Source organism: Platalea leucorodia (genome assembly GCF_965183815.1).
Source record: "Platalea leucorodia genome assembly, chromosome: Z".
NCBI classification, from domain to species: Eukaryota; Metazoa; Chordata; class Aves; order Pelecaniformes; family Threskiornithidae; genus Platalea; species Platalea leucorodia.
The window spans coordinates 90696959-90941922 of record NC_138858.1 but is presented as its reverse complement, the minus strand read 5'-3'; the positions used below and the strand labels follow the sequence as shown (position 1 = coordinate 90941922).

Genomic DNA, 244964 nt, shown 5'->3' with positions numbered 1-244964 from the left:
TGCTGGCAACGAGTTTCTTTAACCCGTCACAAAGCAAGCGTGCTGTTTACTTTAGGAGTAAGCTTCTTGGTGCTGTATCTTCAAGAGAATAATTGCGCTCTTGTTTGGAAGTTGTTCTTGGGCAGTTCCTGCTCTATCTGGGCTTATGCAAAGCCTGGGCTGCAGGGTCAAGTTAATTAAATCTCAGTGCAGCTGAGCTGACTCTGTATAGATTGGCTGCTGCTTTCTTCAGAAGTGGTGTATGTGCCAGGGAAAGGCAGAGGTCATCACGATACATTACAGCAACTATCAATGTCATGCGTGAATTAATGCTGAACTGCCTGGTTGTTTTTTTTCAGTTTGATTTGGAAAGCTTTTGCTGCTCTTTCCCACCTTGGCCAGCTTACCAGCAAGGCTTTTCTCAAAAACAGGTCCCCATTTAAGCAGCCGTTACAGAGCTGGCTCTCGAGGAAACTTGCCTCCAGAAGGATTTTTCTGACGTTTCTTTGATCAGAGGAGCCCTTTTGCTTACCGAGCGGCTTTAGTTACAAAACGATGGATGGGATCTTCTTGCTTCCAAGGCTAAACTGTGCCTTAGTAGGTCAGACTCGGTTCCTAATACCACGGTGTTCCTCCCCTTAACGCAATAGGGGAGAGTCTTACAGAGCCGTTGGCTTGTCAGCGTGGAGGGAGAGCTTTATGGGGTCGGAAGAGGAGTAATTTTAGGAGGGGATATCCCTGCTCATTCCTCCAGAGCTGCCTCCAGTTCTGCAGTACGAGGATGCTTGTGATTGCTGCCTTTCGGCCCCAGCAGACTCCCAGGCTGTGCTCCCCACCTTTGGCACGACAGGCGAGGCAGCGGGCTGGGGCTGCCCAGCTCTGCTCAGCCCTCGTACGAGAGCAGAGGAGCGAGAAGGAAAAGCTGTTCTCGTGCTTTCGGAGGAACGGTTGGTAAGGGTAGCGAGGAGACCTCCTGGGGTGACCGCTCTGCTGACAGGGCTGAGCGCTGTGCTGGAAAGATGTCTTGATTTTTCTGGTTAATGTTTTCAGCTGTCGGTGGATTGCTGAGGTGATAGCTAAATGTGGAACTACTTGGGAACTAAATTTAAAGAGAGAATGATGAACTTGAAAGAGAAGCCACCTTATATCACTTTACTGAAAATACCCATGTTTATTTGGGATAAAAAAAAATTATCGGAGTGATGTTCAGCGTCCTCTTTGGTTTTACACATAACCTCTGCTGAAAGAAACACTGAAAACTGTGCTTTGTCTGATACTTTCAAAAGAAAAATACTTTCAGATTTGTACAAAGGCTTTTTTTTGTGTGTGTGTGTTTTCTTTTTTTTCCTGTGGACTTGAAGGAATTTTGTAGTGGAAAGTAAATGCCAGTTTTGCACTACTTGTGGCTGGGCAGCCTGGGACAGGGGGGAATAACTGGTTTAGGGTCATATATCCGAGCCATGACTCAGTGCCTGTGCAGTGAATTTAAGTGTCTTTTATTCAGAGATCAAGCACACTAAATTTCCATCCTGATTTGCATTGAAGACCCTCAAATCCCACTTGAATGTTTGTTATTTTACCCCTTCAATCCTATCGCCTAATTCCCAAGCAACTTACCCCGTCAGCTGCGGACTCCCAATGCCATGCTCTTCTTAGCTTCCAGAGGACCGACCTGGTGAGTAGAGGACCTGGTGTGTGGGCAGAGAAGGATCTCACCTGTGTGAAATCCAGAGGCAAATTAGCAACAGAGGGAAGAGCAGACAGCAGAGCAGCCCGTTTTATGAGCAGAGAAGGTCCGTCTGCAAGAGCAGAGAGCGCCCGATTCCCTCTTGCGTCTGGTAGCAAGTCCCAGCCTGGCCAGTGCAGAAGAGATTGACTGGGATTCTGTAGCAGGCACCAGATCAACAACGGATGAAGAGCTGCTGAGAGAGGAGAGGGAGGAAGGCTTGCAGCAAAGCCCTCCCTTCGCTCGAGTGCCGGAGGTGAGTGCCGGCTCTTTGTGAGTGGCAGGCTGCAAAGAAAGAAAAGTGGGGTGGGAGGCAAGAGGGGGGGGGGGGGAAATCCAAAACGCCACGCTGTCAGCAGATTTGGAAAGGAGTGAGAGCTTCAAGCACTTTTCCTTGTGCCGGGTCGTCTGGCTGGGTGCGAGAGCTGGGAGGATTGCAGCTGGTGCTTCTGAGATGTCAGCGGAGCAGTAAAAAGGGGTTTTGGATGCTGATGGGGACTTGAACAGTCGTGAAACCTCTCAAGGGACTGGAAGAAAGAGGAACCCATGGATGGTTTTTACTCCTCCACAGAAGGGGATGGGCAGGGTGTGATCAATGACACCAGCAGTAGGAAGAGCTGGGCAGACGAAGGCAACTCTGAGTTGTCCTTCCGTGTGGTGGCAGCTGCCTTGCTTTTCCTTCTCATCCTCTCCACGCTCCTGGGCAACACCCTGGTGTGCGTGGCTGTGGTCAAGTTCAGACACTTGCGCTCTAAGGTCACCAATTTCTTCGTTATCTCCTTGGCAGTGTCCGACCTCTTTGTGGCTGTACTGGTGATGCCCTGGAAGGCCGCCACCGAGGTGGCGGGGTTCTGGCCCTTTGGGGCTTTCTGTGATGTTTGGGTGGCTTTTGATATCATGTGCTCCACAGCCTCTATCCTCAATTTGTGCATCATCAGCGTGGACCGTTACTGGGCTATTTCCAACCCCTTCCGCTATGAGAGGAAGATGACGCAGCGCGTGGCTTTCATCATGATCGGAGTGGCTTGGCTACTGTCCCTCTTGATTTCCTTCATCCCTGTGCAGCTGAAGTGGCACAAGGATCGTGAGCTCCTTAGCCAACAGGAGCCAGGTTTTAATGTCACCGGGGAGGAGGAGAACTGTGATTCCAGCCTCAACAGGAGTTACGCCATCTCATCTTCTCTCATTAGCTTCTACATCCCTGTTGCCATCATGATCGTGACGTACACCCGCATCTTCCGCATTGCCCAGCGGCAGATCCGCAGGATCTCCTCCCTGGAGAGGGCGGTGGAACATGCCCAAAACTGCCACAGCAGCGACTGCCCTCACGAGGCCTCCCTGAAGAACTCCTTCAAGAAGGAGACCAAGGTCCTCAAGACCCTCTCCATCATCATGGGCGTTTTTGTCTTCTGCTGGCTGCCCTTCTTTGTGCTCAACTGCATGGTGCCTTTCTGTGATCTTGACCAACGCGAGGCAGGAGAGCTACCTTGTGTCAGCGAGACCGTCTTCAACATCTTCGTCTGGTTCGGGTGGGCCAACTCTTCCCTCAATCCTATCATCTATGCCTTCAACGCGGACTTCCGGAGAGCTTTTGCAACCATCTTGGGCTGTGGCCGCCTTTGCCCCAGCAATGCAGTGGAGACAGTGAACTTCAGCAACGAGCTGGTCTCCTACCACCATGACACCACGTATCAGAAGGAAGTGGTGACCCTCAGCTACCCCCAGCTTCTCCCGCACGCCGCTCTGCAGATGGAAAGCAACGAGGTGTCCTTTGACAAGGTTTCTCGGGTCTCCGAGCCCTCTCACAACGCCTGCCCTGCCGACGTCTTGCCCGCGGTGATGCACGTGGAGCGCGAAATGGCTGTCTCGCCGGAGAAGATTACACCTTTCACCGGCAATGCGTTCGATTGAGATGGGGTTGGGAAAAGGGTGGTGGGATGGTCTCGGGAAGAGCAGGGACACTATTGCAGTTGCCTATTTTCTGAGGAGTTTGAGGATAAGGTGGATATTGCACACTCTGGGCAGGAGCTTGCATTAATAAGTGTGGAATAGCCAGAGCGATTTTCCAGATGGCTCGAGGGGTTCAGATACGTGTTTTTGTAACTCACAGTTTCAGATCCAGCCCAGGTGGGCAGCAGAGATCTGTGTTGCTGCTCTCTTGTTGGCACATGGAAGAATGCTTTCTGCAAAAGACAAAAATGCAAGGGCTCGAATTCCACTTTCCTTGTGACTTCAGCTGAGAAAGCAAAGACTTGTGCGGTCGTCTGAGCCTCTCCTCCATCGTCCGTGAAGTAAAAACGCAGCTGTGCTTGTGGGGAGAGGGAGGCTGGTTTTGTCACTGCCCGTGTCCAAAAGGCCATCGGCCAAGGCTGCTAAATGGGCACGAGCCACGTGCAACCGCTTACTTGGTGGTAACTGCCACCGGCAGAACTAGGTAACGCTGCCTTGCGCCTGCTGGGACGGCGCCGTGCTGCGTCGCAGCCTTTAGCTAGGGAAAGCCACATTTCTGGTGGGCTGTGCGGGAAGGAGGTAATGGCCTTGCTAGGATAACTCTCGCAGGCTCACCTCTGACTGTCTCTCTCTTGCTTGGGCAAATTATCCTGCACGTTCGGACAAGTATGCAGCCACCTTTCCTGCAGCCCTGAGGCTGTGCTTGGTAGCAGCTCGTCTGGAGCAGGGCGCTGGCTCTTGCTCCTTAGGGAAGGATTTGGCATGCTAAAGGTCCGCTCCGGCCCCGGAGCAGGAGCCAGTCTCTCTAAGCCGGGACATGCACAGCTGAGGGCAGACTAGGATGAACATAAACTGTGTTTTAGCCCCAGGATGCTGGACCGTTTGCTTGGAGCCTTTAGGAATGAGGGTGTCTGAGCCCTTCAGACTCTGAGGGTAGAGGAGAAAATCAGATGTTAAAGCAAGAACATTGCTGTTTTGGTTTCTGCGCCTCCGCCACATCTTCCATCAGTCAGGTTCCCCCTCCTTTTCCTAGACTGTTTCTTCCCCTTTTTACTTTGTTCTCCCTCTAATTCCCTTCCTCCCCCATTTCATTAAGGATCCTTCCACGCCGCCTCCCTTGCTGTCTCATTTCAATAATAATGCCTTCTTAAGAAGCACTCCTTGCTCACCTGTACTCTTTAATTAGCTTCTCCTGTGCCTATGGGAGCTTGTGTCTGGTTAGCTGGGGGTAGAAACAGCAAGTGAACAGCCCCCAGCATTTCACTGCTGGCTGTGACACGAGTGACTTTAGAAACGTGTTTTGATGGGTGCCTGGTTAAACACTGCCGCAGCAAGCGGCACATCCACGTCGGCTTGAATCGGAGACGTCTTTAGCTCTCTGGCACAGTAGAAAAGCCTCTCCCTCCTCCCCGGCAAACGTTAACAAAGAGAAAAATCAGAAAGTGATAATTACAGAGTAACAGTAATTATTAAATAGAGCCCAATTACAGTCGAGTTACAGCATAATCAGCATGGGAGAGGAGCAGAGCTCACCGTATCTCCAAGGTCGACGCTTGGATTTTTCCGGGGAAGCGCTGGGAAGGCTCAGCTTCGTTTATAACCGTCTCCCGGTGTGGCAGTGGTGGCTAGCTGTCAAAACTGAGACGGTCGCGGGGCTTTTCAGCCCTGGGAGGACGGTAGAGCCTAACTTAGAGAAGTCGTTCCGAGATGGGGACGATCATCTGGCACGTTTCTAGGCGGCCCAACGCGACTGACTTCGTTTGAACGTTGCTGCAATATATATAATGATTTCCCACACTAAAAGCAGGTGGTGTAGCACGTGTAGTACGGTTGTGCTTTACTTCGGGACTCCTGGCTCAGTGGCGAGAAGGAGTCAGAACACCCAGCTTTTTGTCAAAGCAGTACTGTCCTGACCTCCCTGGTTTTGAAGAGTTTACTGATACTCATCTTGCGGCAAGGTTCTGGAGCTTAATCCACGACTGTTTGTAAAGAGATTGGAGGAAAGCACGCAGCTCAATGTATTGGTCTTAGCAACGATGAGTTGCGGGGTGAATCTGCAAAAGAAAGACAATGGAGAGGGTGATAGGATCCTTCTTTTTGTCCAGTTATTGTCCGCATTTAAGTTGTGTCGGGGAACACTGCAACAGTCCCCAGCTCCAAAGCACTGGGGCCGTCCTCTACCGACGTGCAGCAGCTCCCTCCGGCTGGACCTCTTACTGTCACCTGTGGCGGGGCCGGGCACGGGGATGGCCGATACCACCCTGGTGTCTGCATCAGGAAGGACGAAGTGGTGGCAATGAGCTAAACCAAAAATTTCCAGGTTATGGAACAGGCCTCTGCACATTACAAACATTTCTGGGGTCAGCCTGGGAGATGGACAACAGCTCCAAAATGGTGTAAGTCGGGCTTGCTTTGGCAAAAATACACCTTGTTCATCTTGCTTCAGAATGGGTTTCCTTTTTTCCTGCTCTGGGTCTCCTGCACAGGTCTCCTCTGCAGTTCCACCGGGAAGCACCCTCCTCCGACCATCCTAAAGTCGAGCAGCGTACGGCTACATCCCTGCCCCTATTTCAGAGGTGAGCGCAATGAATTCCCACCTGGGGCCGATCCCGGAGCAGGGACCATGAGCCAGGATTTGTGCGTGCTGTGGCACTGCTGTCCTGCCCTGTAACCCCGGCTAAGCCCGTTCATTTTCTGGAGCTCTGTTTTTGCCATGGGTGAACTGGGGGCAGCAGGGTCAGTTCGCCCTGCAGACAGGTTGTGAAGATAGGTGGTTTTTCAGGCTGTCAGGGTGAGCACAGCTGTCAGCACTGAGCAGCCTAGATAAGAATAAAATTAGTAAATAGGTGCTCAAATCCAGTTCGGTGCAAGCTGGATTGGGGAGTAAGGTAACAAACCGGCACCTTTAATGCTCTGAGCGTCCCTCCGCTGCTGTGGCAGCTGCTATGGAGGCACTGGGGTCCCAACATTATCTCATTAGGTGCCTGGTTACATGAAGAGAAAGATTATTAACTAGGGAGAGGTATCCAGGACCCATCAGGCACAACTCAAGTGTCCGAAGCCTCTCACTAAGCCTGGATACACAGGGACTAGGGGAAAAGGAGCATTAAAATCTCAATTTAAATGAAAATTGGAGGCTGCTCCTGAGACAGAAGGGGCAGGAGCTGGCAGCCTGGCCTGAGAGCTCAGACAAGGGGCAGGGCTGATGGGACTCGGAGGTGAGCGGTCAGGATGGCCAGGACTCTGCTCCCAGCCTGAGGAAGGCTGTGTTTGGGCAGGGAGGACCTGAACGGCACCCGGCCGGGGACAGAGGTGGCTGCCCTGGCCCGGGGGCTCTGAGCTGCCCCTGGCCCCTGCTCTGGACAGGTCTCAGTGCCTCACCGGGCACGGCTGTGCTTTGCCCACGCTTGTAGCTCCCCCTCCATTCCCCAGCCCTACGTAGATAAAAACCCCATTTCTCTCCAGCCACAGCACACGTGGTCCCATCCTCCCGGCGGACTGTTGGGCTCGGGCTCTGGCCGTGGGCTCCTTTGGGCTCTGCAGGGTTTTTCCTCTTTTCTTTATTCCCCGTGCAGTTCCTGCTGCAATGATGAACAGCAAGCATCCCAGAGACATTTAGCGCGGTTACCACGAGCCAGAGCAGATTGATTGCCCGAAACTACTGCTGGAGAGCCTGCCGTGGAGAGGCAGGTCTGCGGTTCCTCTCTGCTCACAGGTAAAGGCCAGCCGCGGTGTAAGGGGGGGCTCCGCTGCCTCCCGGGGCTGTGCGGGGGCCCGATGCCACCGCTGCTGTGGTCTGCAGACACGGGACGGTGGCACCGCGTGCCCTGACGCTGGTTTGCAGTGGAGGTAGCTCCAGTTTTGGAAGCCTGTGCTGCTGGCCCTGCGTTCAGGGCTAGTCATCTCAGCCTGGCTCTAGAGGAAAAGCGGAGCAGGGCTTTTGTGTCTCAAACCTAGGCTGGAAATTGTGCCGCCGTGCTCATATCTGTGTAGGTTAGAAAGGATGCTGCAAGGCTGGGAAAAGGGCGCTGTCTTACTCGGTGCAATCACTAAATCAATGCACGTTTTATTACGTCGGCCTGGGGCAGACAGGACGATGCTGGGAATTAACTGCGTGCCGGTGGTTGGTGCGGTTGCGGCTGCAGGTGGGTGCCGAGGTCGTGCCCACCGCTCCTTTCACAGCTGGGTGGCAGGAGGAGCGTATCTGGGTGGGCAGCGTGGGGCTGGGGATGGCTGCTGCCCCTGAAGTGATTTTTCAGGTTTAGGGGGAATGGATTTAGCAGGGAAAAGGGAGACAGAGGAGCAGAATGGGATGAGGCTGGTGTAGGTTGCTGTCTTGCCTGACTTTGCTTTCAAATTGGAAACATCGGCTGCTCTTCTCATCAGGCAGAGGCCAGGGCTGGTCTCCAAGGAAAGCAGCTCCAGACAGGGCTGAAGACTGGATGAGGGTCTCCAGGTGCTTGGAGGAGCCTGGCAGAAGCTCTTGTGAAATCACAGGCCTGGCTTTCTCAATCTATATGGTAATTTTGAGCAATCAGTCAGCTAAGGGGAGAGAGGCAGGAGAGATTAACCCTGCCCAGGAGGATTTTGTGAGGGCAAGGCCAGAATCTCTCCCCGCACCAGCGTAGGGATGGCTCTGACGTACCAGCCCTGCTGCCTCGGACTTGTCTGTGTGTCTCGTGGTGCGCAGGGCATGTGAAGGAGCCCAGACGTAGTTCTTTTCTGCTCCTACAAGAGAAATAAGGAGGGTCACGTGTTACCTTTGAGCAGATCACTAACGAACCGCGCGGTTCGTTTTCATCAAACCATGCTGAGCAGCAGTGATTTCTCAGCTGGCCACGTAGTGACCATCTCTGCTCGTGCTGCGGAGCAACAGGGACGCTTGCGTTGAGCTGGGGGACGGATTTACCCCCTGGAAAGCAGTCAGCCGGTGCGATGCTGCCCTTGTTTCTCTTCTGTGCAATGTTTTCAATTCTTGAGACCCTTACTCTTCCAGAAACTGTCACCTGGGGGCAAATTGCCCCCCAGGCTTTATGCATTAAGGAGGGAATGTGAAACTAGGAGCACACTTAGAAGCGTCGAGCACCTCTAAGTCTCCTTGGCTTCACCTGGTGCTCCTGAAACAGGCTCAAATCTCCAGTTATTCATCCCAAAACTCAGGCTCTCGGCATCAGAGGCTACTTCTGACTGCTTTGTGCCACGGCATCCCTAAGAAAGAAGCCAAGATGACAAAACCTCTGGGACTTTTGGCTGGAGGAATCTCTGCGATTACAGAAAAGCATTAGTATTTATTTCTAGCTGTTAAAGAGTTCAATTATAGGAAAAGTGAGCTAGGGAAAATGAGCAAGTAGAAACGTCCCAATTTTAAAGCTCTTCTAGGTGGCATCTGCTCCTGCAAGCTGCTGCCTCCACGCGCTGGGGTGAGCCTGGCCTCACCAAAACGGGGTTTTTGCAGGGTTTGGTGTCTTGGGGCCAGGCCGTGGGTGCCCCCAGGACCAGACCCGGCGTGTGCGGCCCGTCTGCCGCCCCTGCCCGGCCTCGGGGCGGCCATAGAATCACAGAAGGGTTTGGGATGGAAGGGACCTTTAAAGGTCACCTAGTCCATCCCCCTGCCATGGGCAGGGACATCTACAACCAGATCAGGGTGCTCAGAGCCCCATCCAGCCTGGCCTTGAACGTTTCCAAGGATGGGGCATCCACCACCTCTCTGGGCAACCCGTGCCACTGTTCCACCACCCTCATCGTAAAAAATTTCTTCCTTATATCCAGTCTGAATCTGCCCTCTTTTAGTTTAAAACCATTCCCCCTTGTCCTATCGCAACAGGCCCTGCTAAAAAGTCTGTCCCCATCTTTCTCACAAGCCCCCTTTAAGCACTGAAAGGCCGCAATCAGGTCTCCCTGCAGCCTTCTCCTCTCCAGGCTGAACACCCCCAGCTCTTTCAGCCTTTCCCCATAGCAGAGGTGCTCCAGCCTCTGATCATTTCTGTGGCCTCCCCTGGCCCCGCTCCCACAGCTCCATGTCCTTCCCTGGGGTCCCCCCCATTCCCACCGCTTCCCTCAACCGGCGGGAGCGCCACGGGAAAAAAAAAAACCAAAATACCCCCCCCAAACAACGGCCCCCCGCCACGTTCCGCCGTGCGGGAGCGGCGGGGCGGGCGCAGGCCGCGGGGGCGGCCCCGCAGGCCGCGGCGGGGCGGGGCGGGGCGGCGGGAGGAGCCGGGGCCGCGGCCGGGCGCAGGCGCCGCGCCGGGATCTGCGGCTCGGCCGGGCCTGGCGGTGAGGGCGGCGGGGGCCCGGCCCTGGCGGGGACGGGGACGGGGAGCATTGGGGGGTGGGGGTGCTGGGGGTGGGGGGTGCTGGGGGTGCAGGGGGATGGGGGGTAATGGGGTGCAGAGAGCGGCACGGGGTGCACGGGGATGGGGGGTAATGGGGTGCTGGGGGTGCACGGGGATGGGGGGGTAATGGGGTGCAGAGCAGCATGCGGTGCACGGGGATGGGGGGATGATGGGGTGCTGGGGGTGCACGGGGATGGGGGGGTAATGGGGTGCAGAGAGCAGCACGGGGTGCACGGGGATGGGAGGGTAATGGGGTGCTGGGGGTGCACGGGGATGGGGGGTAATGGGGTGCAACGAGCAGCATGGGGTGCACGGAGATGGGGGTAATGGGGTGCTGGGGGTGCACGGGGATGGGGGGTAATGGGGTGCAGAGAGCAGCACGGGGTGCACGGGGATGGGGGGGTATTGGGGTGCTGGGGGTGCACGGGGATGGGGGGTAATGGGGTGCAACGAGCAGCATGGGGTGCACGGGGATGGGGGTAATGGGGTGCTGGGGGTGCACGGGGATGGGGGGTAATGGGGTGCAGAGAGCAGCACGGGGTGCACGGGGATGGGGGGGTAATGGGGTGCTGGGGGTGCACGGGGATGGGGGGGTAATGGAGTGCTGGGGGTGCACAGGGATGGGGGGTAATGGGGTGCAGAGAGCAGCACGGGGTGCACGGGGATGGGGGGGTAATGGGGTGCTGGGGGTGCACGGGGATGGGGGGGTAATGGAGTGCTGGGGGTGCACAGGGATGGGGGGTAATGGGGTGCAGAGAGCAGCACGGGGTGCACGGGGATGGGGGGGTAATGCACAGGGATGGGGGGTAATGGGGTGCAGAGAGCAGCACGGGGTGCACGGGGATGGGGGGGTAATGGGGTGCTGGGGGTGCACGGGGATGGGGGGTAATGGGGTGCAGAGAGCAGCACGGGGTGCACGGGGATGGGGGGGTATTGGGGTGCTGAGGGTGCACGGGGATGGGGGGTGGTAGGGTGCAACGAGCAGCACGGGGATGGGGGATATTGGGGTGCAACGAGCAGCACGGGGTGTATGGGGATGGGGGGTAATGGTGTGCTGAGGATGCAGGGGGATGGGGGGGTAATGGGGTGCAAAGTGCAGCATGGGGTGCACGGGGATGGGGGGGTAATGGGGTGCAACGAGCAGCATGGGGTGCACGGGGATGGGGGTAATGGGGTGCTGGGGGTGCACGGGGATGGGGGGTAATGGGGTGCAGAGAGCAGCACGGGGTGCACGGGGATGGGGGGGTAATGGGGTGCTGGGGGTGCACGGGGATGGGGGGGTAATGGAGTGCTGGGGGTGCACAGGGATGGGGGTAATGGGGTGCAGAGAGCAGCACGGGGTGCACGGGGATGGGGGGGTAATGCACAGGGATGGGGGGTAATGGGGTGCAGAGAGCAGCACGGGGTGCACGGGGATGGGGGGGTAATGGGGTGCTGAGGGTGCACGGGGATGGGGGGTGGTAGGGTGCAACGAGCAGCACGGGGATGGGGGATATTGGGGTGCAACAAGCAGCACGGGGTGTATGGGGATTGGGGGTAATGGTGTGCTGAGGATGCAGGGGGATGGGGGGGTAATGGGGTGCAAAGTGCAGCATGGGGTGCACGGGGATGGGGGGGTAATGGGGTGCAACGAGCAGCATGGGGTGCACGGGGATGGGGGGTAATGGGGTGCAAAGAGCAGCATGGGGTGTACGGGGATGGGGGGGTATTGGGGTGCTGGGGGTGCACGGGGAAGGGGGGTAATAGGGTGCCAAAAGCAGCACGGGGTGCTGGGAGTGCAGAGGGAAAAAGGGGGGGTCAGCAGGGCCCACAGCTGCACATGGTGCTGGGGGTGCACAGGGGTTTTCGGGGGTGCACAGAGCCACACAGGGTGCTGGGGGTGCGCAGGGAGAGGGATGGGGTGCAGCAGAGCGCACAGAGCAGCAGCACGCGGTGCTGAGGGTGCACAGAGCCACACAGGGTGCTGGGGGTGCGCAGGGAGAGGGATGGGGTGCAGCAGAGCGCACAGAGCAGCAGCACACGGTGCTGAGGGTGCACAGAGCCACACAGGGTGCTGGGGGTGCGCGGGGAGAGGGATGGGGTGCAGCAGAGCGCACAGAGCAGCAGCACGCGGTGCTGAGGGTGCACAGAGCCACACAGGGTGCTGGGGGTGCGCGGGGAGAGGGATGGGGTGCAGCAGAGCGCACAGAGCAGCAGCACACGGTGCTGAGGGTGCACAGAGCCACACAGGGTGCTGGGGGTGCGCGGGGAGAGGGATGGGGTGCAGCAGAGCGCACAGAGCAGCAGCACACGGTGCTGAGGGTGCACAGAGCCACACAGGGTGCTGGGGGTGCGCAGGGAGAGGGATGGGGCGCAGCACAGCGCACAGAGCAGCAGCACGCGGTGCTGAGGGTGCACAGGTCAGGGTTGCAGCCGGGTGCAGGGAGCTGCGCAGAGGGTGGGTCGGGTGTGCAGGGGTGCTAAGCACCCAGGGGGGCAGGGGAGCCCGCAGCCTGTTCTCCATGTGGCCTTGTCCCTCCGCAGGCCTCCTGTCCGCTGCCACCCTGGCGCTGCGCTGCATGGATGGCGTTTTCCTCTCGCCCAACGAGGATGAGTTCGTGGGCAGGATCGCGGAGGAGCTGGAGCACTTCATGGTGCAGGGGCAGCACCACAGGTAGGTGCCCTGCCCCGGCAGCGCGCAGCCCCTGCTGGTGCCTGCAGTCCCTGGGCGATGGCGCGTTGTGACTCTTGTCTCTGTTTTGCATCGCTTCTCTGGGCTGCAAACGCCGTCTGGGTTGGAGTGGCAGCGTTTGGAGCCTGGCTGTGAGGGGCTGGCTGGCTGCGGAGCTCCTGGAGCATCCCCGCGGGCCAAGGATCGGCGTGGGGTTTCTGCCGTGTGCGCTTCTCCATTCGTACTACTTCAGGCAGAGTTGTTTTGGATGCTGGTGGCTTTTTGCACCAGCCCCGGTCTGGCCTAGCCCGCTAGGCAGCCGGACGAGCTACAGCGAACAGTTTCATAATCAAACTGTTCCGTTTCCCTTCTCTGCTGAGGGCTTCCTGCGCGCCGGATCCTCCTCCGCGGCCGCAAACTCCGTCGCCTTGGATTGCTGCATCGTTTTGCTTTGGCCAGGCTGGATTTAACTGGACCTAGTCCCCGATCCAGTGACCTCTGAAGCCCTTGAGATGGCCAAAGAGGGTGTCGGACAGGAGCAGGGGTGGGATTGCTTAGTTCAGCTTCCTGCCAGCTTTTAACAACCTTAAATATTTGTTTCGTTGCTTTTTTAAAAAAATGTTTGGCAGAGAAAGTACCCAGGCAATTGTATGAAACCAGAATTGTAAAAATGCATCTAAATGCAATGAAATCAAACGTGGTGTTTATTCATCCGTTCGTATTCTTTTACTTGCTGGTTTCTGGAGTGCACTCAGACTGGGAGGAAAGGGACCGGCGGCAGCCTTCTGCTGCTGCTTTCCAGCCGTTCCCAGCACGGATGCAGGCAGGAATGAGCATCCCAGCCAAAGGCCCGGGGACCAGGCAGCCCCAGCCGCCCCACGCTCCCGGCGCTACCTGCAAAGCCAGCGCATCTGTCTAGACTCTAGGATGGAGAGGGGATTTTGGCTCTTTAATACCAGAAATTCCTGCTTGGCTTTTGGGCTTGGATTTAAACCCTACACTGGGGAAGACCTGGGGAAGAGAGGTTAATAAATTCTTGCTACGTTCCTGTCCTTTTCCTTCCTGCAAGTTGCTGATGCCCCCAACCCCTCTCTCTTTTCAGAGTGCTCCTGTTCCCCCCTCTGTCCAGTCGCCTCAGGTACCTGATCCATCGGACCGTGGACAACGTGGATTTGTTGAGCAGCTTTTCTGTGGGAGAAGGATGGAGGAGGAGGACGGTCATCTGTCACTCGGCCGTAAGGTACGGTGCGGTAGATGTAATGGTAGATCTCTTTCTATGGCTGGGGGGTTTTCGTTCAAGCTTACAAGCACAAAGTTTGCACGGTGCTTCTCCGCAAAGAGGAGGGTGTCTATTATCAACAACGTATCCCAGTCATTAAGGAAGCAGAGGCTCTTTTTTTTTTTTTCCTACCTGCTGGCTTTTATGCGGATCTGATGCTTTTCCTCCTCTCTCTCTTTTGCAAATGTCACGTTACTTGGGTTCCCCTGCTCATGGCCTGCCGTTCTCTTGGTCCCAGGCTGCCCAGTGAGACGAGCGACCAAAAACCCAGCAGCAACCCACCGAGACCGCCGCGACCTCCGCAGCCGTGGGGCCGGGGGGGCCGCGGCGGCAGGCTGCGGCACGGCGGGGAGGTGCACGGTGACAACTCTCGAGCCTGCGTGGGGTCTGGCAGGATAAAAAGGCCGCCCAGGAAGAAGCCAGATAAAGCCCTGTACGTCCCCAAGGCGATGCGCAAGAAGGCAGAATGGGGGGAGCAGGAGAGCCCGGTGGTGGCGGGCACCGAGTCAGGTGGGGATATGGCACAAGAAGAAGAGATCTGCCCTAAAGCTTCATCTGGGGACGCCCAGGAGGAACTGGGTAAGTCTGAAGGCAGCCCAGGTGGTGTCTCCTTGGCCCTTGGCAAGCAACAGGAGCCTGGCGAAGAGTGTGTTTCAGGAACAAGTAATGATGACACAAACGACGCATGTCCTCCGTGCTGTACGGATGTCCCGTCGTTGGAGAATAGTAACGATTTCTCTGGGCAGGAAAGTCAGGATAAAGACTGTTCAGATTCCCCTTCTTCTGCACACAATAAAAACCCAATTGAAGCCGAAGAGCAAGATCAGAGCTGCGACAACGTTATTATACCAGAAGGTAGCAAAATCCTGTGCCAGCTGCAAGCTGAAGACCAAAACAGCCGGGATGCCGGTGTAGTGGAGTGCGGCAAAAACTCCTCCCTATCAGAAAGTCACAGCAGTAACTGCTGCGCAGACCTGGCTGGAGCAGAGTCGAGCGCAACGTCCCTGCTGCTGGAAAACCAAGATAAGAGCTGCGCCGCTGCCGAGAGCCTGGAGAGCGGCGGAAACGTTTCAGCACCTGGAGAACAGGGCAAGGACTTTGTGAATGCCAGCGCGGCGGAGCGAGGCAAGAGTTTCTCCGACCTGGAAAGCCGAGATCAGGAGCGCCCCAGCATTGCCCAGGTGGAGCCTAACCAGAACCCCCCAGAAGCCCAAAATGAGCCTCTGGCCACGCCAGAGCCGGTCCGCGGTGCCGCCCCATCAGCTCCTGCGGACCGGCACGAGCGCTGGGTGGATGCCGCTGTGCAGAACCACGGCGGGAGGGTGCCCGTGGCAGAAGAGGAGGACAAGGAGCGTTCGGGCTTGGCCGATGCGCTGTGGCGTGAGCTGCATTTGTCGGCAGGCGAGAAAGAGGAGAGCGCGGCCGTCCGCGGGCAGAGCGGCCTCGAGGACGACTGCACCGCAGAGCTCTTTGCAGAGGTAGCGTTTTGCCGTGGGTATTGCCGCGGGGAGCGACTTTGGGGAAAAGAGGGTGGCAGAGGAGTCGGCCCGAGGGGAAGGCATTAGGCTGTGGGAGGAGAGTCCCTGTGCCGGGGCTGCCCCGGGCGGCTGCCGAACCTGTCGGCAGGAGTGTGGCTGCAGAATTGGTTTGCAGGGACCGAGTTGGGGCCCTGGAGGATCGCTCTTTGAAGTGAAACCTTGTCTGTTTTTTTTAATTATTATATTTTTTCCACGTTCTCAGATTGTGGGTTATTTAACCGTGAAGGACATCAGCATTGAGAAGATCAGCTTTGATTATTCCAGCTATGGAGATGCACAGCTCAACGAGGGGGATTTTGGCCACGTAACTGAAATCTATGACTTCTCCCCGTCGCTGAAAACGGAGGACCTGTTAGAAATGTTCTCGGATTTCCAGTGAGTACCCCTCTGAGAGCCGGAGCACATCGGGGGCACGGCGGGAGCAATATTCAGACTTGAATGCACAAGAGAATCTGATGAATTTTGAATTTTAGTTTTGCCTTCCTGCCCTTATGTCTTACGCTCTTTCCGTGCCTTAAAGGACACTTTCCTGCAGTTTATGCATGATTTAAAACACGACTGGTTCTTCAGGGCTCCGTCGTACACACGGTTACCTACGTGCAGGCTTATTCCTACTGCTTCAGCGAGAGTCTTTAGGTGCTTTCTTGGAGCTGCTTTGTTATTGCGTCCCGGTGCTTGAATGAAATTACGCGCCTACAGAAGTCTGTCTTTGCAAGAAAAAGGGCTCAATCCTGCTGTTGGAGAGATTTATTATGTAAACGTGGGGAACAGAGCCTCGTGCCTAAGGGAGCGACGTTGGATCCTGGCAGGGCCAGGACAAAGTTCGGCCCTGCGTTAGTGATAAACGGGGCTCGGTGCAGCTCCGAGTTACTGTGTCACCGCTGCCAGCGCGCCCAGGCGCCGCGGCTGCAGGCACCTCTCCCTGTTTTCCTCCCACCGTCCTCCTCCTCTCTTGATATACCTGGCAGATCAGATGTGAACACTTCACCTCTAGGGAGCCCTTAAATTAAAAAAACCCCCGTGATTTACATTTTTAATAAGCGACTGTCTATTGTGTGTGTGTTTCCTCTAATATATTTTTTTCCACTTGCTGTGAGAGTGAAACTGAGCTGAAAATTGATGGATCTCTAATCCGAGCAGTCGCTTGTATTTGTATTTCCTGCGCTGCAGGAAAAGCTTTGAACTCCCTGCTCCCAAACTCACATTTTCCACCGACACGTTATTAGATTTTCACATCTGTCTCTTCACCCTAAGCTTTGTAAACCAGTTTTATACATCGCTTGCTTTTTATTGTAGATGTCTGAGCAATTGGGTGGTGTTTGTAAAGCACTAGATAAACGACGAACAATATTTTTGTGTTACAAGGCAGTCCCTGAAATTGAGGTTGCTTTTGGCGAAGGGTTTCTTCAGAGGAGAAGGAGGGTTTTTGCGGGCAGCTGATGGGGTGGTTGCACATTGTGGCCTTGAAAGGGGCACATCTAATGGTCTTCTGTTCCTTCCTTTCCTTCTCTTTCCCCTCCTGTAAAATGGGTGTAATGATTTGAAAAGCACCAGCTGGCCACCTGAAAATACTAAGTACTCTTGCTAACCCAAGGTGGCTGTTGGGTTTTATTGTGTGGTGGGTTTTTTTTTCTTTCTTTTTAATGAATATTATTCTATTGCCTTTTCATTTTAGCGAGAGTGGTTTCAAAATCCAGTGGGTCGATGATACGCACGCCCTGGGAATCTTCTCCAGCCCGTCTACAGGTAGCGTGACGCCGTTCGTGGCTGCGACTGAGGGACCCGCGGAGCTGCTGGGGTTTCTCTGCTCTCACGGCGGCCCTGGACGGGCGCGGTGGTTGGCAACGTGCGCCTGCCGAGGCTCGCGCTGTTGCCAAAGGCGGCTGTGGTTCCTCACGGCTGTCCTCCTGCGCGCTTCAAACTTGCAAGGCTTTTAAGGCTTGAGAAGCTGGAATTACTGCGTGTTGGGTGGAAGCTCCGCTTTGCAAGAACAGCAGGTTTTTAATTGGCTTGGGTAATAACCAGGGCACCTTTTGTGTACAGAGCGACTCACGCTGCCTTTCTAGAAATTAGTCTGTTCTGCTGCTTCAGTTTTTTTTTCTCTTGTAACACGACAAAATTCCTGCAAGCGTACAATAACCTGCTGGGGACCGTGCGATGGCACGCGGGCCAGACACCAAGCCTCCTGCCAAACCCTCCCAAGCCCAGGTCAGAGCCATCCCAAGAGAAGTTTCCATCCAGCAGCGTATGGAGCCCAAAAGCTTATCCTTTTTTCTCGGGATTTAGTCTAATAATGACAGAATTGTCTTTTAAAATGTGTTTATATTTTTCTTGGGGCTCTTTCTGCGCGAGGAACGTGTGATGCAAGCCTGAGGTGACCCGAATCAGTTGAGCTGTGTTAGTACAAGTCTTGCGATAACCCATCAGCTGCTGAAGCTCAAATTATTCAGCGTTATTATACCATGCACTGATTTTTATTATTAAAGCCACCAACATTCAGCCTGCTAATTTCAGCAATCTTTGTTCTTTGAAGCATCTCAAGCCCTGGGGCGACGTTATCCTTCTTTAAAGATCCGACCGTTGATCCATGCAACAAAGCAGTCTAAGATCAAGGCACTTCAACGGCCAAGTAAGACAATTTTTTTTTCTTTTTTAGATTATTATTAGTATTATTTCTTGGTTTACCAGTCTTCTACATCTTGAGTGGTCATGACGACAAGTTAAATGGGGAAATAGATATTAAGGACCAGTATTTCTTTTTTGTTTTGTGTTTGTTTTAGCTTTATCAGCATTGCAGGACAGTGAGCTGTTGTGCAGAGTCTTCAGTAAAAGCCTGTAGATGCAATTTTTTACAGTACTTTCAGCCAACCTGTATCATAGTTATGTTAAAACTTACTGCACCGGTAATGCTGGTGTTTGCAGCAGGCATGTGTGGTTGGCACAGGTGAACGCGATGACAAAAACAAATCCACAGATCAAGACTAAATGATATATTACTTCCAGGAAAGAGAACTACAGCTGTTACCTATGCTTAGTTTTCAGTCACTCTTTCTCCCGTCTATACGAGGACTGAATAAAAAAGCATCAGCTCCTGTTGCTGTTTGTTTACTCTCCAGCTGTTGGCTGAAATTCAGCCGTAGGCTTCCTTGTGCTATTTATTTGCTCCGCTTGTGTAAAGCTTTAAGCGAAGGGTTGTACCGTTCAGCAGGCAGGGGTAGCTGTAGCGGTGGCTGCAGGAGGACGCAGCACGGCGAACGCCGTAAGCCTGCCCAGAAGTTTCTCTGCCCTATGACTCTGCGCGGTTCAAGATAATAGATGAGACAAAACCGATAGCAGTTACAGTTTGTGGTTGGTATCATTTTATTTGGCATCAGGTGAAGGAAAAAAATCGTTAAGCTTAGCCATTAACATTGTTTTATTTATTCGATTGCCTTTTAAAATCATAGTGTAATCAGTTATACTTGCCACAGTAAAGAAATGCCATGAATCTTGTAGCAGTAGAGACTTCGCTGAAGGTACAGCTATGCTGTTATTGCTACAGTACATTGCAGTTGAAACAGATTTCAGTATTAATGCTCTAAAGGGACACTGTCACAGTTAGAAGTTCCTGAGTTTGGATGTAAATGAAATGGCAAAGAACGGGATTTCCTTTTGCACTCTCCCCTTCATCTGTTTTCCTTCACGCCTCCTGATTCTTCTTGCTGTAGCCACGCTTCTGAATCAGGCTATAAACTCCTTCGGGGGAACGTTATAGAGAAACGCTGTTTGTATTCAGTTTAAGTAGCAATTTTTTTTCCAGATACAAATTTGGATCTTAATTAGCTGACAGTGTCTCTTCTTTTTTTTCCCTCTTTTTTTTGAGCTTTGTCAAGAAAGAATGGCATTTTTATTTTCCAAGCTGCAAATGCTTTGAGTCTGTCCCTTTTTCTTTAAGCTGCTGATGGGCTGCCTTTATTAATAAAACTTCTGAAAAAAGCAAGCAAAGCCCCCCTTGCTAACTGGATAATAAATTTGCAGACAGCTGCTGATAAATGATCAGGTAATTGCCAAATCCGGACTACTGTGGACTTGGTAAAGTTTTGCTCTATTTATTTCTTGTAAGATGAAACTGTAGCAAGCCAGCTGTCTATGAGAAAATGGACGTTACTGGCCAAAGGGCTTTCCCAAAGCATCTGATATATTTAGCCTTTTTTTTAAAAAATGCAGATTTTTCTCCTTGCTGCTTTCTAAGGATTTAGAGTGCTGATTTTGATTAGTCTAAATTGAGATCAAACTTCCCTCTGCATGGATAAATGGGTTGGACTGTGCGCCTTCATTTTGTTCTCAGAGATGTGACTTGCTGAATTTTGCCAGGAATGGTTAGGAAGCTGTTCCTGAAAGCAAACGGGGAACAATTCTCTCTACCGCTGCAGAAGAGCTTAATCGTAGCCAAATAGCTTTAGAACTGTCATTGAAAAATCTGAAGGACGAATCTGGAGACACATCCTTCTAAAAGAAAAGGCAATTTACTGGATAGAGATAGAACGGTTTGCTCGTGCTCCTGGGCTAATTATAAAGGACCTAAGAAAATCAAAATCAGCCCTCCTGTCTGCCAGTCCTATGGTTTAGCCACAAGACAGTTGCTGAACAGGCACTAACTTCATGATTTTCACCCCTTTTTACCTAGAGCTCCTTCACCTTGCAAAAGAAAGACCCCAGACTGACACTGCAGTGGCGAAGAGGCTGGTGACCCGGGCTTTGGGTTTGAAGCACAAGCAGCAGGGCGTCTCAGGCACCGAAGTGCTCCTGCCAGAAAGCTTGGACCAGGAGGAATAAACCGTCTCAGCTAAAAAAAAAAAAAAAAAAAGATGTAGAGATGAGCATGGCTCTGATATTAAATCGCATGCAGAACAGCGAGTTGCCACAGGGATGTTCTCTTATGAATTAGCACCGTCTTTTCTTTCTGAAGTTGGGAAGGGAAAAAGTTTACTATGAATGAGATGTTGAGCTCAAGAGCCAAGCCCTGCGAGGGTTGCTGTTAGCTCTTCGTTACGGAGAGCATCTTGCCCTACTCTGTTTCAAAGCATCTGTTACTCACTGCGGCCCTTGCAGAAAGTAAGGCTGCTTACAGAAAAGCCTGCTCTCTAACTTAAAAAAAAAAAAAAAAGCATTAGAGTAAGGGAATTGTATCTTGTTGGCCAAAATTCAGCTGTCAGCAAGAGCAGAGCATCTGCAGGAGTCAAAAAATCTGTGTAATGTTTACTTTGTTGTAATGTTGTTGTTAAAATATCCCACAAAACTGACAAGCATTGAATGCAAGTGAGTTTCAGGGGTTTTCCTTATTTACATAGTGTTGAAAGAGCCTGACTTGCTTTGTTGCACTGTTAGCAAGGAAAGTTGTCATACACAGATGAGGAAAAGAAAACCAGAACTTGCCAGTTCCGATTTGCCCAGAGCCTGGTGCTAAGAGATGCTGCAAGACGCCTCGTTGGGGCAGCAGCGATAGAGCACCCAACACATCTCAGACTCTGCTTTTGCTACGCAGCCCGGCATCTTGAGAACAAAATGGAGTTTTCCAACTTACAGTAGGCTAAAAACCTTTGCTAGATGCCACCATCTGGGCCACTGGATAAACGACAGAAATACTCTGACAGGCATTAGCAAAAGACTTCTGTATTCTTTAAGCCTCACAACACCCCTGTGAGGTAGGTTATGGAGAGCACAAGTTAGATGCAGCCAGTTTCAATCCCCCCGTGGATCGAAAGGGTCAGCTCTAAGTATTCAGTTAACTTTAGCTGCTTGTAGAAGTCTTCCGTACAAACACAGAGGGAGAAGAAACTTCAGTACCAGGAATTGAGAACGAGACCCTAAACTTTCATGGAGTAGAAACACACAAATGGCATATAAAACATTTTTCTGGGTAAAACACTTTTATTCAAGTAGCTGTGTCTGAAAATCCGTAGCAATGCGTGTCCTCAAACAAACAGAGGAACACGCTTAGCACCATTGTGAATTTACCAAGTGTTAAAAATCCTCTTAAAGACAACTTACGCAGGTGGGTCTGTGACAGCACAGGCCCGGATCCCTGATGATGAAAGCTGTGAAGTTACCTCTGTAAGGTACAGTGATGATACAATGCCTTAACTAAATTCATCCTTTAAAGACAAGACAGAGTGAATATCCAGCTTAGAAGGTAATATTTAGATGTACGTAGAATCTGTTGGGTGAATAGCTTACTGCGGAATGGAAATTCACAGTCCAGTGGACTCATCATCAGGAGATCTGCAAAGTCTTCGGGATGTTACAAGGGAGGCGTAGCTTCCCGGAGCCCTGATGCACTTGTAGAAAACAGTTCTGCATTAGCCGCTCCGCTTACGAGATCGTGTTGGGAGTTGATTGTTGAATACAAGAGTTTCACTGCAGTATTAAATTATGCTTTATACTGTTCTGCTCAGAAAAAGCTGCTCCAATTTTTTATTTTTTTTTTTCTCCTTTCCTGTATTTCTTTGCTAAAATGGAGTAATGACATGGCAGTACCGAGGATTAGCTGTGTTCAAGAAGCAGCGTCACAAATGGAGGCGTTTGCATCAGTGGTGCGTTCAAGCTTGAGTCAAAGAGCTTAAAGATACCAAAATTAATGCCTTGAAGAAAATGAACGGCAAAGACATATTTAGGTTGTTGGTACCCAACCAAAGGCAAATTGTGCTTGCTGCAGCCCAGACCTACGTCTGTGAATAAAGACGGCGCTGCAAAGTGGAGGGAGAAATCTTTGCGGAGAAGGTTGGGATGGCGAAGATACGGAGCCAAGCAGAGCTTAAAAGCCCGCTCCTAACTACCTCAGTAGTAGGGACTGGAGTTACAGGAGACACACGGTGGTCTGAGCACCTAAACTGGGAAGGCAGGCATCTTTAGAAAGTAATTTACCTTGCTAATTTAGAGTTTGATTGTTTGCTTGATTTTCTTTTTTTGTGCAGTGGTTAGGGAAATGACGGAAGCGGGAAACCTCGCTTCTTTAAATAGTGGGGTGGGAGGCGATGCTGTTCTATCGGGTGGACACCTTGTTATTCGTGAGTCCGCTGAAGTGATCAAACTTCTGCTCCGTTTCCTCGCTGAAAGAGCCACCTGGGGAGCGCACAGAGAGAGAGCGGGGTTGAGCAGGAGGCGGCAAAGGCAGCTCGCGACACGAGGCCGAGAACGCGCCGGGGTTTTGCGTTATCTGCAAGAGACGCTGTGAAAACGAAGGGCTCGAAGCGAGAAGAGCAAAGATTTTCCTGGGCTAATTAATTTGAACGTTAATTAAATCTTACCATAACTGGAACAGCCAAGAATCCCCGGGAGGACTGGATTTAGTCTTTTATTTGGAAGATTAGCCTACAAACTACCCTCAATTTCACTGCTAACTCTTGGTGCTTAAAAAAATTAGGTGATGACTAGCAGGACCTGCGAAATGGTCGCCTCCTTGTGGCTGATGGGAAGGGGGTTCTGTTTGCTTAAGGAGGACCATGCCCTTATTTTTCGCTAGTTGAGAGACAATGAAAGCTAAATACATTTAATTTTTAAATATTTTCAAGCGCAGCTGGAGAGCCCATCCAACACTGAAGTGCCTGTTCATCCAAATGAAGTGGGTTTGGCTTTTCTGAACTAGGTCGCAGCCTGAAGCGTGACACACAAGACAAGTATTTTCTTAAAAAAATCCAACAAATTAATGAGAAAAATCAGGAGTTATGTGGAGTTTTTTCAGGAAAAACACTCCTTGAAGAACTTCAGCCAGCTCTGGAAATCGTCTTCGCCACTGGATTTTATTTGGAGGTTGGCCGGCAGTTGCTGTTCATTTATTTTCTGTGTTAAAAACAGTTTTTCTTAAAAAGCCCCCAACTTAATTCCATTTTAAAATGGTCTTGACAATTGACCGTTAATGCAAATTTAAACTAGTTTGGCTTTGATATTTCCAAGACCAAAAAAAAATTCCAAATGAATTGGAATTACACGTATTCAAGAAAACAGTTTTCCCTCACGTTCAAAGGAGAGGGGAGCACTTTCATCTCTGGCTCGAGCAGAGTGCTCTTTGCCACCGCTCTGCTCCGCACCTCGCCGTTCTGCTTTGCTTTTCAAGAAAAGAGCAGCTTTGGGGTCCCGAGAGGTCAGGCCCCAGGGGGGTAAGAATTTGAGTCTGAGATTTGTTTGCCTGGACCTCCTCGGGCCCTCTAAACAAGCTCTCGGATTGCACGAGAGCTTTCCTTACCTCTGACAGTCCTGGGAGGGAAAAATGCTCATTTCCTTGCAGAAGAAAGAGAGCTGGGACATCTGTTATCCCTGTTCTACCAAGCCTGAGGGATTTCTTTCTGTTCTAGCAGCGTTGTGCTCGTTGCTCCAGCGAGCCGTGCAACGCAGCGCTCGGTAAGGAACCGTCCCACCCCCATCCAGCCACCTTACTCTTTGCGACCTGTAGCAGCTCGACCCTGTAGCAGAGACGCTTTGGGGTCTGCCTTCGAACAGTCTACAGCAAACAGCACCGGTGCAGCTGGGGCTCAGCATCTCGTCTTCCCACGCCCGTACAAAGCGACAAACGGCACGTAAGCACGGTGCGACAGAAGCAGAGAGCATTCCCAGCGAAGAGTCGGCGATGCAGCCGTTAAACTTTCCCCTGCAGAAGTCACTCTCACCTATGTGGCAGTTGTACATCCAGATGCGCTGCCCGTCATACCGGCTCCTGCATTTCATCACGTTATTTGAATAATCGGATTCAGCAACTTCATAGTTCGGGTTGATGACAACCTAGGGAGCGATGGAGAAACACGGCATGAAGTTATTGAAAGGCGGACTGGATAGGATACTAGTCAGACTGAGACGGAATCGGCTTTTTCATTACACCATAATACTTTTTTTTTAACAGAAACAACCTAACTCATTTTGCAAGGACACAGAAACCACTTGATTAAAGCCCGATCGAGATCACACCTTCCCCCGTGCACCAAGACAGACCCTCAAACACCTTCTCTACATTTCACACCATAGCAGGGCAGGCAAAAATAATTCCTCTGCCCCTCGCTCCTCTCCAGTTTGAGCGGCTGTTTTTAGTACCAAAGAATTCCCCCCCCTCCACCCACTTGCACAAAACAGGCACAGTCCTAACTCCTCACGCCACCGCCACCAGAATAACACCATTTCATCCCCAAGCGAAGCGAGCGTTGCTTACAAACGGCTCAAAAGCTTAGTGCAAAACAACAGCGGGATGCTGCGCGTGTACATAACGTGGCACGTAATGCAGCGTGGCGACAACATTAGCCGCACGTGGGTCGCGTAGGACTATCAGGTATTAGCTGGGTGCGGATTTCTCAAGACTGACATCTCTAAGCTGTGGTTATCGGCCCTGATTTTTCACTGGGGGATGTGATCTGCTAACACTTTGTTGTCCTGTTAGGTAATTCTTTATCTTTTATTCTTTATCTATATCCTGGGAATATAATCTCTTTGTAATCAGAAGTTTATAGTACTGTAGGAGATGTACAAATAAACTAGTTAGTTATGTTCTTGACATCCCTAACGAGTAAGATAAAGGCAGCGACAGTGTCTCAAACCCTCTTTTTCTCCCGTACCTGGAAGAGGTAATCGCCTGGCGGGACATCGGTAATATCGATCCACTGGCAGTCGATATCATGCCGGTACACGTCCCAGCATCCAACTGTGATTCCTTGTTCACCAAAATTGGCACATTCGTACTGTTTTTGCACATCTAAATGAGAAGAGTTAAAGGCACGAAGCGTTAGATTCACACAAGTCGGGCTGGGAATTTCCCACCCTCGGACACGTCAGAGGAAGGGCTACTTGCTCTCCAGCTGCCGTAGACAGCGATAAGCTACAGGCACAGGATTTTGGATGAGATTCAAGACAGCAGTGTTTTGCTCGATGCCTTGTCTTGAAATACACGTGCTGCTTAACGGCCCGGGAGGAGCTGCCACCTTCCGTACCTCGTCACCTACAGGCACGTTTTGGAATTTCTCACTTTGCAGGAATCAGAAAATGCACGCTTAGGTTTTCAGAGCAGCTCAGAGGAAGGACGTAAGGAGCCGAGGTCTGAAAATCTCCGCACACGGGGCCTTCGGGGATTCTCTTAGACCTGCAGAGACGTGTACCGCCTCGGGACTGCTTTCTGGCTCCTGTCAGGCCACGTTCTAGCCCCGCTCAGGACTTTGACAGCATCTTTGAAGCCAGTCATCTGTACGGGGACAGCAATAAACTCCCAGCACCGCGGGCTCTGGCAAATATACCTGCTTCGCATTCGGTGTCTTCCAGACAGAAGCTGGCTTTGTGTCCTTCAGCCACCTTGGTTCCATTGAGGTTCAATAGATCATAGTGGGTAAAAACCTCCATGCTGTGGTAATGCCTGCGAGGCACAGACAGCGAGAATTATCTTTAGGGAAAACAGACACCACTTTAATTACCGGGTCTAAAGGGCTGCACAGTCTGCCCAAGCAGAGATGGTCCAGCGGCTAGGGCACAACAGCTTGGATGCGAGTAGCCCAGGCGCGACGCCGTGCTGTTGCATCCCTCGGGCCAGGCATTTCGCCGCCCAGCCCCGTCCCCACGGCCACGGGGGTAAATACACGACAGCACGTGAAGGGCTACGGACCAAGCCGCGCTACAGGAGGAAGAACGAGAGAAACCACGGCCAGAAAATATTCCCCTGGGCATAATCCCACGTGGCACCGTCACCCGTGCTGCCGGCGTGCTGGCTCCTGGCCTGGATATTTGTTTATATATCAAGTGCTAAAGCTGTTCCAGGTGAGAGCCTTGCCCCGGCCTCCGTAGAATCACACCAAGTTTTATAACGGCAAGGAAGGGGAAAAAATCCAAGCCGTCGTCAGCCAAGTCATCATTTCTAGTGGCCCTATCATTTACCAGAATAAGAAATATTTCACCTGCTCCTTAACAACAGGCTGCAAGCCGAGCTGGATGTACCCAGACCGGCAACCTGGCTATTCTTATTTATTTATTTTTAAGAAGCAGAATGGAAATTTATTGGCAGAAAACTAACAACAGATGGAACCAGCTTCTCCCAGCACTCGCTCCACTCAGATCTAAACAACCCGACAGCTGGGTTCACACACGATACGTTTCATAATTTTAAACGGGGAGGTGTTAGCGTCAACTCAGCCCGAGCTGGGCTGCTGTCGGGAGCGCTCCAGCACTCTCGGGCACAGCAAGAGTTAAGGGAGTGGGCGCAATCTGTGCTGTAGCCCCCTAAACCGGCAAGGTTAGACCGTGGCAGGGTTTGGGTGGTGGTGAACTTGGGAACATTGACCTTTTCTATGCCACACTGCTGGTTCAGCAAAAAATTAAGCCTGTGCTTGGGTCCAGTTGAAGTCCATGGGCCTTGTAGAGCTGGAAGCAGATGGAAGCACCCGATTAAAAGAGAGTTGTGCGCTCCGCGTGGTCAGGGCTGGGCGCAGAAACGCGGTCATGCTGATGCAACGGGTTGACTTGGATCCCGGCTTTGGAATCGGGAGCAAATCCACAGCGTAAGCACGTCACGGGGAACAGGAGAGCAACCGCGGGTGCTGAGAGCGGAGCGGGTCCTTAAATCCCTGCGCATCTCCCCCAGCGATGGGAACGCGGCGCTGAGACGCACCGGAGCCCGTCTGCATATCTCAGCTGTGAGGAGTGAGGCAACTGCACAGACAGGCCCTAATTCAAAAGCCATTGCTTAGGAGTTTAAGAAAAAAAAAAAAAGTGCAGAAATCCTCTCCTTTCCAGCTGTAAAAATAATCATGGCTTAAAAACTTCCAACCACCATTATTGTGGCATCGCTCTGCACACGTATTTACAGATAAAGGAGGAGAAAGGAGGGAAGGGGAGGAACTTTCTTCCTCTGGAGAGCGGGTTTCTTCTTACCTCCTCCTGCCTTTCCCCTAACAACAACAACAACTTGCCACCTGCCAGAAGTTAATCACTTTTCCCTGCCTGCTACAGGTCTTTCCCATTTTTGTTCTAATTCCACATCAAAAGCCAACTAAACAGAAGCTCCCAGTGATGGAGCGAGGCAGCTAGGAGAGAAGAGGCATTCTGCAGTGGCTGAGCTGTTGGCTTTCAGGCTGTCTAATTTGGCCGCCTCTGATAAAAGTTTGAGGTTCTCAAGTCTGACTCAGTTTCTGAAATATGTCTGAATCATTCAAAGAGGTGTTTACATTCTGGTGTTTACAGACTGGAAAGACCGAAGAGGAACTGAGTTCATCCTCCTCCATATAAACAGGATCCCGTTTAAAGCACACAGATGGCTCTCGGTCTCTTGCTGATCCCTTCCCAGTCTCCCCCAAAGAGCTCCCAGCGTCCTCCTTTTTACCCAGCCTGCGACGTGCTCAGAGCCTTGCGGTACCCACGTATTCCCCCAGCCCCTTCCCAACAGGGCCAAAAAGGCAGACGCGCCGCACTGGTCCGGGTTTCCTCCTCCCCTAAATAGACCGTTGCCTATTTACCTTCGGTTCTGTGCTGCCGAGGTTTTAGTTCTGCTTGCGCCTCCGACTGCAAACACCCCAAACCAACCTGTCTGCAGGGTAAGCGGCCAACGTTTGCCCCCACGCCACGATCTGAAGCTTCAGACCCGTTGATGCAGTGCTACCCACACGCCTTGCCTCGCTCACACCGTTTACGAAGACTACGACGGGCCGTTCGATTTGAGAATTTACTGCTCTGATGTTTTCACAAAGCTTACAACAACTTTCACAACTGTCTTACAACAGCGGCAGGACAAGAGCTGCGCGCTGCAAGTTACTTAGCTCCCTTCTACCCCCAAGTTAGAGAAAAAGCAACCTCATAATAAGTCATCATTTCAGAAGCAAAGCATCTGGATGGCTTGGTTCTGGTTCTCTTTCCTCCCCCTGGTTTACTTTGGCTGAAACTGTCACCTTCCCTGTGAAAAATGATGCATTTATGGGATGAATTTACTGTTTGCCCAACATAAGCACAAAACAATCTCCCAGCTGTACACGGTTTAAGTGGATTCGAGATGCATTTAAAAAAAAATGCAGAATTACAGCATGTTCTTGAGTCCTCTCCCAGGTGAGGGAAGTAACTCGGACGGCTGCATCTTTCTGCACACAGCGGGTACATAGGCACACGCTTCCTTCTGTCTGTACATACGCTACTCCCACGTATATACTGCCCTTGCATACACACCTCTCCCAACGAGAGCTCCGCATCTGTCTTGTTCACATACCAGTTCTTAACTATCGTTCCTACCGTAACGAGCTGGTTTCTCTGCCGTCGGAGGATGACGGCTGCCCTAACACACGTCACAGCTCTGCAGCCGTGGCTCCAGCACGTACTCCCGTGGCCAGACAGTCCCCCGCGGGCAGCAGGAAGGGATGGAAGGAGGCACCGACCGCGCAAAACCCTTTCCGTGGCACTCACCGGTGGCAGTCGTGCCAGACCCAGGCGTGGCGGCCGTTTTTGGGGCGGAAGTCGGACTGCCCGTTGTTGTGGATCTGGGAGGAGAAGCGCAGCAGGCGCCGGTACCCAGAAGTGATGGAGGTGTTGACGGCCGAGCTGGCCAGGCAGTTCTCCTCGAGCGCGCACTGCAGCATGAACATCGGGCGGTCCTCCAGGTAGGCCGTCTGCTCCACCAGCTCGGCGTTGAGCACCAGGTCGGGGGCAGCTGGCAGGAAGGTTTGAAATTATCTGATGGGCTACTAAAAAACCCCGCAAGCGTCTGCCAGAGATAGAGGCCAGCCCCTTCCTTGCATGGCATTTCTCAGCCCCATCGGCAGCAATTTGCCCCTGTTTTGAAATGTCCGTGGGGTGCCATAGCATGGGCCACCCCATTTCTCCTCCTGCATATTTCGGGGCAAACGCTTAAGCCAGAATGAAATAAAACCTGAGTTACTCACTCTCCGAGCAGGACACACCAGCACCAAAACGACCACCTCCTCTGGGACAGGAGACGTCGGCTCCGTCGTGACGACAGTGGGCCAGGGACATCTCTGTCCCTGAACACTTAACACCGCTCATGACTACGTTGTCAGCGCTGACGTCTCCATGCCAGTACCAGGTTTCCTGGGCAGAAAAAGGCATTTCACACACTCTTCAGTGTTTAGAGGATTGCTGGAGGAATATTCACCCCCCTCTAACTTGCATTCTCCCTCCAGGGAAGATCAATGCCAGAGCCAACACTATCAAGGAGACAGACGTTGCCAGAGGATGCTGGAGCAGAGCAACTCAGGGAATGAGCCCAAGTCTGTTTAAGCAGAAGCCTGGGACTGGAATTAAAACCCAGGTTGACCATGTTCCCTGCCCTGAACATCTGACCAGCGTTAAGCAAATCTCCCTCCTTGTTTCTGAGCTGGTTTAAATCTCGGCTTGTTTTTAATCCAGCCGTAAACTCACTTTTCCACCCTGCTCTGCCCATCCAGCTGATGAATTAATCCTTGGGCTGTTGTAAATCATCTGGGCTCTGCCTTTGGGAGAGATGCCCAGCAATAAAACCACATCAGTCTTGTGACATCGATGCACTTGGGAGGGCCACCAGTGATGCCAGCGGGCCTGCTTGCACAAGGAGGGGAGGCAGAATTCACAGCCATGCTGGAAATGCCAGTGGAAACACGGCATTTGAGGAGAACCAGGACTAACAGCGTCTGCTAACCCAGGGTCTGCAGCTCTTGGTTCTGAGAGGGGATGCACAGATGTTCAAACCCTGCTCGCTACTCATCTTCATCACTCAGTTTTACAAAACTGGGGGGAATGACAGAAAATTAACTTGCAACATAACACCGCTCACAAAACTAAGCACGCTAAGCTCTGATGAAGCTGCAACTGCAAAGCTTGGGAGAAGGGAAGGAAAGAAAGAGAAAAAAGAAAAAAAAAAAATCAGATCTGTTAGCGTCAAAACTGGGAGCACGTTTCCAGGAAAAGAAAACCCATCTGTACCATTGCTTCCATTGCAACAGGCTGTTTGTTAACCCTGTTAGCAACGCTCTTTGCACACATGCACACAGGACTGCCCTGTTCTACACAGTGTAGCTTTATGCTCATGTAGCTGGTGCAGCCGGGATACGCATAAGGGCCTTTTCTGTTCTAAATACCAGCAGTCTCAGCTAAAGGAAAAAATGTCTTGTTTCTTGCTGGACTCTCAGGGCTGTGTCAATAGAGCCAGGCAGTTGGAAAGGCCAGCGTTCAAGGTACGTGGCTATCCTCAGCTCTTGTGCTCTGCCGGGCAGCTACACAGGCAAATCAGCTGGAGGAGCCAGCTTGCACGGGGGGGATTGCTATAGCGGCGTGGGCAGCTCCAGCCTTCTACCTCCTGGGTATCCGACCCCAGCGCGTCCCTCGGGGACCTGCAGATCCCCTCTCCGGCCGCGGATAACAGTTCAATTGGTTGGAATCTGCCTGCCCACGAGCCTAGCGTGCCCTCCTGGATCCCGGCTTGGTCATTCCTTAAAGACAAACTCATTGCAGGACTGCGCTCTCCAGGCAGAGTCTTAACTGTCCATTTCTGCCATTTCTACGGTCTCTCCTGCTTTCTCCATAGGCAACCGCCAGCCCGGAGGATGCTGAGGCTATTCATCATTTCAGGGCCTTATTTTTCCTCCCTGCACAATACCAGCAGGCAGTCAGCAGAGATGCTAATTCTTACTGGGTTTATCGCTGCAGCCCAGCAGAGCCGGCTGCATCTGGCTGCTGAGCAGGCCAGACACGGCACAAAACTACAGCAGAGCCGAGCGGACCCCAGGCTTGGGGAACGGGGACAGCCTTCGCTCTCTGCAACCACGTTTTACTTCTTTGCCCAAGTTTTCAATTTCCAGAAATTGTTTGGGGAAAATAGTTTTCTTTCCAGAACTGATGTAAGGCTGTTTTCTGTGTGCGGGTTTCCATCTATATAAACACACATGAAGTTTATTTATTCAGTGGCCCTTTGAGCCTAAGTTTCCCCAAAGCTGCTGGCAATTGTTGATTCTCGGTTGAAATGCCTCAAAGGGGCTGCGTTTCCAGAGCACAGCAAGCTCTGGCAGGGGATGGCTTTGTCCTAGGGAGAAACCAGTTTATTTTAGGAGCCCAAATCCCCATTTTCCCGATGTCTGGGAACTCAAATAAAGGCCCCGAGGTTATATATTTCCTTTCAAAATCTACCGTTACACGTAGGTCTGCCGGCCCCTCTTTCACCTTGTGATCCTTGAGGGATGTATCAGTACAGAAGAGCATCTTGCACCAGGGTTGGTCACCTACACCAGCTACTTACACCTGATGCCATTTATCCATCTGGGAACTGGGTGGGAAGCTGTTGCCCTCCCTCCTTCCAGCTCTTACGGTCGCTGCTTGCTTTCCTCCAGCCAGCACAGCAGGCTGCCAGTCACTGCACCAAAGAGCTTTGCTGGGAAAGAACACTTTATTCTTTTGTGGTTATCCCAAGCTTGTTAGTTGGGAGCTTTTATCCCTTTATTAAGTGCCATCCTTAGTCATGTGCAAGCGGGGAGGGTTTAGGGCATTTATCATTAGAGGAGCAAGAAATGCATGCAGCTCCACCACACGCTAGCGTACGCACTGCGCTGAGAAGTAACTACAGGAGCAAAATCAAATCGTTTTCAAGTGATTTGACACCAGGTTAAACTTGGTTTCCACACTTCAGTCAGCCTGAGGAGTTCAACTCCCCACTGACTCAGGGAGGGACAAGGAACTGCATGCAACCACCAGCCCAAACGGGGCTAAGGGAGCCAGGCTTCCCAGGAAACCTGAGCCCTGAGCAGCATGAAAACAGCAGCTTTGCCCAGAGCTGCAAGAGCTCCTTTCTGCTCCAAATTTCCCCCAACGGCTGTTGTGCAATGAGGTTTAACCTTCAGGGTCTCTCCAGCTAATGCCTTGAAGCTGAATGCCGTGGTTTGTGGTTTTGTTTTTCCTTTTTAATAAACCCTCCTCCTCCAGTAGCCCCTACCCAACCACACACATGCCACCACATCCGAAACACAGGCACGGGAGGGTGCAGGGACCCACCTGGAAGGCATGGCTGGCGAACCCCAGGCCCAGCTGCCGACACACCACCATGGCCTCCACGGTGCTCCAGTTCTCGCTGCAGACGGTGCCCCACTTCAGAGTGCCGTTGCGCTCTGCCAGCACCTCCACCCGGCCCTCGTAAGGGTTGCGGCCGCCGCTCAGACGCAGCTGCAGGGCATAAAAACTCCTATGTCAATAAACATCAGAGCAAACTTTATGGGGAATATGCAACAGTTGGGCAAGCAACGCTCAGGGTCTTCTCGAGGCTTGTGGTTAAAGTCACCAAGCCCAGAAACCTCAGTTCAGCTGCTAGCAGACCGGTTGGTGCAGTTTGGTTCTTCGTCTCCCACCATGGATGGGAAGCAGCCCAGCATCTGAAAGTGGCCCGTACCAGCTGCAAGAGAGTAACACGCTCCCTATGAAACCTTCCCCCCTCCATTCCCTTTGGCAGGAGCATTTACTCCGAGGGACTGCTTCGTGCAAGCTCCACGTGGCAAAGATGACAGCAGCCCCTATGCCAGCAGCCACCCGGGTACCACTGTCATGAGACCCAACCGAGGTCCCATCACAACAGGGACATGCACCAGCTTTACAGGGCCACTGGACTGCACAGGTTGCAGCTGGAGCAGCATTTGACTCGTTCATAACCCCTCCACACTGGGAGGAGCTCAAAGCTCAGTACAAAAAAGGAGCATCATCCTTATTTGCCCTCCTGTCTAATACAACACAGATGTTAAAAATCTAAAATTGAATAGGCATGGCTTGGGTGAAATGATTCCCACCCAGACGCCCTGCACTGCGTAGCAAGGGAGGGCAGGCAACGCTCCAGGATGAAAACACCTCACCACGCTCACTCACATCCAGATCGCTTGGCTTCGCACCTGATTCTGGAAACCCATCGCTGGAACGTTGCATCTCACAGCAGCGTCTTCTTCATGGTTACAGCCCTGCGACTCCGTGTTGAATTTGCAGTCCGTGACTGATTTTTCAAAGCCCGTACAGTCAATTTCGTTTAGATGAATTGGACCCATGCCTCGGGGAAGAAAAGAAGAAAAGAGAGCCCTTACCTTCTGTCCGTGCTACTGTGCGGTGAAGAAATACCCAAGAACAGCTATTAATACACTGCGGACATCACACTAGCCTCTAGCATTCAAAACACGGTAATCCTGAAAAAATTCCAGTGATTTCTTGTAAAAATAAAACAAAAAGCTACAAGATTATTATTAATAATTTTACCATTCAATTCTTTTCAGTAGTCTCTGGGACTCAAGCACGCAAGAACGGCAGAAAAAGCCAAGTTTCCATTGTTACATAATTTACAAACTTCAGCTGCAGGAATTTGCAAATTATGACCTTCTGGCTGGGTCTGCATGCTGGAATCTGCTCCCAATCAAGGCCTGACATTTAAATGGGACAACAAAACATAACACCGCAGGGATGTGCGAGAAGTCAGCGAAACAACGCTGGGGCAGGTGTGCGTTACAGACTCCAAGGCTGCTGATGGAAACAAGACGGCGAACATCCATTTGTACTGCAGAGAACGGTCTCAAGCTGGTGGGAGCCCAGTTGAATGATGCGGTGCCTCTCTGGACAAGTGGCAGCAGACAATTTTCATTTCCACCAAAGAGACACAGCAAGAGGAGAGAGACATACGAGAAGGCAATAATCCTGCCTGTAAAGCTCTCGGGTCCCGTTTCCAAACCGAGCCCAAAATTGGCGAGAAGGAAGTTTTGGGGGGGATGAATCAGAGGTTCCAGCAGATGATCTTCACCACAGAAGAACAACCAGAGTCTTTCTGGGAGCCCATATAATCCTGGAGTAATTGCTGATGGAAACGCACCAGATAGTTTTGACAGGAGATCCCTGCAAGTAGCAGATGTAGAACCTCTGGTCTCCAGCATTTTCTAGGAAGCTTTCAGAGATGGGAGGCTAAGAATAAAAACACTTCTGAACTTTGCCGTCAACGCGTTCCCTCCGGACTCGGCGCAATCAAAACGCCGGCAGGCGCCGTGCTCTGACCCGCCGGTGGCTTGCTTCACCGCAGCCCGTGGCCAGGCCCTTCCGAGCCGCAGGTGCGCCCGTGTCTGGTCAGCAGCCCGGAGCAGCAGGATGACGGTGGCGATGAAAGGCAAAAGCCACAGAAGATGTTTCCAAGAAAGCAGCATCCACCCACTGATACCTTTCACCAGCTCCTTCCACCAGCTGGAAGAGGTCGACCGACACCAGATATAGGAATTGGCGTTCAGTTTGGAGTTCCCCTTCTCAGCATGCATAGCACACAGTGGTAGGCTGCTGGAGGCCAGGCTGACCGATTTGGGTAATGGAGGTAGAAAAGCAACTGTTTTCTTACCATTTCTGACAGTGACTGGTTAATTCTTCATTCCTGCCACGCTATTCTCACCATAGCACAAGTGATGAAGGCTCCGCAGAGCCAGAGAGCCGTACCTGTCTCGGAGCATACAAATCGGTAGAGAACAAGACCATGGAAACAACATCCCGGCTGCTGGCTCCGTTTCTTCGTCCGCACCCCAAAATGACACAAATTTCCCAAAGTTAGACAGTGGCAGAACTGCCAATGGTGCTCTGACCAACAGCCTCCCGGGCACGTGCTGCTTCGCCACGAACCCTCTTTTGCTCACTCCTCCGGAAAGGAAAATTTTACCCAACTTTAAGCCTCCTCCTTTTAGTTCAAAGAAAAGGGCTGACTCTGGAAAGCAGGAAAATGTAATTGGTTTATTAACGGTAGGTGGGATCCTTGTGCTTAAAAGCCTCTTCCTACTGCCATCTGGAGCCTTTCTAACTCTATGTGGCAGCCAGCATACCTGTGACTCAGAGACCTAACCGTGGGTGACAGTTTAATGACCTGTCTGGTGAACCCCTCGCCTCCTCAGACTTCTGCTGAGGCACAGGGAAAACAGAAAAAAATAATAATAAAAAAAATGTTCTTTAGCATATTTCCACGATTGTGTGGTGGAATGAGTCAGGATGTACCCTGGAGCCGCCTTCTGACAACAGCAGCAAGAACAGCAAAGGCAGAGATGTAAATGTATCGGGTTCAATCTCATCCACAGAATTCATTTGGCTCTGGCCGCTTTTTGCACCTTAGCGCTTCGGCCAGCCCTGTATCCACCCATCACACAAGATCTATACGATGGGGAAGCAGACTCCTAGGCTGAGGCCGCTGGGGAACGCGTAGCTAGCCTTTTTTGCTTCTCTCTTATTAAAATCCTGTTTGTGGTCTACATCTGGAAATGGCGACACTGACCTAATCGTTTTGCCAGCCGCCGAACAGTTTGAGTAGGAGGAATGCCTTGATGCTGACCAGAATTGGAGGGTGATGCACCAAGAATGCAGGATGGATCCAGTCTGACATTCTCCACTGAAACGGCCCGACAAAGTCATACCAATGAAATGACAAAGTAAGAGGGCAGGGCCACAGTGCTGATCCACGTAACCCCGGCACATTTGCTCTTCTCAGGGAAATTCTTTTATCATATGTGGAGGCAGTAAGCACTGCTGTCCCAGGCACCGAAATGTAGCCAAACTGCATTGCTATATGTGCTGAAATATGGTGATAAAACTTATATTTCCTCCCATGCCATTCCCTTTAGCATAAGAACAGGATTAGGACTGTATATCCAATATATACATTCACCTACTGCTCGAGGTTTTATTCTATGTTCTCCCTCCCAGGATGTTGCAGTGCACAACACATTCGGGAGATCTGGGCTCGGTATCTTCCTTTCAGATAACTCTTGTGTGAATAAGCGTAAATTGTTTAACCTGGAGCTCAGTTGCCCATCTGTAAAAGGGAGAATAAATCATCTCCTCCGTGCCCTGAACTCTTTGTGGTAGGCACTCATCTCCCACCGGTCACTGTCTTAACTGGGACTTCTAGACACTGCACGCTGATTTAACGCGTAGCCCGTCTTTATGCGTTTTACCCTGTGAAATTAAATCTCCAACACAGCAATGATGAGACTGGACCTTCAAATTAGTCTTTGAACACCCAAATTCCCCGAGATGCAGCTGTAACAAAGCAAAGCGTAGACGTGCACATGGACACGGAGTTTAACAGCCGTGAGGCTCCTCCGTGCAACGGGAGCGCGGAGGCGAGTTTGGGCCAAAAGAGCTCCTTTTCCTACCACAACGTGACGATCCGGCTGCTGAAGGGAGTTACCAAGCGCTTGTCATCCCAGCTTTGACAGGGTGCACCGACCGATTGCCAGTGTTTAAAAGAAAGGAAAGCGTGTGGGAATCGGCAGCCGCTGCTAAGATCTCCAGGCTGGGGGAGACGGCAGGGAAGGGCGCGTTCTCCTGCCGCTGCTTCCCCCCAGGATGATTACGCTGTTTCCTAGATGCCGCTAAACACATCAGCAGCTCCCTGCATCCCACCACAAGATTTTTTTTTTATTTTTTTTTTTTTTGGCAAATCCAACAGACAGGTCACATTTTAAAGCTTTCCAGATTCTGGATGCCACCGCTGTGCTTTACACGTGCTGTTACTTTCCCTCCCCTTCTCCAAACCATGCTGGGCTGAAGAAATTTCACCCATTCATTTAATCTCACAAGAAAGGGTTTGGTTTGGTGTCATTTTCTTTAGGGTTTACACTATGGGAGCAAGGGGTGTGAATCAGAAGGTGGTTTGAGAGGGCGTACATTAGGCTTTTGAGTTACCATTTACCACAGTTTGGGATTTAAACCAACTCCCAAATACAGGAAATCCAAACCCAAACCTGGCTCTGAACTGTTCAAATGCCCTTCTATTTATAATAGGCTAAATTAATGTTCTGGTCTTAAATTGGAGAGTGTTTGAAGTCTAGATCCAGGACCCATTTTTGCCAGGAACCTTCTAGTAATGCATTACACCATGATGTGGATCTAGACAACTCATAAAGAGAATTTGAGAGCAACGGATGTGATAACGAAGAAGTAATTACTGGCACAGCTGTCTCAGGGAAAGGTTAAAGTCATCATCACTCAACTTCTTTCAAGGAATCTCAAGATTTTTTTAAGTCACATATTCCAGTTCGGCTGCAAGCTTCTGGACTCAAGAGACTTATTAAGGGTAGAGAATAAATTCCTGGTCCCCAAAACAAACATCCCAGTAAAAATACGCTCTGCCCTGAATCACGAAAGGGTTCTCGGAGGTGGACAAGGCACGAACGGTCCTGGGAGCTCTCACTGCTCTTACCTTGCCCGAGCCTTGCGCCCGTTATTGCCTCCTTGGCGCTCCCGAAGCCCAGCTCCCGGCACACCACGCTAGCCGACACCAGGTTCCAGTTATCGTCGCAAACCGTTCCCCACTCCCCGTTTTTCAGGACTTCCACTCGTCCTTCGCCAGTGTTGGCTCCCCCTTTCAGCCTCACCAGTGGTTGCTGGAAAACACAGACAGAAGCGGTGCTACCACTGCCTAGGAACGAAGCATCCTTTCTTTACAGCTCTTATTTACAGCATGTGGCTGCAGGTAAGTTGTGGCCCAAAAATTATTACCCTGAGGCATCTTAAAACAACCACCACATAATACAAAAGGCTAAAAGTGCTGGATGAAAGGAAATATTTATCTGCTAAGACTTATGGTATGCATAGACATATGTTTCTTACATCCCTGTACGTGGGCAGAGAATAAAGAGAGAATAAAGAGAGAGGTCTTAGTTCTGTGCAGGTTTAGTGCTTGGATTTAGGAGCCTTTTTTCACACAAGCAGTTCTGCAGCAGGAGTGGCTGGACATGCAACAACCCCGTTGTCATACCATATCCCTTGGGAGCCTTATAGGAGGCTTGGGAATCGCACCCAGCCAGCTAGCACGCTGCTCTCGTCCACTGCTGCCTGTGGTTCAGCCGCTAGATGGATTCATTTGCTGTACAGATCTCCAGGCAGGGGTCCTGGGTTAACCGAGGAGACCAACGTGCAACTCAAGCCACGTAAAACCTATCTGTCCGCTGCAGTTACGGCTAGTGGAATAAGTGACCTGGCAGATCGCAGTCAGAAATACACAGCTGGGTGGCAGGTCCAGTTTCATTATTTTCTGTTCTTATATTTCTATTAGTCACCGACTATACATCGCTTACGTCTTTGCCCAGTACCAAGCAGGGACACCCTGCTGCTGCACCCGAGAGAGGGGTTGTTGCGGTGGGAGCGGAGCTTTAGATATGGGAACACCACGTGATTTGTGCAGAATCCGAGATCAAAAAAAAACCCTTAACTTTTAAAACTGGAAGCAGATATAGTTCTCCAAGCTGGGGTCACACGAAGGACATCCAACGCCTACACAAAGGCTTAAGGAATTACTTGGCAGTGCGCATGGCTTAGAAGATTAGTAATGATTTACAAGACCTTTCACCTTTGAGGCCTAGATCCTGCAAGCTGTCGTGCAGAGAAGCGCCCGGATCCCAGGCAAGCAAACCACGGGCAGCACTGCACCGTTCCCACTACGGCGGTGTCTGGAGGTGTCACTTGGGGTGCCAAGAGAAAGCCCACTCCTAAAGTCACAGGGCTGGGGGATACAGCCTACAGCCAAGATCCAAAGAATCTAATGCACCCTGCAAAAAAAACCCCTCTAACTCGGCATTAAGGGCCTCCAGACCCCGAGATCACCGTTGTATCCTAAGGCTGCACATACCTTACAGCTGGAAAATTTCCATTAGCACCAACCTAAACCACATTTCCCACAAGTTGAGCTGTTCTTTCACATTCAGTCACCTCAGTGACACTGAGAACAACTGACTCCAGGGTTGTTTTATAACAGCCTTTTGCATATCTTAGACTTTTTACGCTACACTCAGCCCTCTCCTTGCTAGACTAAACAAACACAGCTTTTTCAACCTTTCCTGTAGGCCACGTTTTCCCAGTTTCTCAGGGCATTTCTTTGCAGAAGATACAGTGGTAGTGGAAACGCCAGCTTATTTCCCTTGTACCTCTACGGGAGAAACAACCCAGCAGTATTTAAGTGACTGTGAAACAGCAAAGCCCGGCAGCAACTGGGCATGCATTCAATTGGCTTGAAGAGAACGGCTCCAACAGAAACGTGACAAATGTGTTTTCTTACTACTTGCTCACAGCCTTGCCAGCTGCAGCGGCGAGCCGGTCTCCCACCCTTCCGAGCCCGTAGACAGAGGCAAGGTACCGTGTATTTGTGAGGATGGAAACTCAGCTGGGCTTGTAGCGAGAAAGGAATACAAAGAGGGGACATTTGCACGACAGGCTGGTTCGTGGCTGTGGGCATACACATCTTCAAGCCCTACAGCTGGTAACTGATGGTGAACAGTTACACCCCCGGGCTTTTCCTACTTGACAGGTTGCATTCGCTCCCTGCTCACCTCCTGCCTGAAGGCTTTTCGGAAGCCGCTGTGGCTGCTGGGGGCAAAGGCACGTCCAGGGACGCAGCTGACTACTGCAGGCATCCCGTTCTCGCAGGTCGCGTTCTTCTCTGCGTCCACGTTGAGGTGATTGCCCAGTTTGCAGCTGGAGACGTGAGCCTCGTTCCCACTGCAGTCCATTGAGTAAGCCCAGTAATGCTGCTTCCTTCTGCTGGCAAACATCCTTAAAGGAATAAAAGGGAACAGGAAAATAAAAGTTAGGAATCCGTAAAAACTGCACTGATGTAGCTACGTTTGGGAAAAAAACCGCCTTGAAGTAAAACGAGGATTGAACAGCGTTATTTGAAAGCTGATCCATTCATACACACAATGGCTCTCTGTTGAGGTGTCACTTGGGAGTAAACAGGTCATCTCCTTGAGCTAAAGATCAGAGCATGAATCAACAGCGCAGCTACAGCAACAGTTACACACTCGAAGCAGAGACCCGTAAGAGAGATCCCTACGTTATGCAGGGGTCAGAGATCAGTTAATTCCAAAGGCAGCGTACAAACAGGGCCTGTGCAAATAGCGCTGGCGAGTTTGGACTGGAGAGGCCCCCAAAAGACCTCTCCCATAAAGGAGCTGTTCTCTTTGCTGGCCATCACCCATCAGCTGCGAGAAGATGGCAGACTGGGAAAAAGTCACGGCTCTCCGGCTTCTCTCAAAGCTGCAGTGTTAACAACTGCGAGCCTGAAAGCAATTTCCGAGAGCAAGAGCAATTCCCTTGATGACATGTTCACAGCAGAGGAGATTGGCAGCAGTTTCTGCTTCTTGCTCCCAAACTGTAGCGCTTGCCTGGAGCTGCTCCAGGGACTCCTAAGGGGGAAGGGGCACGTGTGATAAACGAGAAAAGAAAGTAATCCAGCTTCATCCTAACTGCGTTTGCGAGGCTGTCAGACGACTGTATCGGAGCTAAAATAGTCAACGAAACAGAAATATGGGTCAGGTTGTTACCAAAGGGGAGATGTTAGAAGCTAAGTTAAAAAAAAAGTCAAGGCGCAGAGGAGCCAACGCCCTGCTGTGATCCTGACGTGGCTTTGCGAGATCCCTCTGCTGCTCCTTATTCCAGGACTAGCTGCCATGCAGTCCTGGCAATCCAAGGATTAGCTGGGATAAATGGCATAGCAAGGTAGACGGAACTTGCTGGGAGAAAGAGCATCAATTCTGATTAACCGTAGCACGTCCCTGCAGGACAGAGAGCCCGAGCAGGATCTGGTAAAGGGACAAAGAGCCCTTCATAGGTTGTTGGTTTGAAACTAAACTGGATAGGTTAAGGTTTTCCCAGCTGATGCCCTTTGGTGGTCCCGTGTGGGCTAATTTGCAGCATTTCAGATGCTTGAGAGACCTATCTGCTCCCCTTCCGCTTGCTAAGCTTTGCTGACAAGCTCAGCAGTTGTCTAGGCTCAGATGGCTCGCAGCCACTCACTAATCCTTTCTGGAACCAGATTTCTCTGGGTTGAGGTTAGGGCCAAATACAGCTGGGCTGGAGATAGAGATGCAATTGCATCATGTGATGGGGAGTAAACGCTGTGCTGGAAGGGAGGGAGGATGGGGCAGGGCTGAGATCTGTCCCATGGAGCAGCAACAGGCAACCTGCCGGGCTTGTGGATAAAACACTGGCTGTCAAACTCCAAGTCTGTCAAACCAGAGCTTTCAGGGACCCTGAATCAATAGAAAATGCATGGGAAATAGGAAGGGGGAATAAAAATTTTAAAAAATAATAAAAAGTAAAACCAGGGAGGGTGCGGGCTGAAAGAAAGTGCCAGCCACTTCTCAGCTAGAATATCTGGTTCAATTTGGACCAAACCTTGAAGGTTTTTCTTCCTTTCAGTTAAACTACCCAGGATACTACATGTCTACCAAAAAGCCACGAAAGCCTCTGCCCTTGGACTGCTGGAGCTCAGCACCACGGTCCCACTTGAACATGAACTGTCCTCTTGGAGCGCAGAGCGAGGGGACGGATTCAGGCATACGTTACACACCCGAAAGCATCTGGAAGCGCCTGCCTTCGGTGATGTTACTCCATGCTCTCATAGCACGAGCCAGCTCTGCCCCAGCAGCCCTGCAATCTGCGTGCTCAGTATGGAAGCGAGAAGCTGAAGGCGTATTTTCGCAGAGGGCCCTCCACAGGCATGTGCAGAGAGCTCCATGAACTCCAAAGCAGACAAGAAACACAGCCTGTCTTAGAGAAGTAATTACGGGGATGCCTTATAATAGCAAACAATGACCTCATCCTGGAAATTTCACGAGGCATTAACATCTGGTTGGTATTAACAGCCCTTGGTAGGCAGGGGAGAAATAGCCAGAGAAAGCCCCACCTCGTTTCCCCAGACCGAATATATAGAAAAAAGAAGTAGAATACAGATGATCTTTACAGACAGAAACTCAGGGCATTCTTGTTATTTACTTTTTAACATAGAAAGGGTGCAACCCACCTCTCATTGGCCTTGGTATAAGCCAAGAGCAATGCTGCTCAGATCGGAGGTGTGAGTGAACAGTTTTGCTGTGAGATTTTAGCCAATTCTAGGTCAAGTTGGAGCCCAAGCCATTTTGACTGGCCAGGAGAGATGGACCTTCACCACATAAGCTTTAAACAAAGACAGGTTAAGCCCAAAGGCTGTGGGAAGTGACTCAGGGTTTAGCTAAAGCAACCTTGCTATGTAAGAATGCATCTGAGCGGACTCGGGGAGAGCAGAAAACAAATCATTACACACATACGTGCTGGGAAAATTCACCCATAACGCACTGAGCAGAAGCTGGTGGACTCCTCTTCAGGCGTGTGAGCGTTAAGTTTCTACCCTTGAGAAATTCTTCAAGCCTTTACTGAAGTTAACAGGTTTGCTGTCTTCAGCCTCAGGGAGGCAGAAGAGAAGCCAGACCTGCCACCTATTGCCAAAGTCCTTAAGATTCTGGCTTTGCTAGGGAGAACCCAAACCGTGAGGATGTCTCCTACAAGCATAGAAGCGATTAACTGCCCTACACATCTGACCAGCTTTATAGTGCTATCGGCAGATTAGTTAAACTGGGAGATGCTGTTTGGACTGCCGTTGAATGAAGTCTTCTGGAACTGCTGAGCTCCTCCATCCAATTCTTTGACAAATCACAAAGCTGTAAGGCCTCAAGAAGGCATCAGGCCCATCTCTCTGCCTTAGGCGCCTCTGATCACAAACTTCTTCTCTCCCCATCGGCAAAACGCGTTTAATTCTACTCTGCTTTCTCAACCAGAGCAGGAGTTGGGAGGAGGAGTTAACAAGTGGTGCCTATATAAAATCACTTTGAAGAATGAACAACATGGAAACAACATTGAGATTTGTTTTGTTTCCTAACATAAATTGTGCTGTCAACTGCAGAGTCTAAGTTACATTCAGGAATAAAACCCTGGCACCGGGACAACAATGAACTCAGTTGTTTTCTTTCAAGCAAGATCCATCTGCAAATCATTTCACCTCCCACCATTGTGCAGAAGCAGAGCAGAGTCGCGGCTAGCTCAGCAGGCAAAGCCGTAGGTTGTGGGGAGCGGGACTGGCGGGGATGTGGGACGGGGACACTCAGAGCCCCGGCCAGTGGAAACTCAATTCCAGCCCGTCTCCCAGCTGTGGAGCAGGAGCGGGAAAGGATCTGCTCTCGGGAGAATGGTATTTATGAATTAGGGAGAGCAAAGCCCGAGAAATGAGAAGAACGTTTCTGAGGCTTCACACTCACATGGAGAGAGGGTTTAGTTCAAGCGACCAGCCAGAGACCAACTCTTCCCTCTCCAAGACAGAACGCGACCAGAAAGCATACGGGACAAAGCAGAGAGCAGTGCTCTCATGGCCCAGGCGAGCAGATTACAGTGGTCATCATTCTGGTACCTTGATCGTAAAGCAAAGATCACTTGTGAAGTTCCCAGCCCAGAACCCGGAGGCCTCCCTCACCAGCAAGGTTACCAGCAGTGCTGGTTGTACACGATACATCTGCCAGTAACACAAAGCACAAAGGCAAACACCCCAAGAAACAACACGGCTTTTTTTAAACTACGCTAACCAAACAGAACCATCTAGCTGACGAAGTTTTACAAGGCTCTGCCCTCCAATAAAATAACATCCCATCTTCTTCCAACCGGGGATAATATTCAGTATATTTTCCAAAATATCTTTCTGGGGTGCAGGAGCCCAGCAGGCCATTACTGCTTGCCGAAAATGAGCAAAGATGAGGGAGGTATTAGGGCACTGAGGCTACTGAAGCAATGTGCCTGGCTCGGCAGCAGAGATCTCCAAGCCTGGTATTTGTAAGCACTGCATATGCATAACTCCAGCTCCGGTGAATGGGATTTTCAACATTGCTGAATATTATGCTGAACAACTGTGCCTCAGTTTTTCCATCTCTACGTGTACTATTGCAAGAGACAGGACAATTACCAAGCACCCTTTTATTTAAGGCAGATGGCTCCAGCTGCTAAAGTTAATGCTTTTCTTGGAAACATCACAACCGAGAAGCAGGAAAAAAATCTACTTTGTCTTACTAGAGGTAATTTATTCTGCCCTCCCGCTCTGGTGCAGGGGATGGGAATCTCGGAGTTTGAGGGAGACATGCTGCACTGATGGGAGCAAACGCTCCTCCAGCTGGTGTCCAGGGCAAAAACATGAGACCGCCTGGTAGCAATTATTAATTCACTGCTCATCTCCCTAGGAAGCCTGAAAACAGAATTCCACTTGGGTTATTTATTTTATATTCTTTGTGCTGCTATGTGGCTTTACGCTATTCCAACCCAAGGACCTCTTCAATTGATCACGATTTTGCTAATGAAAGAAACGAAACGTGGCCAGCCAGTTCCAGAGGGAGCTTTCAGAAATAGCAATTGCAGAGGCCAAAAGGAGCAGGCAGGAAAACCACAGCTCCTGCCTGGAGCATTCAGTTCTCCCCCTAACCAGCTGACACTTTCCCACTCCACAGGTCACAGTGTAGGAAAGAAACGAGACAGAATTTCACTTAAACTATTTTGCATCTGCTTTAGGGTGTTATTTCTAAGGAACAGTGTAGGAAGAAGCAAGTCTGCGACGAAGGCTGGTGACAAAATGCAAGCTGAAGGAATGACAACAAAAAAGACCAGAGCTCCTGGCTTTCAAGAAACAGGTAACGCAGCCTGAACCCATCAGCCTGCAGCTCGTTCTCCCTGTGGATCACTATTTTCTTCCCTCGTTTTAAAGCAATCTGCAATTATAGGAAGAAAAAGCAGCACTGAAATCACAACTGCCCCAAACCGCATCCTTCTACAAGCACCATCTCAGATGCACGGGCAGAAGCAATGTTGGGAGGAGTAGCATGGATGTGCTACTGACATTTTAAGCTCAGCACTCAGCTCTGCTCAGAGCAGGCTTTAGTGGACAGAGCTGGCAGCTCTTCCAGCCTGAATTGCCAGAGCCAAAGGAGCTGAACTGGGGTTAACAACAGTAGGAGATTTACTGGGAAATATTCCCCTGGGCAGCCTGCTCCTTTGTGGGTGATTCGGCAGCTGGACACCCACGAACCATGGCCGGTGAGCCTCCGTGAGAGCCAGAGCAGCGGGTAAGTGTGTCAGGAGAGATGCGAGACCTGGAATTGCATGCAGTATCGGGAAGGAGGAACCTGGGCAACGAAGCACGACAAAAGCCTGTTTTATTCCAAGATTACCCCGCTGGAGCTTTCAGCACATACCAGATTTGATCCTACAGCTGACTTTCTGCAGAGGGATGGGGTAAGCACTTAGCTTTTCTTGCAGCTGATGGGTTTACTGGGAGAGTGTGATCAGTTTGTTCACATCCATCCATCCCCTGCATACAACACAGAACCTACCAATGGTGGAAAAAATGGCTATCCTATAGCTGGGGGAGGGGGGAAGACTTCTTGGGCCAACTGTCCACATCTCCTATTATAGGACCTATCAAATACTACAATTGATACTGCACTAGGTCTTCAGCCAGAACGGTGAGGATCAAACGACTCCCCTGTCTGCACAAGGAAATGCTTGACATTTCAAATATTTACACAGAAGGAAAATCTGATCTGAAGGAATGAAGCAGTTGGAGGTTTTTCTACCTCAAGGTCTCCAGTGTCATTTGACAATTTGCATTTTTGAACAAGGCCCCAAGTGTTCAAAGAAACATGCTTGTGTCTCATACAAAGCTCTGCTCTTACTTGTAGACGTTGGTGTTGTATTTCCTCTCGCTCGGAAATCCAAACATGCCACAGACAACTCGGGAATTTTTCATGGTCCAGTGCTTGTCGCAGATCTGCTTCCAGGTCCCTTCGTCTTTCACCTCCACGTAACCCTCTGTGACAGGGACCCGCTTGCGGTAGGTGGCGAGGATGGCACGGATCCTTATGTCCTCCACCTGGATGTTCATGTTCTGCAAGCATAAAAGAAACATGAATGATGCTGGCTTGCAAGGAAACTGGTTGCGTAGCTTCGAGGTGGGGAACAAAAACCAGTTCTGTTCAGGGTTATGGCTCAACAGAGGGAGGCAGAAAGGAAGAGCTGTTTAGGAAAAGACACAACAGGGAAGCAAACAAACCTTTCCACCTTGTGCAAATCCATCCTCCATCCTGTGAAAGAGGATGCTTCTTCTCATTTAAAAAAAGCATTATATTACAAATCGCTGTGTAACAAATCTCCTTTGTTACTTAAATGCATTAAATGCTTGTTTCAGAAGCACAGTGACCTTAAATTCAAAAGGACAGTCAGGCATTGGCACAGGCTGCCCAGGGCAGTGGTTGAGTCTCCATCCCTGGAGGGATTTAAAGAACGGATAGATGTGGTGCTCGAGGACATGGTCTAGTGGTGGGCTTGGCAGTGCTGGGTTAACGGTTGGACTCGATGATCTGAAGGGTCTTTTCCAACCTTAATGATTCTATGATTCTAATTTAGTTTCAACTACTATGGAAGTGAACCGAGCTCAGCTTTGCTGGGGCCACCTCAACGCTGGCAGGGTGCAGAGAAGCGGGAGCCCTGGCAGGGAAGGACGCCGGGGCTCTCATCGAGCCACTGGGCATTCCTTCCCCACCTGGCCCCGGGCAGGCGCTGTGAAAGCTGGGATCCCGATGTGCTGACAGCGGCATTCCGCTGCTTCCCCAAGCCGGGTTCCTCCTCCAGCTGAAGCGTTACTTGGGACAGCAAATGAGTCATGAAGGTTGAATGGATTTCACATTTGGAGCCTACGTGAGGACACTGCACAAACCAACCTTGCAGGGACCCAAGCCCAAAAGTAAAGGCTGACTGGAAAATAGCTGCTGTGGCAAGCAATTACAAAAGAGCTACTGAAAATTTTATAACTTGCTTCCAGGAGACCTTTTCTTGTCAAAAATGTATAAACCCACGTGGTTCTGCTAACAGTTACATCAGAACTGAGGAATCCTCCCCTCCCCTCGCTCAAATTCAATCACTCGGAAAAGAAAAATGCCCAGAGCTTTAAAGAGACACGGGCCTCCCCTGGCCGATCAGCGGCACGCAGAGGTACTGAAGTCGGGGAGATCACCGTAGGACATGCAGAGTCCTGCAAACTACACGCGGTGCATCCGTTCTCCAGATGCTTCACCGACATTGATGCAACTAACAGGCCCTGGGCAAATGGAAACCAACTGCAGAGAAAAAGCCTGCTGGGGCAGGGAGAAGGACAGGCATCTCCTCCTCATCCACAGCTCTGCTACTGCTCTGCCCGCATCACCTTGGGCAAGGCACTTAGGGCTTCCCTCCCCCCTTTTCTTTTTTTATTGTCTACATTTACACCCAGTTTTACAGCAAACCAGATCACCGATTCCTCCTTTCACCTTCAGCTGCAGGATTTCAGTCCCTCCAGCAACTCCGCTGGAGCATCCATGAGACACCCCCAGCGACCCTGGAAAAGAGGACCTTGCGATTTACCCAGTAGGACACTGCGACTCATATAGGATTCACAGTTTCGGCTTAGGTTTTGAAAGCTCTTGTAGCCCTCAAGAAGAAAAAAAAAAAAAAAAGCACAACAATATCCATCTGTTGTTACATCTGAGACATTTTAAGGTGTTCAAAGGGTCTGATGCAAGAGCAAACTTGTACATCTCTTGTCTAGTCTGGGAAGTTCATTTGCAATACAAAGAGTTTCTCCCGAATTTGGCAGATTCTCTTGAAATATTGCATAGCTTTTGACTACGTGCTGTCAGGAAAGTAGCAGAGCCTCTGTGCACTGAAGGCTTCCCCAGGCTGGTTTCCAAAACCTGCAACTCACTTTTCCCCTGGTGCAGTTTATGAAATGTTTCCAGCTCTTCCTTTGATGGAGAAAGCATGTTTACCTGGAGCTACAGGCCAGTGCTGCCTGAGAGAGCACCTTGTTTCTCTGCTCCCTCTACCTCACCTTAGTAGTTTCTTCACCAGGAAAGACGTAATCAAAGCCTTAAATCTATTTGGAAATAGCTTTGACTGCTGAAGATCTAAAAGTGTTTTTAATAAAAGCCTATTAAAAGGATTAACCCAAAGGACAGAAAGCCAAAGCTTAAAATTGCACTGGAAAAGCACATGAAAAGATAGTAACTACGGAGGAAATTTGCACTGACAGCTGAGAAAGTGGGTGAGACAGCCTAAGTGAGTTTTTCCATCTGTGACCGTAGGATATATCCACCCTCTATAAAGCCCTATGTAAGTTTGCTACACGTAGTTACGTCAGTATCGGCCCTACTGCATATTCACGTAACCGAAATGGAACATTTTCCCTGACTAGACCCGGTATCAGCAACGTGCTAAAATCCACCCGTGGTTTTCACTTGAGAGCCACTTCCATTTTGCTTGAATTTAGGCAGGCTGGAGGCTGCGGCCGGTCCTCGGCACGACGGAGGGGAGGAGCGTTCGGAACAAAGTGTGATTCCCCATTCAGGAACCATGTTCAAGATGCCTGTGTTTTGCGAGGGAGCTGCACGACAGCCGTTGCTAGCCCCATTTGAGTCATGCAGAGTGCCATTCCAGATGTTAAACATCTGCCTGATGCTTCCGCCGCAAAGCAGCGGAATCATTATTCCCACGTTGCAGCTATTAGTCATCGTTAATACACCACTATTCCCACTACTGCACCATCAGGGGTCTTCACAGAGATGGAAGGTGGTGACAAATCTGAAAAGCCTCCAAGGTAAACAGAGCGCTCAAAGGATGGGAGAAAGCAACGATTCTCAGCCTCCTTTTGCAGATTGAGAAATAAGGCGCAGAGAAAGCAAATCGCTTCCCCAAAGACCAGAGGGTCAGGACATCGCATCCTGAGGCCCCAACTCTCACCTCCACGTGAAGACCCCTCCTGCAGCAGGGAACATCAGATAAAGCTCTAGCACTAAAGCACTCGCATTCTGATCAAGCACGTTTGGGTTTTTTTTCTCCTTCCCACTCCACCAGCCTAGCAGGAGCTGTGTTGCACAACAACAAAGCCATCCAGCCTGTCTCCAACAGCCGCCAACAACAGATGCTAAGGGAAGAGCATCTGAACAGGGCAAGATGCAGCAATTCTTCCCTGCTGTATTCCCGCAGCTTCCGAGCATCTGTATCTCACAGACTTTCCAAGCCAGAGGGTATATTTTAATGTTCAAAAACCCTGGATGGATTTGAGAAACGCTTACAGGGATTTATGATATCAGAGCAACAAGCAGCTTCACCGACAAGAGTCGGTGAAGGGGAGAGAGAATTCACAAAGTTGCAGAAAATAAAAACTCTGGAAAAAAGGAAAGCTTGGGAATGCTGTTCGGTACCTCATGATTTGCCTGTTATTTCCGCAATTAGTTCAGCAGCTTAAGAAATAAAAACAAGTTGCTACATCTGTTTCCAACAGAGCTCTGACCACTGCAGGGGTGGGGATGCTGGGGTCCCTGGGGCGCCCTGAGCGAGTGCGGTACCCGTGACCCAGTCTAGGACGCGCGATGCCTGCGTTTCCTACTTCCAGGCTCTGTGTTTGGGCATGTCTTTTCCACTAACGGATTGGACTGGGTTGTCCTTGCTGGTCATTTCACAGAAGTGAAAAATAAGGTGCAAACTTGAATGGCTTGCTCTTGGACTTGAAAAAAACCCACTGTCAGAGCCAGCATGATACCTCAGGCACTGCAGGCTCCAGTACGGAGGTCCCACGACACATCTGTCTTCCCCCAGAGATGCTGACGTACACACAAAAAGAAATCCTGCTCTGACTTGGGACTCTGTTTTAGTGAATCCAACTCCTTTGTCATGTTTTTTTTGCCTGTATTTGCCAAGGAAGAAAAAAAAAAGTGAGCAAACTAGCAAGAAATAAGCCATCATTTCATTCCCTCGAGGGTATTTCAATCTTCAGATAGCTATAGCAGACCGGCACGCAATGACATTTTCATGATCTGTCTGAGAGCAAAACCAATCCACATCCATTCCCCTTTCCGCTCACGGAGAGTAGGTTTAGAGCAGAGAATTATTGATATAGCAACTCAAGGGTTTGCACTGAGTCTGAACAAACAGCAAAACGTCTGAGAAGAACTCAACGTGCTGTAGACCTCAGCTCTATATTGGAAGATTAAAGAACAAAGGATCAAAATAAGCGTACTGCAGGTTTGTCAAGGATAACTCTTTACAGATTTGAATGGTTTCCTTTCATTACAGAGTTTTTGTTACACTGGGAGTATTCAATAATGCAAATACAAGCAGACTTATACTTTATCTTCCAACATCAACGTGTAGAGCAGCTGGGCTAATGGCAAAAACAGACTCCACATAAAAATCAGAAGCAAACAATACTTAATAGCTAGAGCAGACTTTTTTAAAATCACCCTCTCCATAGTTTATGTACACGTGGAGACAACCACCTACAACAAGCTGTCACATCAACAAGGAAACCTCATCCCTGAAAGCTTTACTTATTCTCACATTATAGCCCCACACTGAAGCTACAAGGTAGACCTGGTAAATCCTCTGAAGGATATCTGAGGATCACAAAGCAGGAGGTATCTGCGACCAACTCGGAAGCTGAATGCACATCTGCCAAGTTCCCACCTCAGGTATCAACCATAGAGCCTTCAACAATATTTCAGGAGCCAAGCAGCTGCTCACCAAAGAGCAATGCTACCTCTAGGAAATAAAACGGGGTTGGCTGCACCCCACATTACGGGAAGGAAAAGAGAGGCCCAAAGGCAGTGGGACACAGCTTGCTCAGTCTAAGGCTGAGGAACACAAAGCAGGGAGGGAGAAAACCATGCACAAACCCACAGCTCAGCGTCCTCAATACAAGGGCAAAATGCTGCTGAGGATTTCTACCCACAAAGCAAGAGCAGAGCCCAAGCCCAGAAAGAGTTAACTCTCATGGCTCACGCATGACAGTCCTCCCCTTCTCAGTTAGCCTTGCGCAATTTCCACCTATTTAGGCCAACAGCTGTGGAGATGTATCTGCCAGCCCTTTTCCTTTTTTTTTTCCTCCCCCTAAACTCCAAGTCTTAGAATTCAGCTACTAGCATAACGCAGACCTGGATCTCCAGCCTCTCCTTTGCTTCGGAAACAATGCCACCCACATACTTGAGGTTGAATCAGCTCTTGATTTGCCTTCTGCTCTCCAGGACTGCTAATTCAGAGGACAGCGTGTCTTGCGTTGCTGACCCCGTGGCATGGAGTTTGCGGGTCTGCTCCATCGCTACTGGCCTCATTCATCAAGCTGCAGCATCAAAGACACCTATTCTGGCACGGATGAAACTCCATTAAGGGAGTAAGCACACAAGCAATAAGAAATCCTAAGGCGTTTCTCTCCTGCTTGAGTTAAGCCTCCTTAGCCTTGAAAGGTGTGAAGAAACAGAAAGCAAGATAAAGCTGGGTATGGAGGGCAGGGGGAAGAAGTGTAGTACATCTATTCCTAGATTCAATGCTCTGGCTTCCGCATCAACCTGCTTTTCACTGGAGCCACTTGATGGTGTATAGCAATATAAAAATCAGACCAAAGCTAAAAATAACTCTGTGGTCTGAGGCTGAAGAGATCCTGCTCAGTTCTGCCACAGATCTGTGTGATCTCAGCCACGCAAACTCACTTCCCCACCTCCTTGCTGTTACCTCTGGCCTCTTGCTCACACTTCATCACCCCTTCTGGAAAGGGAAGGCAACGCTAAGCTCATCTCACCTGCTCTGAATCGCAAAGCCTCTGCAGCAAGGGCTTCATATCTGTATTTGCCCAAAGCAAAGATGGGGTTTTGGTTGGGACTTCCAACATTACTACAATACAAATTAGTATAAAAACGGGGCGGGGGGTGGGGAGGTGGGAAAAGCATCAAATTATTCTAGGTTGGGCCATATTCCCTCCACCCTGCTCCTTTCCTCGCCCAGAGCCATGTCCAAGACCCGCACTGCTGCTCCTCTTCGGTCCCGGACACAAAAGCCCGCCGCAAGCCAACGTGCTGCGCTCTGTTACGAAACCAATGAATCTCAGCTTCAGAAAGCCGGGGCCTGCCCGGAGACAGCAAAAAGAAAAGGGTTTGTTTTTGAGCTTTCACAAAAGGATTCCTGGCTCGGAAAGTTTTCACATGAGCCTCTCAGCTGCTTTTGTTTCCAGTCTCTGAACCAAATGCTTCCCCATGGCTTCGGATCCGATTGCAAAAACCGACACAACTTTCATAACATTTTCTTTTACCTTTTGCCATCTGTTTTGCGTTGGCAGAACAATTATGCCCAGGCCAGCATGCTTGTGTCCTCCTCCACTGCCCGAGCTCAGCGATACCCTTTCTTCTTGCAACAGCCCTGAGGGTGCACAGTAATCAATACAGAGAGGAGATCCTGTTCCTAGAAACCCGACCGCTGCTTCGCAGGCTGCAGACGCTACCCTGGTTCTGAATCACCGGCTCCTGGCTGAAAGCAAGCCACAGCAGCTGGGATTTCAGAGGGGCTTTTCAGAAGAGCATCCTAACACTCACTTTAAACACACATCCCCACGCTCAGAGCACTAAGAAACCAGCTAGAGAACTGCATGGGGTAGGCGGGTCTGAACAGCCACGGCCGTACGTGTCTCCCCTACAGCCAGAGAAACTATTCAAACGCAGGCAGAAAGGGAACCGGAATGAAATTTTGTTCCTGTGTATTTTACCTTTTTTTTAAAACATCACCATGAGTGACGCTAAGGATTGCAGAGCAAGAGTGGAGGTATTCAGTACCGGCTCTGGCACCTGCTCACGAGGTGATTGTACAAGCAGACAGCTTAGGCAAAGGTGCACTTCTTACCACAAATCCTTGATTTAACAAATGCAAGGAGCCTGGGTGCTATCTCTGTCTCTAGCTAGTCCATATTCATTGCTCTTCTGCTTTAAGATTCCCCACAATCCCCTCAAACTGCTCTTTCCTTCCTTATGCCTGACCTATCCCACTGCCTCTCAGATCCAGAAACCCATTCATATCATCATTTTTCATCTACAGTGGAGCTCCAGGATTTCTTGACTTCCCAAACACCAAGACATTCAAGCTGCAATTTGGACAAGAAATGAATTGATATTTTTTCCAATTAAGAACATAACACGAAATCTTTCCACGTAAACTTTGTTCACCCCAGAGGCATCTTCTCTCCTGCATTTAAACCCTTCGCTTACTTCCACTGAAGTCTCAGCTACCAAGTCTTTTCCCCTGACGATGACTTTTTAAAAAGCCGTCTCTTCACATACATAGGAATGGGTGGAATCTTTTTCGATTGAAACATCTGGAGCTGTGCGTGAGTCACTAACGAGGTCCCAGCTGTTAGATAAATATGGTGAAATAGATGCTGCAAGACAAAGACGGGTTGCCGCTGCGGGACAGCAGCCCCCTGGGAGCATTATGCTCTATTGGACTGCAAGCACTTTTTGTTCTGGGTTCGTGCAGTACAAAAGGGTAAGCGATGAGCGTGCAATTCAGGATTAGGGTCCAGGAGCAAATACAGTGCAGATTATAAACGACAAAAGCCGAGGCCTTTGCTAAGCCATGAAACGCTTCAGCGGCAGCCTCATGATTGCCAATGCAAAGCAGGCTAATGAAAAGCACCAGAGAAAAGAAACGCTGGTGACAGAAGCGAGCAAGAAAAGGCAGGAGCACTGAACCCTGGAGATACTTTGGCATGGGTGGGAGGCTTAGGATGCTGCTCTGTTCTGTGTGCATCATGGCCCGAGGGTTTCATGATGAGTAAAGCTTTTACCTTCTCCGTTTCCTTTCTACCGAGCTATTTTAAAGACAATCTGGATCAGACACTGCAAGCTAGCCAGATTTATGACTTGACCTCCGCACTGCAAAACAGAACAAGATCCTACTCTGTTCTCAGGCTTAGTTAAATATTGCCTTGTGTAAGAGAAAAATGGTACTGCATCCAGCACGAGGGCCGTCAGCTCCTCAGGCCCTGGATACAGTCGGTGCAAGGAGACAAACGGGTTCACTCTCATCCCCAAGGAACTGCTTCGGTGCTTTCTCAGCCCCACCGGCTCCATAGCTCATACCTCCCACTGGATGGCAAGCACCAGCTCTCTGCCCAGCAAACCCAGCACCCTGACGTGCCACGCACCGTCAGAAAGAAACCATTGAGGCAAGCAGTTAGAAACACACACACGCTTTAAAATTATAGCACGAAAGAAACACAGGGGTTTACCGCAACAGCAGCTTAATTAATATTTGTCTGGAGTTAGCTCCAGAAGAGATGCTGAGACCCCTTCTAGACACAAAGCATCAGCATTTCTGTTACACATGGGCTTATGTTTAGAGAAGTAAACATTTACACCAAGGGGAAAGAAGTTAAAACACTGTTGCCATAACAAACAGGGAAATAAACCTTTTATTGTCAAACATTCTTGAGAACCTAACAGTCAAGACACAGAGCTGAACTCTCAGATGACGGTGACCTAAGTTGCAGCTCCCCATAGTATGGAGAGAGTCTCCACTGCATGGCAAGAAGCTAGATAAAAGGAAGATTTCTCTGTGTGCCAAGCCACAACCTCCCTGTCCTGCTCCCCTCCTTGCACCTTCCAGTAAGCAGCAGCTCAGCGTACAGGAGCATTTTATATGGCCTCATCCACAGAGCCCAATTTAACTGAAAGCTCCTGAGCAGGACTTAGCAATGCCCTTTCCCACTGGTTAAGACACCTGGACAATATAGTTCAACCCACTTTTAACCTGGCATAACCAGAGCCTTTGAGCCACTGGGCTTTGAAGTGAGATTTTTATACTTCATGTACACCCAGAAGGGAAAAGAAGGACAGAAATAGCAGCACAGCCTGGTATGTTTAGCTAGACCTTGTCTGCCCACCGTCTGGCCAAAGCTACGGTCTAGTCTCAGGTACCAGATCTATTTGTGAACTTGTAATTGCTGCAGCAATTTGATATATTTAGAGTATGTCCTATTTGAAGCCTCTGTGTGTGAACCCAGAGGAAGAAGGTGGACAACAAATATTTTGTTAAGGATGTTTTGGGGGATAGGTTAAAAAAAAAAAAAACCTATCGTGCATTTACTTAAGAAATATATTAAGGGGAGGAGTTAGTTACTGTGGTCTTAAAATTGCTGGTCTACCCAGCAAGGCAGTCGCAGGTGGGCCTGTGCTGTGTTTGGACAACACGAAGCGGCCACATGTACTCTTTGAAAAAGCAGGGCCCGCATTCCCTGCTCATGGTTTTGTGAACACACATTAAATCATTTTGATTTCAGAGCTTCTGGCATCCTGCAAAGACTTAGGAAAACATCCGAGACTGTGCACACATTTAAACTGCAGGCTTTGGCACCGTATAAAGGAACCTTAAAGCAGGTCCATGCTACCCACCCCACCACTTTCAGACACTTGGGAACGGCAAGACAAGAAACGACCAAAAGTCGTACTGCACTTCTGCGTGGATTTTATCCCGCTCTTTGCGCCTTTTGCCATGACATCTTAGCGGAAGGAGGAGCGCTAAGGACAGTCAAGATGCGCAGATGCTGCTCCCAGCTCTTTTCCTTCACTTAGCTCCTAGAACCTGGCCCTTCCCCGTGCTGGCTCCACTTGCAGAACAGATACAGTGCTCACTTGGGCCAAACAGACAGCACAAGGCCCCTGTGCTCAGAGATCTTTGGCTAAAGCAGCAGATTCCACTTGTTATATTTTACAAAGCTTGAATTATTGCAGTTCAGCATATATATTTATAGCACTTATTGTCTTGTCCCTCCCAAACTCCACCAGACAGTCAGCAAGCAGTGTCTCTGTTCTCGGATATGCTTTGAGCACTTAAAACCGACGTGATTAAACATCTCTTTTCCTTTGAGCTCCCAAGACACCACTCACAATGTGCCTGCCACATTGCAATGCCTACAAGAATTACCATTATGAATAAAGTGGGTAATGTGCTCTGCCATCATGGTTAGACCCAAGTTGTACATCAAGCCACTAATGTGAATTACAGTATGCAAAACAGAGCTTTTACTCCAGGCTGTGGCTAAAAAAAGAAGGAATGCAAGCAAAGTCAAACTCCGAGTTAAACAATGGTGTTACTTTAACAACAACTTTGGCCTCATCGTACTGCAAGCGCAGACGCCTCGGTGGAGGATCACAGCAAGCAGGTTCAGCATCAACTTACTCCTTCCCAACCATCCACACAGGCTGCGGGCAGCCTTTATGTTCACATACAATTACTGGGTTAAGCCATGCTCAGCCACACGATTGCAATGCTTCCAAGCACAGCTACTGCTTTTTTTTAACCCTTTCAGGGTGCGCGGCTTACTCTCACAGAGCTAGAGTCTGCAGGAGGGGAGAGAGGCCGCGGTACCAGTGGTACCTGCCTTTCCCCTCCTAATGCTCCCAAAGGCAAACAGGTAATAACAAAGCCAAACCACAAGCCCTTGCTCTCACCATTCCCGAGGCGCTGTCTGCGTATTTAGTCTGCACACTTTAAAGCGGAGGGAGAAAAGCCCCTGTGTAAAACACATTCAATGTCATCACGCTCACGTCAGCATTGAATAAACACTGCTCTCCTAGCTTTGAAAAGGTGAGCAACCTTCTTTACGCAGCCACAGAGCTAAAGGGGTATCAGCCTAATTCAGCCCAGCCAGCAGCCCATGAAAGGGCTGTCCTGCTATGCACATTCATCACCCTCCAAAAAACAATCCTTTGAACAAGTCCCAAGGCTAAAAGCTGCAGTGGCTGCGGAAAATAGCAAGCAAAAATGATGGGAGTTTCTCTGCCCTTTAGCAACAGACCTATGGATTTCAGACCTGCCCCAACCTCGGTCCTGTTAGAAGAGTTAACCTCTCCCTGCCTGTCTCCCATCTCCTTATCACAGATCTTCCATCACTCACCCTAGACTGAAACATTTCACTTAGGGCTGTGACCGGCAACTTGTCTTACAGAAGCAAGGGTCAGGCACTGCCCCTTCCCAACAGGGCAGGGAATGGAAAGGCTCAGGGCCAGCAAGATATGACGTAACCCTCAAAATATGAGCTGTGATGGGAAAAGATCTGTCTGAGCATATATATATATATATATATATATATAAGCCAAGTGGCTTATGGCGATGGAAAATTTCATCCTATACTACTTATCTGCAGCATTTCCAAACTAGGAAACGAAGGTATGTATGTTGTCCAATAAAAATAAACTCTGCTCAAGGGCTATCATGTTGCTTTTAAAGAGTGTGAACTCTCTGCCCGTCGGATTTTAGGAAGCAAGGCCAGATTTGAGCAAATGTCAATTTGCACAGCCCCTCTGAGCTGGAGCCCCATCAAGATGAAGTCAGAGGCTTTCCACATTAAATCACAGCAGCGCTTGGCAGCCCCACAGAAATTAGCACTACAGGGTCTTTAAGACGCTTTCCAAATGATGAATTTAAGATGGTCTGTCTGTTCCTGGCAGCAGGAACACGCAGAGCTCCCTATTACAGGCAAGGGGAAATCTAAGCGCGATGGCACACGTTTGGCAAGGGGTTAACCAGGCTGCACAAAGCAGAAATTTCCCCTGAACGCTTGCAACAGGAAAGCAGAACAAAACGGCTGCTCCTACCCCGCCGCGGCTTACACCCCGACGTCTGCGTACATCGAAGTCAGCGCTTGCTCCTGTTAATCTGCTGGCTGTAAACACATCAGTTTGCAAACGGTCAGATCCATTCGGGAATCATTACAGTTGTTACTAACTAGTGCGGGAAAGCAACGCTGGAAGGTGCAATTGGATACATAAGCTCTGTGCATCATTTTAAACCAGGCCTATTTTGAGTAAAGCCTGGTTTTAAAAGCAGCTGAAGGGCAAACTGAAGTATCTTCCATTGGAAATCACAGCAGGAAATTTGTACTGGTTTAGCTCCATCAGTGCAATGACTGAAGCCAGTGGGACTGGTGGAGAGACCTGACCACAGCATTGCTGCTCAGTGAAAAATTCCAGGTCCTTCGACCCCTGATCTCATTCCAAAGAGAAAACATCACTTGGGCAAGCTTTGGGCTACAGACTAAAGAACGCAGCAGCTAACAAAATGATGATGTTTCCTCTGGTGAATGCGAGGTATGGATACGCAGAATTCCCAGGCATGTTGGAGAGGGCAAAGACTTTCAACTTGCATTCACACAAGCCTTTTGACCTCCCTGTTTTGGAGTTTATGACCCTATGAGTAACCCTGCTCATCATCTTTGACTTAAACTATGTCACGGCAGCTGCTAATGAGATAAAGCAAAGATTAAGAAGAGGAGGAAAGCTGAGAGAGGGGGAAAGAGTTTAAACATTTGACAGCTAGCTGTGACTGAAAAGTACTTCCACAACGGCATTTTAAAAATTTATAGCACATCAGCTTTAGCCTTAATCCTGCTGCAATGAAACCAGCAGAAAAAGAACCCTTCAGCTGCCAGTGATCTTAGAGGGATATAAGACAAATCAGCCTGGTTTTGTGGAGTAGAAGCAACAGTAGGGTACTAAGTTGTTCATAAAATTCAAGCAGTGACAGGGAGGGGAGAAGCACACAGACACGGACATGGAGAGCTGGGGGTGACAGCAGCCACTGCCCAGAAAACGCAACGCTATTTTCTGTCATCAGGACAAAGTCACAGGGACACCCAGGCTGACAGCTCTCAGCTTAGTGCAAGCACTTAAAAATACATCTGTTCTTCTATTTTACTTTTTTCCCCCACCAGTTCAGTGTCTGTAGTCACCAGTGCCCCTTAGCAATTGCTGTGAACTGCTTGTTGTGTCAGTGGATGCCTTCATCCATACATAGCTCCTAAGAGCTGCCAGGACATGGGGAATATGACTTCTCTTACACCTATTTCTCCTGAGTGATCCTGTTGGCGAGTCAGGCTTCTGCTATGTGAACGGCTTCAATCTCATGATTCATTTTACTTATCGTATGTGAAGGTTAAGCACCCACACAGCATCAGCACAAGCTAGCCCTCAATTACCCAATGTGTTCAACTCATTAGTCAACCTCCAGTGCTTAGCTAATGGAAAAGCAAAGCCCTCCAAAGCTTTTATGATTAATATCTGAAGCATCTCAGAGTGAAGTGACCTCCGTCTAGACTAAAGCATCTTTTCTTCCAGGCCTCTGTTTTGAGGATTCACTGTGGCTTTGGGGAAGCACACGTCTGCCAAAGCCATCACTGATGTTCCATGATCTCGCCTCATTCCCCAAGCAACAACGGTGCCATTGATGGAGGCAGCTTGGGATCCCTCCGGAAAGCCTCCTTTCCCCCCTTAGCCAAGTGAAGCAAGGTCAAGGCAACGAAGAGAATTTCAGCTCTCATATCCTATTATCTGCGCCCTTGCATGGGAGCCTTCCATGAAAGTGCTGAATGCCGCCTCCTCACCCATACAGTGTTCTTCCTAAAGCCTCAGCAGGGCGGTGCAAGGTTCGACTGAGCGTATTATCAAGTATGCTGCATTGCATTAACCTCCCATGGAAAAAAATCTGGTAGAAGAAAATGCTAGGAGACCCTTTCCAAATCAGTGGCTATGAAGTAACTGCTAGAATAATTTTGCTTTAAGGTGATAGACGGTTGTATCCATTGTTTCAGATCATAAACAAAGCCAAGATTCAGCCATGGAAACCTCACTGTGGTATGCAATACGTCCTGGATTCCCCGTCTGCTTAAAATAAGATTTGACTGTGGTTACTGGATAGGCTCTTTCGATAAATTTTGACCAAGGGCAACCACTGAATTCGCATACTGAAACACCAGAGCATCCGAAACAAGGAAGATGTTAGCCAATTCACCACAAATACTTTCCAACCTGAAAAGCTGAAGGAAAAAAAAAACAAAAAACAACCACATTCTTTCTCTTTGAAGAGCTCAGCCCAAGTTCTTTCCAGCCCAGCATTTCCCCAGCTCTTTATTCTGCAGAAATCTAACGAGTCCACCGGAAGGCGATTCAAGCTTTTTGCTGCTGTCATTTTCCCAAGTCCCAGCCTCAGCCTGCCAGTCTAACCCAGCCACAATCCAGAACCTTTCCCCCAGTGACTAGCCCACGTTGTCCTCTCCAATTCCTTTCATCACTTCCAGTACTAATCCCCCATTCCCGCAAATATTTCCATACAATTATCGTGGTTACTTCGTCATCGCTTAGCCAAACTGTTCAAAAATCTCTTTATGTCTTTCCTTATAAATCCACCCATTTCAAGCCATGGTTTTAAACCCTATTCACCTCCAAATCCAAGCCTACCTGCTGACCCCCACTCTTATACCACAGACCTCCAAATTGCTCCCAGGACCAAAAAGGAGGGGTCAGGGGAAAGAAAACTCAGTAATTTAGTACTATGAACCAACAAAGTCACCCAGGTGTAAGGTCTATGAGTACAGCACATATCCCGTCTCTCCAAAACTCATTCTTAGATATATAATAAACCAGTTTTCAATTCTGAAAAGTGATTGTGGCACAGGAGTAATATATTTTCTCCTTACTTATTCTTATGCTATTAAAAAGACCTTTCAAATTCTTATTATACACATAATGCTTTGAACAGCTGAAATTCAAATCTAAATGTTGCATCTTTAGCCAGCATCTAGAAGCACCGTCAAGAGTTTAACTTTAGCGTGCAGCTGGGATAACCTACAATATGTAGTAGCAGACATCCCTGTCCGCAGAAGGCTCTTGATCAGCAGCTTGTAGTTTTAAGTATGTTTACCTCTATTTGGTTAAGCAATGAGTTGTCAAACTTGAAGCCGGGGATTCTCTTTTCACTGCAGACCACTCCCACGTCTTCGGTGTGTTTGCAGTCCGTTACTCCCCAGCCATTTGAAGTGCAGGCTGCCAGGGTGGTCTCCTTGCCATTACAGTGGACATTGTCCATCCAAATTTTCCCTGAAGGGGAAAGAAAACAGAACTGAGACTCACAAAGAGGATAAATCTGGATTGTACTGATAGCTGATAGGAAAGCAAGTAAGGCTGCTGTGCTCTTACTATGTCAGGGGAAGAGATTACTGCCAAAGTAAGCTTGAATCAACAGCTAGGGAACATCAATGATCCACCTCAAGTATTTAGTAACTGCAAACAGCTCTGCCCCACAGCTTTCCCTTTCACTTATCTGCATGGTTTAAAAAAAAAAAAAATACCATCAGCCTGAAGCAGATCTCTGCTGCAGTCCTGCTCACAGCGGTAAACGACCTCCTCTGATGACAGCCACTTCAGAGCGCGCAGTGTCACCGGGTCCCCTCAGTTTGGCTGATGAGACCCTGCTCTCTCATCACGCTCACCAAATCATTCCTTCTGGATTTAAGGCTTCTCTTTACATCATTTCTCGTTTATCAAATCCTCATTAAATCTTTTGTAGGGGACACCTCCAAATTTTGATTAAATGCCCTAACTTTTTTAAAAGCAGATTTTTACAAAAGCTTTAACAAACCACTATTGATTGGAACCTCTCGTTACTTGGGTGCTCTTTGAAAACCAATTGCCAGATCCAGTTTCCAGACTGTAATTACCACTTTCCCTCCAGGAAAAACTGCATGCATATGCACATGAGCATGCATGTGCACATGTATATATTATATTTTAACAAATCAGGGTCCTCAGAACTCAATTCTAAAACGAACAGACAAAAATCAATAGGTGTCACCTCCAAACTTCAGGTCATGCTTTCTCAGGAGCAGCTGACAGCAAAAGACCCAACAGCATCTCTAAGATTCACCTTTACGAAGTGCCCATTTTCTCTTTGGAAACATGCTGGGCACATGCTGCTCACTGGGATTTGCCCCCTAAACTGCAGGGAGCAAGAGCCAACAAGCAATTCCCATATTTTAGCATCCCAGGTGCTTTGCTTGTCTGAAGAATAACACGTCCTTTGGACAGAAAGGACTGCCTGACCTTCAGAGCCACTAGGAGATTCTGCAGCTATTTCCCTTGGCGGTCCCAGCTTTGTTCCAGCAGCCCCAACAGGTTCAGTTGGTTAACCACCAGACGATGGGTCTCCCAGCCCTCTCCGTGCTCCCCAAACAGGAGAGCAGAAAGACCTCCTGCAAAGCCTGGCTCTAGGGTTTGAGGAAGGCACGACCCACCCCGCACGGGCTTTCCGCATCAGGATTTACCCAGCGCTATCCGGCGTGCAAAGAACACTCGCTCCCGTTAAATCACGTGGCAATCAGTTCCTGGTTTGTTTTCAAACGTCATGGCTTGTCTCTCACTTGGAAATCTCCTACTCTACCCCAAGAGCCAAAATCCACAGCCTGGGACAACATTCAAGGTTTTGCATTTCAGTCAAGTCACTATTAAGGCCTGCTTGCTCTTTTACGGGCAAGTTTATAGGTGTGAGCACTAACGAGGGGTGCTAAGTAACAGACATACAGCACATTTATCCCTGCTGCAGTGGAAATAATCTGTCCGTGGGTTACATCAACAGCGTGCCAGGCTTCAATGTTTGCAGAAAAAATTCTCCGCAGGTCAACATTTAACTAACAGCATATCAAAAGATGACAATTAAATGTGTTTAGTTATATACTATTACAGAGCTATTCTCTCTCAAGCATTGCAATTTTAAGAATTCATTGCTGTAACACACAAACATTCACCTTTCCAAGTCTTTGTTCAGCACATATTTGGGAATAAGGTGCAAGCCGCAATTATCCACACATCCATCACGTACAATTTCACAGAGCAAGAAAGGGTGTACGGATTGGGGTGAGGGTGAATAGCTTTTCCCCACCAGGAACAGCCTGAGAGTGTCCAAGAGGATTATTATAAATATAGTCCTATATAGGACACGAAGTGTGCACACTCTTGGGGTTTTATAGGCTAGCCTGCGTTGCAGACTATGACGCAGGTGTTTCTAGAGAGGCTAACAGGGCCAAAGAAAGATTTGTGTAGCATCACATAGGCAGCCTGTTTAGAGCCTAAACAGTTCAGAAGAAAAAAGGAATAGGGGGAAGGAGTGTTTAGAGGCCCCGTTTGACTCAGTGCAAGGCAATGGAAGCGTGAATAAGGAAACACACCATCTATACGTTACACTTGTGAGTGCAGCTTCCCTTGGCTGCTGAAGAGCCTCCTACCCTTATCCACCACCAGCTGCTCCCAAGCATCCCCTGCCAGAGTTCCCACACCGTGATCTGGTACTTCAGCTCTTTGTCTCATCATTCCTTAATTTGTTTCCGTCAAAACAAGCAAACATCTATTATTTAAACTGTTTAATCTAATGGGACCCTGATTTAAATAGGCATGGCTTCACCGGGAAGCTATTTCAGTTACATTTGTAGGAAATATCACTACATCTTAAATTTGGCTGACAGGTCAAGAATTATTGGGGGTTGGAGAGACAGCTAGCACAACACCACTGCTCTGGAGTTACCTTACCTTCTCCTTTTCCATACTTCGAGCTCGGTAGCCAAGACACTGCCTCCACGTAGCCCAGCTCCCTGCAGACCACGTTGGCAGCATGGATGGAGAAGTCGTCGTCACACACCGTGCCCCACTCGCCGCTGTAAAACACCTCCACTCTGCCTTCGTTGTGTTTTCTCTTCTGCCCTGCAAGCCGCAGCTGGATCTTGGGAACATTTGCCGGTCTCTGGGGGGGCTGGTATACTTGTGGGGGTGGCTCTGGGTAACCGGGGAGGTAGGGCCAGTGTTCGTACTGAGCAAAGCCCAGTGGGCTCAGGGAGATGAAGAACAGCGTGATGAAACAGTGGTTATGGGTAAACCCCAGGAATCTTTCCATTTTCAGTGCTCACAGTTCTCAGAGCCAAGTCCTCTGCTAGCAGCTGCCAATCAGTGCAGGTAGGTACTGTGCGGCTGTCCTGAAAGAAAGGAAAGCTTGAGTAAGGCTTGGTAACGACACGGACTTTCTATCTCTTGCTTCAGCAGGGGACAAAGCTATGGAAGAGACTATGTACAACGCCGCCTGTGAAATCCGAAGTCAAGTACGTTATTTCTTGTGGGGTGGAAGAACAAACTGAAAAAAAAAAGAAACATGAAAACCATTTCTAAGTTTAGGCCAACTTGCTAAATAGTTTTAGCTGGAAAAGATTTTTTCCAGGGCAAAATTGTAGAGGTCACAAGTGCTAGCAACTGATTTTCCTGTTTCTCTGTAAATTCAGTAGTTCAGGGGGTAGCAAGTTCAGGGGGTAGCAAGTTCAGGGGGTAGCAAGTTCAGGGGGCAGCAAACTACAGCCAGCCTTGGTTCAAATCCTACCAGGACAAAATGGAACCATTTTTCTCCCATACCTCCTTCAATAAAGAAGCCAAAACGGTCACTTAAACAGTGGAAAACTAGAAGGGTAATGAAATGTATTACAATACAGTCAGAAGTGAAGTATTTAAATTGAAGTCTGTTTTCCCAATACGATGATAAAAAGACTTTTTTCTGTCACTGCACGTCCAGTTTCATCTGTAGAGAATCAACATGTTACTGCACACAGACAGTTTGCAGAAGTAGTCTTGGCTAACGTTGTCTGTCCGATGGAGTAGTGGCTCATGGTCTCCCAGTTTTGGTTGCTAAGTCTGGATAGGGACCAATTTGTCACACAACTGCTACATCCTTATACATAAGCGAGTCGCTGAAGGTATGAACCAGCAACTTTTTGACTCATTAGAGGAATTTCATCCAGATGCTGTGGAGAGTTTAAATGCCGGTCCTTTTCTGCCCGCTTCCCGCTCACGTACTCGCCCAGCCTTCATTCAGGCACCCAGCACATGGAGTGGTCAAGCAGCACACGTGGGGGTTGAGGATTGAATAGTTTCCAAATGAAGCAATGCCAGAGCACAGTGGGAAAAAGCTCCCCAGCCCTTTAAAGCTCTATTATTTCCTGGCAACCACAAAGGGGAGGGAGAAGGAGAAAGACTTGGCTCTAAAACCAGATGTCTAGAAGCTAAAATCCTCCAGTATTTTTGCTAGGTCTCCCTAGAAAAAAAATGACCAGATCACATATGCACACAAAGACGCAGCGAAATACATTAACTAGCTTTTCAAGCTGCTTGCTGAGGAGATGTATCAGAAATCCCAGGCAACTAGCCTGAAATTCAAGAGACATCAATTCAAACCTCCGCAATTCAAACCTCGGGCAGGTCACTTCCAGGGCTGTGCCTCAATTTCCCCTTGTATTAACCAGGGCTGATGGTCGTGAGCTTCCTACTGAAGTGCTTTGAGACCTGGGGATGAAAGGCATTTGCCTAAGGAATAGACAAACAAAATGGAAGCACGTGGGTTAAAAGTCTAGCATTGGACATCAGGGGAAGAAACGGGAAAAGCAAGGGGAAACTTTACAACAGGTCTAACTAAATCAGGGCGGGGGGGAACGCGCGGCAAAAAATTCTTGGAAAAGAAACATTTAGTTTCAAGGAGCCACGTACTTTCACGTTGCTTTCAGGAGATGGAGATCTGTAAATTTTCAGCGGGTGTTCAGAGAAATACTGCTATGGTAACAAGATATTTTTCAGGTTTTTTGCAGGTCAGGAGGTGAGGCTGAGAGAGAGGAATGAGGTCCTGCCCCACACCAGAGGGGAAGAGGGGAAGGAAGCACAACTGCTTGCACAAGGCTGCTCCCCTCCACCAGCGAACAAAGGGGATTTCCCAAAGCAAATGCCGGCGACAGGGCAGGATACATGTGTTCTGTACAAATAAAAGGCTCCCGAGTCAAGGCACATTAGTACTAGTCAGACATGCCTGACTTCAATACCTACCAGCACTGATTTCAAAAGAAACCACTTACAATGTTTCTCACGGATACAAGATGGTTTTTAGCCCAGAGGATAAACGCATGGGCAGAGCAATTGTCGCGAACGGCATAAAAAAAAATTCAAGTAACCCCCTTAGATCATAACAGAGAATAACTTGTTAGTTATAAGTAAAAATACTGAAGGAGAGGGGTCTAATGCCGAGCCCAGCAGAACCGCAAGGTCTTCAGAAAAATCTGTTTTAATCTTCTTTGAAGATCTGTTTTAACCTACTTCATTTTACGTGGCCGTTGTTTCGCACTACTGCATAAACTGGATTTTAAAAGCCTCAGCAAATATTAATTAAAAACTAAGTCGGACTGAAGCAATCTCTCTCCAAAAACTAAGATGAGGGATAGCAGGGCCCTGACTTAGCTGAAAGCTACACAGTCGGGTTTCCAAAGAAGTCATTTTGCCTTTCCCATGGCTGTCCCACATGCACAAGAACGCAGCGCTGTTTATATATTGCTGGGACCTTCTGAAGCATCCGGATGGTCTTGCTGCGAAGGATATTTGAGGAGGCAAAGGCAGATAATGTGTGGTGAGTAGCCTTACAGTCAAGTCCTGAAGGACCTCTAACTCTCAAGAGACAAGAAGGCACGTCAGCGTAATTAACAGACTATGCCAAATTCCCCTCTAGGTTACAGTTTTGTGTTATGATACTCCAGAAAGCTCAATAGTAAACTAAATAAGAACATTTTACAGGAGAAAAGGATCAACAAACAGCGCGTAACCTGCAGGTCAGCATGTTTCACTCGTTCCTCTTGTGCCAAGGCAAACAGTGACCAGCGGTCAGCTCTGCGCTCAGGTTAATAGGGGTCTTTCGTGCTCAGAGGCCAAGGAATAGCTAAAAGCTGTGCAAAACTCCAGTTTCCAGGACTGCTCTCTATTCAAACCAACGCTCTCGAGTCATTTTACTGAAGGACTTCAGCCAAAAGACACAACAATTTGGGGAAACCATTCAGAGGCAGGATGTAATAGTTACCAGCTGAGAGCGGTACTCCCTGAAGCGTTCATTAATAAAGCAGACAGACCACCGCAAGATGCCAGAGCCTTTCAAAAAGTCACAGCACGGGGAGACCTCAGGGTCCATGAGCAGCTGTAGGGCGGGGGGTGGGCCACAACAGACTTCCCGGTTACTTTAATTGATACCAAGATTAGTCAGGGAGATAGCAATTTAGATTATAGTAAATATAGTAGGTGTAATTTTCGCTCTTGGCAAAGCCTTGCTGAGTCAGACACCCCAGGAGCCCCAACACTCCAAAAGGCAACCACAGGCTGGTTTGCTTTTGGTCCCCAAAAGCTTAAGACTTTTGGAGTCTGGTGAGACTAAGAAAAAAACCCTACCATTTACCATAGAACTGAGGAGAACTTGGTGAGGGAGGATAAGGTTGCCTGAGAGCCCTCTGCTCTGCAGAGGCAAGTCTGACTAGCAAAAAGGAATTTTAACAAGCCCGTATGTACACAATCCCCCACTTTCACCAAGGAAAATGACTCAGGGCACACACGTTTTGTGCTCAGGTCATAAAGCATCATATCTCATCGTTGTCAGGATCCTGTGAGGATGAGGAGGGGCTCCTCGAGGGCCCAGAGGAAGGTACTGGAAAAACATTCAGAAATCTCCCTTCTAGTCCTATTCCACCCGCAGAAGCGAATCCCGGAGGGACTCTCCCTAAGATCGAACAGCAGCAATCCTACAGACTTCAGGAGACAACACTGCAGTGTGTACTAGCAACCACAGTCCGCTTTTCCTTCAGGTCATATTACCATCCGCTTCAAAATAGTTACACATTCAAACATTAAGAGACAAAGCTTACACAGTGTTTGCATCGCCCCAGAAATAAAACCTTCCATACCCAGAGGTCTTGTTTATTGCGGTGCTTAAGAGAAACTATTCAGCCTAAGTCACGATGTCAGGAAAAGCAGAATCCAGTGGAATTTGAACACGGGCATATTTTAGGATTTCCACAAGAAACAACAGCCCAGGTAAAATGGGGAAACTTCAGGAGCCCGGTGTGCCCAGCAGCGTCCGGGGAAGCCACCCAGCTCCGCAGGACTGAAAAGGGCTCTCAGCTTTCTGTCTCCCATCAAGACTGGAGGGACAACAGGGACTTATGGCACCGGAGAGGCTTGGGCACCTTCTGGCAGAGGCATCCATCCATCCCACCTGGGTCAGTTTTCTTCGGGAGGCAAGACAAGCAGTAACACAGGACTGGTCTAAAGGATCGATAAAGCAGCACAGGAAATTTTACACCACTTTTTTCACTCCACGGCACAACAGCCACGCGAGTCCTGGATTTATTCTCTCCTGGCTCCTCCTGAAATCCCTCTCCTTAGCTACAAGATGTCAGTTGTACTGCACCAGTATCAAAGAAAACTATCGCTGCTCTTCAATAAGAACACCACCGACTCAGCAACAGACTCACTTAAGAGCATTTAAAGGAACAAACACGGACAGTATCAGATAGGAAGCAACCACACATGCACATGGCGGCATCATTATTAGCCACAGAAACAAAATTTAGTAAGGAAAACATTTAAGTAAACCCACTCCTCTGCTGCTGTGACCAAGACTTAAACACATTTTTTCCTCAAGTCTCAAAGAATGCTGCACATGCTGAACTCCCTTAGAACAAATCTAGGCTTAGATTTGCAAGACATTTGGTTTGTGCCGGCTATTCCCTTTATTGTAGGGCTCATTCCTCCCCTCACACCCTCTCTTTAATAGCCTCCAGATTTATTAATGATGTAATCCTAAAAGTATATATTTTGGTCTCCCCATTCAAAAGAATCCAAGACAGGTCATTAAAAACCTATTGAATAAAGTCAGCGGAGAAGCCAGGAAAATACTCCAGGTCTCCTGGCTCTCCATCCTGTACTTCAGGCCATACGATGATTCTCTATCACTGCATTAACATGTAATTTAAGGCTTTAAGGCATGCTCTTCTCCTAGCTGCTGACTCAGCCCTTTTCCGGACTCCAGTCTTAAGTCTCAAAGGGAGCAGATGGATGCAGGCTTAGAAGGAAACGTGCAACACTTTCATTTCAAAATAATATTGGGCTTTTACTTCTTCAGAGAATACACCAGGTGAAACAAATAGGCTATTCATCTCCCCAACTCAAAAGCTTTCTCCTACCAGCAAGGATGCCTTTTTTAATTTCACCAAGTCACCCAAACAACAGATCAGCTCAGACAAAACCAGAAACACCAGCTTTCCTGCTCCCATCCTTATCCAGATGACAAAAGGGAAGCCTGGAGTGCTTGGTTTGAGTCCTTTGTGACTGGAGATCCAGCAACGCTCCGTTCGGCTTGGCATCCATCGGGAGGCAGAGACCATTAGCACTCTGACCACTGCTGGCACATCTGGGTCTCAGCCAGGAGCACCAAACAGTTGGTATTCAGCCACTTGAAATGGTACCGCCCGAATTTCCAATTCCATGCCCTGCATTTCCAATTCCATGCCCCATCGCCCAGAGTGCATTCCTCAGGCACGCTCACACATCCCGCAGCATGCACGGCCGTGGGACGAGAACAGGATTTCCCACTACCGCCAAAGCAGTTCTCCAGCCAACGCAAGGGCGATTCACACTGGGCCCCTCTCCAGTACTACTAAAGCGAATAGAAATGCTACCGCTCGCTTGGGTAAGAGCTCAGATACATTCTCCCATTCTTCCAAGAGATTCAGCCCTGCCACGGGCACTAGGGCTAATGCTTTCGTAGATTAAATCCCCATTGATTACAACACCAGGGTAAGCCACGAATGAGAGCCCTCTTGCTCACGCTCTTAAAACACTAAGCCATAAAGGTCACTGGCAGGACCAGATATACCAAGCAATGGCAATAAATCCAAATCTACAGCAGAGACCCATTAGCTAGAGGAACAAGGCAAGACCAGTACTTACCTCAGTGGATGAGGAGCTCTGGAGAAGACCACGTGCTCCCCATGAAACCCCACACCCCACTGCATGGCAGGAAAACATCAAAATAGATTGGGGTGACCAGAAAAATCACCATCACTCTTAATGCTCTTCCTAGAAATCATAGAATGCTTTGGGATGGAAGGGACCTTTAAAGGTCACCTAGTCCATCCCCCCTGCAATGGGCAGGGACATCTACAACCAGATCAGGGTGCTCAGAGCCCCATCCAGCCTGGCCTTGAACGTTTCCAAGGATGGGGCATCCACCACCTCTCTGGGCAACCCGTGCCACTGTTCCACCACCCTCATCGTAAAAAATTTCTTCCTTATATCCAGTCTGAATCTACCCTCTTTTAGTTTAAAACCATTCCCCCTTGTCCTATCGCAACAGGCCCTGCTAAAAAGTCCGTCCCCATCTTTCTCACAAGCCCCCTTTAAGGACTGAAAGGCCGCAATCAGGTCTCCCTGCAGCCTTCTCCTCTCCAGGCTGAACACCCCCAGCTCTCAGCCTTTCCCCATAGCAGAGCTGTTCCAGCCTCTGATCATTTCTGTGGCCTCCCCTGGACCCTCTCCAACAGCTCCATGTCCTTCCCGTGCTGAGGACCCCAGAGCTGGACGCAGGGCTCCAGGTGGGGTCTCACCAGAGGGAGCAGAGGGGCAGAATCCCCTCCCTCGCCCCGCTGCCGGGGATGCAGCCCAGGGTACGGCTGGCTTTCTGGGCAGCGAGAGCACATTGCCAGCTCATGTCCAGCTTTTCATCTATCAGCACCCCCAAGTCCTTCTCCTCAGGGCTGCTCTCAATCCCTTCGTCCCCCAGCCTGTACTGATACCAGGGATTGCCCCGACCCAGGTGCAGGACCTTGCACTTGGCCTTGTTGAACCTCATGAGGGTCACACAGGCCCATTTCTCCAGCCTGCCCAGGTCCCTCTGGATGGCATCCCATCCCTCAGGTGTGTCACTGCACCGCTCAGCTCGGTGTCATCTCCAAACTTGCTGAGGGTGCACTCGATCCGTCTGTGTCATTGATGAAGATATTGAACAGCACTGAAATCCCCAGACATCCTTCAGATTGACTTCAGCGTAACTGAACCTGCCTCGGAGCCAAGCAGAACATCATGGGCTTGATAACAAAACTTGTGTATAGTGTCCCGTGACTGGGATGGACTCCTCAGGGATGAGATGCCATCGTGCAACACCTGAGGGGTCAGGCAAGCCCCTTCTAGTGTTGGTACACAGCCACTTTTAGGAGGTGCAGCAAAAGCTAAGGCAAGCCAAAGAGCATGTTGAAGGTGGAAGTTAACAACTGAAGGAAGCCAAAATGCTGCTAGGGACATCTAAACCAAAAACTAAAGGGTTTGTTTTTTCTTCTTTTCTTCCCCCCAGTAAAATGCTCTATAGGATTCAAGGCGGAGCCCAGAACAAGCAGGACCGCAGAAATCATTTCAGGATAACATTTTGACATGTTACAAATCCAGAGACTCTGCAAGCCAGGAGGATGGCAAATATAGTCTGCTAATGATCCCTCTGAGGAACACATTTCGTCTGGATTTCTCTTCACAGTTGAGGAGAAAAGAACGGTGCCTAAGAGCCAGTACCACTGAGCTGTTGCCATTTGCTCATCCCTTTCACTCAGGAGCCCTGGAGCCCTCTGATTAGCAAAAGGCTTTCATAAGTTACTTTAGAGAGCTGTTGCTGCTCAGGAACTGAAAGCTGCTACCAGGGAGCTGAGAACTACCTTAAGAAAGCAAATTTCACATTATTGCAAACTGGCCAAGGGCAACCAGTAGCAAATTCAACAGTTGTTTACATCAGGGGAGCTACCAAGTGCAATTTGCTGCTTCTAGCCTGTTGGGATGCTGCAGGGAAAGAGAGAGCGCGAAGTCCCAGTATGCCCTCTCGCAGCAGAGGTAAAGCTTACACAATCCAAAGGTATAGACTTGCCACGACTTCACCAGCCACAGGATGTCACTCAAGGGAGAAACAACATTATTTAATAATTACTAAAGAACCTTCGGGCCTCTGCTTCACATTTGAACGTACCTCCATACATGCCCACTCTTTTTATTTCCTCCCAAAAGCTTACTATGTGCTCCCTGGAACAGAAAACAGTTTGGAGTGTTTGCCAACTGATGAGGATAAACTACAACAGACAGCAAAAAGAGATGTATACAGCCCAGGAATGTATCTTGCTTACCACCACTTGCTATTGAAGCTAGACAAGAGAAGAGAAGCTCTGATGGACAAACACGCTAGTTAGGAGAGTAGGAAAGAAAAGGCATTTTGCTTGTGTTTTCTTTTAACAGACAGCTACAGGTCTAACAACAGAAAAATCAGTTTGTGGGAGTTGCCTAACCAAAGCCCTTTACATCATTATTTGATTAGTTCTATGAGATCCCAGTGTTTAGAAGTACGCTGCTCTCCAAAGTTGCACAGACACAGCCATTTTTGCAGGGCCGAACACCCAGATCCATGGTCAGCACGTTTCGTGAAAGGGCTCAGCTGAACGCTTCTTATAGCTTCCAAATCCAGGCTGCGGTCCCTTCTCACACCTGCTTCTTCAACTGAAGCAATTCACATTTGCTTTCAGTTTTAGCCCCTTGATGCATTCATTCATCTTAGAAGGCACAAAAACTTGCCTGGGGATCAGATGGACACAGGCAGCATCTTCTCGCCACATCACGGTTGCAATTCAAATATGCTTCATTTTGGGAAGTTCTTTATTTTCCTTATCTCTTCCCTTTGCCTGGTGTCGGAGAATGAAGACGAATAGAGATGTGAATCATGACAACTCTCGGGCTCCTGGCCAGCATCAGCTGGCTGTTCCACAGACCTTGTGCTGTACTCTTAATAGGAAACACAACTTATTCCCAAATATACTTCCAAGACAATTAAACAGAAAAAGTGATTTTTTTGAACCTAGTAGTATAAATCCTTTAATTTGCAGCTAGTGGATGCATTTACGATGACCAAGCGATCTGTTTGTACTTAGCAAAAGCAGCAGTGACAACTAGAGCTACATGATTCAACTCCTCTTTTCATGAAACCTACGCATGTAGCTCATGACGTACAAAATTAGTTCATGAATAAAGACCCTGCAAAAAGGTGCCACATTAAAACCCACAGCTGACACACGCACACACTCACAGAACCAGAACACATACGTGCACGACCTAAGTTTGAAGAGCATTAGCAAATACTAGATATCCTCCAAGAAGGAGGTCCCCCTCATACCTCAGTGTAATACTGTCTTAATTAACGCAGCGTAACCCATCAGCAGGGCAGACACGGGACAGGTTGACTTCAGAACAGCACGTTGGTTTTCCTGTGAAATATCCCTTGAAATAACAAACTTCCATCACCATTACTCCAGGTTAGGAGGCGGGACCTTTCCTCCTCAATGTGTATGCTTGCAGACATTCATAGCAAACGTGTATCTGCACACACGCGCGCTCCCAGAGGATTTCACAGAAAGTGCTTTGCAAACCAACTGACGGGTTGATCTGCTAAATCATTCCATCCACTGGAGCTGCGATCTCTACGAAAAGACATCACTGTGTTTTTAAACAGCACCAAGAATGTTATGAAACAGTTCAGGAGGCGAAAGAATAAAAGGTTAAAATAAACATAAAATCAAGAAACAGAAAACCAGAAGGGAAGTTAGCGGGACAGTAAGGTAAAGATAGTGAACTTGGGAGTCAAACTATTGAAAGAAATCCAGAGAACATTACTAGGCATGCGTTTTGGGGTCTTTGTTTAACTTGCAAAAACCAGTACTTTCTGCAAAATGCATGGCTTCTCTATTAGATCACCCTGCTGAAGACAACGGCATCGTCCTCTACTCCATCATCAAGAGTCTCTTCAATCTTGGTTGCTTTTCCAAGCTGCTAAAACTTTCCTGAAGTTTTGTCTGCAGACCTCATCTCCGCACTCCTGCCCCAGCACTCACAAAGCACCATGCTGGATTTGACTGGAGAGCAGACAATCTTAGGGTTATCTTGAGCCTCACCACCACCTGATTGCAGTATTAAACTTCATATTAGTAACTCATTTTGGGGGGGCCTTTCCAACATCATCCTGCACTTAGAACTAAGATCACACGAAATTCATTCCTGCAGCAACAAGCATCCAGCACGCTACATTGAAGATGTGGTTTCTCCCTATATGCTTTGCTAGTACAGTAGCTCACGCTAATATTTCATTTTATGTTTTCTAACTGCTCTCTAGCTTCCAACCAAGGAAATTCCACCACTGTGGGTGGTTCAATACGGATGAAATGAAACTGGGAAGTAGGAACCCTGAAGCAATTATTTCCAGCCCCTAGCCAGTACAAATTTGAAAGCCCTGCAATGTCATCTTTATAAGCTGATTATAGAGATGCTCCCAGATAGCTAAACTAGGATCTTTCTCTATAGTCTTCTAAATTATCTTGGTCTTTAGATCAGTTTTTACCCCCCCACAGTAACATCTGTTTAAATTAAACAACAAAAAAATAATTTAAAAGGCGGCAGAGTTGTTTGTGTGCATGCTGAAGAACCAGAACTCAACCTAGGCTATGTTCATTCCAGACAGAAACATCCCATGTTTCTGTGCTGCAACTTTTCAGGTGGATACCACTGCATATCCTGGAGTCATCCTGAAACCCCCTGTGATCGCTGCATGATAAAACACCCTAAAGAAAGCTGATGGTAGGCTGAGGGCTGTTTTGCAAGGGGCTGTGAAGCCCAGAACAGTTTCCCAGACGGTAGAAAAGTTTCTTAACTAAGGACATAACCGTTCTGCACCTTCTGCCAATGGCAAACATCTGCACTGAAGCCTCTTCCTCTGAAAGAGCAGTTATTCAAAGCAGACAATTTAAACTGCTTCTGAAGTTTAGCTGGTAACATTTACACAATGTTGATGGCATGTACTGTAGCTTTCTGGTCTAAATCAAGCATATTTTAATAATATTACAGAATATGCATTGCCTGAACTTGTAGACAGCTTGCAACATGTCTTTTTTTATTTCATCTGTGCATGCCTGCGAGCAAGCAAGGGGAGAAAATCTTTAACTTGGTCACAACGTCTTTGCAAAGTGACACCGCATATCTGTGTTATCCCACTCCTGCCAAATCAGGTCTCAGGGGACAGGAATTAGAAGAAACGTCTACCTCCTTCCCAGGCTGTTAGGTCTAAACATCATACTTTATAACAAACTCACGGGAGAGAAAGAAAATACATTCAAAGAGAAAAGGGAAGAAGTGAAATCAAACTTGCAGCCCCGAAGCAAGAGAGGGTTAGAAATGTTTAAACTAATTCATCAGCCCCTTCATCTCCAGCAGTAATGCCACCGTTCTGGCGTGCAGTCTCGGCGGGACCGCGTTTACCTTGGAGTTAGTGGTAGGCTGTGCTGGGGGTGACCTCTGTCTTGTCGGGCTTCGTGAAGTTCTTTCTTCTGGGCTGAGCGCGCCGGCTGAGTGGTCCCCTCTGCGCTGGAAGATATCCTGCAGCCAGGGCAATATGCTGCAAGAAGCTGCTGCTTCCTGGCAAATTTCACGAGAGTTAGGCAAGCAAACCCCTCCCAAGACCCAGCCCCTTCAGCCTCAGCTCATAGCGGGTGATATCATGGGCTTGTCTTGTAATCTGAGCAGAAGGACTGCAAACAGAAAAGAATGGGGAGGGGGGGAAAAAAATCTAGCCAGAGTTGCAAGGAAGGAGGTGGGTTAGCAACATGAATGCTTTCTCGGGACGTACCTAGAGAACAAATAGCGAGAATCATATCAATATCCATGTTAAATAATACAGCGTGATCACAGCAGTTTTTAAGCGTCCCGATTTGATTCAGAGCCTCACAGTGCTAAGCACTCTACAAATACAGAGGGGTGCATGGTCTTATAGTACAGCATCTTCAAACTTACACCCCTTTCTATAGTTTGTAGGGTTTGCAGCATGCCATCTCCCCAGCTATTCAGGTATCGCCCATCTTAACCCTTCAGCATCCAGCGACTGCTTTTCCAGCAGCTCAATATTCTTAAAGCTCATAACTACAGCAGCTCAAACCGGGGCACGTACTTAATAACCACCTAGATCTGCAGCAAGAGTTACTCCATATTGCTGTCCTGAGGACTAACCAGATACTAAAATCAATTCTTCATAAAAAACCAACACGCCAATCAAAAATCCCAGCCTCTGCTGTGTCAGAAAATTCAGAGCATCTGTGGTGTGAACGGCTGGCAGTGAAATAGTGACACTGGTCTGAGCTAGTTGAAACAGTTCTATCAACAAGTAGCTAAATCAATTAGACATTATTCTGAGGCAACTGTAAACTTCTGCAATCTTCTCAACTAGAGGGGGGGTTGTGTTTGTAAAACCGTCCTTTTCTTTTTTTTCTTCATTTAGGCTTTTAATGCATCAAACCAATTCTATTCACTTCCATTTTCTGTAACTGTGAAAATAACAAGAAAACAGTGGCTTTCAAATCTCTATTACAGAGAGGACCTTGAAATTTTGTCTTCTGACCCAATTTTGGACAGCAACGCATTCTGAAGTGTCAGCATTTCCCAAAGAATGGAAATTTATTTTCTCGCCAGCTTTGACCTTGGGTATTTAAATCTACGTTCAATGGGTTTTTCAAACAAGGCAGCAGAAAGTTGATAGGCACAGAAAGAAGAGCAGGTATGCCCAAAGGCTAACTTTGGAAGGAATATCCCCGCTTATTTCAGTATATTCATACTTGTAAAGGACTTGCTAGCAAGCCCTTCCCTAGCACAGGACTGCTGCCTATGGCATACTCTTCCAGGTTACTCCTGCCTGGTTTCGCATCAATTCTCCAATTAATTCCATTAATTATTTTGCAAAGCTCAAGTGCTTAATCCACATCGCTGGATACATTTCCAGCAATGTAACACCAAACCCTACAAGAACATGTCTGTCATCAGACTCCTCCCTCATCCCAGGCTTTTCATCACTTCCTAAACACAATTTACCTACACCAAGTAACGTTTGCTTCCTGCTCAGAGCACAACTCCGTTTTCTCAACCCCAACCGCAGGAAAAGCAGCATTCGTTCTTAGTCCCAGCTGCTCCGGCACTGATGTGCAGAGCTTCCCCACTCTCTGATGCCACCTTTTATGGGAAAGGGATATTGCACTGGACTGGGCACCAACATTAGAGGAATCTGCAACATGCTGGCAACGGAAAGGAAGCTAGTTTGGAAGTGTAACGCAGCCCTGAATAATTTAAGCAAGGTCATAACTCTTCACTGAACAAACTGACAATACCAGAGAAGCTCAACTTTGCTTACAAGAGACTGTAAGGCGTTCAGCACGAAGTCTCTCTTGCTCTCTGTTTCACAGACGCTACGTGAAGTGGTCTGGTCCAGAACTGAGGGTTCAGTTCATTCAACTGAATGGCCCCGTTACTTACTGGCATGGCATCTCCCTTCTGAGATGATACCCACCCAGAGCTGACTATATCACCTAACAGTACTGGTAGGGTGATGACAACCACGTTCCCAGGAGTTGGTGAAGTCTCCTGCAGGCAGTCCCCCAAGGTCAATCGTGCTGTGAAAGGGGAAAAAAAAATATTAGAAAGAGGACAGTTGTTTCTTGATGTGATATAGAGACTATCAAGATGTCAGGACTTAAACCCAGGATGCCACCGAAATGGAGCTTGGCTCTTCTTCCCAGGGAAGCCAGCACGAGTGGTCAGCAGCAGCAGCTAGTCCACAGTGCCCTAATTCTCCTGTACTGGGAATGCTCATGAAGAAGGTGAAACGCTGCAAATTGCAATTAGCATCATGGCTATCAGCAGAGCACCACCTGGTGGGTCAAGCCTGGCCAGACTCGCCTTGCTTAGTGTCGGGGACATCAGGGGAAAAACGTGTCCCAGCAGAAGCTCCATGGAGCAGAGCTATTTCGGACTGGCAGGAAGCTGAAGGCAGTTTGGCCAGAGGAAGGAATGTGTGAGCGTCTGCTGATCAGGGCATGGAGAAACATGACAGCCTGCCGGAGGAATGTTTGCCGAATGCCCAGGTCAGGTAAGGATACAAGCAGCAAATGCCATGCAGGCTTCCAGCTGATGGAAGAGCTTGCTGGTTGCATAAAGCGAAACATTCAGCAGGAATTCAGCAAAGCTCTTCGAGGTGACACGCTGGATTCAGGGAATTTGCTGCCCCCTTCGTTCTGCAGCTGGTTAAGACCAGAAGAAAAGCACCTAGCAAAAAAAAAAAAAAAAAAAAAAATTAGGAAACCTCTCAAAATCCTACAGTCTACAGAAAAAAATGCTGCTCAAACTGGATTTGCATCATCTGATCGTGCAAACAGGCAACAAGGGAAAGCACTTTCCAGGCCCACCAGCCATCCCATCACCCCTCAGCCTGTTTAACCATCACCTCGTTGCTCTTTGGGCTCTGTGGAGTTTGCTGCCCTTCATCAGGAGGGAAGCACAGATCTACCACCCCATATCTTATCCTCTCCCCAGCAGCAATCTTTCAGCTTCTTCCAACAAAGGGGCAAAGATGCACCCCTGTGGGCAGCAATACCGTAGCTAACAGCGGGCACCGATTTTCCGCATTCAGTGACTCCGCACATAATGGATATTTTCATGCAAAATACTCGTACAAGTACCAGCTACAGCTGAATCTGTCTCTTGGCCATACGCACAGCCACCATTTCAGGTCCACGTACCTGGCCTACATGTTTTCTTCTGCATCTGCCTGAAGGACACGCCTTGCCATATGGACAAGTCCAGACTGGTTTTGACCAAGCAGTCACAGTCATGGTCCATGCTCCCAAAAATTAGGCACGCGCTATTAGGTTCTATAATCTCTCTACTCCAATTTTCAGTTCTTTTAAAAAGGGAAGGCTCATTGCCTCCCCAAACCTTGCGTTTTCACCCTGTAGACTCTCTGGAGCCGCAGGTCGACTTGACCTTTCAAATTCACAGAGCAGATACCCTGAGCTCCGTAAAGGTTGCTCCACACAGAGATGATCTAGGCGATACCTAAAGAACTGAAGGACCTGACTACTCTATAAGAGTGTTAATGACACGTGGCAATTTTCACACCAATTGGCCCTAGTGGAAAGTTCCTGCAACGTGTAATTGGAGAGCTATATCCCTGCTTTTGAGCTCATAGGATGGCTAACAAACACCAGCGATTCTGGAGAAGCAGGTCTATGCAGCCCTCAAAAAAGGCATACACCAATTTATATGTTTAATCCCTACTGGAATTTCTACGGTTTCCACATGAGGAGTTTGGTAGTGACTGAAGTGACCTCCCAAGCTCCCATCCCTGCTATTTGGTTACTGCTAGCTGGCGTTGAAAGGACTGTAAACTTGCGTTGCTTCTGTTCAGGGAGGGACCCTTGCATGACACAGCTCTTTTGCAGCCAGCAAAGCTGGAAAAAATGCGATTCATTTTCTATAAGAAATAACTTCAATCCCTTGAGATCTCTCTTTCTCCTCCTCTGCATGTGTTCTAGTGTAATGGTCCATGCAATGCAGACAACGACATCATGCTTACTTTCCATCACCCACTTGATTTTCCATGCTTTGCAGAGTCACCTCCCTCAAATCCGCGGGCCTCATAACTTCTCAGTCTTGCTATTCATATCAGCTCACTAAGGCACAGCTGACCTCAGTGCTCTACAAAAACATTCCCAAACAAGATCTCTGCTGAAGTTGAGACTCCTAACAAACGGCCCATCCGAACAGAAGCGCAGATCAGCCTCACGCGGGATCTGTGATAGACCCACGTCTTCCAGCTCTCAGCCTGATGCATCACCTAGAGAGTAACACCCGGTAACTACACCTCTCTCTGAGCAAACGAAAGGCTCATACGCCAAGGCGGGTGAGAACCTGAAGCCCCGTGAGATACTCGCAGCAGATCCGTTTCTGTAGCAGGCACAGGGGCTCAGAGATGATGTCTGTTCTTGTACATGACAGCAGCTGTTCCTCCTCAGTCCCAGGCAGTTTGAACAACACAGCAGCACATATGCAGAGAAAGCGCATACATCTTTCTTGTATTTCTCTCCTTAACCTTTCAAGAAAGGGGTGGGGAGAGGCCAGTTAGTACTGAAATCTCCCAACTGGAATGTGAGCTTCTGGTTTTCCTAGGCCAAGGAAGACTCCAGCGCAAGGCACTTTGCAAGTACTTTTCATTCTCTATCTGTAAGAGCAATTACTTAGAGATCCTGGCTGCCTTTGAGCACTGATTCAAGGAGTCAGCTGTTGAAAGGCAACTTCCCCCAAGCAATCTCCTGACAAAACACAGGTGGCATACAGTATCTGACCAGCACACGCCAACATCCTTCCCCATACATACGGGTTCCTGACAGATTCCCTCTGCGCAACTCAGCCATCCAGGAGATAAGCATAGAAGGGTGTAAACAAAGACTTGCCCCTAAAAGACGTGAAAAGAGTGAGGTTTCTAGAAAGGAAGAGAGTTTGAGAAATCCAGCGTCACCGATTTGAGGCGGTGGCAACACTGTGGGAAAGCAGTGGGAGCTAATCCCACATGTGCAGTGAGATGACTCACACGCCAGAAGTCCGGGAAGGAGGGTTGCATTTTGTCATCTTATCCTGAGGGGTGGCAGAGGTCCTGGAGGCTTACCATCCCCTCCCACTAGATGGCAAGAGTCCCCCTCCTAACAGCAGAGCGTCTGCAAGCACAGACTTTGTGTCCGGGGGGGTCAAGAGCCAGAGAAAGGACTTCTGGCCCTGAAGAGCACTGAGCAGATAGAACTGGCCCCCCATCCAGTGTGTCAGGATTTATTTTGCTGTGATTGGAAAGCTACGTCCAGGAGAAAGGGAGAAGAGGGGAGGAGCTGAACAGAATAAGGCCATTTAGTTGTAAAAGGGGGAAGATGCTCAAGAACACAGCGTACCGGTCTCCATTACTCCCAGGCAAATGCAGCAAATCCCTCCTCGTCCTTAAAAGGCGTTAGGGAAACATCTGTTTTAACGTCTTTGGTGCTGATTCACTGTGACAAGCCAAGGAACATGTCCTAACAAGGACAATCTCTGCTAGCGGTTTTGCTCTTGTGCAGAAACTTGAACAATTAGTTCAAGGACAGAGACTCCAGTTACTAAATTTGCAAGAGGGCTCACTGCAAGGCCAGGACATGGGATGCAGAAGGGAACAGCTATGTAGGAGACGCATTACGCACCCTTGCATCTGATCCCACCATTTTGTTAACACATTAACTTCACGTCTATGGGATCAGCTAGGAGCTAAGGACTCTCAGCTTTCATGGCACAGCCCTAAGAGTTACCTGAGATTACTGCCTTCCACTATTTTATTACTGCCTGCCAAAATTTGGCCGTGGCAACCTAATGGGGAAAAAAAGTGGCATTGTTGGAATCTTGTTTGCAAGTCACTACTGGAGTTATCAGCAGAAGAGAAATGCTGGTAAAGTGCCATACACAAGACCTAGGAATAGAAAACATCTGCAATCTGTAGGTTCAAATCTTGCCCTGCTCTGCACATTATTTGTAGCAGGGAACGTAGAGCTAGTAACTTCCAGGACCCTGGAAAACATTTGGAGTTCAGAAAAACCTGGACATCACATTTGTGTCTTCATCAGTGCATTTGTATGTTGGCTGGTACAAGTGTGCCGAGCACTCCCTCTTGAAGATCAGGGCTCTAAAGAGTATCTCCAGCAACGCAAGCCACTCATCATCTAGGAAGACACCGCTAACCCAGTCCCAAGCAATTTCCCGGCACCACTTCCCACCAATCCAAAGACCTTCAAGCACAAGCAGGCGAGAAAGTCATCGTCGTCCTCCCATTCTTTAAACAAAGAGAGGGTGACCTGAAAAACAACTGTCAGGACGGGGTTCCCTCAACACTACCCACATAGAGGCTGGTGCCCAGGGAGAGGGACACAGCAAGTCCTCACGAGGCCCATTTCGGCTTTCAATGAGCTTCATGCGTTATTTAGTAGCAACAATGGCAGAAACAATGGGACAAGAAGGAACAAGGTGCCCCCGATCAGGCACGCCATCAAGTCACTACTATTGACTGTCCCCTTCGCTAAGTGCTGCGGAGAGAGAAAACCCTTTTGTTTCCACAAGCTGCGGGGCTGCCTCCATAGGGCTGCTGCTCCTGGAGGAGCCATGTGCTTCCTCCCTTCCCCACCCTCTCCATCATACCCTGCCTTTCTCATGGGTATACTTTTGTCTCCCAACCACTTCCATTAGGGGCCAACGTTTGGCCTTGTTTGCTTTGGACATTTTCCACACACAAAAACACAACAACAAAAAGAAGAGTGATATATTTAAGAGGCCATGAAGCCAAAAGCTTCAGTATCATTTGCCTGTCCATTCCAGGTCACCGAGACAGGTCAAAGAGCAGTGCCCTTGCCTCCCCTCTGTGCTCTTCTGCATGCCTTACCTGTCCTTAATGGACCTGGAGAAAGGACAAGGTGAATAGGAGAAGCAGAAGAAAGAAAATAAAGCATGTTAATGCAGAAACAGACACAAACAGATAAACATTACCATTGTGACCTGGGAATCCGAGCCCAGGAACAGGCACTGAGTGAAAACAGGTATTGCTAAGTCTCTTAAAGGAATCATGTTTCCCCTGGTGTTGTTGCTTAGCGTAGCCTCTTTGGAGCAGGCTTGTCCAGGGGTAGGATGGAAAGGCTTCTCCCCCCGCCCCTCGTCTGGAGCTGCAAAAAGAGCTGCAAGAATAACACAGTTTTAGTCTTCTCCTCAGGAGATGTTACAAACTTCTTCCTCCTCTTCCAGAGCCCCTGCCTCATCCTGCAAACCCGTATGGGGGGGAAAAATGGGGAAGGAAGAAAACAAAAAAAAATAAAACAAAACCCCACCGCACATACACACTGTAATTCTAATTAATAGGACACTACAGCTAGATTTTCAAAGAAGCTAAGAGCTGAATTTGCAAACACTTGCCACAGGATAGTTCAAGCACTAAAAAGTACAGCAGTCTTGTAAATCCAGGCATTTAGGTTTGGCACTTAGCTGATTGCTTTTGAAAATCTGTGCCTCCTCCCCGTGCCTTGTGGGCTTTAAGCTCTTAAAGCAATTAAAGGCATCCACGCATCTGTCAGCATCAATATAGCAAACACTAACATGCAACGAACTCGCACAAAGCCCTCGCGCAGTCCGCGTGCCGAGATCTCGCGCTGCGTTACGCAGAAGGCCGGTGCATGGCACAAGCTCCCCCCTGCACTGGGGGCTGGACTGCCAAAGCCTCGTTAGCCATTAATCAGCAGCACTTGGAGCACCCCAGAGGAGGTGCCCACGAGGAGCTGACTGTTCCCCAGCCCCAGTCCTACCTCACGGGCCATCCCATCGGCCTCACAGACACAGCAGCAGCGAGGCTACGGGAGCAGGGCGATCCGCAGGGTGCTCCAGTCGCTTCCTCGCACAGACGCCCTCTCTGAGCACACTACAAACCGTACATACGTATATAATCAGGCCAACGCGCTCAGCACCATTTTCGTTGCCCTCCGCTGCCCTAATGGTCAGGCTAGTACTCAAAACTGGTTTTTAACATCCGTTCTTCTAAAATACACTTTCCCAGGACAAAACCCGACTCCCTTCCATACCCAAAACCAAAGCACATCCCAGTTACAGCATTAAAGCCACCTCCTGAAAGAAACAAAAGCCAGAGGCTCCAAGTCATTGGCGCTCTACTTTTCCACAGGTACAGACCAAGGACAATCAACCTTTTAAAATCCACAGCCTAAGAATCTGCTGAAATTCCTCTCAACACACTCACTTTTCTCCAAGCGACAGCAATCTACTCCAGGACTGCTGCTAAATCAATCCAAAGCCACCAGTCAGTTTTAGGCTTGGTTTTCCCCTTCAGTTCCTCACTGCAAACCACCCTGCACACTTTGCTCCCCTCCGCAGCATCCTACCACGTTTCTACTGCGCCTTCCCCACGGCTCCACGGCAACAAAACCACAATCCCATCCCTTCTCCAACAGGACCAGAAAACTTCACTTGGAAGCTGGAATACCTCCGATAAGCAGAAATATTGCCAAAGAGCAGCAGCCCAGAGCACAGCACCATCTGTTCTTCCTTAGCTCTGTGTTCTCCCAGCCCTTATAGGCTCTTGCTTCTATTAAGTATGATGGCTTTCTCCTGTGCACCTTTAGGACACTTAATTAACTCAGCTGCCTCTCGCTGTGCCCCCTATACCTGTGTAAGATCAAGGGGCTTAACTCCCAGCTTGCTGGCAGTAAACAGGGTCCCAGTGCTGGTTTTGCACAGCGTACTCAACTCCCTGAAGCTCGCTGTACTCCTACCAGGGCGTGCAACATGGATGGAACGGCTGAGAATCAGGGTTTAAAGAAACTCACCCCTTTCCGCTCAAATCTTTCAGTTAGCATTACAACAATAAAGACATAATGCAGCAGAAAACCTGCACAAAGAAATACAAATCCAAGAAGCAACTGGGGAAACAGTTTATTGGAACCAAAAACAAAAAAATAAGCTGTGAAAGCGAGGCTCAGTGACTGGCATTACCATGACAAATTGACTCTTCTCATGCAGAGAGAGGGGCAGTTGAGCATCTAATGAGATTTCTTAAAGACCTTAAAGAATTTAGGAAAGCACGTCCCCAAGCAGGTAAGAGCCAGCTGTTTTTAGTTTTGAAGAGAGTGTTCACCCCCACCTCACTCTGAAGCACCTTGACACCTGCTCACCTTATCAAGCAGTTTACCACCTGACATCTGAATGAGGGGAAAAAGAGATACAAAACAGGGCTCTGTGCACTGTCTTGCATGAATAAAGAAAGCTTGTTCAAATTTCTAGGCCTTACACTTGTTTGCATCTGGTTTTTCATGCACTGCTTAGATTTTTAATGAACAGTAGCTGCTCCCACAACCAATCTCTGCTGGCATTATCTTTTTTACCATTACAGGAGGAAATTACGTATTGGGTCATCTTTATTCTGCCCTCCCTGAACCAAATCACTAAACAAAGGACAATCCTGCTAGGATCCTGGGGGAGAAAAAATGTCAAACGAAGAAAAAGAGACACTGTACACTGCAGAGCAGTCACCGGTACACGGAAAGCTCCCTGCCCATTCATGCCCCATTCTCCTGACCACTTTCTCACCACCATTCATCATCTTATCTTTCTTCACATTCCAAACACTCCTGCTTCATATCTTCATTCCCCAGTGTGGTGCTTTCAAAAACGAGCGTGGAAACCCTAAAGCAGGCACACGATGCTTTATGTAAGCACAAGACCAATCTGTCTCCATTATCCCAATGCTGTACCTGTCCCTACTGCGTTCACCAAGCTTGCTAGCTGCAGCTTGTTCTACCAAAATCTTCTGAAGCTCTGGGGGCCATAAAAACACACACTTCATTGTGCACAGCCATAGTTTGTCCATCCTACAACATAAGAAAGCAATGTCGAAATCGTGCACTTGGTTCAACCATGACATACGACAACTTCAGACAATTGTTTTTCCTTTCAGAAATGTTTATACCACCTTCGTTAACGCTGGAATAGTTTTTTCCTGTCCATTGACTGTCCATTATTTAATAAAAATGAGCTTCTGATTCTATTAAAGAAGCAATTTTAAACTCATACATGAAGATGATTTTCTCTTTTTTTTTTTTTCACGTTCTCTTTCTTAACTGTCAAGAACATCGCTAAAAAGAAAATGCTGCAGCATCTAAAAGGAAATTCTATTTTAGGTCTGAAAATTCTTCAACTTCTTCATGTTTTTATGATTTTTCCTAAGTTTTTTATTGGTCTTTTTTGGGTTGGTGGTTTGTTTTGGTTTTTTTTGCTTGCTGCATTTGAGACACTATCTCTTCTGCTAAGAGATGCTTGGCATCTGCCTGGATTTTGCCAAGTCACACGCTGATACTTCCTCTCCACTTTACCACTAACATCAGCCCTTGTCCAAAGGGGGCCGCTTTATCTAAGCATGCAATTAGAGGCTCTGTGCTCAGATTTAGGCATCTCAGAAACGGGAAGTACAGGCTCTGTAACAATTGGCAGTGTCAGTTTTCTGATAATTCTTATCAAGCCTAGGAGTGCAACAAGTTTGTAGCACGGTTCCAGACGTCAGAAGTGAGCGTTCACTCAGATGGTGCTCAAAAAAATAGCAAAATGCAAAAAACAGACTCTCAGCTGGTGAAGTGCTCAGATTTGTCAGGTACAAAAAAATCCTTTCTAAAAGGGAGACACGGGTTGTTATTTCTGATCATTCAGTTAAAGATTCTGTTGCCGTTTCCACCACATATCCAGTTAATCGTTACGACTGCAAGACAGCCATCTACCAGACACTGGATGGAAGGAGCAGTAAGTTTAGCGCCTAAATTTAGCTGCAGTTCAGCAGATCAAGCCTAAATTCCCTGTACAGTTTAGGCAAAAGCAAGCATACTGAAAGGAGACAATAAAACAATTCAAAGTATCTAGATATTTAGATTAATAAACTGCACCTGAAGTATGACAAAAATGGTATGAACAGGTCTAGTTCTCCACTACTGAAAAGAGCATCCAGTTTTCCAGCATATTCACACCTACTAGAAGAGAAAAAAGTTTTGCCAGGTGGCTACAAACAGTGAGAACGGAAGTGCAATAAAATACCCATACACCAAAAGTTCGTAGAAATCCCACTTTTAATCATGGACAAATTTACTTTCAAGTAAAATTAACAGTTTTAAATAAAATATAAATTAACAAATCAAAGTACTCAGGAACAAATAAGAGACACTGTGCATGTCTACTCTAGCAGAACAAAAGCCTAGGCATATTCCAGTTCTCTTCACCTTACTGGAGTTTCAGGGAGATCTCTGAATGATTATGAAACAGAAATACAGGATTAAAAAGTAGTGACTTTTGCCACTATGAGGATATAGCTTCCAAGACAAAAAGGGAAACTGTCACAAATAAACAAAACTGATTTAAGCAGTTTTGTGGAAGCACAGCATTGGGTGCAATAAATTTTTCTTCTCCATCACAGTACTTATCCCAGAATATAAAATCAGATTAAGCTATCCTAAAAGGTTGTTTTCTTACTGCTTTTGAAAACCCTGCACTTCCTTTTCTTTGACTGAGGAGACTCAGAATTGAGAATTCAAGTGATACCAATCCTGGAATCTGGAAAAGAAAATAAAAACAGTCCTCATTCATCCTAGCTAACAGGATTTCACAATCTCACCCAAAGGATGAGAATTCACACTCATTCTCTTACCATACATAGCTTAAGCTGCTGCTCATTTACTGACGAGTCTTTGCTCGTCCCATTACACACCAAAGTGCAATATTAAAAAAAAACCAAGTAATTTTTGGCAGATATTGTCTAATGAAACTAAGCCAAGTTGACCCCATTTTCCCATGTTTCCAAAGCCTAGCTGTATTACACACTCTAGGCAATCTGCTTCTTCAATGGTTTAAAAGGGACAAAAAGGAGGAACCCTGAGGCAAAAATGGCTTTTTGAGTAGCAAGTCCAATAAAAGCTCTCCATCACAGCATCTCATAAGGGTCCTGCGATCTTCTGTGGTGGAAGGCCTTCCTCGATCCATAGGGAAGTAGAAGAGCTGTTACGCAACATTCGCCTGTGGATCCGTCTGAGCCTTAGCAGGTAAAGCAGGATGGAGAGCAGCACGATCAGAAAACAGACAAAAAACAAATAGTGATTGTAAACAAAGGAGAAGCTCCTCCAGTGGGAGTGACTTCCACGAAAGTTTTCTTGCTGGATGTCTCTGAAAAGAATCAGAGGGATAACAGATGTAAGTTGCAAGTCAAACTTTGCCTCCAAACTATCTTACCACAGGAAACGGCGACCATTTTAGTAGAATAGTCTTTATAAAGCATTACTTGAGCTACTTGAAATATGTACTGAGGTTATATATAATGCGCTAGAAACAACATCTTGTCTCCCCCTATCTGTCAGCTGCTTTCCTATCACCGTATTTCTTCCCCTCATAAAACTCCCATACCTTCCACCCAAACGCTCTTTCCAGACATCTGAGAAAACAACTGATACCTTAAAGGTAAAAACCGTGTTCGGTAAAGAATGGCTCCCAAGGTCCATTGCACCTCTTTATCATAAACCTGCAGAGCTGTTTTCAAATTGCTGTAACTCACAGGAAAAGAGAAGCCACTGTGAAATACTTCGTACATCCAGGCAGACTTAAAACACTGGTACCTATAGAAAAAGAGTGGCATAAAGTCAGGCCAGCAGTCACAGAGTCCCAGAGGACTGGGGAGCATGTTTAGACACATAATTATCCGTACTTTTTTATGGCTGATGCAATATTTAAGGTTATATTCACACTTCCAATGATTTCATTAAATGGATCATTTGGACATGACCTCTCCCTGGCAACTCTGCATGAATGAATTTGCTGTACAAACACAAATACTTACTTCAATCTGTGGAGATCAGCATGTGATGCGTAAAGACCACGGTCAAAACGTTCCCGTAGGACAGACCACTTAGTGGCACAATAATCCTTTAAGGGAAAAAAAAAAAAAAAGAAGGAAAAACACACTTCACATTGCTTCTGCCTTGAGAAAAAAAAAAAGATACCACTAGATAAGATGCTCTGTAAATACCGAAAGCTAGAAAACTCAAAAATAACGGCTTCCCTTGCACTGCTAATAGGTCAAACTACAAATTTAACGGTATTTTCTGTAACATTTTGAGCCATACTTGGCATTTGTGGTTAAATTAGTATTCAGTAGCACTTAAACTCTTTGGTCGTGTACTTGGAGATGAAAAATAGACTACTTTTAGGGCACTGACAAAGCAGGTCATATTGCTCTACTTTACATTGTAGCCTTACTTTAAGTTGTCCCCAACAGATTGCTCCCTGTTAGAGCAACACCTGAGAAACTGGTACAAAATGCATAAAGCAAGAAGAAAAGGAATTTTTTCTAACGACGACTAAGACATTCCTAAAAAGAAGCAAGGGGTGGAAGCAGCATGGATTTCCCCGTTATCAGTAGTTCTGCTGGAACTTGACTACCATGAGTCCCATTCCCTCTAGAGTCAATTTTACTATTGTGCCTAAAACAAGTATTCTAAAAGAAAATCCAATGAGGAAAAGAGATGCCCTGTGATAGTTCATTGCAGGGTAAAAGTATTTTGGATCTTTAAAGGAAGAGTTTTGTTGCAAGAAAATGCTTCTGGAGAGTAGTTGTTTCAAATTAGAAAAAGTTTCTCTCAAGAACACTTTACCTTTGCGGCTTTAGTAAATTTAGCAGCATTGTAATCTCCTCCCATGCGTAACACGTCCTCGGTGCAGTAGTAGAACTCCGAGAAACCATAGAATTCACTGTTCTGAAAGTGCACAGCAGGCTGATAGACACCATTAAGAGATGTCTGCGTTTCATTAGTCTTATTCATCAACGGTTGAATAGTTTCACGACACAGATTAAAATCTCCTGTTCCCCGCAAATACATTATCTGTCCGTTCTGCTGGATCTCATCCTGAGCGTCCAGGGGCAGGCAAGGATCTAGGTAGGGTGAATCAGAAGTCACGCCAGTCTGTTTGCCCAGCAGTCTGTATAAAGGAGCAAGCACAGTAACAACTGCATATTCAGAAACATCGAGCTCTGAGATACAACAGCATCAAAGCAAAGCATCCTCATTTAAAGAAACTTCACCATCACATGTGGCACGCTGTAGGAATTAAGTTTTACATCAGGATACTTTAGTAAATATATTCAAGTTAAGGGGTTACTGAGCCTAGTGACGCACAGAACCCGTACCCCCAAGCAACTGCAGCCAGCTACCTGTTTTTAAGCACTGTACTGGTAAATAGGCTGTCTTCGTATCTCTGGCGCGCTGCATTTCCCCCAAAGCCAAGGAACGTTGCAACGTAGACTCTATACACGTGCTCAGTTTGATGAGCATCACAGCCCAAGTTGAATTCTGCAAGTAAGTTTTTGGCTACTTCCTCCTGTAGGAACACAAGCACCAAGATTAGGTATAAACAGTACAAACCAGAACCTAAAGATGAGTTCTTTGGACAACTGGATGCCCTTGACACCTTTAAACTTCACTCCTTACTCATCTATTTTGCTTTTCACAGGTCCACGTTACCTTCTGTTCCATAGGGAGAGCAAAGCATACGGATTGCAGAGAACTGCATTATCACTGCTGATACTCAAGGAACTGTAAAGGCCAGGAACTGCTACTATGGATGATAAAGTATCTTTTCCTATGAAAAAATATGCGCTGTGGCTACTAATCTCAGCGCTAGCATCTCTGACCGAGTTCCCATACTACTGATTGCTAGGCTAGGCAGATTCATGGTCTGCCCAGCAGAGCTGTTCTTCATTTTCCAGTCTGGAGTTCTCAAGCTTTTCAAGAGACCTGTCAGTCACTCGGCTCTCCTCACATACCACCCATCAGTCACTTGCAGTAGCTTTTCAGATATTTAAGAGCTGTGTAGCAGAAGCACTTCATATAGAACAGGCTCAGAAATGTAGCGTAACATTGCATGGCTTCCAACTGACGTTGTAAGAGAAAAACAGCAGTAGGACTGTAAGCGTCACAGTCTATTCGACTCTCTTGTCCTTCTCTGTCTGGGACTCTGGACAGGTTCCATGACCAGAATACCTATTTTATATCAACTTCTGTTCAGATAGAGCCATACAACAGTCATCATAACAACTGGCTGCAACTCTTCCTATTTCCAACTTGTATCTGACTGGGGCAACCTGCTCTGAATCTAAACGCCCATACTTTTGTTTAACAGCCCAAACTATTTGTTACACCATCTGTCTGAAACACAATGTAGTTACTAAAACCTGCGATAATGAAACGCCATCATTTCACAGGAAGATTTAAAAAAAATAAATATCTACATCATTATAACAGTGCATTGAGAGTCAAAACATAGGGCTTTTATGCTATTCTTACTCTAGGTAATTTCTCAATGATGTTAACGGGAAGTTATCCAACTTCAAAAATTCAGGAATCACTCTAGAACTCAGTGGATTGAAGTTAGAGCAATTTATGTTCCATTTAAGACTTGTACCAAAGAAATTTGCTTCCTACAACAGATGAACTGTGCTGAGGACGTAGGTGATATTTAAACAAACTGTACTGTTAGCCCCATGTCCTGCTAATTCAGTTTCTACCAACCTAACTTAAAGGAAAAAGCCATATTTTATGTAAGTTCTTATATAACACAACTTTTGGTTTCTAAACTCCAGAACAGAGTCTCTTAAGTATAACAAATTTAAAAATTGTACATACATACATGCACACACACAAAGAATGCATGTCCACTTAAACTTAAAAATTAGTGGCAAATTATACTAATTGAAATAAACATTTGAATGAACAAAATACAGATGAATTGCTTAGCTGATGAAGGACTTGTATTTGCCATCTTCTCTTGCCTTGGTTTTGGCATGTGATGTAATGAAGAATAGGACTTAAAACAAAGAAAACAAAACAACAAATATGCATTAAAATAAACCAAAAGGAAAAGAAGAAAGTTGCACAGATAATAACCTGCTGCGAAGAGGCAAAGCTTACAGTTTTAGGGACTTCGTATGCTATCTGAGTCGACACTCCGCCCATGTCAAGAATACCCACTGTCCTTTTACGAAAGATGGCCTCTTTGTTTTCACTGCCTGGGACATGCACCTCCACAATCGCTTCATCCTCTGGATAAAACAATGAGAAGGCATTGAGAAATACAACTAGGGCGGGCCTAAAGCGGTGCTACACTACTTCTAGTTAACGTATTTTTTGTAGCAATGCAGATCATTGAAATTTCACATAAAAATTAAACCAACATCAGCATCTGCACACGCACTATTCACTAACATCTCTATCTAAAACCAAACCATCAACAGTGAAAGCCCGGGAATGTACTTGAAGTCCTTCCTAAAATCCAATTCACAATTAAGATACTTACCATCATCTGTATGCTCAAATCTTCCAAGAACAAAGTTGATGCCAATCCATGCATATACTCCTACATGCATAAGAAAACATATTTCAGGAATACCTGGTACATATCATCTTAAAAACAAAGAGGGATTTTTTGCATATGAGTTATTAAGATATATCACTGCTCGTATTTAATTACAGAACATACTTAGAAGTTAAACATTCCTGACAAGTTATTCTATTCCTTCTCTCCCAAGTCAAGGCTATGATAAAAATCCTAATTCCATGCATAAAGACAGTCTGATGTGTAAGTTTCAGAAAAAGTAAGCACGTTAGCTTTCAAAATTATTTTAAGCTTCCAGTGAGCTAATCACATCAAACCATGGCTCGTCTAAAAACCATTTGTCCCTGGGAAGTTTCATCCATCAAGAATGTTGTGCCTTATCCTTACCCCTCCCCAAAGCCAGAGAAAATGGACTAAAATTCCTACTAAACACAGATAAGTTATTTTCACTACCAATTAGAAAACATTTAGACAAGTTAGAAGATCACAGCAGATGATCATCTCCACACTCCATATGTTGCTACTGAGGAACGAGGTCTCTCAACTAAACCAGAATTTTAAAAAGCAACAAAAAAAAATTACCCAAGTTGTACCATGAAAGTAATAAAAATTTCAAAGACAATTTTTCCAATGTTAACCTACCTTCCTGTTTGCCTGAAATAACCTCTGCATGCGAGTCCGAAAACAGAAAATCAAAATGCACAGGAATATCAGTGAGCAGATCTTCAAGTATTGCCTTCTGCTGGCTGCAAAATTACATTTTGAACAGTTAAAAATAGTCAAGACACAGGACTGCTATTCTAAATGCTAAAAATAAGACAGCCAATAACCTTTCTGGCAGAATCCTCATTCCTGCAGTACACAGAATATAAAGAGGAGTCTCTTTGTGTTTTGCACGTGGCACATGTTCGGCAGCAAAGCTCAGAAGTGGAGAAATATAATCACTGACCTTTTCAGGGGAGCTGGCAAACTCCGAAATGCCTAGGGAAACAGATAAATGTGAAAGCGAAGCAACTCAAGCTTTGGTTATCAAGATTTTCCAGGAAATACCCAACACACAGAAGGGAAACGAACAACCCAAAGCCAAACCCAGGAAGTCAACTACAGAAATAAGAAAGTAAGAATGAAGCTAACACTTAATCATCCTCCAAACACTAAACAAAAACCTGTATCAGGTATAGTACCTATTTATATAATTGGTTCCAATAGCTTTACAGAAAGCCAGTTATTTATTCACTAAACAAACAGATCCAAGTTAACTGACAACTGAACCGCCAACTGTCTTAGCCTACAGAGAAACCTCCCCCTCCTGCCCATCAGTGTCATGTTTCAAGCTTTAAAGCTGAACAAAGCTCTCTGCAAACCAAACCCAAAGAAATCTGGAGGAGTGCCATGCTGACAACTTGCAAGTGTCCTTTACCCAGACACTTCAAATATGGGGTTTGAAAAAGCGAAGTTAGGATAGGCAACTATCTAGAAAATTGCATCTAAAGTTAATTTCTTTCCAGTACCTGGTTTAATTTTCATAACCACCGGTTTTCTGTTTTTGTCCCTCATCTGTTTGATGTCCAACAGATCATGTGGATTACCATTGTGCCTCGGCCAACAATACACAAAAATCCTAGAGCCGCTGCTGCCACAGTCCACAACGATTCCATAGTTCAGATTGGGGTTGTTTGTATCTGTAGCTTCAGTATCAGTTACTCGGGCAAGATATCTAGAAGAAAGCGAGGCATTACTACGTGGCAATTAAGTTCCATATATTTTTCCCAACATCAGACTCAAAACAGGGCAACAGTTTCCATTGTAGGAATCACAGTTTTCGCTATTGTACTGCTGGTGAAGAAAAAAAGTGAAGTGCCATCCATGAGAACCAAATTCCCAGAATAAACACCAAAAGTAATTTCCAAAATAATTCATTACGCAATATTTTTGCACGTATAGTTTTACTGAGCTGCTACAGATACATCAAATAAGATACTAGAAAGCTGAATTATTGATAAATTAAAATAAACTTAGATAATGAAAGCTTCATATAAAAAGCAGGAAGTTTTACTCATACTTTTTCCCCTTCTGTCTTTTTACAGACACAACCTGTCAGTGTTTACTCTCTCACACCAAAACTACATTTCATTCCTTTCCACAAAAGTCTTTTCAACTCTCACCTGTGGAATCTTTTGTCCCTGTATGCACGCCCATACTTATTGCGGATGACTACCAGAGAGTAGTAAAGCAAAGAGACAGCAGCAGCAAGTATTCCTATCACAATGATCTGTCGCAAAGTGGTGTTGAGAATACGAGGACATCCCACTGGAGAGATGCTGAAGTGCCAAGAAGCAGGAAGCAAACACGAGATGCTGATCCTAAAATTCAAAGAGGATAATCTGCTTTAAAAATGGACTTTATTACCAAAAAGAAGCACAATGCATTCCGAAACACGCTAAGGACAAACAGATTCTTCATAAAACTTTTCGCTTTGCTCTGCTCTAGCTTTGCTTTGCTCATGCTCTGGCTTGAGTGTAGTCAAGACACTATTCCCACCTTTGAATTCATGATTAGGTTCCCTGTCCTTCACTCAAAAGGCATCACAATTTAACTTGACAGTTCCTTTGGGATTCTTACCTCCCCATTTTGGGATATGGCCAGCAGAGAGAAAGACCAGCTGGTGCTCAAACATCAGCCGGTCACCTCAGACTGGCAAGGCACATCAACCGTTCTCAAAGCCATTGCTCTTCTGTTCCTGAATTAAAAAGAAAACATAGACAGCGTTACAAAAAGCACTGCCAGCAGGTCGAGGGAGGTGATCCTTCCCCTCTACTCAGCACTAGTGAGGCCACATCTGGGGTGCTAGGTCCAGCCTGGGGCCCCCCAGGACAAGAAATACACAGAGCAAGGTCAGTGTAGGGCCACAGAGATGATGAAGGTACTGAAGCATCTCTCACATGACAAGAGGCTGAGAAAGCGGGGCCTGTTTTGACTGGAGAGGAGATGGCTCTCATCAATGCATATAGATATCTGACTGGAGAATGTAAAGAACGAAGCAGACTCTTTCCCCAGTGGTGCCCAGGAATGGGACAAGAGGCAGTAGGCACAAACCAAAATACAGGAAATTCCATGAACATAAAAAAAACAAAAACGTGAGGGTGGTGGGATGGCGGAACGGGTTGCTCAGAGAGGCTGTGCAGTCTCCGTCCTCAAAGACGGAATTCAAAGCCTGACTGGACACAGCCCTGGGCAACCCGCTCTACCTGACCCTGCTTGGAGACAGCTGTGCACTGCTCTGCTCAGGGAACCGAAAGTTAGGCACAGACATAACCTGCTACACAAGGTCTTCATGGACAGAGTATCTCCAGCTCTGCTACCACCTGCAAAGCCAGTCCCCAAAACATAGAGCCTCCAGACATCATAGAACATCAGAAAACCCCCCACGCAGACGCCGACACTTCAGCACAGGTCGGGACTGTTACTCTTTTTCCGCCCTCAGCTGTTCTCACACGCCCCATCCTTACGACAGCACCTGCCCGATGTGCCACGCAGCCCCTGCGCCGGTGCCAAACCGCAGCCGCCCACAAACCCGCACCGGGCGGAGGCAGGGAGGGGAACGGGCAGGGGGACAGGCCCCGGCAGCCTGCAAGGCAGCGCAGGACCCCTGCCCCTTCCTCACGGCCCCAGCAGCGGGCAGGCCGCAGGGCCCGGCCCGGTGTAACCCCCTCGCCCCGCTCCGCAGAAACGCGGCAGCACCCCCGGCGGCCGGGGCCTGTCCCGGGAGCCCAGAAGCGCTCCCCCGACCCAGGCCCGCCCCGGAGGGACCCTCCCCGGGAACGCGGGCCCGTTCCCCCTCCCCAGCCGCTGAGCCCGGGCAGCCAACGCCGCACTCACCTCCCGGCCCGCCGCCGGCCCGCCGCATAGCAACCGGCCACCGCGCCACTTCCGGGTCCCGCCGCCGGACGTGACGCACGGACGCACACACGTGTCGCCGGGAGCTCGGTGTGGTGGGCTGGGAAGGGATTCCCCGGGGGCGTGGCCACGCTGGGGGAGGCGTGGTCACGGGTGAGAGGAGGCGTGGTTGGCGGTGAAGGGCGTGGCCAGGCGGGAGGAGGGCGTGGCTACGACGGGGGCGTGGCCAGGGCGGTAGCGATGGGTTAACGTTAATTTATAGGGCAGCCGTAATTGCTTGGGGACAACCCCTGTGCAAGCTACAGATTACACTGCCGGCACAGACAGACAAATATAAACATACAAACGGTATATAAACACTAAATAGAATTTTGTAAATAGAAATATATAAATATAAACATTTGTTTATATATTATAAATACACAATGGCATTGTAGCACCCGTAATAAACATATAAATATTTATGATATAGGTACTGAATACACGAATCAGGTTAAAAAAAACACGCAAAAAGCCTCTCCCTGCCTCGGAGGGGCTGAAAAATCTGCCGGCAAAGCAAGGAACCCTCCTGCGCGTTGCCACTGAGCGGCAGCACAGCTTGTGCCCGCGCAGCTCCAAGATCCCTTCGCAGAACTGGAAAGAAAAAGTTTATCCTGGCAACTATCACGTATTAATAACAGGAATAACCTCGCGGAAAGGCTGGGGAGCTCGGCTGGGGCCTCACCTCTCCCCGCCGGCAGCGGTTCCCGGGGGCCGGGAGCGAGCTGCAGCCGCGTCCCGGCTGCCGCGGTGCAACGGAGTGCGGCCGCCTGAGCAAAACCACACGCTTGGCCATTAACGCGTGCCCGGGCCCACGTTTGGAGGGTGTTGCACGAAGCTCTCGTGGGTTAAAGGCTGCTTTTCCAGGAGGAGGGGGGTCAGCCATACGCTGGGTGATTCTGTAAGGTCAAAAATTGGTCCCCTGCGGTCCCTATTTCTTTGCAGAGAGAAGGAGCTGGCCCTGCCGGGCTGCTCTGGCTTCTCCACTTCTTCCTTCTGCCATCACAAATTGCTGCGTTACAGCCTTTGCCTTCGCCCCCGGGAGCCCAGCAGGAGGGACACGGGACAAAACCCACCACCCAGCCTGATGGCCTCTGTCATTTTCTTACTGCACGCTGGGTACGTGCTGCTTGTCCGTCTGTCTTTCCATCACGTGCCTCTGCAGTCGCTCAGATTCTGCAGTCGCTCAGATGCAATGCTGTATTTTGGATGTCCCAGCTTGAAACACGGCTTTGCCTTTGGACCGTGCGAAGCCCTTAAGCGAAGGAGCATCGAGCCTCTGCCATGCATTTCACGGGAGCACCCAGAGCTCCTCCTGGCTTTGGAAAGCCACGGTCACATCAGGAACAGAGAAACCAAATCTGGCTCGGGGTGAAGCCGCAGAGCCGGGATTATTTGTCTGGTCCCCTTATGAAAAGCAGACGTGACTGAGGAGCCGCGTTGCTCTGAGCAGGACCCTCTGCAGGACTTCTCCAGCTGGAGGGGAACGTGGAAGGCAGCGGGTTTTCACACGAGTTCATTTTCTGCCGCGTTTCCTCTTCCTCTTTCTCTGCTCACACAAGAAACTTTGATCTTTGCCTCTCGAGCCGCTCTCGGTGCTTCTCAAAAGCACTTTGGCTTTTGCTTCCCCACTCGGCGCAGAGCCACCAGTGCACCCAGCTGTCCCTGGGGAGACCCGCCGAACCCAGGCGCTGGGTTTCACATCTGCGTTTTATGTGCTGGATTTTGCATGACGGCTTTTGCATGCCAAGTTTTACACACCGGGTTTTACACACCAGATTTTGCACACCAGGTTTTACACACCAGATTTCATATGCCAGGTTTTGCATGCTGCGTTTTGCAGGCTGGGATCCGCATGCTGGGATTTGCACGCTGGGTTTTGCACACTGGGTTTTGCACGCCGGGTTTTGCACACTGGGATTTGCATGCTAGGGTTTGCGCACCGGATTTTGCACGCTGGGTTTTGCATGCTGGGTTTTGCACACTGGGTTTTGCACGCCAGGTTTTGCACACTGGGATTTGCATGCTAGGGTTTGCACACTGAATTTTGCATGCTTGGTTTTGCAAGCCATGTTTTGCATGCCGGCTTTTGCACACCGGGATTTGCACACTGGGTTTTGCATGCTGGGTTTTGCACACTGGGTTTTACTGCCGGATAACCAGGGTGGTGTCAGGGCTACGCTTCCCGCCAGGGCTCACCACAGTTACTTTGCCATGCGCTGAGAACAAAGTCGCTTGTCTCCAGTGTGTTTTTTCACAATAGTTACAGTGCTTTAATGAACTTCTCATAGAAGCAATGCAGAAATATATTGACTAAGCCAAACCAATGCACGGGGCCCCGTGGAGCGAGGGCAGCTCGCCCAGGCAGGGCAGGGGAGAGGGCTTTGCTGGGGGCTGGAGGGAGGACTGCAGCCCTGCTCCAGGTGAACGGCTCTCCGAGACAGCCAAGACATTGGGCTTCTTTAGGATTTAAGCATTGCAAATCTTGTCCGTGGGTATATATCCATTGTTAGTTTGGACCAAAGCGGAGCAGACAGTATTGAACTTGCAGGGAAAGCTGTGCTGGGTGTGCAACCCATCCCCAGCATGGCTGGATGCGGCCTTGGGCAAGAAAGCAGGTGCTTTGGGATGACAAATTATGCCGAGCTAATGACAAGACCTCCAGGAAGAAGGAGCTCTTAGACCTGCTCTTGCTTTGCAAGAGAAACGCGGAGCCCTGGGGCAGCCGCTGGAGCTGGCGTCAGGGCAAGGGCTTGGAGGAGGGAGCAAACCTCCGCCAGCGGGGTTCAGCCCAGCGAAGGTGCTGAGCCTGTGGTCCCACGGGGTGAGGAGCATGTGTCCCTTACCTGCCCTTGCTCAGCACGGTGGACATTCAACCACCGGGCTGGTGGGACCCGTCCTGGCATTGCACGGACTCCCGCCAGCCACGCAGCTAAAAACCCAGCTCTGGGCAGCCCCTTTCCAAGTTTAATTCGACCCAAAAGCAGTTGCTGCAACTCATGACCCTGGGGGGAACGGCTGCAGGGCAGCTGGTTCCCGATGCTGCCGTCATCTATGGAGACGAAGGCACAAGTAGGAGCACGTCAGCGGCGGCGAAGGCTTTGTGGAGGAAAAAAAGCCAGCGCTGCCATCAAACCATGCAAGCAAAAAAGCTGCGCTGGAGGGTGGTTTGCTGGAGGCTGTCTGTGGTTTCTGCATCACCAGCAAGCTTTCGCCAGGGGTTGGCCTAGGCCAGACTGGGTGTTAGAAATATTGAAAAATATGCAGAAATTGAGAGCTGCCGATAAAACCGTCGTTGCCAGAGTCTGCAGGCGGCACAAAATGGAGGCCTAGGAGGAATGTGCAAGTTGTTTTTGTGCATGCTAATTATTTCCAGATGCATGCTCTTTGCAGTGACGGAGAAAATAGTAGTTGTTTGTGAATATATTTCATTCCACCGTTAACAGTATCACCAGTGGGAGTAAAACCTTCCCCACTGGCTGTTGCTCGTGCTGGTGAAGCAAGCCCAGACTCTGGCTTGGATGCTCCGCCGAGGAGAGCTCCCAACGTTTTGCACGGGAGGAAGGTTTCTTCCAAGCACCAAACCCTGCTTTGTTCCCCCCTGTGCAATTCAGAGGAAATCTGGGCTAAAGCCCCGCTGCTAAAATCATCAGGCTCGCTCTGAATTGGTGCCTGGAGAAAGCAGCTTGATGGAGACCCAGAGCAGCACCGCAGAGCTCGCCGTGAGCGGGGCATTTGGGCATCACCCATTTCCAAAGGAGAAACCGCCTCTAGGACACGCGTAGGTCGACCCCGACAACCCGAGCAAGGTGTGTGCGGGGTGCCTGGCCCCTATCTCGGGGGAGCACGTCGCCCGCCCCGCCGCACCCTCCCGAATATCAGCCGGCGGCGTGCACCGGGGCGAGCAGATATGGGAGGAGCTGGGGCGCGGGGCGGCTGTCGTTGCTGATCAAGGTGGAGCACCCCGGTTTTTTTTGGCCGGTGGGGGTGTGAAGGGGGATGTGGAGGAGGAGGCAGGGCTGAGCTGTGTCTCCCAGCTGGACTTTTCTTCTTGCATTTTTGTGTTTATTTGTTAAAATGCCCCTCTTCCCATTTCAAAGCCGGAGAGGTGTCCCCGCAGCCCGACCTCCCCAGACGTGCTGGCTGCGCTCGCTCTGCAGCGAATAATGCTGATTTTTTATTTGCTTACACTGCAGCAGAAGGCTAGGACCTCTCGCCAGCCATGGCCCCATTTGCAGAGCCCTCATCTCATCCTTTTTTGCTCACCGTCTTTTAATCCCACCAAATCCTGCCCAGAAGAGGTGGTGAAGCCCATCAAAATTAAATGACTTGACCAAGGGCATGCGATGAGTCGGTGGCAGAGCAGGATCATCCCTGCCTTTACCCACATCCCCTGAACGACAAGCCAGGATTTTCCCCCTCCTTTCTGGATCTAATTTTGATAAGAAACAAAGCAAAAAAAAAGAAAAAGAAAGGGAGTGCCGTACCCAAACCCAGCAAATCCCGTGGGATCCTTTCAGCCTCCTCTGCCCAGTGCCATCAGTCAATCCCGACAGCACCACCAGCATGTGCTCTGCCTTTCTCATTGTTTCCCCAGGGCTTCAAACCAGAAAGGCAAGTTGATGAAAAAATTCAGTCCAGGAAGTAATACAAAAGGCAGGCTTAATTATACACATTGGGGATTGCCTCTCCCTTGTTCCATTAATCCATTGAGCTAGGTAATGGTAAATTAGGTCAGATTATGTGAGCGCTGAAATAAAACCCACAGGCCAAATTCCTTGCATCCACACCTCCTTTACCTCTGAGGTTGCATAAATGTTAATGGGCGCTGGATCTGTCTGCATTGCTTCGGAGGAGCTGCAGTGCTGAGTTTTCAAATTTTGGCTGTTTTGGCAGAGGAATCACCCCGCAGCATCATTAGGGCTCAATCCTCTCTAATTTTCTTTGCGTTCATTTTGATGGCCCTCACTGACATCACTGCGGTTGATCTGTTACATATAAACCTGTTATGCACACACTGGCTATGAAATTAATACCTTGGTAATCTGGAGCGCTACCCTGGTGAATCAAGGCAAAAAGAGATGTTCTGAGTTCGTACCGGAGCAGGGATTAATGTTCTTGGTTTTCCAGTACTAATCTACCTACTGGCATCTCAATGTGCTCAGCAAGGGCTTAAAACCAGGGAATGCCTTACGCTGATGTTCAAGTAAGTGGGTCAGTCCACCCCAGAGACAAAACAATACTGTTTGTTTATTTTTATGGCATTTGCTCATATAGAGATAAAAAATAACTGGAATGCATCAGGTTTCCTAGCAGCTGATATTTCCCCACTGCCGCCTCTTCCCAGAAGCATTGCAAAATGTGGTCGGGTGGGCAGGAAAACCCAGGCTGCTGTCAGAGAGACCCTTTTCTAGGGCATCTTCTGAGGCTGATGCTGCCTTTGACCTAAGGACAGCTCTGGGGAGCGAGGCCCAGACTCGCTGTTTAAAATTTATTTTGAGGCTTTGAACGTTTCTAAGGAGGGATGGAGCTGGTGGGGCTGGCGGTGGCCAAGCGCCGGAGTGCCGGGAAGGGGCTGCATCCACGCCACGCGGGATGGGGAATTGGCGTTTTGGGGCGTTGCTGAGCACTGGCAATTCCCGCATGAAAACCGTCCTTCCTCTGGCGTAAGCATCTGGCAGTGGCAACACAAGCTAGCAAAAAAAAAAAAGGCTGTGGGGACATAAAGTTCAGGCTGGTTGTACTGCAAATAAAATTGCAAACATATGCCCTTAATGGCATATGTTTGCTCTGATCTCTCTTCTAAAGTGAACGCTTTACACCACGCCATGAACAGTGCCTTTTCCTTTCCACAATTAAAAATACAATTACTTGCTGCTGAACACTTAAATTAAAAAAAAAAGTTCTGTAATTTGCTGCTATGTGGCATCGCGCTGCTGGAGGTGAAGCAGCGTTCGCCCTCCTCACCCCCGATTCAGCACCCACGGCTCCGCACCGCTGCCGGCAGCCCCGTGATGGTGGTGGCGGGTCGTGAAAAGGATAAAACCCACCCTAACACAAGGTGTTGCTCAGCTGTTAGAGAACTTGTAGATTTGGAAAGCGAAAAAAAAAAATACATATATATATCCCACTGGATCTTGTAGATAAGCCACAATTTCTGTGGTTCCCAGAAGGTGTCCGCCTCCCAGCAGGACACTCCTGCCTTATCGGCGTGGGTGCAGCCGTGGTGTCCTGCACCTCCTGCCCGGCGAGGGGCCGCGATAAGCAAAACCGGGTCCTCCTAATCAGCTGCGGAGTGCCAGGCAGATGGCCTGGGGGCCGCAGGCACCTTCTTTGGGCAGGGACTTAGGAAAGCCAGGAGCATTTCACTTCATTTTGCAGGTTGTTTCTCATTTCTCATTACGTTTCTGGCGGTGTGTTACATTTCTGCCGTTTAAAAGCTGTCCTACGGTGCGGAGGCCCCGTAAAGAAGGTTCCCTACCAGTGAGGACTCAGATTTGTGGGTCTGATTCATCATTTTATTTAGCTGCTCGCAGTGATGCAACGTGGGTGCAGATTGCGGCGGTGTATTTCGCATTGACTTGTCGGTGCCTAAATGAGCGTGCTCTGTGCAGCCTGCAGCCAAACTCTGCTTTTAATGACACAGATAGCTTTGCCCTTTGCTGCCTCTCTGCCGTGATGGTGTTTGGGGCTCATGGAGCACCTGAGGGACATGGTAACCCCAGGGGAGCTCCAGCACCAGGATGGGGTGCACCAGAGCTTGTGCCCTGGGAGGCAGCAAGGGAATCATTGCATAAAACCGACTCGTTTCAAAGGAAGGTTTTGTAAATTGAGTTGAGTTCACTTTGTTGATGAATTGCGAGGGATGACTCTTATTTGCCACACCGGGCAGGGATGGCAGAAAACCATCCAAGAGACACAGGCTGTTCCTTTTCCTGCCGGTGGGATGGGTGACACAACAAAACCACAAGCCAGACCAGACTCCCTACCCCATTTTCCCTCCACAAATGATGAATAATTTTGTCCCTTCTTCATGAACACGAGGGAAAATCCTCAGTCTGTGCATCTGTGCTTTGGCATCTCTGGCTGCAGCAGTTCCCTGCACCCTGGGGTGGCCCCTGGCACGGGGTACGGAGCAGGAGCAGAAAGGATTCCTGGTGCCAGTACTCCTCGGGATTAAAATATAACTTGTTCCTACCTGGAAACAGCACCGCATCTCAGACTGATTCACACTATTTCTTATCGAGGAGCAACACCTAAGACTGTAAGGGAAAGGGCTCATTAAGGTAAGTGACACTGTAATTTCCCCACCCTCCTCTGTCCTGCCAAAAGCATTGGAAGGAGATTAGCTGCTGTTGAGTGTTGTTTATGGAGTAGAAAACCTAGATAAACTATGTGGAGCAATACTGGAGAGTGTTCCTCTTCGAGTTTTAATTCAGGCATTTCCTTGAATAAGGCTGCCTTACAAAAAGGAAGTTCTTGTGCCCGTGTTTGATTTACGTCTTGCAGACACAGGCGATCATCGGGGAGCCCTGTCTGCTAGAATTACACGTGTGCACGTGGCTCTCTGGCTCCGAAATGTCATTTAAGCTGGAGAACACAGTGTCAAACCGTCTGTCAGCAACATGCATTTGATTTAGTCTCTTTTGGAGGAAATAAAGCCGTGACAATCCAGTGGCTTCTGCCAGGAGGCAAGACGATGGGGGGGAAGGAAAGAGATTTAGCAATTGCTGTGCTACATTGCATGTTGAAGGACTTTTTATAGTCTCTGCTTTCTGCAGGTTTTGGGACAGTTGATGGCGCCTGGTCTCATGGGACAGTGTGATGGCTTGGACACGCCAGGACGGCGGCCAGGGCTCACCTCCGGCTCTCCCGCTCCCTGTACGAGCACTGCTCCAGGTGCAGAAAACGCTGCCAGGTACCCAAAATCAATCAGGAGTGAATCACATGCATGAGGCTGTAATTATTGCTTTTTTTTCCAGCGGCGCCGTGTTCCCACGGAGAACGGAGGCTTCCCGGCACAAACACGGGGCAGGAGGGAGGAGGAGAGCACGTGCCAGCGCCAGCCCCAGTGCTGCTCCGCCACAGCCCCTCTCCACGTGCCCAGACGGGAGGTGAGGATGAGAACAGACCAGGCTTTTTTTGCCTCGTGTGTATTCATTTCATGGTTAATGGGAAACCCAAGCACTTTATTTTTCTGCTTTTTTGGGCCCTTGGAGGATGGTTTTCTTTTTCCCAAGGCTCAAGCAGCAATAAATTGCTTTGCATTATCATGGTGCTTCATGCAAATGGTTAACCTTGATTTTAGTACACGCCACGCAACGCCACCTTCCCAGCAAGGCTGAATTCCAAATAATCCTTCAAGGAGGAATGAAGTTAAGTCGGGGCTGTTCCCGGAGCCCTGGGCCACAAAGACTTTGCCTCCATCTATTTGAGAGCGTCAAATTTAATTGGTTTGGGCTGGTTTCATGGTGGAACAAAGAAATCATACAAAATACAGGGGAAGAGGAGCATTCGGCGGCGCAAGGGCTTGGGGTGAGCTCGTTCCTCCTCCAAGCAGGCCAGGATTAATGGCTCTGCGGTGGAGCGGGAGCTGCAGCGAGGGACGGTGGGCGCTGTGGATGCCATCTTCCCAAAAAGCCTTGGCAGGGAAGGGCAGAAAGCTCCCCTAAGCCCTTCCACGTGCTTTTCTTCCCCACGCCGAGGCTCAAGCCCACGCAGGGGAGCTGATGCGGTGCCTCGTGCTGCTCCCCCGGCCCTGCCAGTGACACGCGAGGGCACTGGGCACCCAGAAAACCCCGAAAGCACAACCAAAAAGAAATCCTATCGCTTTGCAAAACTCCTCTGAGACAAAGCGGTGGCAGCGGGAGACCTGAGCTGGCCCCGCGGCCTCGCTTGTGCTTTGGGGAGCATTTGGGGCTGTTTGGGGCCGCGCAACGCCCACGTGCCAAGGGCTGCTTTGCTCCCCGCGATGCCGTAGTCCTCCAGGAAAAATGCCACCTTTGCTCACGTAATGCCCACGATTTCCGCCTTCCTCCCTCCCCGCCCGCCCGGCCTCGCCCCACGGCACCCCGGAGGCGCAGGGCTGGGTGCAGCCGGGGGGTGCCCGCCCCGGGAGCCCCCCTACACGGGGTCACGCGTGGGAGCCTGCAGCACACCAGCCGTGCACGCCATGCCCTGCGCACCCCGAGACGCTGCAGAGGGCTGGGCCGGGTGCTGCAGGGCGCCGCAGGCCCGGGGGCAGCCCGGGCCCTCTCCCGCCGGTGCCTGCGCTTGCACGGGAGGGGGAAGCGCTTTGCACCGGCCGTGCCCGCTCGTGCAGGGGGCACGGTGACAGGCGGCGGGCGCTTGCGGGAGGGAGGGGCGCGTGCTTGCACGGCGGGTGCGGCGCACTCGCACGCCGACGCCGCGAGCGCCCGAGCCGCTTGCACGCCCGCACGAGGACCGCACGCCTCCCGGACGCTCGCACAGCCGCCGCGCGCCGCTGCTTCCCCCCCGCCCCGCCCCAACCCCGCGCGCCTGCCAGCCGGCCCGCCCCCGCCGGCAGAGCCAATCACGCCCCCCGGCCTCACGGCCTCTCCTTCGCCATTCGCTCGCCTCCCTGCCAATCTCCCCTCCCGATATCGGACCGTGACGTTACGCCGCGGGGCCCCCGCCATGGCCCAACGGAGCGGCGGGCGGCGGCGGCGGCGGCTCCCTATTGGCGGGTGCGGACGGGGCGGGGCGGGGCGAGGGCGCGGCTTTAAAGCGGGCCCGGGGCGGCGGGCGAGCCCCGTGCGGAGCCCCCGGTGCCCCCCCTCCCCGGTGCCCCCGCCCGGGCCCATGGAGCTGAGCTGCGGAGTGGGGGGCAGCGCGGCGGCGCCCCCGGGGCCCGGCCCCCCCCCCGCCGCCGCCGCCGCCCCCGCCGCGCCGCCTGTGGAGGGCGAGGAGTACGAGAGCCTGCCCAGCGGCGCCTCGCTCGGCACCCATATGATGGCCGGGGCGGTGGCGGGTATCATGGAGCACACGGTCATGTACCCGGTGGACTCGGTCAAGGTGGGTGGCGGAGGGTGGGGGTGGCCCCCGGAGCCGCCGGGATCGGCTGCGACGGCTGGCGGTCTCGGGGGAGGCGTGCACCGGGGGTGCGTGCAACGGGCGCGGGGGGTGTGCGGGAGTGCACCGGGGGTGCGTGCAACGGGCGCGGGGGGTGTGCGGGAGTGCACCGGGGGTGGGTGCACCGGGGGTGCGTGCAACGGGTGCGGGGGGTGTGCGGGAGTGCACCGGGGGTGCGTGCAACGGGCGCGGGGGGTGTGCGGGAGTGCACCGGGGGTGCGTGCAACGGGTGCGGGGGGTGTGCGGGAGTGCACCGGGGGTGGGTGCACCGGGGGTGCGTGCAACGGGCGCGGGGGGTGTGCGGGAGCGCACCGGGGGTGCCTGCACCGGGGGTGCGTGCACCGGGGTGCCGGGGTTTGCGCTGGTGCAAACGGGAGAGCACGCGCGGGGTGCTGGGGGTGTAGTGCAGGGGGAGGGCAGTGTGCAAGGGGTGTCGGGTGCAAGTGGCGGGGGTGTGCAAGGGGTGTTGGGGTGCACAGGGCTCCCGGGGTGGGGAGTGTTGCTTGGGGGGAGCAGAGTTGTAGCGGGCGTGCAGGAGGTGCTGGGGCTGGGTGGGGAGCAGGGCGCTGGGGCGTGGAAGGTCCCCGAGGTCTCCCATGGAAGCTGGAGCTGTGCACCCACCCTGGACCCATCCCTGCAGCCCCTCGGGTGCTGTCCCAGGCAGCCCCAGCGTCCTCGGCCCCGGCGAGCTTTGCGCAACCCACGGTGCAAAGGTGTGCGCCGGGCCTTGCCGCCTTCTGCTGCGGCAAGCAAAGTCCTCGTGCCGCTCCCCAGGGCGGGAGATGCCGCCGGTGCCCTCCGGCGTGGGGCTGGAGCAGGAGCCCCCCAGCTGGCTTTTCCCTCCTGTAGTGTTGGAATCCCAGCCCAGGAGGGAAAAGCTGGTGGGACGGAGTGGTCTGTCTGTCTGCCCACCAGGATGGCTGCAAGGGGTGTGAACCCGACCTTACGTGTCGCCCCAGCCCCATGGCAGTGGTGGCTTTATCGGGGTCAGGGCTTATTATGGGGCTTGCACGGCTGCAGATATGCTGGCGGTGGTTGGGTTTTAATGCAGATGAGCTGCTCGAGACTTAACGAGTGTGCTCTTGGTGTCGCTGAGTACGCATGAGGGAAGACTTTCGCGGCGTCACTGAAGCAGTAGGAAGCGTCACGAAGGGTATTTCCTCCCTCTGCCCTGCCAGCATGCTGCTCTGGCGGCTTAAAAAGAGAAAATAAGGTTGGGAAAAGCCAAACGCTCTTGATACTGTGTTGCTGGCACTGACAGATCCTCCGTGGTCCGGTCAGGGAAGGCTGCAAGCAGATGCTCTAATTTCTCCTCTTTTCAATGCAGGGCTCCCTGAAAGAGTAGAAAAAGGAGAGGAGAGGAAATGCCTTCGCTTTGAGGCACTGGAGGTCTTGCCAGTGTGCTGCGATAAGCATTCAAACGAAATATTCTCTGCTTTTTTACATGTTTTTCCCTCTGGGTCTGTGCCTGCTGGACCTGGCTCGTAGGTTTGGGCTGCTCCGCATCGTGGGTCCCCCCAAGGCGCAGGGTCTGCGCCCACCCCGAGTGTCTCTAACACCGGCTCCTTTCACAAACAAGCCTGGTATTTTCTGCCAAGTCACGGTCAGAGCAGCATGTCGTCACTCTGGACTTTATGGCGTGTTTTTTTTTTAAGAGGGCATTTCCTCTGCGGGGAAAAGGGAGAGGAAGAAAACGAAAGTTGTGCCTGGTTTCCCGGAGCGGGAGGTGCTTTGTGGGAAGGTAAAAGTGCTGATTTCACTGGGCAGTGAATTCCCTGGTTGCTTCATGTCCGGCAGCGCCTGTGCTAGGAGAGTACTGGGGCAATGCCTTATGCTGGGACTAATCCCACTCAGCAAACTGCCTTGAAGAGCTCGGAAACAGATAAAATACTCTGGCTGTTGGCTGGCTGCGGGGAAGCTCTGGTGGAGCGTGGCCAAGGTCACCCCATGTGTCAGGGGCAGAGTGAAATCCTGAGCTGCAGGCTTTGGGTGCTGCTCCCGCGACGGGCACCTGCTGCTGGTTTGTGCCTGTGCTGTCTGTCTGCTATGGGAAAAGGTGAGAACTGACCCCAAAAGGGCCTTTTTTTTGTTGTGGGAGTAACCAAATATTAATGAAGCTTGTAAGAGCAGCTGTCTTTCGCTTTACCATGGGAAATGTGCCACTCTCCTCCTGCAGAAAAGCAGCAAGGCTCCCTCCTTAGTCTGACTTTCTGGATAATAATTACTGGGATCGGTCACGGCTGAGCGGAACCTGTGGAGGAGGTAGGGGGTTGTGGATGCTGCAGAAAGAAGCATTTCAGCCACCTGGCTAGATCATGCTGTAGATGAAATGTTTTGGTTCCAGCAAGTCATTTGCTCTCAAAGAGAAACTGAAAATGTTTTAATTTGGGGAATTGTTTGCTTTGGACACTTGCACAATTCCTGAGCTTGACGAGGTTGGGGTAGGGCAGGCTGGGATGGTGGTGTCCTAATGAGGTGAGTCAAGGCAAGCAGTTAAAATAGTGCCCTATGGACCTCTGTGAAGTTCAGATATGCCTGTGTGACAGCATAGAAAATGCCCAGAGGTGCTGTTGGTGCTTGTGGGGCAACACGTGCCGGGATGTGATGAGGAGGGGTGTCAATCCGTCACGCACATGTCCACGTGCAGCCTCTTACGGCACCTGGCTGCCATTCCCCTGCTGTAACTTAAAGCATTGCTAGTCACGTGTATTTTGCAGCAAAGTCGCTATTTGTTTAGTGGGGAAATGTGTTACAGGTTGTGTTTTACCGACTAAAGCTGCAGCTGGAGGTTTGGGATTATTGAGACTTGCTTGGTGTCTCTTCCTTCTAAAGGTAAAGACCCCCTTGCAGCTTCAGCCTTGACTACGCATTGGCCTGTCTTACCCACTTAATGCTGCGGTTGTAGTAAAACACTGGCTTGAACTCTAGGTTTTTAGATGTGTGCTGACAGTGTTTCTCATAGTGCTTAGGCTTGTTTTGTTTTGTAGCTGCTGAAAACACAGCTGTCCTGGCAAGCCTGATCAGTCTCCAAATTAATTTGAGAGATCAGCATGTCAAGGACTTCTTGTGATGGCAGCAGAAGGGAGTTTCTGGAGGACTCCCCTGGAGCCTCCTCCCTCTTCTTGCTTAAGCCATTCGGTGGCTTTTCTGCAAGGCTGCTGGAGCTGGTTTCCCAAGGCAGGTAAAGTAGCTGCCTTCAGGATGTGAAGAACAGTTGTCCTCACCTAGGAACTCATTGCTGATGTGAGACAGCTCAATGAGAAACTGGCCATGTGCTGGGCTCGAACCTCCCTTCAGTGGATGGGAGTTGCACTAATGACAAAAAGTCCTTCCTTCAGCCCTAACCATGTTGCAGGCCTTCTCCATGAAAACCTGAACCTCTCCTAACCAAGCTGGTGCAACAAGACATCTGTAAGTTGACTTTGCTGTGGTTGTGCATGGTTCCTAACATGTATGGGAGGTCCCATACTGGAATGGCAGCTCCTGGGGTGAAGGGTAAGAGAAACATCTAGCCTACATCTGTGATGCCAGAGAGGGGAATGGAAAGGAAAGGAGGACAAGTACGATGGGGCTTGTTGGGAGGGATGGAGCGAGTGTTTCAGTGGCTCCAGCTGGGACAGTCAACCGTGGGTGACCTGCCTGGTGCAAGCAGACTTTGGAGCTCCCCTGCTTGTAACTAAGGTCTTGAAAGCACACAAGTATGGCTGCGGGTGGCAGGGCAGATGAGCTCCTGTGAGCTGTTCAACTGTGGTTTATTTAGACTTTGGGGTTAGGGACGCTCGCCTCGCCTCGCCTTGGGTTTGGTGGTGGGAGGTTCTGGATCCACCTGTCTTGATGCAGGTCCAGGAGGAGGAATTGTTTCAGCTGATAGCATTGCGGTGCTGGAAAGTCATGGCTAACCTGTTCGACTGACCCTACGCTCCCCTCCCATGGGCCTTTCCAGACACGGGTGGGTACCATACCAAGTGTGTTGCTTGTCTGGGAAGCTGCTCTAGCTGAAAAACAGCCTAGCAAAAAAAAGTTCAGAGCTTGAGCATAGCATGGGTCCTGCAACAGCGAAGCCTTCTCCGGCCAGCAGGATCTGACCCAGTCGCTGAAGAAATGCTGCTTATTTCCTGGTAAAAGCATATCGTGTTCTCTGTGTCTTTTGTTAACTGCAGGGAGACCAAGGTGGTTGTCTGTCACATGAATGTGCAGGCTGAACTTTGAGAAAGCATGCCATGTTCAGGGAAAAAAAAAAACAAAGGCAAATTATATCTGAGCTTGTTTGTACAGCGGCATGTCAAATCAGTGACCCTTTGCAAGAATACGCAGAACTAGAGACCTGACTCTTGTTAGTACAACAGTTCTAGGTAGAAAACGACCCTGGACTATTCCCGTGCTTCTGGCAGCAGGAAGGCTGGGTGCTTTCCCCCAAACAGCATCCCTAAAGATGGTGCTGGTCCACAAACAGCAGGTAACCTGATGAACCTGAAGCTGTGACTTTTGGTGCTGCTTCTTAAGCCCAAGCTGAAACCAGGACGCTTGCGGTTGTCAGTGCACTCTTGCCTTATGCAATGAGGATTAATCTAAGTAGGTGGAGAAGTATTTCTTGGCTGGTTAACAACAGGGGGGTGAGGCTCCTGGAGGAGCTTGCTGGCTTCAGATAGGTGGCAGGAGCCGGGGGGCAAGGACTGCATAGTTCATAGCAAATCATCATTGTTCACACCATGATAAACTTATCCTGGATGAAACAGAGCTGAACCTGTTTTCAGCGCTGTGCCTCTTGCGTTGCAGTAGCCACACAGGAGATCCTGGTTTTGGTTACTCCTTGGGCTGTTTGTCCTGTTTGTGCCCACAGCTTTAATGGAAGGCGCAAGCCTGCGGACCTGGCTGTGCTGGTGGTGACGCAAACCGCAGCGTGCGTGCGGTGGGCGCAACGTACGCTTACCGCCCGCTCTGCGGTACGGTATGAGCTTTTGAACCCCCCCTAGAGTGGCTCAGGTGATCAATGGAAAAATAAAAATTGGTATGTGAAAGCATACCATTCTCATGTGAAAGCAACTGGATCCTCGGTAAGGGTGGAGATACTCAGGGTTAGTTCCCAACAGCACAGCACCACATGCTTTGGTCCTGCACATGCCAGGCTGATAGTTTATTGCTTTACAGGAGCACTTATCCCTGATTACCTTTCTGATGAGATGACGCTGCTGCGTGCTTAAATTATACCCCCTGCTTCGAAGGCATCCCAGCAATAGGCTGGGGTGAGATCGACATCTCCTGGGGTCAGTTCTGGAGTCTGAAGCAATGCCTTCAAGTTAAAACTAGCAGAGCAAAAAAAACAAACCCCAGCTGGATGCGACCAGCTTGGCAGCGGTGGGTCATGCTGAGTCACGCTGATGGTGGAGCGGCTGCCGCCAATTTCTCCGGGGCATCGTGAAATCCAGCCCCTCCTGACGAGAATCCGTGGGACGGGAAGGTGCAGAGACCTGTGGAGGGGTTGCAAGACCATGCTCAGCGAGGGCTGAGAGCCGGATTTAAAACCTGTTTTTAAATTCCAAGATAATTCAGGGCTGTTGCCTTTGCAGGAGGATTTTTCTGAGCCTTTGGGTTTATTTCCAGCGCCGTTCGTAGGCTACAATGCACTTAGTGCTCTGAACCAGGGAGCTTTGCTTGAGGCCGCCAAATTCCCTGTTGTAGGGTGATGCCTTGTCATGACCAGCGGCTGATGCTTAAGTCTGAAATTCGGCTAGCTGCTGAACCAAGTCACTTTGCAAATATAATTCCTGTGCATTTTTTTAGAATATTTACTACAAATGCAATAATTTGTTTGGCTTAGCCTCACGTATTGCTTTGCTGCTTTCGTAGCTTGGTTTTATTTTACTGTGTTAAAGTCCTGGATTCAGCTCTGATCTCTTCCTTGGTCTTAGAAAGTGTATGGAAAGTGCTCTTCCGTTTCCAGTAACTAGAGTGGTTTGGGGAATCGAAGGGCCAAACCTGAAATATTTTTATTGGCTTAATCTTGCCTGGAAGCTTAGCTGTAGTATTGCCACCTGGCTAATTAAGTGAATCGATAAGCTTGAGGGGCCGTGGCCCTGTGAGGAAGCATGGAGGTGGTATGGGCAATCCTTGCTTTTTTCAAGGGTTGTTGAATCTCTGCCAAGGACGGAGCCGTTCACACTGCTTTGCCCGCGAGGGCTGTGCTGGTGTCTGCATGCTGCCAAGTCATTCGAGGGAAACTTTACTCTGAAGATGGGGTGTCCCAGCTCACGGGGTGGAAAGCATCCTTCCTGACAAACCCGAATGACCTCTTTAATTGCACTTCTCAAGCTTCTCCTTGACAGAGTGTTAATTTGATGGAGCCTGTTGCAGGTTGCTAAACACTCGTTTCCTGTGGCTATGCCCTTTCCCAGGAGCCTTCTGTGTTTGTGTTTCGAGGTGTGAGCCTGCCACCAAAGGCTGTATCCCTTCAGACTGGTTTTGGTGTGATGGGGTCTATCGGTCGTGTTGCAGACCGGCAGGACTTGTGGGCTGCTCAGCAGGAGTAGCAGAGCCCTTTGCCTTTTGATGCTCTAGATTTGCTTGGTCTTGCTGGGATGCCTGTAGAGGTTTAAGCTCTGCCAGTGTCTGTCCTGTTGCTGGTGGGAGGTGGCTGGGGTCCGTGCCCTGCAAACACCCATCGCTGGTTGGCATCGTCATTGCAAGGGCTTTGAGCATTGCTGGTGTGTGATGGCATCAGGCTGCAGAAGCCTGAAACAAACTACAAGAAGTAATTTTTCCCATGGTGCCTAATTAAGTGATGGCACTGAGTTTAGTAGGATGCTTTGGATGCCAGAAGCTTAGCTGGCTTCAAAAATCTGTGGAAGAAAAGCTCATTGAGGACTGATGAACAAAGATGCAGATGAAACTTCCTGGCTCAGGCAGCTGGTGGCTGCAGGGCATCAGGAGCTGGGAGGGAAGACGGGGCGAAGGGTGGCTCCGTGCTCCCCAGGCTGCTGGGGGACATAGTCACCCACTAGGTCTTCGCTGGGTTGCTGTGCAGGAGAACAGGGTGGCCTTTACCTGTCTTTGCTGCTATGGGGGGGTTACTGCAGGTACCCCATTTTCTCAGCTTGCCCTTCTAGGAAACCTGTTTCCCAATCGAGCAGGCTAACTCTGTATGCCAGGTGTCAAAAGCAGCTGAGCAACTGCAGGAGAAACAAGCTGGGGCAGAGAGCCGGGAGTGTTGTAAGCAAGAGGCAATTAAAGACCTAACTGTATTTCTTCACCGCGTCTTTTGAACAACTGCGCTAGCTTAATTCCCTGTACTTTCCATCCATAAACAAGAGCAGAGGTTACGCTTCCCTCCGCTGAGCGCTTGTCTGAGCAGCCTCGTAACGTTTTGGTGTTGCAATGGGAGCGTGGAGTTAATCTCGCTGGTCGGGCAGGCAAAGTGTGGATAAATAGTGCTGTGGCCCTGGTGTGGGTGCAACTGGGGAATAAATTATTGACCCCTATAATGATCTTGGAAGTCTTGTAGCTCTTTAACTCTATGGCTTGTGCTTGTTGCATTAAAGACAGGTAACTGAGGCCTCTCCCTTCGTGTGCTTTGTTGCAGACAAGGATGCAGAGCTTGCAGCCGGACCCCAAAGCCCAGTACAGGACCGTGTATGAAGCTCTGAAGAAGATTGTCCTTACAGAGGGTTTCTGGAGGCCTTTACGTGGGATTAATGTCACCATGCTAGGGGCTGGCCCTGCCCACGCAATGTACTTTGCCTGCTATGAAAAAATGAAAAAGTCTCTAAGTGATACTATCCAGCATGGAGGAAACAGCCACTTGGCCAATGGTATTTTTGGTTTTTTTGCACAAAAAAAAGCTTGCAGTTAACAGCCTGTCCCTTGCTTGCTTCACACACTTAGCCTGGCATCCTTCACTGTGCTCTGCTCCTGGAAGATCTGCTATAGGCAGCCTGCATTCAGACTGACACTGTAAATACCCGTATGGGAGGATGCAAGATGCAAACGTAACCCCAGGGTTGCAGGTCTCGGCACCCGCTTTGCGAGTGCTGGACAGGCAGGGGGAAGTCAGGTAGGCAAGTGTGGCACCTGCCCTCTAGTTGAGTGCTTCGTGCTGGTCACCGTGCTCCTCTGAAACCTGTGCCTTGTCTTAGGACTACTGACTGCTTGCTAGATCTCTCTTGCAGAGGGTAGAGATGGCTGGGCTGGCTGTCAGCAGCAGAGCAGAGAAGCCCTTCCTGGCCTGAAACCCCCGATGGCACTGTTGTGCACCTTCCAAAGTCTCAGTCTAATCTAGATTTCTGCACTACTCTTTAATCTCAAATTATTCTAGCACAAGTAATCAATACATTGGACAAGAGGTGTTTGGATGCAGTTGCAGGCTGGTTTTGGCTTTATGTTAAAGGCATCATCTAAACCTCTTGAGGTTTAAAGTGCAGGTTGTTCCAGATGTCTCCCTTGGAGCTCCAGCATGGTAAAGTGCACTGCATCCTCTGTGCGCTTACATGCTTCGTTGAAGATTTTGCTTCTACCAGGAAGGCTTTTGCTTTTAGGTCCACGAATACTGCTGTAACAGCAGAAGCCCTCCAATTGAGCAGTCAGGTGTGTTACAAAAGGGTCTGTGCAGAAGACATTTCTGCCTGGTCCTTGACATGATGTGATGGTAGGAATCTGCCATGGCAGTCACTTGAATTGACTCAAGCAACTAGTTAAGGGTATACAATATCTTTCTGGCTTGCTGGTTTTTTTTTTTGTTAGTAATGTGCTTCCTGTGTTTGCCTTTCAAGTAGCTACAGGCTTTCAGTACCAGCAGGAAAACTGAAGCGCTATGTTAATGAGAAATGACCAAAAGTCATTTGGGCAAGAGAGAATTTGAGATGGAAACCTACATCAAAGGAGAAGGTGTGGCTTGAGAGGCCCATCCTAGAGCCAACTGCAGAATCATTAATGGCTGGCTGGATGCTTGCAGAATCTGTGCAATTAGTGTTTAAAACGAGACTGAGTAAACGGATGAAAATGCGTAATTATGGATGCGCTGAGCCAGTTCTAAACATTGCTCATCTCAGTCCAGCGCAGGCTGAGTGAAGCTGGTGGTGGCTTGCGCAGGCAAAGCCTTGTGAGTTGTAGGGAATAGCAAAGGCGACGGCTGCGATCCTGTGAGTTGATCCTGGTTTCTGTCAAGCTGCTCAGGCTGGGATTTTCTCTGCTGGGCATGAGTTGTGTTGCTGAGTGCTTCCTTGGGCTTGCTGTGGAGCTGGGCTGCAGCTCCCCAGGCTGCGGTACCCGGGTGCTTGGCGGTGCGTGGGTTGCCTGCAACATCGGCTGCTGCCTCCGCGGATGGCAGTGCCTGAGCAAGCCCCTGGCTTCTGAGTCTTTTTTTTCTGAGGGATGCTCTTGTGTCTTGCAGGTATAGCTGGGAGCGTGGCCACGCTACTCCACGATGCAGTGATGAATCCTGCTGAAGGTAATGCCCTGCGCTATTGGGAAGCGCTGCACCCCTGTTAGCCTGGGAAGGCACTGAGGACACCCTGTGCCATCTCAGCAGCTTAAGCCCTTTGCTTTGGTGACTCTGCCCAGCTTTTAATGAGCTCAGACAGGCCAGCGTAGAGGGATAAATCCTGCCTGGCTGTTTTACCTTGCTTGCCAAGGGGTTGCACAGCATCTGCATGGTGTATCATGACTTCCCAGGAAAACTGGTGTCATCTTTACTAACACGATGCTGTTACTACTCTACTAGTGATCTTTACTGAAGTGGTGGTGGTTTTTCTGAAGCTTTGGACCACCCAAACAAAACTGAGCTCAGTCATGTTGTTAGACAAGTGCAGCAGCCGGTGGGGCTGTTGCATAGCCTTCCCGGGTCTGGCATTAAGAGGACTAACAGTAAAATGCAGCTAAAATGAAGACAATTAGCTGGACCGCCAGCTCTTGTGTTAATGTGATGTACTTCTGAGTTGGCCTAAAGTCAGGTTTTTCTGAAGGAAAAATCTCTAGTGTTTCCAATCCTTTTAATCATAGCCTGATTAAATGAATTAATTTGGCCTTTTGCTTGAGTCAATGGAAGTTGTTTGATTTCAGGAGTTGGGACTGTAGGTGGGGTCTGTTACACTTGCCAGGTGATGTGCAGTTATTTAATCACCTTTCTGCCCTTGTCCTCTTGCTATGTCAGTGTTTCCACACAACATCTCTGCATCCTTACAGATGCATCCGAGGGCCCTTATCAGTCTGCATTAATGCCTTTCTAGCTAGAACTAAAGGTTGAGGAGAGGAGTGCATTAGCCCGTGGAAGTGGAGAGCTGTTGAACCGGGGCTGAGCTCTGACCTGCTTCCTTCACTTGTTGCATTGAGTTTGTTGGGGGGCACAGGGCAGTTTGGGGGAAGCAGAGGATGTATGCAGCCTTTTGGTGAAAGCCTGTAGATAAGGAGCTCATCACTACAGAAATGCCTGGTTTATGTCCTAGCAGTTTGGACTTGGAAGGGGAGGTTGGGTCAGGATGGTTGGGACTTGGAGCAGGGTTTAGTCTGGGTGTTGTGGTGACCAAGGAACATGTGCCTAATAAGTCTTTATCTCCCTGTGTCTGTCCTGCCTGGTGCTGTCCGCCCTGCCTTCACCCCCTGTGGCCATTGCCTGGACCAGTGGTGAAGCAGCGGATGCAGATGTTCAACTCCCCCTACAAGTCCGTCCTGGCATGCATAAGGACAGTGCAGAAGACGGAGGGGTTCGGTGCCTTCTACCGCAGCTACACCACCCAGCTCACCATGAACGTCCCCTTCCAGGCCATTCACTTCATCACCTACGAATTCATGCAGGAGCAGATCAACCCACACCGGGAGTATAACCCTCGGTCCCACATCGTCTCCGGTGCCATTGCGGGGGCCGTGGCTGCCGCTGCCACCACTCCTCTGGATGTCTGCAAGACCCTGCTCAACACCCAGGAGAACATGGCCTTGAGCTCTGTGAACATCAGCGGACATCTCTCGGGCATGGTGAATGCCTTCAAGACTGTCTATCAGCTGGGGGGCATTTCGGGGTATTTCAGAGGGGTGCAGGCACGTGTCATTTACCAGATGCCTTCAACGGCCATTGCCTGGTCCGTGTATGAGTTCTTCAAGTACTTTCTCACGAAGCACAAGCTGGAAAAAAGAACATCCTTGTGAAGGACTTAGCAAGAGTGAATTCAAGCCTCCGTGTCCCCTCTGTGTGTGTCTGTGTGTGCCTGCAAGCCAGCGAGCTCTGGGTCTGTGCTAAGGAACATGCCAGGTTTCTGGTGGATTCACAGCTGACGTCCACTTCTCCCTCCCCAGGGAAGGAGGGACTAAAGTGGTCCTCAGTCATGTGTTCCCCTCCTTGCTTAAACAGTGAAATAGTTTATAAAGACTTATAATAATATATATATTTAATAACTTTATTTTGGATAAGTGAAATTCCTAATTGATATTTTTCTCTGAATAAGTTTGAAGATGTAGTTTACTCCTCACCAGAAGGCTTAGGCTATACAGCCTATGCTGGTTTTTTTTTTACGGCGAAGAAGCAAAATATCCTGTCACAGAACTTACTTTTTATATAAATATAAAATAGATGGATAATGTTTATCCTTTATTTTTCTACGTAGGCATTTGGGTTGTTTTTTAAATACTATTACAGCTAGATGCTGAGCTGTTTAAAAAGGGCTAAATTCTTCCATCCTATGTAAGGAAGACACAAAAGCATTTATTTTTATAGCCAGATTGGCTTTAATTGTACAGCATTTAGCCCCCAAATGGTGGCCTGGATTCTTTTGTGGGTGTCAAGGTACTTGGTAGCCCCTTGAGATTTGGTGGGATGGGGGGAAGAAGGAAAGGGGACACCACTTTGGGAAACCGTAGGACACCAAGGAGGGGCACCCTAAAATACCTGGTCACTTTGGCGGGGAGAGGGGGAAACTATCAATTCAATTTTTTTTACAAGGAGACTCTTAAAAAAAATGTAGATTTTAAAGAGTAGTATTTTTTTTGCAAACACTTTTTTTAAAGGTACATTTTTATGGTGTGTGATAACTGAACAGCCTTCATCCTCCTTTAATTTATTCATACTTTTTTCACTAAGGCCCCGATCCTGCTTACAGGAGCAACTGTGCACATCTCGATAGCTGGTGGGATCAAAGTGGGGTGCACGGAGCCGCTCCATGGGGGGGGACCGGAGCTTCTGTTTACAGTTCGGCTACTGAGTCACAAGGGTCGCATCCTGGCCGCACCAAACCAGCAGCGGGTGGCGAAAGCCTTGGGAAAGTCTTCCCTGCAGAACCCAAGCCACCTCCCAGCCCGTGTTTGACAATAAGCTGCTGCTCATCTCTGCTGGGGAGGGGGGAAAAACAAAACAACCTAGAGAGGTTCCTTGTGCTGTAGGTTTGGTTTTGCTGTTGCGGGATGCTGAGCTTTGCGGTGGCCGGCGAAGCTGTGCCTGCTTGGGAAGAGTGGCAGCCTTGCTGCATGCCCTGCTCCTGGGAATGGCTCTTCCAAACCAAAATGCGTTGTTTAGCCAGTTACTTGGGTCATCAATAGCTAGTGAGGGATTTTAGGGGCCTGGATGTGTAAATATAAGTTACAGGACACCAACTGGCAAATCTCCATCCTCCCTGGAACTTGCCCTGCCAGCAGCAGCTGACCTCTCGAGCTGGCACCATCTCCTTACTGCTGTGCACGGGGCGGCTGGTGCTCTGCCACGGAGATGGGGCTGCAGCTTGCTGGCGGCACTGGGGGGTCCGCGGGGGGAGCTGCGGTGCGATGGGCAGCTTTTGGGCCGGCATGTGTCACTGGAGGTGTCCCGTCAGCCAGGCACGTTGCGTAGGATGACACTAAGCAGAGCTAATCCTTTTGCTCTGTTACTTGGAGAAGGTAAATCAAAGAGCACCTCTGTGGGTGGTGTTGCGTGTGCCTTGTGTAAATTAACCTTGTACCACTGATAATGATGAAATCAGCTTCATGATGCCTTTTTGTCACTTAAACTGAATGAATCACTGTGTCAAATGCACCCTGTGTCTTAAAGTGTAAAAATTGTTAGCTTGAGGCCACTGGTCTTGGTGGTGCAGCTGGAGAAAGCCCTCAGCGCTCTCTGCACGCGGAGATCCTCGAGGCTGGAGGTCTTTGAGCTGTCTGTTAGCCTTGGATGTCTTTTTTTCTATTGACTTTAGAAACTGGAGAGTCACTAACAGGAACCAGAACTGCACAAAATATTTCCATCTGAGATGGGCATAAACACTTAGATGAAAATTTTGGGTCACTTTAATATTAAAGAGGCAAACTGTAGCGTAATGTGGAAGGCGACAGCTTTCAGTGCGACTTCAGTAGCTAGGAGTCATACTTGGCAAGCGTCCCCAGTGCATCATCCTCTTCCTCTGGCTGCTTAGCTTTAATATTTCTGACTTCACCTTGGCTATTCTGGGACAACTTCATCTCCCATTTGGAGTAACCTGTGAGTAGCTGGGACACAAAGGCTGGGCTCGCCCAGGGACAGAGCCCGCGGCTCTGGAGCGACTGGGAGAGGGCGGTGGTGGTTTTGGCCAGCTGAGCATCCTCGTCCTTGGAGGGGCAGGTAGCATCCCATTTCTGTTGCTAGCCAGAGCATGTCTGAGAACCTCCTGGGTGTTGAGCACAAATAATTATCAGCCAGGTTTGCTTGGGAACTTGCTCTGCCTTGAGCTGAGAGTGGGTGAGGTGCACTTGTATGTTTATAGAGCTCTTTGTGGATTACTCCGGGTATCCGATAAAACCAGACTTCCCATTCTGCAGCTGGGAACGTGCCCAGTTGGTCTGATAATTGCAGAGGTCTCTCATATGTTTAAAATGTTTCCTGCTGTATGTAGCGCTGGATCCCCAGGTGAAAGCCCCTTCACCAAAGCTGTTGCTCCTCGTCTCTTCTAGGTTTGCATTTGAAAGTTTTGCTGCAAGTCTGAAGTTTTATTTTAACCTGGTATGTGAAACATGTACTGCTGCTTTGTCTGCAACAAACGCACATATTATTTAAGGGGGAGGATGAGTAACTTTGTCCGCAGTTCTTAACTTTTATTTTTTTTTTTTGCCTGCCTTGGAATTTAATGTGTTTCCTTAAATGTATATTTAACAATGCAGGAGTTCATTTGTGAAATGCTGCTACAGTTGTATCACTGGAGCTCAAGGAAATAAAATATTCTGATGTTTGTCCTTTTGGGCTCATGCTTGTGGCTTTCCTTAGCCGCGTAGTTGGGCATCGAGCTCCAGCTGGGGCTGAGCAGCCAAGAGGGTGTCGGTGGCTCTGCCCGGTGGCGGCCGGGCAGGCTGAATCCTGGAGGAATGGTGCCTTCTAGCGTTGCCTGAACACTTGGCAGGCTCAGCACCTCACCATCTGAGTCGGATAAAGCCCTTCGTCATCACACCGGAGGAAGAAAATACTTCTGGGAGGGCTTTTGCAGCCTGGCAGGAGCTGACATCTGTATCGGGAGCTTGCACTGCTCTAGGAGCCGCTGAAGAGTTTTGGAACATAGTCCTCTTGGCAATGAATTGGCTTCTGAGATTTGCAAAGCAAACCCACAGACTGTGGCTTGTTCAGCAGCAAAGCCAATTCCCAAATTGGAATTTCTTCCCCCCCTGGAAGAAAGTGCATGAGGTGAAGGCCCTGGGGAAGCTGCTTGTTTGCTGAGGTTTCAGTAATATTTGCTGCATAATTTGAAGGGAAAAACCCAGAAGATATTAAGCTGCTTTAGATCTTACCTTCCCCTTCAATAAAAAGGAAGAGACTCATTCATTGGTATGGTTTCTGCGCAGCGCTGGTGCTGGGGAAGGAATGCTTCCCTTAAAGCTGGGCTGAGCAGCATCAGGTTCATCAGCTACCGAGCTGCCCCGGAGCCTGCGACTGAGCTGTCCCCAGGGCAAACGGGACCCCCAGGGCTCGGCCAAGGTGGGCTCTCAAGGAAAAAGTCTTAACCAAAACATTTCGATTACAAAATCCCCAGTGCAGGGGAACTGTTTCAGCTCTGGGTGGAAAATGTTTCTCCAAGGTGGCTCCGTGCGGGGATTTTGGTTTCCAGCTTCATGTCCGATGCAGGTAGCTTTGCTCTGGTCCCAGTGATAAATCAATGGTGTTATTTGCTGTCTCAGCTGCTGCTGTAGGAGTCCGGGGGCTGTGCAAGCAGAGCAGCATTGCTGCGGGGTGGGATAACCGTGCTGCAGGGCGGGGGGTGCTCGAGCAGCCTGTTCTGTACCACGGACTTTGCTAACGCTTAGCCATGTGCGTAAGCAGAAGGAATTCCTCACCTCCTTGGTTTTGGTTTTTGTTTTTTTTTCACACTTGGTTTTGGTCTTGGTTTTTTTTTGGGGGGGGCAAAGTTTGGTCTATCCAAAGTCTACCGTAGCTTATTTCTAAATTTGAACCTTGCCAACACTGTCAGGAGGATCTGGGGTTCTTGCAGTTTCTTTTCCTCCTTTTCAACTCTAATAAACTTGGTGGAACCACATGGTCCTTGTTCTGAATCGAGCAAGAAAACCATGTTGTCTTAACATAATATTTCAGCTTACCAAGCACTGTGCATCTCTGATTTAAAAAGAAGAGTCTGAAACTTCTCGCTGTAAATCTCCAGCCTTAAAAATCTGGAGCTGCATCTGAAGGATTATTTTGGGAGCAGCCTCGTGTAATTTCGACAAGGGGATGGAGCACAATTTGTTTCCTATCGGTTTGGTTTAGAAAACGACCGGTTTGGAATAGGCGCTGATCCCCAGGGTATGCGCTTTCCAGTGGTATAGGAGGAATTGATTTTGGCACGTTCCTAGTCCAGCGCTTAAGAGATGCACCTAAAATCCTAAAGATGACCTTTTGTTGGGATGCAGCTAGCCAGCAGTTCTGCCCCAGCCCCTCCTGGGCTGGCAAAGGGCAGCTCAGCTGGGAATAATAATGATAATTACAGGGTTTAGCAGCAACTCCCTACCTGGGGAGACGAGGCTGGCTGCAAAGGGAAGCAGCAGCAAGGTGCTGCTGTCCTTGGGCCACCCCAAAGGAAAAAGGACTTTCCTTTTTTCATCTATTCTGCCCTTTCTCTTTTCCTTGTTTGTTTTTGTACTGTCAGTGAAAAATCAAGAAGGTGCAACGGACCGTCGATGTGCCGGGGTGGAGAGCAGGCTGCCTCGCCTGGCTGATGAGCTTAAGAGATGAGATCAAAAGACAAAGTGCTATTTATGCTCAGCAAGATGTTTTTGACAGGTTTATATATCTGTTTGCATTGTAGAGTCAATATTTAAGCCCCGTTTCCCCTGTGTAGTAAACGTGTAGTCCAGAAAGGTGAGGTATGTAATCCACTTCATGCATACCTCTTAAACACTAAATCCTGCTTTTCTATGAAGGCCGGTGAGGACCCCTACATTTTTCTTTGCCATAGTCACCATTCAGCTCCATCTTACTCTTAGTAATTCCCCAAGAGGTGAGAAATACCCCTAATATGTGTCTCCCCAGGAGGGAATTTTTATGCTTGGGTGATCCGCAGTTACAGGGGACAAGAATTACATGATTAAACTTGCAGCTAAATTGCTGATAACGCTTATTCCTGTCCATCGATGTCTTCCCCATTAGACCCCGGGGGACTGAGGGATTTTTACCCCTGAGTTACTCAAGGCTGTCGAAGCTCTGAATTAAGACTACCGAAATAAAGGAAAAACATCCAGAAAAACTAAAAACCCATGGAAAGAGACCCCACGCCCTTGCAAGATGCCCTGGGAGAAGCTTTCCTCGCCTGCCCGAGAAGGAGACATCGCTCCAGCCCTTCGGCCCCGCCATCCCCGAGGACTTCAGGCTGCTCTCCCTCCATTTTCCTGGTGAGTAATTTAAACTTTTCTGATGTTTTCTCTGGTTTTGGTTTGCCTAAAAGTTGTCTGACTTGATTAAATGCTTATTTTGTGCTGCATCCTACTGGTGCTGCAAATAATAATGGAAAACGTAGCTGGTTATTGAGGGCAATAAAGAGATGTTGTTCATTAGGAAAGCGTGGGGTGGCTCAGAACTGGGAATGCCTGGGCTGAGCCCCAGTTTTCCCAGCAGGAAAAGGCTGCAGTCGGGAGAAGGGGATGATTTTTCCTTGGATGGAGAGGCTGACTGAGATTCCTAGAAAGGCTGAAGGACCTCTGCAAAATATCACGTCGATGGTTATCTCTTCTCCTTCCTTTCTGCTTTAAACCTCTGGTATCTGCCTGGCTTGTTGATGGCCGTTAAGTGGAAATGGGGAATTCCTGCAGCCGAGCAGGAGGGGACACGTCCCTGGGGCACGCGGGTACCGAGAGCCACAGCGGGAAGCGGTGGAGGAAGCAAAGCCCAAGGGCATCGCCCCGGCTCCTCCATCACCTCCAAACTTTTGGGATGGGTCCTCAGGAGAAGGAATGAGCTGCTGGAGGTGCCACCCGTGGGCATGTGGCACTTGCCAAGAACTGTGACACGCCGATGTCCCCATCTCCCTCCGGGCTGGGTGGCATTTTGCCCTGGGAACACGTCCCATTTTCTAATTGACGCTAATGGTTTCTTTGGAACCAGTACAGGTTATTGTGTAAATATCTTTTGAGGGTATTTTTTAATGCGTCTTGTTTATCCAGCAGACCGTAGCAACTCCATAAACTTGCAGGATTTCCAGCAGCGAAGATCTATAGGGCAGCAGGTGTTCGTTTTGCTGTGTTCAGCACTTGTTCGAGTATTGAAGTCTTTGGTTGGTACCAACAAATAAATTTCCTTCTACTGTGCAGTCTGTGTTTTGTAAACTTCCCAACTGGTATTTTTTCCTAGGGGTCTATAAGTATACAAGACAAGCAGAAGAGGGGAAAAAAATTAAATAGCAACTGTAATACTTCGAATCTTGCATGGGTGAAAGGAGAAATAGCAATCGAGGGCTTTGCCGGAGGGTTGAAGGTGCCTCCTGAGCATCAGTCATGAGTACAGCGGGATGCTGGGGGACAAATGCTCCCTGGGACACGGGGATGGTGGTGATGGCAATGGCCACATCACCGGGACGGTGTCTGGGGATGTCACTCGGGGGGACCTTCTGGCAGAGACATTAGGGACGGCGGTGGGTGCAAGGGCTACATGCCCCATGGGACGTGGGTGCTCTCCCCTGAGCCGCCAAAGCCCCGGCGTTTGGATTTTTATTTAAGTCATTTGATTAATCTAGGATCTAGGCTGTGTTTGTTCACCGCATATGATTATTATCTAGTTTGCCCAATTCTTTGTTGCTCTTCAAATATTGTTTCTGCTTTAGAGGGTAATGAACATAAAGGCAAATATCTCACCTTTTCCCTCTTGAAATTTTATTAAGCTGCGTGTTTACCTTGGATGACAAGATGCAGCCCACAGAGTGAAAGGTTTTCCGGCCACACCTTAACCCCCTATCTTATTCTGCCACAATTGTCCACAAAGGGAACGAAAACATTTCTATTTATCCACAAGATTTAATTCCTTTTAAAAGACAAGGGATTCGTTTGTAGAACAGGTAAGTGTTTTCCGCCGGGCTCTGCAGGTGTAAATCTGTCGTGGAGCATTGCAGCATGGCCAAGCCCCGGCTGCGGACGGCTGTGGAGGAGGTGAATGTAATTCCAGCCCCAAATATTGCAAATTTTGGGCTGTGAGCCTTTTGCTTCTGGAATTAAGCAGGTCCCCCACCCCCAATATGCAATTTATATCCCCAATATGCAATTTATATCCCCAATATGCAATATATATCCCCAGTGCAGCATCCTCACCTTTGCTTCACTTACCGCCTGTTTTGTTGCCAGCACAGAGGCCCCAATATTAGGAGTTTTGGTGGGAGGAGGAAAGCCAGGCTTTCTCCCTGTTTTCTTTTTCACCTGCTACGATTTGCACAGCAAAAGTCTGTCTGTCATTGCCTGGAGGAAACTCAACCCTCCAAAAACTGCTCAGAGATGCAGGTCTGCAACAGCCAGCACAGCCCAGATGCAACCACTGATCAATCAGATCCTCCACGTACATTAATCACCTTCATTTAAAATTCTCTATCATTTTATTTGCTTTAAAGCTTTGCCCTCTGTGATGTTTTTAGCAAGTGGTACATGAAGCGTGCAGTGATCAGTGCTCCTGGGGCTGCTTTGCAGAGGAGATGGACAGTCTCCTGGTGAAAGAGAGTGTGGTAGATAAATACTGCGGTAATTCCTCCTTTCACCAGCGCAAATAGAGGATGAGGAGGGCTGATGTGCCGTCGACACCCAGCAAAAAGCCGCTGGGCAGGGAAGGGTTGAAATATTGGTCATTTGCTAAATAATGCCCAGAGGTCGTTTGGGCTGGGAATGGGGAGACCTGTGGGAAAGGTGCGGAGAGCAAAAGGTGCCCCCATCTCTTGCCTATTGCAAAATCTGGGTGAAAATTGAGTAGGTGTTGGTGTCACAAATCAAATTACTTCCTTGGTCCCTCCTCTGAAGCCTGAGAGCTCCAGACCCTGGGTTAGATGATGCCCTGGTACTTTGCTTGCTATCTGGTGCCCAGGCATGGGGCTGCCTTGTGTTGAGGCAGATCTTGCAAAGGCATCTTGAAAGCTCCCCACGTCCTGCTCCAGGATTTTTGCCTATTAGTTAGTGTGAAAACCCCTGATGTTTCCACATTGCCTGTGCTGATGGAGACAAAGCTGTGGCTCTGGGGTGTAGTCCTGGGTCTGGGAGGTTTGGCTGGCTTTGGTGGTGACCATCGCCAGCTCCTCATTTAATTAGGCTGAGTGGCTGGCTCTTGAATTGAGATGGGAAACGACCCGAATCAGTCTGGATTCGGTACCTCTTCATGCTCATGTCATCAAATACATCACGTTTCTGGGGAGCAGGGAACTGAGCCCCCATGGTGGTTTTATATGGAAGCTTGGGGCTTCCCAGGGACCTGCTGCAGGAGCAGTGCAGGATTGGTGCCAACTCGTAGGTTGTCTCCGTTCCCTCTTTTCTAAAGGGCTGAAGGATAAAACCTGTAATAAAGAAGTACCGTTCTAGGGGGAAAAGTTGATGCAGGTAGCTGCTTGCTGGGGAACAGCATGGATATCCAGACTAAAACACTGGTATTTGGGAAAAACTCTGTTTCATCATGGAAACTTGCCTGGGAGCTGAGCAATCTGCATCGCCCTGCCTCGTACGTGACGATACCTAGCAGCAAACAAGTCTGATAGACGCTGGCAGAGCTCCCGGCCGCTGCAGCGCTCAGAGTCTAGAAAAAGGATTAATATTATCTAGCTGGTACAAAGGGAGCCCACGTTCTACTTGCTTCAGACTTGGTTGGGGGGGGAACATCTGCACACGTTTGAGGGGAACATCTGGCGTTTGCTGCCGCCTCTGGGCTGCTCGGTCAGCCCCAGCCCTGCACCCAGGCTGGGGTGGGAGCTTCGCCCTGGCCCCGACCGAGCAGCAGAGCCGTTGGGACGATGTTTGTAAAGCATTTGGACATCCTTCTGCAGAGGAAGTTATTCTGGGTGTACCCCAGAGTTGCTCTGTCCTGTGTAAATCCTCCAAATCTCCACCCCAGAAGCCCGGGTGCTGCCGTCTCCCATGAGAAAGTGCCTACAAATGAATAATTGCTTCTCTAGAGCTCGGCCGGGGCGTTTTCCCGGTGAACCCAGCCATTCATTCTCAGGGGAGTGGCGAGGAGCCCTGGGTGCCCCCACCCAAGCTCTGTTTGCAGGGAGACTTGTGCTAATCCCTTTGCTTTCCGGTGCGGCGCGAGCAGGACCCCGTTGTGCCGCCTGGGTTGGGCGATTCACCGGCCGGTGGAAAAGTACCGTGGGAGGTTTTGCTGAACAGCCGATATCCCTGCTTTTACCTCCTCTGGGTAACATGGGGTCTCCAGGACGGGGTCCCTCTCTCCTCCTTTGCACTGTCACTGCTGAGAGCCCTGATTCAGCCTCACCACGCTCGGGTGATGCAAACTGTTAGACACAGAGGATATAAAATCATATTGCGTTGCAAACACAATCTTAAAATCTGGGAATATCTCCCTGGGAGGCTCAGGCTGGGCACCCGGGGCTCAATGGGGCTGTGCATGGCCAAGGGGAGACTGGCCTCGCTCTGATGTTATACCACCTCGAGTCTGAAAAAAACCCTGCTTTTCTGGAAATCTGGTTGCCCCAAAAGTCTCTGGATGAAAAGAGGAGCTGGGGAGACCATGCATGGCTGATATCTCTTAGAAACCCAAACCCTAGTGCTGGAAAAAGCCTGAAGTGGGAAAAAAATTGGGCAAAGCCAACAGCTACAGCGCTGTGAGCATCCTCCCCCGCCGACTCTGCAGAGATCCCACCCCTGCTCCGGCACCGGCCGGTGGGAATGGGAATGTCCCGCTGCAGCCGGAGCCTCCCTTACGTCCTTGCTCTCCCTGCCAGCTTTCTGAGACGAGGGAAAGGCCAACTCCCCCGTGCAGCGTGGCCGGAGGCAGAGCTCAGACGCTGCAGCTCCCTTCTGCCCAGGAAGGGCATTGCCGGGGGGTCCCCAGTGAGGCTGTGGCAAGGGGACCACGAGTGACAGACGTGGTGCCCCTCTTTCCCCCCCCCTTTCCTATTTTGGGCTGGGGAACAAAACAACGAGCCTGAGTCCATCTCAGACGCCTGGTACCTGACGCCAAAATCCTTTTTCTTTGCCCTGTTTCCTTTTTCTTCCAAAACCAGAGCATTTCAACACGAAATCCACCCATATATGCTTCGCTCCTAACTCCTTTTCCTGTAAAAATACTTGTCTTATCTCTTGACTTTCCCTTCTGCGAGTGGGCCGCCATAAATTACCGCAGGCAGACGGCTTTGGAAGCACTTTCAGGGCTATTCGCTGCAGATTTCCCTCTGCCTTCGGCTGTTCTTAATAAATAGTGCCCAGACCATAACAGAAGAAAGAGGAGGAATGCGCCTTGGATTTTTGTGAGAGGCAGCAAAGGAGTTTCCCATGGGAACGCCAATCTGGAAAGCTGCATTTTGCCACATCTCCAAAGTACTTTTTTTTTTTTTTTTTCTACCCACCCCCCCCTTTCCTTTTCTTTCCCCATCAGCTGTCCATCGTGGTGAAAATCTGCCCCGATGACTGTGCCACCCGGCTTCTCCCGTGCTTCCCTGACCCCCCTTCGGCATCGCTGCTGCTGGGGTGGCTCAAGGGGGGAGGGAGCACCGGCTGGTCCAGCACCTCGAAATGGGCTGCGGGGCTCCCTGCCGCAGGATGGCCTTGCCACCGAGGCGCTAGCTGGGTTAGAAAGGGCTGAAGTGTTTCTGTGGATGACAAGAGCATCCAGAATAAGAACAGTAAATATTGAAAATCCTCAAGGGTTTTTAAGAGCTCTAAATCCTTGTGCTTTATAGCTTAGCTTGCCTCTCTCCTTGAGGAGCATCCGCACAGCCCAGAAGAGGCCTCCGAGTGCTCGTTGCTGCAAGGTTTTCTACACTTCCCTCCAAAACATCTTTGTAATAACTGGGTACCAAAACTGAGGGGAAACACTGGTCTGATACAGCCTGGCACTTTGGGTGTCCTTGCATTTTCCATCCCCTGTTTAGCTCCATGTAGCGAACTTGTTCCCACTGCTCTGGTTTGCAAATGTTGTGTAGGTCAAGTTGATGGTTTTTCTTGGCTCCAGTCCTGCGAGGCCTTGCCAAGTATGTGGTTTATTGCATGCAAATGTTAGTCAACAGCTACATTATCCAAAGGCAGCCTTTTTTCTTCCTTTTTTTTTTTTTTTTTAGCTTTAAATAAATGATTTGGCACAAACAAGTGTAAATGTTATGTCAGCATTAGACACTATTTAATCTTGATGGATATGTTAGCGGTGGAGCGTGACACTAATTGACAGCCATTAAATGATGCTTTCTGTTTCCAGTTGCGTACAAACAGGAGTTCTGCTTTGTTAAGGCTGATTAAAACTCCACATCTCCATAGTTAGTGTGGGATTTTTCTTTTCTGCATTAATCAAAGGGATATTTATCACCGGGAAAGCCTGCCATGTCGTTCCCCTTGTTCTGATGAATGCTTTAACACTCTCAGATGATTTGGTTATCCAAACGGCACAGCCCTTTTTTTGTCCTTGTGCTTTGTGCTTGGAAAAAAAAGAAAAAACCAACTGGAAGTCTATCTTCTGTCCATAAAGAAACCACTTGAGGGTTGCAGAGAAAAGGGTTGGGAAGGAGAGGAGGGATGGCAGGGGTGAGTCAGCCGAGATGTTTCTCCACGGCTGCGAAGGAGCTGGAGCTGCTGCCTGCATCCCTGCCTCCAACCGGCACCGATGTCAGACCCAGAACCTGCTTTGGCAGATGCCCACGCTGCAAAAAACCTGCACTTTACTGTGCCTGCGTTGCAGCAAACTTTGGCGTGCAACAGCTTTTTAGTCTGGGTTACGAATAAGGCAGATCCTGTAAGCAGGACCACGCTGCTGGCAGGATTAGTGCAGGGGGAGGAGATCCGAGTTCCAGCCCTGGCTGCAGGGACCGCTGCTTGTCCCTGCGTGTGACAAACGGTCACCCACGTACCAGAGCCGCTGTTCCCTTCCACGAAATCGCTGGGTGAAGGCGGTGGAGCCTGGCGAGCTGCGTCTGCCTGAGGATTTGGCTGGTGAGGATCCAGCACCAGCCTCCTAAGGCAATAGGAGCTCCCCCGAGATCTCATTTTGCCATCTTGATCCCTGTTTTGGCTTTTGGGGTTTTTTTATTTTTCTTTTAAAGCTACTAGAACACAAAATTAAGCTGGGAGTAATGGTAGTTTTTGCAACTCACTTTCAGTTTGGGAAAGTTGCTGCTGCCAACAGCAGAGGGGAGGGAATGTGTGCACGGGCAGGCTGGGACCCAAGGTCGGTCCCTCTCTGCCTCTGTACGAGGGGGAAATATTCACACTGACGGCTCCCAGGATGAATTCTTCTTCTTATGGTCCTACAGAGACCAACGCTGCCCCTGATTGCGCTGATGTGGTTGCAGGACTGGAAGGCAGGGGCAGAAATAAAAACTGGGACCAGTGCTTATACTGCAAAACTCTGGAGGCCACTGGGATCGTGCTTAAATTGTGGGGTTGTAGGTAATTTGGGGGTGATAAAGAAAGTACTTCGCTATATAAGCTCTTACTTTTGAGAAATAATCACCTGTTTCATGCTCAGTAAATGGGATTAGAGGATGCTGAGTAGTACTCTATACCTGGCTGGATGAGTAACGGAGCAACATTTGGTGCTGAGCACCTAGAAATAGCGATGAGCAGTGATTTACCACCTGCAAAACCTTGTGAGCTGGTGCTTGTGATAATTCATTGCACAAAACTCACCGGAGCGCAGTCTCTGCAACAGGCGTTTGTGTGAGAAGCCGGTGCTCGTGGCACAGCCGCGGTCATTTCGTGGCAGAAACAGTGAATAAAAGAAAACCCAAACCCAGGGCAAAAAACCCACAGAGGCAGCTTGTTTTTAATAAAGACTCTGCGCTCTTTATTCCAAAGGACAATGCACATCAGATAAAATAGTATCAAAAAATATGTACAAAAATAGCGACTATTTGCACTGGACTTGCTCTATACCAGCAAAGTTAAGTAGGAGCAGTTGGGTGTTGAAGCAACAAGGATATTTTACTGGTTGTAAACCATGAGCGGGGAAAAAAAAGTAGCTATGACACAAACTTTTTCCCAAAGAAGCATCCAAGAAGTTCAGTTTATATCTAATTTTCCCAGCCCAATTCAGTTCTTCCCAGCATAACGTGCCTGTCCCTGCTGCTCCTCCGCTGTCTACGCAAAGGACACACCGTGATCCCTATTCAGGGCAGCTCCGGGATGGTCAGAGCTGCTAATCCAGTGTATTTAGTGCAAATATAGCGTCTCTGCATGGATTGAAGCAGCATCCCAAGGGTCCCGGTGAGCCCATGGGATTTTGGCAGGACTTTCTCCCCCTGGAGATGCCATCAGGAGGGATGTGTGCCCTGCAGGGGCTTGGCTTCGAGGCCATAAGGGCTTTTTTTTTGTTGTTGTTCCAAGCAGCGGATAAGCAAAGTGCAAAGTGGATAAGCAGCAGGGCTGGGTTTGAAACACATTGCAACAGTGCAGGGGAGATGATGGCCTTCTGGCCCGAACGCCGGCTGCGAGAGAACAGGCTGGGGGATACGCGGCATCTGAGAGCAGGAGCTGTAAGAAAAATGTTATCTCAAGATATAAGGGGTTACTTTCAGACAATTAGAAGGCAACAGGTTGTCCTCCAAATTGGGCAAACAGCTTTGATAGCAAGAATATCTGCCACAAAGGGTTTCAGTTTGCATGTTCTCCTCTCCCTGCCCGCCCTTCCCCTGAGTTTTTCCTCATCCACATACCCCCAGCAGCTTCGTCTTTGCTATGTCTGTGAGCTTGCAAGATCTGGACCTGTTTGCGAGGCAAAAGATCAGTTTCCAAATAATCTTGTTAAAAGGGACAGATCTTAGCAGTTACTTAACATTACCTAATTGTCTGTATTTCCCTGCTGCAGGAGGGAATTGGACTGCTGTGATTTTTAAGGCTTTTTCAGAAAGAACAGACACCACAGAAACATTCCTGGAGGTTCACAGGCAAGAAACCTCCATGTACTTGTGTTTTAGAAGATTAAATTTGTCCCAGCAGAGCTATGCTGATTTACACTAGCTGAGAAACAGCAGTTCAGGCCTTTCCTCTCTTGGAAATCTCATTTATTTCTACACTTTCTCCCATAGACTTAATGGCATCTAAAGTTTTAAGTATGATTAGTTGCAACAAAAATAAATCTCTGCTACTCTGCTAGTGCAAATAGTTGTTGGCTCCCTAAAAAGTCACTTGTAAAGATACCATCCTCTCGCTGCCCTGATGCCTTGGTGCTGGGAATTGAGCTGATTTCACTTGCAAACAGGGAGTTTGCTGCTTTGAAAGCTGACGGAAAGCGTTGAATTCTTTGAGCTGTTGCTATTTTAAATAGCTTATATGGGAATGTTCAAACAGTGTCAACACCCGGATATGCAAAACTCATCTGTCATTGCGCTATTGTCCGTGTTCCCGAGGCTTTCTGGTTTGGCTTCTCAAGGCACCGGCAGCGGCAGTTGGCATCTCGGCCGTCGAAGGGCAGAGGGACGGGTTTGGGTGGGGGTAAGCTGGCACGGCTCCAGCCCGGCCAGGGCGGCCGCCTTCGCTCATGTCCCGGCTGCAGCTCCGTGGCCGTCAGGCACTTCGGGTTGTTGTTGCTCGTGGCAGAAAGGGGTTTAATTCTCCCCAAAAGCGCGTTGCCCCAGGTGGAGGTTGTGGTGCTGCCTGACAGCACACAGAAATCTTGGGGGAGCTCTAAGTCCCCTCTAGGACCATTAGCAATTATAACATCAATGGCAGAAATAAAAATTTTTTGCCTTTTCTTTTTTTTAAGCTTAATTTTTAGATCATACAACAGCTGGTGGCCCAAGTGGCCGAGCTGGGGCTGTACCAGTGCCAGCCCAGGATCAGCAGTTTGCTCTTTGCCTGCTTGATCTCAGCAAGGGGCAAAGGCTTCAGCGGGGCGCAGGCGATTTAGGAGGGGCAGAGAGGGGCGATCGCTGCCTCCAGGGCTGGACTGCCCCTGGCTTTCTGCCCCTGAAAGAGCCTGCAATATTTTACAGCTGCAGATCGACCCCAGAGCAGTGCTGTCAAGCGTGCTGAATTACATGTTTTAAAATCTTGGGCTTTTTTTGTTTGGTTTTTTTTTACTGTTAGCAACGAGAGAGGCTTGTGCGGCAGCTAGAAGATGCTGATCATGACTGCGAATAGGGTCTCCCTCCCCTAATTAGCACTAGAAAGAGCAACGCAGTATTAAAAAAAAAAAAAAACAAACATTTTAAGAGAAAAGGCTGCTTTCCGCTTAAAAAAGCGGTTACCACCACGAAGGACTCCAGCCGTTCAAGTAGTAGAGGCAAGGCAGGTACTGCCAGCCGCCCCGCAGCGCGAGCAGCGATGCTCCGGGGAGCTCGGCCGCTTTCTGCCCGGCCAGACGCGTGTCCAGTCTGCTGATTTCGGAGGCGACCTGTTTCCTCTTGGTTTTATACCTCCTGTTTTGGAACCAGATTTTCACCTGGGTCTCGGTGAGCTGCAGGTTTTTGGCCAGGTGGGCTCGCTCGGGGGCCGACAGGTATTTTTGGTGGCTGAATTTCCGCTCCAGTTCGATGACTTGGGTGTGGGAGAACGCCGCCCGCGAGCGCTTCGCCTGCTTCGGGGGGCACTGGGCGATGGGCAGGGGTCGCAGCGGGGGGTCACAGTCTGACAGGTAGGTCTCTGCCGTGGCATCTGCGGGAGGAAAGAGCTGAGAATAACCCGCTTGGAAGTTGCCCTAATCACTTGCTTTTTCCCTTCCAGAGAGCAAAATATTCATATTATCTTGGAAATACTTTCATTTAATGGCACGAACACCATCTTAAAGTAATATAGGGAGTTTTCTCTTCCTAAATCACACTTTCTTAATTCATATAAGCGTGCATTCAATATAAACATACATTCAAGGGACTAAAATAATACAGAAAGGGATGTTTTGCAATGCTAGTGGAGATCCGCCTTGAACCTCAAGATACGTTGTTACGTACATTATAGCATCGACAGCTCTTGAGATTTTTATTGCAGAATTCATACTATTAGGCACTTCTTTGAAACCTCCTCGCTGCCGTGCCAATGAAAAATCCTGATTCCCCAAAGAAAACAAATTTTTATCCTCAAGCTACAGAGGATAGCTCAGAAATGGGACATCAGCGCAGCTTAAAGCAGACTGCAGTTAGAAAGCATTGAAAATAAATGCCTCCCTTTTCCCTTTCATGACTCCAAGGCAATGCCAAGAAATTTGGGGACATATTTTTAAACCTTCAGGCCTGGGTTTAGACATATAGCCGCAGACCTGGCCTCGGATCACAGCTCCAAAGCAGCATCTCAGTGTTTGCCGCCGACTTATTTCTTGTGGCACCGGTGGGTCGCCTGAGCCGCGACCCAGAAAGGTGCTGAGCTCCCTGCGAAGTGTCACTTCTAACTGTTAAAACTTCTTAAGTCAGTTTATTTATGCAGCTAGTTCCTTTTTATGTATTACCCAGCTTGGGATGGAAATAGGCCAATTTTTTTTTTCCTTTAGTTATTTCTTAGTATATTTTCTTAAGATGTGAACATAACGCTCAAGATGGAAACAATGGGCTTAATTCCCAGCTTGTGTAAATCATGGTTGTCTCTGAAATCCCTGGAGCTGCGCTGATTTACACTAGCCACTTTCTGAGAGATTTGGTACGGCTTTTAACGATTTTCGTAATAATCAGTCTGGCGGCTGTTTCTGAACTTGCTTTTATGTAGAAGCTTCTTTTAATAGAATTGAAACGTAAAGCCAAAATTCCCCTGGCAAGGGCTCCCTTAGCAAGCAAGAGCTGGTCGCTAGAGAGTTCAAAATTGCTTTTTTGGCTGTTGCAGCTCAGCCCAGGACTGCTTGAGCAAGGAAAGGCTGAGTCCCCTCCCGCAGCCCCGGCCGTGCTGCAATGAGAGAGGCACTGATCGAAAAAATTTGTTTCTGAGTGTGATTTTCGGTATGTTGCTTCTGCAGCGAAGCGTTATTGCCTGCAACGAATTTAGCAGTTGCATGCTAGAAAGAGGTGCTGGTAGCGTTGTATCAGGAGGAGCAGGATCGTTATTAATGAACCACGCGATGTGCGGCGGTACGGGCAGGAGGACACTGCCGAGCACGCGGGAAAGCTGAGCCCTGTTGCAAAAGGCACAAATTCAACACGAGGACTTTCAAAATATCCCTGGAGCAGAGGCACCGAGGAGCTCGGCTGCGGTGGCATCACCGCGCTGACGGCGGCGTGAAGGAGGGGCACAAACGGCCTCTCTGAGCGGGCAGCCCCGAGGTGCCCTTGCTGAGGACCTTCTGCATTAAAAGGGAACTTTATTTCCCAAGATATCGCAGAAATCCATCGACTGGGCTTTATTTAAACAGAGTTTTAGGCAGATTCAGTCCTTTGAGTTATTTGAAGTGACTGGCAAAAGGTTTGCACGCAGTTATTATTTCTCTTACTTTCTCACTGCTAAAGCGCAGATACTCCCTGGTATTTAAAGCAGAGCTTATTTGGCTCTGGGGTGCTCGAGGCAGCCAGGTCTGGATCCTGCCCCTTGGTTGACCCAAGCGTAGCCATTGCTGATCCACTCCCCGGCCAGCGGGCTCAGCCAGGAGCTTCCACCCCCTTACCTGCGTCCGCCTCGTGGGGTGTCCCTCGGGCTTGGGCTGGGGGTGCTCCTGGGGGATGAGGGCTCCCGGGGGGGTGCCCTGGGGCAGCCCCCAAGGCCGAGCTGACCTCGCTCCCCTCCTCCGTGGCCGCCCCCGGCTCCCCGTCCTCCGGGCTGCCAAACCCTCCGCTCTTGTCCCGCTCTGGCTGCGCTCCTCGCTCTGCCCCATCCCAGAGGATGTCTTGGATGAGGAAGGATGTCCGGGGCCTGGAGGGGACGGCCATGGTCTGCTGGGCTGCCGTCGGGGTCCAGCTCATCCCTGCTGGGGTGCTGCTGGGTGCTCTCTGCCTCCTTCCGGGGAGCACCCCGGCATTCATCCTCCTCTTCCTCTCCCTGCCCAGAGGCATGCTGGCTTCCCACCCTCCCGGCTCTGCATTTATACGGCAGGCAGCCAAGCCTCCCGGGCCTGATTGGAGATCCCTGGCAGGAGTCTACGCCCTTCGGTTGTATCTTGGCTCCCGCGGGTTTTCTGGCTGCTTGCTTCTCCCTCTTGCTCAGGACGTCCTTCCTCACGGATCCATGGGGTCACAGCCAAACCTCAGCTTCCTCCTTTGCCCCCCCGTTGCTCTTTTGCTGGCAAATCACCTCCGAGCTTTTACGGTGAGAGAAGGATGCCTAAGTGAATTCATCCTTTTTGGGATCAAAATGCTCCCAGGGTGGGGGTTTTGGCGAGAGGAGGGGGGAGCAGCATCGCTGCCTCGGAGGGATGCTCTGCAAGGGGACAGCTTCTGCATCCCCTGCCCCAGCCCCAGCGAGCCGGTGCTCTGCTTACTCCTGGTTATGGAAATGATTTATGTCCCGGGGTAATCCCTAGAGCTCTTTGGGGAAATGCTCTTTTCAGGGGGGAAAGTGAAGAAAAAGGATTGGGGTGGGGTTTTTTTTGTATTTTGAGGGTTTTGAGGGTTTTCTTCAAAACTTTCTACTCTAATGCATTTTCAGTTTGTTGAAAAACAGGGGAAAAATGTCAAAGACATTTTCATCAGCTTTGAAAAGCTGCTTTAACGAGGGCTTTAAAATGAAAGTTAAGATGTAACAGACAGGGAGAGCAGCTCCAGAGGCAAATGCTTGCACAGAAAGGGGCAGAGGGTTCACATGAAAATTTAAGCCTAAACCTCAGACTAATTCCTCGACCAGCTGTGGAATGGGACAGCATTTATTTAAGAAGCCTTAGTGCCTTTATACACCATCCTGCAAGGCCCTGTGTTCAAAGGCACCCGAAAGGAGCAAAACCTTCCTGATTCCAAGAAAAACCATGAGTGGAGCTCTCTGTTATAACAGATTTTTTTTTTTTGGAGTATCCACTTTATTTGTAGTTGTTCTTCTAGATTTTCTGTTTGGAAAACAACTCCCCGCTCACCACACAAACAGCAGCGAACCCCCCTCGCCCAGATGTGAGCAGCACGTGATTAAAAAATCACCTTGCCCCATCATAAGGCAAAGCAATCTGGGGGGGAACCCCTGTGGGAGCGGGACTTGGCTCCGCGGATGCAGATGGGCAGCATCCCTGGGAACTGCGGGCACCCTCTGAGCAACGTATATAAACGATTCTATGATTCCATATATACAGTGACCCCCCCTATAGCCCTGTTGTCTGCAGACTTCATTTGCTGTTGGGATAATGTAGCACTGATCACCCCTTCTGTTCCTAAAGCCTTCACTCAAACCCAGCCCCTTGTCCTCAGCCGAAAAGCCCAGGCATGTTTTTTAGCCTTAAAGAGGGAAAGAATAGATTTCCTTGAAATCCCCTGAGGACTTTGTTGATTTTATAGGAGGGTGTTTGGTTACGGCAGCCCGAAGCCCAGAGCAGGTTGTGCAGATGTGCCCCAAACCCTGCTTTTAACCTGCCCTTTTCTCTCATTCTTTAACCTGCCGATGCTCCTGGCTTAGAAAATATCCCCCTATATTCCCTGTGTGCTTGGAAAACTTCAGTAGCTTCAATAATTCAGCCTCATGAACCTCCTATAGTCTGAGAAAGGGAACCTGGAAAGATTTATGAAGCAATTGGAGCCCAAGAGTATTATTGCAGCCGTGCCCTGGCCGCTGAGCCCTCTAACCCCTGGCCTCGCTTCTGGAGAGCAGATTAGGAGCTGGCACAAGGTGCTGCCGCGGCCGGGTGGGCGGGTGGGTGGGCTGCCCCATGGGTCCCTGCCCGCCCGCTCCAGCGCTTAATCTGGATCCCACCGTGCTGCCCAGGGGAGCTTGGGCTGGAGGGGGAGCCCCGAGGGGCACCGGTGGGTCCCCTGGCAGGACCAGGGCTTGCCCAAAGGCATGTTGTTGCCCAAAGGCATGTTGGCGTGACCGTGAGCACAGCACTGTGCAGGGATGCTCGCTCCGGTCAGGAAGCCGTGCCGTTCCCTGGGGGCACCTCACACCCAATTTGGGAGCCAATTTTCCCACTGCAGAGACCCTACCGCTGCCGATTTTAGGCTGCCCTCGCTGTTGTCGGAGCTCAGCACGTGCCTGTCCCCCCCGCCGCACACCCAGGGACTCAGCCTGTCCTGCATCCACAACTATTTTGGGCTCTACCACAAAGATGGGAACATAAGACTGAGCAGAAGGGTTCCTCTCCCAGAAACTGGGCAGTTCCCTTCCTTCCAGGGGGATCATTTCATTTCAATTAAGCGTTTTCCTGCAGATAGAGCTGGGCTGCCACAGCTTTCCCATAACTGTTAGTGAAATCTCCTGGTGCTGTCCGTGTGCTTGACCCCTCCGTCTGTAGGTCTGTCCTGGGCAGCCTCGTTGCACAGCTCTTTTATGGTCAGGTCTTTTTTCCCTTCATTGCCAGTGCCCACATCCGCGGCTCACTCGGTGAAAATAACTCGTAGCTGATAAGCAGTGAGTAATTTGGCCCAGGACAGGAGTTTTTGTCCAGGAGAAGGCTTTGGGGAAATGTGGGCTGCTTTGCGTATGTGTTTGGGAAAGTTCATTTTTACAGCGGTGGGTGTAGTGGGTAATTTCTGATTTGGGCTGGAAACAGGGGAGGTTTAAAGCAGCAGCCCTGGCGTGTGCTGCAGAGAGGCAGGTGACAGAGGGGACCCGGCAAACACCGGGGTTTTAAGGTGATCCTGACCCTACAGGAACTGGGCTTTCGGGAAACCCCTCCAAAACATATGGAGGGGCACAAACGATGCCTTCAGCGCTCATGATTCCCATTTTCAGGCTTTTTTCTGAGCTGGGGAGGGTAGTAATTTCCTTCTTTGATTTCTGTGTTTATTTGGGGGGAGTTTCATGTGATTTGCCTCATTTGATTGCTGAACCTCGAAGGAAAAACTCTCAGTGTTGTTAAGACTTGCAGGTGAGCCCAGGCAGTGGGGATGCTGCTGTTTGCTGGGGCTTTCCCCAATGCCAGCAGCATTTCCCGGTGCAAGGACCCCGTCGAGTCCCCTGGCTGCTCCAAAGCCAGGACAGAGAGCCGAGACTCGGCTTATTTTGGGAGATATCCCCGAGTGAGTGTGGATGGATGAAGGGGAGGAGAAGGGGCAGCACCCAGCGCAGCTTTCGCCTTACCCAGTCACTTCCAGGGTCTTGGTGGGGCTGCAAAGCCTCGGAGAGGCAGGACGGCGAGCAAGCTATCTCGCCGAGAGGGTTTTTCTGGTTTGATTTGGATGTCAGGGATGTCCCATTTGGGAAGCGAGCGAACGCCGGAGTGATGGGGCTGAGTGGGATTAGAGATAAAAGCTTAATTGCCTCCTGCAAGTCTCTTTTCACCAAACACTGGGAGGATAAGAAGCTGTCGGGAAAGGAGCGGGGAGGAGACGGCAGCAGCCCGGAGCGGGGACGGAGGTTGTGAGGGGGAGATTTTGCCTGTCTTGTGCTGTGTGCAGGTTGCTGTCTGGCTCCGTCACTGGGATATCTTGGCATTGTAGTGGAAAGATCTCCGTGAAACCAACATTTTGCAGCAGGCATTGACCTCTGCGTGGTTTTTGCCCTGCAAAGCCTGCACGGGGGGCCATGGGCAGCCGATGAGTGCGTCGGTCTAATGAGGTCTCACCGGGTTTATTCTGTAAGTGCGAGGCCGCGGATTCATGCCGCCTGTTCGGGATGTGACTGTGCTCCCCTTTGGTCTGCCCCAGAACACCGCAATGACAGTCAGCCTCCCGCATTTCATAAATATATATATATATATAAAAGAATATACATGCAGTCCTTTGATCCAGCAAGGCACTTGATGCCTACGGATCGTGATTTGGGGATCCTGCACCTCTTGGTTCAGCACCGGTGGCGTTGGTGTAATTCAGATGACACCAGCCCACCGTGTGATCCCATAACTATGGGGCTGCCCCACGATGTACCTGCAAACCCATTTTTCCAGTAAGGAAATAGCAACAGAGAGTTGGAAACACTTGCCAAGAGTTAGGGAGGGGGTTCAACCTTGGAAGCTCCCCAGGCTTGGACTACAAGGCAATTATCTTTCTGGATTAATTATTAGTATTAAGATTGATTTGGTTTTGTTTTGTTTTTTTTTCCTTTGGATCAGATTTTGATGCTCAAGTGCAAATTGTGGATGGGAAAAGTCAAAATACTAAGTGAGGAATGGCGAGTGAGGGAAAACACACAATTTCACCAATTTGGTTTTTATTTGCAAATAATAATAATAGAGACAGGAATTAACACCTGTGCTGGAAAAATATTACAAATATAAATCAGAAATGTACCTCAAAAGTTTAGAGGAACTCAAAGCATTAAATAGTGTTCATAAGAAAGTGAATGCACAAGTGATGCGCACAGACCCTGTTTTCCAGTTAGGAAGAAAAGCAGTGTTCATACCCTCTTGATAGCCGTGCACTGACAGCCTGGAGGAGCAAACCCTCTGGGAGGGAAGGGCCAGACTCCGAAACATTTGTGTTTAAATAAATAAATGCCCTCAGCCATTGGGTCCCCAAAGTCACGGTGCTGGAGCGGCAGCGTCCCCCTCTCTCCTGACCTGCCTTTGCAGAGACGTGACCGCAGGAGCTGCCTGGAGGGGATGGATGCTCCGGAGTCGTCCCACTGTCCGGGCTGGCAGAAACCCTCCGATTCAGCTCCCGTCCCGACGAAGGCTGGGCTCTGGAGTGGAGGGGGCTCTCCTCGGTGCTTTTCAGGCGGTCCTGACCTCCATGGCCATCTACCAAGCCCTGATCCCCTCTTGCACGCTGGCTTGCAAGCATGCGGGCTGGTGCTGAGCAGTGCCAGCCATGCCCAAGCTCCCGTTCACGGCAGGGCTGCCGGGGGCGGCGTTGGGGGGCACCCCGGCGTAGCTGCCCCCATAGCTAGCACCATACGGGCCGCTGCTATAGGCACTGTAGTAGGAGCTATAGGAGTAAGGGCTGGCGGTGATGCTGTATGGGGCTGGGTAAGGCTGGGAGCCCCCAAGACAGGGTTTGCCGTCCCTGACCAGCACGGGCACTGCCACCCTCCGCGGGGGCAGCGGGTGGGCAGCCAGCTCCAGGGATTTATCCTGCCTTTGCCTCTTGCACTTGTACCTCCGGTTTTGGAACCAGATTTTCACTTGCGTGGAGGTGAGCTTGAGCATGCTGGCGAGATGCTCCCTTTCCGGAGCGGAGAGGTATTTCTGTTGCTTAAATCGCCGCTCCAGTTCAAATACCTGAGCTTGGGAGAATAAAACTCGGGGTTTTCTCCGCTGTCGCTGCTTGGGATGGTGGCAGGGGTCAGCTTTCTTCTCGTCTGCCTCGAAAGGGTGGGCGAGCAAACATTTTCCTGCAGCGGGAAAAACCCAAAGCAAAGTGAGACCCAAGTCCAGTTCTGTTCCCAGTGAGGGTGTTTCCGAAGGAGGCATTGAATTGGGAATGGGGACCCTTGGGTATAAGATGAAGCAGGGTTGATAGTTGATAAATTTAATATGAACTTTCCTGTGATGTTTAATGGGAATTCAAGAAAATTCCCTTTTTTGGGGGGATGGAATGAGAAGCCTGACTGTTATGTGAATTTTGGATAATGCCTCCTTTCGGTCCCTCCTACCGATGCCTGTGCTGCTGTGGGTGTTGCCACCGTGGCAGCCCCAGCCTGGGAAAGTGGGGTACGCCGAAGGTTCGAGTAGTCCAAAACACAAACCCCATTCCCCACCGTCCTGCTCCGGAGGGGTGGAAGTGACTGCAGTCAGACCTCTGGCAGGATTTACCTCCAGCACCTGAAGAATGGGGAATCCCGCAGCGCTCTGAATTTAAGCAAAACCAGAAAAATAAAGTGGCTGGGAACGAAGGAGGAAAAATTGTTAGATCTGAGAGAAGATGCAAAGTAGTTGTTTATTTTTTTTTTTTTAATTTACTGGGGTTTTGTGTTGCAGGCGAGGTAGCCGGGGGTCTCGCACGGCGATCGCTCCCCGGCTGGTGGGATGCGCTCGGGTACCCTGGCAGCCACAGCAGGGGCTCAGGGAATTTGAGGGGGGGGCTGCGGGGAAATGGGGTGCTGGAGGGCTCCTTCTGCAGGTGTGAAGCCGACAGAGAGCCCTCCCCGGGCTCCTCGCACCCTCTCCGCCTCTCTAGCTCTGTATCCCAGTGCCACCCAGTGCTCAGGCTCTGGTCCTACTGGTTTCCCCGTTTCTCCGCTCTGCAGCCGCCGGGCAGTAGGAAAACACGAGCAAAGGCAACTTTGCCGCATTTTTTAGCCGTGGGGAGAAGAGGGGCCCCGTCCGAGCCCCCCTCGGCGGCCGCTCCGGAGCCGCATCCCCGCTGCCGCAGCCGGCTCCGCGCCCCCGGGACCGGTCGTGCCTCGGCGCGGTGCTTCCCGTCCCCAGCGGGGACAACTGACGGAGCATCGAAACGGGGTTTTGTATCATCGAAAACGGTGGCGATTTGTGCGTTTCGGCAGGAAAAAAAAAAAACCCAAAACCAAAAAACAGCTATATCCCCCACCCCGGGCCGTTTCGTTTCCCCGAGGGCAGCAGGAGCGGCGGGGGCGCACGGGGCGGGATGCGCGAAAAATGTCCCAAACAACCCTAAAAAACCATCCCCTGAGGGAAAAAAAAAAGGGGGAAAAAAGGGAGGAAAAGGAGGGAACCCGCCACGGCCCGCGGCGGGCAGCGGGGAACACCGGCTCCGGCGGGGTCGTGGCTGGAGGGTGCGAGGATGCAACGGGCGGCCCCGCTGCCCTCGGTTTTTCCCCCGAGGGGAACGAAAGCGGCTCCGTGCCCCCCCCCCCCGGCCCCGCAGCAGCCCCGGCCCCGCAGCAGCCCCGGCCCCGCGGTCACTTACGCGGCGGCGGCGGCGGCTGGTCCTCCCCGCCGGGGCTGCGGGCGGCCCGGGGGCCGGGGGCGGTGCGGGGCCCCCCGGCAGCTGCCGGCCGCTCCAGGTTGAGGATGTCCTTCACCGAGAAGGGGGTGGGCAGCATCTTCCAGAGCCGTCGGGGAAGGCGGAGGGAGGGGGGGGGTCCGTCGGAGCCGCCGTGCCCGCAGCGGGGCTGTGCGCTCCGGGACCCGCTCCCCGCCTCTGCCCCTGCTGCCGCCGCCGGGCCAGGCACCACCCCCGGCCCCCGCCGCCGGGCCGGGCTCGGGGGGGGCCCTCGGGGGCTGGGGGGAGCAGGCGAAGGCGGGTGGGTCCCCCGGGGGGGTTTCCCTGCCGCCCGGGATGCTCTGGCCCGGACACGGCTCCCCATGCGCTGCCGAGGAAGGAGCCAGACCCCTTCGCCTCTGTATTTCCAAAACAAGGGGAAGGGAGAAGGGGGGGGGAATTTGGGCTAAGCCGCAATAAAACAAATCGAGTCGATTTTAGCTCCATTAAGGTCACATTAGCGAGCGGCTTCGGGAGATAAGGGCTGATAAGGGGCGCAGACCACCTAGCTCCTGCGGGCCGGGGGGGAGGATGCTGCGGGAGCCCCCGCCAACGTGGGCTGCCCACCGACAGCAGCTCAGGGCCCCAGTTCCCTCCCAGTCTGTCCCAGTGCTGCCTTGGCGGGTGGGCACTGAGCTGGCAGACCCCCACTGGGGCATGGAGCGGGGCCAGGAACCCCTGCATGAGTTTGGGGAGCGGGGCCGGGCCCTGGTAGCCCCGTGGGGCAGCGGGGAGGCAGGGGGGAGCCCCACCGGCCGTGGGGTGATGCTGGGCCTTATCTGAGCCCAGTGACCGGCTATTTCAATTAAAATTCCTGGCTGGCCTCAGGGGCTGGTGTTTGCTGATAGCCCTGACAGAGCAGAGCTAGTTTTTGTCTGGGTTGGGCCAGTATCTCTTGCACCACCGAAATAGCCAAACCGGACTGAGGGAGGCTGAATAAATAAACTACCCAAATGCAGGCAAGGAAGCGAGGGGCTGGAACAGGAGGGAAAATAAATACAGTGGCTTGGGGAGAAAAGCGCTCACAGCCCCACAGGTCAGTCCTCATTTCTGCGTAATGCGTGGGTTCGTTCCCGGCCCCTGTAGTCCGTGTTTTTAGCTCTGTGTGCATTCATGCCCATGGGACATCCCTGCACACGGTGCCTTATTTTCCAGTTTAAAGTAGGAATTGTGACCGAACACATCGTGAGAAATGCTGAGCTCACCTTCCCCGGGAGGGTTTCGCAGCGTGTGGCAATGCCTTTGCAGCCCCCCTTCAGCATCTGCTAAACCCCTTTGGCGGTGGTAAAGCTCAGGCCCAGCTCAAGAGGTTTCTTTCGGGCTGCCCTCCTAAAGAGCACTCGCTCTCTGAGATGGTTTCGAGTCGTGGCGTCCCTGGCTACGGGCCTGATCCTGCTCTCTGTACACTTGGTAGGAGTGTGAATTTTTCAGTGTGACTTTTGCATGCTGAAAGGATGCCTGGAGGTACTTTTTTTTTTGCCATTTTTTGGGCTATTGCACTTGCTGCCCAGGCCCCCTAATTTCTAATCCCACGCAGGAATGACACTGCAGCTCACTTAAACCAGCCCAGGCTCCTCGGGCTGGAGCCTCCCGCCCGTGCCGGCCACCGCAGCGGCCGTGTGCTCCCTGCAGCCCTTTGCCGCGGTCCCCACGGACAAGGTTAGCTCCTGCAAACCCATCCTCCGAGTCCAGGGCTGTGTCTCATTCGCAAAGCCCCTTCCCAGTCCCCGGCTAGATTCATTGCCACGTCTAAATGGCTTGTTTGGGACTCGGAACACCAAGAGGCGAGAGCAAACAGAGAGTAACATTACACCTTGGCTTGTTGATGGCGGGAGGCAGCCGGCGCCAAGGTAAAATGCTTGGCTGGGATTGAGACGAGCAGGAAGGAATTGGGGTAAGTAGCTTTATCCGCCCCTAATGACTCGGTGCGGCCGAGATTAATGGAGAGGCTGGAGTTTGGCTTTCGGGACCTGCGGAGAGACAAGGCACTGGGTGGGTCGAGTTGGGGGAGAGTGAAGGAAAACGGAGCTTAACACAGGGCCGCTGGCAGCAGGGCAGGATTAGTGCCCTGCGATGGCCGTGGGGCCGTGCTGGCTGCTCCCCATCCCAGTCCGTGTGCCCCCCGGGCCGCATCCAGCCCTCCCTCGCTCGCAGAGCGTCCGGAGGCTTGGATAAGGCTTGTAAATCATCTCGGCAGGCGCTCCCCTGCCAAAACCCCAGCCCCGGCCTCACTCCCTGCCCCATGCCTGGGAGCTTTCCCGGTGCTGTGGACATTGGCACAGGCAAGGGCTCGGGCCCTTCCCATGGTGCCAGGGATGGACCACGGCTCTCAGCTGTCACGTTTTGGCAGCAAAAGACTGCTGGGGGATTTCTGGGAAGACTAAGACGATCTATCACAAGTGATCATGAATCATCGGCTTCTTTTTGACTGGCAACTTAATTTTATTACAACTCTCCAGGGACATTACTCCTCTTTTTAACTAGGTTAGATGAAATCAGGAGAAAGCTGCTTCTAGCCACTGTCGGGTGTTTAAACAGGAGGATTTCTATGGCAGCAGCACAAGTGTGGCTCCCAAAGTATCTGCTTTCTGGCAGCTATCGCTGGGACGCATCAGGATCCTGATGCGATGTCGGAGGAGCATCCGAGGCCCTGGAAACCCGACTCTGCCTGCCGGGAGCGCGATGGGGCAGCCAGCCCTCCCAGGGCACTCCTGCCCTGCCAGAAGGTTTTGTTTTTAAGGTGCTCAGAGCGAGGGAATAATGGGAATATTGACTAATGGGAATAATGGGAATAAAGGGAATATAATGGGAATAAAGGGAATAATGAGTGAAGCGGGTGCACAGGGGCGTTGCAAGCACAGAGCACATGTATAGACATCTCTAAGGAGTTTGCGAATGCTTTGATGCAGCTGAAACTAAACTTAAAAGGGTTTTCTATATCCTCTTCTTTTTCCCAGCTACTTTCTGTCCTTTTTCATCAGTGAAATAAAACAAAAAGCAGAGAAAATGGAAGCGATGGCAGAGAGCAAGCTGCAGGCGGGTGAGGGAAAGCAGATTCCTTCTCCAAGGCTTTCTAATAAACATTGGGGAAAAAAGGCAGAAAAACGTGTTTCTTTTCAGAATCCATGGGATAAAAATAACCTTGAAACTTTAGCAAGCTTTCACGGAGAGCCCGCTTTCTGCCTGGCTCTGGGATGAAGGCCGTGTCTTGGGTGAGGGCAGGGTGGGAGGACATCTTGACGTGACGAAGCACAGGCGGTACGGCCGCAAGGCTGAAAAGACAGGATTGGGGCAGGCTGTCATCTCCTGCCCTCTATTTATCTCTTTTTTTCCCCATTTTAGCCAGCTTTTACCCTTTTGAGACAAGCCAGCACTTCCCTGGCGCTCTGCTCCGCTCCTGGCTGCTCTGTTGGGCTGGGTTTTATCACTAGTTTTTAATCTATTATTTCTGGATTTTTAGAGACCTGTTGAAATCATAGAATGGTTTGGGTTGGAAAGGACCCTAAAAGCTCATCTAGTCCAACCTCCCTGCAGCGAGCAGGGACATCTCCAACCAGACCAGGTTGCTCAGAGCCCCATCCAGCCTGGCCTCGAATGTTTCCAAGGATGGGGCATCCACCACCTCTCTGGGCAACCCGCGCCACTGTTCCACCACCCTCATCGTAAAAAATTTCTTCCTTATATCCAGTCTGAATCTGCCCTCTTTTAGTTTAAAACCATTCCCCCTTGTCCTATCGCAACAGGCCCTGCTAAAAAGTCTGTCCCCATCTTTCTCACAAGCCCCCTTTAAGTACTGAAAGGCCACAATAAGGTCTCCCCGCAGCCTTCTCCTCTCCAGGCTGAACAACCCCAGCTGTTTCAGCCTTTCCCCATAGCAGAGCTGTTCCAGCCTCTGATCATTTTTGTGGCCTCCCCTGGCCCCGCTCCCACAGCTCCATGTCCTTCCCGTGCTGAGGACCCCCGAGCTGGACGCAGGGCTCCAGGGGGGGTCTCCCCAGAGCGGAGCAGAGGGGCAGAATCCCCTCCCTCGCCCCGCTGCCCACGCTGCCGGGGATGCAGCCCAGGGTACGGCTGGCTTTCTGGGCAGCGAGAGCACATTGCCAGCTCATGTCCAGCTTTTCATCTACCAGCACCCCCAAGTCCTTCTCCTCAGGGCTGCTCTCAACCCCTTCATCCCCCAGCCTGTACTGATACCGGGGATTGCCCTGATCCAGGTGCAGGACCTTGCACTTGGCCTTGTTGAACCTCATGAGGGTCACACAGGCCCATTTCTCCAGCCTGCCCAGGTCCCTCTGGATGGCATCCCGTCCCTCAGGTGTGTCACTGCACCGCTCAGCTTGGTGTCATCTCCAAACTTGCTGAGGGTGCACTCGATCCATCTGTGTCATTGATGAAGATATTAAACAATCAAGGGGATTAATCAAGGGGATTAAATGGAGAGAGGGCTTCTCAGCTGCTGCTACAGCAGTATCTGCTAGTCGGAGAGGTTTTCTGTGCCAGAAGAAGTTTGGGATTGACTTAAACCAAAGCCCTGCAACAGAGCCCTGGCCCAAATCATTAGACAGCAGTGCCCTCTGCTTGGACACCGGAGATGTGCAGCTTTGCTTCTCTGAACTCCAAAGCTCAGCACTGAAAGGGGGGAAAAAAAACCCCACCCTGCTCCTTCACCCATGCTGTTAAAGAGGAGAGGGTCAGCGGTGGGTACGGGGCAGGAATTGCTGAGGTTTGGGGCTTTGCTGTGTCGCACTCGGGAGATAAAAATAGTGGTCGGTGTTAAAAGTGCTCTCACTGTCTTTTAAGCAGGGGAGTTATTTTTAAATGGGATTATTTTGGTGAAACGTCATGAATAATTCAGTGTCTCCCAGTGCTGGCAGATGGAGGAAATCTGAACTCACAAAATTACATTCGGGATACTTGTCTGTCACTTTTTCTAACGAGACAGCTGGGGGGAGCATCCTTCATCAAACCATCAGGGTAGGGAGCATCCTTCATCAAACCATGAGGGCTACCTGCTCTTTCCCCCGTGTATTTCCATGATGAAGAGTGCAAGCCTTTGGTTTGCAGCGGGCAGACAGATTTCTGCGTGTGTGTGTGTGTGTGTTACAGCATCGATGCGCGGGGCTGCGCTGGGGCGATTGCCGGGGTCGGTGGCAGCGCCTGGGCTGAAGATGCTGAGCAAGAGCAGAGCCTCCCCGCGGAGGTTTCGCAGCCGCTGGGCTGCCCCTTCCCAGCATTCGGATTTGGCAGTGCTGGGTTAACGGTTGGACTCGATGATCTTAAAGGTCTTTTCCGACCTAAATGATTTTACGATTCTATACCTGGACATTTTGGCCAGTCCCTTCCTGCTTCTACCCTCTTTCCCAGCAAAAACAGGTCTGAAAGCAGCTGGGGTGCATCCTTGCCCCGTCCTCCTCTGCCCACGGTGCCGCCTGGGTGGCTGTAGCGCGGACGACCAAGGAGCAGAATTTTCTCATCTTTGGGCTTTCCGGGATTTAGCCAAATTCCCAGGGATGCTTTCGAGTCAGGGCTGGAGCGGCAGGAGCGAGGAGAGGGCAGGAGGCACCTGGGGGCTGCCGGAGGGGAGAGGATGGGTGCGGGCAGGTCGAGAGGGTGCTGGGTGCTGGGTGCTGGGTGCTGTGGCGTGGTGGGGCCATGCAGCCGGCGGCCTTCGGTCGGCAGATGGCACAAGAGCCGTGGCTGAGGCCTTGGGCAGGGAGCAGAGCTGCTGGGAAAACATAATTGGGAAAAAAAAGAAGTGCATCACCCTGCAGCTTGCTGAACAGTAAGGGCAGAGCAGAGGCACCGCAGGCGGCCCACGCTGATCCCTTCCAGCTTCCTCCGCAGCTCCCAGTGAATCCCAGCAGGAGCCCAGTCTATCATCTGTCCCACCAGCAGCTCTGTTAGGGTTGGAGCATCCCAACTCGTCCTCAGGCTTCCCGCAACTGCATCCCGCTGCTTCACTGGGCAGCGAGACTGCGGCGCTCCTGGCTGGGTTATTTGGGAGGGAGCTGAGGGGTTATTTAGGCCCCCCAGAACAGGGGGCTGAGGGGGCTTGTGAGCACGGTGGAAGCCAAAAATAAAACCTGGAAAAAAGGAAAATAGGGATGAAACGTGGTGGGAAATGTATGGGGTGTTTGCGATGCAAACGTTCCTTAGGGAAGGGGGAATTTGGTCTGTGCCCTTTGATGCTCAGCGTGCAAATGGCATCCCGAATGCATTGCAGAGGTGTGCCCTCCCCTGCCTTCCAGCCGTGCAAGTGGGGTGTAAAATCCACCGTCGCCCTCCACGCCGCATGGGAGAGGTGTTTTGAAAAGGTGTGCAGGATCAGGGAAAAACTGAGCTTGGTTATCCCCCAACCTCCTAATTTTACCTCCCCGAACCCCAAACCTCAACACCCTCACTTAAAAAAAAAAGGGGGGGGGGTGTCCTCCTTCACCCCACGCTCTCCGTACGTCCCCAGCACAAGCTGCCCCGCGGTTTGCAAAGATCAAGCGCTGCGCAAGTGTTCTTCATTATTGGGTTTGACAGGCTCGGTTAAGTGGGCGGACGGGGCCTGGCAAACGTGCTCGGGTTTGCTTTCTGCTTTGGAACAACCGCGGGGCTCGCCACATCTGTTGGGTTTGTGTTTTGTTTTGTTTTGTTTTGCCCTTTTTTTTTTTTTTTTTTAATTGGGAGACATTCATTTAGATTGAAGAAAGAGCGCTTGGATACTGGGCCAAAAATGTAACTTAAAATATCTGGGCTAAATAAGCTCCTAAAATAAGGAGAGTTGCTTAATTTTTGTTCTCTCTGATGTCATCCGTGGATGCCACACGCTGAAATCCTAAGCAGGATAATATTTAAATAACACACAGCCTCAAATAATTCACAGGGCAGGGGGAAATGCATCATGCGTTATCAGCTATTACATGTCATAGATTTCCTATTTGTCAATCTACCCACCCTTATAATATATAAACTGGCTGTGAGCAACTTCCTGAGCCGGAGCAAAATACACGCTGAAGCAATCGGAGGTCAACCCGAGCAGCCCATTTGGTGCTCGCCTTTGTGATGTCCTCTTTGGAATTTCTTTTTTTTTTTTTTTTTTTAATTAAAAAAATCATGATTAATGACACAGCCATCGGCTCCGAGGGTGAGCTGTGTAATTTTCCGCTTTCAACTAAAAGGCTGCCAAAAGGAAGAGCCTCCTTAAAAACACAAGCGTGTGAATTGTGCCTGCTGAGGGTTAGAAACTCCTCCACGGGACTTGGCCTGACGGCTGGGAGAGTCGGAGTCTCTGGAGAGCCCAGTCCCAAACCTGGCCCGTCTCCCCCTGTTTCGGACGGAGGCAGCCGAGATGCAGGCAGGTCGCGGCCGTGCCCACGCTCCGCTTCTTGCACGGGCACAGATCCCCGGCGTTCGCCCCCGTCCACCCTCGCTGCCTCTATTTGCACGGGGAGTAACGTTTATTCCACTCCAATAGGATTTGCTCTCATCTATTTTCACGTCACGGCAATAAATTTTGCCCTGGTTTGGCCTTTAAAAGTAATGGCATGCCGCAGGCATCAAACAACTACAAGCATCTGCTGCCAGCGGGCACGAGCATCGCCCCTGCAGCTCGGCTGTGCTCAGGGCCAGAAGTCAGCACGTTTGGTGCCCGTGTCGCAGTGTTTTCCGCCTGCTCCAGCCCAAACCCGGACCCTTTTGCGCTGGGCATCGCACGGACGCTCGCTGGCTTTATATAAAGATGGGATTTACATGGTACCCACTCCCCTTTCGGTGCAGACCGCCCCGAGCGGTGTTCAGCAGGAGCCTGCACTGTGTTGGAGGGTTTTATTTTCAGGCTGAGCGCAGCACAGCTAAGGTTTCACTCCATTATTCAGTTAAGAGGGAGATGAGGTTACCGAGCAGAGGAACGGTGATGCTGCGGGGGCCGCGCGGCTCCTGCCAAGGGGTACGCGGGGAGCGCGGGGGAGACGCTGCCCCTGCCCGCTCTGACCTCCGAGCGGGTCCTGCCGGTGCCATGCCACGGCGGCCAGATGTGGCAATCGGCAGCTGCAGCTGGTTTCTACAGCCGCGAGTTTCACAATATTTATTTTTGCCTTTCAGTTTTCACGGGCTGTTGTTGCGCTTGGGAGCCATTTACTTGGCTTAAACATGGCCCGGGAACCGGCGCTGGCTGGAGGAAAAGACCAAGATCTTGTGTTATTTCCCTTCGTGCCATTAAAATAGCCAGCAGACACGGCAGCGGGACACCATCCCGGCTCACCAGCCTGTCCCAAGGCTCGTGGCCGTGCCGCGTGCGTGGCCCCGCTGCGGAGCCGGGGGGTGCGTGGGGAAGACCCCGGGCACGACCCTGCCGACCCATGGGGATGCATTTGCTCTGCTCGGTGCTACTTTAGGCATCTCCCTGTGTTTTCCTTGAAACCAGCTCTGCCAATGGCTTTTTTTTGAGGGGTCGCTGCTCTAAGCTGGCCCGGTGCAGCAGCCGGGGGGTCAGCACACCCCTTCCCGGCTCCGCAAACCTGCTGCCACCCTCCCTTGGGGCTGAAGGAGGGATGGAGCCGAGTCCCCCGGCCCATGCCGATGGGAGAGCCGCTTTTGAGCAAGCAGGGTGACAAAACGGCACCCTTCAGGGCCACCGCATCGCCTGCGTGCGGGTGCACATGGGCTCGGGGGGGGGTGCGAGAGAAGAGGAGGGGTAGCTTGGCTCACTTAAAAGGCTTTTAAAAATACGATGAAGTTTCTTTATATTATTTAAAAGCCTCTTTAAAGAGCAGCTGCCTCCTATTAATACCGCTCGGGCTGATAATCTTTGCTCGGATCTATCTTTAGAGCGCTGCCAGCATAAATGGGAGCTGGAGGTGCAGCGCGGGGGGGTGACGTCAGGCTGCGCGCCGGCTCCGGGGGCGGCCGAACCAGCTGAAAACACATCGGAGCCTCCCGGGAGGAGGAGAGCAGGGAGAAAAGCAAATAATACCCCTGACTTTTTGGGTGGGTTTGGAGAAACCAACCTTTTGGTTGCCTGTTTGCTCTGAAACATGTCTTTTTTGCGACACTCGAGAGCAGTTTTTCGGGAGCAGTTGAACACGGCGGGGCTGCGGTCCCGGGCTGGGATGGGGATGTGGATCATGATGCGCTTTGCTGGCTCAACCATGAAGTGGTCTAAGCCCAGCTTGGGGGAAAATGTTTAGACCAGCTTTGGTTTTCTTGCTGCCCAGTGCAACCCAGTAGCAGTAGTGGGAAACACACTGTGTCAGAGGCGGTGGCAGCGACTGAAAAAGCCACGCAAGAGTTTGCAGAGATGAGGCTCTGCCCCAAATCAGCCCCCGCTCCTCTCTGCCACTGAATCCGGGCTGGAATCGAGACGATTCCCCATGTTCAGGTGCCATCCTTTGACGCAAGCGCGGCTTCAAAGGGGACCCTGAATAATCCTGCTCTCCGGCGTCAGCGCCGTGGAGGGAAGAGGGTGAGCGGGATCAAAACTCTTTGACTTGCTTTTATTTCCTTTGCTTTCTTAATCGCTTCCTGACAGCCCCGGAGCTGCATGAGAAATCCTCCGGAGTGATGCTGTGCGAGGGCTGACGCAGCTTTCGCCCCGTTCCCAGCAGCGCAGCCGGGAGGGGTTTCGGTAGGGATTAACACCGAGCTTCAGCTTTGCCCTCTGCCACAACGCCCGAATTGCAAACTTCTTGAGGTTTCATCAATAACTGTCTTAAAATCACATTGTATATCTGAGCTGGGAGCCCAAAATGCCTCTCCAGAAGAGAGCATCTCCGTGTTTTCTTTCCTGTTGTTGCTTAAACCAAATCCATCCTTAGTTTGGCTCAGTTAGACTTATCCCAGGGGTGAACAGGATTTTTTGGGAGCTCAAATCTCAGCCGAGCGTTGGGATGTTGAAGGTGGCAGTAAGCTGGGACCGATGGCTCACTTCTTTTAAGGCACTTAGGGGCAATGAAGGTGGCTGATCCTTCACTCAGTGTGCGAGAAACTTATTACTGCATTAAAACAACATTTACAACCTCGGTAAGGGATTGCTGCCTGCATGACAAACAGCCAGAGCACATCAGACCTCTCTGAGCACACGTAATTTAGAAAAACCACTGTATTATTCATTCATTCATATCGTGCCCATCAGCTGAATATCAGGGGATGCTGAAAAACCTAACACGCATCTTGCCAGAGCCCGGCCTAACAGAGGGATGCGTGCTGCTCCCGCTGGCCTTTCAGCTGGCGTCTGATGAGCAAATTGCTGGAAATTCAGGTTAGAGGGAAGATTTTGCTCTCCATACGGCAAATGATGAGCTTTTTGTAGCAGTTTGAATACCAGAGAAGAGGGCTATTTGCTATTTTGATGGCAGATGAAACCCTTAGCTGCTGCAAAATTGAGTAGGAGATCGTAAAGCTGAGCCAGGCACCAGTGCGTGCAGGATTTCTACGAGACTAATGTGGCTTTTTTAGCTGTGCTTGGATGTGAGATTTGGGAGATGTCGCAGCCAGATGCTCCTGGCAACTCAGCTGCACGTAAATGGGACGTGGGTGGTGGCTGTGGCTCGCTGCGATGGAGAAGGGCTGGTGTTTGGGGCTGGGATTGTCTCAGCTGGTGCCGATCTGCTTCTTCAGCCTTGCCGAATACCCGTGAGCTGGAATCGGGGCTTTGCCAAAGTGTCCCGAGTAGCCCCAAAAGGGGATGCCGGGAAAATCCCGGGTATTTGTGGAAAATTCCTCTGGATGTTGATCTACCCCAGAGCACCGAGGGGCCCCGAGGCTTCAAGCAAAAAGTCCCTCGTACTTGACTCTGATTAGTGACTAACGATGGGGTGAGTGTCGGGCTCCGTGAACTCCAAATACACCCCTAGGAAGAATAAAGCCGCACAATGCTGGGAGCAGAGCAGAACGTCTTTCCACACCAGAGGAAAAACCAATATTGTCCTTCTGGTAATCTCATTTTTTCGGCCAGAACGTACCACTCCCCATCCTTAAGGGAAGTTTGCTCCCTGACCTGGGAATCCAGCTCCAGGGCTGGTGCATCTCCCCGGGGGCCCCATGGGTGGATCTGCCCGGAGCCCTTTCCTCTGATGCAGCGATAAAACATCTGCCCTCTCCAGCTCCATCAATCAAAGCTTTAACCGTGTCAGCGGGGCTCGGGGCTCCGTCCCCGCCGGCACCCGCGCGAGTGACGAGGAGGAAAAACGCTCGTGCGTCGTTGGGACTCTCTTGACTCACCGATGGCAGCTCCACCTAGCCAGTCACACTCTTTTCCGTGAGCCGCCGGCCCTCTCAGCCTCCTCCTTCCTTCTTCCTGAGGACAGTGCCTTTGCCCAAAGGAAGGAAAGGTTTACCTTGGGCAGGAAAGATTCGCAGCCGCGTGGCAGGAGCCTGTCCTGCCCGGCCAGGAGACGGCGGGCGACAGGGAGGCTCGTTGGGGCAGGGAGTGGAGCGATGCTCTTGGAAACTTGTGCATGGGAGCATCGGAGTGAGCAAACGTGATGGAGGAATGATAAACCCAAGAAAACATCTGTATTCTTCTCTTATTGTTCAGATTAACTGAATTTTTCAAATTTTCATGCTTGCAGCTTCTCTGTGAGCCTACGCAAGGGGGCCCGTGCTCTTCACTGTGGCTGTAGGAATAAAGGCGCATTTAGGAAAAAATCAAAGGGACCTTTTTCAGATAATTAGCCACGAATGTGAACTCGAATCCCACAGACGGACACCTCATTCCCATGAAAATCATGGCCAGCAAATAAAAGTGATTCTAAGACACACATGTGAAACAGTTAAGCAAACAACGGCTCAGAAAAAGATTTTTTTAAGTCCTGAAAAAACTTCTAGGATTAATTATCAGCAGAGTAATAAAAATAAATAGCTGGGCTCTTTCTGCTGATTTGGACTGTCTAAATTCCCCAGTTGAGAGCAAAAATCGTGCTGGGGTTTCGGCACAACCGGCTGGAGATGGCTGATGATTTTATTGAGCCCGGTTGATTACTCCAAGCCAAACAGCACATTGAGAGAAGAGCAGAGATTTGTTTTTGCAGCACAAAACGCTCCAAGCCTGCAGATGAAAAATAACCCTGAAGGCAATTCAAAGGAACCAACTGGAAGTTTCTCCCGGCTTGAGAATACAGGGAACACGGTTTCCATAAAATGATTTTTCTCTTTAAATAACCATTATGACCGGCTCGGTTTTATGCGCCTGGACCCGCAGCATCCGTCCCGGCCCGGGGAAAGGCTGGAGGGGGAAGCGGGAAGGTGCAGGTAACAGGGATCAATCATCCTTTGTAGCCACAATCTGGGCTATCCTGGCGTTTCAGTCTGCTTAAAAATACAAACCAGAGATGAAAAAAAAGAGAAAAAAATCCTGTCTGTGTGAAAATAATTACATTTCCCCCCCATGAGCTCATACAGGTTTTACTAGTTTTTCCAGCTGTCGTCTGGAATAAAACTCCCGTGTCTCTCGCAGGTATTTTCTGCCTAAGGTTCTCCAGCCGCTTGCAACGCGGATCCCTCTCCATCACCGAGATAAGGGGGGTTTACAGCAAAAATTATCTGGCGTTATCTCCAACACCTAACTTGGCCTTCTCGAGGAGGAACCCAGCCTTCGAAAATACCAGTCTGTATATTGTGACTGAGGCGAGGAGGAACTGTCTCCTTGGAAAATGCTGATTTATTGAAAGCAAGTGATTTTTGTGGGTGGCTGATGCTGTTGAACAATATCGTCAGCTTTCCATAGATGCTGAGTATCCCTCCCTCCCATCAGGCCTTGGAAAAAGCGGGATTTCAAGCAGCGTTAACCCCCAAAAAATCCATCAGCGTAATTTTTGGCCATTGCTTTACACTGAAATATATGAAAATCCCGATTGCATTTGTACAGCTTGGCGTCCGGCAACTGCGAGTTCCCCGGTTTATAATACGGTGAAGTCTGCATCCATTTGCCGTCCGTCGGCCTTTTCCTTTTGCATCTCGCCCATCGAACCCCGCGCGATGGGAACGACCACTGCGGAGTCAATTTGTTTGCACTTTAATTATATTTTTAGCATCCTACTTCACTTTTTTTTTTTTTTAACTTCTTTCATAGTCCCGGTCGTACTGGCTGAATCATGATGGCAAAGACAATGTCCTTTATTATATTGTGGAAGGGTTTTTTTGGGCTTTTTATTTTTCAAAAAGTTCAGGGGAGGCAGGAACTGGAGTCTGTTCCCAAATTTCACTCCCAGTCATTTGGCCCGGGGTCATCTGAAGCGCCCAAGGTCGCGCTCCTCCTCTCCGCCTCTCACTCTTTCTCTCTCTCCCCCTTGCCCAGAACAGCAAAGCAAGCAGGAAGGGTGAGGACCAGGAAAATCTGAAATGATTTTCCCCTTGTTTTGTAATGAAACGTTAAAAAAAAAAATAAAAAGACAAGACAAGAGCACCAGTCAATCATGTGCTTTGGGCCTCGGCCAAATCAAATTAACTCTTGGTCTGTTTGTTCCATTCGAAGATGATGACCAGGACTTCGGTGCACTCTGAGCGCTCCCTCGTCATCGAGCCCAGATTTCCTTTCCTAGGACTGTTTTCTGCCCAGTCTTTCCACCATGGGGGTGGTTTGATTAGACCCCTGCTGCTGCCAGGTTTTTTAAAATCAAAGCCCCAGTTACTAGCACCGGGCTAAACAGCATTTTTTGTCTTAAGTCTTGAGAAGTTGTGGCACTTCAGAAATATTGTCGCCGTTGGGGATGCCAGGTAAAAATTTCCCATGGTATTTCCAATAATAATAATAAAAATAAATAAAAATAAAAATAATAGAAATAAAAGAACATAAATAAAAATAAAAGAAAAATAAAAAATAAAAGAAAAATAAAAGAAAATAAATAAAAATAAAAATAAAAATTAAAAATAAAATAAAAATAAATAAAAATAAAAAAATGAAAAAATAAAAATAAAAATAAAATAAAAATAAAAATAAAAGTAAAAATAAAAATAAAAATAAAAATAATAAACCCTCCAAACAGCCTGATTAACACCTTTGTTCTTTTTAAAGCACTTCACTTGACTCATGCTGCCTGCTTTCTACACTGTCTAAATGAACTGTTGACGTTTTTATCTATAGGATACACAATCCCCACTACAAGGTTGGTCTTGAATTTGGGAAGAGAAAGGAAAACTTGGGTTATAACGCTGCAGTTTCTGGGGGAGCACGGTTGGTCTTGCTTTGAACCAGGCTGGAGAGTTCTCGTGCCGTTTACTCCTTTCATTTTGGGGCCGAGTTTTAGCCCTCGGGGGAGCCGAGGGGAGAAAGAACAAAAACCAACCCAGAATTAGCAGGGTTCAAACAGAATTTGTGGTGCGGAATTATTATAGAAATGTCCAGATTTCTAAGGACTCCATGCATTGGGGTGAGGTGCTTTGGGCCGGCAAAATCCTCAAATTCTCTAAAGAATTTCATTTTAGGGATGTGGTTTGCTGAGAAGGAAGCCATACAGGCGGAGATTTATGAAGATGTCATCTGAATAGTACATTGTATTGACAGTAATTATTTTATAGCGGTTATTAATTACAAAATAGCTGCGAAAGCCAGCGTTCGGAAGCGTGGCATCTGTACTATTTCCAAGGCGCTTTTGTTGCAAGAGGAGAAATGTTAACTGGCAATGTGTAATTCACTGTTTATCCCTAAATTTCTTTGTGATTTTTGATTGAATGCTGTTCCCTTCGCTGCTTCGGCTTCTGGAAAGAGGGGTGGGGGGTGCTCGCTGGCAGCTGGTGATTTACAGGTGGGTGAGTGGGTGCGCGCGTTCAGCATGGGAGTGGGGGATTCCTCCCAATGGAGAAGCAAATGAAAAAAGCCAGGGGCTGGCACCCCTTCGTAGGACCCCAGGCACGTCAGACGACGCAGCGGCACTCGTACGTAGACGAGAACTGGTTTCGCATCCCCTTGTAACCCGAACCGGTTTGGTGCTCGGTTATGGCAGCGATGTTGGCATTTCTTACCAATCCTTTTTGCGTCGGACTTTTTCGTCTGGAGAAAGGGTTTTATGAGAAACCTAAATGGAACGGGCAGTGCAGCTGAGTGCTTCGGGGGATGGACGTCATGGCCCTTTCTGCCTTTTTCCGAGATATTAGCTCGACTCCCGCGGGGACGGCGAAGCTCCCCTGCAGCCAGGGCCAGGGAGGATTCCCACCACGGCACGCAGGCGGGGGGGCGGCTTGTCACCCCCTACGGATTAACGGCAGCAAACGGGAGCTCCAGGAAGGTCCAGTTCCCTTGGCGCCTCGGCCCTGGCTTGCAGCAATGTTAAATAAGCATCGCTCGGGCTCATCAAGTCTCAATGCTGTGAGCCACAGCAGCTTGTTTGTTTGCAACGAATGATAAATTCTGATTTTGGTAAGTTCCTGCACCTTATTCTGAACGTCATTTTTGACTAAAAAGCGATTTCAACAAAAGCAAAGTTTTAATAGCCCCTTTTGAAGGTGATTTCTACATGGATGGACAAACCAAGAAGGAAGAAGTTTGTTTTTTTTTTTAATCCAACTGTATTGCTAATATTTATTCTTTGATTCTCTCGGACAAGTCTTACTCTAGTGTGATGGGGGAAACAGTTTTTTAAACTTTGCAGCAATAAGTCTGACCTCGTCTGCCAGTCTTCCTCTGATGAGTATTGCACGTTTTTTGATCTTCCACTGGAAATTAGAGATTTCCTGAATGAAGTGTAAATGCACATTTACATGTACATCAAAGCCAAAACCAAGGTATTTTCTTTTTCCTGCAATGCTGTTATGGATGCATTTATCAAAAAAAATGGTCCTGCCTTAATTTTCTTATCAGGCTAAAGAAGACACAATTTAGGCGGTCAGGCCACTGTCAGAGAGAACCATGACGAGAGCTTTATTAGCACTGGGATTTACAGCTGCTCTCGGACATCGCGGGGCCCAGGATCGGAGGTTTTGGTCAGCCCAAACGTATTCAGAGGATTATTCTAGCGATACTCAGCGGTCTACGTGCCGAAAGGCTACTTCGGGAAACATTTACTCTGCACTCATCCCCTTTCTTCCTATGTTCCTCCAGCCTCGCTGCTGAGCGGCACCGAGACGGAGACGGTGCGAGCTGAGCCTCTGACTTCGGCAGGATCTGAACCCGAGCTACTCAGCATCCACAACAGATGTAAAAGCTACGATGCTCTGTCGAAGGTTAAGCGCAGCAACCGGCTTCTTGGGTAGTGTCACGGTCACAGTAAGGTTTAATGAAAGAGTCAGACACTAAAAACCCTTAAATTTGACATTTTATTTCATTGCAGAAGAAAATCCAACATAGGCCTCATTATGTTATGCATCTTTAATTATAAAAATAAGCAAAGAAAATAACTTGCATCTTTCTCATTACTATGATATGTTTCAAATAACCTTTATATGAACACACTGAGCTTTAAAAATGTAATTTAAACAATAAATAATGACATATACCAGATATGCTCACTGTTTATTCCAGTACTCAGCAAAAAAACAAAAAACCCAAACTCTCTCCCTCTTCTAAGTATCTTTAAATTATAAATACATAATGCAAATTTATAATGGCACAAAACATCTAAAGTGCAAACAAATCACAATGAGAATCATGCAAACATTTCTAGATAAGCCCCTCCCCGCCCCCAAGAGAAATCATTTTGCAATGAACGCAAGATTAAAAACATAAAGCATTAGAGATTAAATAAAAACGTGAAATAGCTGGACTTAATATTGAGACTCATTCCCCATCCCCAGGGGGATCTCTCTCACCTAATTCAAACCATCTAAAGTCAGGCACCCTTCCCGGTCGATGGGAAGCGCCTCTCCCATCTCCATGTCCCCCTCCCCTGGTAAGAGGGAGCTTTGAATGACCAGCTTCGGCTAGATGGCAAAAGTTAGGCAAGGTGAACCCCAGGCCTTTTGATTTTCTGGATGTGTGCTTGCGGCTTCCTTACTACTTCAGCATAGGACAAAAAGGGACGTATTAAAGCAGCTCAAAAATCTTGTGATGTGGTCGAGGCTCTCTCCGACACGAGGCACCCGGTGAGTCCCCAACAGCAGGGCCGGTGCGGAGAGGCAGAGCTTTGGTTTGCACAGGTGATGGTTACCTGTGACACCAGAGCAAATCGAATCGGGGGGAATTATTTTCCCAGTCGTCTTCCCACCCGCATTAAGGGGACAACAAGTTTAAATTCCCACTGGAAAAAGAGAGTTAATTATAACAACCCAAAAAGATAGGGTCTGGGGTAACGTAACCCTCCTCCCCAGCCCCAAACCAACTTTATAAACCTTCTTTGGGTTTTCATAGAAATAGATGCACAGAGCAACAGAGAAGCCACTTGCCATTAGGAGCATCTCCATGGAAAATCGTGGCTGCTAGATGTCCTCAGTGAGCTCCGCTGGTGCGAGCCCCCGGGGGCCCTGGGTACCCAAAACGGGAGCTGCTTCGCAGAGCCCAGAGCTGGGCTCCGGAGCGCCGGTGCAGCCATCCCGGCGGTTGTTCGGACACCGCCGGGTAAAGACCTTGTTGTAACTATATTTCCCCAAATAGCAATATGCACTTGATGCACAAACCCCGGCAGGCTTCCCTGTTTAGTAATCCCCGTCTCCTAACGGTGCGGCATGAGGTGTAATGCTGTAGGGTGGAGAGCCGCACACGCACAGCTCTGGGATCCGTTCCTAAGCATAAGTCAAACTTTTAGGGTCAGGATATTCAAGGGGCCTTTGGTTTTCACCTTGCAAAACTTCTTTGTGTTGGACTCTATATACCTGACTGTGATTTAAGAACGAGCAATATTGCATCTTGCTTGCCCTGGACGGCACGATTCAGAGTATTAAAAAAAAAAAAAAAAAAATTAACAACCCTCTACCATCAGCAACATTTTTTGCTGCTTACAATTTTATGACAGCACTTTTGGGCTACATTTAATGAAGACAGCAATATTAGAAATGCTGCCACTGCATCTGGTTTCAATATATTAGCAGCAAGTTATTGTTTAAAGGCTTTGTGGTTTTAAAAAAAAAAAAAAAGTTATATTGCTTTAGATTTTGAAAAGAAAAATAGATCCCTCCTTTATTAGCTCTCTAACTAGTTGAGCAAGAATCATCCACTCTGCAGACGGACTCTAACGGGATAGATTTGGAGCGTGGAGCTGGCCTTGTTGATCGCATGCCACGGCGTGGCTTTTTTTGGCTCGCGGAAGCCCGGCCAGACTACTGTGCGGAGAGCGGCCTTTGGGGGAGGCCCCCAGCTACTGCTGCGGGACCGGCTGCTCCACTCCTCTTCGGAGGCTGCCCAAGAGGTGGATGGGAGGAAAGGCAGATCGGAGAGCGTTACCGCCTGCGTCCTCTTAACGGCAGGCACGTTGCTTTACTTCTGAAGCTCAAGAGAATTTAAGGATTCTTCCTGCCTTTCCCCAGAAATCAACTTTCTAAAGTAGGTTTTACCCTGTGGCAGCTACGAGAGGCCAAAGCAGCTTTTTGTCAGCCCTCTGATAATCCCCCAAACAGCTCTCCAGCAGCACTCGTGCCTTGGGTATAACTGCGTCTCACAGCAGCTCTGTGGAGATAGGACTGGCCAGTCTGAACTCTTCTCCCCCCCGCCTCCCCTCCATTTTAACTAGGAGAAGAGAGGCTTGTTTCTGGCCCTGTAATTTCCGTCCTAAACATTTTCTCTCTCTCATTATAAAAAGGCCACAGAGTAGAATGTGAACTCTTGAATATGACAGAGATACTGTTTCCAGGAAAAAAGAAATAGCTAACTTACAAAACTAAGTTTATGCAATAAAGTTATTATATTCTGCTCCTTTTAAGCAGACTCTCGTGGAATTTATGTACAGTACATGACAGATTTTAAAACTATTTATACCACAGTTAGAGCAAGACCTTTAATACTCTAGTCTTAAGACAGGGTTTGTTTTTGTTAGATTTCTTTTAAAGCTTTAGACAGTTAAATACAGTACATAGATGTTAGCTTTTAAATACAATGCAAGATTATGTAACCTTCTGACTAGCTTCAACCATAGACTGGCACCTCTTTTAATCATTTCCGTAGTACAAAACGTTCCTTTCCTGATTTGGTGTGTGTCGGGGGGGGGAGGTTTAACTCATTTTGCACTGTGGTGCCAGGTCACGGTAACTAGAATCATCCACAGCTAGCGAGTTTGGTAAATCAACGGGTTAACGGAGCTGTATTGGAAGGATTAGGACTGTATGACACTAAAGAGACCAGGGATATGACATTCATATTCGTCCATGGCCAGCACAGATTCATAACACGAATTCCATTGACATCTTTAGGATGTGCAATAGTTATTAGTGCATCTATCGTCGCCTACCAGCTTACTACAAGAGAGAATAAGCTATTCTCCTTGGTGCCAAATCTTCAGACTTCAATGGTGTTAGCACTACAGTACATTTAGGTTTGGTGTCTGAAGGCCTGACTACTGTACGGTTATATTTAAGACTGTTTGGGGTATCTTTTTGTGGGGAAGAAAAGAGATGGAGACATTTTGACGGCGGGAAAGCTGAGACACTGAACACAGATCCATGCAAAAGTTTTGTTTGAGAGGAATAGAAAATATTAATGACTAAATCTAAAACCAGTTCCTAGTTGTTATTAAAACTAGCTACAGTACACTTGGTTTGGGTGCATTACTCTTCTAAAAGAGAGACGTCAGCTTTGGTAGTGCTTAGCATCCCTTACACACCCATTGTCGCTCCCCCGAGGCGTTACGCGCTTTCGGCGGAGCTGCGCTTTGCGTGGGCCGGGACGGACCCCTCACCTCGGAGGTTCCTGAAGTAGAGTTTTAGCTTCTGCGGCTCGGTGATACGTCTCCTGGTGAAGTCTGCGCGCGGGTGGCCTTGGGCGCAGTGATCTGTCTGGAGCAGGTGGAAGAGGCTTGCCATGTTGGGCCCAATCTTCTCCATCAAGCTGTCCTTGATGGTGCTGACAGTCTCTTCATCACACTCCAATAGGCTTCTCACCAGCTTGTTGTAATACCTGCGTGAGAGTTGCCATCCGTTACTCCAAGGCAAGGCCAAAGAAACAAGGTAAGAGCTGATCTCAAGCCAGGAGACCAGTCCAAGCGATAAAACTACGAGAATCAGAATTTTTAAGTCATTCGGGGGGTGTTTGAAATTGATTTTCAACAGTGCACAATGTACATATTCTCACTGCATCTAACAAATGCCCTGGCGCTGGAGATGCTGTGCCCGTGACATAAGGAAGGAACAAAACCCGTCAAACTTCTAATTTAGTCGTCCTAAATGAGCAGCTGCTCCAGCTCTGAAAGGTAAGGCTATAAGCACAAGTGATTTTGGTGTTACCCTGGTGGATCGGGAAGAAGGTGAGAGCGAGGAGCTAAGACGATCTAGCAATTGGCTTAAGCGTGTGTTTTACTCTCTGCTAAACAACCCGAGTTTCTAGAGCTTTAGGAAGAAAAATAATTGCATCTTTCTAATGGACAGATACTGGCCATCACCAGACAGGGTAACAGACTAAACAGACCACCGGTCTGAGCCAGTACGACCCTTCCTACGAATGCATCCATCCCGGTGGCACCATTCCCTTTTGTCCCTCTCCCTTCCCCTCCATGCACAGCCTTTAGCAAGGGACCAGAAGAGGGAGAAGCAAGCTCAGTCCAAGTCAGAGCCTGACAGATGCATGTATTCCCTGGGGACAGATCTTTAGGACATACAAGCAGTTGTCACTTCCAACAAGCTGACCATGCATTAAATCACAAGTGAGGACCTTATGCTTTGCCCTGTTGTGTGCCTGCCTCCTCTACAGTCTGCTGCTGCACTTTCGCCTTCCAGCAGCCTTGAGTACGCGTTCCTTGCTCAAGGAGGGAGCCAGGAAATTGTGCTGATCTCTTTCCCCAGCGCTGCTTGAGCCGAGCGGAGGGCAGTGCCCAAAGGAACGATCCTCTGCGGGGCTAAGGCAGAATCAGCCCAGCCCTGCGTGCGTGGCTGGCTCGGGCAGGGAGAGCAAAGCTGGCAAGTGGGACCTCCCTGTACAAGAGAGCATGTTCCTAGGGAGAGAAAGTTGGGAAAAGAGGAGCAGTCCCATATTTGCTGGGCTACTTCTGCCTGAAAGGACGTCGGGGAACTTATTTTAAGCCTTTAAGGTCACGGTGACATTTTTCCACGGGAGCAGAGAAGAGAACAACCTGCAGGTGGAGGAGGGGAAGGAAGAGGGAAATGAGAGTTCACATTCAAACTCCTTTCCTAACTCTCAGCTCTGGCCTTTAGAGCAGCCAGTGGAGGTCAGGTGAGGTTAAAGTTTCTGCTGCACTTGAAGTACAAAAGGATCAGGCTTTGGCACGGTGGAGCACAAGTGCAGGCACAGCTCGGCAGTGCTAATATTGAGGTCTGAAGCGTGCACAGTCGTTGATGATGAATACAGCTGTGCGAGCCGTGCGTCCAGCTTAAATCAGTCCCAGTCTACCAGGACAGGAGGAACAGATCCTCTCCACCTTCCTCTGCTGCGCTGCCTACACCTCCTTCACACAAATACCTCTTGGTGGTTTCCATAGCTGGAGTTGCAATCAAACAGCTCGCTGGTGCCTTTCAGCAGGGAGACTGCAAGCAAAGGCAACAAGGCTTTCCTCTCCTCCTGCCCCTGCCATGAGATTAAATCACAGGAAGATGCTATGACCTTTAACTACTTCCTCTCAGTGTCCCAGGCCAAGTGGCACATTCTTATTCTGTGGCTATGTTGGGACAGGGGCTGGGAAAGCAGGATGCTTTAGGAGACCTCAATGTAAACTATTAGCTGGGAAATCCTGCTGCTTTTGTTACTCAACATGTCATAATATCCTCTGGCTTCGACGAGGGTTGGCGGCTGTGGGGGAGGAGTTCCCTCCGCCTCGGGAGACAGCGGCTCCGCTTCAGGCTCAGTCCTCTGGAGAGGAACATCCCCAACACGTAGAACACCGCTGCCGCTATCACTGCATCCTCCCTCTCCCAAGTGTCCACACGTCCCCCCTTCACCCCAATGCCCCTACAGCCCCGCCAAGGGCTGTTTAACTCTACGATCCAGCGTATTAACCTGAACTGCTCTTCCAGCCTGTAAAACACTGATGCCCCAGCGCTGCCTGCTCCTCGTTCCAGCCCTCGGGGGAACGCTGAAGCAAACCTCTTCCACGTTTGCTTGGGGGAAGAGGGGAAAGACACAAAAGTATCATTTTCGCCTTTCCATAAGTATAATTTTCTGGATAGAATATCTACAATAGAGTTTTCTATAATAAATTCACGCTGGTCAGAGATGCAACATCTATATCTCACTTGCGTACCTGTCCTAGGATAGGTCTGGAGGTTTAAGATGCTTCTAGATCAAGTCAAACAGCCACCCCAGAGGAGCTGTAGCATTCGCCGCAGCCAGCCAACACGTTAAATTGCAGCTTGGTCTGTTTGCACTCAAATTCTAGAGCATATTTACTCAAACTGTTCAAAAAGATCCCTTTTATCCCAATCACAAGACTCAGCACTGATTGTTCCAGGATTTAGAGGAAGAAATCCCTGCCCTTGCAGCGTGACTGCGCAGACTGCAGTAGCTCCCTGAAGCCTCTCTCTGTCCCTTGTCCTTGGAGGATGGGGACAGGGCAGTTCTCTGCTCAGATACAGGCGTCAGAGAGCAGCGTGACGTGCCCATTTCTGCAGGCAGCCTTTGCAATCAAGAAGGAACAGGGGTGAAGACAACCCTAAAAGAGACCATTAAGAACACCCGACCATCCCTAGAAATATGAACTACTGGATCATGGCAGAATAAGGTTATAAAGGGAACCAGCGAACAGGCTCCTCTAAGCTTTCCTACTTCTTCACAGAGGCGCTAAGTCAGAGGGCAAGGTCTCATTTGCTAGGTGCCATATAAACCCAAAAAAGGGGATGGTTGCAGTCTGAAAAAGTGAATGAAGTTGCAATAGGTTGAGAAGCTCTTCAGTGCTCAATATGCCAGGGATGCTATATTAATCAAACTGGTTTGGTATTTAAAAGCTCTGTTTACCATTATACTGCGTTCAAACCAAAAGAACTAGCATTTAAACAAACTCCAGGCTTTGAAGTAATGTACGTCTAGTTAATTTCATGATTCTCCCCTGGAGATGTTTATAAGTGTATTTACCAAAAAGAGAATCAGAAGAATGCTGGTAAAACTTAACAAGGATTTGAAAAGGCAGAGAACATGACTCAGGCTAAGCTATATTAGGACTTGTAAGAAGTTAGTCAACTTGGTTCCTCTCATTTCTTTCTCTGTGCTTCACATCTTTGCATGTGATACATTTCAGCTGAGGAAAGCTCCACGTACCGGTTTGAGAACTGATTTGGAAGCTGGACGACCTCCGTGATGGCTTCAGGATTTCGTTTCGCAATGCCGCACATGTCCAGTTTGCTGTAGCACTCCTCTTGCACTTCAGAGATCATTCTTTGGAAGGTGGAGCACCTCCGGATGGCAAGGAACACCTTGGACGTAACCCCATTTGCAATGCATTTCAAGCTTTCTTTCACAAAAGCTTTTCCCTGGAAACAGAAAACCTTCAACTGCAACAGATTTCGTAGAAAGGCATGTATTAACAGATACTTCGCTGCGGCTGGCTGCTATTAATTACCCTTGCTGCAATTACAGACCTGCTGGAGGTCCCTTACCAAGCACGGCAGGGAATTGGACCCTAAATGCTCACCATTATTGCATAGTTATACCCACAGCGGTTTAAGTTGGGATGCACACAGGCCACAGAGAACAGGGAGCTCCTGTTCCCAAAAGATTTAGGCAATGGAAGTCTTTGCGTGAAGAGACCTAGAAGTGCCAGCACCAGAGATGGGCCAATTCTGCCCTCCGGGAGGCGGGCGGACCGCTCGCTGCATACCAGCGATTTAACGCATCTGGTTCACCAGACCTCAAGATGCTTTAAGAGCTTTTAAGTTTGTCCTTGGGAGTGAAAGCACAGGGAACGAGGGGGTATGCCCATTTGGGGAAGAAAGCATGGAGGAAAAGGGCCCTTGGCAGAGCCACAGTCCTCTGATATTATCCTATTTATTCTGCTGCAAGCGACTGCAGCTCCGGAGAGGCTGATCTGGCCGTGCATTCCCAGGCCCAAAGACTTCCAATTCAAATCCCAGCCCCTTGCCAGGTCACACAGTCAGAAGACTTACTTTGTTAGAAGAACGTTTGTATTTCCTCCTGAAGAGGAAACTTCGCTCTCCGCCCCACAAAACGCTCCTTGCCAAGTCCTCACACATAGCATACAGTATGTGGAAAATGTACTGTAGAAAATAGCCCTGAAGGATGCATTTGTAGCCAAAAACCAAAATCATGGTTCAGGGGAGCAGCTAAGCAGCAGGAAGGGCTGCAAGAAAGGAAGGGTTAAGCCTGCACAGAACCCATCTCCATGAGGACGGAGAAATTAAGGCATCCATTCAGCGAAGCATTTAAGCACGTGCTTTAGTGTCGCAGGACTTGTAAAAGCGCTTTATTGAATCAGGGCATGAAAAGGGAGCTCTAACGGCGAGGCATTATTCTTGTCCCCTTTATACTCGTACTGTACCTGAGTGTCAAATTTAGCAGCACTGTACAGGAAGGACTTGCAGATGTCGTACATGCCATCCGTTTCGCACGTGGAGTTCTCCAGGCAGGCGAAAGCCCCGCAGCCCACCTGGAGGGCACTGTTCAGACAGCGAACCACCTCGGCTGCAACGAGAGGCACAGGCACACCGTTACGTACGCACCGCTCCCCCACGCCCAACGCCGTAAAGCCCTTCTCCAGCGCAACGTCAAGTCATGCTCAACTGCAGCCAAAAGGGAGTTATTAACTGAAGTCATGCAACAGATCACCGGCAAATCAAGGAAGAAAATCTGCAACTACCACAACCTTCAATCGGTTACATACGGATTAAAAGAGAGGCAATATCTGATAGTCTTCGGCTAGATGGAGACCTACAGGTCCATCCCAACCTAATTCTGACTGCATGCATTTACAGCTTTCTTCCGAGTTCCTCTAAAGAAGGCAGAAGCAATGAGGATGGGCCCACGAAGAGCAGCAGGTAGTGAGGTCTTCTCCACGGTCTTAGACCGAAGGCAGGTCAGAGCAGCTTGGCAGCATCTGGCTCACAAACCTCATTTGAAAATGAGACTGAAGTGATGGCGATTGCCAATAAGCTGGCATGAAATCTGCACTTACTGCGAGGAAGTGCTGGTTTTGCTAGCTTTGGAGGTATTTGTGCTTTTCTAAAAAGTGTAAAGTACCTAGAAATAAGATCTTAGTTTGTGTGTCTATTATCAGTACTACAAAGGACTTGAACGAGCAGCTTGGTGCTAAATACTAACCTGGTACCCAGCAGTTTGCAAGCATAGCCAAGAAAGGTCATATTGCCGAAGATTCGCAAAGAGAAGGGACATTTGGGCAGAGAAAGTTAAGGTAATGGAGCTGACCATGTATAATTAAAATCGTCGAGGCAGTAGTTAGTCTGAACAGGAGGGTATCCATGTCATCCCGTCTTTTTTAGTGCAGATACTACGCATTTTAACAATGAATCAGCAGTATTGCCACATGATTGCCCTGAAATTAGTAGGGATTAACCTTTTTTGGTAAGCTGAACATCTGTCCCCTTATGTGTCTGTGCAAGGCATATTCATTACTTTTGCAGATCATGTTACGAGACATTCTTTAGGAAGAAATGCAAACCCAGTGCCTCCCATCAAGAACCTAGGTGTGGGAAAAGTGAGGATTTGCATTTAGTGGAAGAGAACACAGCTTATTAGGAGCTAAGTTGTAGCCTGAAGACGTATCTGTATAACTAGGATCTTTACAGAAAAGAGGAGGAAAAAAAATATTTTAAAAAAATCACCCAATTAACCCCTCCTTATTCTCTGCTCTTGCTTACGTGCCTGAAGGGAGAAATATTTGGTAAGATCATCCTCTCCCCAGTTCATAACCTCACCATCGCACAAGTCATTCCCATAATTATGCTTCCACAGGTTCAAATTATAACTTTGCTTTCAGCAGACTTAGTATGCATTAAGCTTTTATTGTTTTAGGCACGGTGCAATAGTGAGACCCTATGTTTCTATAGCAACCAAATACAAAAGGAAATTGAGCAAACACCCTAGTATAATGCTGCAGAGCCTTGCAGATCTAAAATAAGACATCTGTTAATGAGCTCCAAATTAGAGACCTAATATCTTTTCAGTATACTGGAAGACAGATTTTTAATTTCCATTGTTCAAGACAATGTGTCCAACTTATCTAAGCATCTATAGCGCACAAAGTAGAGACATCCAGAGCTGACTTGCCAGCAATTTTTTTATCCATTGTAAAAGCAAGTTTGCTAAATGTCACAATCGTATTTTTATGGCACCATCTAACTGATAGCAGTCAGGTTTTGAAAATAAATGCTAGTAGTGGACAGTTTCTAGGTTACTGCATTCTTCAAAGTCGCATATCTCTCTCCCCCTCTTTGAATAGACAGATGTTTGGCAGAACAATGGTTCAGTCAAATTTCCACAGATTTTATCAACTTCCTAAAAAGCAAGGAATTTAACACCAAAGTATGATTGCAATTGGAGAAGCGAGAAAGATACATGCAAGCAGGAGGAAAAAAAAAAGTACATGGAACTCATTTAGTAGATGGGGGAGGAGGAGAGAGAATGGATTGCATCCTGCAAGCAGATCACACACCGGTTCCCTGACCCAGCTCCTGAAAGGAGAAGATTTCTTCTCCAGCTATGCACCAATATCCTCCTGAATCAGACCCTTAAATTAATATTTGTTCCTACCAGCCGTTAAGTTTATAAGCAAAAAAGAAGAAAAAAAAAGAAAAAAGAAAAAAAAAAAAAGAAAAATCAGCAGTAGAGATATCTGAAACAGTTTAACACATCAGGGTTCAGGCTCAAAGCCCTCCTTGCTGGGTGTTACCTGAGTTCTGGGCTGCAACCCTGGGTTTCCTGGGGCTCACAGAGTCATTCTGTTCAGCTTCATAGGATGCAGATGCACTGATCACCAGCAGCAGGAGAAAACCAGACTTTAGGAGCATTCTCTGACAAGTTTCCGCTAAGTGTGGTTTTTTGGGTGGGTTTTTTTTTTTTTTTTTGGTGTATGTGTGTGTGTGTCTCTCCTCTTCCACTTCGGCTTGAGCAAAGATGTGGATCTGGATACGCGCTCCCAGGGAGAGAGAAAGGAGTCTGCCGAGGCTCGGGGACGTGCCGCAACCCCTCTCTGCCTGGCCCCTCTGGCTCCTGCTCGCTGGGGGACCAGGAGCAGCGCCGAGGGCTTTTATAGCCGCCCTTATCGGTCCCCCCGCGGGCTGCGGAGCCAATCGGGAGGCGCTGGGCAGAGCCAATGGCAGACTGGACTCATTCAAGCCCCAGAAAACTGCAACTTCACAGGAAGAATATTTTCCAGCCAATTAAAAGTACCTGCCAAACAACAATAACCAAAAAGTTAATCTTTGGAGAGGCGGTGGGAAAGGGAGGGGGGGACTTCCTATGGATAATTGAGCTCAAGGAAATGACAGCGCAGTCCTAAATCTTCCCCCACCCCAAAAAAATCACCTGCCCTTTAAGAAAAGGCATTTTCCCATCCGTTTAGCAGTTAGCCCAGGGTTACAGCAGCTTGGGAGAAGGAAAGGGGCATTTTTGCATGGCACGTACAATGGGGGCTGGCACCGAGCCTTCGCGCGGTGGGTCAGCCCTGCACCTGACCTCAGTCCCCCAGAAAGGCAAAGAGGACGTACCTGCGTGCGTGCAGACGGGAGGCATCGCCTCTCGCCTGCCAAAGCACGTGTGCGCAACACTGAACCCGTGTACAAACACACTACGCCTCACGTAGGCACATGCAAATACCCTCGCGGTGCCTAAAACCTTATTCCTCGTACGCTGCACATCTTCCCCTCACTTGCACAATTACGTTAACAAAATCACGCGTTCATACCTCAGACTTCAGCGTAGCCTTGCTTCTACTGCTTCCCAGTCAAGCTGAAGAGCCAATTTTTTGGGTGTTTGGTGGTTTTCCTCCCCCCCAAATTCAATCCTGTTTTTCAGATTTCATAACGGGAGGAGGCACCCTAATGCTTGATTTAATCTTCATTTTAATAGGCACATAATGAGGATTAACACACTAGAGAACTGATTATCCCGTATACCAGAGACAATTTAAGGCTCTGAGTATTTAAGGGATGAAAGTATAAGCAGTAGTATTAAGTCTTAGAGCTGAAAGGAAATTGGGAAGGTGCATGGAGAAAGCAGATTTATAGATAAAAAGTTGCAAGTTCCTGCAGCTTAGAATAAGTCAAAAGACTTAGCTATCAGGTATTACTGATCAGAGACGAGATAGCTTCTTTTGGAACTTGAGCACGTTTGATTCTCACTCAGCTGTCCCCACGATCTTTTCTGTCGAAGGAAAAATACTCTCATCTCTGTGGTGTCAGGCAAGGAAATGCAGCTCGAACAGATTCATAGGTCCATCCACGTACAGAAGTTCCGTTCGGATGAACCAATTCTACAAATCTCATTTAAGTCGAGGTGCAAAAAACCCTCGTCCTGTGGGCATTCATTCAGGTTTATGGGTGGCTAAATTTAAAAGTCAATAAGGAAGCAATTTAAAGAAAAACAGAAGTAGCCTCTTCCTTAGCAGAGCTCCAGAAACAGTGCCCGCTGCTTTACCTCATCCCTGTCTTTTTTTGCATAGGTTTGACAGCTCTGACCGTGACAACGGGACCACTCTGGTCCCTCGCCCCATCCCTGAGCTCCGATTTCTTCCGAGAGGGAGCTGACAGCTCAGTTTGGGCTGCGCAGCCCCATTCGTGTTGGCATATTTGGTGTCAGCTTCAATTGTAATAGGAACAGGAGTGAGGTTGTACTCCTGCCTTGGGGTCAAAATAACAGCTGTGCCAGATGTTCCAAGAACATTCAAAAAGCACTGAAACAGAAGGGTTTCGGGTTTCGTCTCAGTTTTGTGACACTGAGCCAATTTCATTAAAAAAAAAAAAAAAGAAAAAAAAAGAAAAAAGCAGCAGCCCTGCAAAAGCACTGTGGTTTCTCTACTTAATAGGACCAGTCCAGTTTGCAAGTGAGAATAATCCCATAGGGTTTGATTCTGATTAAATCAAAAGCAACTCTGGCATTGACTTCAATTGGGGCTGAATCACCATTCTATCTAAGTCCTATTTGGAGTGGAAGCATTGCATTTTCCACAAAATTGAATTTCAAAACTCAAAGCCCGATTTCTCCACCCCTTCACCCCCAAGGTGAACATTCCTACTTGTCTTTTTTAATGTTTCAATCTGAACTGAAGTAGTTTGCAAAACAAAACAGGTTGTCCTGGCCCTCTAAGCACGTATACATCCTGATTTGGGTCCAAGTAAGTGTAAGGGAAAATTAGTGGCAAGTAGTTCCTATAGATACTAAAATTCTTCCAGCACATTTTCTATTCTTTCTCATATCATTATTCCAGGGCTGATACATATTTAGTATTTGTACTTGCTGCATATTTTTAAAGCAACCAGTTTTAATTACGGAGCACAATAACAGGAGATTAAGATGAGGTTCAGTTTAGTAATGGGAATGGGCACTACGATACAGCCCAATATATTGGATCAGGACACGTGAAAACATTATAATATCAGAAAAACTTTATTGAGTCTCCAAAAAGACCTTGTGAAGGCAGGACCTTTACTACTGCTTTAAGAAAGTGGGAAAATGAATTCAGGAGCGAAGGACCCATACTGAGTTGCTGTCAAATTTGGCAGGAGACTTGTACAAGCAAATTTCTGCGCGAGACATTTGAGTCCTTTGGTACCAGAGCCTATTTGCATTACTGATTTTGCATACTGAAGGCAACAAGAACTGCAAAATCCCCCTGTAACTTCCATTCCGCACTCACTGTATGATGGCAGAGGAGCTTGGCTGACGTCTTGTACTCAAGCTTCTAAAGGGAAAAAGAAATAACCGGCGCAGGAATCATTAGACTGTTCAAAGATCGGTGGTTTGCCCATGCCAGGGTCACGCCTTTAAGACCGTTGCTAGAAGGTTCAGGGACACAAGAAGAATATGCATTATGGGATAAGATTTTCCCTAAAAATCTTCCCTCCTCCTGCTCTCAGTTAACAGCTGGCCCAGACCCTAGGGATCTCACCAGAAGATTAAAAGAACCCCAAAAATAAAAACCCAAAAGAAGTTCCACTATTTGTTACCAAAGGCTGGACGTAACCCGCTAGAAGAATTTTCTCCTTAGCTTCCCTTACAGGTTAAATGCTGCCCTGAAGTAGAAGGGTTTGTTTCCTGGCTGATACATGTGAAGAAAAAAAAGAAAGGCACTGTTAGCCCTGAGTGAACCATCCCCTTCTTTCCATTTCCATTCAAGAGATCCTATTAAATCGAACAGTACACGCTATTGTACCACTGTTAGTCTGTTCCCAAGGTGTTAAGATTTTTGTCCAACCTCAATAAGAAACGTAGGGGAAAATAAAAGACAAGAAGAAAAAGAAAAGAGGGGAACCTAAAGTCAATAACCCCCCCGCTTTGTGCTCAGCTGCTCCCTGGCTGGAAGCTGCTGGGAGGGCAGCGGCCCCCCCTGCCATTGTGTAACTCGATCCCTGCCCACCTTTCAGCCCCCCTTCCCCGGCTCAGGACCCCTCCATTCGCTCCGCTCCGGAGGGACGTGAGCAACTGCATCACCTCGGGAGTTAGCAACGCTCCGCTGGTTCGTCCCTGCACGTCTGCTCCTTCCAAGCAAAACGAACCTCCTCTTATGCCGCCTCTCGCGGCGGCGACACTTTGGCACACACGTACGCAGCCACCCCACCCTTTCCTCACGGCTCGGCCGGTTGACACACTGCAGTTAACTCTGTTAACACGCAAAAGGGATGGCTGGAAAGAGCCGCCATGGAGCAGCATCGTGTGCGTGGGGTAGGCTTGCACGCAGCAGGACCCATGCCCGGCAAGGGGCAGAGCACGCTTCCTCCTCACCGCAACTTTAACGTGCGGGGAACCTCACGGGAAAGGCTCCGTGCGTTATAAGGATCAAACCTGCGCTGTCTCGAGGCCTTGAGAGCTCGCCAGCCGCCTGCGCACATCTCGCCGGACCAGATCCTCAACAGGTGTACATTAGTCTAACCGCCGAATTCAATATTAGCCCTTCATCTGCGCCATTATTCTGATGCGTCACTACACGCTGTCTGGATGCAATCCCCCATCGTAGAGTTATAAACCAGGAGTAGCTTCAATTATACTGACAGTATAAAAGCAAAGTAAGGGAGAGGCTAAGCAGAACCTTTTAATTTGCTTAGCCCAAATGAATAACCCTGGCTGCACCGGTGCAAGTGATGTCAGAACTTGTTCCAAAAGGCAGGATACAATTTAAGAGTTACCTAGGTGTCTGCCCCAACAAAGCCACTTGGATCCGTCTACAGGCTTTGGCCTTCGCTCCATAAACCTGGCAAAAACAACAACAAAAAGATCTGCTCAAAATCTTCGTATTAAACAAAGGGATTTAATACCTCTGGTTTGCATGCAAAAAGCCAGAATAGGTTTAATTGTGTCATGGCCACTGTATGTTTAAGGTACAATTGTTTAATGCCCAACATAAGGTTGCAACTATTGTCTTCTACTGTGTTTGAGTTAATCAGAAACAAAAACAAAGGCAAGTTAAAGGTCTTCTCATATTACTCTACTACATGATTTATTCACTTCGCACAGTTTGATTTTTTAATAAAAGGAATTACGTATTTTAGTATATTTCTGCTGGGATTGTTCTGTATCTTGTAAATGCAACGCATGATGAAAAGTGATTACTAATAATAACCCGGTATTACTTGTAATCCTATGCTCTAAATCCTGACTGCCTGTTTCAATGGGATTTTGATTAAAACCAAATGTGCATCACATATCAGATACATAAAGAACTTTCAGCACTCAATTCCTGGTACCTCGGCCTGATCCAGGCAGTGAAAATACTCATCTGTGGAAGGTGAAACAGTCCTTTAAAGGCATCGCTGTGGCAGGCTGACAGCTTTACTCCACTCTAACCAAACATGGATATCACTGGCTTGGACTGGATTTGTACCTGAAAAACAGAGTCAGAGGTTTTTTAATCCTTCTATTCAGCAGGTAGACGTGCCAGTCCCAGCCCCAGCCCTGAAGCACTAGCCAAGAGGAGTTACAGAAGCAGGACGTGGCCCACGGAGGCGAGGAAGTTGCATTTGAACGCGGCAATATGCTTTGGCAGGTTGTCCCACATCATGCCGATGAGTAATGTATTTTGGAGGATGCACATGGAGACAGAACGCCAGGTTTTGCACACAGTGACAGAGTTGTTCACCTGAAGTAAAAGTAATCAGAGCTCAGAGATGCTGGCACAGATGAAGAGAGGGAGGAAGTCCCCCAAAATTTGGGAGTGGTTGGACACCCGTGACATCTACTTTCCTCCCTGCAGCCAGCAGTTCGCCAGGCGGTCGATCCAAAAGCCCCAGTTCTTTCGACTGCAGCAAGAGTTAATTCCAAACCCAATTTTTGAGGGGCTCTGGGTAAGACCTTTACTCGGGGACTCCCCCATCTACATGGGACTCCCACCGCAAGAGTCTTTGCCACAGAGGCACGCACACCCCCCCGCACTTGCAATAAGTATTTCCCTCCCCCTGCTCCAGAGCCTGATGACACTAGCAAATATCTAAATAGTTTCTTGCAAAGGCTTGCCTTAACCAGAAAGAGGATCTCTCATTAAAGCATAAAATTAAACACTTCAGAACAAAGATATTGGCACATTAATATGGAGATTCTGCCTCACCCCCCCTCCTTCATCAAAATGCATTAGCCCTTCATGTGCAATTTGCATTGGAAAGCGTAGGAGCCACATAGCATTAACAGCTGTGAAATTGGTGTCATTCTTAAAGGTTAAAATAAACCCAGCTATTCTCTAAAGCTGCCAAGCATTTCTTTGCAAGATCTATGGCCAGAGCCTTCATGAATCATGAATTTGCTTTTTTTGTGTGCTGTGGAAGGATCCTTGGGAAGATCTTTTCCCTGTTTACAGGCAGGCAAGAGCATTCCCTGCTCAGCCTCTTGCAGGGTGACCTCAGCACTAGGTGTGAAATAAGGCAAGCAGGAATCAGCCAGCAATATACATTTCAATTTGCATAGCAGCTCTTTAAAAAAAAAGGGAATGACATGGCAGCCTCCTCACTTTACTCTTGAGAAAGTCTCTTGAAACTTTTCTAGCCAATAGTTACCGGAATTTGTTTTGCAAGAGTGTAATTTTGTATTTTTTTCTTCTTACTACCGCAACAAGTCACAGATCCTAAAGTTAGTATATTAAATATTCTGGTTACCATACTGACAAGAACATTTAACATGAGAATCATTCTTTCCCTGTGATTTTTCAGAAGCTAGAAAGATTATTCTCATGAAAAAACTATTAATTGCCAAGGCCTAAATAACACAGAGCCTTGTTAGATAAGAGAGGCTAAGCGAGTAGAGTGTAATTCAAAACATATAGAAGCAAATGGGAAAGCTCCCCTGGGGATTATGGCCTCTGGTCTCCGTGCCAGAGGTTGACTTGCAGCCGATGCAACCCCAGCACTGCAGAGGCTGAAGGTCCCTTGAAATCATTGTCCCTCCTGGATTTTGGGCTAGTCGAAGCACAGGCCGCTGGATGCTTCTCGTCCCAGTTCCTGCCCTGAAATACCCATATGCCATACCTGTTTGTCACAGGAGAAACATACACAGGGTATTTTTAGAAGAAGAAAACCAGGGAAATTTTCAGTATTTTCTCCGAGGTTCCGCCTCGGTAATACGGCCATTCTTCTCCTTTTAGAGGCCCTGGGAAAAACCACTGGCTCAGCGATGGTCTCAGAAGAAAAGATATCCCCCATATCCTCACTCACCCTGAACTCAACCACAATGATTGTGCTTCCTTGCCCTTGGAAACTTTACGATTTAATACTTATTACGCTAACTGGAAGGAAAGGCAGTTCCATACACCTCTTTCCTCCCGAGCCTGTACAGCGAGTAACGGTGCCGCATTCTCTGCCATGCCTCACCCCTACGGAGTCCTACTGGCGATGCAAAGCCACGGGAGCGTCCAGAGCTGGGGCTGAGCGTAGCGTTACTTCCAGTTCAGATGGGAGGTTAAATCCAAGCGGAAACAGGCCTAGAACAGCTTGTTCCAAACCCTGCTCTGCCTGCCGCCCTCCACAGCGCACGCTATCCTCCCCATCTGCTGCTTTGGATGTCAAACCCTGAACATTGCTAAATAAGTAGGGCTGTGAAGAGTCGCGTGTATTGTCTGGCTGAAGTTCACTGCGGGTTGGCCTCCAAGGGAGACGATGATTAACTCGACAGCACAGTTTGGGCAGTGAGAAAGACCGGGTTTTGTAGAGAAGCAAGTCAGCATCTCCGATCCTCTGCTTGCTGTCTCCTCCAGCAGGTTCAGTTCGAACAGCGTGTTTCGGCGCTACACCTCACACCTACTTTTGCAAACGAGCAGGAAAAAGAAGCAGGGAGCTCTGAATAATGTATTGTGGTTTCCAAGCCGATTTCTTTTTTTCCCCCCCTCTCTCCCCCCACCCTCTTTTTTGATCAAAACCAAACTTAAAATAGAAGAGGAAAAGGGCTTGCATAAATATCTGACAGCTGCTCCAAGCTTTCTCGCTAGTGCGGTAACCAGCAGAACAGCGAAGAACCTGATTTTTTAGCTTAGTCAGAAGACCTGTTTTGGCCCGCTTATTAGGAAAACAGACAGGAGAAGGTGTTACCAAAGCAGCTAGCCAAGTGAGGTCTAGGACGTAAGTGAAAGAAAGACTGGAATCTAGGGAGTGGGCCAAATGAAAGGGAAAAGGATAAAGGACACTAAGGGGGTGGCAACGAAGAAGCTTATCTGAGGAGGAGACCTCCAAGGAGGTTTTATGTATTTGCCATGGGAAATTTCACCTCCACCCGTTTCCTAACTGGGCATGCAGTAATACAGAAGAGATCACAGCTCCAGTGTCCACATTTTTAAAACAGGCTTTTGCCTTTTTCACACCGTTCAGTAAAAGCGAGAGGAAAGCAGATTTTACAGAACAAAGTTTCAAACATCCGTATCATGTCAGGGCAAATAGGTGAGTTTTTGGGAGTCCGCAAAGGTGAAGGGACAAGAGGTGGGATAATTAACGGTCCTCCCTCAGCAACAACCACAGCATCCACAACCTTGACTTCGTTCGCTTTTCAGCAGCTCCTTCTGAACCAGCTATGGGAAAATAGAGACATCACTAAACGGGACAATCAATTTTCACGGAAGATAACAGCCTGGCCGGCAGCGTGTTATCTTCTGAGAGAACAATCCCTTTGTAGTCCTAAATTAAGATTTGTCTTCCAGATTGCAGTTGCATCAGATGGAAACTAAAACCAGAGCAGCCACAAATTGATTGTCTTTTCTAATTGTCACTTATCTGGTGTGCAGCCATAAGAATAAGCATCTTAAAGGCCTTATATGAACTGGGAATTTGCCCCAGTTCAAGCCAGCACATTGAAAGCTTTGGCCGGGGATTTCTACATCTCCCAGCACAGCACAGTGGCTTTGTCCATCGCAAACACCTAAACACCAAGGGTCTTTTTCTGGGAAACTCCATTCTCTTAGCTCACAGTTTTAATTTGAAATAGAACAAATGAGATCTTTTATTCCCATGTAACAGTTGGGAAAGCGAGAGAGACTTTAAGGCCTGATCCACAAGCGGATGGCCAATATCAAGAAACTAACATCTCAGCTAGATCGTAAAACAAAAATCAGGTTTTTGCTCCTGCTCTGCCTGTACTGAGCAAGCCAGGATAATGCCCATAATCTTCATTTCAAGAATAGCAGAATTTAAACCCTCCAAACCACTAAGTTAACAAAACCCCAATGAAGTTTATGAAGTCTGCCATGATTTTCCAATCCATCCTTAGTAATTTCAGCCTGATTTAACACGGAGACATTTCTGCAAAACACACTGTATATGCATGGGTGTGTGCACATTTCTGACCGTTTTAATTCTCTGGGCACCTACAGCTGCATTTGATGGGGGCATAAATGCCTCAGAGCTCCCCATCACCTTTGTGAAAAGTAAGCTGTAAGAAAGGACAGTTGTTAGAAGACAACTCTAAAAACCACTCCACTCAAAACCTACAGCATCTGATCACCCCTCACTGGATACCAGAGACTCCATGGGGGAAGAAGGGGGAAGGGAGATGTCAAATGCCCCAGTTGTGGGAAAAGCTTCAATCGCAATTAACAATTGCCCACAAGACACAAATCTGTGGGAAACCAGGCTTTGTTAATCCCTGCGCTCAAGGAAATACTTATTCGTACCCTGAGGAAGGGGCCCGTTTCCTGCCAGCTGCCTTCCCGCCGAAGGGACCCGGGTGGGTGTCTCCAGCCACCACTGCTCGGGACCCCCGTACGCGCCACGGTAGCATCCAGCCGCTCACTGATCACTCATTTAAGATCTAAATATTTAAGACCTGGCTGGACAAGCTACGCAAGTAATTTGAAGCTTAATCTCTTGTGATATTTAAGACATGGCTGGACAAAGCCTGAGAAAACTAGAAACCAACCTGCGCTATTCAGAAAGACGAGCTGAAGGACTGGATAGATTTTACCATTTTTCTCCTCACTTTTCCTCCTTTTGGCCAATTTGTTTGGAAATTGCCACTCTCCTCCCAAATACACCCTGCCCTTCACTACAGTAACCATGCTTTCGATCCGGTGTCAAGGCTTTGAAATCTCAGATGTTGCAGATTGCTATACCCGGGGAACTATCAATGGGGCTACAGGACAATTTGGCTGGTGTCCAGTCCGCCCCAGATCAAGACAATTGCTCTACAGTGACCGCCGTAATAGCTACCAAATAGCTAATCCAAAGAGTTTACCAAAGATTTGAAAAGCTTTTAGCAATCTTATACCAGGAAGCTCCTGATTTCTCAGCTGAGATTGTCTCTTCTTATGGAGAACTTCTTATGGTGTAGGATAGGTATTTGCAGGTATTATTTCGAGGGATTTCAGAGCCTCCTGCTTACCGGATAGGGTTCATGAGAGAGAAAGGGGCCTGGAATAATAAATGAAAATTGCTTAGATCTTTTCCAAAGATCACAGGCAAGAAGTATGGTCTCCCTTGGAAATGCTCGCCATGGCCTGGATTCAGGGTAGCAAAAATCTCCTAAAGCTGTAGGATGAAGGCTAGCTAATTAACAGCACTTAATAGCTGGCTAAAAGAGGTATGGGTGCAACAATGTAATACAAGAGTCCATGTCACGGAAATGGAAATTTTTTTCTCTGGGGCAGGTATGCTTTCGGGGCTACTCCTGGAGGAATGGAGTAGCCCAAGCTAGTGAACAATAGCAGGGAGAGGTAGGGAAATCAAGGCAGGAAGCTTTTGAGAATGCTCTAGTTCTAAAAATAGTCTGGAGTTTTGGTTATTTTAGTGTACAATGCCACCAGGCAGCCAGCTCACACAGCAAAATCTGCAAACTCATTCCCTTCACACCAGCTCTGCACTTCAGCATGGCTTCCGGGAATAAAAGTGCAAATTTGGGCAAGGATGCAAAGAATGCAGAGTTGCTCAGCTACTCTGGTTATGAGAAGCAGTGAAAGGCCCTAATAGAGGCACAGAATCCCATCTAAATATATAGACAGAAACTGAGAATAGCCTGCGACAGCCCTGCTCCAAAAGCCCACTCCAAGCTCTCGGAAAGCCTCTCTGACTTCAGCAGGCTTTGGGTCATGCCCTGTCCATACCGAAGGGCATGTTAAATTGGGTTTACAATAGCCCTTTTCCATCTGAGCTGCCCAATGGGCAGGCAACGCCTCCAGGAACCTATTGACTTTTCAGAGGCTACAAGAATAAAATTACAATTTGGAACTGAAATCGCCGCTGCGACTGTGATGGAGACCAGAGCTATTTAGGGATTAGATTAACACAGAGACTTTATGAAGCATCAGCTGTATGGCCGCTGTGAGTGAATCAGCAGGCTGTTAGCCTGGGGACCAACTGTTAATTGAAAAGGGGGGGTGGGGGGGAAGAAAGGCTGGAGTTTCATATCTAACGGTTAAATACATTTCAGTTGCTGGTCCAAACTGTTCAAAGGATTTGCCAGACTTGTGCCTGCCTTCCCATCCCCCCGGCAGCCTTTTAGCCTCAGCTTCCTCATTAAAACGGCTGAATAGAGCTGCACTTGTTACACATTTCTGCCTGCAAAGGCAGTACCAGCCTCAGCATCCAGGCAACCCCGCTCCCTCCTCAAATTCATCCACGGGGTCTTTACCTGCATGGCAAAAGGCTTCTTCTCATTACAGCAAATGCGATCACTCGTCTTTGGGAGGGTGGAGTGGATGGCTGTAACGCAGCAGCAGTAAAACACATCCTAACACCTATGGATACCTCTAACCACGGGTCCTGGGCACAGGTGGCCTCACCAGAATTAAATGATGTAAAATCTACAGACTTACGTTCGCTGACAGTCCACTGTGCTGGTGAGCTGCACCCTGCACCAACTGCTTTTTTTATGGGAAGGGAACTGGTGGCAGCACGCACAGGACAGAGCACAACCAGAGGACCAGCAGGTATTCTCTCGGCGACCTAGTTAAGTGTCAGAAAGCAGTTAACATACTCACTTCCACAAGTTATTAAATAAGGTGAGTTTTTCAGCACAGTTATGGTTAGAAACAAGAAGCACTAGAACAGGCCGTGAATTTCTGGGCAAGAGAGGCCACGCGTAAAGTTTTTCTTGCAATATATTATGTAGCTGCCTGAAGTCTCTACGGGTTATATTAGAGCCCTAGACAGTTGTCTGACAAATTCCTGGTAAACAAAGAAGACAAAGCTGGAACTCAAGCTATGTGCAAGTCTATTTAGGTTTGTTAGTTGCAAGTTATTTCTTCAGTAAAACGTTTCCTGTTTAAGAAACATTCAAATTTGTAGTTCAACATGCCTGCAACAAAATGCCCAAGTACCCCTACTCAGAAAAAGCAATTGTCACTTCCCAGGTTATGCTGGTCAGATCCAGCCCTTCTCATATACGAGAGGTTTAAAATGCATCTTCGAGAGATTTCATCTTCAACTGTTTCGTTTTTTTTTTTTTTTTAAATAAAAGAGGCCTAACCAGGAGTTACTGCATTGAACATGTTAATCTCCCCAAGCATAACCCATTTCCAATTAAGTTATTATATAAATGCACATTATGATGGACAGCAGCTACTTAAACATACATAAGCTATATGATATGGTAAGCACATATTACTGCTGAACATGCAATAAAATTTGATTTTACCCTATTTACATCCATGTGTTGATTCAGTTTGCCTTTTTATTTCTAAGAGGATAAACGCAAGCCCAACTGACAAGTTAATCTTAACCACACAGTGAAAAATCTGTGTGAACACAAGAAATAAGAAGGATAGTATATTTTCTCCCTCCAGCACTCGAGTTTACTTCATTAAGGACGTCCCACAACCTTTTTTCAAGGGGAAGCCTTCTGACCTCATTCTACAGAGCAGAAAACTGATGCACAGATGTAATCGGAATAAGATGAGGACCCAGGCTGCCTGGCCCCCGACTGTTCACCAGCAGATCAAAATCCTTTCCTAGAGGCATGAACAGAACCCCAGAGCTCCATTCCCAGTCATTCCTATTTCATCGCTGCATCCCATTTTCTTCCAAAGCAGGAACAGCCCTTTGGCATCCCAACTTCTGGTCTCCTTCCCCCCTCATCCTCATGACAGCCCTCCTCGTTGCTCTGTGAAGCGCCAGCTGCCTCGGCCTTATCAATTCCAAAATCATCGTCGGTGACATTATAACAAAGCTGTTTGCCTTTGCATCCTCGAGCATATAAGATGCAATCCCTCCCACACGCACTTTTGTTCCAAGCCAGCCAATATCTGGGAGGAGAGACAGCTCTTTAGCCTCCCACCCAGCGTGTTTCTGTGGTCCCTGCTTCCTCACAACATAACGGCATGAAAGGAGCAGGGAGGCAGCTCTGCTCTCTGCCTCTTCTCTCAAAGGCTCGGCGACTCTTGTGTCAGCAGAGCTGTGGTGAGCCACATACCGCTGCTTCAGTTCAAAGCATCTTTCCCGGGAGGATGGCCAGCAACATCCCAAATTGAAACCACATACTTGATAGCTAGCACCCTAATCGGCTACATCTCAAACTTAGCACATATTGGCTCGTTAAAAAAAGAAAACTATTTAGAAAGCCAGCGGGGCGCCTTCCTTGGGGGCCCAGTTCAGCAGGTAGTTCGGTGCGTGCTTAGCTTTATTATCAGGTGGAAAGCAACCACTTCGTAAGGGCCAGGCTTGCAGCATAGCACAGAGGCTCCTGCTTTCTACCAACATTTGGGGTCCGGAGAGTCCATGTCCTTCACCAGAAGACACCCACAGTAGGAAAGATCTCTCTGTACACGGCTGCAGGTGTTCTCCCTCTTGGGTAGGGCAGATTTTGGCAGTCAGGCCACTGAGCAGTGCATGTGTAGCATATTAAAGACAAAGTCTTTTTCACCTACTCAGTTCTAGAAGTTTTTGAAATAGAACATAAAAGCCCTTTTTGTTTTTATCTAAGGCCTTAGGGAAACGTGCCAACAGAGGACAAAACCCAGGTGGCGTACAATGAACTCTCTGAGAAATGACTTCTGTTTTATGAGATATTTCTTAATGGAGCCAAGTGATGCAGATATACTACATGACATACTGCCCTCTCCCCTTCAAACAAAGGGGGGCTGGAGCTGAACGCCCCATTCCTTGGATGCTGGCAGAGCAGCAACCTGAGTACACATCCTTCAGGCAGAAGCGAGAGGGGCTTGGAGGAGCTGCGTGGCGATATAGGAGGTAGAAACACACCAGCTGTGAATTTGAATGGAGCTGCTTTGCAAGAGAGCAGAACGCTGCTGCTATATTTGGCTATTCCCTGAGAGATTTTGCTGGGAAGGAGCATCTGTTTCATTTGATGCAGTGCCCATCACCCCCTAAAAGACAGCATCTTGCAACCAGCCACCACCAAGGGCAGTACAAAAGGAGACAACCTGTCACCAGTCTAAGGGAGATGACTGGGACCACCTCTCGGAGAACAGGGATGCTCTTGGCAAGATGGGGAGGCTCATGTTTGTGTCACCATAACCCCCCCTTCCACCTACTTGAGCGGGAGGGATCATTGCAAGACAAAGCAATACGGTACATCACACTGGCAGTACTCACTAGGCAGGGCGGAAAACATTGAACTGTGCCTTTATCTTCACCTGGACAAAGATGTGACCTAACAGCAAAACCTGTTTTTCCATTAGCTTCGTGTTGTGATGAACGTGTGAGCGGTGTCATTCTCTGCTCTACCTATTTCATCTTGGGGCAGAGCCAAGGTGCTAAGTGTCTTTAAATTACAGTAGAGAAGAAAGGAGCAGGCAACCACCTACAGAAACCTGATAGCCGCTTGCTACAGTTGTAAACCTCCTGGCCAGGGCACTCGGTGCTGCCAGGAGAGCAGCGCACACCATGTGCACACACGGCTCTCCCTCTCCGCAGGCCACAGGTTTCTTTCCAGTCACCACATTTTTTTTTCAAAATCCATCCAAAATAGCAATGCAGAACCAGTGCAAGGGACCAGATTTTTTTTGGAGCATCCAAATTTAAGATTGCTGGCTTCCAAATAAATACTTTCTATGCATCCAATATTTGTTACAATCACAGGGCCATTCATTTCAGCATAAAACCACTGTTACACCGCAAAACTAAGTATTATCAAGCAATGCTGGTGCTGCCTCAGTCCAAACCATGCTGCCAACACTTGGGAGTCCAGGAGGGCAATTTGGGGCTACTACACAATTCACAAAGATCCAAGGAGAGCAATGTGCGTGGAAAGGGTATGCCCTAAAACCCCACAGGTTGAAGATCCCACATCAAGGCGGTCATGGCACATGGCACAGTAATACCTACACGCTCATAGCAGCTGGGGCTGGAAGTCCCATGCTCTTCCCGAAATGCGGCTCGGCGGGAGACTCGGGGTGAGAGCGAGCCGATTCCTCCCAATAGATGGCAGCAATGCATGGAGACACAGGCGCTTCTCCCAGCCCTCGTCCAGCCTCAGACACAGGTGAGCACCCAGGCAGAGGTGAACCACGCTGGCAGCGTCGGGGTGCAGAGCAGGACCCAGGCGCCCTGGGCACCAGCCTCCGGACCACCCTGCCTTCCCCCCTTTGCTGCTGCTTCATTATTTGTGCACTTGAATGCAAGGGCTTCCTCCCCTCAACCTTCCCCTTGCCCTCCCCTATTTGGTCCTCCGCTACTTTTGTTCGGTGGTGGAGGCTATTAAATGCCGAGTGAGGAAGAGGCCCGTAGCAGCGAGCACAAGCACTAGATGTACTCTGAAAATAGACCATGTCAATGGAGCTGGGGTTTTGTTACTAAGTGTCCCTAATCGAACTCTTTGTGACTTAATCACGCTTTTGGCAGCGGCATAAGAAACAAGTAATGAATCAAGTTATTGTATTTCCTGGATTTTACTCTGCTATTGTAGTGTGCGACCCCAGTGAATATGCCGATTCCACTTCTTCCCCTGGGTTAATTCCTCCAGCCCTCCAAGCCCGGCCAAAAGGGCTTTTTTGGAGAGAGCAGTTTCGCTAACACTATGCGGTATATAATGGTTTAAAAATCTCATCTAGAACTGTTAAACCTCTGCAGAAGGAGCAGGGGCGAGAGCAGAAAGGGAAAATGGAAAGGGTTCAGACATGTCGGGAGCCGGGAAACCGGGGAAAGAAAAAGCAGTAAGAAGTTGCTTTACAAATACAGGCCTCCTACTTTGTTAACACATTTAAGTAATGTTAATTGCAGTGCACTGCAGTATAAAGAGGCATTTGTAATTGATTAATCTATGTTTGCCATTTTCTAATTAAAGAGAAAAGAAACCCTAATTATTCCGCTCTGTACTAGGCAGCGGAACAGTCATTATGGAATAAGCAATTTTCCCTCCTCAGACACTGGGTTCCCCTATTCTCCCACGTTACATAAAACCCTCACCACACAACGCTCCCTGCAGCATGGCTGATTTCTGCTTGTTAGGCACTACCAGCGTTGCTGAGCTCCACAGCATCCCACTGTGCGGGAGCAGGGGGAGCAGACCGCCAGCTTCAGTTCAAGCTCCAAACCTTGCAAAGGATGACAGTGCAATGTTTTCCAGGCCCCCTCATCCTCATGGAAAATAAGATCAGAGAGAAAGATAAATTTTGGGACCCAGTCCCATCACTACATCTGTACTGATGCTGATAGATTAGATAGATAGAAACCAAGAAGGCCATTGGGGGGGAAAGAAAAAAAAAGCCCTGACAGAGGACCTGTGTCAGGTGGAAAGAGATGACAGCGAGCCCGAGCTGCTGCTGCTTGGTTCTGCATCGCTTGAACAACAGAGAAAGGCAGAGAGAGCGTTTGGTGTCCTCGGGGTGCAAATCACAGCCTGCGGTCCAGGGTGACGGACTCAGCCCCAGCTGCTGTTGCAGCTCCTGAAATTCTCTTGAGAAAGAAAAAAGCTGAGCCTGACTCCAGCTCCCAGTGCTGACCCCTCCGAATTGCTCCACGGCCTCTCCCATTCCCTCCTCCACATCCCGCACGACTGCAACATCTCCCCTTGCTTGGGGAGGGCAGTCTGTGGGCCAAGAGGAGCAGAAATGGGAAAAGCCTCCAACAGTGTGGGAGAGGCCGAGTCCCTCTCTGCTCGCTCTGAAAGGTTGATGTCTACAATAAAGCTGGGCAAGACAAATCCAGAGCTAGGTGAATTTGTTCAGTGACATAGAGGCTAGCTGATGGAGAAGGATGTGAGGAAAACAGGCTCCCCTTTCCCTGGCTTAAATGAGGCAGGATGGAACATTTTCTCTTTAATTTGGAAGACATGCTGGTAACGCGGTTCCTGCTGATAAATCACACGCCATTGCCTGACTCGAGAAAGGGGGAAAACTACAGTACGCTAATTTGCGACAATCACACCTTTGGCACACAAGATGCAGTCACTGCAGAGCTGTTCTCCAGAAATAGTTAAACCGCACCACATTGCACTTAAAGCGAGTATTCAGGGTAGGTGATGTGACTCCCTGGTTTTATTCAAGTGCCCAGTGCAGCGTTTGTATCTCTGGTTTCAGTAAAGGAACGGTGGGTGATGAGCTGCCGAGAGAGGATGATGCTGATCGCACGCAACCCAACTCAGAGCAGAGTTTGGAGTTCTTGCTGCAGAGGTACTGTGGGGTTGGATTGTAACTTTTTCACTTTTCACGATTTAAAAAAAGCTTTGAGAGAAAAAATATTTCATAATTAGACAGTGGGACTCATTATTCCAAGATATTGTTGAAGACACGTAGGAGGATTTTTAAAAAGAGCTTAGACATGAATAAAGATAAAGAATATGCAGTTTTAAGCCAGGCAAGGGTTTAAAAGAGAACATAAAACCCTCATGCTTCAAATTGAGACCCATTTTTAATAACTGGGGGTTGAGAGGAGAATTATTTTCTGCCAAGTGCCAATGTCCTCCTCCTTGCTAGCACATCTTAACTGGTAGAAGAAAGTTGTTCTTAATCTTGCATGGAATCATTATTCCCAGCCTCAAAGCAGACCCAATGCGATTACTTACATTGCACAAAACAATAGAAGTGACAGAATGGGAGGTTTTTAAAGTAAAGCCCTTTCAGGGTAGATGAATAAAATGCGGTGAGACTAAGTTTCTGCCCCTTGGCTGAAGCAGATCCTAAAAAATGAAACTTCAGAGACCCCAGAGGGGCAGGTAGATAACAAGGATGGAAACAGCACAACTTAAATGCTCGGGTTTTCCTGTACTAGTATAGCAGAGGCCCCAGATCATTGCAGGGATCTGTTGTGCTAGGTGCTATACAATCCCCTAGACATTGCCGATAAGATTATTTTGGTATTTACTATGCGATAAAGTTACATGAGCATGGAGGTGCTTCCAAGTTAGAGGTGGCCAATTCACACACAGAAAGACTGAAGATCCAGTTCCCCGTATCCATACATGTGTATTTAATTTTAAGCACGAGTAATCCTTTAAATCACAGACTTTAAGGAACCACTCATGCTTAAAATTAAGCACACATGTGGATGTTTGCAGGGTCAGGTCTGGAAGATCGTTTGCCTCAGTTTCCACCTGTTAGGGGAGAATCCCTTTTCGCATTGCCATTTTTCCCTTTTTCCCCAGTTTCAGCTACGCACTGCGATATCTGGGCCTGTGTTCGGTCCAGCAGTTTAAGGACATGCTGGTCCTTATACTGGGGCCTTGAGAGGTTTTTTTTTTACACGAGTAATAAAATTAGTCATTATCAGAAATCTCCTGCAGAAGCAAAAAATAAAATTGAAAATGCAGAAAGTTAACCAAATATAGCCTCTGCTGTTCTTGTCCAATGCCAAGGGAGCTCAGCGGTGAGCAGCACATTTTTCCCCCCATCAGCTGGATTTGTCTGTGTTGTGCCCATGGCATCAACCCATAGATGAGGACAGAGCAAGACACAGGTAAACGGGCAAGGCATTAAGCTGAGAATTAGAGATACATGGCCTATTTTTAACTGCACTTCACAACCTTGGGCCAGTTATATCATTTTTTCTGCCCCCTTTTTTCCCCTCCTTTCCTTTGTTTTGTCTATTCACAGTTTAAGCTGTTCAAGAGAAAAATGTATTATAACAGTTCTTAGAGATCCCACCTGAGCTCAGGGCTAAATTATACCAGATCCCAGAGAAGGCAGCAACCAACAGAAGAACCACCCAGCTCCCCTGGGGCCCGAGAGGCCTTCACAACAACAGGACAGCCAAACAAAGACCATATAAACAAGTTCTTTTGGAAATCGTCTTTTTCCTCAAGCGAATCAAACCGCTCAGCGTCACAAACGCAGAGCAAATCAGATGCATCTGAAAACCTCCCGCAGAGCTTTGCATATCACTCAAAACCACTCCACTTACTTTTGAGGGCCTACCCTCTTCTTTAGAATAAAAAGGAAAAGAGCAATTGTAAAAAAATACCAGAAACTCCCCAAACTTACCAGTTAGAAGGGATATAAGCCTATAGGAACCAGGTGGCAAACAGCTACCCTAGCAGAAACACACTTTCTTCCTTTCCCACCCCAATTTAAAGGGCCAGAGGGCAGGTAAACTGGGAACTGCAACTCAGGCTCAATTTTCATTTCTGTAATAAAAATGCAAAATTCTGAACCTGGTAGATCTTTCACTGCACCTTGTTAGATTATAAATTACTATTTTGCCCAGGGAGTACAAGATAAGTTGAAGTACGACAGATACATAGCTAACAAATCTAACTAATGCAAGTGAAGGAGGAAAACTTTGTAACAACAGGGTATGTTGGTAAAGAAGATCCTGCAGATAATTTTCTTATATGATGCTTGCTTTAGTATTTAGGTAAATGCATGTAGACACTGCTCTGGTCTGTTGAGACGTTACATTGATACCGGAGTTGGAGTTCTTGACCGACACTGCCATGGCTTGGGCTCAGCACATTTCTCAACGGAGATGGTAGACATCTGTCAGTCCTGCCTAGGTGGACATGCCCTCCTGTCTTTCTAGGAGAAGTTGTGCTTCAACTTCTGGACAAAATGCTTTTGAACATTTTTAGAAGTGAAACAGATTTCCTTCATCCCGGTGTCACGCCAGAGCTAGATGTGTTGAGATGTGTGATGGAAATTCATCCTTGTTCTGTGCCCAGTTTGTTCTTTTTACTCTGCTCCCTACAGGAGAATCTCTGGCTGTCCTTGCTTTATCCCCATGCTAAAGATAAGGGGATGCAGGACTGAGGGGGGAAAATAACGGAACTAATGTCTTTTTAATGATTTGGAGAAAGAGCTAAGCTGTTGAAATCCTCCCATTGTTAATCAGGTGATTCATCCCTTATCCGCCACCACATTACATTTCAGGAGGATTTTCTCCTACCTGGCGTTTATGTTCAATCCGATGACCTGATAGTCCTCCTGAGCGGATGTAATCCCCAGGTACGGCAGTGTGAGCGGTTGCTCTCAGCAGGATCTGTCCGTGACTCTATTTCATAGTGCTGAAATGTCACCAGAACACAGTTCTCTGCAGAGGGAACTAACTGAAGGAAACCACCAAGAATTTGGCTCCACATTATCACCCAAATCACTAGTAAATTATCTACTTTGTTTTAAGAAAGGAGTACTTGGAGCAAAGAAAGACAAGGAAGTTCATCCAAACCCCTTGATCTGAATCCCCTTTGGGCACAATAAAAATATGTTCTGGCTTTCTATTCCTTTATAGATTGTAGGCAATGAAAGCTTCAAGTTCACCAACCCTCCACAGTGCTTGGCTTCAGTCAGAATAGATGATATCTGGGGCTTTCGGAAAAAATTAAAAGGGCTGGAAGATGTCTGCAGCTCTGACATGGTTATTTATGGGCCTTCAATGAGCGTTGGCTGCAAAAATAATCAAGAGTGAGAACTGAGGGGAAAAACAAGACAATTAAGCTCAATAGGCTTCTTTTTGCTAATATAGAACCCTACAAAATAAAGGGGCTTCTGAAAATCTGTAGGTGTCCACAGGATTGGCTATAAAATCATTGCAAGAGTTTAAATCTACAGAGACAGGGCCAACACCTGACCAAATGAGAAGATCTCAAGCAAAAAAAAAATCATTGGTCACATTTGGAGAACAGTCACTGAAGGCAGCCTGGCTTAAAGCCCCTGAGTGTGTGTGTGTACAAACCTCCCTTGACTTTCACTTCAGATGCTTTACGGCCTGAAATGATAGAAGGGGGGTTATCGGCTACAGAACAGAAACTAGAACTTTTACAGCCGCCTTCTGCTCTGCAAGGGAATAGCAGGGGAGAAGATCGATCCATATTACCCCTGTTTTGGTCCAGTCAGAGGTTGGGCCAGGCCAACATTGCCTTTGTTAAAAGCACAATCCCTAATGTGCAGTGCAGAGAGCTTGAGCAATGGCAGCGCCCAGCAGAAGCTCCACCTAAAGCAGGGCTGAAAGGGGACAGATACAGCCTTGTGCTGTTCTTCTCCCCAGAGATGCATCTACCCATGGAAAGAATGGCATCCAAACCAGCAGAAGGAAGCTTCCCATGGTGTCACAGCAGACTGGTGGTGGAGGAACAATTTAAAAAAAACAGATTTATGGCCTCTGTTCCAGCAGCCCTTTGGTGACTTCTTGTGGAGTCCCCGGCAAACTTGTTCTGAGATCACGCGGGAGTGCTCGGGGCCGCCTCGCGTATCGGCAAGGCTGAGCGCAGAGGACAGTGCAGGCCAAGGTGGAGTGACAGAAGCTGAGACTACTACGGACAGGATCCCCAGAGCCTACAGAGAAGGCGGGGCTGACAGTCCTTCCAGAAAACTGAAAAGGCTTTGGCAAGATAAACAAACAGTAGTTATTCACTTCTTGGGAGAGACTTAAACGGGATTCAAGAGTTTTCTCATGGTTCCACAAACAACTGTCGTTATCCATAGCTCATCTCTGTGTCAAACTGAGGTTTCTCCTCCCCCCCAACATGTTGAAAGAAGAAGTGAAAAGGTTACACATTTATCTTATTTCTTCGTCTCCCAGGACTTGTCTTTACTTTTCTCCTATTTCCTTAATGCAGGGGGAGAGAGGGAGAAAGAGAGAAAAAGGAAACAAAAAAGTTCTCCATGGAGAATTCAATTCAGCAGAATTACACTGCTCTTACGTCCGCTTCGAGGCTCTCTCCCACGCACAGCCTGTGGCTTCCAGCACAATATCTGCACAGCCCCAGCACTGTGTCAGCTTTGATAAGAGCCCCTGTGTAATCAGTGCAGTACCAGTTATCCGGCTACAATACTGTATGATTTCCTCTTGTGGCTTCTTCATTCCTGTTTATAATTAAAGAAGGACTTCTTGCCATGCCAAAGGCTATATAAAAATAAGTAATAAGTAATAAAGTGATGGCATCAATCCAAGAGCTTGCTGCTGCCGCTCTTATTCTTGCAACACACTAATATCCAGCAGTGGTTAACAGCATTAAGGTTTTGGTGTTTAATTCAACTGTTTGCATCTAGCAGTTATAGGAGGATGCAGCCAGCCTAGGTGAAGTAAAGGGCTGATGTGGTTTAGGATTTCTGGACATTTAGCCTTTCTATTTAGAAAAAAGTTGAATCATTTGCTGGGTTTTCTTCACGGCATTGTGTTCGCTCTGCTGCACTCAAATTGGCCTAAAGTCATAAGCAGGGCAGGTGGTTAGAAGCTCAATCCTGGAGCCAGAACTTGTTCCATCCATTAATTATTTGTGTTGGATGATTAGCACAAGTGCTATGGAAATCATGGCCCCATTGTGTAAATACATATGGTGCCCCCAAGAGCTTCAGATTTAAATAGACAGGAGAGACAATGGGCAAATTAGCCCGTGCTACACAACAGGTCATCGAGAGCCAGCGGTCCCACCCCGACTTCCCATTTTCCAGGACAAACTGTTCTCTTCATTAGCCCATGCAACTTCAAAGTGCTCCAAATTGCAGCCCCACACTTAAAAATTCCTTATCTCCTTCCAACTGCCTTCAGTCCCTGTCCCTTAGTCAAAGGGACGTAGGGATAAGGAGGAGGTCTCCCGTGTCACTGTATTTCTTTTCCCTGCTTGTGGAGAAGCTGTGTCATACAATCTCCTGCGCAAACCAAACAATCTTGCTGTGTTGCATGTGGGAGAGAAATTCTCTTCCTAACCATGTACATTTGTGGGGTGTAACTATTGAGCAACGTACTGTTATTTATTCTTTGTTCTTCAGTAACTTACGACGGCTCTGTGAAATCGGCACAAGGCTGGGGACTGCAGACACCCAGGCAAGTCACTTTGCCAGGGACACTGCAGGTGCTGCCATTTTACAAACGAGGGTCTCGGATGGAAGGACTCGAGTCATGCAGGTTGTCTGTGGACAAAAAGGGGCCTGGATTAGCTAGCACTGTAACCACAAGACCATTTGATTGCATTCAGCATCCTCTTGCTGGTAAGAGAACCAAGCTGAGAACAGACACAGCACAGGACTAATCCAAGCAGTACTAAAGAAGTATTTAAAAACACAAGTGTTAAAAAGTCAGGGTGATTTCTTCACCTGTCTCTGATATGTTTTATCCGCTGACCTCGCTGGGATGAACTCACTTAGGGAGTTGCAAAGGTTCCTAAACAAAGGCTCCTACCCATTCCGGATTACACATGAAAAACATTGCTCCCCGTCACTCTGACTCACTCCTCAGTTGCCGAGCCAAGCCTAACCAAACCCAACCAGCCCAACAGCTTGGGGAGGGGGCTCCCTGCCTTTGATGTCTTTGGCTAGAAACAGTCTTACCCTTTCTTACACCTGAGAAAACATTCTGCAAAGAACCTCCTTTCCTTTCACTTTGATGCTGTCTTTCACTCTCTTTTCTTCCTTCACTTCATCTGCTTTCCTGAATGAGAATGTAAATAAGGTACTGCTGTGTAACTCTGAGGACCTCAAAATACTTAATGAAGATGGATCAATTAAATGTACAATCCTGGATGAGACAGAGAAGCACGGAAGTGCTTCTTGGAGCCATCTTCTATTGCTCTGAAACAGCCATTTCTCATGCGTTGTAGGCATTATGTGGGTTACGGAGAGCCCTCAAACGTGGCCCATCTCAGCTGTACTTTAGTGCCCTCCTCTCATGAAATCTCCCTTTATTTGAGCAACTTATCTAGAACTTGGGGTGTGTAACACACCCAGAAAATTTTCACATTCCTTGGCAAAAGTTTCATATGATCACCACACGGAAAGGTACTTTCTAGGTACATTCTCTTTCTAAAAGGAATTACGGTCATGCAGGGTGAACAACAGGCAGAAAGAACTGGATGAAACTGGTAGCCGTTTGGATCATGCCTTTAGGATGGCTCTTGTTTTATTACCATTATTATCCCTCTACTTCTGTGTTTAGGAGGCTCTGGAGTATCAGGTTGCTTAGAAAAGTTTCCATCATTAGGCCTGATTTTCTACTCATTTAGGAAGACACAATGCTGAAATTGTTGGAGCTACACTTCTGCAAATCCTTCTGGAAATGCAATTCAAAACCCATTGTGGTCAAGGCCTCATCCACTGAAGCCCACTGACTTCAGCTGGCCCTGCATTAGACCAGAGGTGTGATGAGAATCTGCCCTGGCTTTCCTTTGACGGACTTTGAAGCCCCATTTGGCAACTTGTTTCCTGTCCTCGATTCATCCTGATGGTCACGTGCGTTAAAACGCTCAGCACCTCACCGGTCAGCCCTGTCCTCCTTAGTGCAGTGCTGGAAACAGGGGCTGTTCTCTGTCGCTGGCAGACCTCGTGGGGAAGCTGTCAGTACGGGCTGTTTCCAATTTCTGCACTTTGAGCAAGACTTTCTACTCCAGTGTATCCAGTTTGGGCTGAGAAGATAGATGTTAGCCACAGAGCCTCCTTTCTGTGGTTTCCTGAATGCTTTGGTTTAAGACTCCTTTTCCTCCTTCCCCCCCATAGATGCAATTTTATTCTGGAGATATGGAAATTTGCAGTGCAAGCTTCTTAAAACACCAGATGGCTTTTGGTGGTGATGGTGGTAGAGCAGAACAGATACTCACAGGCTTGACTGAAGTTTTCCCAACTAAAGCCTGCCACAAATATGCAGTTGCCTTCCTGTGAGAGCGATCTAAACAAGACTGGGCGTGTGGATCTGGCCCCCAAACGCCCCAGACAAACAGAGGGCTCATTCACTGGTCAATCACAAACAGAAATTACATACTTGGTTGCCCACTTCTCGTTTGTGTTTACTCTCCACTTCTCTCCCAGCCATAGGGTAGTTGATGGCCAGATCCAAACCTCACTGAAATGAAGAGGAATTGTTCCCTGGATTTCACTGGCCTTTGGGTTAGGACACAGTGGGTTTTTAATCAGCTATTTTAATCTGTTTCCCCCCTTAACCTTAAGAATCCAGCACATCCTTGAAAGAGGTTGTTTTAATGAAAATAACAACTCAAAGCTCCAGGTGGGATTTATCTGTCACATGGATTTACAGACATGCCAGGCTTTAGCCATATCTATCCTCACGTGACCCAGACTAAGGCTATGAACACCTTGCTGCCTGAGATTGCCTCCAAGATAGGCTTGAGGTCAAACTTGCTCCCTCGCCTCATTGCTTACCCGCCGCTCACCTTCAGATCTGGTTCTGGGGTGTTTCAGCTTCTATCCCTGAGTGGAAAAGCCTCAGCAACACCTTTGCACAGGTCCCCAAATTCTACTTGTGGTTATGAGTAGTTCCAGTGAGCGCCATCACGTCATGTCCTCCTGCAGATATTCTCAGTTTAGTTCCTCCTAAACATAAAAAAGACACACAGAGTTATGGCAAGACAAACTGCCAGTAAAGACAGAGAGCATGTGGGTCACTGGGTGTGCAGAAACCCACTCCCGAGCTTTCTGTTGCCACTAAAATTTAGACAAAACCAGAGAGATTTGGCAGATAAAGTAAGAGTCCAATGACATGTCGTTGTTTGCAACAGGGAGTAGTAACAGTGTAGAACTGTAAGAGCATTTCTAACAAGACAAGCTCTGCAAGGCAACATGATGAAAGCCGTGTCAGGTGAAGCTACAGTCTGACCTTAGGCATTTTGACTAATGCAAAGGTGAAGACATGTACTTGTCTTTTTGACCTGGTTCTTTTAAGTCCCATCCAGCTATGCGATAAAGATGATTTATGGAACATTTTGTTACTAATATCACTTATCTCGTATTCCATGAGATGCTACCATGTTATCTTAAGACTTTTTCCATACCTGATCACGATATCTTTCAAACAGATGAACTAATGAAGAGGTTGAGGCTGATGGATATGTGCAGGGGTTACTGGCTGACTCAGGGAAGCATAGAAAAAGCAATAATACCAGAGCACAGGCTGCAATTTTGTATTTTGATTCAAAACGAGATATATTTTATTAAAAAAACAGGAATTGAGTGGAACAAGAAGAGCAAATGGGTTTGTCACCACTTGCACTGCTTAGTAACAGGATTTCGGAAAGATTAGAGGCTTGATTCTCTTTATCATAAAATGCCTTCCATGCATCTCTGGTTTCAACAGCTATGTTTTCAGTGATGATGAAACCAAGTGTTACTGACCAGAAGAAAACAGAGTCATTACGGAGCAGGACTATCTACTCTGGGTCTTGCGCAAGTACGAATAAAATCTGAACATCTGCTGCATTAACCCTGACCACTGTGTAGGCATTTTAAATGAGACCGACATCACGTCTTGCTCTAGCGCTGCAATACGTATGATAAACCGAGAGTAGGATGAGAGACGTAAGACAAACCTGACTCTGCAACACAAGTGAGGTGGGCCAGAAAAGCCCGTTTAATTCTTTTGTATTAAACATGAAGCAAAGTGCCACTTGTATATCACACTGACAGAAATTAATTACAGCTTCCTCCGGCATGATCATAAAAGAATCTAAATCACAACAAGGTCCCATCTTACAAAGTGACTTTAAGTTTCACGTGTGATGTTACAAATTACTTCAAGTGACGGTATGTCAAAGTGGTAATTAATTTGAGGAGTTTAAATGACATTCTGTAGAGGAAGAAACCCTGTTCTTACACATCAGAAATTTTTATATACTATCTCCTATGGGAAAAGCCTCATATAAAAAGAAACCTAGTTGTGTCTGGCTTTTATTATTTATTGAACAATGCTCCATTGATTCACAGATCCTCTCCAGACAGCTCATAAACAAGGCCTGTAGTGCAAAGTTTAGACAAGGACAAAGATTTCTGAACTCTTAAGCATAACACAAAGCTCTGTGATTACCCACACCGGAAGGAACGGACAGAGCTGGAATTTATAAAAGAGAAATGCAAGAAATGCAAAGATACTTTGCAGAAGGAAGAAGTCAGTTTTCTGTGAAAACTGCAGTTTCATGGCTTTTTCCCTCTGTAGTGTGCTTTTGGGTACACTTGTTCCAGAAGTGTTTCTCCTGACTCATTACTAGTTCCTCCAAAACTTCTTGCCCCGAGGAACACCCAGTAGATTTATTTTGGGCAAGCACACGTTTTTCTCAGGCCTTTGGTTGAAAGCTCTACCTACTTGAAATGCATACTAACGAGGAGGGTTTCATGCAGTTTGCGATTTACTAGTTTATATAAAAAAAGACCATGGTTAGAGCAAAAGGCTACCTAGACCACCGTCCTGTTTCACTGTGGCCTGTGGCGCTACAGAAAGTTTAAAATGGTATTTCTGCCGGAGTGTCTCCCCAGCAGTTCAAATGAAAGCAAAGTGTGAACATGACGAAGTCAACGTCATCGAAGGCATCTTGAAATCACCGCCTCACTTCCCTGGGTGCACGGTGGGGCTGGCTGTACCTCCCTTTCTCAAAAGGGCCTTAAGAAGAGAACTGTCCCAAATTGGTGCTCATATCTGGGGTTCCCACAGACACCATGTATAACCTCTTAAATTGGCTCAATTGCTTGGAAGCCAGTCCAGCTCCTAAAACCAATGGAACAACTTTAGTGGCAGTCACATCTCCTTATATCCAGCTGTTAAATCATTTAAAGGCAGCTAAAGCTACATTAAATTCTCTCCCATTACCGTCACTTCCCACGTAAGCAACTGCTGAAGCTCTCTCTCTTTCCAGTGAAAGGAGAGGTGGGGTCCGTGGGATCATGTTCTCAGCAGAGAATCTCAGTATTAAAACATCATCCACCCTATGAAAAGGGTTGAGAACCCCTTGGCCTCCGTGAACCCTGAAGGAGAGTTTCCAGCACTGTCAGAGGGGCTCCCTCTGTTATTGCAGGCAGCCCTGTCCTACCCTGGCTCTCGTTCTTGTTGATGATTGTCATTTCTAATCTTTTGGCAACACACACAGTCCAAAAAAAAAAAAAAAAAATAACAACCCAACAAAAAAAGTTCCTCTGAGTTGGCTGCATCTCAGCTTCCTGGCTTGAGGGATGAACTACTCTGCCCCAGATCCAGCTCTTCTTAATATCCAAAATATGCTGCAAGAAAGGTCATTGGAAGGGAGTGGGCTAATTCAAGGCACAATTGTATCACACTTAAAAAAACCCGAGCCTGATGAACCTATTTTCCACCTGATGAGCAGTACCCAGAGTTTGTGCAAGTATTCCAGTCCCGCTGAGGATTCAATACAGAGACCTCATAAGCTTAATAACATATAATTTACATGTTACAATTAAGACTTAATATTCCATTTTTTTCTATGCCACTGGTATTCTGTGCCTTGCTTTCTGTTCCAGCATGGGTATTTCACCCTCCGGTGTCACCTAGACACGTTCTCAACTGGCGTGAACGAACACAGACCCGTTGACTCTGATGGCATTACCCACCACGAGACCCTGGCTGACAAACACGGCTCGTTAAAATGGAAGATCCTGCCTGACGGGACATAAGGCGCACAGGGACTGAGAGGAATTTGGTTTAATTACTTTGTTGCATAAGTTTCCTACTTCTGGTCTGGGCTTCTAATTAGAAGCAAATACATTCCCTTTGAAATCTCAGTAGTTTCTGTGAAATGCAGAAGGTCATTCCTTTATATGACACTGAGAAGTCGGGTGTCATCTTCATTTTCAGACCAGCCAATGTTATACCCTTACATGTTGAGCTATGAAAGATACCCTTAGAATCAGCAGGAACTTCATTTCATGCCCCAAGAAATCCAGAAGAGACTTTTGTAAAGCCTTCAGGGCCAAAGATTTCTTTCATATCAAGTAATAATGCCAGTATGTGCTGATATTTGAACAGAGAGCATCTATTTCACTTCCTTTCAAATGCAAAATGGACTGTGGTCATATCTGTAATTGATGCAATTATAAAAACTTCCTAGTTATCCACTCTTTTAGCATTATTGTGCCTCCCTTTGGAAATGGTTTCAGTTACATTTCCATCACCGGATTCAGAATATTCTGGTTTCTCAGCTAAAAACTATAATACTGAATCCTACCAGAGTCTCTAGAATTCACATTAACATCTGGGTTGTGTTTGGGTTTTGGCTTTCCTTAATAGAATAGCAAATAACAGCTGGGAGGAGAACAAAAATCATTGGGATTCATCTCTTGCTTCAAGACAATGAAGTTACATAATAAAATAGGAGAAACCTGTGTGATTTAGCAGGCAAGTTGAGAGAAGTAGAAAATCAGTTTTACTGCTCAAAACTATGCAGAGGGCCAGAGGCAGATACAACAAAAATAGCAGCGTATGTGGTGTCATGCCTTGGGGTCCACTCGCTGACTTAGCTCCGTGGACGTACACCATCCAAAGATCTCACCCATCGTTGCTGATTTGTTGTTATTAATTAAAGCTGAGACACATCCCTCATTTTTCCTGCTCGTGACAGCCGCCATGGCACTGTGTCTGGGCCCCTGTTCCCCAAGGACAGCCTCCGTCTTTCCCGTCCCATTCAGATTTGGCAAGAGCCCCAGTAAAGGAATCAACACCAAGGGGAAGAGGAGGGAGAAATTTCCCTGCTGTAGCAAGAAAATATTTCCTAGTTTGGGAAATGCTGTCCTTTCTGGAGAAAACTGTTGTTCAATAGAGACTGTAAAGACACTTGCAAATCCCAGAGCAGTGAACTCAGCCATGGGCCTATTATTTTTAAGAAGCTGTGGATGGACTCTTATGGTTCCCACCTAAGTATTATCCCTAGGAGGATCATCTTCCATTATGTGGGATTAAAACTGGAGGTTTTTTATGCTGCAACAACATAAATACCTAGGATGTAACTAGAATGGGTATATGTTTTCTATTCTCACATCTATTTATCTTAGTAGGAAACAACTTCCACTGAGACTGGAAACTGAGCATTTGGGGTTTTTTAAGGTTTCCTTTCAAAAGGCAAAAAAGCAGATCACAGAAACCAAATATTTAAGAGGTATACTGTTAGCTGCACTCCTTTAAAATTCGAGAAGGAGAACTACGTCCCTATAGTTAAAACAGACAGCACACCGTAGTTCTGAGTTAAAACACCAACACTGGGAAAACAGTATATCCCAGCAGCTCTTGACGAATGCAAGGTCCAAAAAACTGTCTAACAGCCTTCCTTGGACCACAGTCTGAGGAGGGACATGAGGATTCCTGCAGGAGAACAAGTTGCATTGTCACCACGCAAGAGAAATGTAAGTCTTTAATTTGGGGGATCTGGCATATGGCAGTTACTGTACACGGGACACACTAAAACCTCATCTGCTAACCACATGCTTGGGAATAGTTCCTCTGGGAATACTCGGAGCCTGAGTGTAGGTATGAGTGAGTGCTTGTGGTCTTTGCCTCCCCGTCCAGAGGTGACTATGCCACCTCCAAACAGAAATATTTCTGTCCCAACAAGGAGAATTTGCCATCTACCGGCTCCTGTTTTCTGTTCCTCTTCTAAGCATTTGTTGCTATCTTTGTGGAGTTTAAATCACAAAGTTGATATTTGCCCAGCTACTTTGATGCCCAGAGGTGTAATCCTGCTTGGAGTGGTATCCATGGCAAAATTCCAGATCCATTAGGTGAAATATATATTTATGCAGGGAGCTTAAATGAATCGTTTAAAGCTACAAGAAAAGGAGTTAATTAGGACGTACAGGGCTTGTGTTGACTAGCTGGTTTTAATCCTTTCCATGTAGAAAGGATAATATGTAATGGGAATTTTTCATTTAGCTTTTTAAAGCTTAGAAAAATGTTAGAATAGTGATGCTATTAATGCCGTTCCACAGTCCAAAAAAAAGTCATCTCCATTTCTACTGCTAAAATAAAACAATCTGCTGCTGAAATGAAGCTATATTTAGGGGCATAATCTGTTATAAGGACTTAAGCTAACATCTAACAAGGGAGTCTGGGAAGGAAATTCCCTGAAGGTAGGTGATTTCAGAGCTGCTCACTGCAGAACACACTTTCTTTCAAAGCAGCTGGTACCAGCCATTACAGGAGAGAGCTCAGGAGAGCAATTGGGCTACTGAGCCAGTGTGGCCCTTGCTCCGTTCTATTTATACATTTATCTGCCTTGGCAGACCTTGAGAGACTGAAGGACTTTGGCCATGTGCATCACACTGTAAGATGAAGGTTTGTTTAGCTCATACGTGAATCTGCTCCATGTCTTGAGCGTGCCTAAGTGCTTGTTATCGAGCCTCTGTCATGCTAAATGTCCTGCAATAACCAAACTTTCCATGGAAGGCTTTTGCGACTGAACCTTTCTCATGCACTGAACCCAATGCCCTCCCCAAAAGAATGGCTTTTACGGGCACTGCTCCTTTCACCTTCAGGACTGTGTATTTGGAGATATAGCAAGTTAAGAATTTCCTTATTGCATATTAATGCCCTTTAATGTGCTTTGAACCTTTTCATTTTAATTGCATTAGTTGCCATTCTATTTAAAGTTCCTACAATCTGGTTACTCTTATTCAAATCAGGTTTCCGATTCTCCACACTTAGCTGCTGTTTTTCCGCTTTGCTAAATGCGGAGCTCTTTTTCCTGCGACCTTAAAATCAGCATTAGCACCTTACAAAGGACAAATAGGAAAAGATGACCCCCCTTCTTTGCAACCATAGGACCCAACCTTATTCCCACTCAAGCAAAGCAGGTGAGCAAACGATTTTTCCCTCAGGCATTTTTTTAATTTTCATTTGCCTGCTATATGGTCACTCTTCTGGATGGGAGAAATTGAGGCAAGGATAAGTCAATAAGCTGGTGGGAGCCAGCACAGTCATCTAGCCTTGCCTCAGTTTCCCGGTGGCAGGACCTAAGATTATAGATCACTGGAGTTTTATCCAGCTGCTCTGTGACAATGTATTGGACTTGGTAGAAGAAAATGCAATTAAATAGGATCAGCTGCAATTAAGCAGGATCAAAATAGTTCCCCTCCCATTTAAACAAGCAAATTAAGCGCAAATTTTTTGCATGTGCCCATTTATCAGCTGTTTCTATGGTAACACTTGCTTTTCTTAATACTGTGTCTCATTTGTATCATGGTAACACCCTGTAATCCTGGTCCCATTGTCCTGGCTTCGCTGGAAATGTGCGTAAGAGAGAGTCCTTTAGTTTAAGGATCTTACTGTCTACTCGCAGACTTTCACATTGGTTAACTTAAACTGATACAAGTTTACAGTGGTCACTATTATTTTGGTTGCAGTGGCTTATCCCAGCATAGCCTAAATATTCTCCTTCCTGGCTTGAACTGAACTGAAACAAATTTGATTGAAGTTGAAGAATCAATGTTTACTCAGCAATTTGCAACCCTTTAACTAAACTAGTTTAAAATCACAACTTCAATAAACCACTTTAACTCCCTTGAGTGGAGTGAGGCTGTTCCTCGCTGTCAGAAACTTTGTGGGTTTTTGTATTGAAATGCCTCTTTCGGTGTTAAATTCCAGCAGTCAAAAGACCTTGTTATATATAACTGGATGCAGGTAAAACATATCTGCCGTTGCAGAGCTACACCATCCTATCTGATCTACTCATTTCTATAACATTCAAGTCATCATTTTCTGCTTTTTGTTACAAACCTTGCATTTGTTGCAGGCTGTTGGGGCCGTTTTGTGGTGTGTGATAAATGACCTGGAGGCACTGCAGAGCCTTCTCCACCAGGAGCCGTTACATGGCTGCGTACAGGCTGTGTGTCGTTATGTCTTTCTGTAAGATCGACTCTTCGTGATTGATCTTGGGTAATCACCGTGAAGTGAAAACTACCTGTCCCCTGAAAAAACAGGATTTTGCATGGAGGAAAGTCTCTGCTGAACTAATATTCTCGTTTCTCTTTCACAGGCAAAAGGATTTCAAAGCATCTCTGCAGAGCTCTTGTAAAGCTGGGGTGTCATTCTTTGGAAATACGGGTCCTATTGACTTACCCATCCAGCCCAGAAGTCAAAGTAGAAACCACTACCACCAAGAATGACCTTCCCTGAAAATCTCTCAGACTCTTTGAAACACACAGGGATACCTGGGTATGTCCTAAAGAGACATCTCATTAATGCATAAAGGTGTCTAATCTGCTATACACTTCCTGACGATTAAGGGAGGATTGAAGGCCATATACATTGATGTTTCCTGTTAGCATCTCTCAGTGAAATTAATATCACAACAAAGATTACACGGATGCTTTCAAATGACAATTAATTATATTCAGAGGCCAGAAATAGCTATGTGCTATTTCTGCTGTAGGCTGCCTTTGATCTGCTGTAGTGAATGCACAAAAGTTTGAGGAGTCTCTCACAAGCAACCTGCGTTTACAAACTTTTTCTCAGGCGAGGGATTGAGCATCTCCTAGCAAAGCCCAGAGAGCAGTTTTGCAGCCTCAGACTGCCTGCATGGGGAAAGATTTGCAGAATCAGGCCCTTCGTGGCCTCTGCTCCCTGCTTAATTTGCTGTTATTTGTTTAGCTCCTGTGCAACAGAGGTTTCCTTAGCAACTGCTGTATCCTTTTACAAGTCATTGTTAATGACACACATTGACGTCGGCTGTGTACGAGGATGCTAAAAAGGATGGCACCCAATAAAAAATAACCTTTGTGATTACCCGGTTTCCTTAAGTAAACACCACTATTATCCATCAGGAACTTGCTAGAGGGACTTCTCTTTTGAACAATAATGTATGTTGCCTTTAGCATTACCAATGGGAGCCTTTTTAAAGCTTGCAAAGGTCAATAGGAAAATCTCTTGTCCTTTTCTCTTTGTGCCTAATGCCAACACTTACTGGCATATATCTGGCCAGGAGAGAGGCAATTGCTCTCTAGACTGTCTTGCTTCTAAAGACTGGGATCCAATTTCCTGCGCAGAGAAAATATCACTTCGTTGTTAAGCGATGGGAGGTAGCAGAGGTCTGGGCCCCCTTCTCAGCTTTCCTCACACGCTTCCCGCCTGACGGTCTGCAAATCAGCAGGTTCAGATTCCCCAAAACAGGGACACTGGCCGCTCCTTGTTACAAAGCAAGCAAAACCGGTGATTCATTTCTTCTGCAGATTCTCTGCACTGAAGAAGCTGCAGAGAAGAGATCAGGTGCAGAATAAAGCTCCCCAACAGGGTGAAAACCCTAAGTTTTCTTCACTGGCAGTGTTCCCCCTCCAACTCCATATAACATCTGGTACTGAAAACAGACTGGGACATGGTTAACTAATTTTATTACTAAGTTCATTGATGTTTTTCTGAAGATATTGGCCAGAGGCAAAGGAAAAGATGGCTCAGAGCCATTGTCCAACATGGTATTAATAGGACCTTGTGCATGTAGCTGATTTCTGTTGGAGAAGTGGGTACAGTAGTCTATGTTGTGTTCATACTGCCAGTACTAGACTCTTACTGGTACCAGAGCGAGCTAGTTTAAAGCTTGCCTGTATCTGTTTTATTCATCTAGAATGCTGACATGCCCTGAAATGGAATTTGGAGGTTTTCCCATGGAAAATTATGACTTTGCATCAAAACCTGATTATTTTCCAGTTTGTGATTATTATTTTTTGACAAAAAGTTGACGCTATTTGTTTGCAGATAAAACTGGATTTGCTGTTTTCTGGTGAAAATATGAAAAAATTGAGGCAAACATGCTTTCCGTGAATGTTTTCAATTTAGTTTGAAAACTCAAGTTTATACAAGAAAATGAGAGAAGAAAGTTTCAAAAGAATTTTCTACCAGTCCCAAAGCCTAGACCTCTCTGGTTTAGCACATTACATGGGTGGGGTACAGCTTGGTTTGAAACCAGATCCAGGTTAGGAGACCAGGCTGTGCCTCTCTTTTCGTTTTCCTCTCTACAACTAGGGGTGCACAGATCTGGGGTTTGATTCAGGCTTATCTCAGTAGGAATTTCATCCACGGGCTAATTATATGCAATATCCTCTGGCTTTTCCCTCCAAATTCAACAGAATTTTTGATTCAGTGGGAAGGAGGTTTTAGTTGTGATCTCAATAAATTCTTGATAAGCTGCACACTAACACCAGGCTTGGATACATAAGGAAGGTAATGGAGAGACAGTCTCTAACTTATCTGAGCTGAGAATTTCACCAGCATCCCTGGTGATTAATGGCTGAAACCCAGTTCAAAACCAGCAGCATTTGTCTTAATTTCAAGTTCTTGAATACCAAACGATGCTAAGACTGCAGGAGGACAGTGACTGTAACCTCAAAATGAGAACAGCATTCTTGAACAGAATTTGCTATTGCAATCGGTTTTTATCTTGGGCTGCAATTATTTTCAAATGAGTGGTAACCACTAATACCGCAAGGACCAATATTCCATTCTAATTCTTAACTGCTCAGTGTATAGGTTTTGCATGTTCAATTATTTTTTTGAGTGACCAAAAAATTAATAAAGAATCAAATAGATTTTATTGGCTTGGGAAAAATGGCATGGGCCAAATAATTTCTTACGCTTAGGCAGCTCCTTTCTGCTATCACAGTGCAAATGGCCTAAAGCTGGTGTGACCTGGTACTGCACAAACGCTGCACACTATCCATCAAGCAAATACAGGTGAAATGGCCCAGAAACGATCATTCCTCTGGCTATACATGGGTATTCCGATCCATAGAAGGAGATTTTGAGGGGCTAGGATAGAAGATATGTTGGTCTGGATAAGTTGGTCTACTCTTGAACTGCAGGTAAAGATTCCTTTCAAATATGTCTGAAGAAATGCAGGAAAGCCTGGAATAGAGAGGCAGGAAAAGCCTGTAATGAATCCCTTATTTACTTTTCTTTTTTTGTTGTTGTTTTCCCTCTTTTTTGCTTGCCCCTACAGAGAAGAGACCTAAGTTCTACTTGCACTTTTGCTTCATGACGTTGGATATGGCCTTTCACTGCTCTCTGTCTTCATTTCCCATGTATAAAGTGGGGATATTCATAGAAGCAGAGTCAGAAGGGAACTCCAGGTCAACATCCAGTACCCTCTTCCAAGACGTTTTGTCCATGTCATTTCCAAAAGCAGTTTTTGTCAGGCCTGTTCATAAGGCCCGCTTGGGCTGGAAATTGCCCTTGAAAAGTAATAAATTCTTTGTAAACTTATGTGAAGTTTAAGCTCTTTTGAAAACTTTGTTTCTTTATTGCTAGGATATTTTTCCTAGTATTTAACCCGAGTCACTTGCTGCAGCATAAGCCTGCCCCTTCTCACTTTGCTCACTGTGGCCCTGAAGAGCAATGGTCTATAGCAGCGATTTGTTTAAATGCAATATCAAACACTTTGAAAAGTACTTGTAGGAAGCAGTATCTAAGGTCTGGGTATTATCATTACTATTATTATTTTTTCATCAAAAGGCAGCTTTCTATACAAACATTCAAAGGATACACAACTAACCAGCATGCCTAATTTAAGGGATTTGAGTGCACAGCTCCCAGAACTGGAAAACAAAACCCATTTAGCGTCAAAGCAGGATGTAATTAGAGACTGATGGCATCTCTATGACCACAAACTTAATTGAACCTTTAGTTCTCACTGTGGAGCAAAGCTGCCCATGGTGATGAATTCTGATTTCTTCTACCTTACAGCATAAGTGCCGGTTTTGAGCAGGTAGGTTAGTGCCTTGTCGTTAACCTCTGGCAGGAAACACGCCGTCAGGCTAGGAGCACGAAGTGTGGGCAATTTCTACTCTTATAAGAGAGCAGTTTTCGCGAGTACTAATGACTCTGTACAGTGTGAAGCAATGGAGAAGCAAGTTCTTTTGGAGATAAGTCACTGGTAAAGCTTCTGTGAGTTACTGCTCAGTATGATATGAAAGAGGACTATGTGGTCGTGCTCTAAATCCCTAGATGTTCTAGAGCACAAGTCTTATGAGGAGCAGCTGAGGGAGCTGGGGTTGTTTAGCCTGGAGAAGGGGAGGCTGAGGGGAGACCTTATTGCTCTCTACAACTGCCTGAAAGGAGGCTGTAGCGAGGTGGGGGTCGGTCTCTTCTCCCCAGTAACAAGCGATGGGATGAGAGGAAACGGCCTCAAGCTGCGCCAGGGGACGTTTAGGTTGGATATTAGGAAAAACTTCTTCACCGAGAGGGTGGTCAGGCATTGGAACAGGCTGCCCAGGGAAGTGGTTGAGTCTCCATCCCTGGAGGTATTTAAAGAACGGATAGATGTGGTGCTCGAGGACATGGTATAGTGATGGACTTGGCAGCGCTGGGTTAACGGTTGGACTTGATGATCTTAAGGGTCTTTTCCAACCTTGACAATTCTATGATTCTATGATTCTATGTTCATACCTCTTACCCATGGATTTAAAAGCAAATGCTTTTCATTGTCTAGAAGTTCTAAGAAAAATAAAAAATAGGGTGCTATCTCAGTCCAAATACATAAGTAAGCACATAAAGTTGATAGTAGCCAAGCTTAGCAGCTCAATATCTCGTGAAAATCCTGCTTATGGCTTTCTAGTCCCGCACTAGCTATTAGTGCCCATATTCTGTAAAATATATACAAGCAGTGAAAATGTGCCTGGCTAATCTGCCCAAGCAATCTTGCCCCTCTCTTGCTAAGGGGGACTTTATGAGAATTTTCTTTGCATTATTAGAGAAGGCGCTTAAAAGGATGTATAAAAAGGCTATTAGAAAATTCCCTGTTTAGTTGTAATAATAAACACGACTTTAGGGAAGGGGGAGTAGTCATAAAAATGTTTAGCCAACATAATGATTGACAATGTGTGTGCGCACGGGGGGAAGTAAGGGTAAACATCCATTATAGTATTTGTTATTCGGAGAGATGTTAGTTGGAACAGTTTCAGACCAAAATATCTGAAAAAGCAAGATTCTTTCTAGGCAGGATGTTTACAACAACTCTGGGCCTGACGGTTGCGTCCACTGCCCATCCCTCCGCCTGTATACACCCATGCTTTGTTTTCTGTTGCCACCACTGCGTCACCCTCCTGGTCCCTTGCTGCATCATCCCCTTATTCTTTTTCCTCCCCGTCTTAATCAGTCTCTACATAAAAGCCTGCTGCTTTCTCCCTGCACACAGCTCGTTGGTCACCCAACTGCCAGCCACGGCTATTTGTTGGCATGTCCGATAAACCAAGCACTGCAGCCCTCTGCCATTTAGACCTGCCCCCGTACCTTGCGGTCTCTCTCTTCTCCTCTTTCCTCCTCCTTTTTTGGCTCTCCCATTACTGTATTCATCTTTGATCTCTCTCCACCACCCCCACTATTTTCTACCCTCTCCAGGTTTTCACTCTCCTCTTCTCAGACTTGTTGCGCATTTGCTCCATGCTGCAGACTCTGCCCCTTTCAGCATCTGCACTCTCCTTCACCCCAGCCCTTTTACCCCTCTGCCTCCTGTTTCATGACTGGATACGAAAACACTGGTGCCTGGTATCCAAAACAGATCAATAAGAAGAGACAGAAATCCCACTCAAATAGACTAACTCGAAAGGACTTCCCAGCTGACTGCTGAGAAAGTGCATCTGAGCTGTTGACTCAGCCCCCACCCCCGCCTTGCTCTTTCCTGGGGGCCTGGGAGCCGGCGCAGGGGGGGACGCTGGCCCAGAGCCATGCCAGCAACTTGTTCGAATTAAAGCCTCATCCATTTACTTTGGTTACTCCACTCCTTGCTCCCAGGGGGAAGGGGGAGGATGCACACAAGAAGGCAGCAATGCTTTGCTTTGCTAGCCTTCGCTTTCCGAATTTTTCTTTTTTTTTTTTTTTTTTTTGTCCCTTTAAACTCTTGTTTTAAAGAAAGGCTTCACGCTGTCGTTCGGGACCTGGCAGGGCTCTTGAACAGGGAGGCAGGATGGGAAGAAGACAGCACTGGAAAGGAAGAAAAGGGCTCTGATTCAGCAGAGCAGGTCTACGACTCAAAGGGCTCCCGCTCCGTCAAAGGGCAAGCTTTTACAATGTTATCATTATTACAAATGAGGCAAGCAAAGGAAATCACTGGTGTGATAAAGACGGGAATGCAAACAGACAGAAGAACACAGGCAGCAGAGAAACCTCGCTGCACCACCTCTAGCAAAAGTCCTTGACCCCCTTCTTTGTAGGTCTGCGATCCCAGAAATTCAGAGTATGAACCACCCCTATGGTCCATGACTTTCTCCCAGCCTGGCAGGGCCTTGGCTCCTCCTGCAGATACACCCAAACACTTGACTCCGATAGCCGCCGCTATGGGACAAGAGGACCAAGCTAGAACATTTGCTGACCCTCCTGACACAAGGGCAGGGCGAGTGTTTTGCCACTAAGAAATGCCCCAGCAACTTCTGCAGCCCTCTGCTTAGGGACCTTGTGATTCGGGAGCTTAATAAATCTGACCATGTTAACATGTGATTAAAACAAGCTGCAAGACTGAAGCGGCAGTGAAGAGGGAGATCTGAACAATGCGCTGGTTGATTAATGCTGTGATGAAGTGGGGAGATGGAAGACAATTTTTCTGGCACGGGCCAAGTCGCAACAAGGGGAAGTCGTACACATTCTTCAGTCCTCAACAGTGGGGAAAGACCCATCAGCAGCACCGTGTTGAAGAAAGCATCTGTAGTCATTTTGGCTATTCCCAGCGGACCCGCAGAGATGTCAGTGCAAATCATAGAATCATAGAATCATAGAATCGTCAAGGTTGGAAAAGACCCTTAAGATCATCAAGTCCAACCGTTAACCCAGCACTGCCAAGTCCATCTATACCATGTCCTCAAGCACCACATCTATCCGTTCTTTAAATACCTCCAGGGATGGAGACTCAACCACTGCCCTGGGCAGCCTGTTCCAAAGCCTGACCACCCTCTCGGTGAAGAAGTTTTTCCTAATATCCAACCTAAACCTGCCCTGGCACAGCTTGAGGCCGTTTCCTCTCGTCCTATCGCTTGTTACTGGGGAGAAGAGACCGACCCCCACCTCGCTACAGCCTCCTTTCAGGCAGTTGTAGAGAGCAATAAGGTCTCCCCTCAGCCTCCTCTTCTCCAGGCTGAACAACCCCAGCTCCCTCAGCCGCTCCTCACCAGACTTGTGCTCTAGACCTTTCACCAACTTCGTTGCCCTCCTCTGGACATGCTCCAGCAAATCTTTCTGTCTACACGAGTTCATCTCCGCTTTAGTTCCACCTGTCCGGTGCAAAAGGGAACAGGTTCATACGCTCAGAGGTTTTTAGGTATCTTTTGGCACTGTCTACATCAGGTTAAGTGTACGCTGCTAAGGGCTAGCTAAAGTTGTTGACAACTCAACTGTCTCCATCAGCTTGATTTTTATCCCAAGCATTCTTACAAAAAGCAAATGCAAAGAGCATACCCTAAAATTACAAAGTGCTTCATGCAAGGCAGTTTGCAAGTCGACTAATATTTAGTTCAACAAGCTGATGTACCAGAAACAGTTTGCTTTGAAAAAATGTCACGATTCCTTGAGATGTATTAGAAATGGGTCTGAAAATATTGTGCAAAAACCAAGGGTTTTGTGTCCTCTCAAACTGTATCTTGAAATTTCTCTTTAGTATCTTAGCAATGTTGTTTCATTTACTTTTGTTTAAATGAGTTTTTAACGTATTTTTAAGGAAGTGAAGTGTATTATCCTTATCCTAAATGTCTGTAATTGGTCTGCGGAAAAATGCTTGAGATTTCTCATCACTTATGCATATAATTACCGGTCTTAGAGAAAATTGAGAGTTTAGTTCCTTTGTAAGACAGTAACATGCAAAAGGGGAAAAAAATAAGGGAAAGCAGAAATCATTTGGAATTAATTAGAGTCTGGCACAATGCAAAATATTCCGTAAAATTAACCTGGGAACTGAAAACAGCAACTACTGATCTGCAGTGTTACTGAACCTGAAAATATAGTTTGCTTACGAACCACTGTAAAATTCCACTGTCTTCATCATGAGATGTTATTTACATGGAAAAAAAGGATATTACGGTGGTTTGGTCATCCAGCTTCATGTCAGAAGTTCTAGCTCTGGCTCTTTAGTCACTTCCAGTTACTTCTCCCCTCTGTTCCCCAACATCCCTCCACAATAAATTACGTCAACTGCAATATTTGTTTGAACTCCTGTACGAAAGCTGAAATGCCTTTCTGCAGCGCAATAGCTAACTTGACTTCACCCGGTTTGTCCCTGCAGATGCTGTGCTACACCTCAGACTCTCTCAGTGCTGAATTCAGTATAGCATATTTGAAGATGCCCGATGAGATTCATCAAAAGCATAAGGAGAGAAATTACTAAGAGATTTCTTAGTCCAGTGATTAAGAAACTGCACTCAGCCAGAGAAGCATAATGTAACTGTGTCCCTAATACAGGCAGTTCACTTCAGAGCCTATGTTTAGTTATTAATGTGGAACTTGAGCAACATTATTAAAGGACTCTTCCGAGGTATGGTTGGTGCAATACTGGACATAGGAGAAGATTTAAATCAGTTAGGTACATAACACCCACAAGGAGTTGGGATCCTGGTTATCTTTCCAAATATTGCCCTTGGGGCTTTTTTCTTTTTTATGTTTTTTATTTTACATTTGTAGAGTATTTGACAAATATCTTTCCGACACTTCCAGTATTTTATTTCAACTTGCTGGCATAAGTACTACCGTGAGCTGCATCAGTGAGCTATTAATTCCTGGGAATTGCAGGAAGTTTTATGTCACAGACACTTCTTACTTCCCTGTCACTTTTCTGGCCTTCCGACGGGCTTTCCATCGGAAGGAACAAGAGTGCTGTCAAGCAAAAACATTGCTTAACGCCCTCTCGTTATCTTTTTGAAGGTAATAACCATCAGTAGAAGGACTAATACTCAGAACTTCCAATATTTAACAAGTGAACGCAGCCTGAATGTGTCCGAAAGCTTACTGTATCTACAAGAAGGTGGTATTAAAACCAGTTTCCACATGGAGAAGACTCGAAAGAACCAAATTCAGCCAACTTCACCTAGTGTGAGGATTTTCTTCAAGGCCATATTAAAGTTTTTGTTCTGAATCTTGAGTTATACTCTGCTAAAGGGGAGTTTGCCACCTCTGCTGAGGATCTGCAAGAAGACCCGCATTGAGGTCCAACCCAACCTAAAATGTCCTATCAGCATTCCAGCCCTCTATTTATTTGTGAGAGTTAATTAACTGTGTATTACAGGATTTAGTCAGGATTCAGGCACAGACATTTTACTGTGTGTTTGCCTAGTGCTGTCCCGCTGCAGTACTGGGTCTTGTAGCATCACTGCAATAAAACCGAATAATTAGTAAAGTCTGGAATAATGGAAAAGCATCATTCAAAACAGCCTCTAAACAAGACAGTGGTTGAACAATTTAGACTCTCCAGTCGTCTAATGTATACCACAGAGTCTGGTGACTGGAGCCAGATTTATTAGTCGTCGAATGACAGTCTGTAAGTGAACATGGTTAAAAAACAAAAAACCATTGCGGTAATCACCGCAGCTTAGGGAAGATGACCTATGAATCACTTTGTCGGAAGTCCATACTGGTTCCCTAATAAAAATGTACATTGAAGCAGCTAAACAGAAGGTTGGTTGTCCAGGCTGGTTTGACTCCAAGGGTTTCGTAACGCATTCAAGCCTGAGGTTCCCCTGTTACATGTTAACATGAATGACAGCTTTGATGGTCAGTACGGAGTGAGGAGGCGAAACAGGTCGAATGCTGGGTGGCAGCATGCCTTCCATGGAACAGTTTGCAACAGCCTGTGCAGACAGTGGTTCGAAAGTGTGGTTAGAGTCCTGCGGTCTTTAGTCAGGCAACATTCAACAGCGATGCTGCCATTAATAATATTTGGTTGTCTTTTTTCCAACAGGCTGATAAAACCCGACTACTTCGGCATCCCTCACTTTCTGTCCCCACTCAAATTTTGTTGCTCTCCAAGCCCATAACCTGAGTTGACCGAAAACCCATTTGAGACTCCAAACTTCTACTTTATAGAGGTATACACACCCATTTCCTCTGATCTTCTGTTTTAAAGCATTGGGTTGAGACTTGGGGGATCTGGGTTGTCACCTTAGCTCTATGCAATTTCGGCAAGCCACTTCCTCATCCTCTGCCTGTTTTTCCATTTGTGAAAAGGAACTAATAATTCTTGCTCTGTCAAACTGCTTCCCTGGCCTATTTAGGCTCCTTGGAGAAGAGTCAGGCTCTTGCAAATTGTTTATGCAGTGCCTAACACGAGGGAGCCAAGATCTTGACTGGGACCTATAGAATGTACCGTAAATATATACAACAAGCTTACTCCAAATATATGATACATCTGCTCTTTAAGGGCTTAGCCTTCATCTTCAGCGCAGATTTTATTCTGGTAACCACAAGCACGAACAAACGTATGCAAATAAACTTGTTATTTCCAATGAAATTTGACATCCTCAAACATCCTACAGCCATCATATGCATTTTACTGAAAGACAGCTGCTATTTGTTCAGCTTCTTCTCCTCATCCTTGAGAAAAAGGCATATTGACTTAATCTACGGGTTATGAAAAAAATGCTCCCATCAGTTCATAAATTTACAGAAAAGAAAAGAAAGAAAAAGTGAGCTTTTATCTAACCAATATTTGAGCTATGTGGCAGCTACAGTATAGGAAAATGTAGACAACAGGCAAATATATTTATAGGGACAAATACACCTCCAGCTAAAAAAAAGTGTATTTTTATGTTTGACTGTGAAGACAGAGATATACACCTGCATGTACAGAAATACAGAAATAGAGAGACAAAGACATAATGATATGCACATGTTTGTGGTTATATGTATCTCTCAAGGTTACATACCTGCGAGTATTTTTATATGAAATTTTGCAGCCCCCCTCCAGCCCTAAAGGTATGCACATGGTAGGAAGCGGATCATTTGTTTGGGAAGGGGGGGTTAAACATGAAAGGACATGTTTTCTTGCACGTTCCTCATGCCACATGAGCAGCCAATAATGACAGTCAACAATGTGTCCAAGTTGTTATTTGAGATATTTTCTAAACCACAAAATAAGTGGATTACTAACCAAAAAATCACAACTCCTGCCAAAGCACATTTTTTAAAAAACACAAAATGAAAAAAAAAAAAAAAATCAAATAGATTTAACCCATGGAAAAAAAAAAAAGGGAAAAAAGAAGAACACAATAAGTGCAGAGCAAAAGAGAGAGAGACTAATCTGGTGGGTAAACTAAGGTGTCAGGAAGAATAATTTTTCTTTACTGCTCTGCTAGAGAATTCACAAACTGAGTCAAGTAAACTCTCCAGTGCTTCCTTTTTACCATCTCTGAAACAAGGACAGGAGAACTTTGCAACCTGACAGTGCTGCTTTAGGTCTTAATTTGCTTGAAGCAAATTGAGCCTCACAATCTAGATAGTAAACTCTTCGACCACTCCGTGCTTGAGCAATGCCCAGGAAGATAAGAATATAGATGTATTCTTGGTTTGTAATTAGCAAAATTAAGGAAAGAAGGGTAACAGTTATTCCGGGTTACATAACAGTATTAGTATTAAAGAAATACTGGCTGGATTCTCAGCGGGTAGAAGTGGATGTTGTGTTGCTGCCAGTAGAGCTGTGCTGCTTTGTACCAGAAGCAGCCCTTTCCTTCATGAGCAGTAGCGTGAACATCAATCTTAAAGCTATTTTCAGTGCAAGAGCTAACCAGTGCAAGTGAATCAGAGTACAGCTGGTTGTATTATGATAGCTATTAGGAAATATTTTATATCCAGGTTATGGTTCATTGCCTATACTTTAAAGAATTGTGATTAGCTTGGCCTCCAAAGTTTCTTCATGTTAATTCCTAACATAGTTCACATTACTTTAACCGTGAACTATAAAATATGGCCGTATGTGTTGTGCAGTAAAATTCTTCAGTGAATACTTCATGCCATGTGCCCCTCCATCAGTTGGGTTCGGCTGGGATGCCAGTCAGAACTGCTAATTCACAGTAACTCCAATGGGATAACACTGACGCTCAGACAATGTTACTCTGGCCTCGGTTTGCTACGACTTCCATGCTGTGATGCAGATTTGATGATTTAAAAGGCCATTTCTCGTCTGTGACATCTATGATCCTCTGACATTTAAACAAAAGGCAATCATCCCACAGCTTCAGTTATGAAGAACTGGAACCTTGCCATTCACAATATTACCCTCATCTTTCCACTGACGCGGTAAAGACTGCCTGCATGCTTCAAAGGAGCTTCTAAGCAGGATAAATCCATAGCGCTGATCAGTAAAAACTGAGCTATAGCTTCAGTCAAAGGCTAACGCAGGAATGGCATAGTTGCTTAATCTACAGCTTGTGGCTGATAATCATTAGAGCCGGTTGCAGACCGTTAGAAATACTTTGTTAAAAATCAAAAGTCTTAATGGGAAACGGTCAGCTAGGGACAATATCCTCTTTCTAAACAAGTCCAGAAAAGCAGGCTATTATTTACAACAAAGTGCATTTAAACGGCATCATATGCAAGAGCTCCACTGGGGGGGGTGGGCTCGGTGTTAAAATAACCCCCAGATTAGAACATTAAAACTCACCTATAGAAAGAGAAGATACAGACCTTCCAAAATGACTTGAACGATGAGCAAATTATTCAGCGCTCAACTTTTTGTCTCACTTTTGGAAGAAGAAAGAACTTCTACAGCTCTAAAACTCTCCTAGGACCAAACAGCTGTCTTCTGCTTTTGCCATTACCACCAGGAATACCGCCCTAGTGCTCACTGAGCTCCCAGAATGCCTGTGCCATCAGTGTTACAGAGGATGAGATGGTGGAGACAGATTCCATAGATCCAATTCCTCATGCAATGGATGGTGATTCATGTGCAGATTATCCAGCTATGAGCTAAGCCTGTTCATGGTGCTTAGGGACATGGTTTTAGCAGTGGACTTGGCAGTGTTAGGTTAACGGTCGGGCTTGACGATCTTAAAGGTCTTTTCCAATCTAAATGATTCTGTGATTCTCTAACTGTTCTCTCTCCCTGGAGTACTCCCCTCCCTTATCCCAAGAGATCTGCTATGCCAGAGATTACTTCTTCTGAATTTTAATTTGTCAAAAGGAGAACAAAAGACGGAGCGGGTCACTTACATAAAGGAAGGAATATATTGTCATCATCAAACAATCAAGAATAATGAAAAAGGTCATAAAAACATACTAAGGCCAACATTTCAGCTAGTAGAAGTAACAGAGCTCCACTGGTGACATCGGTTCATAAACTTTAATGGCATGATGAAGCTATACACCATTTGAAGCTGTGGACCGCAATTTGCAGATGAACAATTTGTGAATAGAAAAAAAAGGAAAACAAATCCCAAAGTCCAGCCAAATCTAGCAGATACATTACTTTCAGTACATGGTTTTCTCTGATTTATTTCCCAGCCTCTAGTTGATGAAATACTCCTTTTCAATACGTTCTTATTTTCCTCTTTATTGCACAACTGTTTCAAAGTATTGCAAAGCTCCAAGGACTGCTAGGGCTACTGGCTAGATTTATTTATTGAACTGTTCCCCAAGTCCTACATCATTAAACTGACAACTCCAGATGGCACAGACCAAATGCCATTCACTTCAACTGGCTGCTCAGTGGCCTACAGGGAGGTCCTACAGAACCAGCGTATGGATGGCAAAAGGCAAATGTCTAGTGTTTTATTGGCACCTTAGCCAGCGTGAAGACATCGGTGGCCCCTCTTCGCTACCCTCCTCTTTCCCCGTGGGATCCCCTGGGCTCAGCACTGGAGCAAACAGCAAAGGATGCCATCAACGTCCTCACTGCTGGTTTTCCAGGCTTGACATGCCTGCTCACTGAAAGCCAAATCTTGAGGCATTTAGTCTTACAAACCCTTCCCAATCCCTTCCTCCACCCCCTCTACTCAGGGTTTTCCATATGTAAGAGCTAAGATATGAAGGAGAGAGGACTTGAGAAGTTGGCTCTGGATGCACGGAGAATTCTTGTCTCCAGGACTGTCAGCACTAACATGCACTCGTTATTATTTTGATGTTGGATACTTTTCCAAGCCAAATTGCTGCTTTCAAAGCTGACTAAAAGTTCTTCCCTGGGATGAATTTGTCCCCATTTATTTATTGCATAACCAGCCCTTGAAAAAAATTCAGAAAGGTTGAGTGTGAGGCAGGCTTGTGCCACTTACACGCATGGGATATTCCCTTTATATTAGTCACTGAACAGATGTGTCTTGTCATATGATGCATGAAGTACCATTGGAAAGAAAAAGAAAATTAACTCATCCCTCTGAATTGGAGAAGTTCCATGAGAATTTGCTCACCCAGGCCTCAGATCTACCTATTTATCCTTTATCATTAAGAACACAGAGGCAGAAAAGAAATAACCAATGAACCTGTTAAAATGTAGCTGTCTGTTCCCAGCAAGACATCAGTTGGATATCATTTGGAAATCTTTGGGAAGAAGGCTAAAGCGTTTCTTTTCCTGAAAAAGTTCTTGTGATGGTAGTTATTTCAGTTCCCTTTTTCAGGCTTGGAAATTATTTTGGGAGGTGCCAAGTTAAATTTAGGTGTTTCTTTCCCTGGGTGGTGACAGGAAAGTTGTAAAAGAGGTAGAAGGAGTAACCAGAGCGCTGCAGTTTTACAGCACTTAGCCTGCTGTCATCTAGTTTAGTAGGAGCGATAGAAGCATCGAACACCCATATTTCGTAGAACTGATGAAACTTGTACGTTGTGAAAGCCGTTTGTTGATAGCTGCTCAAGCTATGTCTTAACATTACCTTTCAGACTGTGCATGATATATGTTGCCCTGCTGTTTTAGTTCACGATGCGGGATCCCTCTAACCTCCTTCGGCCTGAACGTTGATAGATGGTTGTGATTTCTGGCAGAAATGAAAATGAGAAACAGTTCCCAGTTAGTCTGGTGAAGTTGTTTAAATCCATAATGCAAACCAAGACAAAGACTGTCTTTATTTGCAAACAATACTGTTGAATGGAAACAGTAGGGTATTTCCCTGATAGAAGACAAGTGTTGGCACTACCGTTAAAAGCTGAAGAGTTGAAAAGCTAATTTCATTTCCACTGACAGAAAAACACAGGAGCTGTAATAAATGCAACACAGGTCTAAACAGGTCTACAGAGCGCTGGTTATGATACCAGCGTCCAGCCCATTGGTGGGAGCCATCGTTCTGTTTCATACGTAAAAATACAAGAGTACCCTGTGTTTGAGAGCAGCAATAAGCACACATGGCAACTTACTTTACAGTTAGCTGGGGCTCAGATCCAGCCCTGACTCACCCAGTGAGTGCTTTTCATTGCAAGTGGAAGAAACTTTGCAGGACCAACCAATTTTTCAGATGCAATTTAACTAGAAAAAATGGAGGGAGCACCACACCTCACAAAAGGAGTTTGGTGGTGAATCTGCAGGTCACAATCTCCTTAAGATTTTGGAGAAATCTTCTCTCCATGTCTCACTTACACGTGCCTCCTCACAAACTCAATGGTCTTTGTCATTAAGCCACTACAACTGCACCCTGTTTAAAAACACGCAATGTTTCCTATTATGTGTAAAACCTTAACAAATGTCTTTTGTTGGAGGTTTTTCAGTTATTTTCTTCTCCCCAATGAAACAAGAATGTCCTGCTTGCTAGCAGCATCCTTTCCTTTCTCAGAATTCAGGCTATAATAGATTTCCATTTAAAAATTACAGATTCATGTAACAGTCTGGCTGGGACAACATGCATTTACCATGTCTCCTTCAGGTTAAAAACTTAGGAAATTTGGCTTTCAGCACATATGGGAACATAATGGAAAACATTTTTATTATGTTTCTCCTCTGGTTTCAAATATTTTCTTAATTTAACTTCCTTGTCTGAAAAACACAATTTTTGAATTTTCTCTTTTCAGTTTTTCAAACTGAACATAAATTTCCTTTTTTTGAGAAGTTGAGTAATTAACTTGAGAAATGTTAATTTCCACTAAAACAAATTTGTAAAAACTTTTACTATTAAATCAAAGCAAGACATTTGAAAATGCTTGAAACATAGTGTTTCAAGTGCCCTGATCCACATTTTTTAATCTCACTGTTTTTTCCTTTTTTTCCTTTCAAATGATCAATTTATGAGGTGCTGCTTTTTTGTCCCAGAGAAGAAAGTAAGTGTTGAAATCATGAAGGACTGGGAAAACTGTGACCTACCAGTTAGAAGTCATTTATTGAGGGTAGCCCTTTCTTTCTACACCCCAATATTTCTCCCTCTCACATCAGAGCAAAAGCTAATCCTTGAAAACCCGCTACACTTCTGGAGACCGTGTGAGGTGCAGCTCTAAACCTGCTCACTGGAAATACTGCTGGAGATCAGAGTTAGCTTATGCCACTGTTTGAAATCCTTAAATAAGCTGATGCACACCCAGGCTCCCTGGAAGCATGATGCAGGGGCCCATCTGGCCTTCATAGTTTGAGATTAAAATGGGTTGGAACAGTTTTCCAAGGCAGAGTCTTTTCAATGACATGAGGAAAAAATGACTGATCCATTCTGGGTGGCACTGGATGGAAGAATAAAGATTCTGGCAAAATGGCCTTTTAATGATGAAGGACAGCCGCTGACAGCCGTTTGCAGCCCTAGCTGTGCATGCATGTGAGCTGATTTTTTTGTAAGCTGGAAGTGCTTTGGGACTGTAAGGATTTATCAGAAATGGAAGACAGACCTCAGTCCAATCTATTAGTTCTTCCTATCCTACCCTACCCTGAAGCATACAGCTGAAACTTGGGTGGCGGGAGAAAGAGGATTCCAGGTCCCAAAGCTGTTTCTGAATTTCTTTGCTAGGAATTGCTGTCTGATCTTGCTTATCCTAATCAGAAACAGAACTGACTTAACCAGAATCACTACCATGGATCCAGGTGGAATCAGAATTGAGCACCTTTATCCTAACATATTTAAGGCTGAAACACAAGGCAAGCTGCCGTTAGCCTTGGTGGAAACAAGAAGGGAAACCTAGTTTTCACCCTTGTGTCCTTGGTCCTGTATGCTTTGTCCCTCCCTACCCAGTTGAAGCATCCTCCAATACAACACAATTAAAGCCAGGCTAAGTGCAAGATGTTGGTCATATCACATATAACTCCAGATTTACGAAAGCTTATCTATTTATTCCAAACGAGCTCTTCAGTCAGGATAATTAGTCAGAGCATCCATCTCCTTATCAGCAGAAGGTGAAAATATACCTTTAGTAGTTTTTAACTCAATAACCCCAAAATCTGAGATGAGCTTCAGTGGCCCAGCTTTTCTGCTGGCATAAGTCACCATCACATCATCAGCTGCCATGGGGAGAATTTGTTCCAGATTCCCTTAATTACCTTCTTCTGCCTTCTTGCTTGTCCAGTAATGATGCTCCAATCACATCTGTCTGGTGCAGTAGCATGACAGACCCCTGGCTGTTCTGTATCACTGGAGACATTGCACTTCATCCTTTGCACCGAATACAGATAACGCACTGGTCTTATTTCTTATTCTAGGGTGGATGGTTGGTGTAATTCAAGAATAGATTTATACACAAGACATTAAAACCCGCTGCAGATAGCCGGATGCTGCTGTTGATAATTGCCAGGTGTATAAGAACTGCAGAACCACAGAGTTGCCTGGAGCAAGAAACACTAATCAGTTACTTGTGTGGGAGACTTTATGCTCGCAAGAGCTGCAGAGGTGTAGGCTGGCATGCATAAAGCAACAAATCCCGTAGAAATGACCCTCACAGCACAGTAAAATAGAGATTATTCAGTTTTCAGAGGCAACACAAACCCTCTCAAGTTCTGGGAACAGTCCCACCACTGTCCCTCAAGGGGAGATATCAAAGCACACAGACTAATTCTTCTCCTTGAACTCTCAAGGACAGCTGGCTCAGCAAAATGATAAACTTTACTAGGTGATGGTAGCCAACAGGCCGAAGCTCGAAGGCTGCCTGTGTCTGTAAATGCAGCCACAAGGAGAATTTCTCAATGGAAAGACACTCAGGGGAATGAGCTGTATTAATGAGTCTGCAGCTGATTAACTGTCTGACTTCATTTCACTGTATTGTTCCTCTCCCGCATTATACCTATCTGGCTAACCAGAGTGCTCCCTCTATTATCTAGTTACAAAATGCCTTCTGTGATAGGGGTTTATTTTTCCTGGGAATTCTAGGAGATATTTATAAACAATAATAAAGTGGAAGAAATGTGTTTTGAATAGCTTGGTGTTTTGTCACATGCAAATTCCTAAATAACTTGGTGGTAAATAATTATGTATATATGTTTGTTTACATACACTGACTTCAAAGCAAGTCACAATTAACTTAGTTAAACTTTCCAGCAACTGATTTATACTTGCTGGCTTTTCTTAAATTTGTTTGGGAAATCTCAATCTATTTTTTGTGGTTAAGTGTGCATTTAAGCTCTTTTCTTCCACTGGCACTAATTAGTACCCTGGTCGTTAGTCCTAGATGAGACATGGAACAAAAAAAATGAAGACTGAGGACTTGATTCAACATTATCGTATTCCAAGTCTGTGGTGTAAGGCGTCTTGCCTCCCTTTGGGCTTCTACCATATTGTGTAGCTCAGAAATGGGCATCAACAGCCTCAGTGACTGGTTGGTGAAGGGAATCCTTGGAAAGCAAGACTGGAATTCGGGCTGCATCGCAGCCAACAGCGCAATGTATGGATGAATCGGACTCTAAATTTTCAAGCCTAGAGGTCACCCCTCAAGTGTGCTGTTAGGCTATGACAGTAAACCATTCCTCTTATTCTTTGTATGAGCAGATAACTCTGGTCATGTGGCTACACCCATCAACATTTACCACAAGAGTTTCCTTAATCTCCTACTTCATTTCGGTGACTCTCTAACCCATCATTTAAAAGGACTGTTCAAATTTCCTAGCCTTGCCCCTATAGCTAAACCAATCAGGTATAGATGATCTTGGACTAGGCTTGTATCGCTAGCCCAAGCTGGTGCAAAAAAATTCACCACTGGGAAAAAGATGGAGAGCAGCCCAGTCCCTTCCCAGCATGGATGGCTTGGCCGGAGAGGGCAGCAAAACCCTGCAAGCCTGGCAGAGCTCTGTGCCATGATTTCCCTAGGAGCATACTCTAGAGCAGCTCCGAGGCTATTTTAATTATACACACAGAACCTGTGAGCATTAGCAAAGGTTCTGCTGGCAAAGAGGTGATGTTGGGCTGCGTTAAACCCATACGGTTTGGTTTGGGACTGTATTCCTTTTAAAAATAGGAAAAGGTTACAAAACATAACAATCACAGAAGCCTCTCTTCCTCCCATCCCCACTTCTGGTATGAATAATCGTGTGGCAAGATAAGTGGGCGAAGTATTACAAGATGACGTTTCTGTCGACCGTGATTATAAACAACAACAGAAAAGAAATGTAAGACCTCTTGGTTAATTTTTCCCATTATAAAACCACTTGGTATTTCAAATGAATCTGCCAGGGAAATGCTTGTTTTAAAGTTGCACTGATGTAGTTACATATCGTCTCATTTGTCAATGTTGGTTATTGGTGGTGGGAAGGGGACGCAGAGGAAGGAGAGAAGATCTTGTTTACTTTACGTGCTGCACATCCAGCCTGGCCGAGGGCTGCGGCGCAGCGGTTTTCTTGCTGACACACTGGCCCCTTACATCAGCTGGGAGATGCACACTGGGGCAAGGTCCCAGTGGGGGAGAGAGGATGCAGTCTCCAGGCTGTATTAGGGCTGTGATTCTCAAGCACTGGTATGTACAAGCCTTCAATGGTATCTGTGTGAATTTGCCGTTCGCTGCTGCTGCTGTTTAAGAGAAGAAAACATGCGTTAGCCTTAATAACGCTCTGGGAATATTTAATCCCAAGAGAGGTGAAGGGATAGGACCATGTATTTATTTGTTTTAGGCTTAAATAAAATGCCTATGGTAAAAAACATCTGGATTGTTGAATAGAGAGAGCCAGACACAGCCTGAAATGGGCTCGAGATACCAGCCATTCTCATAACCCGCAGAGAAACAGGCAAATGAAAATCTGATCCACAAACAACAATTAACAAAGGACATAGGTTAAAATGACCTAGAACCGGCTGATCTGCTTGGGAAGACACATGCCTAGTGCTCCATTACACTAACTATACTTTTTAATATGCCGGGGCATATGGAGTCTCTAAAACGGACACCAATTTTCTTATTCTATATCCAGAGGCAATAATATAAAAGAGGCTTGGCAGAATTCAGATAACTGCTTGTATCTCCAATATTTCAGCCGAACAATTCGTGGGTCTGCAATGTACAAGAGAGCTAACAGCTGGTTTGATGCAGTCAAGACGAAACTCTATGTATTGAATTCAAACCTGCAATGAGGTGTTTGAAGACACGGAAGAGGATGTTCTGCTTGGGAATGCAGGAACTTGAAGTCTGCCAGAAATAAGCTGCCATTTATCTGCATTAGCGGTTCTGATTCAAAATGGAGTTCTTCCAAGCTCCATGTTTAAGCAGCAGACAGGCTAAGTTGTTCGTCCCAGACAACACGATGTTTTCTTTTCCCTTCTCCTCTTGATAATGTATTCTGCATCAAGGACTGGGGAATTTAACCAACGCCATCCAGTAATCCTGGCTAATACTATTCTTTAATTACTAGGCAGTGGGAAAAGTCAGAGAGACCTTGAGGTTTCAGACTCAGATCAGACTCAGAAATTGGACTAGGATTAAAACCAAAGCCAGTTATGGAAATGGTCCAGTACTCATTCATTAACCACCACTAGATCAGACTGTGCTTTATGGGTGCAATTATTATCTTTGTGGAGGGACAACAGAGGAATCACAAACGATTGAAACCACATCCAACTCCTAACATACAGAGTCACACGCAGCCCTTATATGCCCTTCATTTGCAGAAAGGATGGGTGAAGGGCAGAAGGGCAGAAGAAGTGTAAATATAAGTTTCAGAGGAGTAAATAGGTTCTGCAGGCTTGAAACCCTGGGAGCTTTCCGCTGGGGTGTCTGGTTTTCATATTCAGGCCTGCTTGGATTGCATGCCTATAGCTCATTAGCTGCCTTGTGGATCAAGTTAAAAAGCATATTGTTTTCAGAGCAAACTATAAAATTAGTGGTGTTGTATAAAAGGAAACAACTCAAATTGGACCTCTGTCCTTGACGTCCTATCTGTAAAGAGAATGTTACCTTTTGCAAACCCAAAGTAAGTAGTGAGAAAGGAGGGAAGTCCCTTTAATCCTCAGTCCAAGCAACTGGACAAATTAAAAATGGCAAATCTTCTGACAGCTTTGTTTTAAGGATCTTAATCTTTAGTCACTGCCTGGTCCTTTAATCAATGGCATTTTGAAGTAATGAGTTCTACAGGATTAAAAAATTTACTCTTACGTTTTGTTCCCTTTGGACTGAACATGCTTGTAACAGAAGTACTCACACATTGTCTCTACCATAAACCACAAAAACACACAGAAGAGGCCCTGTTGGGCTGAAAATCTGACTCTTGCTTATGACACTTCTCTGGACCTCAAAGGTACCTCAGTACACCAGATAACCAGTCAAGGTGACCTAAAGTATGCTACTGTGTCCTGTCTCACACTCTCAGCAGTGTTTGCAGGATAAATACCTCCAAGCAATAGAGAAGAGTTCACCTATAATTCAGATTATTATGCAGACACTGGATGGGAGAGCATGCGTACAAGACCGTATGCCCAAAGGATACCTGTAAGTTTTCATATGCTTCTGCTGTAACAGGATCCACTGATTTGCTCTAGATACAGCAATATTTACGCAGCCAAAAGCATAAAACGGCCCTTCATTTTAACAGGTACTAGATTACAGGAGGTTCATGGCATGACACATGTCAAAGGACAGTTTTCAGAGGCAAAGCATAGCCATTTTTTTGAAAATGGCGTGATTCAAGGTGAAAGCTTTAGCCTGACATTGGATAATCTCTCACATTTTAGCAGAAATTTTTCAGTTGCAGTTAACCCACAGTGACTGCAACGATCATCAGCTGACAACTGGCACACATAGACATACCTTTGTTGCTACAGATCAAGAAGACTCAATGCAAGAGGGTGACTGGTGGGTCATACAGGTTAGGAGTTTGAATATTCATCTCGGATGCAAACAGTGCAGGTCCAAGTTCCTCGTGTATTTCAGGCAAAAGAGGGACGTGGGTTTTCTGTATCCCAGGTGATCTAGTCCCTGAGCTATTTTTTATTTTGGAATCTCTCTCAGTTTTTTCCATGAAATACTTCAAAACATCTCAGTTTCATCTGTTGCGAAACAGAAAAAGGTTGAAATCTTAAAAAATTTTGCAGAACAGGAACGCTATTTCCTCCCCAGCTCTATTTCTAGATGCGCCCTGTGTATCCAGATATAAATCTGGAAGGGGGATCTCAGCACAATAGCTCTAAGTCTGGTTATATTCAGACAAGTGTCACTGTTCAGGGCCATTCACATTTATTCTTTTTCAGTAATTCCAGATCTCCTCGGTTTAGTTTAGAAATCAGATAGCCATTTCATCACATCCTCCCCGTCAGAGCAAGCATTGCCCAAGCAGAACAGCCGTCTTTCCATCTCTATTGTTACTAAATGAGAGTGTTTGATGATCAAAACTTTGCTGACGCTGTTTGTCAGAGAGGCATGAACTAAAACAGCCTTGAGGGGATCTCTCTCAAGTGAAGTTGTCTTCGCAGGGCTGGTGGGAGTGAAAGCTTCTTTTGAGAAGGAAGGCCTTGACCTTGTGAATACAGAAGCATGCAAGTAGCTCTTCTAGAGCCAGACAGACAGCTGTCGGGCCGAGACCACTGTCCATCAGACGGAGCACCAGTGCACAATTGTTTCCTTGTGTTTTTCTGTCTGGTTGTACCCATCTGCCATCCATTGCTGTAGTTAAACTCCCTGGCGTGGAGGCCACTGCCTTGATTTATGTTCATAAAGTACATAGCGCATTGAATTCATGCTCTGCAGTGAGGACCTGCAAAGGCAGCCACTGTAAAAAACAAATCCTGATGCCGTGGACATCCTATAGAAATTCACAGGAGTACTCACATAAGTTCCTGATGGGCTCTGAGTGTCTGGGAGCAGGGACTGAACCGTAAAGGTGCAACGGAGAGCATCCTGAGAAGATGCCATTTTTGTGTCATTGCTCCCTGTTAGACTCCTGCCTACTGTTCGCAGACTTTCAAAGCTGATGGTCCAGCTCACTTTCTTTCCTTTTAGAGCTAGAGAGTATGCATTCCTTTGCTCTAATGCTACTGGGAAGAAATTGGGAAATAAATACTTGTCTATTTATAGTTGATAAGATGTAACAGTTAGGCAAGATGTAGGACAGACCAAAAACCAGATTTCTTAAAAAGGTTTACCAGCTCTCAGAAATGTACAGATAGCCCCAAACTAAAGGCAGAAATGGTCTTACTGATTTTTTTCTCCTATTTTGGCACAGGCCCAGTATTCTTTCTCTAGCACTTTAGGAAAGGTACATTAAGACCTAAAGCCTGAATGCCATTCTTCAGATTGAACCACCTGGGTACAGCACTTCTGCTCTGTCTTTTGGCTGAGTTAGTAACCAACACTTTTGTGAGGTCTCTTGGTGAGTAGGGTTATGATGGGCTCTGATTCATTCTACATGCTTGAGTTGGGACACTGTACTTTAAAATCAGTAGAACAGTACAAATTCTACACATTGAGCTCAGTTAAAACAAAGGCCCTACCAGTTCATCAGAAAGCTGAATTTTTTTAGAAATGGAGGAAAAAAAGTGACAAAGACAGCGCATATATTTCAGCATTTAGTTCTGATCCTGCAAGACATACACATGCTTTGAATTAATCCTAGTAAATACAAGGCACAACTCACTTAGCAAAGGTAAGCACATGGAGAAACATCTCCAGTTCTACAGGACGCCAAGTCCTCCCTCCATAAGCAAGAGAAAGATTCAAGAACATGCTGAAGTGCACGTTTAATGACTGAAGCTCATGTAGCAATTGGAAGCCCGATACCCAAGCACGTTACTGAATGCTTACAGCCCTTGTACAACTGAGCCCAAGGTACCGCAACAAGGACAGATGATCCCAGAAAGGTAGAGAGATATTTGCCACCTCATGAGATTTCAAACCCCCGTTGTTATCAACAGCGTATGTTAGGAATCACTCTGCTGCTCAGTGTTAATTTCCAACAAGTGGTGTGTTCGCTTTTGGTTTGTGATTATTTTTAGCCCCTTGGGCTCTTTTTAAGTTTCAATTAAATGTCACTAGGTAATTAGCTAACAGATAAAGTCAGCTGTTAGGGCCAGTAAATGAAAAAACCATATGTTGAATCTTGAATGAATGGAAAGCTTCTTCCTTGGCAGATACTTTTCAGGGACTTTTTTTTAAGGTCAACTTTTTGTGCTCCTATTATAGGAGAAGAGCTTTGAAAACATAAATTAATTTTATGATGTATCTTCTCCGCTCCTCATCCTATACTCACAAGGAAGAAACACACATACACTAGTGTATGTAAAAGCGATCACAATAGCTCTACATCAAAACTTTTTTTAACCTTAAGTAGATGTTTAAAAAGTTCCAGAGCTGAACAACTCCAAAATCAAATTTACAACTTCCCTTCCTCAAAGCCAAAGGAAGCGGGGAATTCTTTAAAAGCTCTGTTTGACAGAGTAGAATATTTCAGCTTGTCTTAGGACATATTACAGGAGGTAATTTTGACTGCAAATTATTTCAGCCATATTTCATATTACAGTTGCATGTATAAGTAGTCTGCAAAAGGTTAATAACTGAAGATGAGCCCATTAAAGACAGCAATATACATCACACGTTAAGAACACATCCCTTCAAGGTGTTATTAATGATCATAAACACATTGCTGGAAGTATTGCCAGTAGGCATAGGTAATCAATTGCCTTACAGGGTTAAGTCTTTAAAAGTGGTTGATCAATTGTTAGCATTCCTTTAACTCTATAAGCCCCGTGTAAGTAGAACCTCAATACTCATTGTTACCAAGCTCTAGATGACAAATATCCACTGTAAGCATTGAGCCTGCAGAGGCTCACAAAGGTACAACATTAATCGTTGTATTTTTGCAACTCAAAATAGCATAGCTGTAATAGCGGTGTTAAAGACTGTGACTGGATGCCATACGAAGGAGATGCGGCACAGGAGCATCCCTAACAGGGAATGCAATCAGGTGCAATCAGAGAACGCAAGTGAGCTACCCTGAAGCAATACACATGAATTAAGGTTTGCAGATATATAATCCACCAAAAATACAAAGCATGAAAGCCATTATTTAAAACTACTTAAGCCTGTGAAACCAGTACATAATTGTACAGCGCACCTTTTTTCTGGTACCAAACACAATCAATTCCTAGCGGGTAGAATATAAAGTACATAAAAATAGAAATAACGTTTGAAACAAAATAGTCTCCTAGGCCTGCTAGAAAATGGGGGATCAGATGTTTGGCTGGTTCTGGCAAGGATTTCTGCTCCTATGGCCATAGCTTTGCTAAATCTCATACCACCCCTTCTTATTGCATTCAGGCCTCTCTTAGGTTCTCAGCCTTCTTCTCTGGCCCAGAGCTCTTAAAACTATGACTTTAGTGAAGCCTTCAATGGTCTCTCATTTCATTTGAGATGATGGAGTAGAGCAACAAGAGCTACGATGAATCATCCAGCTCTTGGGAGGCAGAGCAAAATCTGTCTTTAAGTCATATATCATCTCACACTGCAAAGCCTTCCAGGAGAGGCCTAATATTGTCCTGTGGAAAGCTCTGACTTGGGAAACTGGCTCTGAGTCATCACACACTAGCCAGGTTTCAAGATAACGGTGACCTTCATGGAAGAGGCTTTGTCCCTAACTGTATGACAGTTTGCTCCTTTGAAGGACACAGCGTAAGCTCCCGGTGTAAAGCTTGGCTCTGAAACTCCCTGGTAACTAGGGCCTGTTAACTGCACAGTCAGATTCCTCAAGAGTTGGCGTCTTCAATAAGAAGTGCATACATTTAAGAATAGCGCTGAATGCTGGAGTTCAGCTATGTGGTTTAGGTCTTTCTTACTGTGATGATAAATCACTGTCTGAGCTTCACAAGTGTCGCTGATCAGTCAAACCAGATGGAGGACACAAAACCAGCCAAGCCAGGACCAATTACAGAAGGAAGGAGAACCCATTGGTCTCCAAAGAAGATCAGGCAATTCTGGAGACGAGTTTAGTACAGCGATTTTTTAGTCTGCAGTGCATTAGTTATTAAGAAATTGATTCACAAATTTACACATGGCCCCATTACACTGGAAAAAATGTAAATACTAAGAGCTTTTTGCAAGTGCGTGCAAAAATATTCTACCACCTACAGTGAAAAAAGCTAAGACTGCAGTAGATTTAAAATAAACAAGACAGTGAGAGAACATCTCACAGACTACTGTCTTTGTTCCAACTACATGTCTCTATCTGAAATATCCACTGTTATTAGCCAAAGCCATTGCAAATAAAATGCAAGTTTTATAGCCACGCTAATAAATGTTGAACAAATGTGACTGTCTCTAAGGTTTGTGATAAACTGTAGTGAGTGGAGCCCACGACTGGGAATGAGAGCAGTGACTTCTCCCAGATACGCGCTAACTTACTCATCTCTACAAACACTTGTGACAACATTTGCACTCTCGGCAACTTTGCATACCTTGGGACTGAATACACCTGACGTGTCTGAATCATTTGCAGTTAATAAACAATGCTGCCTCCATTAATGATGGAGAAGAGAGGGACTGACGCTCCGCTAGTAAACCAGCTGCAGGGAGGGCCACAGAAGCAGCGATGGTCAAATCACGGTGCTTCCTGCACGTGGCTCCAATTAACGACCAGGGACAGCTACAGCTACTCGAGCTGAAGGCAGGTTAGCAGATGTGCTTCCAGTACAGCTCAGTTGCTCAGCTAGTTTATAAGGAAGGAAAGAAAGGTGGGAGAAGGAGCACTGACCTTGCGCAGACTGTGCCAAGCAATAAACTGTGGCCACTCGGTAGCAGCTCTGCAGGGAGTTGAGACACCCATGAAGTGAAGCAGGAATGCTAATGGACAGACAGATGAAAGGAAGGACCCACACCACTGCCCCAAGATAAGCTGTTGCTGCTCATAAATGAAAGCCTGGAGCCATTGCTTGGAGCAAGCAGGACTTCTGAATCTTGGGCCATATGAAGCTCTCTTAATTTAAGATATTAAGCCGAAACACTGTAAGCATCAACGATGCTTTATCCCATTCAAGCCTAAAGAGTCAACATCTGTTCGGAGGCTGGTTTTGTCGCCTGGGTATACTGCTAATTTTAGGGAAATTAATATTGTGGCTGTCTGGAGAGCAGAACACATACAGTGTGTCAAGGGAATATTGTTTAATTCCAGCTAATGCATTGGGTTGGTGCTTTTTAGTGTGAACATGGTGTTAAATGGTTGGGTCATGCAGACTGGCTGCCTAAAATACATCTCAGTAGAGTATCAAGATCCCACATAGGTCCTCTTCGCTATATGCCATTACATCAAAATGAGTTTGTTCAAGTTACAGCTGTCAAGAAGACCACAACGCGGTCAATGGATAAAGTGAGGAGGAAAAGACAATTATGTGACTTCACTGGTGATCTCACTTAGCCTTTTCAAATGACAGTGAAAGCAAGCTACAGATTTTGTCTCAGCCACAGGGATCAAAAATAATCTCATACTTTGGATGTTGAGACCTTTTGAAAGGGTAACAGAGAAACCGATTACTTGCCATAGACTTTGGCCTTCCGGAGTAATAGGCCTTTGAAGGAGAATCTGATTTCATAATTAGAGTTGGTTCTAATAACAATGTGGGACTACATATTGTATCACCTTCCTTTACATCTCTGCATTTTGGAAGAGGGAGGATTAACACTTCTTTACATGGTCTCTTGTATCCGGCCCTGCAAACACACAAACTGAACTTCCAAAACACCAAATCTGTGCTTTCACTAGGAAAAAGCAAGGGCATATTTATAAAACTGCATTAGGTAACTCACATTCACAACCAGAGACAAAAACCTTGTGAACACAAAGCGGTTTAATAAGCGTTAGCTCATTGCTTTCAAGGGTACTGGGATTCAGGGCTGTGCTGCTGCTTTTTCCAGAGTAATTCCAATGAGAATGGCACAAGTTTCAAAACCTCCTCAGTTTCAGGAAAGGAAACCATTTCTACGTATCTTCATTTCTCAAGAAAGAAGGTGGATTCACGCAGATATTAATAGCAGTTACCACTTGGTGATCAAAACTAACTTCAGAATATGTTAAAAAACATTAATCTAATTCTTCAAATGTCTGACTGTAGCAATTTCCTGGCAGTGTATGCAGCAATCATTACATACACATTTACCGTAAATCTGTGCCTGCTCTAGTCCTAATCTAAAACTGATGGGCAGAATTATTTTTAGTTTAACCTTGGTATTTTGCTAAAAGGAATGCAAATGTCATTGCTAAAGGAGAAAAGGAAAAAAAGAGAGAGACAGAAATAACAACTTGGTGGAAAATTAAAGCACAGAGTCGACTATGACCCCAGCAATTAGACAAACACAGGTAATTGATCTTTAGCTGCCTGGGTTCTAATGTCAGAAAAGCGACATTTTTGACTCTCCCATAACGAAGCCTTAATGTGGGTAATGTTCCAGCAGCCCAGATAGGAATCACCAAGGTAGACATTTAAAGCAAACTGCATTTTCTTTATCTAGATTTTAAAACTACTACTAGAGTACTGTTATTTTATTTATTTCCTTCCTCCCTTCCACCCAGATACTTTACTTGCTACACGGTAAGTATTTGCTTCCAGTTCCAGCACAGCAGTGACCAAGTTCATTTTGCCTCCCCGAGGGAAGCCGGCAACAGCAAATCCACAGCCTAGATTGTTGTGAACATCAACACTGATTCCAGTATCAGGCCAGAATATACACGCATTCATATTCTCACGGGTTCATTAGCTTTTTTCTCCTTGTCTTGCTCCATACAGGGCTAATGGAGTAGATCCTCACCACTGGTTTGTGTCTTCTGTGATCATTTACACCAGTGTGAGAGGATTCAAATGCACTTTCCTCATGTTCATTTTGTGCTGGTAATAGAGTGAATTCTGTTCACAGGCATAGCATGAAGTGCAGACAACAGGTGCGAGATGGAGATAGGATGCAGAATGAAGTCCCAGTTGTCAAAGAGGTGGCAGTCACCAACCTGCTCCTCCACCTGGATGTGCACAAGTCCATGGGGCCAGACAGGATCCACCCAAGGATACTGAGGGAGCTGGCAGAGGAGCTCGCCAAGCCACTTTCCATCATTTATCAGCAGTCCTGGTCAACCGGGGAGGTCCCACATGACTGGAAGTTAGCAAATGTGACGCCCCTCTACAAGAAGGGTCAGAAGGAGGATCCAGGGAGCTACAGGCCTGTCAGCCTGACCTCGGTGCTGGGGAAGGTCATGGAGCAGATCATCTTGAGTGTCATTACGCAGCACGTGCAGGACAACCAGGGGATCAGGCTCAGCCAGCATGGGTTTATGAAAGGGAGGTCCTGCTTCACTAACCTGGTCTCCTTCTGTGACAAGGTGACCCGCTTAGTGGATGAGGGGAAGGCTGTGGATGTTGTCTACTTGGACTTTAGTAAGGCCTTTGACACTGTCTCCCACGGCATTCTCCTGGAGAAGCTGGCTGCTCACAGCTTGGATAAGTGCACTCTGCGCTGGGTTAAAAACTGGCTGGACGGCCGAGCCCAGAGAGTGATGGTGAATGGAGTCAAATCCAGTTGGCGGCCGGTCACGAGTGGTGTTCCCCAGGGCTCAGTGTTGGGGCCGGTCCTGTTCAGTATCTTCATTGATGACCTGGAGGAGGGGATCGAGTGCACCCTCAGTAAGTTTGCAGATGACACCAAGTTGGGTGGAAGTGTCGATCTGCTGGAGGGTAGGAAGGCCCTGCAGAGGGACCTGGACAGGCTGGATCGTTGGGCCGGGGCCAACTGCATGAGATTCAACAAGGCTGAGTGCCGGGTCCTGCGCTTGGGTCACAACAACCCCAGGCAACGCTTGGGGAGGAGTGGCTGGAGAGCTGCCTGGCAGAAAAGGACCTGGGGGTGTTGGCTGACAGCTGCCTGAACATGAGCCAGCCGTGTGCCCAGGTGGCCAAGAAGGCCAATGGCATCCTGGCCTGTATCAGGAATAGTGTGGCCAGCAGGACCAGGGAGGTGACAGTGCCCCTGTACTGGGCACTGGTGAGGCTGCACCTCGAGTCCTGTGTTCAGTTTTGGGCCCCTCACTCCAAGAAGGACATGGAGGTGCTGGAGCGTGGCCAGAGGAGGGCAACAAAGTTGGTGAAGGGTCTGGAGCACAAGTCTTATGAGGAGCAGCTGAGGAAGCTGGGGTTGTTTAGCCTGGAGAAGAGGAGGCTGAGGGGAGACCTTATTGCTCTCTACAACTGCCTGAAAGGAGGCTGTAGCCAGGTGGGGGTCGGTCTCTTCTCCCAAGTAACAAGTGATAGGATGAGAGGAAAGGGCCTCAAGCTGCACCAGGGCAGGTTTAGGTTGGATATTGGGAAAAACTTCTTCACTGAAAGGGCTGTCAGGCCCTGGCACAGGCTGCCCAGGGAAGAGGTTGAGTCTCCATCCCTGGAGGTATTTAAAAGACGGGCAGACGTGGTGCTTGAGGACATGGTTTAGTGGTGGACTTGGCAGTGCTGGGTTTACAGTTGGACTTGATGATCTTAAAGGTCTTTTCCAACCTTAACGATTCTATGATTCTGTATAGCCAGGCATATCCTTGAAAACCCTCTTCTGTCCTTCCTTTTTCAACATCTGTAAACAGCCACAGAAATACTGTGCTGTTTAATATGGATTTAGACAGATAAATCAGTACATTAGCTTAAAGCTTGTAACTCCACTATAAGTTAAAGCTACAGCACAAGTCACATCAGTCACATTGAAAACCAAGGGGAATTAAAAGTTTGAACTTTAACCTGATCTTACTTTGCAGCTTCTTTGTGCAGAGTGTGGGACTGGAGACCTGCACAGGTCCCTTCCCACCTGACTTACTCTGTGATTCTCAGCTGAGGATGCTCTGGGGCAATTGATAACCTTCAAATTGTAAAAAAAAAGCTTTCATCTTGCATTAGCATTCTCCGCTCACCACCACTCCACCCCCAAATTTCACCAAAAAACCCAAAACAAACATTTTTTCCCTTAATTTAAAATGTCTCTTTTTTTCCAAGGGAAATCTAATAAAAAACATGTTTCGTTGACTGAACAGAGTACTCTGGTGTGTAAACAATGGAGATTCTTGTGTGAAAGTCAATTTTGTCTGGCTTCTAGGAATTCCACAGGGATAAAATTAGAAAGACCTATACGCGGCCTAGGACTTGTACTTGGTGGGATGAATCCTGAAGTCAGTGTTAGTAACAGCCATCACAGGACCGGAACCACAGCGATTTCCCAGCGCTTTTCTCCCTCTAGGACTCTCCCTCTAGTCACTCACAAGCTACATCACAGATAGATCTGCTCTCAGAGGTGAAGTTGGAAAAACTTAAATGATTATAATACCTACACTTGAGTGCCAGCCGTCAGCCACGATGCTGACCAAGTCTGCGTGGCCGCATCTGATGACGGAGCCTGTGTGTGTAATTCACTCTATTATAAGAAGAGCTTTGAACGTGCAAATGAAATGAACAGCCTTCCTATTCATTGCTCCTAATTTTGATTTACATTAACACCGTGTAACTGAAAGTTGGGTGCACTATGGTATTTTGCTTTTTCATGGCACCAACTCCAACTGAATGAAGTAGCCATGCTCTGCCCTTGCTGTTGCATTTGAGGACAGCCGTAACACTTTGAAGCAATGGCCATGCTCTGAGCACTTCCCACTCTTTTCACCCTTTTACTTTGATTTCTGCCTGTTTCCTTTGTTCTTTTTCCCCTTACTACTCTCTGTATAGGATAGTATATCCCTCCCCATTTTCCTCTCTGTCACTTCTTCAACAAACCTCCATCAGCTGCATTTTTGAGACTGTTTAGATGAGACCACATGGCCTGCTTTTCAGCTGGTGTAAATCCGGTTTTGCTGGCTTCACTGGAGCAATGCTGATTTACATGGGCTGATGATCTGGCTGTTTATATTTAAGTGCATATTTATCCAGAAAATCTGTCCATGATGCTTTCAACCTTCCATTCCTTATTCATTCAAACTCAGTTGGCTCTCTCAGGTTGGGAATAGCGCTCGTCTCCCCTCTGTGTTGTGTCTCTCGTAAATGAGCCAGTTGGAAAGCGCACCATCCGCTGTGCAGAAGGATTACGCTCCAAGGATATATATTACAGCAGGACGGGTGAGGTGCTGAAGGCTTCAGAGTGCAGGATCAGACCAGTTAACAACAAAAAATATCTCAGAAGCCTGGTTGTTAAAACACAGCAAGAATATCTGTGCTGTGAGAGAAATGCTGGACAGAGACACAGAAATAAGCTTTTGCATCCATTTGAGCTCTACATATAGGGACAGGGATGAGACAGCTACATGCAGAGGTTTCTAATTAATGTTTTTAATCTCCAGACTCCAGCTCTGAATTCTCTTCTCCTTCCTTAATTCTCCAACTGGGAAATTGCTGCAGCTCACTGCAAATTTTAACAAAGAATTTGTCCCGGATCTAGATATAATGATTTTGGCCATTTCTTTGACAAGTAGGAAGAGGGCCCCCTTCCCAGGCACGGGAACTCTGGATCCATAAACCATAAACTCTCTCTCTTGCCCCATTAATGCACCTCCTCTATCCACACGCAGGAAGTTTACTGAGAAGAGTAGACCCAAGGAATAGCCCCAAGAGTACCCACAATCGTTTAAACTTCATTTGTTTCAGTAGCATGAAAGTGCCCACTCCCATCTTTAGCAGGACATCTTCTCAGCTAACAGAAATTGGGGGTGTCTCTTAACCTCTAAGCTGTGCAAATTTCGTTAGCCAAGGAATTGCCCCCTTGAGTCCCGAAGTCGAGGCCTTCTCTATTCCAGCTCTTTCATATTTCATATAAGTGGATACCACATTACCCGCTGGAGTTCCACAAGTACTCTTCTTTCATGTACTGTGCCTGACAATTACCTACATGAGCTACGTTTGATTTACCTCTAAATTTTGTTTTCCTATGCAGAAGGCTAGATCTCTTCCCCACTCATTTCATAATTTTGAATCCTAATTCATCCCTATCCTCTGGGAAGAATGCATTTTTTGCAATACCTATGTTGTAACTTTCTAGAGCACATGCTTCTAATTTGAGCATTATTTTCCAAAGCTCCTAGCACTTAACCACAAAAGTTCTTCATTTATTTTCCTTTTTATTCTCCATTTAATCCATCCTCTTATTTTATGCTTTGGATCATCTTTATATCTTACATTATGGCCTCTAGTATAAAAGCTTTTTGTTTTAACTAAGTACTTAAAACCCACAGAGAAGTATAAAAATTATACTGGGGGATTTAGAGAGAACTACCCTTTCCTCTCCTCATTTACTTCCCATTTTTCACCCCCTCACAATCCCAAATTCTAAAGCAGAAGAGAAACTTCTGAAGAGCTCTACCAGTTTTAAACCAGCATTTGAAGGGGGAAAAAACGTACCAGAATCTAGTTGCTGCCACTAATTTTCTGAGTGACTTTGGCTAAGTCATCTTCCCTGCGCTTCAGGGTCCTTTGGGAATGGGAATGCTTTGTCCTTGTCAGTCTAAATAAATATACTGGATTGGGTGGTAAAGATCCTTAGGCAAAAGATTTTTTATTCCTCGAAGTTATGAGGCCCCTCTATTAGCAGGTGTAGATTAGGAGCTGTCAGAGTGGATACCATATAATGAGATGTATTTCTCTGGCCTGAGCAGAGAAAACTATAGCACATCTTGAGACAGGAGGTTACAGAAACCTTGCAGTATGAATGCCATGCAGCAAAGTTTAAAGCAGAGCAGGGTGCCAGGACAGATGCACCGAGGAAGAGGGGAAGCCTGAGGAGCAATGAGCCAAAGCCTCCCCAGTCTACCAGCATATGATGGGGAACCAGAAGCTTATCTTTCTGTCCCTCCCTCCCTCACCCTTATCACTGCAAACATCTGAGCTTCCCAAGACCACCTACCCCTTTCAACACACCAATGGATACCTCATTTCTGAAAGCACGCTGCAGAAAAGCACACATTTTTCAGCAGCTCTGCTAGCACCCGTGAATGCTACCACTAAGATTCAGCCAATTGCTTTCCCCATGTAACTACAACTCAAATCTCTTCTTCAGCTGTGACCAGTTTAGGGCCAATTCTTGAGCTATTGAAGACTACGGGCATTTTGCCATCAACCAAAAGTTGGCTTCGATATTCTTTACCATCCATACTGCTTACACTGGGGACGGTAAATGAAAAATTGTCAGTTTATTTGAAAGCTGGGCCAGACGCTCTCTCTGTGAGGCATTTGCTTAAAGGGGATGGGACAGCTTAGGAGCAGCAAGCACAGGGTTTTACTTTAGCTGTCCTGAAGCAATTTCCATCTGTACTAAACTATGGAGTGATTTTTACCCCTTTCACACAAGGGTTTATGATTAGGGACAGAGCAGGAAAGAAGCTCTTGTTGTAGACTGCTTCACATGGCTCTCGGTAGTGCCCTGGAAGCACCGAGTAACTATACAAGAGTGTACGATACCCCAGCATTTTTGGATTACTGCACTGTCCAATATCTAGGCCTGGGCCAGTCCTATAGCTACTGCACTGGGACAGTAGCTAGTCAATCCCAAAGCAAAGAGGAGGTTGAGCCTGTTTTCTTGTTCTAGCTCAAGGAAGATTGCACAGTTTCAGAACTGCAGTAAACTAGTCATGTCAGGCTTGGGCACACCTTGCTAATCCTGAAACTGGGAAAAAAGCCTGTGCAGCCACAACGTGGCTCCCCAACAGAACACCTCGTGTGGGACCATGGTTCTACAGAGTCAGTATCAAATTAACCTTGGTCGTATTTGTGCCTTCAGGGGACAGGGCATTCTCATTTCCATACACAGCAGTGTAAGTGTTTGCTTTTTCTTTGGGGGAATAAAAAAAAAAAGGCAAACAAAAGCCAGAACAATAAAGCAAGTGAATTACTGCATACTTTAGCTGGCTTCAAATAACAAACATGACCCCATTCGTATGAATACAATTCCCTCTCCAAGTTTGTAAGTATTTCCCTGGTATGTAAATCATAACAAGATGGAGACTCCTGGACCTGTAGATTTACGATGAAACCTGCATTCAGCTACTCCGCAGTTTAAAACGTGATTTCAGCACTGGCACTTGTATTGGCTTTAGCTTTCAACTGAGGTATCTGTGCATAACCAATCTTTTAAGAAGCATGGGCTAGAAGGTAACATTTCCCTGAAACTTTCTGGTACAAAACAGTTGTTTGGACAAATCAACAAACAGCCTGGCCAAAAGGTTCTCGAATTCCTCCCCCTCTTACACAAGCTCTTTCTTTTAAAGCTTGTCACTTTATCTGTTGTCATAGTAAAGACTCAAAGTTACAAGCTCTGAGTCAGACAGCTTATTAATAACAAGTGAAGGACAGTACAGCACAGATTTCATTAGGCAGAATTCATTTAGCAAACAAAGTAAGATGCCAGGGTCCCAGAGGGCGTATTCAGACCATGCTGGAGAATATAGTATCCCCTCTCCAGCACCACAGGCAAGCTCAGATCAGACCAGAGCAACCTTTGACTGTAGTGAGCACAGGAACAGACGTTACGTTGGTGCAGATGTCCCTACGCTCAGGCTGGAAATTATCTGCAGACCAACCCTAACCGGTGCTGTTGTGGTGTCAACCACAGCACAGAAGAGCTTTGAATAGGGAGATGCTACCTGAAAGCAAAATAAACTGCTTACGCTAACTTAGAAAAAACCTGCTTACACTGACTTAGAAAAAAATTCAGAAGTCTGAATACACCTTTTTCTTCCTCACAGTTAGAGGGGATGACTTCTGGGACTCAAGGCACAAGAGATTTACTAAATGGAGTTTATTCCGAGCTAGGGCTACAAACAGAATCAGTATAACACGCACACAGTAGGACCTGAGCATGTTAGGATGTCTGGCCTTCATTGAGATGCCCCGAAGGACCTACGTTTTCCTAAAGTTCATTGTCTTAACCCGCATTGGGACTGTTAAAAAACCCAGTGGAACAGTGCTGGTGTCAGACTGGAATATAAGCAGTGGAGAATCGGCTCCAAGGCGAAGCCACCACTGACACGATCTCGACAAGCAGTCCTGGTTTATGACGGTCTATAGGATTACGGCATTTGGGGAAAGGATGGGGCCTTGCAGACTGAAGTCCTTTTCAGTCGCAACAAAGGTACATCCTCTACAGCAAGTCAGCATGGTGGAAAGAGATCCTGCGTTGGCCACCATTGACTTGGTACCATCTAGTTAGTTCACAGCATTTCCCGTGAAGCCATCTGCTGCCATCAGTGAGGACTGTGTTTTAGACGACTGCCTTTTACACCTGCAGCTACAGGGTTCTGCTCGGTAGCCCTACCTTTCAGCTTTGCATTGCTATTTTGGTCTCCGCTGTTTTGCCAAAGACAGCCCCTGTCACAGCAGTACAAAGCTAAGCAAACACTTCTGTTCCTTGCATGTCTCACGATCAATTAGTGTGAACAATAATGTGTATTTCATGAAATCTTGGCCTTGTTGTTACCAGAATCCATCCTGCTACTCACACAAGAACCTGGGGGTAGAGGAGGAGGATTCATCTGGCACTATTCTGTCAGGGATTTAATCTTTGGATACAGTCATTAGATGGATTAGAGCAAAGACACAGGCTATCCGTATTTTTAAAGCCCGATGACCTTTAACGATGAGAAATAATAAGAGGAAAAACATGAACCCTGACAAATTCATAACTACAGCACAGGGGAAAGGAATGTATTCTTTTAACATATGAAAAAACATTGTGCATGACATGTCTATTTTCTTTTCAGTCCCGTAGCTGTTATGAATTATATACAGCATATTTAGTCGTCGTTTGTTCTTGTGCCTTTTTGTGTGTGTGGGTACTTTGGCTGTTCTAAACTTTTTCTTTATCATTGATCAAGTAATTGTACGAAACAGCAATTGTTTTGTCTCTCCAGAATCCTGCTGTAGCGTCGCATTCCTGTACTATTGATATGCTGTCAATGAGAGCTCAGAGATAGGGTTTTGCTGTTAACCAGTATCATCCACACAAGAGGCACAAAACCATTTATCATCCGACTTAAACCAAAAAATCGCATTTTAGTTAGCTCCTACTGGCATTACACAGGCAGCTCAGGGAGAAGAGATGTTATAAATATTCCTCATAGCCCTCCAGATGCCTTAGGAAGGAAAGAATCAGATTTGCCAACTTCCAGTCCCCAACTCCAACCACCTCTGTTATGGTGACAACAAACAGCAACAGGTCATTACTTGCACGACAGCGGTTAGCCCGGCTGTGGGCTGGCAGGATGTGTTGGCTATCGGCGTTATCGTTTCGGGATGCAGATAAAAGGAACCAGGCTGCAGCCCTCAGTGGGCTGAGAAAGGTCACTCCATCCTCAAAGCAAAAGCAAATGCGTGCACTACCTCATCTCCAAGTGCAATTACAAAACAATGTCAGATGTCAGCAAACAGCTCAAAAACTCACGGAATCTAGCAAATAAAAAAAAATAATAATGAATTCCTTTTAATATGGAAAAGTTACCCCCAGTGTCTGAAATGAAGCTAAAGATGAAATCCCATCCTTCTGTGAAATTTGCCAGCATATTCATAAAACACTGTTTATTTTTAGTCAGTTGAAAGCTTTCTTTTCTTCATATTTTCCTCATTCAGCACCAGGCCACATACCAGAGCTGAAGTTTTGTTTAGAGGAAAAAATAAAAACAAGACACAGGAAGAGGTTCACAGATCTCAGGCTACTTTCCGTGCACGAGCAGCGCCTCTGACAGCCGCTCAGCGAAGGGCCTGGCGTCCTTAAAGAGGGGTTTCTTTTGCTCCTAAAGATCCCTGTTGCCTCCCCTCTCCCCAGGCTCTGCGATGGCGGATGGGCCTGGGATAAGGGTTGCAGGAAACCGGCCCACACTGGTTGCAAACATTCATGGGGCTTTTTATGCCGATGTGCCAGGGACCGGAGCAAGAGGGAGACGAGAGAGAGCCTCAGCCCATCCCACTTCAATGTGTGAGCATGGGAAATTTGCAGTAGACATTTCTTTCCAGTGGGTCTACTGCTGCTCAGGGCAGAGAAAAGACTGTTCTTCTGAGAGGCCTCCATCATTAAAAGTGGGTATCGCAGCTTTGAGATATATCTCAACATGATGCTGTTTTCCCTGAATACTTTCAGATAATCTCCTGGATAAGTTTGAGTTCCCTTTGAGATGGTGTATGAGGCTCCATTGGTATATTTAGAGGTTGCCATTGGCTTTTACTCCTTTTCACATATGAACATCTGATGAAGACACTGAAGACAAAGGTGGTGGTGTGGTTTTTTTTTTCTTTCTTGAGAGCCATGTATTTGGCTCCCTCCTGTGGGCACCAGCATTGCTAATCTCCCAAAGCATCTGATTTAAACAAGGCAATAATACCAGCTAACGCTACAGCTGAATCCACCCTTCCCCTGGCAGAGTCCTGTGCTCACTTGGCCAACAAAGATTTTCTCAAGCTTAAGCATTACCAGCAATGCCATAGACATGTGCAAATGGCACACAGCAGTTTTAAAACAAAAGAACTGTGCAGGAATGAAGCAAAGCATGTAAATTCTTCTGTTTAAAGTACATGAGAGGTGGCTCGATGCTATATTGCCTGGGTGAATGCAGGTAAGCAGTTTACTGGCTTCAAATTTTACTATATAGTTTTCCACTACCTCTCAGTGTGAGTTCAACTCAGTACCTTCCAGGATTATTTCCTATTCAGGATCCAACTACTGAATGGAATAAACTCAGGAAATTTTAAGTCTTTCTTTGTTAGCTGTCCTTACTAATCACTTAAACAAAAAAAAGAAAAAAAAAAAAAAGGAATCATAGAACCGTTTAGGTTGGAAAAGACCTTTAAGATCATCGAGTCCAACTGTAAACCTAGCACTGCCAAGTCCACCACTAAACCATGTCCTCAAGCACTACATCTACCCATCTTTTAAATACCTCTGGGGATGGGGACTCAACCCCTTCCCTGGGCAGCCTGTGCCAAAGCTTGACAACTCTTTTGGTGAAGAAGTTTTTCCTAATATCCAACCTCCCCTGGCGCAACCTGAGGCCATTTCCTCCTGTCCTATTGCTTGTTACTGGGGAGGAGAGCCCAACCCCTACCTCGTTACAGCCTCCTTTCAGGTAGTTGTAGGGAGCGATACTCAGCCTCCTTTTCTCCAGGCTAAACAACCCCAGCTCCCTCAGCCGCTCCTCACCAGCCTTGTGCTGCAGACCCTTCACCAGCTTCGTTGCCCTCCTCTGGCCATGCTCCAGCACCTCGATGTCCTTCTTGTAGTGAGGGGCCCAAAACTGAACACAGGACTCGAGGTGCGGCCTCACCAGTGCCCAGTACAGGGGCACTGTCACCTCCCTGGTCCTGCTGGCCACACTATTCCTGATACAAGCCAGGATGCCATTGGCCTTCTTGGCCACCTGGGCACACTGCTGGCTCATATTCATCCGGCTGTCGACCAACACCCCCAGGTCCTTTTCCACCAGGCAGCTCTCCAGCCACTCCTCCCCACGCCTGTAGCGTTGCATGAATACGTGCAAGTTCCTCAGAACTCAGCCTGGATATTCTCGATCTGGGTCCAAACCAGCACCACCAGCTCAGCTGGGAAGGGAGCTCCTCTACCCAGAACTAGAAATTGAAATTTCTGTCCTGTTCTTTCTATGAAAACATCCCACAGAGCAAAAACTCTAGGCCACTGCAAGGCTAATGTATCATGCAAACCATAGAAAAACAACATCTTAATACTGTCTCTGTATTGCTTAATCCTTAAAAATGTTCTTTTTTTTCCGGGCTTAGTTGCTTGAGCTGTTTTAGTTGCCAGCTAGTCTCTTTGCAAGCACAAAAATAAGAAGTGTGCAGGTAACAGAATTTGCCATGCAATTTAGATAGCTCTCCCTCCGGCTTCTCTGGAGAGTTTCCTCCAAACCTCATCCCTTTTCTTGTATGTCAGTAATTTGTTATAGGAGACCAAGTGTGCCCAGTTCCAGATTCATGGTTTCTATAGTGACAAAGGGAATTTGGGGTGTATATGAGGTATAATCAGTACAGTTTTATAGAAGATTTTGCTTAGAAGAACAGTTGCCAAGACATAGATAGCTAAGGTCATTTGAGGTTCTAGGATATTTGAATGAGACTGGGAAATTCAGCCTCTACAGAAAGCCACAACCTTCTGGAATAGGAACTGAAACAGCATTTCATGGAGGTTTTACGTGACATCTTGGATAGCATAAACTATCTTTTCCTGAGCAGCTGTGTCTCACCTGAGCAGTCTTTCTCTGAGAGAGCTGGGAGGACCGGCCCAATATTTTTATTCAAGAAAAGCTTTGATGCTTCATCTGCCTGTGGGGGAGCTGAGGAAGGAGGGAAGTGGGGACCTATTTTCCTCTTGCAAGTTTTCCCAGACCATGCCTCCATAGCACTATGAAACTTTAAGAAGCAGCAGGCTAGAGTGGTTTCTGGGGAAGAAATGAAGGATGACTGTGAAAGCTCAGTAATTTTTCTTCCCTGCTCGCGAGCTTCCTCTCACAAACTGGGACCGAAGTCACCATCTGCATCACATACCTGTTCTCATATGGATAAATGCTTTATCAGCTTTCCACTGAAAAAGCTCTGTTGACCGCAGGTGTCTCAGAACAAGACCTCCAGAGCAGACAGCCTCAACCAGGGAACTCAGAAGATGGAAAATGCTGAGGTTACTCCTGAGCTGCAGCACCGCCGTGGCACTGGACCATGAACGCAGCCCAACAGGCACCCAAAGCGCACATAAGCCTCACCTCTTAACATATCCACATCACCGCACTGGAAAGCAGCTCCAAGGGAGCATGTTTGCAGCAGTTTGCACTGCTCTGACCCCATATAAAACTTGGTCCCTGCAGCAGTTAGGAAGTTTTTTTGATCCCTGCCTCAAAAACTTGGCGTTTTGCCCCTGAGATGGGAAACAAAGAACAGAAAGTACCCAGAGAGAACAGGCAGCAGAGCCTGAGCAACTCTGGAAATGCAGAGAAGGACCAGGTCCAGGTGAACACGGCGGCTGAGAGGGGTCCTGGCACCCCGCAAGCTGGGAAGGTTCGTGGGGGACTGTGGTGCAGGACAGGAGTATTACTGCTGCCCTCTCCTGTTCCTTCACTGCCAAAACAAGCCCGAGTGTGCTCGGATCAGCCTCTCAGATTATCAGTGCCACTCCAGCGTCGCGGTGCAATGCCACCACCCACACCCGCATCATTCCGCTTACAGCACAACACCCATGAATCAACAGCACTGTCTGATTTCTGTGATTTTATGAGGGTGGAAGGCTGACCTGCCTCCCCCTCAGACCCTTCAGAGAGGAGAAGGAAAGCAGGTCCTTCAAATCTCCAGTCCTGCCTAATAGTCCAGTAAGGCTTTGTGTCTCCACAGCTGTCCCACCACGCTGAAGTGCCCCTGCTCTGCTCTGCACAGCTCTAGATCCTTCTTTGAACTCACAGACAGTTCAGGAAATCGGATTTGGAGTGAACCTGAGTCTCCCAGATAACCTGGGAGACGTCTGCTCCTTATGACACTCAGACAGTCCTTCCTATTGCATTCCCTCAAATTTAAATGGAAATGAGATAATACTGATCACTATAAAATTACAAGCAAAGCAGAAAGCCAGACCGCCTTGCCATGCTGCAAACAAAGTTAACACTCTGCCAATTCATCAGTCACCTGAGTTGTGAATTATTGACCCGTCACTCCAAAGACACCTACTGTGCAGCTACAACACAGCCAGACCTCTCCAGTGACCTTCACCCCTGAAGGCCAAGGCTTTCTGTGCAGTTCCCTTGTGTCCAAGAAGAGCAACTAGGGCAGCTTTCACGGGCCCTGCTCCGGCAGCCCCGCACCGACGGCGGCACTCAGGCAGCCTGGGTGAGGGGGTTAACCACTTCAAACAATGGAGCCTGGCATGACTTGGCTGGACACATGACGAGTGAGTAATTCACGAGTCCACGCAGGTAGTGATTTACAGTCTGGATTTGAGCTGGAATATTGCTAGAGGGGGAGCGCGGAGCTTTCAAGTAAAGAGCCGTGTGACTCACTTTCTCGGTATTTGTTTTCTTGCGCTGCCTCTGCTCCCCATTCCTCATGCACGATCTCGCAACCAAGTCTTGCTCTCCAGTAAAACGGCTGAACTTTCTCTTGCACCAGATCAGTAGTTTTAAAATTAACCAGCAAGCCTCAGTCACACTGCGGGTCACAAGTGCCTCTTTGTGCAGGTACAATCAGGTAACGCTACAGTAAACACTCCAGGCAATATCCTTGGGTCATTTGCACTGATTTCAACAGAGCTGTGCTGCCTGATGCCAGCCAAGGATCCGTCCCTCCACAAAAGCCAGTTCTTTCATGTGGATGGGGTGGGGAGAAGTAGCAGAACAGAACATGAATTTAAGCATGCTGGCTGTATAGGAATCGCTAAGAGCATGATCTCCACTCCCGTGTTAAAAACAGCACTTGAAAAATTGGCAAGGAAGACGCCACATTAATACCTCTCCTGAAAACCTAGAGCTCCTGACCAGAAGCTGGTTCCTTCCAACAATGCTCGACATTACAAGAGCTCACAAAGATGCCCTGAACTGCAAGCAGTTCACCGGCCACAAATTTTCCTGGGATGGTTTTCCTCAGCCTCTCTCCATGGCAGAAGAGTAACTTGGCAACATGACCACGTTTCAGACAGTTGTTGCTGTCTGAAACGAGGGCCACAGTGCTACATCCTTAGTTTCTAGTATCTGTGCCTGACCCCACAGCAGTTTTCCCAGGAATACAATTCTCAAATCTCTCTTCTCTTCGAATCAAGAAGTCAGAAGGCCGCATGCAGTAACGCGAATGGTAGCTCTGTACCCTTCACTTTTGAGATGTATCCCTACAATAATGAGCAGCCAAAGTTACACCTATTTTTTTTATACAGCACTATCAAGAGTCACTTAAGAGTAACTGAATCAGGTTATAGAAATGCTTATCTATGAACATTCATCTCCTGCGGGTTCTTTTGAAGATATCATGTTCTCATTGATGCCAGTATCTAGGGGAAGAGAGAACAGATTGCATATGAAATGAA

General features: G+C 47.8%; 7 protein-coding genes and 1 long non-coding RNA gene across 15 annotated transcripts; 4 read left to right on the top strand and 4 right to left on the bottom strand.

Moving 5' to 3' along the window:
• Positions 1-2053: 2053 nt before the first annotated feature.
• On the top strand, positions 2054-3616 carry LOC309602200 (D(1) dopamine receptor-like; the record flags this gene model as incomplete). Its single annotated transcript, XM_082335589.1, has 1 exon — positions 2054-3616. Exon 1 carries the CDS (start codon positions 2252-2254, stop codon positions 3614-3616), a length of 1365 nt encoding a protein of 454 aa, XP_082191715.1. The 5' UTR covers positions 2054-2251.
• A 3673-nt stretch (positions 3617-7289) lies between these two features.
• Positions 7290-21862, top strand: LOC309602652 (R3H and coiled-coil domain-containing protein 1-like). 2 transcript variants are annotated; one of them, XM_082336412.1, is made up of 8 exons: positions 7290-7370; positions 12514-12643; positions 13743-13880; positions 14158-15397; positions 15660-15832; positions 17133-17203; positions 17991-18086; positions 20124-21862. In XM_082336412.1, the coding sequence occupies exons 2-8, from the start codon at positions 12549-12551 to the stop codon at positions 20270-20272; spliced, it is 1962 nt and encodes a 653-aa protein (XP_082192538.1). In that variant the 5' UTR covers positions 7290-7370; positions 12514-12548; the 3' UTR covers positions 20273-21862. The 2 variants fall into 2 exon arrangements, with proteins under 2 accessions (XP_082192538.1, XP_082192537.1); XM_082336411.1 differs by lacking the exon at positions 7290-7370 and adding an exon at positions 9868-9931.
• Positions 21863-22000: 138 nt separating this feature from the next.
• Positions 22001-63814, bottom strand: LOC309602651 (lysyl oxidase homolog 2; the record flags this gene model as incomplete). The annotated part of the gene is made up of 13 exons (XM_082336410.1): positions 22001-22558; positions 24100-24211; positions 25033-25169; positions 25705-25820; positions 28844-29087; positions 29320-29485; positions 32414-32581; positions 33295-33446; positions 37608-37791; positions 39733-39955; positions 45925-46136; positions 60797-60972; positions 63454-63814. The coding sequence occupies 13 exons, from the start codon at positions 63812-63814 to the stop codon at positions 22479-22481; spliced, it is 2331 nt and encodes a 776-aa protein (XP_082192536.1). The 3' UTR covers positions 22001-22478.
• A 22395-nt stretch (positions 63815-86209) lies between these two features.
• Positions 86210-96331, bottom strand: LOC309603021 (ectonucleoside triphosphate diphosphohydrolase 4). Of its 4 annotated transcripts, XR_014230766.1 has the most exons (14): positions 95506-95783; positions 94249-94366; positions 93792-93989; positions 93138-93343; positions 92457-92607; positions 92269-92372; positions 91588-91647; positions 91179-91333; positions 89447-89613; positions 88890-89214; positions 88076-88161; positions 87693-87854; positions 86722-87408; positions 86210-86225 (listed from the first exon to the last, which is right to left on the bottom strand). XR_014230766.1 is itself a non-coding variant. In XM_082337335.1 (13 exons), exons 2-13 carry the CDS (start codon positions 94254-94256, stop codon positions 87180-87182), a joined length of 1827 nt encoding a protein of 608 aa, XP_082193461.1. In that variant the 5' UTR covers positions 94257-94366; positions 95506-95783; the 3' UTR covers positions 86315-87179. The 4 variants fall into 4 exon arrangements, 3 of the variants coding, with proteins under 3 accessions (XP_082193461.1, XP_082193460.1, XP_082193459.1); XM_082337335.1 differs by lacking the exon at positions 86210-86225 and having other exon boundaries at positions 86315-87408; positions 91203-91333; XM_082337334.1 differs by lacking the exons at positions 86210-86225; positions 95506-95783 and adding an exon at positions 96248-96331 and having other exon boundaries at positions 86316-87408.
• Positions 96332-102760: 6429 nt separating this feature from the next.
• Positions 102761-104072, top strand: LOC309603023. The gene is made up of 3 exons (XR_014230768.1): positions 102761-102848; positions 103344-103461; positions 103545-104072. It is a non-coding gene; the product is annotated as an uncharacterized lncRNA (long non-coding RNA).
• Positions 104073-105365: 1293 nt separating this feature from the next.
• LOC309602765 (mitoferrin-1-like) lies at positions 105366-119805 on the top strand. Of its 4 annotated transcripts, none has more exons than XM_082336649.1 (4): positions 105366-105597; positions 113231-113459; positions 115037-115093; positions 116264-119805. In XM_082336649.1, the coding sequence occupies exons 1-4, from the start codon at positions 105385-105387 to the stop codon at positions 116782-116784; spliced, it is 1020 nt and encodes a 339-aa protein (XP_082192775.1). In that variant the 5' UTR covers positions 105366-105384; the 3' UTR covers positions 116785-119805. The 4 variants fall into 4 exon arrangements, with proteins under 4 accessions (XP_082192775.1, XP_082192778.1, XP_082192777.1 ...); XM_082336652.1 differs by lacking the exon at positions 105366-105597 and adding an exon at positions 107143-107395; XM_082336651.1 differs by lacking the exon at positions 105366-105597 and adding an exon at positions 107417-107710.
• Positions 119806-132262: 12457 nt separating this feature from the next.
• Positions 132263-136867, bottom strand: LOC309602586 (uncharacterized protein). The gene is made up of 3 exons (XM_082336247.1): positions 134750-136867; positions 134325-134431; positions 132263-132868 (listed from the first exon to the last, which is right to left on the bottom strand). The coding sequence occupies exons 1-3, from the start codon at positions 135132-135134 to the stop codon at positions 132416-132418; spliced, it is 945 nt and encodes a 314-aa protein (XP_082192373.1). The 5' UTR covers positions 135135-136867; the 3' UTR covers positions 132263-132415.
• A 24432-nt stretch (positions 136868-161299) lies between these two features.
• On the bottom strand, positions 161300-169357 carry LOC309602667 (stanniocalcin-1-like; the record flags this gene model as incomplete). Its single annotated transcript, XM_082336431.1, is given in 7 exon segments — positions 161300-162009; positions 165313-165524; positions 166550-166692; positions 168917-169072; positions 169075-169117; positions 169120-169296; positions 169298-169357. Coding segments are annotated over 7 exon segments (1062 nt in total). The 3' UTR covers positions 161300-161738.
• Between the last annotated feature and the right edge of the window lie 75607 nt (positions 169358-244964).

Excerpts from the sequence above, each read along its gene's own strand:
- LOC309602765 (XM_082336649.1), top strand. The coding sequence starts at position 105,385 with ATGGAGCTGAGCTGCGGAGTGGGGGGCAGCGCGGCGGCGCCCCCGGGG. Across the intron at positions 105,598-113,230 it reads ACCCGGTGGACTCGGTCAAG|ACAAGGATGCAGAGCTTGCA; the intron begins GTGGGTGGCGGA and ends GCTTTGTTGCAG. Across the intron at positions 113,460-115,036 it reads AAACAGCCACTTGGCCAATG|GTATAGCTGGGAGCGTGGCC; the intron begins GTATTTTTGGTT and ends TGTGTCTTGCAG.
- LOC309602652 (XM_082336412.1), top strand. The coding sequence starts at position 12,549 with ATGGATGGCGTTTTCCTCTCGCCCAACGAGGATGAGTTCGTGGGCAGG. Across the intron at positions 12,644-13,742 it reads GTGCAGGGGCAGCACCACAG|AGTGCTCCTGTTCCCCCCTC; the intron begins GTAGGTGCCCTG and ends CTCTCTTTTCAG. Across the intron at positions 15,833-17,132 it reads GAAATGTTCTCGGATTTCCA|CGAGAGTGGTTTCAAAATCC; the intron begins GTGAGTACCCCT and ends TTTTCATTTTAG.
- LOC309603021 (XM_082337334.1), bottom strand. Across the intron at positions 89,215-89,446 it reads AGTACAGTGCTTAAAAACAG|ACTGCTGGGCAAACAGACTG; the intron begins GTAGCTGGCTGC and ends TCCTTTATACAG. Across the intron at positions 87,409-87,692 it reads ACACGGTTTTTACCTTTAAG|AGACATCCAGCAAGAAAACT; the intron begins GTATCAGTTGTT and ends GATTCTTTTCAG.
- LOC309602586 (XM_082336247.1), bottom strand. The coding sequence starts at position 135,134 with ATGCCTCTGGGCAGGGAGAGGAAGAGGAGGATGAATGCCGGGGTGCTC. Across the intron at positions 134,432-134,749 it reads ACCCCACGAGGCGGACGCAG|AAGGTCCTCAGCAAGGGCAC; the intron begins GTAAGGGGGTGG and ends CTTTTAATGCAG. Across the intron at positions 132,869-134,324 it reads CACCGCAGCCGAGCTCCTCG|GGCAACTTCCAAGCGGGTTA; the intron begins GTGCCTCTGCTC and ends GCAAGTGATTAG.